This window comes from Chlamydotis macqueenii, chromosome 6, assembly GCF_036417535.1.
Source record: "Chlamydotis macqueenii isolate bChlMac1 chromosome 6, bChlMac1.mat, whole genome shotgun sequence".
Taxonomy (NCBI): Eukaryota; Metazoa; Chordata; class Aves; order Otidiformes; family Otididae; genus Chlamydotis; species Chlamydotis macqueenii.
Window position 1 is genome coordinate 24,767,463 of NC_141561.1, and position 288,358 is coordinate 25,055,820.

Genomic DNA, 288,358 nt, shown 5'->3' on the forward strand with positions numbered 1-288,358 from the left:
GATGGGAGCCTGGAGCCTCTCTTCTAGCAACGCAGGCGTGGGAGGAACAGCCGGCTCACACCGGCACCTGGCTCAGCCCTCTGCTCACCAAGGCCCTGTGTCCCTGTCAGCAGTAACGACAAAATCTGTAACTCCTGTAGGATTATCTGTCACTTCACCAACCTCTGTCTTAAGTAACCCACCTATGTTATTGTCATTAATTAGCATTTCATCACTAATTTAGGCAATCCTCATCCTCAAAACACACACCTCTGTGTTCTCTGAAACCTGTTTAGCGATCTACAGGGGCGATAATTACAGCTCAAGAGGTGAGAAATCTCCAGCAAAGCCTTTTTCTCTCTCTCGTTTTGTCACGTAAGCCCCGAACTGCGGAGGCAGGCGGCTATTCTGGCGGGCTGCAATGCAGCCTGCTGATGGAAATAGGTCTCGGCTTCCAAGCTCTAGCAATACGCGCGGGAAGGGAAGGAAGGGAAAGACAGGAAAGCCGAGCGGGGCCGAGCCACCGCACACGGCGGGCGGGCGGCCCTGCCCCGGCAGCCCCGAACACAACACTCCCACCCCCCCGCCCCTCCCCGGCGGGAGGCGGGAACCGGGAAGCGCGCGGGCAGCGGTGCATGCCGGGACGGCCCATATGAGGGGAGCGCCGGGAGGTGCTTTCCGCCCGCCCGACCTCTCACCCGGCGGCGGTCGGCGGCACAATACGGAAGTGCCATGGCGGCCGCGGCGGAGGAGGCAGCGGGAAGCGGCGGCGGCGGCTCCCCGTCCTCCGCCCGCCGGCGGCTGCGCATCATCTCCGGGCACCTGCGGGGCTCGCCGCGGGCTCCGGAGCGGGAAGCGCTCTCCCTGAGTCCCTGCAAGGCGCAGGGAGGCCCCGCCGGGTCGGCCTCCGGCTCCATCCCGAAGAAGCGGTGGGTGCGGGCGGGGGGCGGGGGGGATCCCCGCGGGGCAGCGGGCCTCGGGCGGCACCGAGGGGTCCATGCCGGGCTGGGCGGGCTCCCGGAGCACACCGGCTGTCGGTGCGGGGCGGCTCTAGGACAGCCTTCGCCGCGGAGAGCGGTCTCGGTCCCGCCCGGGGCCGGGCGTGGGCTGAGGGGGTCCGGGGGAGGCCCCGCGTAGGCTGTGCGGGGGGTTGCAGGGTTGGCGGGGCTGGGAGGGGTCGGGGAGGAGGACGGGGCTAAGCCCGAACGCAGGTAAAGTGGTGAAGTGATTCACCGCTGCAGGGACCGGATGATAAGGCGGTCTTCAGCCTCGCACTTGTTCGTGTAGTAAGTGGGGTTGTATTAAAACGGAAAGTCGTTGTTAGTCTCCTTAGTAACTGGAGAAGAGGCTCGATGTTTGTAAAATACTTTGAGGCTGCTATAGTGAAGAATGCAGCACGTGTGAAAAAACAGGGATTGTGTGTGTGCCTTCAGTCCTCTGTTTGCAGACGTGTGAGACCTTCATGTGGTGTGGGTGCTGCCCAAAATGTGCTCACACATGAGGCTCTAACTCAAGTTTCTTAGAAATGAATAGTTTTAAGCATATTAACTGCTTTTTCTGTTTCTTACCATATTTAGTAGTAAGGAATCTCAGGTCAAATGCAACCAAGGGAAGTCAAACATACTTGTGAGACCTAGAAGGTTGATTGAAAAATCTGGTAAAAATAGCTGACCTGTAGTTGGGTACGGTGATACTGTGTGGCTTTTATCAGCAATATTAGGACAGTCCAAACCCAGGCGCTTTTTAGTTGCAATCTTCTGTATGATGATTTGGCTTTTCTGACTCGTTTAAACTATTAATTTATTTTTTCCTAGCAAAGCTTCAGCCAAAAGTACTGTAAGCAAAATTTTCATTAATTATGCCTGTTCTATCTTTCCTGTAGTGTTTGAAATGGTGTCAAAGCTGCAGACACTATTATGCCAAATTTAGATGCACTCTTCTCATGTTAAATTTCTTCTGCAAAGTAGAAGACTTCCTATGACCAAAAGGCCCTTTGTAGTACTTTAGGTGCGTGTCTCTGATCACAGGAATTCTTTTTTCTGACTGCTTATCCAATAGTCACTAGACAGTGACCTACAGAAACATGATTTTTTCTTGTTGATAGTTCAAAGACCAAACTGTTAAGGATCTTATCCACACATTTTTTGTCAGCAGTGAGGGAAGGAAGGAGAGTGCAAAGAATTGACTGAGTCTGTGGGTGCTCATATAACTGTTCCTGTTTTCAAATAAAAATGACTCTGAAGGCTTTTTTTTTTTTTTTTTGCAATGTGTTTGCAGCTTGATTTGTTTAAATATAGTAATACAATTCCTACTTCTTAAAATGACAGTTATTGAGATGGGAAATTTACTTCAAAAAGACAAACAACTCTATTCTTAAGTAAGTGTCCTCCTGAGGAAAATCTTAGGTACTGTGAGTGGAGAGGTGCTATTTCTTGGTGGCATTCCTGGCTTGAACTTTGTGTTTTAATTCAGTGTTGCACTGGAAGATGGGAATCGTCATTATACAATGTGTGTTGAAACCTTAACAGGATGATAGGCATGCTGAAAAACTTATTAAAAAAATTGAGTTGGAAAACAGCTCTTCCTTGAAATTACTTTTTCTGAACTTTTATGTTATTCTGTTGACTTTTGTTGACTGGTTATTAGTAAACTCACTTTGCTGGTGAGACTTGAGTCAAAACCTCACATACAGTTATTTTGAAGATTAAGTACACAAAGCGTTCAACTTGTACTGCTTTGAAAACAGTAAGGTGCTACAACTCCCTAGAACACAGTTGTACCAGAGTAGCTGTTAATATGTGCTAAAAAGTAAGAGTGCCTCAGAGGTGGAGCATGCACTGATGTTAATCTTGCCATAATAGTTTGTATTGTAACTTATTCAAATCAAACTTCAAATAACTTGTCCCTCATTAGAAGGGACTATTGATTGAATGTAACTAAATGTTGACTCAGTAGCTCGCAGACTTAAAATTTTTCTGTCCTGGAGCAAGAGAAATCAGGGCAGGATTTCCTGACTTTCCTGTCTTTGTAGAGAAGCTTCTTTCCTATGGGATGAGGAGAGGCTTGTGGATCTCTCAGTTATTACGGGCATACTGTTATCCAGGGTAAACTAAGGGATGAGCATATAGCCCACTGCCTGCTCTGTATCAAGTTCACACCCAGATTGCTCAGGGTAATGTGTGAATATCGCCGTGCCTTTATATAGATTCTTGTAATTCTTGCTGTATTTGTTGTTAGTGATTATGACTATATTAAGCAGCAACATGAATTAACTACTAAAGAGTTGATACTACTTGAATTTAACAAGTAACATCAAAGAGGCTTCATAGCTTAGCACCAGTACTCAGAGCAATCTTTATTATAAACACTTAACTCTTTAGACAACATTGTTTAAACAACACTTGACACTGAACTGCATCCTGATATAGCAGACTTCTGAACTTAAGGTGGTGGAAACTTAAAGAAAAGAAGGGAAGGGCTGGTGCCACTAGAAAGTCTTAATAAATCAGAAGAGTAAGCCTGTTGCATTGAGGAAGGTTTGGCAGTTCAGAGAAGGCTCTGTGATTGCATCAGAGCGGTTAATTGCTAGTCAAGGTTAATGCTTGAAGTAGAGGAACAGATAAAGAAGATTCTCATACAGAAACATTAGCCTGATAAAATAAAATGTCATAATCTGAAGGGAAATGTGACTCCATATGCACCAACATAGGGATTATTATATAAAAGCAAGTAGCAGTTTACAGCAAAACCAGAGTTTTGTAGATTGACTTCTTGATATCTACTGAGATCTGAACTGTTATGTACAAGAAAATGAATGTGTGTATATAGCTGTTTATATAACTTGATTTGTTTATTTAAACTGAAGTGATGCAATAGACTAAAGTACTTACTTGGACTTCCTAGAAGCTACTAGGCCCTGTTTAACAGCTTTTTGTGAGTAGCAAGGACAGTGGGATAGAGTACAGCGTCAGCAAGTTCGATGATGACACCAAGCTGTGTGGTGCAGTCAACACACTGGAGGGGAGGGATGCCATCCAGAGGGACCTTGCTAGGCTGGAGAGGTGGGCCCATGCGAACCTCAAAGTTCAACAAGGCCAAGTGCAAGGTCCTGCACCTGGATCGAGGTAATCCCAAGCACAGACTTGGGCAGAGAATGGGTTGAGAGGAGCCCTAAGGAGAAGGACTTGGGGCTGTTGATGGACGAGAAGCTCACATGAGCTGGCAATGTGCGCTTGTAGCCCAAGCCCAGAAGGCCAACTATATCCTGAGCTGCATCAAAACAAGTGTGGCCAACAGATCGAGGAAGGTGATTCTGCTCCTCTACTCTGCCCTGGTGAGACCCCACCTGGAGTACTGCATCCAGTTCTGGAGCCCCCAACATAAGAAGGATGTGGACCAGTTGGAGAGGGTCCAGAGGAGGGCCATGAAGATGATCAGAGGGCTGGAGCACCTTTCCTATGAGGACAGGCTGAGAGAGTTGGGGCTGTTCAGCCTGAAGAAGAGGAGGCTTCAGGGAGACCTTAGAGTGGCCTTCCAGTACCTAAACAGGGCCTACAGGAGAACTGGAGAGGGACTTCTGACAAGTGCAGGTAGCGATAGGACAAAGGGTCATGGTTTTAAACTGAAAGTTATAGATTGGATACAAGGAAGAAATTCTTTACTGTGAGAGTAGTGGGGCACTGGAACAGGTTACCCAGAGAAGTTGTGGGTGCTCCATCCCTGGAAGTGTTCAAGGCCAAGTGGGATGGTGCTTTGAGCGAACTGGTCTAATGGAAGGTGTCCCTGCCCATGGTAAGAAAGTTGGGACTAGATGATCTTTAAGGTCCCTTCCGACCCAAACCATGCTATGATTCTACTTTGAGCTGGAGTAAAGTAAGGAGATCTATAGTGTAACAGGTTGCAGACAAGTAAACTTTCCTGAAATGTTGTTATACCTCTTAGTGGAGAACAAATGTGAAGTATTAAAAATCAGTTGTAGGCTGAATGTGATAGACAAGCATAATGCCTCTGTAGTGTTACGTCCAAAATTGGGCTGTTATGTGCAAGTCTCCAGGGTTGATGGTATACGCCAGAAAGCATTCTTCAGCAGTTGTCTGATGTATTGCCTACCGAGCATATTAAAAATTCTCTATGCAATAGGTAAACCAGTGTTGTCCAGGAACCGAGTTGTTTTTTGCTTGAGCAAATAAATGGCAGACAATGTATTCCTTCATTAACTTGTTTTTTTAAAGGTAGCGAAGCAGATCTCATGGTTTTGCAAGCTTTCAAAAAATACTTCTCAAAGGACTGATCTCTAGTGTTTGAAAAATATTTAAGTGCTTGTTAGTTTACTGCCTGGAAGTACCTATCTGCATGCATTTTTGTAGTAGAACAGTCTCTTCAAAGATAAAAATGAAACTGGTGTCAGCTGAAGCAGTAGGTGGAATAGAGATAGCTTCTAGTAAAGTATTCTGTTGCCAAAGAATTGTCACTTGGCAAAGTGTATACTGAGAAACACAAATACGATGTCTTGGCTTTCCTGAGTCTTTAATTCACCTTAATTTACTTAAGGTTTCTATGAAAGAACACTAGAGAAGCAGCAATTTCCTTGGGGCTTTGTTTATTGCAATATGGTGAAATAAAGAGTACTGAAGTAGTCAAGGCTAGGAACATGTGTGAGGGGAGTTAACATTTGTTTTATCAGAACAGTTTGTTTAAAAAAAAAAACCCAAACAAACAAAAACCAAACCCACACTGTACTTTGGAGTACCTAAACCCTTGACATCTTATCTTATACTTAACATCTTTTGTTTGCATTAGCAACTTACTGTAGATGTAAACTGTGAATATGAACACAGGTTTGTGTTGCCATATCGGATGTTCAGTAAACAGAATAGCAACTGAATCAGATGTATGTGCAGCTGCAGGGGTTTAGCTGAAAATGTCAGCTACAGAATCTGAATGTGTCTAACATTATAAGACAGATGTAATCGCTCTCAGGTCTGAAGTCAAATAACATTTTGGTTTGCTGCAGGGAAGATCCTCCAAGAGGGAAGCAATGTAAGAATGACAAACACAGCAGATACTCCCTGCCTGCAGTATGGCTGCCTTCTCCAGATAAATGATGTTTTTGCAAAGTAGTTCTTAAAAGGATTCCTAGGGCTACATTCGCTTTCCTAATTTCCTGGCACCTGATACTAATTTATTACCGGCTTCAAAAACACTCTGGAGTGGCTTGCTTACTTGGTTGAGAAGTGTGACTACATAACCCAAACAGAGACTGCTCCAGAGCGGGGAGAGAGACCTTCTGGTATCACCTGGATCTCCAGCTGGTGGAAGAGGAGGCTCCGGGGAGACCTGATAGTGGTCTTCCAGTACCTCAAGGGGGCCTACAAGAAAGACGGGGATAGGCTGTTTAGTAGGGCCTGTTGCAATAGAACGAGAGGTAATGGTTTTAAAATAGAGGGGGGTAGATTTAGATTGGAAATTAGAAAAAAAATCTTTACGATGTGAGTTATAGAACACTGGAACAGGTTGCCCAGAAAGGTGGTGGAGGCCCCATCCCTGGAAACGTTCAAGGCCAGGCTGGATGAGGCTCTGAGCAACCTGATCTAGCCAGGGATGTCCCTGCTCCTTGCAGGGGGGTTGGACTAGATGACCTTTGAAGGTCCCTTCCAACCCTAACCATTCTATGATTCTATAAATAGTGCTAAGGCACTGTAATACTGCCTCAGTCTTACTGCACCTATGTACTGAGTGTTGCAAGAACTCTACAAGACTTTTTTGCGTTGTTACATAGGCAAATACTGGTGCTTTAGCCCATGTGGTAGCCCTTAAAACTGCCACTTTAAAGAAATTTCCAAGAATGTGTTGGTTTTTGGATCATGGAACAGGAGTGTCTGTGAGTATTTTATGCATATATTGTTTCAATGCTGAGCAACAGCTGGTGATTTAATTGAAAATGCTGGTGATTATTGTGAGGGAATTGATGTGAGCATCTTGGCTTTGCTCCACCTGAGTCACATTGATTCAGCTAGGTTGAACTGCACTTTCATCTTGCTTCTCTCAAAAAAAAAAACAAGTACATGAGACTGTCACTTGCCCTTTAAGTAAATTAGCCTGTTTGTCTAAGTTTTGTGTGTAAGATAATGTACCAGATCTTCAGATTATTCTGGAGAAGGGGGAAGTTTTGTTGAAATTTATGTGCTTGGAATGTCTGTGTAATAAGGCAATTCCATTCTTTATTAAATCACATGCTAATATTCGGAGTTCATTCATTACTTTATCTTGGTTCTGGTATTTCGTTTAACATAATCTCATCACTTCATAGTAAGTGAAAAAACTTTGTTTACTTCTGGTGTTATGGTATCATAATGTACGTGGAAAATGCTCTGTAGCTGTTGGTGATACTTTTTGATAGAACTCTTCTCAACTGGCAGTTGTATGTATTGTGTATGCAGATGTCTGATATGCACTTGTGATATGAATTTGAAAGTACTGGCAAATGATCTCCATGGTATAATTTCCACAGGCACAGAACTTTCGATACTGTATTTGAATATCTGTGGGAGACCCTGTGCTTGTTCTTCAGTTTCCTAGGAGGAGAGAAGAACTTTTTCAGCCAGTTACTATGCCTCTCACTAAAACATGAGATTTGGAGAGTGCTGGCCGGTACAGTTTTGTTGAAACAGTGCAGGTCCAGAGGCCTGTGCCTGCTCAGCTGAGTGACCAGATGCCTCAGGAGCACTAGTTCAGCCGGTGGACTGGAGGCCACCCCCCCCCCCGGGCTTGGCATGCTGACACCTCATGAGCTTCTGCCCACTTTGTAGGCGCCCTAATTGTCATTTGAGGGCTTAATATAGTGCCTTGTGTTGTGACCTGAACAATGTCCTGCGCAGCATCTCCTTGATTATTCCATAGCCAGTTTTCCAGAACAATGCAGAAAACACTTGACTTGTTCAACAAGTATTTTGCTGTAAAAATCCTTATTGCATGGGGTCAAACTAGTACTTCAGTGTTGGGCATTGTAATGAAAGTGAAATATTTAAATTTGCTTAACCTCATCACACTATTTTCAGCCCATGAGCTTTTCATTGTTTTCTCTCCCCTATCTGCCTGAGAAAGGGAGAGTGATAGAGTGGCTTTGGTTGGGTACCTGGTGTCCCGCCAGGATAAACTGGCCACGCTGTGTCGATTGCAAATCAGAGCTGGCTAATCAGTCTTTTAAAGTGTCTGGTCTTTTTAGGCTTCTTTTTTAGGGAGTCACGTGCTGTATTTCCTCTACCTTGTTCTTAGCATGTAGGCATGAAGTGCTAGGAACTACAGTAAGTGAATCAAACAGCAGTTCTTAAACTGTCAGTACTCTGGCATGGCAGAACAAAGGAATAAATGTAAGATGACTTTTTACAAAAACAAGCCCTTCCTGTCTCTGAACAGAAGCCTCAGACTTGTTCTATGCAGTTTTGAATATGAAAACTAAATGTTTAACTTCTTGTTGTAGAGTTTATCTGTCACAAGATTTATTACTGCCCATTACGTGGGGAGGTGGGATGTGCATGTGAATTTCTTGACTTTGTGTTATAAGGTTGCAGAGCTGTTTTAGAACCAGCTGTTCTTCTACAAACGTGCAAACTGTTATATTATAGAATCATAGAATCATAGAATGGTTAGGGTTGGAAGGGACCTTCAAAGGTCATCTAGTCCAAACCCCCCTGCAAGGAGCAGGGACATCCCTGACTAGGTCAGATTGCTAAGAGTCTCATCCAGCCTGGCCTTGAACGTTTCCAGAGATGGGGCCTCCACCACCTTTCTGGGCAACCTGTTCCAGTGTTCTATAACTCGCATTGTAAAAAATTTTTTCCTAATTTCCAATCTAAATCTACCCCCCTCTATTTTAAAACCATTACCTCTCGTTCTATCGCAACAGGCCCTACTAAACAGCCTATCCCCATCTTTCTTGTAGGCCCCCTTGAGGTACTGGAAGACCACTATCAGGTCTCCCCGGAGCCTCCTCTTCTCCAGGCTGAACAGCCCCAACTCTTTCAGCCTGTCCTCATAAGAGAGGTGCTCCAGCCCTTTTATCATCTTTGTGGCCCTCCTCTGGACCTTCTCCAACTGGTCCATGTCCTTCTTGTGCTGGGGGCTCCAGAACTGGACACAGTACTCCAGGTGGGGTCTCACCAGGGCAGAGTAGAGGGGGAGAATCACCTCCCTCGACCTGCTGGCCACGCTTCTCTTGATGCAGCCCAGGATGCGGTTGGCCTTCTGGGCTGCAAGGGCGCATTGCCTGCTCATGTTAAGCTTCTCATCCACCAGCACTCCCAAGTCCTTCTCCTCAGGGCTGCTCTCAATCCATTCTCCGCCCAGCCTGTATTTGTGCCTGGGATTGCCATGACCCAGGTGCAGGACCTTGCACTTGGCCTGGTTGAACTTCATGAGGTTGGCACGGGCCCACCTCTCCAGCCTGTCAAGGTCCCTCTGGATGGCATCCCTCCCTTCCAGCGTATCGACGGCACCACACAACTTGGTGTCGTCGGCGAACTTGCTGAGGGTGCACTCTATCCCACTGTCCATGTCGCCAACAAAGATGTTGAACAGGGCCGGGCCCAGCACGGACCCCTGAGGGACGCCGCTCGTGACCGGTCTCCACTTGGACGTTGAGCCGTTGACCACCACTCTCTGAGTGCGGCCATCCAGCCAACTCCTTATCCAGCGAGTGGTCCGTCCATCAAACCCATGTCTCTCTAGTTTAGAGAGAAGGATGTCGTGCGGGACAGTGTCAAAAGCTCTGCACAAGTCCAGGTAGATGATGTCAGTTGCTCGTCCCTTGTCCACCGATGCCGTCACCCCGTCATAGAAGGCCACCAAATTGGTCAAGCACGATCTGCCCTTGGTGAAGCCATGTTGGCTGTCACCAACCACCTCCTTGCTCTCCATGTGCCTTAGCATGGTTTCCAGGAGAATCTGCTCCATGACCTTGCCAGGCACAGAGGTGAGGCTGACCGGCCTGTAGTTACCTGGGTCTTCCTTATTCCCGTTTTTAAAAATGGGGGTTATGTTCCCTCTCTTCCAGTCATCGGGGACCTCACCAGACCGCCACAACTTCTCAAATACGATAGCCAGTGGCTTGGCAACTTCATCCGCCAGTTCCCTCAGGACCCGCGGAGAATGTACTTCAGTTATTCTCATCACACTAATAACGAGCTATCTTGTCTGGCAAAGCAAACCTTTATGTATTTATTTTATTCAGGAATAGTTCAATCTGAAAATAAACTCTTAAGAGTTTAAAATACAGAACAGAGATTAAGGATTTTAAGCCTGATGGAAGTGTCAGGTAGTTTAACACCAGCGTGGGGGAGCAGGCCTTTAAGAAAAGGTGAGCAACTGGGAATGCAGCTTAGCAGAAAGACCTTGTATCCAGGTCTTTTAGTGCTGTAGTTAATAATACCTCCCCTGGAGTTTGTGGGAAGTATCTGTTTGTATTGACTTCAGGACTAATGATAGTTTCAAAGCTGTGCTTTCAGTTTCTTGTGTCATTAGTTCCTTTAGAGCCTGGGTGGTTTGTTTGTTTGTTTGTTTGTTTGTTTTTGTGTCTTGATCTGTCTGTCTCCAGCTTTGCAGCTAGTTTCTCTAGCCTGTTTTCATGCATCATGCAAGGCAGTGGCTAAATAAGTATGCCAAGTAAGAGGACTTACCTCTCTAAATTAGAGGGGAAGCTGCTTGAGCCTTTCTCAAATTTCAGTTATTAATATAAAGTTTGTTCTGGCTTTACAGGATTCAGCAAACTATTGAGATCAGGTATATAGAAATACTACATCTAGTCAGCAGAGGGAGAAATATTGCCTTATGGAGGACTGCAATGATGAGGTTTTGAGGGGAGCGTTTAGGTTTTAAAAAAAAAAAAAAAAGCCCCTTGAGTTGGCCAGTTCTGTGTCAGCCTGTTTTCAGCTGGGAACAGCTCAACTGTGTATGACTTCTTGTCTTTGTGGAATTTCTTATAAATATATACAGCATTAAAAATATACATATATAGAATATAGGAATAAATGTAAAAATAGACAAGACTGCATAACTGCACTAAGAACACTTCTTTTTTTTTTTTTTTTGTAATCCGTCATATCATATTGCAGTAGCCCAAGACATTCCTGTGTTATTGAACATGAGTGAATCCTTGCCCTTTTCTGAGTGAACACTACATGTGTCAAGATTGACTCTATTGAGATAGGAGGCAGCCAGACAGGGGCTGGACAGCTCTCTGTTCAAACAATTTAATTTTGGCTGAAATTTTAGAATCAGTTCCTCAGTGTGGAAGAACAACATAGACTGACTATTTCACAAAACTGTATCAGTTACTGAGTACTGAAGCTGCTCTATAAAGTTTGCTCTATAAAGTGCTAAATTTGTTAAATGCTTGTTGAAAGGTCTGATTCAAAGAATTGTAATGAAATAATATCCATGATTTTTTTTTTATTTGATTAATTAAAACATTGTGTACAGGCAGTTTGGAGAAAATTAATTTTGGTTAAGCCAAGTCTATTTAATTGCAACACTAACACTATGTCAGCAGCCTGTGTTAATATTATTTTTATAATGAAGGCCTTTGTTCATCAGTCTTCACCCAGTTATCTTGTATGTAATACTGGAGTTATAACTGACTCGAGGCAGTACTTTCTCTGAATTGTGAGGTCTTTTTGAAATGGTCACCCCGTTCATCATCTTACTCTGGCTGTATAATGTAAGAGTAAGAGCTACATTCACTGTATATAGTGGAGTGAGGTAAATAATCTGTTTTCAGACTTTAACATGCCTTTTTATTAACTAAAATTCAGTTTTTAGGTTAGGACTTAATTTCTAATGTAAATATAATGGCAAACTTCTAAAGTAAAGTTAGAGTAATGTGTAATTACTCTTTGTGTATCTCTGAGTAGAAGTATGTTTACACTGCTGTACTTCTGATGACTTTATCATAATTGAGATCGTCTGTTTTGGTATGGTTGTGCTTAAGGTATTTCAATTTTGTGGTTGTGTTTTGGCAGGTGTGGTTTTCTTAATATTTCCTTGCTTATAGTGGCAGGCTTTGACGTTACGTTCAGGTTCTATTTGCTGCGTTATTCCTGCAGTTCCTGCAGGGTGAGTGTTGGCTTTCCAAAATGTATTTTTCAATCCAAATGTGTCTCTGAGAGTTCCTCATCAAGTGAATGTTATTAAGAATGCAGTGGGATTACAGTAGTGATGTCAAACAAATAAAAATTAAAATTCTTCTCTTAACAGAGAAGAGACAGAGTCTGGTAAGACTTTCTTCCAAAGCCAAGTAACTGCAAATCATTTGGGGCTTACAATATGCTAACATTCCTCGCTTATATATTTTTCTACCTTTAAGGCAAGAACTTCTGAAGTGGAATGGCTGGGGATATAATGATTCCAAATTCATCTTCAATAAGAAGGGTCAAGCAGAATTCACAGGAAAAAGGTAAGATGAAAATTTGTGTAACTGAAGTATTGTATTTAGTGATTTTTTTTTTTCTTTTTAACAGAGTTTAAAAGCTATTCTGTTCAATTAATTCCAAGAAGGCAACCTATATTATGAGATAAAGCAAGTTTTTTTTATTAGTTGTACTGCATTTAACAGGTTTACTGAATGCTATACACAGTAGTCTAACATGTAGTAAAATAGACTGTGTGGCTTGTTTGAAGGCTTATTAAAAGGACAAATTAATGTGAGTCTTCTCTGTAACTCTCTACTGTGTGCATTAAACTTCCCTTGGAGAGTGGAAGCAGACTGAGAATTTGCACCATATTCTAAAGCTTTAGATAACATGCAGCAGATCAGGGCAGTTTTGCCGGTTTTGAGAATCCCTTGAGCATCAATGAATTGCCTTATTGAACTTCCAATTTGTGTTTTAGGTTTCTTAAAGTAGCTCCATGCATAATGTTTATCCTCTGAGCTTAAAAATAAAAACTGCTCTTCAGTTGTATCTTCTGTAGTGGCAACACTTATGATTTATCTACTAGCTCTTTGTACAGCAAGCTTGTTTTTCTGAGAAATATTTTTTTTTAAGGAAGTGACATTAAAACCTAACTGGGACGTTGAGCACTTTAATCCTTAATTTCTTAATTTTCAGGCCAAGATTAAAATGCAAAGCCTCGTCTTAAGCAGTTGAGTTCACTGTATAGTATTTAGGGAGATCTTGGTGGTCTCACTCCTCTTGACAGGATTGTGACTCTTGTCTCTTTGTCACTCATTCTTTCATCTGATCTCTTTAGTTTTTCTAGGCTAGCTTATGCTGCATAGAAAACTTACATAGTGTGTTTTGAAGGGAAAAAGGATAAAAAGTTGGGCTTGGATTTTATTTATTTATTTATTTTCTCTCAGGAGGAAGCATCAAGGCTGCTGTTTGACTGATGAGTACCAGTCACTGTTCTAGAATGGGGAGAGAATGGTGGTTTTTCCCCATCTGCATTCTCTCTCTAACTGATGGATATTAAAATGCCCTGTTGGGCTGTACCAGTGTAGTTTCTGTGGAAGTTTCTCACAGTGGCAAAAGGATTGTTTGAAGTGAAAACAGGAGAATAGGCATCTGCAAAGATGCTGTAGATGCCTCATCCTTTTAGTATCCACTTACATATCCATAAACTTGACTAATGGCTTTCAGGTCTGCTGATGCTGTCTGCCTCTACAGCATTCCATGGCAGCAAGTTCCGGGTTGCTGTTGTGTAAAGTATTCATGTTTTAAACCAAGTATACCTTCCTGTCTTGTGGGATTAGGTGAATTATAGTTCTTCAGCCTATCTACTGCCTTGCTGATAACGTAAGACTCAATTGTATCCTCTCTTCCACTTTCTATCCATGCTGAGGAATCCTGGGCCCTTCAGTCTCTGCTTGTAGGGCCCCTTGGTCTTTACTATTGCTGTTCTCTGAACCTGTGCTAGCTCTACTACATCTTTTTGGAGATACAGAGACAAAAACTACGTGCAGCACTCAAGATGTAAATACTCTAGGGTTCTATGGAGTAGCTAAAACAAAACCCCTGTCTTTTCTTATACCTGCCCAGTTGATGCATAACACTGTTGGCTGCTGTTGTATGTTGTCAGTGAAGATGCCATGATTTTTCCTATACTGGCTACTAATCTGATTCTGCAAAATGTGCAAGTAATGAGGGTTTTTTTTTCTCTTGAGATTATCTGCGTCTTCCATCTTCATTTGTTTGTTCGGGTTTTTTAAGGTCCTGAGTTCCTTCCTATCAGCGTAGTATCTGTCTACTCAAAAGAGTTTTTAATGTTATTCACCTGGTTAGAGTTCACTACTGAAACCAGATCACTGATGAAGAGATTATGTAAAACTGGTCCCAGTACCAGTGTGTGGCAAGCTGCTCTCCTGAGTATGTCTCAGACAGTGATGAATAAACCCTGCCCTTTACTTCTTATCTTAACTTTATTTTATCCTTCAGTCTGTAGAAGAACCTTTCCTTCAGTACTGTAGCAGTGTGTTTTCTTAAATACCTTTTGGGATGAACACCTGTGGAAGTATAAAGGAGTGTGGAGTTTTATGTTAGTTGTATCCCCTTTACTCACTTTTCACACCCTGAAACAACTCCAAGGGTTAGTGAAACAGGAGTTGCCTTTATGAAAGCCATGTTGACTTTCCCAATAGACCATGCTTTTCCATGTGTCAAAAGATCTTTTCATTATAGATTCTACAGTCTTGCCAGAGGTAGATTATACTTATTAGTCTTTTTTTTTGGTGTGTGGGTGTGTGTGTGTGTGAGAGGAGGTGGTCTTCTGAGGGCTTCTTGCACCATCAATGTAGATACAAAGCTTTCTTCCTGAGCAATCATGAATTGCATTCTGTGCAGTAAGCTCAGTGACTTCTGTCTGTCTTGAGTTAGAAGTTGTTGATTTTCTGATAGCTTTAGTTTGTCTTTTGAATAAGTGATTAAGGTTACCCTTGCAAGCTAGCTGTAGTAATAGGTTGGCGATATCCAAAATTATGTCTGGAGAAGAAAACACATGAAGCTGACTTGAGTCTCTCCATACCTCTGTTGCAAACTCCTGAGGCAAATGTATTAAACTTTCCCTGCTTATTGCACTTTGCTTTTTATATAATTCATATGGGTGTGATGATGCAATAACAACTGTCACAGGCAAAATGACTGAATGCTATCTTCCAAGCTGAAGAGTCTGGCTTGAGTTAAGATATGGTTGTAGCCTTTTATCTCTAGGAATAGAGTAGGTTTTTTTTTTGGGGGGGGGTGTTTTTTTTTCGGGGGGGGGGGGCTTGGGGGGGTTTTTTGGTTTTTTTTTCCAGTAGGAAAACTGGGAGGTAGTTGACATTAGGAAACAAAAGGAATTGATCTTTCTGTGTAATAAGTGACTTAGCTGTAGGGTGGCAGCAAGAGCTGTGAAGGACTGGATCGTAATTGAATTAACAGTGATTGAATAATCTTAGAAACAAAACACATGAGGCATAATGCAGTGACCCAGGTGCAAACTATAGTAAGGATCTTCAGCTGCTGAAAGCTGTTAATACCAAAGAAAGGTCCTTTTTCTCCTATTGGAGAATGCTTATTCATATGCAAACATGCACAAGGTGTGTACATCTATACAATTAGTTGCCATAGTTTCTGCCTGTTTCAGTGTGTCCCCAGCCTTGTTTGTTTTCACATGTGGTACACATGTTCACAAACAGCTCCTCAGTCCCTTGTCTGTAAATCTTCATCTGTCACATGGCTAATCTCTTTCCAAAGAGTTTGTGATAGAAATAAATTCGTATTGCTTGATGGATTTTGATGCATTCTGATGCTAAGGGAAGAATTTTGAACACTGTTTTTCTTCAAAACATGTAAGGTGTACTGAGCTGGGTTTGTGTGTCTGAGACTGCTGTTGTTTACATTGCGGTGTGTCCATACACGCACAGTCTCTACTTGTAACTGGCATGTAAACTGTGACACTGCTTTCTGCACTACTGAGAGGGAGAGACTTTTCTTAAAAGTAAAGACGGGGGGGGGTGGGATATCTGAAAACCCTGATGCCACAGTACCAAATACCTAAGATGCTGACAATTGATTTGATTTTATGTGAAGTACAGAACAGTTAAATACAATGAAGTGTGCAGTTGCATTAAAACTAAATATGTGGAAGCTTTGCAGGCTTGTAGGTAAAGAATTTGATTTAAAACTTAACTATTTGTGCATACATATAATAAAGAAGTGTATCTGACATACAGTCTTTTAATTTGAAATGACTCTATGTAATATTGACTTTTCAGGTACAGATTAGGTGGTATGGTATTACCAACTTTTAAAGAATGGATAGAAAAAACCTTTGGAGCAAGTCTGGACCACAAAACTACCTCTAGAGTAAGTAAATAGCTGAACAAGTTCCTTTGAACACTAGTCTTGGTGATAATCAAGACCACATTGTTAAACATGATTCAGCTGTTGTTCTGAAGGTTACCTTGCACGTGATTTAAATATAGTGTATTAATACGTCCATTTTTTTCTTTTTTAAAGTGTTCTACATGAAATATTCAGTGACTTGGCATGACTTGTGGTTCCAGGTTAACTGGTGGTAGTTTCTATTGGAATGAGTCTCCAACACAGGCAGGTCTTTTGTCCTTGTTTGTAGGTTGCTTTTCAAGATTGTAGAAACTGGTAGCCTAGAAGGAATAGTTTATGCAACTTCAATGTTGTTCATGATAACAAAACCAGAAGATAGCATGAAGTTAAATTGTATTGTGTTTTCAGTGTATTTAATAATATCCAAGCTCTTACTTAACAGTAAGTGGGTTTTGGTTTTTGTGGTTTTTTTTTTTACATGTCTGCTGAAAACTGGCTACTCAAGATTGTACTGAATGCTTTCAGAAAAACAACACATTTAAAATGTTTTGGGTTTTGTGAAGCATCCGTATCTTGCTTTTCAAGAAGAGTAACTCATGTCAGAGTAAGTCAAGTCAGGATGCTTGACTCCCTTCTAAGAATTTCTTTGAGGCTGCAGGTTCCTAACTAGATAGCTGCTTAAGCAGCATTAGAAAGAGACTGTGCTTGTACAGTGAATGTAGCAACCCTGCTTTGGATAAGTTTTACCCATTTCTTGAGTGAGTTCAAGACTGCATTTTCTCTGAAGTAGGTAATCTCATAGAGCCTGAAAACTCAAAACATTTTAGTCCTCTGTTAATCAAGTCATTTTTTCATCTACTATGACTTGCAGGATCCCCATCTGCCAATATATCTTGAAAAAATTCATCTTGATGTGTTTTCCTTGACCAGGATAAGTCTTAACTGGCAGCTGCTTTAATTTGCTGTCACCAGAGGTCCTGAGAGATGTTGTACATGTAGAAAGGGAACAAGAAATGTAGAACCAAGTAGAGCTGGAGGACAAGGGCAGATTCTCGAATAGCATCTTGATTCCATAGCACATATTACAAAACAGCCCTTCAGGATATCTCCCAGCAATGTTGAATGCTTTCCTGTTATGTTATGCCCTTCTGGTTCTCATGTTCTTGTTGCAGTCTGAGACAGACTGACTACCTTGACACAGAATATAACTTTTTGGAATCTCCAGTATGTATCTGGATGACTTATAGCTATTCTCAACTAGTACAGGTCCCCTATTTTCATGTCTGTCATAATTTCTAGTTTATATTTCAGGTTGTCATGCTATACTGGTTTTTCACCTTCTGTTATTATCAGAGAATGAAGGAACTTGAGTATAGGAACAACAGTAGGAGAGGGAACTCTTGGTCCAGTTGTCTTTCTATCTCATCTCCTCCTGCTGCTGTCCTATAAGACTAAAGGGTTACCTGTTGCATGCAATTTTTTTTTTTTGTTATAATTAACAACAGTAAATGTCCTTGCTTCTGTGATGCTCAAGGCCTGATGACATCATTTTCCTTTTTCAGACTAGGCTTACCACAGACAGCGATTTAAGACCTAGTTCATATAGGCTTCCTTTCTAGCCTGTCAGTGCACAAACCTTAAAATATTTCAGTCCCGTAAGAATAAATAAAGGTATATTTTTGTTTGGCGTTGTGTGTGTAAGATTTATATGGGTGACCATTATCTTTTCAATCTTGAAGATGAAAACTAAAGGATGAAAATACTTGTAGAAGAGAGTTAAAAATCTCAATACTTAAAACTGTCTGCGAGGAATTCTTATAGCTTTAAGTAGTTTTTGTCCCTCTTATGGAGAACAAAGATCTTCAAGCACTCGATTATCAACTTGTAATGATACCAAATAGTTCTGTCTATGGAAATCCATGAAGAAACTAAAGTTTAAAATGTAAGCAGAGCTAGCAGGAATTTTTTTAAAAAGTGGTTTAAAGACCTTTATTTAGTACGTACTTGTTTGTTTCTCGTGTTTTCCAAGTTTCTGTCAGCTCTGCTCTTTCAGTTAACAAACAACACTGTGAATGTGCATTAATAGCAGAATAGTAAGAGCTAAGAGCAGCAATCCAAGACCCGATTTCCTCTGTGCTTATTGTGACTGGCCCCTAAAATCATGATCTCTCAGTAGCGGTGCACTTCTTGCCTAAGCAACACTTAATTTCAACTTTTGTTTTTGGAGGTGAGAAAGTGAATATGTTGGAGGGAAAAGCATTTTTCTTAGATGTCTGACACCTTATGTCAAGAAGTATAATATTATCCTTAAAGCAAGTCAGAACAGCATCTATCCTCTTCCAGAAGTCAAATCATTGTTACAACTGTGTTTTCATTAGGTCATGTGTTCTTATATGAAAACTCTAAAGCGCACACTTGGCTATTCTTTTGAACTTCTGAATGTTGTTAGCTGTCAGTCATGAACGTATCTCATGCAGATACTACTTTCTGAATTAACCCTGTAAGTACTCTTAATTTCTACATAACCTCACATAGTTTCTTGCAGAGTGGACACTGGTAGGCAAGTTGCATCACAGTGGATCTTTTAACTACTTGAAAAGTTTCCTGTTGAAGCTATTAAATCTTCCCTTTTTCAACTCTCACTACTTCAAGACTCAGTGCATTCAGAATAGACTGCTACCATGGTGGCAGATGGGAGACTGTTAATCTGTTTTCCTTGCTATTAGCTTGGTAACTGGTACTATCCTCTCAACTTTTATCTTAAGACACCTGTTGACACAAGTGTGAACTGTTCTGGACGTTATGTAGAGCAAAGATAGGGAAAACTCTGTTTCAGAAAACGGAACTTGGATGGGTTGGTATACTTCTGTAGAAGGCTGAAACTTCAGAACATGAAGGAAAGGTGAATTCAATTTTGCTGTTTCCTCTGTACTTGTCAAAAAGCATAGGCTAGGCTTGTCAAAGAAATGTCTAAGTTTCTTTGACTATGGAACATTTTGTACAAAATACTTTTTGATGGTAGGGCTGTAAGCAGGCTCTTTCTGGCATCATTAGGCAGCCCATAGTCTTTCCTGGTTGATTTATAACAAAATTGCAGGAATGCTGTTCTATTTGAGTTGAAAGTGATGCCAGTTAATTTGCCAGCAAGACTTTCATGGAAGTACTGCACTATGTTTTAACTAATTTTTGTGCAAGTCCTGATTTTTTTTAATTTAAAACAAAAGATGATGTAGTGAAAAACTTTCAATTCTTGAACTTCAGGGACTCTGATAACTAAAAATAAGATTCCTGACCAGCATTTTATTTCAAAATAGGAGTTGAAGTCCAGAAATTAGTTTTTAGTCAAGACAAACTTTATATCTAATTAAAGGACTCCTTAATTAGAGGCCACTTGTAATAGAAGACTTTCCTTTAGGAAAGTTACCCGTAGAAAAGTGTGAATTAATTTATTGTCTCCATTGTTAAGGAGGAAAAAAAGTGTGTGTTTTTTTTTTTTTTGAACCTTCAAAGCACTTAAAAGCATTACACTTAATGCCTACAAAGATCTTATTTTTTTGAAACTGGATCCTCTAAAGAATCCTCATTCTCTAAGCTGCTTTAAAAAGTCAACACATGAACTCTGCTTTTGTCTGCCTGACGTCTAAAGTAGACTTTAGAAAAGAGAATTAAGTGGCTAGATCTGCACTTTGAGAAGCCGTAAGAGTACTATGAGACATCTGTCATAAGGACCCGGAATTGTTAGAAAACCTTAAGCAGGGATTCTCTCTCTAGAATTACAGAACCTTGATTCAAGGCCTGTTGGTAAGCCAAAATGTCCAGTGTATCTTTCAAAAAAGAAAAGCTTTTTTTCCAAGGTGTTGATCAGGACCTCTAGCTAGAGGCTTTCTGGAAACATCTGGACGTTACTGACTGAACATGGGTTTTATGAAGTCTTTCTGATGTGTGAGATCTAATTCAAGTATGCTGGTATAACCAGCATAGTTGATGAAACTTAGTTTTGCCTTGCTTTGGACTTCTGATTAGGCTTTGGTCTGAGATGGATTTAGCTTCCGGTACATAAGAGGAAGAGAGGAAGTGGGTTGGTAGAAGCAAAACTGTAAGGGTAGTTGCTTTAGTATATGTATTTTTCTGTATTAGAGGGGGAATGTGTATTAAAAAAGGAACTTTGACTTTCAATCTCTACCACTTTATCAACAGGTGAGTCTAGTTCTGTTGAGGCAGCTGTTTTTCTTGGATCTTGAAGTCTTAAAGTTATGTTGTTCAGTATGCACTCAAAAGCTGGTGTATTTCTCCAAATTTCTCAGGAGGAAAAAGGGTAAGAATGTGCTACTGAAATAATACTTCCTGTGTGCATCTAGTCAGCTGAGTACCAGGTAGGTCAAGTGGGATCAGTGACTGAAGATGAGGAAGTGAACTTCTGTATTTCAGATCTTAAATAGTTTTGTTTGGCTATCAGTTAGTGTTAACTTGTTTTTATTTCTGTTGTACAGAAATGCTGAAAGAGTGAACCTACCTTTACTGAACTTTATTTTCTGGTATTGTAGGCATCCTTAAATGTTAATGATGTACCTCCATCCATTGTAAATGAAGAATTTCTTCAAGATCTTAGAGCCACTAAAATCTCATTCTCGCAGGATGCAGAAGATAGGATATTCAGAGCTCATGGTAAGAGAACTTCATTTATGTAGCTGTACTGTTTTTTGTGCTTCCTTATTTGAACTTGTTAACTTACTGTTTGTGTTTCAGGTCACTGCCTACATGAGATATTTGTACTCAGGGAAGGAATGTTTAAGCGAATTCCTGATATAGTTGTATGGCCTGGTAAGTTTTAATTGTCTTATTCTTCCTTCTGCTCCTGGAGGCCATTGTTTACTAAACTCCTGTGCTTTCTTGTCATGAGGAAGCTGTCTCTTGGTTCACTGCATTCACTTGTCTTTACAGAAACTGAAGGAATTTTCTTATGAGTGGTAATCATGATTGTTTAACATCTGGATTGCAAGTTGTGTCTGTGAAATACCATTGCTTCATTGGGAAGTCAAAGTTGTTATTAAATATAGCTGAAGTTTCTGTTGACAGCTGAATTCATGACTTAAGTAACCACAGTGTAATTTGAACTTGTACATTCACCAAGAGTAGTTATCTAAATGACAGTCTAAATCTTGTTTTTTTTTAAAGGAGTACATGATGGTAGAAGGGTAAGTGAAATGCTTGTATTAAAGAACTTTGTTTTATGACATGCTGTACATTAACAAAAAAAAACCTGTAACATCTGTAACTCCTATCAGAACACTTTACAAAGGATCATTGACTTGAAGAAAGAACAATGCAATCTAAGTACAGGCTAGGCCCACATGAAATAGAGTATTAACTAATGTTGTTGTAGATAATGTGTAGCAGAAAATATGCTTACTTCTGTCTAGTAGAAAGATACAAATAGTTAAACTGATACAACTTTATTTGCACACTTGTGTGAATTTTCTACTTGAGTCATGTTTCTCTGGTCACTAGGAGCTACTTTCCATGTGCCATTCTTCAGAAGCTAACCAAAAAGCCATTTGATCTCAGTACCTGTCAATTTCTGTTCAGTTGTATCAGTCCAACTCTTTCCTTGCCTGTTATAACTTTTTTGATACTTTGATAGCTGCACTGCAATAGAAACCCTAAAATTTCTGGTAAGAACTTAGTCTTAGCTCAGTGTTGCTTCCTTTATTTGGTGGGGAGGGGGATATCACATACGTGAAGCATAAAAAGAGACATTATAAGATGCATCTCACTACTTGAGGGTACGTACTGGCACGACAGCACTGGTGACTGTGAACAGCATTTGTCACAGCTTTATTTTGTGCAGCTCCAAAAGCAACTGAACTCAAATTATTGACTACCTTCATTTAAAGCTGCTCTGTATGAAAAAAGTAAAGTAGCCAGAGTTCATAAGCCTATTTATTCAATCCTGCTCATTCTCTGCTATCTGCAAAAACTCATGTATGCATTGTGTTTGATCTCTTTTTGGATCCTTTTTCTTGCCTGTGCGCAAGCATTTCTGCTTCCCTCTTTGACCAGATACAGAATGCATTCTGGAAAAAGTAACTACTTATTTAGGCTGCAATATTTAGTGCTAAGCACAAATAACAGTACTAAGCATTAATCCTACTTTTTGGTCTTTTTCAGTTTGCCATGAAGACGTAGTTAAAATTGTGGAATTAGCCTGCAAACACAATATCTGCATAATACCTTTTGGTGGTAAGTACTATGAAATCCTAAATCTGTTTAACATTATTAGTGAAAATGTATTCCACTTGCATTCCATTTAAATATGTGATCTTAGTAATATACTGTACCAATAGTTCAATAGTTAGATTTTTACTAGTATTTTAAGTGTAGTCTTAATTTTTTTGATCTTGCAGTATTAAAAGCTGCTATATTCAATTTAGTGGAAGTCATTAAATGTATGTCAACACCTTGAATATTGAATGTGCAAAAGGAGTGATTGTACAAAGCCGAAATCTACCTCTGTGCCTTGGAAGTCTTCTAGGAAATAAGTAAAGTGATTCAAATATTTTAGAGGTATTATGGTTTTGGATGCATTACTTGTGCTCTGTTCCCACAAACATGTATGAATTAGGTTTTTTTGTTGTATTGTTGAAGCTCATAGGTCCTGGGAGGATTGTGGTCAGACACCATACTGCAAAATCGTTAACCATAATTCTAATTTCCTTTTAGACATTGTTCAGTTTGAAATTTAGAGTAGAGACTGTGACAAAGGGTTTTCAGGAGATGTTCCAGGTACAGAGTACAGGTAAAGGCCTATATAATGTGTCCTTCTCAGCCTAAAAAATTTCTAAAGGACTTCAGATTTTTAATCGTAAATGCTTTTTCCTCTAAGCCTGCTGAAGTAGAGTGGTGAGCTACCTTGTTTTGACTTAAAGCTCATGGAACACAGGATATTTGGTTTCATGAGCTTATTCTATGAGAAGCTTTTTGTCGAAAACTCTTAATTCTGTGGGATAAATCTGTGTTTTATTTGGCACTTGCTTACGCTATAGAAACATAGCCCCCATAGGACATCTGCTCTTTCAAAAGATGAGCATGTAACTTGAAGACAATACCAAACTTAATGGAGCTCGTTTTTCCCTGAAAAGCTCTCACTCTTGCTGGATACTTTTGGAGAGCTGTAAGACTGCTAGAAGTCACCTTTGGTACTGGTAGATTTATAAAGCTGAAAGCAGCAATATTGACTATATCCTGTTTGCTGACCAGGATACTGAAAGATCTTCAGATTCTCTTCCAAGTCTGTTTATTCTGAACTATGGTCAACTTTTGGAATTATTACTGTAGGCGTTAGTATTTGAGGAAAATGCCACCTTTCCTATTGTTGGAAGCAAAGGTGATGGGCTTTACTGCTCTTGAAGGTTGTTTTATTAGTTGCACTGTTTCTGTCTTTGCTACTGGTTGTTTTTTCTGGTACCTTGCTGTGGATCTCTTTAGCATCTTAGTCTCTCTTTTCCTATGGCTTTTGTAGTCTTTGAGAAGCCATAGGCTGCTTGGAGGCTGTTCTGTGACATCCTATAAAGATAGAAACCTCTGGAGAAGTTTGACATTTGCTTTTAACTTTTTTTATAGTTCTACACTTTCAGTTTTTCTTACTTTCAGATAACTGTTGCCTTCCTGTATTAGTTAGACTTAAGCCAGCTTTCTAGATGGAAGTGTGGAAGGCTTCCATAGTGATCTCAAAAGAATATGTAGAAACCATAGCTATCGTTTCCTTGGATGACTTTATTTCTTATTCTTCTTTGTTCTAAAACTCTGTTCTGGACTTAACAGAAGTAGCTGAGATGGTCACAAAATTTCATGGTTTGTTACAGAGTTATGCTGCCTTGATTTTTGTGAAACCCAGTTTGGGAGAATGGATAGCCTTAAAAAGCTAATTGCTAGCCTCCAGTTAACTCCAGTGATCTTACTGATACAGCTATCAGAAAGGAGGCAGAGAGGGATGGTATGTGAAGAAAAGCTGCCTGAGAGTTTTATGATCACAATTTCACTCCCATGTTTGCAGGAGGGACGAGTGTCTCTAGTGCCCTCGAATGTCCTGAAGAAGAAAAAAGAACAATTGTCTCCCTAGATACATCACAAATGGTATGTCTCTTTATTTTTTTAACTTAGCTACTACAGAATAACATTTCTTTCTTTGCAAGGATAAAGTAGGGATGGAAGTATTAATCTGTATCATGCATGATTAAATTGGTACCCTTTCACTTTAAGTGATATTTTGTTGATGTTAGCTCTGTACTATTTCATATGACCTGTATGTATTTAATAAGGAAAAAAAATAACTGTTAAGCCTTCTTATAGCAGCTTTAAGTGAAAATCAAAGGAAGCTACTCTTCTTCTGTATTGGAACTTTTATCTGAGGTTAAGTGAAAGGCTAGAAGGAAGTTTTATTGCAAATTTCACTAATTTTTGCCGACTTGAAAATACTTAAAACAAAGGTTGGTAAGGTGACCTAGTATCTATAAATTGACTTGAAGGATCAACTTTAAAGAAAAAAAAACCCACTAGATTTTTGTGTAGATAGCGTCTTGAGAATGTGAAGTTTATAGCTTTTATGGCAGTCTAGAAATGACATTCTGTAAAATTTAGTGCTAGTTTTCATCTTTCCGTTATGAAGGAGCTTTTAAAATGATAGTTTTATGTGTCATGGTAATGAGATGCTTCAGAAACAGCTCTGTATCTTTGATGTAAGGTTCTACTGCCTCTTAGCACCTGCTGAGCTTATTAACTCCTTTAGCCTTGAAGGTAAGACCTGGGTTTTGGTTGAATTTTTCTCCACTCAGTGGTGCTGCAGTTGAATTTGTTTCGCAGTATGTCTGGTTACAGTGTGATCCTTTCGGCAAAGGTGATAGTTGCGTATTGAAGGAAGCTCTTCGGATGTCTATATGGAGTGAAATCCAGAGAGTTCAATACTGACTCAGGCCTTAATTTGAGCTCATTGGTTCATAGCCTGCAGCTTTGACTTCTGTCTGGTTTGGGGGTAGGAAAGGAGTATAGTTAATTCTTATTGTCATGCTTTTGTGTCATCTAGATTTGTAAGTATACACCAAGTCAGAAAACAGACCAGTTTGATGTGTCTTGACTCTGTCAGGTAATTCTTGTAATCATTAATAAGGAGAGAAAATAAGGAAATTAAGGTGAAAAGAAGCATTGTCAGAGTTAAAACCTGGGTGTCTCAGAGCAGTTAAGATGGTTGGCTAAGCTTCACTATTTTAATAGACACTTAATGGATGTGTTCATCTTATATGTAGGGTATATATTGCATAAAAACTGCTTTACATAAGCACCTTAAATCAGTTAGGCAGTTTATGTTGAAACTGAAGGTGTCTGAAAGGAGTTGAAATAGCTGACTTTGAATAATTAGTTAGCCCAGATGTTATGCGGGGAGACAATTGCTTTAAAGCATAGTTTAAGTTTGACTACAAGATGTTTCTGTCATTTGAAAAATCAAGGCAAAGGGAAGTTAGAGCTGTTCTCTTTCTATACAATATTAATACACAAAACTATAGAAGTACACAAGAAGTGTACATAATAAGAAAGAAGATTGAAAGCTGAAGCTTCTGTGGTGTCTTTAGTATAAACAAAGCTAAACCCATATTTAAGTTTCTCCTTCATGTGGATTGTCCTCATTGACAATTGTGTTTAGTGCACCATGTAACTTGTGGTATTTACTGCTTTTCCTGCTCCGTAGAATATACTGATGGGACAGTGTCTTATCAGATACGTGCAAGGATTATATCACTTTATCTTAAAATTCTGAAGTATGTACATGCTCTGACATCCTGTAGTAAATATTGCTTACTGTGTCAGAATCAGAGCTGAACTGGCATAACTGAATGCAGTCTAAGAATACTTTTCTTGGTGTATAATGTCCAGGTAGTCAGATTCAGGCACCTTCTATTGTTGCTTGTGAAAATCACTGTATTGCTTAACTTCTGTAAGAGTTTTGACTTAATTCTTTACGGCTTTTCTGCATTGTTTCTGTAAACATTCCTAGTATAAATTGACTAATAAGTATGTTACTCTGTTCTAGTGGTGGCTTTGTAAATTGTAACTGGTTGTGTAGCTGTTTGAGAGAGTGAGGGGGCTCAGCTTCCACTACTGTAATAACTGGAGTTGTATTAATAGTAAACTGTATGACCAGACATGTTGATCGAATAGCATTAGGGAAGGAAATAAACAAAAATCTTTAACACTTATTCTTAGTTTTGATTGGCTTTTCAACAGAACCGGATTCTCTGGATAGATGAGAAAAACTTAACAGCTTGTGTGGAAGCTGGCATTGTTGGACAGGATCTGGAAAAACAGGTATTTTAAACTAGTCAAGCACCTAGTATTTCTCAATATTTTTTAGCTGTTCCTCTTGTCGTGTCTAAATCATTGATTCTAGCTTAATTCTTCAGTGTTTTCACGCAGACTGGTGTAGTAAGCGTTATATATGCATGGCTACGAACCATATTACATTGAATGCTGTTTGATGAACATCTTAATTTTTTTTTTCTTTTAGCTCTAGCCACAAAATGTGATTACAGTAATTAGTTGACAATTCATAGGATGTAATGCTATGCTTTTTGTTTCAGGCCTTAGACACACCCTTGTAGTTGCAAGGCATGACACTAGGTACCAATTACCAGGAAAAGTTCAAACTGTCATTTTATAGCGCGTGTTTTGGCCAGAGGTAGTTTCCTCAGAAAGGTTAGTGCATGTAACAGAATTGCTGTTGTTGCTGCTTCTTAAGGCCAGCTACAAGAGTAGCAGAAAGGATGGAGAGTTGCCCAAAATAAGAGTTCAGTGGAAGGTTAATCGCCTTCATTTCTAAGAGATCTTTAGTGGCTTTTAATTGCAGCTTGTCAGCTGAGCCACAGCAACCTCCTCGAGGTCTTTCTCAATACTTCTCTATAGTCAAGCAAGTTGTGAATGTTTGTTACCATTCTTCAGGATGTACAGTTCTGCTTATTTTAAAATAAGATATATATTCTACGACTTGTTTGATAGCTGAATGTTGTCTAAACTCTTCTTAGTGCTTAAATGCACTTTACAAATATGCAGAGATTTCAAGGGTGTTTGAACTTTTTTCCAGACCGCTTCTTAGAAGAAAGCTTGTCATGCTTGACTAACAGAGCTGTTTATGATGAGAAAGATAGTCTTTCCTGCCTCTTATTTTATTTTCCCTTTATCAATAGATATATTTTAACTTTTCCAAATCTGTTTATTTCAAGTTTGGAATTAAAATGCAAAGAGAATATTATATGCATTTAAATGACATTTTTCTAGAATAATATTTTGATATTTCACTACTATTCTGTCCTTTAAATGCCACTACTTTTCCTTTCACTTAGAGTAAGGGCCAACATTCCCTTGCTGCCTACTGTTGCAGATATTATTTTGAATCTTTTTGATCAACAAAAATTTTTTCAATCAGCCTTTTGGCTATGAAAAGAGTACTGACTGTCAATTTGTTTAATATTGAATATAAACTAGTATTCATACAAAGGTTTTAAAATACAGAGTGACTCTGAGCACATGAGGACTTCTGTGCAATTTCTTAAATGTGCAAAAAAAAATACAAAATCAGATCACCTACTTAAAGTGTGTATATATTTAAAACTCTTATTACGTATATTGGAATTCCAGTATTGCTAGCAAGTGGGATGTGATTAAAGCTAGGATTTAAAGTTGTGCTTATTTTGTGTAGTACAATCTGAGCATAACTATGATTTAATATTATAGTTCATGCCCATGCAGACTTCCACTGCAGTACAGGTAGAATGCAGAGATACATTTAGACTGTGCAAAGAGGAAACTGTTTCTTTGTTTGGTTTGCAGCTTGATAGTATTTAATAATCTTTGGACTGGAGGCTCATCCAACTTCTGTTGCCACAAGAGGCTTTACCAGCATTATCTAAGAGTTATGTTGCAGTGAGGAGGTTGGGTGCCTCTTACTGTGTTCCGTTTTTTTGTTGGTGGTGGTGGTTTTTTTTGTTGTTGGTTTTTTGTTTTCTTCTTGGATGCTGAAGTTACTTAGTAGGCTGTCTGATTTACAGATATCATGAACCTTATAACAGTAACTAAAATCAAGATCTGAATTCTCAACAAATACAGATTTGGAAAACCTGATATTTGACAAAAGTTAGGCTGTAACTGATATAATGGAGCATTCAAAATCAACATAAACTTCACAGTTTGTCTATCTTAGCTAGTGACTCTAGAGTGATTAAGACACTGTTTTCTTTGAGATGAGAACTCCAGATGTAGTGGACTCTATAGAGAAGCCTCAACTTATTTTTGTCAGAACAGAATATGGAATAATAGCTGGTAGATGAGAACTAAAGGTGACAAAAGGATAATGAAGATAGAAAAATATTTTATATTGTCTTTTGTAATAAGCATTGTCAATCAGAGTGTGATTCTATAGGAAAAGCTCTGGATGAGACAGTCTCTTGCATCTCTCGCCTGTTCTGCAAGTGCTCTTAGCCCATGCTGTTCATACAGCAGAATTCAGCGAGTTTAAATCAAGTGCTTTGTACATGCGCAGTCAGTTACAAGTTTTCAAAAGCATGATCTTCTGCTGTGGTTGTGTTTATACAACTTGTAAAACTGCTAAGTTGTGAGTGAAGCAAATTTCTTGTCATCTTAGGGAATGAGGAGACTGCAGGCTCCAGCCCTTGCCTAATATATAACCAGTAAGCATTTAAAGGCACAAGCTCTGGTATGAGAGGGCTGTGAGCTAGGTGGATTACCATAGACATTACACAGAACTGACTTTCAATCATTTAAGTTAGAACCACTTTGTACAACATGTCAATGATCAACTCAATGTGGTGCACTTAAGTACCTATGTCCAATGGGTTTGTTATCAGTTGGTCAATGCAAGTTGATCATCTTAAATGCACTAACACAGTTATGACTTTATGTGAGACTGCTGGGTCTTTTAATTCTTCCTGTCCCACAGCTTTGTTGTGGTTCTAAGGGCATCAAATCAACCTCAGGTGCTGTGCAGATGGCAAAGCCAAGCTAATACAGAAAAATGAGAAACAAGTGACTACTTAATGTACAGGAATGCATGATCTGCATCACAAATAGTTGAAAGCATTGCATACAGGAAGCCCAACCAGATGGCTGTATATTAAAACACATCACTCCTTGAGAGAATTAAGTACAGGCAATTTGCTCACATTTTCTGCAGACCTGCTGCATATCGCATTAGGATAGAAAGAACAAGAGATTAAGTGCCTTATTTATTGGCAGCATTTGTGCGAAGTTGGCAGTTACTTAGTTATAATTTTTTTCCCTATGTACTTGAATTCACCCCTTTTTATGAACAATAGAGGCCTTAGTTTTAAAATACAAGGGAGGACTATTATAGGTTGATATGTAGCACAGCGTATTCACAGTAAAAGCAGAATCAATTTGCATTTCATTTACATATCAAAGACAGAATGTAGGCCTGAATAAATGAGTGTGTGGTCAGGATACTTTTTTGAAAACAAACAAAAAACCAAACCAAAACAAAACAAGGAAAAAAAAAAACAAAAAACCAACCAAACGAAAAAAAAAAACCCCAAACCACAAAACCCTTGAATATTGATATTTGGAGTACTAAGCAAAAGAAGGCTCTGTAGAACGTATTTTTTTCCTTTCTTTAGCTTGCTGAAAGTGGCTTCTGTACAGGCCATGAACCAGACTCCATGGAGTTCAGTTCGCTAGGAGGATGGGTAGCAACACGAGCATCAGGCATGAAAAAAAACATCTATGGAAACATTGAAGATCTGGTAAATACTTCTAATACTTTTTCTAATTAATTATTCTGTTTGGAAGCTTAACTTCTGTAATGGCTCTCAATGAGAGGGAAAAGGGATAGTGAATTGCGGTTCTCTTAACAAGCGATACAGTTTTGGCATCAAATCTTGACTGAAGTGCTTGGTTGATTGCTTTTCGTGTTAGTACTAATAATCCTTATCACTGATCTAAAAGTCAGTTTCATTTTGGTACTCAGTGGCTAGCTTAAGGAATTTTGTCACCCTGTCCTGACTCTGGTGCCTTATTCCACCGTTTTGTGCTCTCTATTAATCCAGTGTCGTAATCTTGTCAAATTTCTAGAGTGATTCCAAAAGGCTAATGTTTTCTCCTACATGTTGCGTGTTCCTGAAGCTGTCTAGTTGGATCAGCTACTGTGACAGCAAGCTAGCTCTTTCCACCTTCCTACCTCCCCCTAGACTAGTAGTTTTTTCAAATCAGTAGGCTGATCTAATTGACCATGTGGTTGCACAATGATGAAATCTTGTGCTACCACATGGTATGTAGGAAACCTGAGGAAGGAAACAATGGGCTGTGAATAGCAGTATTCTACTCTTGACTCTGTTAAACATTAAAATGGAACATCTTTATGTTAACCCAGGTAATTGTTTAAAGCATACTTTGACTTAAAAATCTATCTTTTCTGTCATAACAAATATATCAAATATATTGAAGTTAAATCATCACTGTTCAGACTTTGCCTGCCTTTTTGCTTCAAGCTTCCAACTTTCTCTCATAGTTTGTACAATAGCCCTTCCACACATGTAGGTTTCCTGTAGCACACTCTAGGTAATATATCCCCATCACCTCAGGCTTTTTCATCACCTCATAGTTCAAACATGTTTGTTCTGTACACAGATGTGACATTTTACTATCAGTGACTCAGCTTGGCAGGAACTCCAGTTTTTATTCAGTAGGCCTGACTGAACTAAAACTATTAGCACTTACAAAGTGTATTTTGTCCCCTACTGCCTGAAATGTTACTGAATGGTATAGTTTGCTTGTACTGGGAAATAGGAAAGCCTTCTGCTTCACATCATGGAAGCATAACTTCAGGCTAAAACAGCTTCTGAAATTGTCATTAGGAGGAAATAGGATTGAAAATTGATTCAGAACAGTTCATGAGTTTCAAAATGCTTCAGTGAGAAAGCTTCAAGGAAGTGTTTACCTTCTGAGGAAACTTTATATCTAGAAAAGGTGTGTTACATAAGCTGCCTAAAATCCACTTACTGTAGAATCAACAGTTCATAAAATGCATATAATGAAATTTGTGAATAACTTGGAGCGGGATTAAAATTACTTAGCTACCTGTGCTTGAAAATTTTAAAGCCATTAGTTGAAATTCTGTAATTTTGCTTAATTTAAAGACTTCACTAAAAAACCCCCAAACCTCATCTTTCCTAGATATAAAATTGAATAAAGGATTAAAAAAATATCTGGGCTCTGTATTGTATGTGCGTGAATAAAGCTGGAAGCATTAACATTGAAAAATACTGAAGAAAAACAACCTCCTGGCCTTACATGTGTATCAGTCCTATGGCAGATTTAATATTGATAAACTATTTCACAAAGCTTGCTTCTGTCTTTCTTCCTAATAGAAATATTTCTATAGCAACTGATAACTGAATTATATTAGCTCTATCAAGCAACAGTTACAAAGCAAAACTTAAGCAAATTTTAAACCCTCACTTTTTTCCCCTCTGAAGTACTATGTATATTCTGGATTAAAATCCTAGTACTCATGAAGTACTGTCTATGCTGAGAAACAAAACAGTTTGAACTGGTACTGTCTGCAACAGCTGATCTGATTTGGCGTAGAACTGGATACAATCTCTTGTGTGGGCAAACTGTACTGTGTTAGAAATAATTGTTGCTAACAGTCCTCAGGTTATCCCAAAAGTTCTTGGGGCTGCCTACAGAATGTCTAAAGTCTACAAAGCTGAACTGTATCAAGCTTAATATAAATTTTGTAGAAAAGAAAAACAAAAAACTTTGTGCTTAATGTTAGTATTTATAGTCATTGCATATTGTTTAAACAGGTGATCCATATAAAAATGGTAACTCCTAGAGGCATAGTAGAAAAAAACTGTCAAGTACCCCGCATGTCAACAGGACCTGATATCCATCACTTCATTATGGGATCTGAAGGTACAAACACAGTAATTTCAAATAACTGCATCTTAATTCAGCTTCTGTAATGGCTTGATGATTTTAGCATCTTTAATATTCTGCCTTCCAGTGTGTCTACGGGCGGCATAATGCTGGTGTGAATTTCTTGTGTTAGGATAATACATTGAAACCTTAATTAGGACTGTGAAGTTACGCAACTGAACAGTGCTTAAAACAAATTTTTGAGTTAGCCTATGGGTCTAGTAACAAACATCATGATTTAGAGGATATCTTCTAAGAATTCACCATGTAAATAGTCAGGAATAAATCACTACTGCAATACTGAATTTCAGGGATTTCTGTTTTGTATTGACTTAGAGCATCCTGATAAACAGCTGTTACGTTGAGTAACTTGCAAGAAGTACATCTTGCAACACTTTACTTGGTTTTTCTTTTTTCCTGAAGGAACTCTTGGAGTGGTTACTGAAGTTACAATAAAGATTCGCCCAGTCCCTGAATACCAGAAGTATGGCTCTGTGGTCTTCCCAAACTTTGAACGAGGGGTGGCCTGCTTAAGGGAAGTGGCAAAGCAGGTAAAGAAAAGCTGGATGTTGATTTCACTCAAGAACACAGATTCTAGCACTAGGAGTGTGCTTATGCTCTAGTATTTCTGGCAATTGATAACCAAGGATTTGAGATAGTATGAATCTCATAAGTGTATATTATCCATGAGGCTTCTGGAAATTATGCAGTTTAGGATTGAGTGTGTTCTGAATTTGCTTGATATTCTGAGACAAACGGATGTGCTTTTCATCTCGGCACAGAAAATTTGGCTTTGCATCTCCTTCAACAGAGAGCTTTATCCTTAGATTAATTCAGGACTGTGTAAAGGGACCAATATTTAAAGGATTTAAGTTGCAGCATACAAGTAAAAAGCAGTTGAATTTGACTCTGAAGTGACAAAGGAACAAAAGTCAAGCAATGCAAGGATATGGCCTGTGTTTAGAAAACACTTCCTGAAGCACAGTAACATGTTCAGGTGAGCTGGATATTTTGAAGTGGCATTGTGCTTACACTCTATTTAAATAGAGCCTTCTGAGTAGTGTGATCAGATGGTTTCAGGTAGCAAAACTCAGACATGAATATCCAAATTGTATAGTGCTTTTCCTCATGGCTGTGCTTCCAGGCAAATCTTACACTGGCTAGCTGTCTTCTTTACTATCTTAGACTAACTTTTCTTTGCTCTGCACAAAATATATCAAATTATTTCTGTGGATGGTGGAATATACCCTGAATTGGGGAAGTACTTCAGAAATGTTTTCATTAATGCCAAACTAAACACAGCTTTACATTTTTTTCCAGTGGTTGGTCTAAATTAATGACTTAATGTTCCAAGCCAGGTGTTCAAACTGGTATGTGAATGACATATATATGCTAGTCAGCAGCACTTGCCAGTTCTTCTGTCGTGCTTCTACTGCTAGTGCTTGTTCTTCCTGTTAAAGATACCTAAGCAGACTAGGAATGCTTGATCATATGGCTGACCAACATTTTAAGTCAATTAAGGAATTAGTGTCTTTCCCTAGCTATGGGCTTAGTTAGAAGAGGAAAAAGGCACTACTAGCCACTTAGTGTTGCTCTATTTCTAAGCTTCCATTGCTGCTGCTGTTTCACTGCTTACATGAGCCTGAACTACTTAGTCTTCTCTTCTGTTGCTCCTCGCATCAATCTTGGTAGTAATTACAAAGATCGCTCTCTGAAAAGCTGTTTCTTGTGTGTATTATTCTACTTTGATATAAGAATAACCAACCTGCAGGTTGTGGGCGGGTTGGTCTCATTTAAAACTACTCATCCACTACTCTACTGCCTTCTGTCAGCCTGCCTGGTGAGCTATCTTAGTTCTTCTTTATGTTCTTTCTTCCTATTGTGTGACCAAATATACATTAATGATACTATGGAGGGTGAACATGTCAAATCAAGTGGTAGAGGGGTACTTCCATATTCATGTGATTAGATGAAGAGTAGACTAAAATTTAGACTTCGTCACGTTCCTCTGGACATACATTTCAGTATGACTGGACATGGCGATTACAGATTATACAATGTAGGCATAGGTATGACCAGAAGCTTGCCTAATTGAAGGCAGCTATTTTTACTGATTTTCAGTTTTCTGTACAGTGCAGAAGACTGGACCCAGATATGGATTTTAGTTGCAGTCTGATGGCAGAGTATTGGTGTATGGGGTCTGGCTAGGATGGAGTTTATTTTCTTCATAGCAGCTGTATGGTGCTATGTTTTCTACTTGTGACCAAAACAACATTAAAACACCAGTATTTTGGCTATTCCTGAACAGTGCATACAGTGTCAAGGCTTTCTCTTTCTTACTCTCCTCCCACCAGGAAGTAGGTTGGGAGTGGATAAGAGGCTGGGAAGGAACACAGTTAGGACAGCAGACCCAAATTGACCAAAGGGTTATTCTGTACTATACAACATCATGGTCAGAAATAAAACAGGAGGAGGGGGAATTTTCCAGGAGTTGCCATTGCTTGGGGACTGGCTGGATATTGGTCAGCTGGTGGTAATTATAGGTGGTAATTGATTGCTTTTGCATCACTTAGTGGTGGTTACTGCCCACTGCCCCATTTGCTTATTAAACTGTCTTTGTCTCAGCCCATGAATTTTCCCACTTTTGTCCTTCTGATTTTCTCGCTGTCCCACTAGGAGGGGAGTGAGTGAGCAAGCAGCTGCATAGTGCTTAGTTGCTTGCCAGAGTTAACCCACAGCAATTAGACTTTTCAGAGGACTTGTAATGTATCTGTATCTTTGATTACATAGCAACATAAGCTCAATGTTCTGATCAAATGTAGTATCTTTAATGCATATGGCAATTTAGAAAAATGCTTAATACTTGAAGGCCAAAGATCTTTGGATTATTCCTGTGTTGACCTGAGGTTAAACTGAGAATTCTCAGTATGTTATATCTAAACATACCTAATAGATGTTGCTATTCAAGCAAAAACAAGCTTATAGTCACTGCTTTTCAATGATGATGTTGGTAATAGGTCTCTGGAATCAAAGTGTGCTTTCTTGTATGCTGTTTTTAAATGAAAATTTGATTGTTATGAATTTCAGCAAAACTGCGTACATAGTCTTTTTATTCTTCCTTCCTCTTATTCCCCTAACTTTGCCCTCAAGAGATGTGCTCCTGCATCAATTCGCCTTGTTGACAATGCACAGTTTCAGTTTGGTAAGTATGTAGATCTTGGACAAACATCTGTTTCCAAGGGGTTGTTTTTTTTGGTTTTTTTTTTTTTTCAGTAGCTTAAGTCTGTTTTAAGTGGTATTTCTTTTGGTCAAAACTCGACAAAGGAGGCAATGAACCCAAAGTTCAGACTCTGGATAGTGCCATAATGTGTATTTTGAGAAACAGAAGGTTGTCTTTGAGAAAACAGCATCAACTACAACAGTCAGTAGAGAGCCATGCTTTGTCTATAAATAAAAAAGATTTTTTTTTTTCTGCCTTTCCAATCTTGACATATAGTGTACTGGAGAGTTTGAAATTCTGGAGACACTTCGTCTATTTTGCTGTAAATTAGCTGAGATGATAGTTTTTTAATATTGTACTTGAAACGTTTCTGTACTAAGAGTAGTAATGAGAAGCTGGGTATGAAAAAAAAATCAGAATGAAGGTAAGTTGACTGATTCCTTTAAGTTTCATACAAGCATGACAAGTGGTATACAGATTCCTTAGAAGTAGCAAGTTTTTTTTAAAGTGTTCTGATGTGGCAATGATTGTTTGGGTGGGAGAGAGGCAGTGACATACTTGTCCAAAGTGAGCTGTCTATTTTTAAAAGAAGCTCAGATGTAATAAATGTCACAACCGTTTGCAAATAGAACTAAGCTGTGGACTTTAAGTATAGAAAGTCAGTGAAGCTACTAGAAGATTACTGAACACTAAGATTTTGTGAAACTTCAACCAGTTCAAATACCTAAATAGGACAATGTCAAACATGCAGAGGAATCATTTTTGAACACTTCTTGGGGAAAGCTGTCATTTTAAACTGTAAAAAATTTGGCGAAAGTTGTGTTCTGATTAGAGACACTCTTGAGGAGAACCTGAAGTTCCACTAGCCAAAATAGAATAGTTTACAGAACTTGAAGATCTTGCTGAGGCCATGCTATTTTGATGGTACCCAGAAGATGAAAATGTGAAGTGTGACTGACTTTGAAAACTTTTTTTTTAATACCACTTGAACAAGTCAGAATTTGTGAAACTACTTATGGACAGAAGCCTCAGTGATGAACCTTGACCTCAAAAGGCATTACTGTGAGAAAGTTGAACTTTGTTTTTCAAACCTAGGAAATCAGGATCTGTAAGACCTGAGCGCCCAGCAAGACTTATTGCTTGCTTTGGTCACTGTGTTATAATATTTCTCTCAAACATGTACAGAGGCATTTTTCTTTCTTTTTAATTGGCAAGAAGTTTGACCAGGCTTTAAACCCAACACTCAATAAATCATTCTTTTACTTTTTAGCTTTGATCTGAGGTTGCAGCTTACATGGTCACCTGCAAAACATAGTTTCAGGTGTGTCAATATAGATTTTTCTTGTAGTCATTATTAAGTAGGCTTAAATACAGTAGTTTTTACGGATGGTGGTTTAATAAAATCATGTCCTTTTGTTAGCTGGTGCGCTTTTGTATGCTTACTTAAGTCTGCTTGGAGGTACATTCCTTGGGGTTTGTTCGCATCTACAGGGAGAGTCCTTCTCTGCTGAAGAAGGAAGGAGACTAATCAGTTTCTGAAGCTTATGCTTTATTCAGGAGGAAATACTTTGTGAACTATTTTAGAAGGAAGTATCATGTAAATGGTGCATAAGTTTTATGAATTGGGCTTACAGCATGTAGGCCAGATGCAGCACTGTTAAAGTGAAGCAGTAATGGGAGTTCAGAAGTTGCTTGTGACTGGAAACAATGGAACAAACAGTAAAAGACTTTCATCTCAATTAAACCCAGTCCTGAGGCAGAGATGTTAATTTAACAGACTCTGAGACACCATTTATATATCCTGGTAATTTTAGTTCCCCTTATGTGATTAAGGAAGCAATTACTAGCTTTATGTAGAAAATTTTGCAGAAGTGACATAACCATTAAGGAAAAAGTTGCTTAACTCCTAACTTGCACCGTTTTTGGCTATTGGTTTCAGTGGTTTTGGCATAACTTAAAAAAAAAAAAGTAACTGATTCTGCTTAGTTTTGTCATGGAAAAACTAATGAAGTGCTCCTTTAATATTTTCCATGTGCCATAAACTTGTGAAGATATAAACGAGGGTAGCCTTAGTTAGTGTGAAATGAAATATTTGTGCACTGTTGTATGTATGTCTTTTTTTAAAAAAAAGAGAGAACCTTTTCCTAAATCATATTCTAAGTTATTAAAGAGAAATCTCTTTAGTTATGATAATCAAAGTGCTCCGAGTGATTCTTGCAACTTTGACTACCAAGCTATTTTTATTTGCCTATTGAAGGAATTTTAAGAGCACTGTTTGCCTTAACACACCATTTTCCACTTTTTGCTAAAGGTCATGCTCTTAAGCCACAAGTTGCTTCCATTTTTACATCATTTTTGGATGGACTGAAAAAATTCTACATCACAAAGGTAACTTCTGGCATTTAATACTGTTTGGAAACTGCCTTCTGTTCATTGAATTCAGGACTTTTTGTTATACTGTCTCTAATGCAGGTAAGTTTGAGTGTAACAGATTCTACATTGTAGTATCACTTAACATTTGGTTTAATCCAAAAAGAGATTCTGTTTAAGGAGTTATTCCATGAGACCTGTTGTCACTGGTCAGATCTGTAGATAAGTAATGTGCCTTGTCTAACAGTGAGTTAGTGACAGAGCAAGACTGGAACCAATTTGTCTAGCTTGCAGACCACTGATCATCAGTTAATACTGATGGAGTGAGGCTAACACTTTACTATCTATTCCTTTTCCCAGATTTTGTCAAGATATGATATACCTTGTTATTACAGTGAATTAGAATTTTGGGAGAACCTCTAGATATTTGTCTTGAATTGCCCATATAAATTGTTTTTTTTGTTTTTTGTTTTTTTTCTTTATGGAATTCATCCCAGTGAATACCCTTTTTAATCCAGAATTTACTGATGCTAAAATAAAAAAGCACCTAGGCTTTTGTATTAAATAATTTTATCTTGTTACTGATTTTTTTTCCTCCAAATTAGCAAACAGGAGAGTACCTGCAAATATGGGTATTTAAATGCAGGAAATGGCATCATCCTGGATAGAGATAACTGTTAGATAGGAGGAGGTAAATGTTCCATTCTGATATCATAATACTGACTGTCTTCAAGGAGTGAGTTCACCTGAGAGACTGTGGCTAGTGTTGATTCTTTTGCTCTTGTGATGCTGAAGTAGAAAATGCCATGTGTCTTGAGACTGCTTTTGCTAGGGAATACCTATTAGGTTTAGAGAGAGCCCAAAAATTATTTTGCCTTCCCTCCTGGATCTGCTGTAGTGCAGGAATATCTATAGTAATGGTTTTAGCAATAAGATTGCTGTCAGTTTGAAACAATCCTAGTCAGCAGTATCTATTGCTTCTGTAGTTGGCAACAAGTATCACTGCTTCTTGGGATGTTGTATCACCACAGGGTGTTGTTTGCCAGTTCTTCTAGCTCTGCAGGAAACAAGAATATTTGGAGAAATTATGGTGTTATTTCAGTGGGCTTGTGAATGTTTATTCTGTCAAGGAAAAAAAATTGTTCCGAGAGTAAGTTTTTGAAAGATGTTTTCCCTGATTTTTCCTCTTAGTTGTAACAGCAGTTATTAACCAGAGCACATACTGTGCATTTGAAAGGTAAAAGCTTGTTGCTTGTATCCTATGACATAGACTATGACATAATGCAGAGTTTTCTCTCTTTGCAGTTTAAAGGATTTGATCCCAACGTACTGTGTGTAGCTACGTTGCTCTTTGAGGGTGACAGAGAGAAGGTTCTTCAGCATGAAAAGCAAGTCTATGATATTGCCACGAAGTTTGGGTATACTTTTCAAATAACTTTTTTCATATGAAGCTGAGAGTTAACTGTCCAGGAAAAATTAGGATTACTGTATTTTTAAAGTGATTACTGTAAATTGAGAACATATCCATACTAGTTTGAAGTGGCAATAATCAATCAGCTACTGAATGTTCCCTTTGATAAATATGCTTTGTACTAACTCTTGATAGGTAACTTTACTGACAAATTTCAACTGTCTGTATTGCAGAAAAATAAGTATTTGACTAAATATAGAATTGTTGTTATTAAAACGGAACCTACCCCTTGTAATTGCTTATGGAAGCTGCTTGTTTTGCCATACGAGCTTTTTTATTTTAACTACAGAAAGGGAAGGCAAAATCATAAGAGTAATATTAAATCTTTGCAGAATTGATGTGAGCATATGAATACAAGAAGCTTGTTTAGAAGAGGAGTTTGTGTTTAGTTAAAGCAATACAGTGAATTTGTCCCACAGATTTTGTGTTCTTACAAACAGAAAACATTCATTGGAGTCGCAGGCTTAGTAATGATCAGGTAGTTTCTGTCCTTCTGCTTTGATTAAGTGTGATTGAAAACACACATCATAAAGCTATCATAGCATGGTTTGTGTTGGAAGGGACCTTAAAGATCATCTAGTTCCAACTTCCCTACCATGGGCAGGGATACCTTCCACTAGACCAGTTCGCTCAAAGCACCATCCCACTTGGCCTTGAACACTTCCAGGGATGGAGCACCCACAACTTCTCTGGGTAACCTGTTCCAGTGCCCCACCACCCTCACAGTAAAGAATCTCTTCCTTACATCTAATCTAAGTCTACCATCTTTCTGTTTAAAACCATGACCCCTTGTCCTGTTGCTACAGGCCTTGCTAAAAAGTGTCTCTTACTCTCTCTTATAAGCCCCCTTTAGGTACTGGAAGGCTGCTATAATGTCTCCCCAGAGCCTCCTCTTCTCCAGGTTGAACAACCCCACCTCTCTCAGCCTGTCCTTATGAGAGAGGTGCTCCAGCCCTCTGATCATCTTCATGGCCCTCCTCTGGACCCTCTCCAACTGGTCCACATCCTTCTTATGTTGGGGGCTCCAGAGCTGGGTGTGGTAATTCAGGTGGAGACTCACCTCCCTCGACCTGCTGGCCACACTTGTTTTGATGTAGCCCAGGATGCAGTTGGCTTTCTGCGCTGCAAGTACACGTTGCTGGCTCATGTTGAGCTTTTTGTCCACCAACACCCCCAAGTCGTTCTCCTCAGGGTTCCTCTCAACCCATTCTCTCCCCAGCCTGTATTTGTGCTTGGGATTGCCCCAACCCATGTACAGCACCTTGCACTTGGCCTGGTTGAACTTTGTGAGATTTGCACAGGCGTGCCTGTCAAAGTCCCTTTGGTTGGCATCCCTTCCCTCCAGCATGTTGACTGTACTACGCAGCTTGGTGTCACCATCAAACTTGCTGAGGCTGCACTGTATCCCATTGTCCATGTCACCATGATTAAAAGTGTGACTTGTCAAAAATACACCTTTTTCTTTCTAAGAAAGTTATTGCTAGCATTAGTCTCAACTATTTAAATATACATAAGTATTGTTTTATTAATTTCAAGGCTATCCTTTCTGAAATTTGTGTTTTTGTTGTGCTTTCATTCTGCCACTTAAAGTGGCTTATAAAAGTGGGATTTCATGTTAGCAGCTAGCTAATGTTCAAGAGTGTAACATTGCTCTTGATCTTAAAGAGCATTTTAGTTATTTAATGTTATATGCAAGAAGAGGCTTCAACTGTGAATCCTTTTGTATTTTGGTATTTCAAGATGGTGTGAATTCTCTTCAAATTATGGAATGAAAAGTGCAAGAAGTGCAAAGAGTTAAAGGTCTGGTCTGAAGTAACTTCTCATTTCTAGTGAAAAGAGAGCCTACTATTTGCAACTATTGTAGCACAGCTTCGAAAGCTATACTTGCAGGTGTTTAATAACCAAAGTGTTATTTTTTTAATTATTTTTGTAAACCAGTAACTACTTTGCTGGGAAGTTTAATTAAATTCTTGTTAATTGCAGTGGCTTGGCAGCAGGAGAAGATAATGGACAGAGAGGATATATGCTGACATTTGTCATTGCTTACCTTCGGGTGGGTCACCTTTTATCTGCCTGCTGAAATTTCTGTTAATTATTGTAACAAAATATAGAAGTGTGTCTTTGAAGGTGCTTTCTCTAAGATTAAATTGAGGTGTTGAATATCTCAAACTTCTCCCAGAGGCTGTGTATCTTCAATTTTTGACTAGTGTTTACTCATGGAACTTAATCTGCAAAATACCATTAAAACATTAATTTATGCACTTGTTAGGAAAATAGTTTCTAACAAAGGGTAGAGAAAATTAGATTGGAGAATCCACTTGCAGTTACTAAATAAACCATATCAGACTTATAAATCTACAGGTTGAATGTAATCGGAGGCTGGGAGAGTACTTGAACTACTCGTGCTCACTTGGCTCTCACTCTTCTTAGGATGTCTGCTTATGGCTGTAGTTCGAATCAGAATTCCAGGAAAATGGCCCTCTAATCTGAACTGCTGCAGCTGTTATTAGAATTTTAGTCTTATTGTTTGGGAGATTTTTTTAGAATAGTATGAACATCCTGAGTGATAGGGTTGTTGTGGTTTTTTTTTTTGGTGTGGTGTTTGTTTGTTTTGTTTTGGCTTTTATAGTCAGGGACAAACCACTGAATTTCCCTTTATTTCAGCAAGCTATGTGTAAAATAGGCAAAATATTTGTCTTTATTTTATCTAGATAGGAATTATATTCCAAATAAATATTTCTACTAGGTATTATATTGGTTAGCACAGTGCAGATCTTGGCTTGATGCTGTAGTGATACAAATATTTGATTATTTAGGCATACTGACAGTTTGACAAGTTATCTTACTATAGCCATGACATCAGAGTGTTTATCATCTGTATCTTTGAAGAGCTACTCTATTTCCATAATTACAAACTAATGTTACTGGGACAGATGGGTGTTTTTGATAAATACTTTCTGTTTTTCTCATACAAACTAACTAAAGTTGCTTAAGTGTTAGCTTTGTAGTGTACACTGGAGTCCCAGATGTTGATGCTGAATGTTACTGATAATTTCCTTTCTCTACTTATTAGGACCTGGGCCTGGATTACTATGTAATAGGAGAATCATTTGAGACATCTGTTCCTTGGGATAGGTAAACTGTGATTATTCTTTGGAATTGCTTAAAACTTGATTTAATTCAAATTATTCCTAACTTATGCTTGCTGATGGGGAAACTTAATTTCTTAATTCAGTTTAGGCCTTATGTGTATTGGAGGCTCCCTGATGTGCCTCAAGTCTTGCACCTGTATGTTGTAGCTAAAGTAGCTAGTAAATTACGTATCAGGATTTTGTACATGTAATGTATGCAAGCATTAGTAGTGTTTCTATTTAAGTTAGCTTACTGTAATAAATTCAGGACTTGAAATTGTCCAGTTTAAAAGCTGGACAGTGATGACAATTAACTATATTATGTGATGACCAGCCATACGTGTGGGATCAGCAGTGCATTTCAAGTAGAAAAGATTGTAGTGAAGATCAAAAAAAATTACTTAAATATAGTTAAAGTAGTATTTTATTTCCCCAGTAACAGGATAACGAAAACTGAAAAGAAAACTTTTGCCTAAGATTAAGATCTTTTTCCTAAGCTTATCTTATCTGTTAGCTGTTGTTGAGAAACACTTCACCACAACAGAGTTTAATATATGAAATCATTTCAGATGTTTCTGCCCATTTGGTAAGCCAGAAACCTCTGAAGTAGGACCCGTGATGTGAATCAAAGCTTTACAGTATTTAATGCAAAGTGTAAAGTGTGCAAAGTGATGACTTAAACTGGCAAGCCTGTATCCTTGCTGTTGAATTTAGTGGAAGTGGTAAGTTCCAGCCTCTGCTTTGAAAATTGGCGTAGTATCTTAAATAGGTGGCAGAAATTTGAGGACAACTTTAAAGCAAAATTGCTCTTTATTTTACTTCAGCTTTATAGATTTTAAAGTATACTAACTGCTTAGTCACCAGTTTGTTTTGCCTCTCCCTCATTTCATGAAAGAGTACACTTTTTTCTAAGAATTTAAGAAAAATATTTAAAATTGTCCTCACCAAAGTCAATGCTTTCAAAACCTTTTTCTGCTTTCACTCACAAGAACTATGTAATCTTCCATAAATCAATCTGTTACCCTGTTCCTGACAGGTAATGATAACTTGAATAAAATATTTAGCTGTACTTATTCACTAAATGGATACATTTAGTTTGTATATTATTTCTGTCAATCTGCAAAGTAGTTGTAAATCTATGTAAAGTGTCTTAATCTAAATTGTGCAACTGTACGGTATAGCACTGCAGACCTTTGGGAGAACATCTAACTGAAGAAATGGTTGTTTGAATAACAGTGACTTTTTAAAATTGTTCTAGCACTTTGGATGCACCTGGGTTTCCCCTAGAAGGGGAAAAAAAAAAACCATACCAAAAGACCAAAACAAGTATGGCTTATGAAAAAGTTTAGTAGCTCATTGCCATATTAGAACTGTAACATTTCAAGCTGTCAAACTAGTGCACAGCTGGTGTATCTCCAGTTTTGGCCTTGCAACATACTGAAGGTATAGTATTAGCAGAGTATATAAGGCCTTAGAATTCTCATGCTTTCTACTGTGAGCTATATTTGTTAACTACTTTGCCAAAAATTTGAGGCTGTTTTTTTGAGAAAGTAAGTAAAACCATACAGAAGTAGTAATCTCCATTTTCTGTTGAACACTTTTGACTCCTATTCCTTATGGAAAAGAGCTTTCATGATGTATGCTGCTTCAGAGTAAGCCTGCTGTTCAGAAGTACAGAAAAAGCAATACTAGTGAAGTCTTAAAACAAAATCCAAGCTAGTTAAAACTGGTTCTAGAAAGCAATCTTCTGTTTTGCTAGGTTATGCTTTTTAAAAAGATTACCAAAGCTGAAGTTGTGGGTTTTTTTTAGGATTTTATAAAATCATATACTAAGTCTTTATATTTTAAAATGTTTTCTGTTACAGGGTTTTGGACCTTTGTAGGAACGTAAAGGAAAGGATAGTAAGAGAATGCAAAGAAAAGGGTGTTCAATTTGCTCCCTTTTCCACCTGCAGGTAAGCCATGCAACAACCTAAAGAATAATTTTTCTTGAATCTTTGATTAGTAAGAGAACTAAGGAAGAGATCATTAAACTTGCTAGCCGGTAGGCAGTGCATTTATTGATGGTACTACGAATGCTGGTAATCTTGACCTTCCTCTTTAGCTTGCAAAAGGATTACATGTAAGAGTGGGTAGTTTAAGGGATTACTAGGACTCGATTAGTCTTGACACTTACTCTTCCTTATATGTGTGCGAGTCAAGTATAATGACTTATGACTTTGAGAGTTGAAGCTCTTAGCATTGAGTCACTCAAAATATAAGCAAAAAGGATATAAAACTATTTTAAGAAGATACTACCCTTTAAAGTAAGATAATAAACTTCTGAATTGTGTAATGTTGCATAGTGGCTGGCTTAATACCATAAAGCTTTGTTTGTAATGCAGTTCTCTTCAACAGGGTGACACAGACTTATGATGCAGGTGCATGTGTCTACTTCTACTTTGCCTTTAACTACAGAGGAATTAGTGATCCTATTCATGTCTATGAACAAATTGAGGTAATGCATGTAAGAAATAGTTAAGAGGGAGGGGGAGAAGCTGGTGTCCCGTAATATATGCTGAACCCATTGGCCAAGCTAACTGAATTTTGCACGAAAGATCTCAAAAGTCTGTCTGTAAAGCATTGATCACTAGCAGCTAAGGAAAAAGGTGCACAGTAATAGTGCACCAACTAGAGGAAAGACTAGCAGGTGGCTATTTTAGGCTATTTTATTTATTCATTTAGTAAATGAATACTTAGGATGAAAGTATAGGAAAGCTTGAACTGGATTTTTTCTTGGATGGCAGAAACTATCAGCCATAAAACCAAATCAATGGGAAACGACTTCCTTAGTTCCATTGTTTACAAAGCTACTTCTTTCAATTAATCTTTGAAATATATGGTAAAACTGTCAAGATCATAGCACTTTATGTGCTGCACATAGAGTATAGTTAACGTGAGGGTGTCTCTTGTGCTGTTTCAGAGAATTAACTGCTGTGGTTATGTCTGTTTAGGCCTCGATAAGTGCTGGTCTAAGTCTGCTGTGTTAGACCAGTTGTAAGCTGTTTCGACACTTACAAAAAAGCTCTGGAATAACTCTGCTTTAACACTTTGGCTGGTGAAACACTATACTTGCCTAGTTAAGGGAAACTAATATCCTTGTAACCTTGAAGATGTACTACTTAGACATAGAAGGACTATGGCCAAACTGCTTTTCATCCTACCTTTTGGTTCATATGCTCAAACTTAGGCTCCAGAAAATTGCTAATAGGACTGTGGAGATAGTCTATATTTATAATGAGAATCTCATTCTTCTCATGCTTATTCTTTAGAAATTTCTCTTGAACTTGGCAAGTAGATGGAAAGTTTTGTCTACAACTTCTGAGGTTGCCGTGCTGTTGAATCTAGGGCATTGGAGACTGTAATACTTGAGTGCTTATTTAATGAATCTTTATTAATACTTAGACATTACCACTTATTTGAATTGGTTACATGTGTGATCACCTGCATGCATGCCTTCCATTGTAGGTGACTAAATTTAACCTAACAAAGTGAGTTTGCCAACCAAGTATATGCAATCTGTGGCAGACTGAAAAAAAATCTCTAACTACATAGGTATGGTTATATACATTATTCCTAAAAAACTACTTTTTTGAGGGGGGAAAAAAAGCGCTTGTGCTTAGGAAACCTTTCTTTATTACATCTTCTAAGCTGTCTAGCTATTTATAACCAGAGCTCAAATGGGAAAGAAGATTCTAGAGCTTGAAAGCATTCATATATTTCTTAACATAAAAATCTAAATTTTGTTTTCTGCCACCAACTTCAGCCATGAAAGGGCTGTCAGTTGTAAAGTACCTCACTTCCTTGACCAGAATCTTGGAGATCTGGATCTAAACTCTGGTCTGGATAAAGATCTTGAATCACTCTGGGGAGCCTGTTTTCAAACTTCTTTTATTGCAATTTTGTTTTCAGTAGGCACTTACCCATCTTCCAGATAAGCATCCCAGCCACTAGACTATTTTAGTTTCGGCAAGGGGGAGGTTATCTAGAATATTCCGTTCTGGAATAATAGATTTATTGTAACAGATACCATTTGAAATGTCTTTGCTTTGATAATGTTTATTTGGAAAATTCCCACTTACATTTGTCTGCAGACTTGAACTAAAAGTTTGCCTGTATTGTGTACCCTAATTATGAAACTTCTCATACACCTGTGTAAATAAGTACAATAGCAAACATTTCACTGAAACAAAATCTTGTGCATTTGGTGTTGAATAAACACCTTCTCTTTCCAATCTAGAGAGCTGCTAGAGAAGAAATACTTGCCAATGGAGGAAGTCTGTCACATCACCATGGAGGTAATAGTCTAATATTAGTCTCTTTGATACTGATAAACACTAATGAATATACAAAATAGTTTGTAATAGAACTTTGAAAAATATTTCACAGGCATTAGCTGAACTTACTAGGTGAAAGGGATCTCCTCAGATGCTTTCTAGAAAATTCTCGGCCCTTTGCCAGACTTCCAGGGGAAGTGTCCCTGGACCTGGCTTGCTTGATGTGAAGTCACACAATGTGATGTATTTACAAGCACCAGCTTCAAACCTTTGATAAGAAGTCTACAGACTGAGAACCGCAAAATGTGGTTGATTGGTTTGTCTTTAGCAACTTCTACAGAACCTTGTGCAGATGTGTATTCAATTACAAATACCTCAAATGGAAGTCTTGCAGTTTCAAGACAGTTCAGTGTCCTTTGTGGCCAGTTGAATGCTGTTAGCCCTAATTCCAGAGCATTTAGTGAAAGTATCTGCGTAGAGCTAGTGACTTTAAACTGGGCTTGTGTTGCAATCTGCCATTTGTTGCATAACTGATGTTATGTAAGTATTGATATTACTGGCTTGCTGTCTGCTAACTTCTGGTTAATCAGTTTCTTCTTTTGAGTTTGGGAATGAGTTGTCCTGAGTTAGCTTTCAAAGAGGCTAGTATCTTGTGCTTTAATATTAAGAACACTGTCGTCTATACGTGAAACTTCATATACCCGATGGTTTACATATGCTTTTCCCACATACCCAGCCTAATTTGATTGCGTGTGTCCTGTATAATGCTGTGAGCTCGGATGTCAGAAAGAGTTGTTGTGAAGGCAGTTTGATTTGTGTAGCTAGCTGCTTTAACCTGATTAACTTAATGCATTTCTTTTCTCTGCTCTCTTGGGGCATTATGTGGCCACAGAAATAAAAGCAAAGAGGAAGAAGTCTAATGGCTTAAGGCTGGATAAAAATTGTGTAATTCTAAGAAAGCTCTGTATGTGGGAAAACTAAAGGGCTATGCTTTAAAACATGTTGGTGACTTCCTGAACTTGAAACTTCTAGCTAGGGCTGTTTTCAAACATCTAGCTTTGTGATAGAAACTGAAATGGACTCTGCTTTAGCAATATCAGGATATTGAAAGATGTGTGGTGATGATAAAATGAGTGAGAACAGTTTCAGTATTTTTTGTTTAATATGCTTTTATTGTCCTCTGATTAAATCTTTAATATGGTGGTATAGTGGACCGGTCAATTCTCACACATGAGATGTGGAATTACCCCCTTGATATGCTCTCCCCTGCTGTGGCAGCTGTATTTTACTGTGACTAGCATTTCATCCATTAACTTGCATGCAGCTGGAGCTTGTCACATGTTTGGATGTATTTGCCCTCACCATATGAAACCTTGCTTACAGCATATGTCAAACAAGAAAATTATGTAGCATTTTCAAATCCTTGCACACTTGAACTTTCTGACTCCACAGATACAGAAAACTTGATTTCTGTTAGACTTCTTATGCTCCTGTTGTATGCGTGACTGCCTGTTATACTGATAAATATTTTCTACTTTGAGTGTTTGTATCTGACAGATCATTGTGTATGATATTAAAGATCCATCTTTTTCCAATGTTAAGTAAGTGTGCTGCTGAGAATTAGTCTAAAAGTATCAGTTCTACTTGCTGACCTTCAGGCCTTGTCACTCTTAGCACTGTCTATTGTGTGGGGTAAAAGAAAATACTGGTGTAATTTCTCTTAGTATTTGTCTTGTAATTGTGATTAATAACAGTTGTTTTCACTATCTGGAAACAGGCTGGTTTGTCTGCCTACAATCACAGTGTGATAAATGGAGCTATTTTAACTCTGGTTTTGTGTATCAAAGAAAACAGATGTAGTCTGGGACTTGAGGCTATAGGAAATACAAAGCCTGCTTAAGTCAATCTTTGTACATTCCTTGAGTGAGGAAGTGGTCATATATGACAGTTTGAGATGTGTAAAGCTCTAAATTACTTTACACCTGGGGAAGTACTAACTGCAGGTAGACACATAGCTACAATCTACAGTGAGAACTGAAATCATGATACTTTGAGTTTTTTGAAGAGTAACTTCAGAAAGACTTTGGATTCTATTTTAATCTCAATATCTCTTCTCTCCTCCCCTCCCTTCAGGCTAATGAAAAATATTGTAACTTCTAGGCAAGACTCACTAAAGGTAGCAATACTGTGAGATTCCCCCACCCCCCCCGCCCATGACTTTTGAGACTTAAAACTTGTAAGAAGCATAACTTTTATTTGTTAATGGATTACATTAAGATCGTATCTTGCAATATGTAAGTGACAATATTGCAACAAAGACATTTCAGAAGTGTATCAATAGCAGCCATGTACAGCAAGTATCTCATGGACACAAGAAGCTGTAGCAGAGCCAGACATATGCATCTATGTAATGAATTTATCCTTTCAGTGTGACAATTACTTGTATTTTGGGGTAGAATATCTGGAATTTTTTTGTCTTTATAAATCTGGATATCATTTATGTGATATCCAGATTTATCTGGATATCTGACTGCAACTTAAATCACTTTGTCCTTTTAATCAAATTGTCTTCTTTTTGAAGTCTTTCTCACTCTTGACTTTAAAATATTTAAATCTACTTGGTAAGTGTCAGGAATTATTTTTCTACTTTAATGTTAGTATTTAACACTTGATAATGTTTCTGGATTATGTAATGAACAGCTTTACACTTAAGAAACTGAGGTATATGTGTTGCTGTAAAAATAAATACATCCAAAATACATCAGCTATTCTCCAGTTCATCAGAAATTAATCCTTACAGAGGAGGTTATCAGATTTTTCTTATCCGGGTAATCTTACCTAAATGAGGTAGATCTGTTTCTAACTCAACTTGTTCTAAACAAACTGCTGAAAAGCTTCTTAATGGGTTTTAAAGTAGCTTTTAGTGTGTAACTTTGAAGTGGTTTCTTATGCCTTCTTTATCCCTTTTAACTAATGCTATGACATAATTTGTGAAGTATTAAAAGTTTTTGTAAGGTATTCAGGAACTGGATATCCTAGTTGTAGCATTCCTTGTCTTCATTTCATGAGATTTTTACAGTCTTGATGGTAGTTTTTACCTTGCCTTGACTATGTCCTACACTTAGAAAAGGTTAGTGCACATCTTAAAACACAGCTTTGATCCTTCCACTTTCCTGGCCAGTGAGTATCTTTAGATTTGAGAGTTATTGCTTAAGCTACACACTGCAGTAATTAACCCCCACAAAGTACAAAACCTGGAATTATAAAGTTCCCTTAAGGAGAGAATTGAACACTTCTTATCCTCTAAGAAGATACAGGAAAAACATCTTCTTAGCTTTAAGTTAAGCACTGGAGACCGATCATACTTTCATCTTAAAACTAGAGCTTGCTTTACTGATTAGAATGAGTTTGAACTGTGACATTAGTCAGACATTGAGTAACCTTATGTGAAGTAATAAAATAACACAGATACGTATTACTCTGTATTTTCCTCCTTGGTCTGTTCAAAGTCTTAATAGGAGAGTGCATTTTCCACCAAATAAATGCAAAGGACTTTGATTCATCCATACAGAGCTCGGAAATACTTAAGATGTTTAGACATCACGTGAAAATGTGCAAGATGTTATGGTAATGTCAAGTGTTAATTACATAGTAGACTTCAGGTACACTGGTCCAGTATACTCCAGCACTACCACAGTATTATTAATGCACTGACCTTTCTCAGTATTGCAGAGTTCTCTCTGAGAAGAGTAATAACCCATTAAGCATTTTCCAAGAGCAGAAAGGTGCTTTCTTTAGAGACAACCAGCTTCAGGAAGAGCGTGCAACAGCTGGAAGAGCCTCATCCTTCTTATGACCCATTACTGCCCTTTAGCAGAGCTACTGTTCTGCAATAACTGCCTCTCTAAGTTGAAAGGGCTGGAGCAGAGGAAGTCTAGAGCCATGTGCAGTGCCACTAGAGCCTGTTTCCACTGGGACTAAACACTGCTATAGATCTGTTCTGCTTGGGTGCAGAGTGAGTTCTGGGATCCATCAGCTACACACAAACTTTCCTGACAAGACTGTTCAATTGCTGCCTGCTGTTTGGTGGTTCCATCCTTAGCAGCCAGATTTCTTGCAGCCATACAGATGCGTTTTCAAAGGTGAGCAAGTGTAGCCTTTATGAGCCAGAAGAGCTGTACTCCCATTTTGTCTTTGTGGCCAGCAGGTATGTGTTGTCCATCTAATCTCCTGCTCTTTGAAAAACCACACACGGGGAAACTGTTGTCATTTTTGGCAGTGACTGTAATATTGCTGCATGTTTGCTTAGTTGTTTTGTATTCAAATGGTGAGTTCTACAGGAGCAGCATAGAACATGGTTGCACTTCACCGAAGTAAATTTTACTCCCTAGCAGATTAAAAGGGCACCAGAAGCATGAACAACTTATCTTGTGAAACCAGCTAAGGGCTGGACCAGCATGTATCAGAACTAGAAGAAAGTTACTTATCCAGCTCACATGTTTTTCTTTCATACATGGACTATAATGATGATAAAACTTGAAAATACTGCAAAACTAAAATTGGTGTTGGACTGTCTTTGAAAGTTCCTACTGTACAAGCTTCTTGGCTTTCTGGTCTGGAGTACTTGTGTGAAGTAGGCCCTCCGTCATGCTTGGGTGTTTGTACTCTATGTAATAGACTGGGCTTCAGCTTGAAGACTTCTGGCTTCCTAGCAGTGAGTGTTTTAAGGCATTAGACTGCTCAGCACACATCAGGAACAGGGCAATTGCCACTTGTAAAACTTAAAAACTAATTCTGTTGTGCTTCATCTTGCATAATTAAGGTGCAAGATTAGGTGTCTTCAGAGGAAGAAGATGCAAGAAGGAAGGGCTGTTATTTGTTTCCAGTTGAGACAACAAGGATTGTATGTGTAATAGTGTGTACAGCTCAGTTGACAAGTAGAGACTTGTGACAAATTGATTGTACAATGTTATGCTGTTTTGAGAACCTTTATTAATAATGTTACGATATAGCATATAGAGTCAGGTGAATTTGATCTGGTTTTAATTGAGAAGTACACTGGGCTGAGAGCCCATAAGTGGTAGATGCTTGGGTAAAATCTAGTTCTGTGCACTGTCTCATGTCAGTTCTATATAAATGGCATCATCTAGGCCTAAAACTATAAAGGTCTATTTTTCTCTAGGCTAGAAATGGAGAGGTGCTTTTCTCTAGTCCATAGTAGGATTAGCCCTTATTGAGACCTCTTATTGTTGGGGAAGTCAAGGCTTCCTTGAGCCCAAAGTTGTTCTTTGGCTAGGCTTAGAGTGAAGTTAAGCAACTTTGTTAGTTGGAATTATTTTTATGTTCATGGTAACGTATTTTACTATTATGGCATTTTCTTCCTCCTTTTCCCTTCTCATCCTTGAAGCTAATTGTATCGTCCAGTGGCGGATGAACACTTACAGGGTAGCACTAACCTGAAGTGAAAGAAATATAAATGTTGCTTTTCTAAATGTTGCTCTCATCTGCACAGAGCCTTTCCTTCACCTGGTCTATTTTCCACTTAATTGGATGAACCAGCTTAGAATTCTAAGAGCAAGATTGCTTCAATGCTTGTTAACTCTGCTATGAAAACTTGAGTAGCTGAAAAATCCATGTGTTCCTTACTGACACGAACAGTTGGAGCAGGGGCTTAACCTACTGTTATCAAGGGGTTAAAAATCTTTTCACTAAACATGTTTGTGAAGGACTGCTGGTAACTGTAGTACAGCTTTTTTTCTTTCCAGTTCACTAATCAAATGTATGTTAGATTTATTATTGCAAAAGTATAAACCATAGAAAATTTGACAAGATAGATGTGTAAATTATCACTTTGACAGAACTAATGATGCACTCCAAGCACCTTCTGTTTTCCAGCACTTGGTGAGCGACTTCATTAAATATGCAACGCCTGTTTGGTGCTGCTCAAACAGTAGTTCAGTTCCTCGTGGAATTGCATTATTACTGGAGGTGTAAAAGAGGCAGACATGCTAGCTGTTGGGCATCCTGCTGTGATTCTAATGTGCTCCATCTTGTTGGAGCAGTTGTTTGCAGTCTTTTCAGGACAATTACATCCATAACCACAGGACACATTCACTGAAACTATATTACAGATAACCGTTGAGAATGGTAATGACTGTTCTTCAGCTGCTTGTGTAAAAGCCAGCATGACTTGAGGTGATGGTCAAGCTACATCCATGATTGTTTTCTGGGTTTTTTTTGTTTGTTTGTTTGGGGTTTTTTTAGTAGTATTAAAGTATCCCCAGATAAAACTCAGCTACATCAACTTGCTCAGACAGACAGTCAAATTGTAGTGATGGTATATTTATGGATTTTTTTTTTTTCCTTGAGCTGGGCTGCAAAATACAACCAGTTCCTCCCACATGACATTCTTTTGTCCTTCAGTTATGATCTTTCCTCTTGACATGCATGCTGCTAATAACTATTTTCTAGCAAACTGCAAATTTCATTCTTTCTCATATTATTTGCTTTTTCAGTTGGCGTTGTGACTAGCTGGTATTCCTTAAGGTATAAACAAATATACTCTGTTCTCCAGAGGTGTCCCTGTAATTTATTATTCTGATGACAGCTTGATGGTTACCCTGAGAATGGGGCACAAAAGATGGCTTGAATTTAGCTTCAGATACTCTTAAAGCATCTGTCTCTTAAACCTTTACTATATTGCATCATACTGACAAATGGATTGTGTTTCAGGCTGACAAGTTAAATGCTATAGTGTGCTTAATGAAAAAATATCCTTTGTTTTGAATGATCTGTTAAACCAGAGTTGATGATTTGGTTAATTACTATGTGAACGTTTGACCATTTAACAGGACTATTGCGAGACTAATGAAATCTCAAATGGCTGGGATTTCAGCTTTGCTTTATATTTGGTATATATTGTGAATATCCATTTTTACATGGGAAACTAAGCTCTTGTGTAATGGTATGAGCAATTACCAGCCTGTGTAGAAGTTTTTGAATGAAATAAGCTATTTTGTTGATTTAAAACTAGGCTTTAAGCCTTCTCCTTAGAAAATATTTTTTTTTTTGCTATTTAAACCAATATTGTTTTAAGTTTGTTAGATTTATTGAGTTATGTTTTAACTTAAGCATCAGGAGGTGTGAGGTCCTGCATTTTAGTAATCTCTTCTTCACTTTCCTACTTAAAATGAGTTTGGCTTTTTAAAACTTACTACCAATTCCCTGTTTTAATAGAAGATGTGATTTCAGCCTATGCTTCATCTAAATTTCATAGTTTCTAAAGAAAGTAGGCAGTGTGGAACACAGTCTTCCTCTGGGAGTATGCTGAGCTTAATGAGCTTGATAGTCTAGTGGGCTCAATAAATCAAATAAAGCAAAACATTTCTCATTTTTGAATAAAAGCATTTATCACACAGTGTTTATTCATTCATGGTCACAAGATTGATTGGCTCCTAGAATCCTGCTGTATATTTGAAACACTTTGTTTTTGTTTTTCCAGTAGGCAAATTGCGGAAGCGCTGGATGAAGGAGAGCATCTCTGATGTTGGCCTGGGAATGCTGAGATCTGTTAAAGAATATGTGGACCCCAATAACATCTTTGGAAACAAAAACCTTTTATAAAGCCCTGCGCAACATGATGTACTAAAACTTCTTCAAAATTACTGTTTAAATTCCTCCACTTTCATTGTATTGATATCCCAGTAATCAAATATAACAGACTAAACTTTAAAAACTAGTAACTTTGATTTTTGCCACTCCTTTATCCCTTTCCCCAATAAAGTGTAAACATCACTTTTAATGTTTATGGATTTTTACTTGCAATGCTCTTAAACAGCCCACTGGGTACAAAATGTATTACCAACCCGGAAATGCAAATTTGATTTTCCAAGTTTAGTTAGGCAACACAGCTGACAGTATTTGTAATGCTGGATACTGCCAGATGTTTCTTACTAAAGCATCCCCTGCAAGGAGAACAAAGGCTGACAAGAGTGTTTTCTACAGAAGCAGCTGCTCAACCCAGCTTTTTGCTAAAGGAAAGCTGCTAGGAGACAGATGAGAGAACACCAAGGAGTACTTCATTGTGCTGAAGGATTAAGTATGTAACAGACTTGTAACCAGTGAATACTTAAAGTACAAATGTAGGCTTTTATCCAAAGAGACAATGTAAGACAAACCACTTCTAAAAACTCAGTGGTCTCCCACTGTAGTAGTATTGGAAAAATCTTACACAATTGAGCTGTTCTGAGTTGTATTTGCATTGCTGGGATAATCTTCAGTCAAGATAATTAATCGTCAGTCAGTCACTAAGTTTTGTACAACAGACGTTTTTCACTGTATGTTCAAAACAGGTTTGTAGCAAAACTTTTGCCTTCGTCTGTACTTCAATCCTAGTGTGTATGGTTTTTGCTCCTGTTTTGTTTGTTTTGCAGAGATGCAAAATATCTTTTTCAGTTTAAAAAAAAAAGTTTTGGCTATTTCAATTAAACTGCCCAGCACTGTGTTTTGAAACAGTCTCACAATTTAATAAACACTTAAATGGACAACATACTGTCATCCTGAAGGGGAGATTTTCCATTTTAGTTTTGTACAGTTTCATACAGCTTTTATGAATAATTTATTTACTTCACTAGTAGCCACAATTTTAATTGTCCATTTGACTCAAAGAAAATGAAGTATTTTCTTGTTCAGTATCATATGAGAGTAAGCATTTTTACATTGAAAGTTGAATCTTAATCAGTAAAACAAACTAAAAGTATGTCAGTACTCATGATCCATTTTTAAGGTGGGTTCTTTTCTTAAGGCAAATTATCCAACTTTTTGATAATTAATGTATATGATTGCATAGGATAGGAAAAAAAATACAGACTGTCCTTTGAGGATACTGTCTCTCTAGCCAACTGCTTCACAGCTCTATAGTGTCAGTTTGGACACATTTTGTATTGGTAGTACCCTTAATGAGGATAAAAAGGTAAAATTGCATTTTTGTTTTTAAACAATTTTAGAATACTGTCTAATTAGCTCTCAGTTTTGGTAATATACCAAAAAGAATATAAAGTGCTTGGAAAATACTGCATATCAGACAACTTTGAACTTGTTTAAAGATTAATTTCAATTCTATAATTAATCAAAAAACCATGAACACTCAAACCATCACTTTAAAATGCATGCTGTCAACGTACTTAAGGAAAACTTTATGATCTGCAGGCCACAAAACAGAATGTTAATGTGATATTTGCAGTGCAGCTAGATTTATTTTGAATGGTTTTTGTTTCACAACACTTCAACATAGAAATCTGTCCCCTTATATTTTTGGTTTTGGCCCCCAGAGTTCGTATTTCAGCAGCAACCAAAACAGTAGGCCTAGTCTGTTTCAGGGAAGTTACTCATCACTATGTGGTTAAGTGTTCCTTAAGTACACGGTGGTATCTCAGCAAAGTGAACCTGTGCATGTTTATGCAGGGGACTTCCTTGTCTTGCATGCTCCACGATGGGGACTACATGGCCACAGCTGGCATCTTGCTCAAGACTCTGAAATGTATCACTCTGAAATAGAGACTTTTCCAGGAGTTGGTAAATATGAAGAGTGTTTTTGTGCCTCAATGAAAATGTGTCTAACTATGAAGAATCAATTTTGTAGGAAAGTATGTGAAGTCTTTCTTGCAGAATGACAGCACAAACTAAAAGAAGTAGTCATAGCTCAGTAATACCAGTCTCTTTAAGGTTTTGACTGAAAGTACTACACAACTTCATAACATCCTTTGCAATTCTTAATTTTCAGACTGTAGTTTCCTCATCCCTCTTTCATATTGAAATTACACAGGCAAAATCTATTTCTAACCTTTAAATAGCCACTGGCTTCTGAAGTGATTTAGAATGATGTAAATATTTTTACTGCATGTCAGTTGTCCTATGGGAAGGTGAAATAACAGGCTATAAGGGTTCCAAAGCAATGTCACTGGTTAACTCTGAGGAAAAGATCAACTACGAATGTAATGGATTTTTTTCTTCCCCCTCCCGCAAAAGCCACCGGATTGCCATCTTCCTAAATGTTTTTCTGTCTTATGGACTGGTCAGAGCTTAGTGAAATTGCAGTTGAAACACATGTATTACTGACTCTCTTTAAGTTCATACTTAAATTCCTAATGAAAATAGAGAAAATCAATGCAAGTTCAGGAGAACTAGATCCACCCAGATAATTACCCATTTAAGAGAAATCTTCCTTTCTGTAATACTGAAGTCTTCCACCACTCTTCCTTCTGTATTCTCTACTTTCTAAAGATGTCACTTCCCATAGCTGCAGCCTGTTTGGAGATGGAGTTTGATCCATGCAGATCAGAAGTGTATCTTGGCATAACACATTACTTTTTCATTTGCTTGACTATTTTGGCCATATGTAAGTTACAAGCAGTTTTAATTAAGTTTGTTGTGACTTCCAGTTACACAGCTTCTGCTCTCTTTGAAGGAGGAAAGGTGCAGAGTGAGTATGGCTTGACTGCAAAATGTATTTACATTAGATAAACTTTTATTAAAAATGTGTTAAAATTGATCCAGAGTTTAAATCTTACAGTCAAAGAAAAACATGTCTCTTCTTGACTTGACCTACAGTGTGTTGGTTGAGTTAGAGATGTCATCTTTGCCTTACAGCTGTGAACAGAGGCCAGGCCAACTAGTTCTTCCGTAGTAATGTTAATTAACTGAAACGAATTTCAAAGGCAGGGATACACTAGCACTGAAATCCAGAAAACACAAATTGCTTCTCAATCTTGGAAATGTATGTTTATCAAGGTTGTAATTTAACTTTCTGCAAATAAAGCCAAACAGTGTTTGTCATTTTAGTGTGAGATTAACTGTAAGACTTCAGTTGTACTGTTAAGAGATTATAGAACCTTGTATTATTAATAAAAAGAAAATGGGCCTAAACAATTACATGGTTTTGTGCTGAAAGTACACAAACATATTCTAACTTGTCATCTCTGGTTCATTTTAATTTGGCAGTGAACTCTTACTAAGGAAAACTATTAGGAAGGCTTTGGCACATGCAGAGAGAAATGAGACTGAATTTGTAAATATATGCTAATAGAAGCTCTGCTTTTGTATCCTGTGTGGAGCAAAATAGGAAAATGAGAGAATATCAGCCAGGGAAGGGTGAAACAACACCTGAACACCAGCCTACTTGGTTCAGAAATTTCACCTCAGTATTCCCTGTTTGGGCAGCAAGGGGACTATGTTCAACTGCTCTTGGAAAGTTCTCTCAATGTAATACAGGAGCATACCTTGTCTTATTTAACTTCCTGATATTTCAAAGACCTGGTGTGTTAAGCTGTTGCAACAGGTATTTAGTTTCCTGCTGTTGCATGCATGTCTCATTTAAAAGCTTGTTACAGGTCCTGGGATCTGCGTGAAAGTTCTGTGTGCAAGCACGCACTACATGTGAGCAGAAGAGGTGTATTTCTCAGTTATCTGTGTTATTGCTATAAAGTGTTTATGCCCTTTAAGCTAAAATGGCTGAAATGACATCTTTCTTGAAAGAGCTGTTGAATCATCTTATGTTGATACAGTTTCTTCAATGAATATTACTCAAAAACTGTGGAAGTCGTAGTAAGCATGGGACAGGAGAAGTAATGATACGGTTTAATTTGTAGAACTATAACCATTTTTCAATATTATTTAAGTTTTTGTGATTGTTCACAGGAAGGAGAAAACTACCTGGCAGTCAAGCATTTTACTTCTGTTTCCCTTCTATTAACAGCATCAAAATGCAGTATTTTTACTTGGATCTAGATAGCCTCAATTTGGAAGAGATCTTACTTGTCTCAGGATGACAACCCGATCCCATGAGTGTTCCCTTTGTTTAAAATAAGTAAGTTTTATGAAAAGTTGGACCTGAACTTGCAGCTGTGTAAATACTATAGGCTCACTGTTTATGGTTTTGTAGTCCCAGCACTGACGCTGAATTCCACATTACCTTTAGCTTAGGTGAAAGCTCCCTAGGCACTTTATGGAGAGCTGAATTGGCAGGTGGTTGCTTTGTTCATGTTCAGCTTTAAGGTCTGCAGTGGTGCTTAAGAGCAGAGGTGGTCAAGGACATTTTTCAAAAATGTTTGCCTGTCTTTTAAAAATATTAGTGCTGTCATTTTGAGATTATAAATTCAGTTTCAAAAATATGTGGGGTATAATACTTTATATCTTGTTGTTACCTACAGTGTTTACCAATATAAGTTGCAATAACAGGTACCTCTACTGAAATGCTGTGAAATGTTTTGTTTATGACTTTGTTTTTGCACTTTGGAAAAAGAAAGCATTGGACTTTTTATAGGAAACTTTATGAATGTTTCATTTTGATTCAGAATAAAGCTAAATTTGTTTCAGTTGACTGTTCAGAAACTGCACTGTAATGTTCCTATTTGAGAAGCATTCGGCCTCTTTCTGCCTTCATGGTAGTATGCAGTAGTCGCCAAGTATGGGGCTGTAACAGCTTTCAAATGAATCTATTTATTTTAGTGCTATAAAGTATCATAGCAGTCTTCTAAAGGGTAAAATGGAAGCGCTGGTCACAGCAGTGAAGTGGTAGGTATAGAAAAAGATGATGGACAAAACCCTGTGATGTGACTGTAACCATGTAACGTTTAAGTTGATGCTTCTAGGACTTCAGATCAAATTAGGAAATAAGTGAAAAATGTGTTTGTTCAAAACCCACATTTTAAAATTAAACTGTATTTTTCCAATGATGAATGTCAAATGATTGTCACAACTTTGCTGTTCAGTATCACGTGGCTTGTCCTAGTGTGGCAGACCTCCCAAGATGCTTCTGCAAAGCAGAATAGAAAGTGGATGGTCTCAAGACAGGGCCTTAATAAAGCTGCTCCCGGTTCAGGCTGCTGGAAGGGCTTGGCTCTGTTCCCACGGGTAACACAGACGCTCTGAGCATATGGGTATCTGGCGTTGCTGTTGCATCCGTCAGTCCTAGCTCAGCAACAAAATATTCAAGGCAGTTTGAAGACAATGAATGGCATTGATGTTAGGGACTCAAATGAAGTTCAGCAAATAACTGAAAACATCAAAGGGCAATTTGTTAAGTTCAATTCTTCATAAATTTGTTATCGATCGTGGCATTGATAAATGCAACCTTGATGAGACACAAGCCTGAGGATGTGGGAGTAATGCGAAGGTCCAAACACAGCCGTTGACCTTTCTCCCTCCCAGCCCGTGGCAGCAGCCAGCAGTGTTTCCTGTCTCGCTCTGTTCCTGCTGCTGCAGAGCAGGAAATCCTGGCTGCCCAGAGGTGAGGGTTAAAAGCCCTTCTGAAACATGAAGTGACACACATGCTCACCTAGCAAATACATAGCAGCTGGGTAAATACATGCAGAGATGAGGCCATAAAGCTGGCCATTGAGGAAAGTAAATCTGGCTAATGTTAGAAAGCAAACGTGAGGAAGACGTGGGTGAGCTGAATGCTGAATGAAAGTCTCAGGTTTAGAATGACACTTGTTGACAAGACTTAGGTGTGACCACACTATGGGCTTAGAGCATAGTCTCAGGTATACTTAAAGTTTGTTTCTTGACTTGCTTAGAACAGAATTCTGGGTTTAGCCTAATTTGCTAGGAAAATGAGCAAATGCAATCTCTCTGCTGCTTAGTTTGCTCCTCATTCTTCTCGCTTTGTCCCCACCAAAGCTTTTGAGCTTTATGGAGAGCTTCAGCCAAACTCAAATAAGATAGAAGTCTCAAATAAGATGGAAGTCTCCATGTATTAAATTCTTGCAGGTTTTTCAGGAAAACACCAACCCTAATTTGGGCTGGCAAGAAAAAAAGCTGAAATTTTAGCTTAACCCTTTTTAATACCAAAGAGTCCGTGTGGTAAAAACCTTAATGTTAGTTGGTGTACATCCACTTCAAGTGGTCAGTGTGCTCTGACTTGCAGTTCTTCTTGGACCCTTAAAACACTTTGGTGAGTGGTCAGCGACAAGGCAAACCAGCCTTTTTAGTACTGCTGCTTCTGGAAGTATAGGGCAATGCTGTTCTTCCAGTCAGGCTTTTTTTTTTTTTTTTTTAAGTTAAGATGTCGTTAATAAATGAAGGCTTTGTCTTTCTCTGTTCATGCTTGTAACTATGTTACACCCAAGTTCTTAATTGTGCTCAGCTTTACAGGTTAGCATATTCTAGCACAGGAACATGAAGAACAGAAGCTGCTGGCTTCCTTGAGATGGTGTTGGAGTTCAGTTTATGTGCACAGAAGTGCCTCAAATGGATTGTAGTTACAATCATAGAATCATAGAATGGTTAGGGTTGGGAGGGACCTTCAAAGCCTTCTCCTTAAGAGGCGAGATCCCTTTAAAGCATAGCATTAAAAAGTCAGCAGGGAACAAGAACAAGCTGTGGAAAGAGGTTGGGGAGAGAGAAGAGGAAAAAGAAAAGATGTTGGAAGAAGTCAGCAGTAAGCTGGGTCTGTATGCTTGTTAACAAAGTCCTCACCATTCTCCTGGTGAAGAGTTTCTTGAGCTTTACAAGCATGGAGTCCTTCCACGTTGTTACCCAGTGCGTGGCTGAGGAAGCAGGGTTTAGTCTTAGATGGAGGCGATAAGTGACTGCTGCCCAAGGGGCAGTGGAGAAAGGGTTTCAAGAAGGCTTTTACTCCTGTGCAGTGCGAAGGTCAGCATCGCAGCCTGGAACACAGAGGCTGTCCATCTGCAAAGCTTCAGCAGGCAGCACAGCCCCATCAGCACACTTAATAAAAACTTCTTTGTACAACTTCACCTGTCTGTTGCATGACTTATTGCTAATGAAATAGCGACCGGAATGCAAAGAGAATTGCTAACAGGGAAAACAGAGCAAGGAAGTGCAAGCCAGTGTCTTACATGTATGGCTAAATTACACTGAAATGAACATCTGGCAGCAACTGCCAGGCAGAAGGGACCTGGTTGCTATAGAGAAATGATAAATTTAGGATGGTAACAAATCTGCTGCTTTGGTTACAATTTAGTACTTAAGGCTGATGAGAGGAAATCACTCTCTCTTCATTTGTAGAGCTGTGTGCTGCTCTGCGGACATGAATAAAACATGACATTATTTCCTGTTCTTTTCAGTAGCTCATGTAAGACTCCTCTGCATATCTGGGCTTGGGTAGTCAGCATTTAGGTGTTTAGAGCCAAGCATTTGTGGGCTGGCCTGCTCAGCCATGCTACAGTGCTTTGGGTCCTTTCACCTGGCCTCTATTGCAGTGTGATTTACCTTACTAAAACCAAAATTATCCTTGTCACTGTTGCAGAGAGGATAGACTGATTATTATCTGCTCATTTGAAAAAAATGGTAGAAGAGCAAAAGTGTTTCTTTAGTTTTCTTTTCTTTTGTTTGTTTTAAAACAACATGCTGATACACTACAGCTGCAGACCAGCCAGCGCACAGTGAAGCTAAACCAGCTGTGAGTGGTGGGGCGGGGAGCCCTGTGATGAATGATGCATTTGGAATGGGTTACAAAATGGCAGAGACACTATAGCAATCAGCAAGACCTTCAGCAGCCGGAGCAGAAGTACTTACCGCTGAAGTTAAACGGAAATTCCCTTAACAGCAAGCTGAGAGGTTTAAAAATGCAGGGACGGGTCTCCAGGAGTAATTGTGCTGGCATCCATTAGCCTGTGCGTGCAGAGCCATGCGTTTGTGCCAGCACTTAGCATCTTGAATCGTAACTGTGAGGTTACATTTCTGCTGTGAGTCTGAGTGACAGGATTTGCTCACTGCTTGCAAATAAGCTCTTCAGGAACGAAAGGGTTGCGCACGCTGCCTTCCTGGGAAGCTGTTCAGCGCAGCAGAGGTTTGCTGATCTCTCGCCAGGCTGGACCGCGTGGGTGTCCAACACGGGGAGAGCTGCGTCGCCTCACAAGGGCCGTTTTAATTCTCTGCGTTTGCAAATGCCTGCCATTGTATTCCAGATAAACTTTTTTTGCTCTGGCTATGCTCCTGAGAGAGGCGGCTTTGGCCTTCACATGGTTTCCAGCCCTGCCTGAGCAAATCTCACCTGCCTCCACCACACCACCCACGGGCACACGCACCCCCCGTCCTCGCAGCCACAGGGGGAAAGCTCTTCCCTCTGGGGAGGGAATGTTTAAGCAAAGGAGAAAGAAGACAGAAACCACTATCTGAGGGCCTATTTGAAAGATGATGGTTGGCCCTTTCCCTGCTGCACATTACTCAAACTATTTCTCCCCCCTTCCCAATGACAGTAACAGGGCTCAGCTGTGTTTTTGTGCCAGGTGAGGGGGAGATTGGGGCACCTGGAGGGAGACAGGGCCTGGGCCTCACCTGGCCCCCTCTTCCACAGCCACAGCCTTTGTCTGCTTGTGAGGGGCTGCTGGCTGCCCCTGCCCCGGTTTGTGAGGTGGGTGGGGCTGCAGCCCTCCGAGCGGGTGCTCTCCACAGAGCAGCGTGGACGACCAGAGCAAGGAGAGGCTGGCAGGACGTTCCCTGTTGAGGTAAGAGGATACCAGCCCTCTGAGGACGCTGGTGATTTTATTGCCTGCTGATTGCAACAGGAGGGCTCGGAGCAGATGGCCTCTATGGGCCAGGGACGGAGAAATCTGTAGTGGGGCTGCCCTTGCCCTGAGGAGGCCCTGTGGTCAAAGAGGCTTGGTGGTGACAGCAGAGCAGCAAAGGCTTTCCTCCTTGGGCCAAAATGAAGCTGCCTGAGATGCCTGCTCAGAGACAGGGCCTTGGAGAGGGGCTGGGGTGAGCCCTTGCCCCAGAGTGGGAAAGACAGGTCTGCCCCAGGGAAATTGAGAGCTCAGGAGAAAACCTGAGCGTAGCTGTGTGGGGTCCAGCTTCCCCTGAGGTGCGTCTGTGCGTCCATGGGTGCATCTTGGTGTTTGCTTGTGTTTCAGACGTGCTGAGGCAGTGTTTGAATGTGAGACCTGTGAGTCCTGAGTGACCTAAAGAGGCTGTTTAACTTCTATGCAGTTACATCCATTGCTTATGATAACCATTCTGCAAATAATGTTCTGCCCTTGTTTATGAGCACCCAGCCCGCATGTGTCCAACCTGACTTTGCTAATGGATCCATTTTTTTGTATGTTGGATGAGCTGGAGGTTAGCAACTGCTCAGCTGTGGAGCAAGGACAGTAATTGTTATTTACCTTTGTGCTCTGAAATAATTTATCTATTTTTAGAAGAAAGAGGTAAAAAGAAATGTAATTCAAATTTTGCTTGGTATGCAGAGGCTTCTGAAAGGTGCCACTGCAGGTCACTCGTGTATTATGTAGTCTGGGTTTGGCCTTTGAAACCTCCCTCTTTTGTACACCATTTCTGTCAACTTTGAAATGTGACTGTGAAATATTGACGCACGTGTTTACATTTTTTGGATGTGAAGAATGGCTCCATTACAATCTTTGCTGTTTTTTTCAAAACAATACATATTAAAAAAGAAAAAAGAAGAAGAAAAGAATAAAACATTCCTATATAGTGGAAGATACAATTGAATTTGCTCTTAACCCCTGTAGTACAGTGATTTGGGTATAACCTGCCTGTAAAACTCCCCAGCTGCTCTAGCTCTTTTCCTGTCGGAAGGCTGGCCATAGAATAAATTAAGAGAGCAGAACTGAAACCAAGATGTGAAATTAAACTTTTATTAAAGTAAATCAAGTCCTGGATTTATTTTAAAAGAGTGAGGCAATAAAAGTGAACGTATAAAAAATTGCAATTTAAAATAATGTACGTTCTTTTTATGTCATTTCTCTGTTTTCAATTTCATTGGTACAACTGAGTTATATTTACTTAAGTTGCATACCTGTGTTTTTCCAACTGCGATGGTGGCTTGTGGCTTGTGTGTTTGATGCCCTTCTCTTTCGGGATGCCATGGAGAAAGCAGGGGAAATATAGTGGAAAAAGGAAACCACAGATAGCTCATTACAGCTCCCCAGTTTGCCGCCATCTGGCACTGTGGCCATGTTGGGCTGCCCTGAGGTCTCCTTATTTCACTGCAGAGGAGGAAGGCTTGGACCTCTGCCCCCCCACAAGGTGTCCTGCAGCTCCCAGGGCTCCCCAGCCCTCGTGGGTAGGCAGCTGCCTGAGCTGCAGAGCCCCTGCTGCTGTCCCGCATGTCGGTGGGGACCTGGGCCCCTCCAGGTGCTCTGCACGTGGCACTGGGGCATGAGGGAGAAGGGATGACCACACGGGCAAGGATGCTGTCTGTAGGCATCAGGGCTGTTTAACTATTAATTAGCTATTATTATTTAACTACTTAACTAATGATGTTCAGTGTCCAGAGTGTTATTTCTCTGAACTTCAGCAGAAATGGTAGCAGGAGTGGATTATATTGAATTGCATTACCTGTTGAGATCATTGATGTGTATTGCTTGACTTCGTCTTTACTTGAAGGTAAAATAGAGGGTCTTCCCTCTTGCTTCAGGATCTGCTGGAGTAAGGAGGGAGAACCCTTGTTTCCTTTCTGGATTCTTCTGAATGAATTATCTTTGAATTATCTTTTTGAAAAAAAAATGTAGTTCCTGTAAAAGAGCATTTTCCAGTGTGCTCTGTGAGGAAGGCTGGAGCAGGACAGGAAGGAGCAGGTGTGTAAGTGGGTGAGGTGCATCTTGTACCCAAAAGGGATGTTGTGTTTGTCATGGATGCGAAAGGAAGAGTCACCTGAGTGGAACAGAAAAATGACTTGAGAAAAAGTATTTAGCTCTGCTTGTGTAGTTTGCTCATTCTCTCTCTCCATCCTGTTTGTTTGCAGAACTATGGTCTCAGTCCTGCAACGGCCAAGCCCTTTCAATTACCATTGTCTTTGAAGACACACTAATTGTAATAGATCAAGCCTACATGCTATGACCAGTCCAAACCCCTGCACTGTATCTATAGCGATGCCATCCACAGGTGGTTGGCAAGGTTTGTCACTACTTTCACAGGTACTATAGTTGCTTTCAAGCACAAAAATCAATTTTTAACCTGTTTGTAACAGAAAATTGCCCTATTTCTATGAAGTGCTGGCTAGAAAAGACTGCAGGTGCAATACATTTTAAGGCATCGGGACAAGTTTGCTCAGTGTGAATAAAATACTGCATTCTTCTTCTCAAGTTTCTTGTGCAAGTTACATCAGCAGAAACAATTCCTGTGCTTCTGCAGATGGCTTTCTTTTTTGCGTGATAGGGACATTAACTGGATCTACACTGGGAAATGTTTTCATATAGGTCTTCATGCACATCTTCTTCTGTCATTGGTTCTCCTGGCATTTGATAATTTCAATGAAAACAATTTATCTGTTTTGCCCAGTTTATAATGCTGAAGGGAAATGGTTTAGGTTATTTCAGCTGGACAAAAGATAAGATTTATAATCAAGCATCCTGAGTCAGAGCTGCCCACTCTGAAATACTTAAGATTCATCAGCTGGAAAATGAACCTATGGCAGGTCTGTGCTCGTGCTTCCTGATGCTCCCAGTGTAGGCTCCTCTCTCCTCAAGTCTGGGGTAAGCTGCATGCTTCCTTCAGATCAAGGTAGTCTACATGGAGAATTAATACAGATTATCTACAGTAATGCAACTGTTGTGTTGCTAATGCATTCTCTAGTTTACTAGACAAAGTTAGTGTCTCTATGTGGATAAAATGCTAAATTATCCATCCTGGAGCTATTGTTTCTCAAAAATTGCAGTCGAGCCCTAGCCTGTGAAGCCGATGTTCCCCTCTGGCATTTGGGAAGGGGCAAGGCTGTTATTTTGACAACAGGATCCCATTCTTGCCTGCCTTATTACCGCATCCCTCTGGCCCTTTGGGATGGGAGAGATGCAAAGGGTGCATCTGCTGCGATGCTGGGGCGGAACAGAGCGGGCTAAATCTCTTGTGGTTCCTCTGCTGTTGCCAGCGTATTGCCATCTGGAAATCACTGAGGGAGCCTGCTAATTCAATTTTATTACTGTATATTTTACAGACTGTCAGAGAAGCCCAGGGCTTTGGGACAGGTCTTCATTTTAGTTTAGTCTAAATCAAAATAAATAATAAAATCCTCATGAAGATGTACAGGTGCTGGGAGATACTTATCCAACCTGACATGATGAAAAAATAAACTAATGATGTTTTATGGGCTCATGAAAAAAATATTTACTTACCTCATATGACTGTGCCAATAAAGTTTTAAACAGATTAAAAGCGAAGACAGATGCCAATGTTCCTACCAATAACTTTGCATATGAAAAAAAAACAATAAGGAGACACAATTATACCAAATTTAAGCTCACCAAATCCAATTTAAATGCATTAATGTCTGGTGTAACATGTACTTGTTTCTCTTCTAACATCAAGCAAGTTTTGCTATAGATTTGGCAAGCCCCTTGAGATGGCTGAAGAAAAATGGTACAAATGTATATTGGGTAAGATTTTTGGATCAGAATATGCAGTTTAGGAATGCAACTAAGCTTTAAATTAGGCTATTTCTGTCTGTGCAGTTATATTCCTAAAGAAACATCTGACGTACCAGTGGCTGTTAGAGTAATATTTTGTTCACCAAAAAGACAGGGCACTTGCACAGTAAGCATGTAAACCCAGCTGAATGGAGCCAAATACTATAGCTAGTACAGGTAAATTTAAGCTTTCAAGTGTTTTAGGTGTTTGCCCAGGAAGTATAAATGCCTAGGAAAACTGGGGGACGTGAGCAAATCCTCTACCTAGCATAGCATTCACAAAGTCCATGCTGCATGCCAGAAACAACAGGTTTGGGTTGTATACCTATTTCTTAGATGGGAATTACTTTTGGCATAGAGCTGCACTTCTGCTGTGATTTGCATCCCCTGCTAAAAAAAAAAGCCAGATTGGTAGCTTTAACTTTAGTAAACTTCGGAATCAAAATTTACCACATGGATAGCTCCATACTGAAAACACGCAGGTTTTGTCCATACAGCAGCTGCTAACCCAGCCCCAGTGAAGGCACTGATGAGGCTGGTGAGGGCTCAGGGTGGCAAAGCAGCGCAGAGTTCAGGCATGTGAGCTGAAAATGGAGCATTTGGGGGATGGTACCAAGGAGGGGAAGTTTTGTTTGGAGGATGGAAAAGTTCACAAGAAAGACGGAGATATCTAAAAATGATAAATTCAACACATTTGTGTCACTGACTATCATGCATCTATCTTGCCTCACAGGGTTTCAGTGTTATTAGCCTTTCTCCCATAGGCTACACCAAATAACTAATGAATTTCCATACGGCAATAACTCTCAATGGCTCTGAGAAAGGACCCCTGGCACTTCGCCACATCCTTGCTGAGGACTTGCAAAGACCTGTAGTCATGTAGTACTGGCTTTCCTCTTTTTTTTTTTTTCTTTTTTTTTTTTTTTTTGTCCTGGATGACAAACTTATGGTGCATCCATTTCACCACAGAGGAAGAAGGCTCGGACCTCTGCCCCCCCCACCATGAGGTGTCACACAAAGGCCTGCCTGGTGGGCTCTAGCTCAGGCCTATAAATCAACGTGATGGGCGTTCAGGGTGGCGTATGAGCCACTTGGTTACTCCCCTCCTTCACATCCGTGTATCATTATTTTCTAACCAGCCACCCTGGATAAAAGTGGGTGTTTCTGGCCCCTTTTCCAGGCATGGCCATTACTGTAGGTGTTAGGTGACTGTGCAGTTTGATCTGTTTCCTTCCTTTCAGAAAGACTTCAACCTTTTTATCATTTGGAGCTACAGCAAGAGCTGTCCACATGCTCGCCGGCAGAGCGAGCAACCCCATTTCCTAGCACTTGAGCTAAGCACTCACTGACCGATAAAATTGCTACTGTCCCCTATCAGCCGTGCTGGAATGGCATACTGGACAATGGAGTTTCTGTCGTCTGTCTTCTCCAGCGCTGGCCAAAAGCAGTCTTAAAATACAGTAAATCTTCATTTAAATCTAGATCAAGGAAAGTTAACTCTCACTTTAAAGCCAGGTGGTGAAGATTTGAAAACTAAGAAGAAAGATGTTGAAAAACAAATGGATGATGGAGAATTTACCTAGAGTTGCTGGACCTCTCCTCTGCTCTTAAAAAGCATTTGCTATTGCTACCACGCAGCAGCCAAAGATCAATCTGATGCTGTTATTTCAGTTTTCTGAAATGAGTTTAAGGTGTTTAAGATGAACACAAAAGTTTTAACTACAATTAGCAAGCTGCTACTTTTTTTTTTTTAATTTGAGTAAATGCCTTTCAAAGTAATTTTCTTCATTTTCCCATTGCTTGCATACTATAGAGCAATCATAACATCTCATAGGAAAAGCTGGGCAACCTGTTCACTACTTATGTCAGGGTACCCTAGAAAAGTACCAGCTGGGGTCAGCAAGCTTCTTCCATCAGTTCTTTTACCATGCCTGTCATGATCTGGAGGAGCCTTGGTCAGAGAAGGAGGAGGAAGATTCCCAGTTTGTTTAAACTTTGGGCTATCTGGAGGCATAACAACAGGAGTATTTATTACTGCTGTTCGTTTTTTTTAATGGTCTAACTAAAGGCCAGCAACTCCTCAAACGTTTGGTGGGGCCCTTGCCCAGCCATGAGTAATAAACTGTGTGTGACAAACTCTGATGTGAATTCAGCCCGCACAGGCCAGTTTACTATAAACACGAATTCACTGGCTTCCCTTTTGACAGTTATCTTTATTTCTCTCATGGACTGAGCCAAAGGATCTGCTCCAAAGGTCCCAAACTCTAAGACATTAACAATCTCCCTACACACTCCGCAGTTCAGGGCCGTCTCTTAACCACCACTGGCCTAGGCAAGAGTTAGAGGTACAACCATGAGATGCAAAGCGGCAGCATCAAAAAGGACTGTTTGCTTAGAAAACACCTGGGAAAAAAGCTTCAGTTGAAAAGAAGAACTAGCCTGTTGGGTTGTCCTCTCTCCCTGTCCCAAGTGACAGAGGATGTCACCTTTGTTGATGAGTCCTTCAGTTTCACTGTTGTTGCTTCTAGGTTTGTTCTCCTGGTCTCTCCCCACACTGCTGTCCCACTGCCAACATGGCACTCCTCTCCTGAGAGGAGATTTCCTCTCCTGGGAAACAGCCCTTCCTGTACAAAAGCACAGGTCCAAGTCAAGCTGTTATGCTAATAATTGGCTCTGAAACAAGGACTATCCATCAGTTTTTCCACACTGACTCTTTCAAAGTTTCAGGATGCCTTCCGTTCTTCATGTCACATCCTCCTGTTTTTTGTTGGTTTTTTTTTTAAAAAAAAAAAAAAAATAATTGAGTCTGACTTCTATTAGCTACTGTGATTTACCTTTTGGTGGTTTGTTGAGCTTAGCTTGTTTTTCTGTGTTGTTTTATATGAAAATGTAATTCTTTCTGTGGGTGCTGGGTTACAGCTATGAGGTTTTAATGGGCCCTGGCAGAGAAATCATGTGTCCTGGAGCATGTTAGGGTTTGCTTTGGGCCTTTATTTCATTTTCTTTATGCTACAGCTTAAATATGTGTTCATTTGCTGTTTGGCTTTACCTCTGTCCTGTTGCTTCCACTGGCTTTTGTTTCTGTTCTGCCAGGCTGCAGGCTGAGAAGTTTAGCAGGATTTCTGCCATGCAGAAATACGACCGTGTGGAGTCCTGAGGCAGTGTTGCTGGTAGTTTGCTGACAAATGTTGTGTTTCACCAGGGAATGGGTAGAATCACTCTGGTCCCAACTTTGCTGTGTATTTGAATTTGTTAATGTCAATAGATCTTACTGTTTCTTTGTTCATTCTTGGGCTTCTTCTGTTTCTGTTCATTATAAGGATTTGCTCAAAAATTAACATGCTTGGGCTGTCCATACATTCCCACTTTGTGCTGATCTGTACTGTAACTCTCTGTGATCTATGGCCTCAGGCACAAGGAACTGGCAAGGAAGTGCCCGAAATTGTGGTTTGGCTACGGATACCTGGTTTAGAGTCCTGTCCCTCTATTAATCTGTATTCCAGACAATAGGCCAGATGGGTGCAAATCCACTGGGCTTTGATTCAGTGACCCTAAATTTATGCCAGCTGAGAATCTGGCCCAATGTCTTATAAATAAGTGAGATAAAATTTGCAGAGAGGTAATATCGTTTATTAGATGCCTTTGATTTGGGGGGGGAATATAAGTTTTTGGGCATGCAAGTCCCTTTTCAGGGAGAAGTATCTTTGTGAGGATGCCACAGAAATTGTTATTACAGACTATCTGCAGCAAAAAAAAAAGACTTTCAGAAAAGATGTGCCTGAAAAAAGTGAACAACGATGATGCACTGAGCTTTCTCTCCTGCATCCTGCGCTCTTGCCTGCCCTGAGCCCTCCTCTTTTGTCTCAGCTGTCTCACCTGGGGAAAAGAAGACTTGTGGTCTTCTCTCCCCAGATCTGACAGTCTCCCTTGCAACTGGCCCAGTTTCTTCCTAGAGCTGATCTTTTCGTTAGGGTTGGTGTGGGACCTGGCTGTGTCTACTTGGAAGTGCTGCTTCTCTCTTCCCTTGAATGAAGAGAGTGCACAGAACCCTCTCGCTAGGTTTATGTAAGTGGGCTGGGACCTGGGACTTCACCCTCTGCACCAGGTCTCTGTTTGTTGTGCTGTCACACATCCAGCACTGCTGTTCACACCTCACAAGTAATGGGATGCATTTAGAAAAGGTGAATTTGGATGTACTCTCAGAACTATTAACCTATGACCTCTTCAAACAGGACTTGAGACAAAGATGACCAAGATGGAGTGAGTGAGTGGGCAGTGCTGGGTCTCTCCATGGACCTGGGTTCAGTGGTGGTGGCACCACAGAGGGCTTTCCCTGAGGGCACGGTGAGGTGAGAGCTGCTGTCTGTTTTCTCCAGACAGACAGAACTGCCAGGTTGGTGTGTGTGAACACCAGGTGTAAGCGTGTGATTTTGACTGTGAGTAGAACTGGCATGACAGACCCCCATGAAGCTGAGATGGCAATGCTGCCTTTCAATGCTTGCATGCACTGGGTGCTTGGAGTCCCATGTACAAAGCAGGACTTTCATAAACCTCCTTGAGCAAGGAAAACATTTCCTCAATTCCCTTAAGAGCAAAAGAAAGCAATGCCTTGTCTGAGATCCTCATGGGCCACTGCCGGCAGGTGTCCCGTCCATGCCTGGGCCAGGGCCTGGCTCTAGGGAAGATTTACCACTCGGTTTGTCAGCATGACCGCATCCCACCTTCTTCTTCATGCATTCTGACACCCGGGCGAGGTTTGCTGCAGAGACCACATTTAGATGTCTTCACTGAATTGGCTGAGAGTGTAATAAGTAAAATGATGGAGGGAGCTCAGGCTTAAACGTGGGGGGTACAAGGTATAACACAAGGAATAAATCTTTGTCCCCTTTTCCTGGCCAGATGCACCATAAGCCTGACAGACTTATGATTTTATACGGAGAGCAACATATGCTACAGTTTTTATTTCTCTAACCATTAATCAAAAGATATTTTGTATAAACAAGGTAATTGCCAGCTCTGGCCAGCGTGGGTGGGCTGACAGAAAGACTTTGCAGTTCCCTGCAGCGCAGATAAGCTTCGCCAGACACCAGCCTTGGTCAGCAGCAGCAGCTGTAAGGACCATATGCCAGCATGGGTGGGTGTGCAGGGTGCAGACCAGGCTCCGGCCTCCGTGTGGGCAGGGATGAGCAAAGCTGCATTTTCTGCTAGGCCAGCCTAATGCTGCTAGGACTGAGAATATTGGTGTTTCAGCAGCAGAGACAAATCCTCTTGCATCTGTCCAAGTTTTTTGTCTTCATGCATTATAGCCCGGGTTATGTCTGCTCGTTTCGTTGTGATACAAAATCTATGATTTTTATTTTCTTAGTTGCAGCCAAATAACGTAAAACTGCAGGCATGACAACTTAGTGCATATCAGCAGGTGACTTCTTGCCCACAATCTGAAACACAGCTGGAAACTAGAAATACTAAGAGGACTTTCCCTTGGCGCAGGGGTCTGGGGAGTGATGGAAGCCGAGGGCTGGGGTGGAGGTGGGTGCGATGTTTGGGCAGCAGGGCATCTGCTGGCAGTGAGCTGGGAGGGAAGTGCTGGACTGGAAGCCCTTTCATGGGTCTTCTGAAAACCAAGCCTCAGGTCCTTTCCACCTTGCCTGAGTCTGTGGGAGAGGAATGGCCGTGCAGTGCTGTGCTGCTGCACAGATGCTCGAGTGTCTTTCTCTGGAGAGCAGGAAGCTTTCAGGCTCTGCGAGGGTGCCTGCTGCGAACAGATGGGGCTTGGACAGCTTCTGGGGAGCTAGCAGGAGAAGACAGCAAAGCTTCATGGCATCAGAGATTTCTTGAAAGGAAAACATTTTATTGTCTAGTTTTATGCTGCTATTTGGCACAGTGGTCATTTATCTCGAAAGGACTGTTTCCAGGCTACTGATGCCAGGTGAAGTGAAGCCACAGCCAGGGCAGGACTCTGGTGCCAAGGTGATTTTGAATAGCAGCCAGTGTGAGCAAGGAGTGCCAGGCTGATAATAAAATGCTGCTTCTGAAAGCACTTCCAGGAATTAGCAATTTATTTTAATTTTAAGAACTCTGACAGTTTTGTGAGGTCTGGGATAGATCTACCAAAGAGCAAATGCTCTGAGTATCTTCTCTCAGAAATTATTTCTTTGACAAATTTAAAATACCAGATTTACTGTAGGATTAATGCACAGATGGCACCAGAAACTAACATCCGTATTACAGTGACAAAAATCATGCACGTTTGTTATCACTATCTTCATCTATTGGGAAGGATCCCATCAGCTACAGATTATCTCTTGACTCCTGTAGTTACCAAAAGCCCACCAGTGGCAAACAAAGCTAATGTGGGGTGTTAAACGCGCCGTTGGGTCAGCAAACCTCCCCCTGCCTGGTTCCAGCTGTTATATGGTGTTAGTCTGTTTTGGGAGGGGTGGTTCTGCTACATTTAATTTCCCTAGAAATCACCATAAAAGCAGGGGATAAAGAGAAATGAATTCAGCTGTAGAAATTTCTCCAATACAGTTGCCCTTACAGGTGTTCTGCTTAATCTGGGCGGCTTTAAAGGGTTACAGAAAACTTGGAGTATATTGAGAGAGATTGGCCCCAAGTGGCAAATTTCAGAGCCAAATCTTGATGCTCAAAAACTTGGAGATTTTAGATTGGAGTTCTGATGTAGCCAGTTCTAGAAGTAAATTCCTTTCTTCAAAACTTGCGCTGGAGCCAGGCTTGCATTCCTCACAATCTCAAAATTTAGTGCTGGTTACTTTGTGGGGAAAGCAGATTTATATTTTGCTAGTCTTGAAGTGACTGATTTGCTGAACATCAGATGATAGAATTTGCTATAACAAATTGTTGGATCGATGATCTAACGCACAAGTATGCTGTTACTGACAACATGTGATGATTCAAAGGCAACAAACATATTTTGCTGTCCCATCTCTTAGGGGAATAATTTCTTCCTGACACTTCTAGTGATCATCTTACACCATGAAGCATGAGATTTGATTACTGATACCTTAGCATGCATAACTACAAAGGTTGTTATTTTTAATGGAGTGGACAGCGTGTCTCACGAGAGTTATAAACACATCGCGTACATTTGAAATGCGATTGCTGTGATTTGGCTGATTCTATACAGAAGGCTTTGCACAATTAGATTAGCTGATGAAAATACAGCATTGCTCAACAAATCAGCAGGATTCACAGTTAACACTTTTCATGAAGTAAGGCAGCTATTTTTCTCCTCAGTAATATGTCTATCAGTAACAGCAATCTCTGCTGAGAATGCCAGGGTTGGGAACCGCAGTGTGGAGTTGGATGTACCAGAAATGTCAGTTTTGTAAGTCTTGAAGCGAGGTTGCAGTGACAGGGCACTATGATTTGTAGTGACCCATCAATTAAGTTAAATGAATTTTCCATCACCCTTTTGTCCCTCTCTTCTGTGGTGGTAACTCTGGCCAACTACCTTACAAATCAGAAGGACTGATCTTCCCCCAACATTATCTCCTGGTATTTACAAACACTCTTTCAAAAGCCAAGATGAGCTGACTTCAATTTTTGTTGTATAGGTGTTTCAGAAGTAGCAACATGCTACAATCTCACACACTGCCCTCAGAAATTTTCTAGTTTGTGTGTATGTATTGTACAAATGCTCTGTCTTAGATTAAAAAAAAAACCAAACCAACAGATTTACTCTGAGCTCAAAGGCTGCATAACAAGTAACCTTCCTCTGGTTGTTTTAAATTTGATTCTGAAGTATCGTATGAGATAAAAGAGCTAAAATAACTTCAGAAGGGGCTATTAGCGCAAGCTAAACCTATTTTTCTCATACTGTTTATGCAACCGGATTATGAAGTATTTCGGAGCACAGATTCGGTGGGATTCGCTGCCCAGCTCTGTACTCTCTACACAGGATGACAGTAAAGGTGAGGACTTGTGTCACCTTTGGCCCCAGACCTGGTTCTGTAGTTTGACTTCCCAGAGCAATCAATTTGAGGCTGTTTACAGCTTGAGTGCTGGATTTACACCTTATTCAGTGCCCTGCACATAAAGCACGCACATTGCACCAGAACATGCTCTTGTGATTAGACTTTGTATTTTTGCAGTGCATTGTTTCTCTGAAGCCTCTGTTCCTGTTACAAGACCAGGTGCTTTTTCCTCTTGCACGATATCAGCAGCGCAAACTTGGTATAAGGCTATACAGTGTATATATATAGGGCTATATAGGGTATACAGGACTATGCTTTGAAAGATAACGTGATTAGATTCTGCCCTCTCCTTACTTCAAGACACAGTGAATTTTTAAATGAGAGCAAATATTTGACTTATTCTGTGAAAGCTGATGAATGTGTATCACAGAAAACAGAGGAAAACTAAGTTCTTGTTAACACTGATACTTCAAAAAATGGGCAAGGTCCTTCTTGGCAATGCTTTCTCTTTAAAATGAACTGTTGAGTTTCTAAGTGGCACTTTAAGCTAACAGACAAGTCCAAAGAATATGGGGAGACCTCAACCACTTAAAAAAATAAATCCTTCTGCTAAAAGACAATGTTCTCATCAGTGTTCAACATAAGGTAAAATCCTTTAGCATTTGGGTTTGTTCTAAGCCCAGAGGGATGTATTTCTCTTTCAGCTCTTCTCAGACAAATGATCCAAATAGGAAAATCCTATGTAGTCCTCTCCTGTTCACCCCAATTTCAGCCACAGCCTTAAAGCCTTCCATGGTTACTGTGAGTCACAGCACCCTTCTCATGCCTCCTCTTCTGCTTGGTCCCTCTCCAAAAGATTGAAACATCTGAATAGGTGAATAGAGTTATTTAAAAAAAAAAAAGAGAGAGAGAGAGAGACACACACTAAAAATCACCCTTGTGCTTGGTCTTATCACTGGACCACGTAGCTAGGAAGGAAGCTGTTGGTCCACAGCTCAACCCTCTTCAGCTCCTTTTCAGACCTGAATGCACGTGGGTCTGACTGTGCTCTCCGTCAACAGAGACTTTAGATCTTCAGTTTCTGTGAAACTAAATAGAAGTTACAAGCTGCCTTAAATATTTATGTAGTTTTAATGGGCAGTTTTTCTCTCTCTCCCCCTCCCTTCCCCCCCTTCTTTTTTGATGGCTTTCTTGTTTAGTGCTTTTTGGATCCAGTCCCTGCATTTGTAGATCCCAGGGGAATATTTTACCCACATGTCTGCCTACCCACCCCACCTTTTGATTTTTATGGAGACCTGTAGCCGTGACTGCATTTACAGTGTGGCAAAATGGAATTTAAAAACAAATTGAATCACACCTCATGGCCACCACAACTCAATCCAAATGCTGCAAGTACGAGGACCTTAAGTTATTATGCAGAAACCCTTATTTTCTTCAAATACGCAGACCAAATGTTCTGTGTCTGTTTCACCTTTTCTTCATTTCACCTTATTTGAAATTAGAGTGACAATGGATATAGAGCATGCCTGTGTGCCTACGTCTGGCAGGATTTTGTTCGTCTATGAATTCATATTGCTTTTTTAATATTGTTGATAAGCAATAGCTTTATTTCTAAACCACCTAGGGGATACAGAAGACGTATTAAGCCTTCCACAGTATAATCAACGCAGCACCCAAGCTCACAGTCATATGAATTTGCCAATAAACTAATATTGCCAGATCTATGCAGAGAATTAGGAAAAGCCAAAATTTAAGATGCGTTGTAACCAGACTGGATGTTGAGATCAGGTATTTATTTGTCATCTACAGTAGTTGAGAAGTAAGGTGAGCGGTGTTAAGATGCATTACTTACAATGCCATTCTGGACACTTTTAAAGCAGATTTTTAGTAGGCAGTGGGTTGCCCATTGAAGGACCCCGTGCTTTGCTCTTGAAAGGAGACTTGAGTGCTTCTGTACCACCAAAGCAATACTGGATGGCAATTACTCTCTCCTGGATAGAAGTGCTATTGAGAGAGTGCTAATATGAATCATCTCGCCCCATGTTATCACTCAAACCTTTCCAGTTCACACCAATAAACATACTCATATTTACTATGGCAGCACTAACAACCCCAGGGGAAAACCAGCCTTTTGTGCTGGAGGATAGCTTTATAAGCAATGTGCCTCTCCGCCTGCACCCACGTGGTTTAGTGTTTCAGACTGTTTCATTACCCACTCTTCTGACAGCTTCTCAGCTTAATAATGGGTAAGGCTACAGCTGCAGTAGGTGTCTCTTAAATTTTCTCTGATGCGAAAAAATCATGCAGCTCCTCTGCTGTCTCCTTATTACGAAAGGCTGCTTCTAATCCCCGGTAAACCAACTGACTTGCTACAAGAATTTCTAGTTATTTATTTTTATGTCTTTCATTATTGGCTACTTATAATCACTCTCAGCCTTCTGAACTTTCATGCTCTGACATTTTATTTGTTCTGCTTCATACTTCCTTTCTATTGGCTTCAGTTGGGCTGGGTTTTCATTTTTTGAAAGGCACCTGTTTGGCTTGAACAATATATTGCCATTTAACCATTTTATTGCTTTCCTCGTACTTTCCTGCCTCCTTCCCCCCATGCACACCTCTTTTCTGTGCTGTCCATGATTACGTTCAAGTTTCTTAAATAACTTCCATGCTGAGCCTAAAGATTTTAATTTCCTTACTTTTGAATTTAAAGTATTTTAATAGCTACTGCACTTAAACAAAAAGTTTCCTTTCCATGGTGCCCTTTGACATGATGAGCTCCTCCCTGGGATGCTGAGTTACAACACGGCCTCAGCTACAAGGGTCGGGTTCTCCCTGGCCACCTCCTGATCACCTCTGTCACTTCTCCCCTCCACTCCAGCCTGGCCCAGTGCTCAGATTAATGGATTGTGGAAAACTGCCCTGGGAAGATAACAAAGGGGAGTTTTCTGCCAGTCTTCGTGGAAGGCACAAACAGCTTCTGAACTCCAGCGCCTCGTGTGGGACTTGAAGTAGCTCATTGTTTCTTGCCTGAATCCTCAGCCAGGGCTGGACTCAGTTTCAGTGAGTCCAGTGTGCCGTGCTCACACGGCACTAGAAGATGGATGAAAAGGTGTAGGATCATCTGATGTAGGGAGTAGGATGAAATCTGTTTACCCCAAATCTTTATTCCTCAGTAGGAGTGGTGGTTTGCCTGTAGGTTTGAGGAGAACTGAAAGGTCTTGGGTTTTGGGACAGGGAGAAACTCTGAGCTGGCAGAAGCAACTTCAAGCCTGTCTGCAGGGATCCCACTGCTAATTACCTGCGCCGTACCCACACCATAATGCGCTTTTATGGGGGCACAGTGAGCCAGTTGTGAGGATGCTTATGACTAATAAAATCATAAGAGCTCTCTATAGATTTGCAGGCAGACTAATTGGGATCAGAAGATCTGGAAACAATAGGAATCGGTGACATGAGTTTGCTTTTTGTTTTTATTTTCCTTTTCCATCAGTGTTCTCTTATTTTTCTTACTAGTAGGTGACTACCCTCCAGGGAAAAGCCAAGTGTGTATTTCAAATCTTCCTGTGTATTACTCTTACTGGATTGGGATTATGCTCCCATTAGGCTGAAACAAACTACCTCTCAATCAAAATAACTGGGTACCTGGTAGTTTGCACCAATAGCCTCCTGAAACCTGATTTTACAGATGTGTGTTTATACCACACAAATGGGTTATACTAGCACTGTACTCTGTCCTGACCCTGTCCAGGCTGCCCAGGGTATGTAGGCTGCTGGGAGCAAGAGAGATTATTTTTTTTCAGCAGGTGCCTCATGCACTGTCCCTTCTCCCTTCATGCGCATCCCTTGGGTGAGATCAACACAGCAGTGACTGTTTCCAATCACACAACTAGCAGCACAAAGACTCACTTGTTGATATTTGGGGCAAACAGGAAAATCTATCTTATTGCTTCAAAGTTGGCATTTCTGTTTTGTCACCAGATTTGGTGACTCCACCTGGCTTCAACTCAGGAATGAAATGAGAGTGGTGACACCTACGGAGTGGATAGCTAGTATCAGGAGGAACTATTTTGGAGGGAAAAGCTGTGGGTGGATTATGTAGTTGTCCAAAACTAGCTCAGTCATGCAGGTGGGTAAGTAAGAAATCAGGTGGGGTTGCCTATGTCTGTTGTGGTGCTGGTGTGCTGCAGGTTTTGGCTGATCTTCACTGGTGTCAAAGAGGTCAACAGGGACTAACAGACTGTGAAAAGCCACTTTGGAGCATGTGCATCCATATGGAAGAGTATTAAGTTGCTCCTTTCAAGCTAGGATGCCTTCATTTTGCCCATTGCTGGTGTTTAGTGAATAGGAGGAAACGATACTTGGAGCTAGAACATGTGAATGTAATGTGCTAGAAGGAGAACACCAACTTCTTCTATCCAAAACATCCAGAGACTTACAGTGGAAAAGGAGAGGCCATTCTTTAAGTTTAGTGGTGTAACTCCAGGAAATTCAGGAAACTTGTAAACTTGGGAGGGTGGTGGTAAAATCTAAACTAAGATTTCAAGGTACAAATTCCTGAGGTTTTAAGGCAGTTCTTTTCTAGAGTTCAAATCTTTCCTATTGAGGACTGAATGAAGAAAACAGAAATCTGAACTTTGAAGAATGGAATCCAAATTGCGCTGTTCCAGCTTGGCTCTGTTTTTCTTCTCTCTGCATTGTTACCTTGAAACCATCAAGCTCCATTTTTAGTTATCAACTTATTTTTTTTGCTATTCTGTGGTGCCAGAGTGCAAATTTTCATCCTCAAACAAATTTTTAATAATCAGGTTCCACAACTTTTAAACAAGATATTCTATTGAATGTACTGTTGGACTGTGCTGTGGTAGCCGGGGCTGCAATAATACATAACAGCACTGCAAGTTCTGTGGCTGCTCTCTATTACTATGCTAAGAAAATCCAGAACGCAGGAGAAGAGAACTTTAGCAAGTGAAGATTTCCCTGTGGCCAATGGGACTGTGCCTGCTGGAAGGGTCCCTTGACCATTCTTACAAGACAAGATATGGAAAATAAATTATAGTTATTTGTAATGACTCTTTATCATTGCAGCGAAGCTGTGGCCAGTCAGGACTGGTAATGAGTTTAGGTGACTCCCTAGTTTTGTTACATTCCTGTGCCTGGAGAGTTTATTTAATTGAACCGCTGCATTTTTATTACCAACCTTTCCGGGCTTCAACATAATATAAGGCAGTGCATGGGCAGAGGTGTGCTAGGAGAGCACAAAACAGCTTTAATTGTTTCAGATTCCCATACGCTATCCCTCCTCCTCCACCACCGCTGTGTCTCCAGAGGTGGCTCTGGGTTGAAGTTGAATTGAAAAGTCATTTAATGTAAATGCTTTAACATGCCTTTGTCCCACAGGCAGTGGGCAAGGTACTAAACTTCCAGGCATTTTAAGAACAGCCTGAGGACGGTGTGCCATAGCAACATCGCTGCTGGCTGCAATCACGGCTTGCATGCTTTTCTTCACCAACACTGTAATTCCTGCTATACTTTAAACAAGAACAGACACTGTCCTCTAGGTTTTGCTCCATAAATGTATACAAACTGGGCCAAACTCTTTCCTCAATCGTGCTGAAGTAAATCAGAAGTAATTCCACTGACAACAGTGAACGTCACAGTGAAGTTACACTGGCTGAGGGCAGAAGTTGGATGGCTATGCCTGCCTGCGTATGTAAAAGCTGTTGCTGTCAGCCAACCTGAAATGCTCATTTATTGCAGCACATGGATAGCATTATTGTTACTTCAGACTTTGTTTGGGTGGAAGTCAGTGGTTAAACACCTGAAATCTCAGTAGACAAAAGAGAAGACTATAAAATTTTATGACTGTAGAGTAGGAGATTGCAACATGTAGGTTCCATTAAAAAAAATCAGAAACTATGTTATATTACATACTTTAGAGGTTTTGTCACTGGGTTGATTAGTATGACTTAGTTATTAGCTGTTACTAGAAGCTTTCCACTGAGAAATGGAATTAGAAATAACAGTTGCTGTATTTTTATTCACAGTCTTGTTGAATTCATCTCAGCCCCACAGATGCACAGAGAATGAGTCCTAAGGCTGTTTTATATGTTTAAGTATTTGCTTATTTCTTTGTGGGGGAAAAAAATGCAATCTGTGGAGAGAAAACCAATGTTCTGTAACAGCTGGGCTTCAGATGCACATGGTGGAGCAGAGAGGGGTGAGGGCTCTCAGCCACATTTGTACTGAGGCAGCTGTAATTCTGGTGACTGGGATACTTATTTTCCTAGGGCAGCACTAGTACCCTAGTTTCTAACTCCCTCCAGCACCCCCTGACCTTCTCCTGTCCCTTCGGTTCCCCTTTTTTCTCTGCCATCTGTACAATTTTCCTTCACTCTGTACTGCCTGTCCAAGCACTGTGGTAGCTACCCTGACCACTAGAGAAAGCAAGTGATTTGGTAAGAAAACATGTTTAAAAGACTCTGCCTTTCTCACGTGCACAAGAGCACACAAATAGACATAATGTTATTCCTCACTCTTGAAACACATGAATGTATTCAAAATAGTTTTGGTTTGGTTTTTACCATGCAGCTAGATCATGTACATCTTAAAAAAAAAAAAAAAAAAAATCAAATACATTACTTGGCTGAGAATGGTGAAGAACAGTTGTTTTTTTTGCCCAGTCTCTGACTGAACAAATACAATATATTCAGTGCCGGCACATACATGAGAGGATTTTAAATTGGTGGGGAGGGGTGTTGATATGATGTATACCTGTGGACTTGACTCTGAAATGCAATTTCTAGCTGTCTTTTAGACAACTAAATTCACTACTCATAACATCCGAACGTGTTACGTGCCCAACATTCCGAACATGAAAGGGCCTTCAGCCTGACGGTAGCGCATTCATTAGAAATACACAATAATGTTTTCAGATAATTGTTTGTAGTATCTGTCCAGCCCCATTCCTGTACAAAACTCCCAGATGCTTCCTCTTCTTGTTACAATTCCAGTTTTCACATCTTATCCCGTGTGTATCTAGCCACTACAACAAATGAGATCCAGCCTCTACCTGAATCAGGTGCCATTGCATAAATTCACTGGACAATGGCATTTAAGGGCAGGAAAAGCTTGCATATAAACACAGCAATTTGAGAAGGCAAGTTAAGAATTAAGATGAGCTTTTGAAAGTGCAGCAGACCCCAAATCGGCCCACCCCAGTGAGTCTGACTTGTGTTGGTTGCAACGAGCAAGTCTTTATGTTCCTCCAGCCTCTCTTAAAGCCAGCAGCTAAAGCTAATGGGCCAGCTGCAGCGCATCCTCCTCAGCTCACGTAGCAGGACACTCCCAACTCTTGCCTTTTGACCTGATCACCAGAGACCTTAATTAGAGCATAAAACATTGATACTGTGAAACTTTCAATTGCTTTCACATTTGTAGTTGAGCTTGGTGTGCCCATGGGAGACCTGTGGGTGTTCAGGAGTTAGCCGGTAATCTTATTTTACCCATTTTTATTACTGATTGAGAAGTGCAGCGTTGAGAGGATATTTTCTTGTCATGTCTTTGCTGGTGGAGAAATGCAAAGAAAATAAATCCCTTTTGGCATGGGAAATTATGTTATTTAATAAAGAGTAAATTTTATTGTGCACCAAGCCAATTTATAAATGTGATCTCTATAACTTGCACTTTTAATTACAAGGGGAAAAACGGAATTAGTTCATTAATGCTGTGAAAAGGAACAGTGACCTACCTGCCAAATGGCAAGGTGGAAATAATTAATCTGGTCAATTAAAAAGAAACTGATAAATTAAAATGCAAAGCCTTCCCTGTGCTGCATTAAATTAGGGACTCACAATTTCCAGAACACATGTTTATTGTCAGACTTGATCCTTCCTTTTCTTGCTTGACTTGGTTCTGTGTTAGCGAGTTGTTTGGTGTTCAGGGCTAACATACAAATGAATACGCCCAGGCGTATCTTGCAAAAGAGACCTTGCAAGATTGAGCTCTTTATGAAATCCAACTGGTGAAATGCATATGCTTTGTTCTTATTATCATATTGCAACCCCCCTCATTCCCTTTGCTTTGCTTTCTTTCCTACCCTTAAATGTCACTTGCCTTTCCTTGGGTTTGAAAAGACCCAGGCGCGGTGCTGAATTGCCGGGGTCATCTCAATCAATTTATGACCTTAAAAAACTGATCCGCACGGAAACTACTGAGCTGCTGGAGCTGAACCCTAAAGTATACAGCATATTTGCTCCACAGAACTGGAAATAGTAAAACAGTTTCTTTTCTATAAATACCAGTAACTCCTCTTGACATTTACAAGTGCATAGTATTTTTTTCACACACTGCATGATCTCAGAAGTGCTTAACAGATCAGTGAGCTGTGTATCTGCTCAGCATAGGTAACTACAAAGCCATTATGTGCCCCGCACCATCCCTCACAAAAGCTCAGGACATTTACATTAGCTCCTGTCCGTCTCAAGGCCATAAATTGCGGTAAGAAATATGGGCCTCTTACTGAATGGTTGACCAGTGCTCTGGTGAGGCCTGCAGGAAAATATGAATGTTATTGTTTACTTTAACTAGGGCATATATCATACAGAGCCAAGGTCTTCTCATTTGTCGGAATGAGAGTCGCTCTCGTCAGAAATGCTTCAGGGCACATCCTGTTGCTAGGGAAAATCAAATGGAAAAGCAAAAGCTAGGCAGAGGATGGTCTGAAAGTTTTATATCTGAGGTGTTAGAATTGGCAAGCATTAAAGATACAGCGGGAGAGCCAAGTCAGATGTTTCTGCGATGTGGTAAAAATAAGCAGTGTGTGTTGTAGCCTCTTCAGGAGGCGCGGTTTGTCTTGCGAGGGGAACAGTGCGAGATGGAATAAACAGCTGTGGCCAGAAATCAAATTCCTGGCAGTTCAGCAGCTCCAGTCCTCCTCCTCCAAAACTACAAATCACCAGGGGGATTCCCCTCACCCCAGCTCCCGCAAGCAGCTCTGCAAAATCACCAGCCAGCCCCCACAACATGGTTTTAACTCCTGAATGCTCATGTCGATAGATTTCCTTGCTAAATCCTTAGGACATCATGATTCAGAGCTGAATTATACACTCTGCAGCCGTTTTTCCCATCTAAGCCAGCAAATCATTGCCTGTGTCCAGCTGTGAATCTCCTCCTGGAGAGGGGAGACACAAGCGGCTCCTATCAGTGACAGAGTACAGGGATGCATCTTCAAAGGGAACGACACAGGAAAGGGGCAAGTAGGGGAAAACAAATTTATTTACTGTAAATGAGCCCAGAATATGTAAAACCTGCCCTGGGGTAAGAAACTTGCAAAACTCTGTTAAAATCATCAGGTTTCCCAACACCTTTGTCGACTTCTGCTGTAACACCCCTATAAAAACTGAGGCGGGCGTCATTGCTGCGTGATGAAAGTTATCCCAGTTAAAGAGATCAGCCCTCCAAAAGCAGCTAAAATGTTGCTGAGGCCAGATATGTATGGGAGGCTGCCCTGACATGGCAAAACATTGCCAAAGTCGAGGGAAATCCCAGGGCTCCGGTGTCCACTGGGAGCGGCTGAACTGTGCTCTGGACTTTGTCCCGCCGGCTTGCTCTCCGCTCATCCCTCTGTCTGTTCTGCTGGCCTGCACCTGGAGGGTGTTGGCTCTCGCGTACAGTCCCATCTCAGATCCAGATGTCCACCCAAGCTGTGTGACAAGACCTTCTTATGCTTCCTGAACACGTAATAAAGTGCTCTCCCTGTGTGCCGTAAGCTTAGACAGTGCAATGGAAACCTCATCTCCTCTTCTCGTGGCCCCTGCGTTTTGCCTCAGTGCTTTGCTGCCACGTCTGATGGTCGCGGATCTGGTGAGCTCGACCCCAGCACTGTGTACAACGGCAGAACTGGTGTAGGAATAAACAACCCTTGATTCATGTTTCATGACAGCACCTGGTTTTAAACCCACAATCAAAGCATGGAAGAAAAGAGAGGGTTTCAGACGGACAATAAACCAAGCCACTTTAAAAGTGTTGCCAACAGCCCACCGAGCTCAGCATCCAATTTCTGAGGCCCAAAGCAGGAGATGAAGGTGTGCCTGCTCGGTGGGGGTCAGGATGCTGCTGTTTGGCCCCAGGAGCTGTAGCCTGGCCAGCAACCTTGCAATAGCAGCGATGTACCCCTGGTGCAGGTGTGTGCTTTCAGGTGGTGTCTCAGCACGCCATATCCTAAGGCATGGATTCACAAAGGTGTTTGGGAACATCTTGTTCAAATGGCATGGCTCAGGTGCCTACATGCCATGCAGATCTTGGCCTGAGGGGCTCTGTTGCTTCATCTGCAGTTACTTCACCTATGTCATTGTGTCAGAGAGGAATGTCAGAGGGGGTGCAAAGATCATTGTAAGCCATTTATACACTCAGGGCCCAGCCTTAACTCCTGCATGGTTCAGGTCCTGCTTCCCCATCCCCAGGGGACAGGAGAAGAGCTGCTGCCTGCTGTGCTGGGGGCCATTCCCCCCACCCCAGGGCAGCCCCCACGGGCATCCCAGGCCATGAAGGGGCCACATTCGGGGCTGAAAGAGCAGAGGGGAGCACAGCGCACAGCAGTGGCCAAGCATCTGTACAGCCAGCATGTGATCAAAACCCGAGTCACATTTGGCCTTCCCTGCTCATTAAAATTTGTATTTTCCCAACCGGCTGTGCCTCCTTATGCTATAGTTTAATCTTCCTCCCTTGCTCTTTCTGTCCCAGTCGCACCCACGCTGTACTTGTCTTCATTTTGAAATGTAAACATGTGCCTCTGAGCAAGCTACCAGGCTATGGCATGTTTTATGCATCTTTATTAGCTCCGCTCCAATGCTGGAGTGAGATTACATGATGTCTGGGTTTCCTTGCAGTCAAACTTAATATCCTGAAAAATGGGAAATTTTACTGAAATCCTGCAGTGCTGGCCAGGGTGTGGGAGGGTCTGCACCACCATTTTCCTGCCCGTGTTGTTGCCAGGGATGTGTAGAATTATCTGACCTGAATATATTCTTTTTTTTTTTTTTGACATTTTGGGGGAGTTGGTTGGGATTTTTTGTTTATCAGAGTGAGGCAAATGCACTTTAGGTAATTTTGCCACTGCCCAGTTTAAATTAGTGTGAAGTTGTGATGGGAATTCCAGATGTGTAATTATGAACAAACCTACAGGGGAAAAAATTACAGTGAAAACTGACCATGTTGCATGAAAAAGGCACTCGGCCTACTGAGTGTTATGGGAAAACAAAACCAAATAGCTGTGAGAAATAATTGGAAGGATATGAAATGCATGTTGGTTCTTAGCTAGTATAAATATTCATTGCTTCAGGGAAGCCAGGCAAGCCAACATCAGCTGAGGATATTAGCTACGTGTCATGGACTGAAATATTTCCTTTTCTGTGAAGAAGAAAGGAGGTGGCTGCCAGCAACTGCATTTGCAGGCAGAGCTGTGGCCGGGTCCTTCAGAGGCACAGGAGCATGTCCTGGCTCCCCTGCAGCCTTCCCCGAGCCCCACCCTGACCCCCCCCAACAGCAGCTCCCACCCCAGGGAGCCCAGGCTTCCTCTAGTGCCTCTACTGGATGTCCTGTCCTGTGCCAATTCGCCCACCGAGGGTCTTTATCCCACACCATACCCTCACTGCTGCCAGTGCTCCTGCTTGGCTCCTCCAGCCTGAGTTTCGTTTCAGACAGGAGAAACGGTGCAGCGTTCCTCCCTGGGAAGCTCTGTGCTGCGCTCTGCTGCGTAAGCAGGATGCTCGGAGAGGGAAGGTGCCAGAGGATCTGTGTCAGAAGCACTAAGCTGGTCCTGAGGGCTGCACAACCACACGGCAGGGTTACTGACACACGGTGACAGGCTTGAAATGACCCACCTGTGACATCCCCACCTCTGCTCTCTAATGAGGACAGGCAGGCTCTCAGGGAGAAAATGCAGGAGCAAAGAGCTCTCCGGAGGCAGCATCGCCAGGCTTACTCCCCAGGTTGAAGGTAAAAGTCCTGCTGAATGAAATCTGGCACAAATCCTCATTAAATCGAGATGTGGTTATTGTTAGTGCTGCAGTGGCATCCAGGAAGGCTCCTCCAGGACTGCATCAGATTGCAAGGATTCAAACACAGGAGGTGAAGAAAATGGCAGTCAGGAAAATGTGCAAGTGAATCTGTCTTTGTTCAGTGTCAGGAAATTAATGCCAGCTTCTTAAGGCATGGGGAATGACATTGGCTGCCAAATACAAAGTGCTCTGGATTTCATGGGAATAATTATGACAGTGAAATATTTTCTTAACTTGACCTTGGGCTACATACTAAATGGAAAGAAGTAAATTTGGCACTACAAATGCAAACTGAGCCACGGTAACTTATACCCGTGGAGGATCTGACCTTACAGAGCCTGCTCCGCAGGGCCAAATCCTACTGTCGCTTATGCTGGTGTAAATCAGACAGTGTTTTGCTGAATTGGATGGAAGTACTGGGGTTCGCACTGGGTAAGTGCAAGCATAATTTAGCGCTAGTTGTGCTCATTCTGCCTCCTGCCTCTGACACCACCTTAAATTCAAATGAAGAAACAATTATTAGCATTGTTACATATTTCTTTGTACTACTTCTCACCCCAGGTTAACACCTGATGGTTTTGGATTCAAACAATAAACAAAGCGAGAGTGCCAGGAAATGCGAATCTGTTTTGCATTCTCATAACTGGGCGCATTTCCCCTAGTTTAATTCAATAATATCTTTAGAAAAACAAACAAACAAAAAGTTATACTACTCTGTTGATACCACAGGATAAGCAAAACCTGGACTCAGACGAGCTTGTTTTTTCGTCAGATAACAACAGAACATAGCAGACAGGGAAAAATGTTTTAGGAAGGAAAATAAAATGTCACAGCCCACTTTTGGTTTAGAGTAAGTTACATGGCAGGAATATTAAGCAAGTGTTGTCACGTAGGTTACCTTCCCCATCACCCTGAAGGCAAAGCTGGTTACTTAGGTTAAAACTCAAAATGAAAGCACTAGTTGCTTAGGTTTCTGGTGTAAATATACATCTATTTAGCACACAGAAATTAGAGAAATAAATTCCACAAAATATGGTACAGTCTTAAATTATAAGAGGTTAATACACATCCTCAGTGTTTTCAAATGCAAAAGACAGGCGGCATCTATTTGACGCGTCTGCCTGGGGAGGAATTATCTGACTTCTAACATGAGAAAACGCCAAAGCCAAAGGCCTGCTGTTACTTCATCACTGAAGAACATGTTCTTTTGAAATTCCATCAGCTAGAAAAAAATCAATGAGTAGGGTTTCAGATTTCAAAGAGGAATTTTACTGGGATTTTTTTTTTTTTTTAGGTCCAAATGATAAAAATGCTATAAATTCTATCTTAGGCTCTGCAAGTGAAAGGTTTAAGAGATTATGTGAGTAAATCATTTATCCCTTCTGAATATTGTGCTGATAAAAGGGATCCCCTGATGTGATATGTACTGTCAGGTTTGAATTTGAAGCAGAGAATTTCTTCCAAGTTCCCTTTAGGGAATCTGTAGTTTTTGCACTGAATATTAGGATCACCTCTCCAAGCAAGCAGCGGAAGCCAGAATGAGACCCTAAAGCCATAGAGAAATTACCAGAAAGAGATAAACTGATTTCCTTTTTTATTAAATTCTCCTATAACCAGCTTTATAATGTAGCAAGTCACAAGAATTTCACAGTACATTACCCACGTGCACTGGCAGGCATTTCACAAGATCGGGGAGGCATCTCTGCGCTTTCTGCCCTGGACCCAGCACAAAGGCTGAGGGCAGGGCTCCCGCATCTCCCTTCTCGAATCACCCGTCCCGCTCTAACAGCTTTCTATTTTGTTGACTGTTGCATTGCTATTAACTCTTGTTACTACCGTTTCATGTCTCCCGAAGCCCTGACGTGATTTTGGGGCTGGAGCAGGCCAAGAGGCTTTTAAGTGCAGCAGAAAAGGTGCCAGTCGTTATGCTGGGAAACGCTGTGGCTGCTCCCTATCTCTGCAGGAACATTCCTCTCCCACACACGATTGTGAGTGTTCCTTAGGGACTGCTGGGGAGGTGCTGCCATGCGTGGAAACAAACGCTCCCTACGGTGAAACCAGCACAAGTCTAGAGACGCTCCGGTGGAGCCAGAGTTGTGCCTGGGGTTAGGTCAGACCTATGCCTCTTTGCGCGCATGTACAAGGTGCAATCCATGTAAGGGTGACACAGAGGGGTGCAGGAGATCACAGGGGTGCACAGCATCACCTGCACCTCTGGGGGTGATAGCACTGGTACCCAAAACTGCTGCATTCCCCCGCCGCAGCTGGCCGCGATGCTGGGAGCCCGTGCGCGGCCTCGCTCCCCCTGAGCGCAGAGACAGCGGCAGCCCCTGCAGAGCCAGGAGCCAACGCCTGCACCTCGGCGAGCCGCGGTCGCTTTCGGGCAGGGGCTGCCCTCTAGCCTGCTGCCTCCCACCGCCCCTGCTCGGCTCCCTCCTGCCGGCCTGCTCAAACCTGGGGTAGCAGCACCCTCTGTAGCACGGCTGGGGCACTGCAGCAGCCGCCCGGCCCCGCTCCCTGAAGGTGACACAAAGGCGAGGGCCGCCGCGGAGAAGAGCGATGCCGCTCTGATGCATCGGTTCCTGATGGAGCCGTCTCCACGCCCGCCTCGCACCCCCGGCCAGCTGAGTGGGGGGTGCTGGCGTGGGGATCCCCGCGCCCTCGAGGCGGCTGAGGTAGCAATGGGGTGACAGCCGTCGGAAGATGTGGCTCCTTTTTTTTTTTTTTTTTTTTTTTTTTTAAAAATGATGTGGGTTGACCTGCTCTGCAGGGAAGAGTGAAGGATTTGTGTGTGCTCTGAGACCCCCGTTCCTCGGCTCTGATGGAGGAGCAGGCCCTCCCGCTCCGCACGGGAGCCGCAGCGATAAATACTATTGACAGAGCAAGAACATCAGATACGCCATGTCAGAGCTCTCGCGTCTCTGTTTGCTGGCTGTTTGAGCGGCCGTGAATCAGTGGAGGAGGACACAAAGAGCTCACTGAGGCACCGGAGAAATGCAGTTCAGAAAAATCTGAGCTGTGTTAATTTTAATCTGGAAGACGGCAGTTAGAAAACAGTTCAGCCCAACAGGATCTGAGTGTTAGCCAACTCCTCCTGCCCTCTCCCACGGGAAAGAGGGCTATAAAATAAAACCGACTCATAAAAAGCTGTTAGTCAACCTGTTCCCTGCTCGTGACACAGGATGGCAAGGGTCCTAGAGGCAGAGTTGGGGGGAAGGAGAAGGTAAGCAGCAAGGAACACAGAGAAGAGGATGACCGTGTGCAGCAGAGGACAAAAGCACTGCAGAGAAGCTCGGACTGTTCAGAGCCAGTGTGTAAATTCACCCCGGGAAGTATAAAAGTGATGATTCCCATGTTCCAGAAGAAAATGTGAGACTCGTGTTTTTTATTTCCCTCTCCCAGCAGTTTGGAGAAGGGTGTCCGTCGGGATGAGGGTGTCTCCCAGGGCTGGGGCTGTAGGGTTAATCCTATGCTGCATGGACAGGAGTCCTCAGCCCTGTGCTCAGGGCCACGGCGGGCTGCGTGGGCTGCCCGTGGCTGGGTCCAGGTTGGAGGATCAGGGTCCCCTGCCGATGTCTACTGCTCATTGTGCAACCATGATGTTTTCTTAACGTGCAGCAGTTGCACCATGGGAAACATGGGGTTAGTTGTTTTCTAAGCAGTATTTTAAGTGGGAGAAAATGAGGGGTTTTGTCACTGAATTTGACTTGTGTTGTGGCATTTCAGTACTTTCAAGAAGCTGCTCTTAGATGGCTTGAAATAGCAGTCTGTGAAAATGGATATTTTCTAAGGTGCCAATTTAAAGCTCATTGAAATCAATGGGAACTTTTTTATTGGTTTCCCTGGGCTTCAGAATCGGCTATAAACCATACTGAATTTAGGGGAAGAGCCCCCAAAATAGAAACATTCTGGGCTGAAGCTGTTGGATTTGGCAAGCTCTGCAGTATGAGCGGGCTTTATTAGTTTAAATTCAGGCAAGGTCTAGGAAAATGATGCTAATCAAAAGGTTCTTTGGAAAATGCGGCCAAATGTCTCAATTTCTCTACTTAATGGAAAAGTGTCAGCCAAAAAGAGTTGTTTTGCTGAAAGTAAAGCCTAAAAGTTTGTCAGGACTGAAAGCCTCTTTTACTTTATTTAGAAAATGTTTATTTGAGAGTCATAGGTAGCTCGCACTGTCCAAACGAGATGCAGAGGACTGCAAAACAGCTATTTGTGGTATCAGTTATGTCTCAGTATTTCTTGGCAGTGTTTCCCAGACTGTATGCACACTTGGATGTCCTTATATTACTGATTAGCAGCACACTGACTGAAGGTGGGAGGATTTTAACACGAACTCACTTTTCACCATTTCCACACTTGTGTACACCCTCCCCACTACCCCCTAGGACACCAGCCGGGTTCATTTCTGCTGCTACCGGCTTTCATTGTCTCCATACCACTGCAGAGTGACAAAGCTGTGTGTGCCTTTTCAAAAAGGCCAGCCTGTGGTTCATGAAAGCTGATGTGGCACCTCGTGCAGGCACTGCCAAAGGTACGCACCGCATGGCCATCAGCATGGCGTGCCCTGCCGCGGTGCATTAGGGTTTCAGCAGGCACGAGCTGCACCTCGCTGAAGCTTCCTCTAGTGAAGGCTGCCATTTAAATGTGGTGGGTGTGCAAGGAAAGTCTAGAGGTGCCCCTTGCTGTGCTTCTGAAAGAAGGCGGTGTTTTACCATCCTCCTTTAGCTCTTTGCACTAAAAGATGCTTTTGCAGGAAATTTGGTTTGTGGATTAGTTCTTGGTAAACCTGATGGTATCCACATCTGTGACATGATGTGAAGAAGAGGCGTGTTCATTCCTTAAGAAGACAGCAGGACTTAGCAGAGGCCAAAATTCAGAGAATGTTTTGTTTGCTGAAAGGCTAAAAGGAGATAAAGGAAGAGAAGCCTGGGGCAGAGGAGAAGATGGATCTTTCAGTGCTTATCTTTCAACCCACACAGCAACACTGGTGCCCTGAATCTGCAAACCATCAGTCAGGGCCAGACTCTGCTGCCTTTGCTGGAGGTTAAAGCCAATGTGTGAAAGTTTTGAACTCAGGCATGTAAAATAGGATGTTTTAAGTAAGATATTGTGGAATGGGCTGCCAAAATCAGCTTTTATTCCTGTATGTAACGTCACCATTTTTAGAGAAATAATGTCCCTCTCCTTGTCCATCTTCTAATGGGGCTTGCTTACCCAGTAGAAACACCCCGACTTCCCTAAGGAAGACTCTAATCATGCTCCTGCCAGAATTGTACAAGACGACTCTTTTGCCTCATCTACCATACCTGTCTTACTGTAAAGTCAACCACTCCTTGATTTCTGATTTTTTTTTGGTCAGCTTTGACTGTGGAGCTGATCATGAGTGTCTCTGGCATCCACTACCTCTGCTCTGCTGATGGTGTCAGCAGACATTTGATTAATTACAGAGATTTGAGCACCAAGGGGATTCAAGCTGGGGCATGAAGTAAATCACATCTGAGGGCCTTCGTGCCTCCCCTGCTCCACCCGCCACTGCAGGCGAGCTGCTGGCAGAATGGCAGTTCGAGGCCTTTGCTTGTGCAATGTGTGCTGTAATTACTGCAAGGGTAATTGGGAAAAAAGATCTGCCCGCTGCAGTACAATACAGCTTGTCACCTGCACCAGGGGTGGTAAGGCCTTGTAGGGTTTGAGGACAAGAACATCCCACAGGACGCACTGCAAGGACAAGGTACAAAAGAGGCTATTAGTTCAAACAAAATTCTAGAGATTGGCCTTGGTACAAGCGGTCGTGTGTGTGAGGCATCTCGTGCTGCTCATCTTTCAGATACTGTTGCAGTGACAGAGGGCTGAGGGTTTATTTCTCCTTGCTCCCGTCAAAAAAAGCCGAGGCTCTTGCTTAGGAATCCGTGCTTATCTGAAGCTGTTTGCCCTCTGCAGCTCCCTGGGAATGCGGTCAGCTGTTTCTCAGTAGTGTTTTCTGTTTGCACTCTTCTGAATGAAAACAGTGATTTTTGGTTGTGCACAAAAGAACAACTGTGCTGGCTTAGGACGTTAATTTAGGTGGATTTTACTATATTTCTAAGGACCATAAACCATTACTTGGTGTCCTCCCTTTTCTCCAAATAAAAATGTATGTGCTTTCCTTTAAAAATGTATTTTGTGTGTAAGTCACATCGTGATAACATTAAACACAATATAAAGATGGTAATAAAACTGGTTGTAACATTTATATATTTTTCATGACCAAAGTGCTTTGCTGTTGGGAGATGCTATAAATGCATGCTTGCTACTGGAGGAAGCGACGCACTTACACTGCAAAAGGTGACAGCAGCATGACCCTGGGACCCACGGCCGGGGGAAGGTTGGGTGGCTGTTGCTGTGGTGGACAGGGTGGAAAATACTGCTGGGATGGGGAGGAGACTCCGGCAAAAGCATCCATTGATGCAGCAGAGGAGGAAGTGCCTGTCTCAGGTCTCCTCCTGTTAAGTCTCAGCTCTGCTGCCTCCCCCTCTCCTTTCAGCAGCAAAGGCCGCTCCACATTGGGGTCATGGTGTTCAGCATCATCTAACCTGCTCAGAAACCTTGGGTTGTCTGGGTGCGCAGTGTACTCTGGGAGGAAAGAGAAGCAGACAAAAACAGAGAAGGAAAAGGGAAGAACAGGGAAAATGCTGCTATTGATATTTTCCCCAGGCTTCTCCACTGTTTTTTTTGTATGTCTGAGATGTTGCAACAGGGTGAAGCAAATTCTAGGCGTATCTTCTTAAAAAGCCACATCTTGCATGCCTCCATGTCCTTTTATGGGAATTTTTTTTGCCTGTGAGGCACGTGGCTGTTCTCCCTTCCCACCCTGTGGCCAAGGGCCCTGTACCTTCCCTGGAGGCTGGCTGGATTGGTGAGCACGTGCCAGAGCTGGCTGACCCTGTCACCTCTGCTTATTCGCAATGGACCCCTGTATAGCTGTGGAAAGAGCAGAAGAGATGAAGCGCTTAGTGCGGCTAATCCTGGCTGCAGCGCCCTAATGAAAGTCATGCACCAGTTGTGCGGAAACTGCTAGAGCATGTGAGCATCACCGAACAGTCAGCCATGGAAAGGTCTCTAAATTGCTCCCCGTTAGAGGGCATTCAACATTTGCACAGGCACAAATCTGCAAAGTGAATTTTTAAAAAATGTCCACTGACTTTCACGGAATACACGTGACGACTACTAAATAAAGGGCTGATGTTCCCCAAGTCATTGCCGGTTACTGCACTTCAGATGCCATTATGTGGTGTGACTTTTAAAAACTTTTTTTTTAAAGGTCATGCTGTTTATGCTGCATAATATGTAATACAATTCCACTATAAATTAGAAACATACTTTACAGCCTGCTGCTGTGCTTCATGGAGGTGAACAAGATTTGAAATCACGGGTCTCCTCGTGGGGAAGCACTTGTGGAAAATGTTTAATATCACCATAATCGGGGGCTTTATGGACTCGTAATGAGCTATGGAGGCCTCTCTAGGACACTTTGCTGCATCTCCTGCCTGCTCTCTAGAACACTTTCCCATTCTTGACACTGTTAAATTTGATTTTATTTTACTGTTATAGGATGTTTTGGGTAAACTGTAATGTTACCTAATGCGCAGCTGTTTCCTTTAGCTACAGAGGATATGCTCAGCCCTGACAGGTTTCTCTCCCAGCAGATGAGCAATCCCTATATACATTACCTCTCTGGAAGGATTAAGCATTCTATTCCTTTATAGTAAAGCAACTTTCAAAAATGCTATCCTCTTTCTTTCCAGGTAAACCACAGCATAGAAACTGGATGTTGAGGGACATGCAGCCTGATTCCAAAATTCCCCCATGACAGCTCTTCAGGGAGCCAGTATCAAAGGTAAGCAAATGAGTTAAAGCCACGGATCTTTGATCCTCATTTGAAAACCTTTGGGTCACGCATTGCTTCAGAAGGCAGAGTAACACAAAAAGGAGAGCAGACCAGACTGCATAAAAACACTGAAAGGTAGTTTGGTCTCACTTTGCTGTGGAACACGTAATGTGATTGAAGAAGTATAGGAAGACTGTTGAGAAAATACCCTGTCTGATGCCAGTGTGATGGAGATGCTAACTAAAGGAATTAAGCAAATAAAAAGGGTTTCACAAAGGCGTTAACAGGAACGGCAGGAGCAGTAACACAAGGAGGAAACCGAGAAGCAGACTCGGGGTCTGTCTAGGGGTAGAAGTTGTAGGGCTCACATGACGTGCTTTTTGAGAAATATGGAAAATAATATAATTTCACATTCACAAGGTCTCTTCAGAGACTGTTATATTCTAAGAATGGTATCTGGATTAAAGGGACAGGCCAGGCTGCAAACAGAGGACTGTGTTACTAAGTGAGGACTTGCTACCAAACAGGTTTGCAGAGCAACAGCTCAGATAGTGCAGGCACGGGGACTCTGGGGGTCGCGGAAGCTGACAGGCAGTGCCTCTGAAACCAATTACGTCCAGTCATAACGAACTTTACTGCAAGGGTAGACCTAAACTGAGGTACCATCCTAATAGGTCCTTCTTGGAATACACTCCTAGTCCCTGTGTTAGGCATACAATTTGCCACAACACTTGTGTGTTACTACTGAGTTAGCAAAAAGCAAAGTTAATGTTTGTAGGACTGTTTTTTTTACTATAAAGCCATTTTTGGTGCTTGAATATCCTATCAATATGGTCTGTAATATATTAAAAACACCTTGGAAAAAGCAGAAGAAAGAAACATTTCACACACAGGTACAGATTAGAGAATTAAAACTGTTTCTTCAGTTTCTGCGCTAGAAGAGATTAACAAATTATTTTCAACTGTCAACCAATGAAAAGAAACTTGGTCAAAATTTCAGAAGGATAAAATGTATAGGCAAAACCTCTATGATATTTCTGCAATGAACTTCTTGGTCAACAGATCTTAAAGTGTATTTAACATGACAGATTACTGAGAAGGCCCCTAGGTACTTGGTGGATGTTAATTTGATGCAAATATTCTATTTTCCACTGAATGTTGTTAAAATGCAGGGCAAAATCTTTAAAGTCCATACCACTCTGGACTACCAGAGTGAGCCTCACAAGCATAAGAACAGAACAGACACAAAGTTCTCATTTCTACTGTACAGGAACACCATTTATGCCATCCACCCAATGATCTCATACATCAGTGCCCTCAAAAGCCTGGCTTCGTAGGTAACTGTATTCTTCCCACTGTGCATCCTCTTCTCTTCAAGGGGTTGCTCAATGACAGCTGGGATGTTTCTTCCATGCAGCTCACACTGCTTCAGAAACTGAATGCACTCTTGAATAACGCTGTCACGGAGCATGATCATGTGCTTGGACATGTTCTCCAGCAAGGACAGGAAACACCGTTTGGCGTAATACCATGTATCAGTGCTCAGTTTTTTGTTATATGGCTCCAGGCTTTTAATGACCCTTGAAATACCGAAGTCATAGTTCCCCTTCACGCAGTAGAGGGTTCCAATGACTAGATTGACAATGCAAAGATGGTAGGTATTTTTATCAGGATTATCATAGGACAGCTGCTCTTCTCCCTTCTCGATCTTCCTCATCAGTTCCTCTGCATCTTCATTCTGACTTGTCAGGATGTAGGACACACAGAGGTTAGCTAACACGATGGCACTGACGTGGAGAATGTTGTCATAGTGCTTTTTAACTATTGGCTCGTAGAAGCCAATAGCCTCTTTGTACTTGTTCTCCTGCATGAAGAGCACGTGAGCCACATTGAGCTTCCATACCTCGTGTTCATTACAGAACTCCACTGATTTGCGGAAAATCTTTTCTACCATTGTGTAGTTCTTCATGTCCCAGTAGATCTTTGCCTGGGCCATCAAGACAGGCACGTATTTATCCAGAGTCTCATCATACTCATTAACTGCCTTTTTTACAGCTTCTTCATCCCAATTTTGCCTAGCTTCCTTTACCTGCTTTGTGAGTTTTCTCAGCTGCTCAGTCAGCGTCCCTGCTGAATCATCTAGCTTGTGGAAGGCCTCCTCAGGAGCAGTCTGACAAGTAATAATGGCATCCAAGAAGTTGTACAAGTAAGGTGTGAGCAGTTTGTAGGTCAGGTGGGCATTCTCTGCCAGCACATCAGCTGCCAGGTCGTAGTACTGATGCTTGCAATAGAGGAGTAGCAAGTTCCCAAAAGTTTCTGGCGGACAGGGGTTCTGCAGCAGAAGAAACTGCAGTTTCTCAAACCCTTCAGTGGGCTGGCTGTCCATGTTCATTAGTGCTTGGTTGTGCAGCGTGACCGGATCCAGCTCCTCTTCAGCCCTCGGCGGCATATCTGTGAGCGCCTCCTGGGCTGCTTTCAGGTTGTGCAGTTGGTACTCAATGGCCGCCTTGAGGTTGAAGGCCTCCACCAGGGCTGTGCGGTGCAGCAGCAGAGTGTTGCCTACACTGCGGACATCGATGCCCTCCGTGGTCATGCCCACGCTGAGCTCTGGGTACTGGTGGATGCCACGCTCTATGATATCGGAGATGTGTTTGAGGGCAGGGACGTACTGCTTGGCCACGTAGCAGCACAGCGCCATGTTGTAGGACAGCTCGGGGCAGTAACCCAACACTTGCATGGCGCCGGCAAACTTGCTGCTGGCCTCTTCGTGCCGCCCCTGCCGGTACAGCAGGCAACCCAGGTTGATCTCGGCATCGGCCCGCTCCGAGGGGTCCTCGCCTGCTCCGGGGCCGCCCTCCGCGGCAGCGGCCAGCGCCTCCTCCACCAGGCTCTTGGCCGCCGGGAGGTCGCCCTGGGCATAGTGGATGGCTGCCTGGAGGCGCAGGGCCCGGCCTTGGTAGGCGGGGAGGTCCAGCAGCGGGCCGGCGGCCCGCAGAGCCTCGGCGTAGAGCCCGGCCTTGTAGAGGGCCTGCGCCTGGTAGAGCCGGTAGGCGTCCAGCTCGGGGTGCAGCGCCACCAGCTGCTCGTAGCACTCGGCGGCCGCCGCGAAGTCCTGCAGCTGGTAGTGGCAGTAGCCCAGCAGCGAGAGGCCGCCCCGGGAGCGGCTGCTCCTCTGCAGCTCGCGGCTCAGCAGCGACACCGCCTCCCCGTACCGCCCGCCGCCGATCAGCCGGTAGACGACGGCCGTGTACTGCCCGTCGGGCACCGGCGCGGCCTCCATCGCCGCTGTCACGGCAACGGCCCCGCCACGGAGGAACCGGAAGCCGGGCCCCTCGCTGCCATGGCAACGCCTGCCGCCGGAGCGGAAGTGCAGCCCAGGACCTTCCGGAAGCCCAGGGCCTCCCCCGGAAGCGGAAGCCGGTTGTCGTCGCCTGCCCTCCGCCCCTCGGGTCCCGCTGGCCCGGCGGGCTGTTGCGGCGCCCGGTGCTGGGCCCAGAGCCGAGCGCGGGTGGCGGAGGGAGGGGATGGCGGCGCGGCCGGCTTGATCCAGCCGCCGTGGTGCAGATAGGGGCTGGACCCCTGTCCGCTGTGTTTGCCTGCCATTTTCTGTTCCCTTTCGTGCTTTTTTCTCCCGAGTAGTGAAACGGGGTGCCTCGTGACGGTTCCAGACAGGGGCAAGCAGGCTGCTTCTCCTGAAAACATGGCCTAGACCTGGCTGTTTCCCCCTCTTCAGTAACTCAGGCAGCTGGAAAGAACAGTAATATCAAAATGACTTCACTCATTTTTTTTTTCAACTCCTGCAATTTATTTCTAAAACTTGCATAATGGACTTGAAATTCTGTTAACCAGCAAGCGGTAGCGTGAAAGCCAGCCCTAAGCTGAACACGCAGTCCTGGAACGCAGGCCAGTGTTCTGTAGGTGTCGGGCTTTTTGATCATGAAACATCCCCTTTACAGCCTCTGAAGAGCCAAAGTTTGTCACAGCCAGTGGAAGGATGTTTGTACCTTAGCGCAATCTGCCAGCTTTCCTGCTGATTTAAAAACGTAGAAGAAAAGATAGCCCACTTCTCTCTAACTACTTCAACAACGTAATTGGTATTTGGAGGGATACATTATTTCCTACCCACAGTACGTCTACTGAACAATGACACATCCAGTATGACAGGCTGTACCATCTGGGTGATTTCTGTACGTGTAGATAGCTCTGTTAGGGTCGCCGGCCAGGTTTCTGGTCATTCCAGACTAATGCCAAGTGCACCCAGTGAAGTCAGGTTTGCTCCCAGCAACGAGTGCTGCAGGGTCGTGTTTCAAAAATTGTACCTGGGCTGCTCAGTCGCATGTGTTTTCATGCTCCTCTATTTGTGTGATTCAGTAACCACTAGATGCACCTCTGAGTCATCCCAACAAAGTGTTCTCAAAGAAAAATGATATTTAAAAAAAAAATCACAGCAAACCTTTAAAATTATTTATTATTTTTTTAGAGAGACCAATAAAACCAAATTGTTAATTTCAAAAACATGCTTTAAAAAGCTGAATCTGCATTGTTTGATCTACTAAAGCAAAACAATCAGGGCAATGGTCTTAAAACACAAAAGTCTAAAGTTAACACATTTTGAAAGTCTGTAGGATTCACTTGCATTAGAACATACACACAGTAATTGCGTACCTGTGTCAGTTGTTTCCCATAGGCAAAGGTTCAAAGCTTATAGTGGTATTCCCCACACAACTGTGAGATGCAGTGGCCAACATGCTTATAAATTGGTAATTAAATACAAAGTGATCCAAGAAAGAAAAGGTAACAAGCAATATATAGTATGTATTCCAATATTGGCACATTCAAGTGACGGAATTCTCTGGAGTCTCTCATTTCAGTTGATTTATAACTCCTACTTCATTGTTATGTTAGAAACCATTCAAATGATTTTACTCAAATCTTCCATTTCCTTGAAAACGCCAATAAAAAGCTGCTTGCTCTGCATTTTCTTGCCCAGAACACTCTAAGCATTGGAAGCGTCTGTTAATATGTTTTGCATAACCTTGAAATAAACCTGTTCTAAAATTTCACTCAATGCATAAACGATCTATCAGTAACTAAAATTGTTTTAATTTTATGAAGGGAAAATAAATAGTTGACTTGTAGACTGAAACACTCCTGTTTTTCTGCTAGGATTAATTAGTCTAAATATTACAAATTATGTTAGGCACTGCTGGTTGCAGTTTTCAAAAATAGTTTGTGACTACTAGTATTGGCTTTGTTGATAACTACAGGCACATTATGAGATTGCAGTGCACTCTAAGAAGGAGCAATTAGCAAGGTCACCAGTCTAGAAAAATGCGGCTGCTCTACTGAGGACACCATCTGAAGGAATACCTGAGCTAAAATGAAACATACTCGTCTACTCTATGGCTATTTTCTGCAGGGGGCAAAACACACTAACGACCTTCTCAGCAAGATCCCTGGCCCTGCAGATTGTGGGCTGTGACAGAGCCACACGGGGAGTTCAGTGTCTAGTTGTCACATGAGGCATCCCATTTAAAGTTCTCTGAGCTACTGGTGTCTAGCCTTGTGTGATTCCACTTTGGGGCAGGAGCGAAACTGTGTCCTGACAGAAGCAGATGTCTACATCTCAGCTGTTCTGTTTTGCCTGTAGGTCCCAGGCTGGGAGAAAGGCAAAATGGTGGGGCACTTTTAGAGGAAATTGTCAGATTTTACTACTCAAACTGTGGCCAAAGACACCTCTTGGACGTCTTATTCTCAGGAGGTGGGGAACCATTCTTCTGTCTAAGCCACAGGAGAGCCCCTACCCCAGGTGCTCCTTGCCTTGAACAGTGTTCGGTTCTCTGGTGGGGTCACAGTGTCACATTGCACGGGAGGGCTTTAATCCAGGAAGATGTACATACGAGCCCCTCCTGCGCGCTTCCACCAAAGCCTGTCTGCCCTGTGCATCTCCAGGAGTGAAGCAGAAATTGGGGCTGCAGCTAGCGAGCGTCCCATCTCCTTGCTGAGCACATGTAAAGGGCTTCGTCAGGAGGGCAGGAGACAAGCCTGCTCTTGTGACTCCCCACAGGCTGGTGGAGAAGGTGCACCCACAGTTCAAAAGCCTGCTCCAAATCAAGTAGGATTTGAACGCCAGGCTCCTTCCTGATTAACCTACACACATTTATGTTTGTTTTGTTTTGTTTTGTTTTGGTGACGAAAGGTTGATTTTGGTAAGCACTCTCACAGGCACGAGTCTTGCATGGAATTACTGCATGGTCTGAATTATCTTTGAGGATGGGGATGAAGACCCAGGTCTTCTCCTGGCTCCTGTGAGACCTCATGCTCTATAATTCATGAGACAAGAAACCTAACTGAATTCAGGCTACAGTTAGCACTTGTCAGTAGGATATCTAGAGAAAAAGGCATTGCAGTTAAACCAGCTTGAAGCAACTTCAGGGGAGAATGAAGCCCCTGTGACCCTACTGGTGGTCCATGTGCTCCCCACATTTTAGCACTGGAATTATAAACACTAGAGTCCTCCTTGAAGGCCAAATTTCCCCTAAGAGCTAGGGCAAATAAGGGATGACTTGTCTGTTGCTGAGGCAGACCAGATGTATTGGGCATCTCCAGAGAAAGGCCAAGCAGCACTTTACTAGCACAGTCCTGGGTAATGGTGGGTTTGCCATCCTCTCACATGCCCTCTAATTCATCCTTGCCTCTTGTGGACCTGTGTTTTATATACACTCGCAGAACTAAGCTGATTTCATTGGGTTTTAATCTCTCCTTTTGCAATGGGCAGGGAAACAAGGAAAAGAGAGAGAATGCCGATTTAATAACCTACACAGTCATCTTTCCCTTGTATATCTTGGGAGAGTTTGGCAAAGTGGACTGAAATACTGGGAAAATGCTTCCCTGTCACAAATAATGGAAAGCAGATACAATTTCTATCTATCAAGCTTGTAACCACAAGCTAAAAAGTGTTTTCCACCATCTTAAAATACAAGAAACTTGGAATATGTTTCTTTACTGTACTGTGTGCTTCCACAAAGAATCTTCTCCTTCTCTCAAAAATGCAAGCCTTTTGCTGATTCCTAAGCTAAGTGTTAAAAAAAAAATAGTGTAAGATTTTTTGGTTGGTTGGTTGCTTTTTTTTAAGATTGCGCTGTATCGCTTTCAGAGACCAAATGGTGGTCCGAGATGCACTACGGTGCCCCCCTTGTTTCAGTAGGGTGCTTTGTTTTGCCTGAGAACAATTTGATAAAGATCTAGCCACGCTCCCTCATTTTCTTCCTTGTGATGGAGGAACAGAACCATAACATTAGTCAGCAGTTTCTGAATTTTGACCCACAATAGCAAAGATACCGAAAGACAGGAGAAATAGATGGAGGCAATTACAAACAGTCACTTGATTGATGGTTGACATTGTTAGAGCTTCAGCTGTGTATCAGGTTGCGATGGTGCTGAATCCCCATCCCTGCCGGTGGGTGTTGCCATGGGCAACAGCGCACTGAAGCCAATAAAAAGGAGAGGAAATGAGGGGAGACTCAACCTTGGGGGAAGCTGTAGGGTATGTGCTATAAATTATGTTATACTTAGCAATATGCAATATCAAAATTCAGGAAACTGAATTCCAGCAGTACTGTGTCAGTTCCTAGTATCTCTTTCTCCCATAAGGTACACGTTGTAAGTTTTGTATGGCTTGCTGCTTACTATCCTGCATCTGTCTTTATTCAGGGAGGAAAGAAGTGGTAAAATAATAGCAGAAACATTTCCGTTTGGTGCACCTATTCGCTGCTGTGCAGTCTGCATTTCTGCTCCTTCCCTGATTCTTTCTGCTACAGAAAGCGATGTGGTTCCGTTAGGTACTAACGGATTGGCTTACAATGGTACTGAAATTTCCAGCTATTCTCCTGCGCACATGATTAGTAGCACAGAGGATTTTTGTTTTGTTGTGTTTTTTTTTTAAAGAAGTGATCAGCAGATTTGTTGTTTCTGTTTGATTGTCAGACAGATGTAGTCAGCTTTTTAAAGGCACCAATGACTCACTTTCCTTAGAAAGGAGGAAAGCTCTTTTTAGCATCTGGTCAGCTGGGCCAGGTTCTGATTTCCATTAAGTTGGTGCCTGTTCAAGGTAATTCCACTGAACTAAATGGAGTTTGGCACAGGTGTAAAACTAAGCTGAATTCAGCTTTAATTTCTGCTGCCAGACAACCCTGTATTTAGAATCCCATTTTTCATGGAGTACAAAGGCTTTTTTTCCCCTATGAATGAGAAATCGTAAGCACTGCAACATGACTCCTCTTGTGTCCGGTCATGCAGCCGAGAAAGCACCCTCAAATCACAAATCATGGTTTTGCTACATAGTGGTCTTTACACTAATAGAAAGAGACCAATTTCCAGGCAAAACTGGCACCATCACACAGAACTAGACACGTTTGCTTTTGCAACTTATCATGTTTGATTAGATTTTTATGAACACCTCTGCGACAGATGTCTACATGTGAGCCTTGATTAGTACTGTGCTAGCTGTAACAACAGCATCTCAAATTGTACTGAAAGAACTGCAAGAGAAGTAAGAGGTAGTCAGTCCAGTATGATGATAATCTTCCTCTCCACCATTTAAAAGTATTAATTTCAACTAGAAATTATACTAGAACAGCTTATCCATGGTCCACTTATCAATGTAATATAAACCTGAAGCACAAGGCAACAGATTTCCTTTTCTATTGTATTCTATTTTCATTAAAGCCCATTAATATTTTCCTTAGGGGACACTGTAATTAAAAAAAATGAATGTGTTAGAGCATTTCTTTTAAAGTAAAAAAAAAAAAACCCACCTCTAAAATTACCATGCAATATTTTGCTTTTATGCAAACTTCCTCTTGCTGAGAAATGTACTGCATTCTTAATATGAATTTCTCAGGGAAGCAGGGACAGGTTGGCGTTTTAAAGATAATAAAGTTTGTTTTTAAATGTAGCAAAGGTAGGCAATTCTAAAGGCCCTGATCAATCACTAAGAAGCTTTGTTGTAAAAAAATACTTCTTTAGAATACAAAGCAGGCTTTTGAGAACATTCAGGCATACAAGAGGAGGGAAGAGTGAGAGAGGAACATCACAAAAGCAGGCATAATTGATTCATAACATGTACTGAAGAGATGCAAAACAACAATGTAATTACATACTATTCTGTTTTCCTGCAGCTCCTTGCATATGAATTGACCAGCTTGCATCCCAGTTCTGCTCTGTATTATTAATTTTATTAAGCTGTAAGTTCTTATATTTCAGTCTGTTGTCAGCTTTAGAGATTTTTACAGCAGCAGTTGAAATGTAGTGGAGCTGAATGAATGCTTCTTGTGCTAAGTCTTCCATGCTGCTCCAGTGCAATCTCACCGCAGGCCTTCCTTTCAGTCCCGCTAAGCCTCCTAGTAAAAGCAAACTATGCTGCCGTCAAGATAATATCCAATCAATTAAGCATGTCTGTGAAAGCATTCAATAAAAAAATGGTGGGCCTAAGCTTATGAAAACCTTTCAGACAGCTCTTATCGTAAAGTGACACTGACATTTGCAGGCTTAATTTATGTCTTTGAGAGACATGGTAAAGCTAGAGGAAAAGGAGGACGAGGATGCCGCCTGAGAAGGAAGTCTTTTTTGGTGCAGCTCCTCCCATTTACCTCTATTTACTGCCACGGAGTCCAGCATAGGCTTCAGTTTCACATTCAGCTTCACTAGACACTGGAAGAAGATTTAAAAAAAAAAAAAAAAGAGGATGAGAGGAAAAATATTGACAATATTTCCACTCCTTTGACAGACAGTCCAGGGAGTAACAAGGTAAAAAGAGTTTAATCTGCACCATGTCCCCACCTTCCTTGCCCCCAGCTGTAAACTCCTGTGTAGGTAAAGCTTGTCCTTCCCATTGAGATCTCTGTCTGACTCGCTTTACCTGAGGCTTTAAATAAGCCACCAAAAATGTCAAAAAAGCACATAAGGTGGCAGAGTTGCTGCTCAACTACTTTAGCATCTTGTAATCCTTAAAGACAGTCCTTTTGATGCATCCCCCGAGAGCCTGAGGCTATCTGGTTGCTGACACCCGTGAGCAGGAGGTCCACTGGTTGGATGACAAGTTGGACAAAGCTGAAATAACCTTCAGGTTCTCCCTAGTGGTAGATTCTTATTTCCTATAGATGAGTAAACCACAACTGTACTGTGCTTTCCAAAGCTGGCAAAAAATAAATTTCTGTGTCCTCAAAATAAAGAAAAAAAATAGTTTTATTTTTAGATTGCACTGAAATCACCTCTTTTCTACATGCCCAGTGCAAAGCTCACAGAAGCCAGTAAGAATCTTTTATCTTGTTTCAGCTGGCTTTGAATCAGCCCCCAAATTATATAATCCCTGCACATCTTTGCTGGAAATTTATGTTACCATCCCCTTTAGTATCAAATGCTTATGTGGAAAGACCACAAGTGCTTCACGTGTTTGGTCCCTGCATTAAAGACAGAAGCTGATTAACAGCAGCAGTCAGATGTGAAGAAAGGGTTAACCAGTTCCCTTCCAAGCGGTCAAGTAATGTGCTCTTTTAGGACAGAGGAGTATTACTCTTTTACAGCTTTTTTTTTTTTTTGATTAGCAAGAAGCAAAAACCTTTGATTAGAAGGTTTTGCTAAGAGCTGGGTATCATGCTTTCTCTGATACCATGGAAAGTATACATTTGTCATTTGAAATAAAGGGTTGGTGTAAGATAAAAGAAATAATGACAGAGAAGACAGCAAAAGTAGTTTTTCTAATAGTGCAGAAAATTATAAGGAAAAGAAGGGAAAGGGGAAGAAGGTACCTTTGCAGTTGATAACTTTCATTATTTGCTTTGCATAGCAGGGTTAACAGCAACCACTTTAAATGGTCCCCAGAGCCCAGACACCACTAAAGAACTGGATTTTTTTATAGCTAGTCTGCAAGCCATGGGAGCTTGGTTAGCTACTGAAGTAAGTCTTGGTAGATTTTTTAATTGAGCTATTATATGATAATTAAGGGTTAATGGCCTGATTTTAAGATGTGATGAAAACTTGAAATTTCAGTTGACTTCAGTAGGAAATATGAATGCTCAGCACTTCTGAAAAATCATGCCATGAGTAAGTAGCTGATTTGTGTAGAACTCGCAAGCAAATCCGCTTTAAATTATCTCCTTAGAATATGGCATAAACTGGGCAGATAATCCTGCAATCTTAGGCCTGGCGTAAGAGGCAGAGTTTACTGCAGTCTCTGCCACGTACAGTATTGCTCGCTGGTGACGGTCACTCATTTGATAGAATGGATTTATTATATTCCCATCACTGTGCCTCAGAGCTCTCCATTTTTAGCTCTTTATTTCAGACCATTTTGTATTCTCCAAACCTGATTTGACAGAGTCCAAAACAGAGGGGCAATAATACATCCTAAACACCTGAAAACACCTGAAAAGCTCACTGTCGCTGTCATTAGCACCTGCATTACCACTGCCAACTCGGTGTCTAGAGGTAACACATTAGATATCCAACTCTGGACAACAACTTATCAAATCCTTTCTGCGCAAAGCCAGTATCCATCCACTGGCAGTTAAGCTTGCTGGTATTTCTTAAATCTTGAAAAAGTTTTCATGAAGTATTTTTCCAATATACACTTTAGATTAAAAAAAACCCAACAAAACCAAGTCAGTGTTTGAAAAATCAGTGTATTTCAAACACCTCTAGGCATAAAGATGGCATTCTGCATTCACACCCCATCAGCCCCAGGATCTGTAAGAGCAAAATGCAGTACAGGCTGTTCCTGTCATAAATGCTATACCAGCAACCTATATCTGCTACAGGCAACGCAGCGGAGAAGGAGCTCACTGGGACAGTGGACTGTCTCTCAGTATGTGCAGCTCTAGGCTATGTCTGCATCCTTTCCGTACTGTTTTGTTGCCCAGACTGACCACGAGACCATGATGTTTTCAATCCTAGTGCCAGGGAGCAAACACAGAGGTCTGGGCATGGCCTACCGCGGTGCTGTCCCCCCAGGCCAGGCATATGCCATGCTCTTCTGGTAGGAGACAGCCCTCTCACCTACAGTGCCTGGAGGACTGCGAGTGCTTGAGCTGCTCAGATCAATTAGCTTCGCATCAACTACAGCAGAGACCAGAAACCCAAGTAGATTCAAGAAGCACCCACAGAGTTCTACTGTAATTGATGTATTTTATAAGCTGTAAACGCATTTTGAATCCAAAAGGAAATATATATATTTCTTAGAAATATATACCTCAGTGCATATTACAGAATGTAATAACCTGGGTGCAACAGAGGTTACCAGGTATAAATAACAGGAGTGGCTAACTAAGAACATTAACTTTGATGGAATAAATTAAAAGGAGTATTTAAGAAAGAATAAACCATGTCTTTAATATTCAGTTTTACCATAGCAAAAGCAATTAATTCTATGAAATTCTTATAAAATATATAGAGTAATTTTAAGAAACTTTAATTTGTTACCCATTAATTTAGATTAGGGATACTTGACAGTGCAAATTTTGCACTTGGTCCATAAAATGTCTTTATTCAGACATTGATTTGATGTTTAAACCACTGCTTCTGTATTTAGCATCCTTTCACTTTGGGACTCTCTCATTCTGATCTAGTCTTTTAATTAAACCAACTACTATAATTCCTATAGAAATTAGCTTTTATTTTATTTTTTTCCAGCCACCCAAGCATTTCACTAGGACTTCTCTGGTACAAGTACACAAGTTGGATTTTATTTCTGCTGGAGATGTAATTAAAAACTCATTTGATTACTATATATCTGGCCCTGTTTTAATTATTAAACTCCAGTAATCAATTTTCTTTTATGAAGCTTCTGGGAAATTATCTCAAAAGCAACACATTTTTCTCCCTTCTGGCAGGCGCTCGACCATTTACTGAATTACATTCATAGCACCTGTTCCTGATCCGGATTAAACCACCAATTTATTCCCAAAGCTATTTAAGTTTATTTGGCTGTAGCCTAGTCAGGGTTTTCTACCTCCTGGCTGCACTTTTTACTTTCCATTTTATTGCATGAGAACAACTTGATGTACTGTGCCTCCATGCCACTGCTCATTTTTGATGCACGTCTTGTATGAGCGGCTTTGCTAGTGACCTGTCTCATTTGGTATCTATCTTCTTAACCCCTATTTTATTATTTGCTTTAGCAGGAAGAGGCTTGGTCTTCAACAGCTGTCTGACATGAGGTACCACCACATAAAGTCATTGCTCCAGAAATGCTTGTTTCCTCAGGGGGCGAGGGAAGCCCTCACCTGGGGGAGTTCCTCTCTCTCTCACCTGGGACCTCAGTGCCCATTTGCAGTCCTAACACTGTAATTCAGCTGCCTTGCTACACAGCAGTAGGTACTGGATTGGCGACCTTTCCCACTTCAGCCCCTTTGCTGTAAAAACTGTTTTTAATCGTAGAGTGACATGGGGTGCTGGAAGAGCAGTCATGCTGGCCTCTGGTATCAGGAAAAGCCAGGTAAGTCTGCAGTTCCCTTCTGCATCCATGTATTGCTTTGAATGCATAACTGAGCTGTTTTTCAGAAAGTGACTGTGTAGCACTGGCTTTTTCTTACCACCTGCAATAATTTAGGCGTCTATGTACTGCTCTGCCCACAGCATCCTTTCACAAGGTGTAGCTCCTCTTACAGAGAAGCTCTTCCAGTAGAAGAAAAGGTTAAAGGCACTTCAGCAGTACATTGCACACACCTGGGAGAGGGGCAGGGCTGCCTGAAGGAAGAGCTCAAAATGGGGAGAGCGTAAGCTACTACTCAGAGAAAGTGACTTATGGGAGAAGGTAAGGAGGGGAGAATTTTTTTTTCTTTCTCCATTGGGTAGAGAGAGCTATTTTTTAGGTTTATTTTTGCTAGATAGAGCACAGAGAATGCAGAAATAGTAGATGTAACAACAAGCCCCTTCAGGGGGAGGGTGATGAGTAGCAGTGGGGGCATTTGTTGGTAGATCTGCCCTCCTAGGTTGAAGGGTAGTGGTGGTGCAGGGGGAGAGGAGTTCATCTCTGGGAAGGATTGTTACCTGAAACAGCTAAGATGTAGCATGGATGTGGCCAGAGTCTAAAGTACTGCTAAAGCAAATACAACATTTTGTTGACTAATATGAAATTATTTTAAAGAGGACCATGGTAAGCCCTAACTTACAAACGCTGCAGCATCTCCAGAGTGTGTATGTGTATGTATATTCCTCCCCTCCTCCAGAGATTCTTATCCAAATATTGACCAGTTCTGACCTTGCTTAACTTAGGAGGTTTGACAAAATTACCGCTCATGGAAGTGTGGTTGCAGGTCTAATATTTGTAAAGTGAGTTTACAGAATAAGACCATATAAATTCATTTTTATGACTGAGCACATATCAAAAAGTTATAGGTCTCAGTGTTCACTCTACTTTGGAACCCAGTGGTTTGTAATTAATCACTTTTATTATGTAGGCAGTTTCTGAGTTGAAAGGGAGGACTAGTGACCGAGAAGCCATAGGGATAAATTCAGACCTGGTGTAAGCATATGAAGCATTGCTGAAGTCAAGAGAGTTGTGACCAGTTACAGCAAAGCTGAATTGGACTCCTGAGTTTTGCTGAAGTGGCTTTCGTGTGAGAATACATAGGCCAAAGGTGAGCCATCTATCTGAAAGTCCATGAACTTCAGATTAGTTCAGATAAAAGGGAACCTGTACTGCAGTCATCCACAGATTTGATCTTCATAATACAAATACTTGATGGAAGTTGTTTTGAAAATCCAAAAGTATTTCTGTATATATGCCCATGCACTAAAACAAACAAACAAAGCTAAAATTCTACCTTCTATAGGTAGAATGCAGATGATAAAGCGATACAGAGAAGATCCAGGGATTAACTTCTCTGAACCTTTGACTCTGTGTGTATATGAATTAATTATTTGCCCTACTGATTCAGGGCCATATTTAATCATTATGTTCCAGAAAAAAAATATTGTATTTGGGAGGAGGCTGAGTTAATGGAAAAAAAAAAAAACAACAACCCAATAATTATTGCAGTCTCCTCATAGTTGAAGGAGACTTTGTTTATTCCTTCAAGGGCTTACTGAGGAGGGGTCCAGGTTGTCAAGTACATAATGCCTCTGTGCATTACTTTCACGTTTCTACCATGGTATTTTTTTTCTAATCCTTAAAGATGTAAATAGATGGAATGAATATACTACTAACTTCCTTGATATAAAACAACAGTTTCTTTTATCTTGTCTACAGAAATTGTTAGCAGTGCAGAAGGAAGGAAATTGTGACTGGAAAGGGATCTAATACATGCACAAATGTTCAGCTCTTCCACCATGTATTAGTGTTATGCTTCTTTCAGGTGATGGTACACTAGCAAGAATAATGCTGCACTCCTTTGTAAATAAGCATGCATACTATAGAGGGATGATTATAAATTAATATTCTCCACTGGTAGAATGTGGCAGGTACTTCAGGGAGGAAAATAGGCACAGTACTCCTGATAACCAAAAGTGCTTTGACCAATATCAAGCATGCTATATTGTCAAAGGGAAAGAATAATACTGAAGGACTGAGTACTACTGAAGTAGCTCAACTGATGTGTTGCTATAGTTGCAAATTATTAGTCTGTTCATAATAATTTTATGAAACCAACGGTTTGCTCAGAAGAGGAAAAGTTATTATTTCATAAACAACACCCTCAGCACAGGAAAGACATAGACTAGTTGGAGCAGGTCCAGAGGAGGGCCACAAAGATGGTCAGAGGGCTGGAGCACCTCTCCTATGAAGAAAGACTGAGAGTTGGGGCTGTTCAGCCTGGAGAAGAGAAGGCTCCAGGGAGACTTTATAGCTCCCTTCCAGTACCTAAAAGGGGCTTATAAGAAAGATGGAGAGACACTCTTTAGCAGGGCCTGTTGTGATAGGATGAGGGGTAATGGTTTTAAAATAGAAGAAGGTAGATTCAGGCTTGATATAAGGAAAAAAAAAAATTACACTGAGGGTGGTGGAACACTGGAACAGGTTGCCCAGAGAGGTGGTGGATGCCCCATCCCTGGAAACATTCAAGGCCAGGTTGGACGGGGTTCTGAGAAGCTTGATGTAGTTGAAGGTGTCCTTGCTCACTGCAGGTGGATTGGACTAAATGACCTTTAAATGCTTCTTCCAACCCAAACCATCCTATGGTGGGGTTTTTTTTGTGGTTTTTTTTTTTTTATCTTACTTGGCTCTGCTGTTTATAGTTTTGATTCTATGTCTAAAGCATGCAAGAGATAGGTGTCTAACTCTTTTTTCTTTCAACATTTTAACCAAGCAGCTGATCAATGTCTTCTGCCTTGCTATTAAATGGATTTTGAAAAACTCTTCAAACTGTATCAGTTTCATATCCTTATTTAGTTCTTTGAATTTGCCCTCAGCTGGGAATTCTGCAGGCAACTGTGATTCTGTTGTGTTAAACACTTACTTGAAGCATTTCATCCATCATCATTTCTAGTCCTTTTCTGAGGCAATGTAGTTTGTGCTTTGTCTTTCTTGAAAACTGAATGGCTGTTAAATTATCCATTTATCTTCTTTCAGATTTGCTGTACAACTTGAGTTCCCTCTGTTGGCTATCTCTTCTACCTTATCTGCCAAGTTTTCAATCTACTTCCTCAGATCTTTGTACACCTTACCATACATGACTGCATGTCCTTCACAACATGTTGGGCAGATAATTCTAAATAAAACAGCAACAGAAACTGCAGTATTATGAATTATTCACTCTTTTTTTTTTTTTTTTTTTTCCCTCACACGTCAGGCTGAAAGCCTTTTAGTGAACCTTTAGCTTCATTAAAGTCAATGGCAAATGTTGTCTTTTCTATCTTCTCTCAAATATCTTTGATTCATCCTTTCAGTTGAGACCTTTTTGGCATAAGATGACTATCTGAGAAGTAAGCTGAATTACTCTGTTTGAAGGGAAAAAGTACTTGTTTCTGCTATATCTTCTAAGCAATTTGGTAAAATTCGTAAATTCCTAAAATTGTTGATAGTAATACAATGTTTCATCAGTAATCTTACTAAATTACAAAATCCTGGCAAAAATAATATTCCTTTAATTTCCTAAAGCAAAATGAATCCCTCTCTGGTCTCAGGAAACAAACAAACAAAAAGAGGATCAGGATCTTTGTGCTCATTGTAAAAAGGTGCTTGTGATACTCATAGACACAAAAATTCTTGCTCTGAAACTACCAAAACTGTGCCTTTCTATGTTACACTATGAAATAGTGACTGAGAAGGGAATTGCAAGTAAAAGCTTGCTTTCTTCCTTTCCTGTTTTTTCTTTCTTATATAGCTATTCTTCATCTTTTCTCTCTGTTAGTACAAAAGTAGCAGGTTCTTAGGTTAAGGACATGAGGTAAGAACAGTTTACTGATGCTTATTCCACTACTGGCAGTTGCAATACAGTCACAGTATCTGAGTTTTCTGAAGGTTCAAGAGAATTCATTCTGGGTGGCCTCTTCTAGGTTCATTAGTAGACAAGCAACAAGGCAGCAAAAGTGCTGAACCTAGTTGAGTTCCTGTTTCAAGGCTACAGAAGGATCTTTCTGCAGTGCCAAAATATCTGTTTTCTGGTACTAACCCTTATTCCTAATCTAATCCTTAGCTACCAGCTCCCCCCAGCACTGGCATTTGGCCTGATTAAGTTTCCTGTGAAGCAAATTTCTTACAAACACAGCAGAGTATGTTGCACCTGCTCTTCCTTGGATAATATTACCCTCTGGATTTCAACACAAAGTGAGACTAATTTGATCTGCCAATGTCTGTGCAGCCTCAGTCCGTGTATCACATACTGCATCCTGAGCCTTTCTGCCTTACCAATCCTTGTCATCCAAGCAGTCCCAGGAAGCGTAGATGCATTCTCTCTCACTCTCCATGTCCAAAACAAATGTCAGAAATAAGCCCTGTCAATAGTGTGCATCTTCATGGTATTTCTTAGGGTCTATTGAAAGTTATCCTCCTCTTCCCTCAACATGCTACATAGGAAAAGCTGATTTCAATGAGAATCACATAGAGCTAAACAAATTGCTTGCTGTGAACGCTTTTTTTTCCTTTTTTTTTTCCAAATAGCTTAGTCCTGCTTCCCCCTTCCTCCCCGCTGCCCCTTTGTTTTGTTTTGGTTTTTTTGGGGGGGGTTTGTTTTTTTTTTTTTTAACACTTCTCAACAAATTGTGAACATATTTCAGGGAATGTCTATATATTGCTCACAGTGAACAGCTCACTACCTTGTGCTATCTCTGGCCCCTGAGTAGTTGCAAACTTAAAATAGAACAGCAGTGATCTGACTTTTGCACCAGCAACTCTAAATGTAGATGAATGGTGGGTACAGCAAGCCATTTCCAAAATGTTCATACAGATAAACTCTTCCTCATTAAATAATTTTTAAACTTTTTCAGTTCTGGTTGTGTAGAGAGGACAGAAACATCTGAAGGAAAAGTCATTGTTTTGGCTGCATCCAGCGACTCCTGCCTGAGTGAGGACTAAGCCATCCCATACAGTCCATTCTGGACAAGCAGGACTTCTAGAGTAGTTGTCCAAACCCTAAATTTCTTACCAATATTTCCTTATGCAAAGTTGCAATTGAAGGAATGAGGGAAAGGGATAGAAGTGGTAACTGAGGAAGGGCTGCAGCAGGACATAGCAGTATAAGCTTGATTCTTAAAGCATACCTTTTCCTCCTTCTCTGCAAAGGAATATTAAAAGGTTAATCTCCTGCCTTGTAATTTTAACTACAGTATAGACTTCTTTTGGAGGAAAAAAAAAAAAAAATCACTCTGTGATTCCAGATCCAATTCAGGTGTCAAAGTTGACTCTTGAACTGAAGAAGTTAAAGCACAGAGGCAGCCATGATTGTTGGAGATTTCTGTGTATCTTTTTTTTGTGCTTTGTAGAGGCTCTACCATTTACAATGCCCTGTGCATTTAATGTATGCTGACAAGCAGAATAGATGCTTTTGCAACCACATCATCGTACTCTAAAGACAGATTTAATTATAAGGCCAGGCATAATCTTCTATAGGAAGACAGGCATGTCAGAGCTCTTGGAGTTGTAGACAGAGTGATTAGATTTCTTTTTAAGTACATCAAACAATATGATAAAGGAGAACTCTGTCCCTCCACAGTCTGTTTAAAACATTTAAAGTACTTACTAGGCTAAACATAAATGTTCTACTCTTCCCAGATTCCCCCTAGAATCTTGGATGGAGTAATGCAAATTCAGTTCTGCAGATACTATTATATGTTTAAAGCTCTCTCTCAATACCCAAGAAAATCTTGAATAGCACTAAAAATAGCACTAAAATGGAGCAGTTCAATGGAGCACCAAGGTAGAGGTGAGCAGGGCAATCTCAGGCACGCATAAGTTGTAAACGCTGTGAGCTGCTTTATCTTCCACAAAGACATCTCCCTTAAATTTAAATAGCTGCTGTCATTGTCACTGACTACCTGACTATGTATTTATCTGCCCAGAAGCAGAGTGCATGGCCTTTGGCCCTGCTATTCATAGTGTTACTGTCTCTGCCTAACAATGCTGTGAACAGAGCTGGGCTTCTGTTAGCATCTTTTGTTTGGTGTGAATCGCTGAAGCTTTGATGTTGTTTGTGAGAAAAATAATGATTAAAAAGAATAAGATCTTCACTCTTCTACTCTGCTCCCCACAGAGAAATCTAATCTGAGTTGGGAAAAATCTGTGACTGATCCTATCTTAGGTACACACAAACCACAGAGTCCAGGAGAGAAAACTGTTGGTGTTGAAACTCTTAGCGTCTCTTTACTGGAGGGTCAGAGAGATAATTTATCTTAATGATCAAAATGCTGTTTCCTATTACATGACCATGTATGACCAGATAGGTACAGAATATTTTTCTGTGTGCTGAACACAGCTGTCAGTGTAACCATAGTGCTTTGTTTTCAGTGGGATGTCTCAGATTTTCTGCTTTAGTTGTATATGCTTCTCCTTTATAGAATATTCTACCAAAAAAAAAAAAAAGAGGATGATTACTTCATACTGAAGCTACATTAGTAGATTTGAAATGCTCTGTGGTTCCAAAAATGCATTTTTCCTTAGAAATTATTATTCTAATAAGCTTGTTACTCATCTCTACCGATGAACTCTTTTGTTGCTGGCATTTTTGAATGAAGAGCAAATGTGGTGCAGTAAAGCATAACTAAAGCCCCTAAAATCAAGACCTTTGGAGTAAATGGATGGCTGTTCTGCTACTCAAGGCAAAAACTCTACTGTCACATAAAAATACTCTGATCAGCGATCACTACAGTAACAAAAAAGTAAATTCAATTAAATTATAATGTCCCAGGTGTAATTAAAAAGCAACGAACAAAAAACTGGGAAGCTTTGAGCTTTACAAACCTCTTATCTACAGTGTGGAGGAAACAGATTTGATTACTAAGATATTTTGAAATCAAAGGTGGCTTGATTCCCACATTGAGCAGTAGATGTGGGTGAGAGCAAGGGAGCAGCAGAGCCATGGCTTTGTGCCAGCAGCAGTCAGGCTTACAGAGCAAACACAAAAAAGTTTTTGGACTTAGACACTTGGATACAGGAAAGCTAGCTGTGTATAATTCCTGATTTCTTTTTTTTTAATATCCCCAGCTATCATTATATATCTATATTTAGCTACAAGCTTCACATTAGCTTATGATCAAGCACATTTTGTATATCTGACTTTCTTCTGGGTTGGAAAGGCATTCTACAGGCAGTCAAACAGGATTATTAATGGAAGGTGCACAGATCCTGAGGATTTGCTAGTCACTTGTAAACTTTCTCACAAGAAGGGGCCAAACTCAGTGCAGTTCTAGCCAGGTAAAGAGAGGGATGTGATATACATCCCCCAATAAAGGAGACTGCATCATTCTTTCTTTACTTGGGAGAAGACCCGCACCTCAAAGTGGTTTATCTTGAGCTACCTTAAGGAGATGCAGAGAGCAGAGCAGATGCATAAGGAGGAGGTAGAGCCAAATCTCCCTAGAAGACTGTTCAAGTTCCAAAGAATGTTTCAGATCGGAGAAAAAAAGATAGGGTTAGAAAGGCTGTAACCTTCTAAAAAGCTCTGCAAAGTTTATATACTATTTTAAGTATGAAACATTCATTTTGGGCACTCTGGTACGTAGCCTAGCTCATAAGCATTGACTGTGGAGAAGATATAGTTTGTTATAGTCCTGTCAGTGGCACTGGTGGCGTCAGACCAGTCCAGGCAGCGAAGTTCCTTCTGTATTGCATACTTCAGATGTCTGCAGCTGCCAAGAATAACCTGTTCTTGGGAACTACTTTGAGCAAAGAAAATTTCAGGGGGCTCTGCTGATCTCCTGTCTGACTTTAATGGGAGTTTTCAGCATTCACTGGCTGTGTAGGTGTCAAATAAAACAGAGCACAGCATTAGGTCCTGCTGTAGCAACCACGTTGGTATGGACACATGTATTTGCCAGAGAGTTCCCTTCAGGGCTCTAGATGCTAGGGTCTGCCCACATGGATTCAGGACTTCTAATCACTTGTGTGGAAAAAAACTACATGCAAAAGCCTTGATTTGTTCTCTGTGGTTTAATGTTGTAATTTTGATATCAAAATGAGCGTCAAATGTTTATTTCAAACATACGGTTTTTATAAGCAGTATGCTAGTGAGCTATGTAAGTACCTCTAAGATTTTACTAATTTGTCAGCTGCCACTCTGCCTCTTTATGTTGCATTTGTAATGATGTAACCCATTCTATCCCCACATGCAGACCCTACGACTTATTATAATCAGCTAGAATTTTAAAGAATGTATTTGGAAAGAGGAAAAAAAAAAAAAAAGAAATCTAGGCCTTGGCCACAGTTGTAGTGTTCAGTCAGCTCTAAATGGAGGACTTACAATGCCTGAATACACTGCTGATGTGATATGTGTATTGAGATTTGATTAAGCTGGATATGAAAATTAAAACTTGGCTTCACATTGAAGAGAGAATGTCCCGCAGTGTGATACTATGACATCAAGTTTTCTGTTTACCCCTAAGGCTGGTGCTGCAATGACTTCCAGGTTTGATGGTGTTTCTCTTTTAAGTTGTTGAGCAGCAGGCTAATAGCTGCACAGCATGATGCAAAGACGGCAGAAAGCAGGGAAATCAGATGTGAATATATTCCCCAGCGATCTCCTGCTAAGATGGAGCTAACTAACCAGAGCTTTAGTGCTCAGATGTAGTCTTCTCATGCAGAGGATGGGCTGATTATCAGCTCTTCCTGCCTTATTGTAGATTTTTGGATTACAGATGCTATTACAAATAACGAATTCTGGTATAATACACATTCTAGTGTAATATGAACTATTATATTAAAAGGAACATAATTTTTGAAGAGTTTTCATCCAAAGTCAGTTACCCCCCACCCCCTTATTATCCAAAATGATCTTGGTATTTTAAAAAATACAGGTTTATGTTCTTCTTCTGTGCGTGCTTTGCCTTACTTCTTTGAAAGCTGTATCTTTAGTTTATTTCATCATGACAAAAGCTGACCTAAGAAAGGGACAGGATCTACTGGCAAAGCAATAGCCCACCTTGGTGCTTACACAAGCACTTGTTGTCCATGTCACACAACTGTTGTCTTTGCTGCTGGGCAGGCACTTCATGACTGCCACAGTGGCAGCCTCAGATGCCACAAAGCGTAGAGGGCAAGGAAGCACACCATCCTTCTTACCTCGATGCTACTGGTGACATACTTGGTCTATAAAATGAAAAGGAACTGCCAATCCATCTTTATTGGTATGCAGGGAAGCTATATTCAGGCACAAGTTCATCAGTTTAATGTTAACATGGGAACTGATACCTGCTTCCCAGCTCTTGGCTTTGTATCATCACTGACCCATTCATTGCTTGGAGATGTGAGGGAGTTTAGGGTGCAATGGTAACAGGCAGAACTTGTTGCAGTTCCCTCAAAATGCCTAAAGTGAGAACATCCCCATGTTTTCTCGGATATCAGTGGTCAAACTGGCAGTCTTTAGTGGCATAAGGTGGTCTGTGTGGTCTCAGTGAGGAGGAGGAAGACTGGCTGACACCATTATTGGTGGTTAAGTTTCTATGGTGCTATTTTTCCATTTATCATCCTGCTTGCATAGCTCTGCTTTCTATACAGATAACGGAGAGAAGTTTAAAAGGTGAAGCTTATGTTACACAAGTCAAATTTTCAAGCTGGTTTAATCCAAAAAGAGAGCAGCACAATTCTGGTCATCTATAGCCTTAATAAAGTAGCACTTGAGAGCTTATACACCTTACACCATGCAGCCGAGCAGTCTGTGCAGAAGCATGACTAAAAGAGTAAACTGCAAGTTAAACAGCACACAGGTTAAACCACAAATCATTTGCCACTGACCTTAAGGGCTTGGCCTAGAGTGTCCCTTAAAAGTCTGGAAAGGAGCCAGGAGGGAGTGCAAAGGCTCAGCCTTGACCTTCTCTTTGGGTCACACATATTTGGACAGGTTTGACTGTGGCACCTAACAAGGCCATCGCTCTGGCACCATTCTGCAGAGCGCTCCACACCTTGCCATGATGAGAATCAGTTTGTCTCAAACATAATAAACTAGACGGTTGCCCTATCAGCTTTTAGAACTTAGAGGAAGTTATGTTTACAGATACTATTACCTTCAGGGAATCTGAAGATTTCTGCATAGAATTCAGACTTTTGGTAAAGTCAAAGAAAGATAAGGGATCAAATAGCCTTCAGGGTTGCACTGTAAGCTAACTCTTGTGCCTAGAGAGGCAAGAACAATCTTCTCTGGACCCTGCAAGAGCAGCAAGTAAAAATTACCTCATACAATGGCATGCAGATGCTATCAATCCACTCGAGCTGCAGTCTGGGTAGTTCATCTTTCCTGTTCCGATCAAAAATGGCCTGAATTGAGAAGGGAACAAAACTGTCATGCTTTATTACACTGGAGTATTTTACAGACACATCACCCAGCACTTTGGAGCTATGATCAAATTCCCACAACCAAAACACTTTGTAATCCATAATCAATCTTTGCAGCAGTCTTCCTACTGCTTTGTCTGGAATGAAAAATAAAATGTTTCTTTTCAATTTTGTTTTGAAATTTGTAGGCTGAATGTATTTGATTTGTTAATTCTGTGATGCAAAATAAATGCTCCACAGTTGGAGCTGAGCAGGTAAGAAGCCTCCTGTAGAAATGTAAAGTAGATTCCTTTGAGTAGAAATTTCCCTTTCTTACATAGAGTTTTCTAGCTCAGCAAAATGAACAATGATGGATTTGGGCTGGCTCCCTCACTCCCTCCCAGTTACAGACTCCTTCTGCAGAACCAGCCATGTCTGTGAATCCAAAGGGTGGGGAATCAACAGATCCATTTTGGGAGCACTTATTAATTTGTTCCTCTGCAAACAGCCTAACTCACTGCTCATTGCACTTCCCCAGAGAGGAAATTATAGATGTCGAAGCTGACATTTAAAGAGGCTCAATTATTGGCTGGAAGGGGATGAGTTCTGCAGAGTCTGAACGTGAGTTGAGTTTCCTCCATACTCTTCCTGAGACTACTTGGGTCCATCAGCTTTCCACCTACAGGACTTTATTCCTCCTTCTAGTGGCCCATCCACTTACCAAATGCCTTTTGTTTCGTGCTTGCTTTTTTTTTTTTTTAACCTTCTGAATATACCATGTTTTAAATCTTTCTGTCTTTTTTCTGTGGAAAGTCTGTTCTTATTCTGGGCCCATCTCCTCAAGGTTGACATTTCCTGAGAAAACTTACTTTCCTTCTCTACCTTCTAGAAACACCAGACTATACATATTACGTTACATTAAAGGTCTGGTTTAATTCTTCTAGTTGTAGCCTGCTCTTTCTGACATAGACAGGTATCACAAAGTGTATCTAGATAAGACCATGAGGTAAGATTCAAGAACTCTATGATCTTAAATGAGAATCTTGGGTTTGATTTTGGAAAATTTTGTTATTTCCTATTCAAATAATTTTGAAAAATCCTGTCATTTTTAGATTGTTAAAAGCACAAAGCAAGAAAAAAAAAATCTGAGTTGTAAGATAAGAGAATATCACGTTATCTTGCTGACTAACAACTCCCTTATCTAACTAGCAGCAATACCTGTCTAGGTGGCTTGTCATAGTGATATGTCATGAAATACATCAGCATTTGATCTTGTTTAAAAATTTCTCATTAATGTTGTAAAACTCTACATGATTTTGTCCCTTAGCCATCAGCTGTTAGATCTGATAAACTTTGTGATTATTTACTGGCCTTATCTCCCAACATAAAACAGTTAAGACATCAGTTTTCTGGATTTTTTTTTGAAATTGTGAAGGGCCAGAGAGGAAAACCTTCCTTCAAGCTGTATAGCTTCAAAGCATTCTACATATGGCCCATAAACTACTGTATTGCTTGGTGCAGACTGTAGAGCCCAAAGGATAAGTGAGAGGGCTCCTATAATGGAGGAAATACTGAAGATATTTATAGCAATACACTCTTCTTTTCCACCTGTCTAGGCTGTTGGATGCAGACTTTCAGAAGACCAGAGTCCAGAAGAAGGCTCTGGCTTTCTTGTACCACGTTTACATATGTCCAAAATGTAGATGTGATAATGCACCTTAAAATAATTCTTAAGGTTGCTGGACCTGGGCCATTTGCACTGGAATTCATTGCTACTTGAAGACAGTAGCATTAATGTATATGTTGAAATAAAATTACTTCCTATTATGCTTCATTAGCATGAGAAGCACATGTTGAAAATGTTATATACAAGGCAGGAAAGGCATTTATATCCATATTGTATGAAACAGTACTTGCAGTTATTCAGGCCTAGAGCTGGTCTCAGAATTGTGAATACCACGGCTGCCTGATTACTCTTCTGGACTATAGCTACCATTTTTTTCTGAGGAGATGTACACACAGAACTACTATATGGAATAAAGCCATTAATGTCCCAACCTCTGACAGTATACAAAGTGAAAAGCCATTTATTGTATCTGAGCATTATTTACGACAAGTTTTTTAACTTTATTGACTTCATTACATCACCACAGGCTCACGTGTGAGTATTATCAAAATGAGAACAAGTCTGAGCCACTGGAATGGGCTTTTTAGTTTTGGAAGTATAAACATATTTGTGAACAGCTTGTAAGTTAAATTCTTTAGAATACCTTCTCCTATTGCCTCCAGATAATGGCTTGTCAACATTTTGAGGTATTTAACCTGGATAAGGCTTTCTCTTCAAATTGTTCACTGAAAATCTTTATGAAACTTCTTTCTTTCTTCTAGTTTGACACTTCATATGCATGTGCCTATATTCCACTCAATACTAATTTATCCTTTCCATCACAGAGTTCTACTTAGTTGTATACCTACAGAAATGCTTTTCAGCATTTGATACATCAAATAGACATAGATAGCTGCAGCATAAAGTAAATCTGACAATTTTGGTTTCCATAAGTATCTGTTGCTTAGAAATTTAACTGACAGAATAACCTTGGGAATAGGTACAGAAAATGGAGAAAAGGGCTCAATACAAAAGTGACTGAGTTGACTGGAGAGCTTTTATATATGGCTCTAAATGCATATCCTTATTGGACAGAACTTTTATTTATGCCAAGATTTTTCTTTACATACAAAACACAGTTAGTTTTTCTGAATGAACCCAATGATATTTTCTTACTCTATTCAAGTTAGTAACTATTTCAGAAATGGTAAAAACTTACTGAAGGGGTGAGTTTGAGTTCAGATCTTTCTCTGTCTCCTTGTTCAAAGAACTCACTGGTTACCAGCTCAGCTGCCTAAAACATAAATCATGATAAAGATTAGAGTTCTTGCTACTTAATTTTAGGGTAATGAGTTCTTGCTCAGACCATTACTTCAGCCTGTGCTTAACTGTAAAGAAGTGAATAGCCCCACTTACTTACATGACTGATATCAGGCACATGTTTGTATCGTTTTCAGGTCTGGGCATACAGGGAGTATAAGCAGTCATAACCGCTGATAGACACGCACAGCCCTTTTCGATCAGGAATTGACTGGGGGAATTACATTGCAACGTCAAGGTAGCACTCAATTCAGTTATACTGTGCTCAGGTATTGAGAACAGACTAGAAAATTACAGCTTCTTGTTGGCATCCACAATTATGCCACAAAAATGTTTTGTAAAATGTGCAAGAGCTCTCTGGGTATTTACAGGCTGTTGCCTTAACTAAACAACTTCACTTATCAAAGAAACTTAATTAACTAATAATCTCTGTTGTCTTAATTTAATGTGAAATCATAAAGGGTTTTATCCTCACTAGGCTTTACTTTTTTTCCCCATTACTGTCATCACTATAGGATCTGAATATATAAATATGACATCAGATTGTGATTACCATATTGAATCAAAATCAAGAACTGGCGGGTTGGAAGTTAGAATGCATCTTTCTGGCTTTTGTGAAGCAGAGGTTTGTGCTTCTCAGAGGAACACAAGATTTAAAAACAAAATTAGTTATGGAAACAACAGGAATTTTAGGAAGTCAAACAGTGAGAAATCCTGCCACAGTAGCCTTTACATGCTGTCCTTTTCTCATGTGTGGGGCTTTGAAGATAGGCATGTGTGACATTTGAGATGCAAAAAAAAAAAAAAAAAAAAAGAAACTAACTTACTGAAGATGGCATTCAATTCCTAAAGCTCCTGTCATGCCTGCTTATTTTTTTCCAAGTATTTTCATAACACCAAGGCACAAGAGGGTGAACAAAGGCAAGAACCTGCACTTCATAAAATCTCAAAATTTCTTGCTCTAGCAACTGCATGGTTGCTTACATTCACAAATCCTAAGCTTGTTACAGTTGAAATAAGGAGTACCAAAATAAATTGGAAGTAGGTGAAGTGATGTTATAAAGTACTCTTAAATCTTGAAACAGGCTATCACACCGTTTGGTACTTTCTAATGTATGTAATCCCAGCACACTAATAAAATTCTAGATCAATACTCCAGATAGAGGAATAATTTAACAACTTAGCAGCAATTAAGGGTTTGCCAAGTATACTGTATTTAAAAAAAAAAAAAAAAAATCAAGACACAGTCTCACCCCTGTCTCTCACTGCTATTCTGATCCTGTTCTCCTTGTGTCCCTTTCCCTCTTGTTTTGTCTGTTTCTATCTTCTCTTCCTGAATTTTTCTTACATATAGCCTTTATTGATTCATACAATTTAATCTCTTTCTCCCTCACTTTTAATGTATTTTTTTTTTTCTTTTTCCTTTTGGCACAGCTGAGGTCCAGCTATTTCCTGTTCTCCCTCTGTGGACTTATTAGCCTCTCTGCTCAACCAGGTAATGTTTCAATCAAGCCCAGACTGGATTTTTCAATATAAAGTAAGCCGGTATGCTAGGCTGCAGGGGAGTTTTCACCTGCAGACCTCAAAAGTGATAAGGACAAAAAAAAACAGGTTGCCAGAGACTTCAGTACTAATTCAGCACCATAGCACAAAGATTGACAACGCGGGAAACAGACCCTACCTGACATTCTGGCTGTCAAAGAAAATGGAGAAGCTAACTGGGTTAAAGAGGAAAAATGAGGAGGCACTGCACACACTGCAGCTGTGGCTAGGTGGCACTGAAAAATTTTGTGACTTATTTTCCCACTGCAGGATACGAGCAACTTCTCAGATTTCCATGTGAGGTGACCATACTCTGGCCAAGTAGAGCAACAGCCTTAGAAGGACTATTGTCACAGTCTGCTTATAAAAGCAAAAAAGACTCATCTGACAAAACTGCAAGCTGAGCTGCAGCCCTCACCACATAGATGCTTTTTTATTGAGTTAATGTGCATGCAACTTTCGTACGTCCCTTTCAGCTTCTGTTACTTCCTTGTCCTTCTCCAAGAAATCTGGCTGCTCCTGCCTCACCAGTTCTCTGGCCTAGCTTCTCTTTTTCACCCCATCTTTTTAACTATCACTTTGCTGCTAAGCCAATCCAACTCCATCCAGGTGCTTGGCCACACTCAGCTGCACTGGTGTTTCCTGTGCGCTCCTGGATGCTGTGTATTCCTCCAAAACCCCACACAGCCTGTCTTCTGCTGGCTTGTTCTGGACCTCAGTAAAGGACAGAGAATTATTATGGATACAGGAAATATTAAGGATGGATGCTGAGTAAGGAAAGATGCTTAGAAGAGGGAAAGTCACATGGTAAAGAACAAGACTTTTGAGAGAGGTTCCTTTCCCACATTGTAATTATTTGCCAATGCCAGACCCAACTCAGCAGCAGAAGCCTGAATTTTTATTTGTTTGTTTCTAAGTACAGGATGCTAAAAAAGGCTCTATACTACACATGCAATTTTTTCCATCAGTGTTGAGAAAATGAACACATTTCTCTTATAATATACAGTGAAAATTTTATGTTAATCAAAGTTTGCAGATCATCTGCTGGTATTTTTGTTTTAGGGAAGATTCTGCCACTGCCAAGGAAAACTTTGGGACAAAACAAGTAAGCACAGCTACATGTGGCTCATGCTGGTTTTTGTTTAATCCATCCATTTTTTGATATGGATTTAAAAAGTTATTAAGAGGAGAGGTTGTAAAGCCAGATCTCTTCAGGTACCTACATGCTGCTTGCCAGCATGTGTACATGGAAAGATTATGCAATAAACCATTTCTTGTAGAAACCCCCTGCTATTTTTTTATAGCATTAATACCGCTGTAAATTGATTCCAGTTTTGGTCCCTTGTAAGCCAGGACCCTGGGAATATTGTCCCGCCAGTCCCGCCTCCTCCCAGCCCTGCTATTAATCATGACTTGCCTGTCTTGAAATCTCCCACGGTTTGGTCACAGCTCCAAGGTCACAGGCTGTCATTAGCATTGATCTGAAAAACAGAAATGAACAATACAAGCTGAATCAACCTTTGTTGGATTTCTAAACAACTCTGCTCTGGCTGCATAAATAAATAATACATATATAAAATGTCAGCCCTGGCACCTTCTTTTCCTCCAGAAAAGAATGACATGTTTGAAATCTCAGCCATCAGCATGGCTTTTACATCACAATTGTGCTTAGGAAGCCTAATGTGTTGCAGGTCATCAGATGATGAATTTTGGTAATGTGCGTTGCACGCTAGAAAAGAAATAATATTGCAAGGGAGTAACTGCTAATTTGGCAATACCTCTAACACTACTTACATTAATACCTGTGATATACTAGAAAGCATGTGCTGCACATGATATAAGTAAGGGTATTATTACATAATAGCACCTGCAAACTGGATTAATTTATATGCCTATTTGTAAGTGACTGCTGTAGCAAGAGAACCTATAATCACAGGAGGCATCACAGACACTGCTTAAGCAGTTTCTACTGCTCATCTACAATAAAAATTTAAGATTTACTATGAGCTATACTGTTCCACTGTAGTTTAATATCTAGCTACAACCATGTTTTATATGCATTAGGAGAAAGAAACCATTCAGCTGTAGAAAGCGTTTATGTACAGTACATGATGCAGATAAAAGTCTAAGAAAGTTTAAATGAAGAACAAGGGCACTGAAAATGAAGCATCAAATATATTGCCTGGATCTAAAATGAGGAATGGGTGAAATGATATGGAAAATAGAAAATGGCCAATAGTTTTGTCCAAAGAGCAAAAGGAAACAGAATTTTAATGAAATTTCAGATAAAATGAGACATAATCAGGCATGCATATGCAAATGCACATATTTTATTGTCTCAAAAGCATAGTGTACTCAAACCACCCACAATGTCTGAGGTTTTCAATAGGATGCATGCTCAGATCATTCTTGAGGGCTAGAAGAGTACCGTATATCTGCACATTCCTGGGTACAGACTGGAAAAGCAGAGAGAAGCATGGCCAGTGAAAGAAAACAGCTGAGAGGAGGAGGGAAGAGGGAAATGGACAAGAAAGATCTTTTTGTCCCGAGGCAGAATACTGATGCTTTCTGGAGAAAGAGCGGAAGGGCTGAGCGGTAACTGGTGAGTCTGGGAGAAAGAGAAGAAAATACGACAGAGTGTGAAGGCAGAAATAGGAATGGAGGAGGTGAGGTCACACTGATTACAGCCCTGCTGTTTGGTAGTGTTTAGAAATCATACCATATATTTGTTATCATGGATAATATTTTTAAAACAAGCTACCTTCTATTGTTCCTCTAAGTCTTCACTCCGTGATATATGAAATTCCTTAAACAAATAGGCTACACTTCGAAATAACCAGAAAACAAGAAATAGTAGTGCTCACCGAAATATTTCTCGCTGGTTTTTTATATTCCAATCATAAGCACCTTTACTGACAAGTTCAAAAAACTCGGTCCTTCTCCTGCAACAAAACAGACTGTCAGAGAAGGAAACAAGACACTTCCAGGGCAGCACTGCTATAGAAACACAGATCTCTGGATGGTGTGAAATCACTGCACCTCATGTATCATTGTTAAAGTCGTTACACTGACAGTCCATTTAAGCGAAACATACTAATTTCCGAACATGTTCTATAAATGTCTGTTATCAATGTCAGAGTTGCCTAGTAAAAGCAATATTGTATTTATGGTCTCCGCAGATAAGGAAATAAATGGTACCAAAATGTTCAGTCTTCCATGGAAGCACAAAATGTTCAGCTACAGCAGTGGACAGACAGACAATAGAAATGCCCCTGAAATATATACACACTTCTCTTTACTTGTCCTTGCAAAATGTTTTTTTTTTACTTCTGTATCCTGAAGGGTTTTTCAGAGATGTGCAATTCCTGTTATTTTCAGCACACAGAACAGAACAGTGAGACACAGGAGCTGCAGATGTCTTGAGTTAGTAGTTCTTATTGACTAGAAACTAGGTCTCCCTGCTTGGTCCCATGGTTTGTCTTCAGGAATATGTCCTCAAAGATGGACAAAACATAAGCCAGAACATGCTCATGCTTGTTTGGTGCCTTTAAGTACCAAAATTCTGACTCATCATAGTCTCTAATTTTTTATGGCACTGAGACTTCAAGTGGCTCTTACTGCACACAGTGTGACTACAATATGAAACAGATCCTGCCCCAGACATAGCAGAATTTGAGGTACAAAAATATGAAGCAGCTTACCCAGAGTGACACAACACATTAACATCAAAGCTGGAAAGCAAGTACCTATGTTCTGAGTAACAGTCCAGTGCCCTGTCTCATAGAAGACAGTGAGATTCGCCAATAAGAGAGAGTTTACAAAGTCTTGTATTTTCTACATTTACTTCAGCTAGACTGAACTTTTGAACAGTCATTACTGAAAGCACAGTCTGACGGCAGCCAGTACAGGTTGTATACACAAGGAGATGCACACTTCCAGGAACATCGCCCTTAATCAATGGACAGAATTTTATGTGGGGCATTTTGCAGTAGCCTGGTCCCTGACTGTCCTGTATTATATGACCAGTCACTCCTACTATAGGGCCTTTCTATAATGAATTTAATGACAGCAACTAGAAAAGAAAGATATAAGGACTACATAATGATATTTAATCCCCTATGTTTAACGAAATAGGATGTAAGAATGTTTCACTTTCCAAAATTTGCTGGTACAATGCAAAGTTACACATGTAGAAAACAAAATTCACTTCTCTCACACAAAGTCATAGCATCATGGCCTCAGTGGAAATAAATATTACAACAATGAAAATTTTAATGGCCAAGAGTAGTTGGCCATTAAACCTTAAATCAGCCTAATCCTGAGCAGATCATCAACAACTGCGTACTCTACTAAGAGAGTGAGCAGTGGATTTTTGCATCCTGTATTTCAGTGCCCAGTCTTAACAACATAAAATTTGGTAATTCTTTCATTTTGAAGTACTGGATATTCTGGGAAATTCACATGTTGCTGGACAAAAGACAAGCAAGAATGTTTCAAGTTGAAAGCTCAAGATGATGACATTCTGTAAACCTCAAGCATTCAAATTTGAAATATAGAGATCCATAAACAGTAACTGAAAATGTTGTGAGTCTCAAGGCCTTATGTTAAGCTGAAAACTTTAAAGTAAGAATTTTCTTTGAAAACCATTTAAATGTATGCAAAGTAGTAGTTCAACTCCACAGAGAATTTCTAGTGTAGGAAGGAGTCAACCTGAGGAAAGCAGCCATGTATAAGGAAACAGTTCAGTGTTTCTTACTGGTTGCTTATGCATGGTATCCAAAATGAAGAGGTTTGCTATTATCAACCAAACATAATATGCCAGGATTTCAGAAATAAACAGAATTATAATAATTTTGCAATGTCTCTGTGTGACATTGAGTCTGGTTGTATTTTGCCTGGAAGGGAAAATGGTCTTGTCATATACAGCAAATCCAATTGCTCTACAGCCCAGTGACTAAAGAAATCATTTGAGTGAATTTCCAGAAACTTTGTTTGGATTCCATGCTTTTTCTTGTTGTGTTGTCTACAAACATCATTATCTAGAATTATGTACTAAAATCAAGTCTATTTTCCGTCTGATCTTTTACAGTCATCTTTTTGTTGGTTTGTGGAGAAGTAGTGCCTTGAGGAGGTCATAAAGCCATGCTCTGGCTAGAGTTTTGTTGCTGTTTTGCTAGCTGAACTTGAGAATGCCTAAACCTAATGATTACAAGAATACAAATATGAGAATTTCCTTCTCTACAAAAATACTGAAGATGTAGCAAACTGAAAAAACAAGTTACATACTTGTGCGGAAACATCTGTTCACATAGGGTTTTTCAGGCACTTTTGGAAGTAAAGTAGCATAACAATTACCTGATTAATGAATCATAGTAACACAAGAGGAAAATATAACTTATTATCAATACTTCGGAGTAAAGAGGCCTCATTTGCTAAAAGTTTTCTGATTCATGTAGCACATAAAAATCAATTATGCAAGCAAGGAATAATCTTGAAATTCAGCTTATGTCCCTTTCTGGACATTATTTTTCTGTATTAAAACTAGAAAGACAACATGATTGTGTAGTTTTTCAACCTAAGGCAGGTAGGGAAGAATGCTCTGCCACGTCTGGGCCTGGCCTGGGTTCCCTCCCAAGGCCCTGCCAGGGGCTGCAGGATCCCGGCCAAGGGGGAGCACACAGGGATGTGCCAGGGCAGCTGCCCTCCCCTCTCAGCCCCTGCCACTCATCTCTTCCTTGACAGCACTAAACATTTCTGCAGCACTTGTTATTTGTGGTGAGACAGGAGAACCCGTACTGACACACTCCCATGGTCCCTGTGTCTCACTTACAGCTGTCAGCAAATTCCTCTGCCATACCAGCCCCCCAGATAACAAGTAATCCTAACAGACAGCTTCAAAAAGAGCATGCTTAAAAGGGTTTATTTGTCCTGCTCAGGATTTTCTCATCAACAAGCAGAAATTTCTTCATGGACTAATGTTTAGAAGTTATTTATGATAAAACTATCAATTAAAACCCTTTTTTAATACAACCTCTCTGAGAATAGACTTGCCGGAAACAAAGAATATCAGTACTGCCAGTACTGTTTAGAAACAGCCCTCAGCACAGTAACCAAATACTAAGAAAAAAGACAAAGCAAACATTGCAGCATCCCAGTTAGTATTTTTACAATTGACAGTTAAAGATAACTGTATGATATAGATAGTTGAATAATTTCAGGGTAAAGACTTAGCCTGAAGCTTTCTGGAAACTTGGTTTGGTATCAACAATCAGCACAAAGGAGAGGGAGAATCCAGGCATATCCCCCTAAAAGTTGAGAAAAACATTACTAAATGCTACCCAGCACTTGGGATGGGAGCCTAATGGAGATTAAAAAAAAAATAATTCCTGAGGATGAATTATTGTCAAGACTGGGAAGGCAGCACTTCTCCCTGTAAGTGAGCTACAGGCATGTGCCAGAGAGGGGGGTGCCAAAAGTGCAATGTGATGGTGACACCACGACTCTTCCAACTACACACACGCTCCCAGCACATTCTCACTGGGAAAAGCTTAGTAATAATTAACAGTATTTGAAAAACATAAAATAGCACCAACTTGAAGTCTGCTTAGAGATTTGATTTGCACACAAGGAAAAGGAAGAAAACTGGATGAGAGAGATCCTATTATACTTCTCTTGAGTTAAGCTTTATAAGACCTATTCTCATGCGATGCAAATTGGTGTAATTTCTCTTCAAAGCAGCAATGTGTATGCTTTCATTACCTCTGCAGCTTGGTCTGTAACTAAATATAATATTTCTTAGCATACATGTTTAGAAATTCTGAAATGGTGGAAAAGAATTCTAAGATGTCATTGATTTTCTACATGCTTGAAGGCACGTAGAAAGAATCATCACAAAATGGACAGAAGAATTATGGGACTGAGCTGTAACTGATTCCTGGTGTTGCATTAACTTGTTTTTTGTTGATATAGGCATGTTACACATTAAAACAACAACTTACTTGGACACTTGAGGTATTTCTATTAGCCTAAGATATACTAAGTATTAAACTAAATCTCTTCAACCGCAGCCAAACACTAATTTCTCATATTATATATCCTTATTGGTATTTAATAGGTCATTAGAGTAAGTTCTTCGAATTTTCATTTGTCAAATAGAAAAAATGCCAATACTTACTCAAAATACAGAGTGAGGTCTGTTGCCAATATCGATTGCTTTAGAAGCTGCATAAGGTCACTGTAGTCCTTAGAGGACAAGTTAGCAAAGATGTTGTGACCCTATAATGAAAGAGATAAAAGAGGTAAAAGGCTAGAAATCAATATAGGTTTTTAAAAGGTTTTCTAACTCTAGTCTACTGTTTCCTTGTAACAGAGGCCTTTCTGATTCATGGCAAAACTATGACAAAATAATAATGTTAATGCTGCTGAGATTACATTGGAGTGGAAGAGCTGACGATTGTAATCAAGCACCTGGTATGTTTTTCTAAACTCTGCTGAAATTATAGCCTCTTGAGGAAAGATTTACTCTTTGCTCTGACCCTGCACAGACTCAGTTTATGGGGAGAAACTATGGATACATCTCAATCTTTCCTCTTATTAGATGTTTTGGGGAGCTGTGCACTGCAGCTTTTGAGTTGTGTTCCTAATAGATTTATCTGTGCTGCTGCTTGCAGGCACACAAACTGCTGTTGGAGCACAGGCACTAAATCAGCGTCTCAACCAAAACAGCCCATTTCCTCACGCTGCCCCTTACTGCATTGGCTTAAAGTGCGTACAAGCATTCCCTGCTCAGGCTAAAGAACCACAACTTTACACAGTTTAAACATTTTTTGTAGGCCAAATAGGCTACTTTTTAAGGGATTACGGATTAAGAATTTGAAAGGTGCTCCATGGCCAGAACGAAAGGCAACAAATTATTTAATATTGCTATTTGAGAGCAGGAAGGTCCTTTTGTAATTGAATTTCTGAAAACTAAGAGGGACAGACATCCTATAATTTCTCTATGAAATCCTAGAGAAAATAAGCTGAAAAACACAAAATTAATGGTAAATTCTAAATGTAAGCTTAAGAAGTGGTCTTTGTGACATCAGTCACATATATCTAAATTAACATAAATAATAGTACTACACATTTTTTTTTCCTAATCACCTATAGAAACAATGAGGTTCTTTGTAAACAAGAGCCTTATTTTGGTGGCATTCAGCACTGTAATGCCCACATTCAGTATGCACTGCCATCTACTGCTTAGGAAGATTAAAATTCCCTTAAACCCAAGAATTTTCCTCCAGCAACAGGACTGCTATAACCATGATAGTCTGAGGACATGCAGAAAAGATGGTCTTCTCTGTGACTATGATAGGATTATTTTTTTCAGACAAATATTGAGAAGGATTTGAGAATCTAAAGTTTCTTTATGAAAAACAATTTTAAAACCAAAGAAAGAAGAAAGAAGAATTACAACAAGGGTAATTTACCAAGTTGTCTCTTATTGTATAGCATCTGTCACCTTTCTGACTTGGTTTCATGGTGTATATAATCATGTCACTACAAAGCTCAAGATCACTTATACTGAGGGGTTAGCATGTCAGGAGTAAAGAATAAACAGCTGCTTTGTCCAATGTAATAAAAATCTAAAGAAAAAATACAATATGCTATGTTTCATTCTAGATAGCAAAGACAGACTAGAGTATCAACATCAGTGAATGGGATCTATTATTTGGGAGAGGAGACCAGCTGCTCAGCTGGTGAAAGCTGGTGTGTCTTTAAGTAGATCGGAGGATCTAGATCTGCATTTATTCCAAACTAGGGGGTGTTGTGTTCCATTAGCAAATAGCATCCGTTGGATAAAAGTCCCATAGGATTAGTTTTCTGGTCTAAAAATGAGGACCTGGAAAAGAAGCTGCCTGAATGATCTGAGAGGAGGACTTGCATTTCAGGTAGCATTTTACATCTCCGAAAGAAGCTGGAGTAGATAACAAGGAAAAAAGTTTTGTGGTTTTTTTTTTTTCATAAATTTCTTGTTTTTTAAGCTGGAAAAGGTAAAGAAAAGCATCTATACTGACATGAGCTATAAACTCTCACAGAGTTGTCCACGTCTTGAGCCTGTCTTCAGAGAGACATTTAGTCATGATGAATAGAGAACATGAACTAGAGAAATCACCTCCCAGGAAATATTGTTCCAGGGGCTGAACAGTCTCATTGGTTTGGGGAGGGGGGGGGGGGCGGGGTGGAGAACCAAAACAACAAAAAAGACAACAAGGAAACAAACAAAAAACCCTTCCATTTTTCCTGTTCTGAACCAGTCTGTTTAACTTTCAAATGCTGCTTTTTCTTATGCCTTTCCCTGGTAGTATAAGGAGCCATTTAATTCCTTTTAGTATTGCGTTTTAGATAAGATAGGCTAAGGTAAGCAGATTGAGCTGTTTAAATCTCATACTGGTGCTGTCCTTTCCCATGTCCACTTTTTTTAATATAATGTCAAGAAACCAAACACTAAAGCCACAGCCCTATGACTAATCTCTGTGGCACTGTACACAGAGGTAAAGCCATCACCCTGTTCCCATTTGTCTGTGATCAGGGACATTCCCAGATGCTCTTCAAAAGTTACTGCAGATCAGCATACAGTATCCAATTGTGTTTTTATATATACTGAATGCATTTTCTAACAACCTATCTGTGTAAATTAAGAAAAAAAAAATCCATTGTTTTGTAAGGATTGCGTGCCCATCCTTCTACTTTTCTCACTTACTACATCTCTGGGGAGTGCATGCTGCATACTGCTGGTATGTTAGGTATTCTAGGCAAGAACTATGTCTCTATCTGCAAAGTGTACTTTGGACAGCACAATATTAGAATCATAGAATGGTTAGGATTGGAAGGGACCTTTAAAGGTCATCTAGTCCAACCCCCCTGCAGGGAGCAGGGACATCTCCAACCAGATCAGGTTACTCAGAGCCTCATCCAACCTGGCCTTGAACATTTCCAGGGATGGGGCATCCACCACCTCTCTGGGCAACCTGTTCCAGTGCTCTACAACCCTCATTGTAATAAATTTTTTCCTAATATCTAATCTTGTCTTTTTTTTAAAAAATCATTTAGTAAAATTATGCAAAACCATCATGAAAATACTGATTACAGAAAGACTGTCAAAGAAATTAAATTGCTCCAGTGAAGGATGACTGTGACACTCTGAATACACCACCTGTGGGGAAAGGCAAGAGCTTGTTTCGCCTACCTATAAACCACTGAGCAGGATATATGTAAGACGACTGAGAAAAGCTGACAATATGATTAGGATATGTTCTCCTTGCCCCTAACTGATTGAGACAAATATAATCTCTGGGATCTATGATCAGCATTTGTAGTTGTTTAATTTTGCGCTAGTTGTGACCTTTGTGGTAACCAATAAATAATTCCTCAAGGAGAGGGCATTAAAAAGGTACCGTGTGTGGTATTTCCTTTCTCTGCCTGAAACTGCCCAGCAGCTCACAGTGAGATTAATAGTAATGCTTTCATACCTCACTTTGGAGAATCATGACAGCGTGATTGAAATGGTGGTGCTCCAAGGTAGCAGAGGTGCCGTAGAGCTGAGCTAAGGCTGATCCGCTCCTGAAACAGAACATGGGGAGTCAACAAATACTGCTCGTCTGCTTATGAAGCAGGTTTCAGAGACAATTTAGTAACGAAAGTGTGTGGCCACATTCTCCCTCTCCATGTCAGCAAACACACTTGAGACAGCTGATAAGATCAAAATACTAACTTAAAGCCAGATACACAGCATTTATGTTCCAGACCTTGCTAAATATCGCCAGCTGAGGAAAGATTTTCCTGGAACTACATTAAATTTTGTAGTGCAACTTTCAAAGTGCCTCAGTGATGCAACAGCATGGGCGCACCGCTGTGCAGTAAAGACCAATAGTAAGGACTGGCTGGTTTGCTACTACTTTTTATTTTTAATTCTTAATAGATATAATCACAATGGCTTACAATGGTTGATTACAAACTCTTTAAAAGAAAAACAAAACACAACAAAAAAACCCTGCAAATGCAGTGAGGTTCTGTCTGTATGTAAAACTATGCACTTAAAAAATACTAAGGTAAAAAAACACAAGTGAGAGCAGTGAATATAAAAGTAAAGTTTAGCATCTTTTTAGAATATATTTTCTCATCATGTTTATTGTCTAAGAAAAAAATTAGCTTCAAAGTCCACAAAGAAGGTGGTGGGTTTTCTAAGTTTAAAGAACAAAAATCTACAGAATACAATTATAAAATTGTGAATCTTTGGGAGGTGCAGAGAATGGGACTGGATTCTCAGAATAGTTACTGTTCACCATTACTTCACTTCTGGGACCTAGCCTAAAGCGACAAGATGTGTTTTCTTTCCAAAGAAATGAGAATAAGAGATTATGCCAGAGACAAACACAAAGAGTCTCCGAGGAGCATATACTATAAAACTGCACCATACTGTTATTTAATTATCAGAAGCAGCTATATTAGAGAGAAGGATGTCCAGGATACATCATCCCCAGAGAACTTGGTGTTGAGATATATACCAGAGCAATTTCAGACAACTGTGATATTGCCGCCATCATATACCTCTTGAACTTTCATCACGCAGAACAGCAGTATTGAACACTGAAGATAAAATAGGAAAATGAGATGCTTAAATTTATAAGTCAGGTTAGAGGAATAAATCATAGGTGCTGTTATGAAAACTACAGCTTCTGTTTTCAGGGATGTTTTATACATGTGTGGTAATGTTTGTCTTTTGTTAAATGTCTTCAGCAATTTCTTTATGGAGCCGTAAAATGGTAGGCTCCTCTTTGTACTCCACTGTCAAACAACAACTATAAGTGATAGCAGCCTAATGCTGAAGCCTCTGCCTTTAACCCAGCCATCCCTCTGCACAAGAGATACTGTTGTGGAATGTTACAGTGGAGAAGTGGTTAACTTAATCAGAGCCTAAAATGGTCAGGACGTAAATCTTAGGTCTCATTTTTGTAAATTAGGAACATAAACATCAATCAGCTGAGCTTCCTTCCCATTTGTCTCGTCTTTTTTGGTTCTCTTCAAGACTCAGATGCAAAAAGGCATCTAGCAGTGCTTGGTAACCTTTGCACCAGGAGCTCTGTCTTTTGAGCCCTGCAATTGATTTTCCTTGCTATAATGATTGAATATCCAGACAGTGTCATTGTTTCATTGAGACTGCACAGCAACACCAATAGCTCAAGAAGTGGCAGCTTAGCAAATATCAGAAACATCAGTTTGAGTGATGTTCACTGAGGCAACTCGCCCCCAGAAATGCAGCAGCCCGTGCATACGCACATTGCAAGAGTATTTTTGCAAAAGGTAGGACAAAATCAGCTAACACAACATCACCCTGTCTTTCAAATATCTTTGGACCACTTCCCTGTCATGCTGTAGGATTAGCAGTAATGCAGAACAGACAAAGCTGCAAACACACACCAGGATCTGCAGGACAAGAGAGCCTCAAGATCTCATATTCTGACTGTAGAGAACCTGAGGAGTCAAAACAACATGGGATTTGGAGGATTCTCTGTGTCTGAGAGCTTTATTTCACAGCTTGGCTAGGATGTTGTCCGGGGACATTTCCTGTTTGCCCCCCATTGTCAGGGAACACGGACTTTGGAAACAATTTGACCTTGGTTGAAGGAGTTCCCTTACCACCACAGTAAGCAGAAGTACCCTCAAACTCTCCACAAACCTGCTTCTACCTCACTAATATGTCTGAAAGCAGCAGCCTAGGCTATGGGGCAGGCCACAGAGGAAGCATTTGTACAGACCAGGGACCCTGCGCGCTCCACAGCTGATGGGTATGCGGTGAGGCAACTACTCCAGCCACCTGCTGTGGATGACACGCATCCGAGCTCCAGCATGACCGCAATGATTTCATACCCCATAAGCTAGGAATTACTTTATGTATGCTTGCCTATACTGGTGTGAAAGTTTTTGTGAAAGCATGAATTCAGTTTTACCTATTTTCTTGTCTTCTTAATAGCTGAACAATGTTTTGCTTAACAGCGTGCATTCCAGCCAGCAAGAACAACCCAGACAGACAGTTTCAGTGTTTCCTGGGCTGAGTATCAGAATCAGTAATACCTCAGCCTGAAAAGAACATCAAGATTTGGCACCACATTTCAATATGCGGTGTCAGTTCACAAGGGGTAACGCAATCTACAGCCTGATACAAAGGACAAGCCAGCAATTATCCAAAAGAACGGAGAATGATAAAGATGGATAGTCCCACAGTACATACAAGATATAAGAATACTTGGCCTTGGCCTAGGAGGCCTGAAATTAATTCTTCATTCTTTGTCCTGGTCACCTTTTGCTCTTCTGTGGAAGAAAAACAAATTAAAGTAATAAGAATTAGAAAACTTACTTGGCTTGGAAGGCATTGTTGGTTCCCCTGTGGTCAAGGTCGTGACATAAGCAGCCCACAATCAAAGCTAAAATTTCAATTTCAGTCAGAATCTCCTGAAATCCTGCAGTCTGAGAGCAGAAAAAAAATAGCAGCTGTAACTATCAGTAGCAAAAGAGATAAGTAATGTTAGTCCATCGAGCAACAGTCAACTTTGTTTTGATACCATGAATGTTTCAGTAAGAAGAAGATAAATGCTTTATTGTCATATTATATTCCCTGCTGTATGTTAGATGGTTAGCAGAACAGATAACGTCCTTGGAGTGATCTGTTATTATCTCTCTGTTGCATTTCCAGCCTGCCATTTCTCCACTACCCAGAAGGCACTAAAGGCAGAAAGCTGAAAACAAACACCAATAACTACACACTAAGACAGGAATTGGAATTTCATATCAGAGAAATACAAAACAAAATTGATTCTACTTTGAAATTATTGTTCTGCGAAGTACTTAGATTTCTTAAATCCTGAGGTGACCATTATAATCCATCCCTATTGTCAGAGATAACTGAGATGTTAAATCAACAGACCTACAAAAGAAGCCAGCTAAAATATACTCTATGGAACTGTTACGAACTATTAAGAGATCTGTTATCTGGGACACATGAAATGAAGCGGCACGATCTAAAGAGGAAATGTCTCAAATAGCATATTTCTGCTGCAGATATCCACTTGAATTTGGGAAAGAATTTTGAAAAACAATGTACTGAAATTCCCCACAAGCAGCTCAGACCAGATAACACCTGTGTGAATGAGGGAGCTGATCCTAGAAACATATATTGCCAGTATAATTCTCCTCATGGATACTTGCCATAGCTGTTTTCCTGCCTGAACTGCCTCATGTCAGGAAAGAAATACTACTGTTATTGCTAACCTCAAGCTTCCTGAACAGATCCTGTCTGGAATAGGTACTGGAGTCTGCATGGGACACCACCTCTCTGGTGCCGTGCATCTTACCCATAGCAGAAACAACCTGGTTCTTCAACTTTTCAGAAGCATAAGCGCATATTTATCGTAACACGTTTTTCCACAGTGCCAGGCTCCAACCATACTCCTCAATTAGCCACACAATCTAGTTAGCATGAAAGGAAAATATATAAAATGAATATAAACCACATCTATACTGGAGGACTAAACCAAGGCTGAACACCAATGGCGCGTAAGAAACCCTGAATTCCACTGATTTTCAATGGGATTTTCCACTGAATTTCACCCAGTGGCAAGAAGAGGGTTAAGTGATACAAGGACAGTGAGAATCAGTGGGACTTCATGTCCTTACCCAGTAGGAACTTACAGCCCACTCAGAAATGCCAGTCAATCGCTGCAAAACCATGTGAAAACTCTGCTGTTCACTCCGAAGACCACAAATTGTACTTAAATGCACATTCAAATCCAAACAGCCTCTATTTTCATAGTCCAAAATGTTAATATTTAGGCAGCACAGGGAGCCAGGGTCCCCCAGGTGCTCAGGAATGCGTTTCAGTGGGAACTGAAGTAGTGCAGGACTTGCTACAAAAGCTTTATAATTGTGCTCAAAGTTTACGTATCAGAAGATCAAATATGAGGAAAGAAGATTCCTTTCACGTAGAATCCACTGGTGTACAGAGTAACTTGAATATTATGAAAGGGATTCTCCTGATTTCTAGTGGCATTGCTTTTTTTAGTTTCAGTACCAGCTACCCAGGCAGAGGAAATTCTCTAAAAAAAAGTGTTTTATCTTTTTATTTTGTAAACATTGCTCTTATGTAACAAATAACAATCAAGGTCTATTTTTAAAAAATGGATTAAAAAAATAGGGTTTTTTTCAGTGTAACTGACAACATGCCATGTGTCAAGTTTTAAACTAGAGAAAACATTCATGGCTAAATTAAAACAACTTAAAATAGAAGTTTTATAATATAAAATTGATGCTGTAATAAATATTCTTTAGCATAACACAAGCTTTGATTAAAGTAAAGGATTTAACCCGTATTGCAAATGCAGGAAATTTGATTAAGGAATTCATTAACAGTATTAATATTTCATAAATAAATGCAACATTTTATTTAATCAAAAGTCTTGTCATTGAATATATGAGAGATTAATATTATCACTTAATGAAAACCATTTAATTTAAAACAATGTTATGGTAAAGGGATATCTGCTTTGAACATAATGCAAGAAAACAGTGGATTACATTTCCCCATTTTTTGAATTTACACAGAGAGAAAAAATACATGTCTGTAGACGACAGTGCAGTAAAATTCATTTTGACCAGAAAAGGAATGACCCATAACTCATGAGTGGCAGCATCTCCAATGAGTTATGGAGGTCATTCTTTCATGTGAGGAAATGAATTGCATTCATTATACCTTGCCCCACATTTATATGTTTTGTTATTAGCACACCAGATGGGATTTTAATTTTGTATTGCTTACTTGTACATTTTTACTTTTTGAAGTAAGTATCGGTGTGAACTGTGTTAGGCAAAGGCACTGATAATGAAGCCTGGGCTTGATCCTGTGTTATACTCTCCTGTGATATCCTTAACTCGTAGGATGCAAGACAAGCCTTGGTTCAGTGCTTGTCTTCAGAATATTTGGGCGAGCCTGAAATATGGAGATATGGCTTGCAGGACTGGGCTTATAATTGTTCAGTGTCTAACCAGAGAGAGACAGTACAGGACTAGATACACAGGAACATACCTTAGCTATGCAGAAGGGCTGACCCAGGAGCGAAAAAACTGCTTTAAGCTTTGTTGGATTTCTGTGTTTGGCTTGTTCAACCCAGCTGAATTTTCCTTCTGCTTTCAGTGGGAGCATGCTCGGGCCATTAGAGCCTACAGCATTACAGATTGGACATTACTATGCTACAGTAAGTCCTACCTGAAAATACCTTAAAATAGGCCTACTGATTTATATTTGTGGTGCAGTCAATATTGCTGCCTGTCATGTAGAAAGGAACCAGGAATAGAGTGCAATAACTGCACAAAGCAGTGCCTTCTTAACCATCAGAGCCCCTCTCTGATGGTCAAAGAATTTTCCCCCTTTTGCAGGAGAAAAAACAAGGCACATACTCACGCGGATGGTTCCCCCAAGACAAATGCAGTAAGAGCAAGCCTTGTGCTATTACTAGTTGACTAGACTCTCTCTTGCATCTTTTTTCAGATCAGTCTTCCTGTCTTGGAAGGGAGAGCAGCCCAGGCGGATTCTACACCTTACCTTACTCTCTTCTCAGCCAGAGCCACAGCAAAGCATGTCACAGGCACATGCTTCCAGCCCTGCACGTGGAATTGCTTGTTCAGTTTATTACCAGGAGTGCGGGAAATGAAATGAGCTTGGCTTGAAAATCCCAGATCACCTCCCACAGACAGTTGCGTCCCCATGCTGGTGGGAGAGAGCGTTTCCCACCGACAGACCAGCCAGCCGAAAACCTGGCCTCAGAGCTCCGCCTAGGGGTCTGCACGACCCCCAGACTGCATTTGGCAGAAATCCCTGCAATTCCCAGCTGAACAGTGCTGCCTGACTTTGTGCTTACTTCCCAGAGTTTTTAAAAAGCTCTTCATTTTTCTATAACTTAAAAAAAAGATGTTAAGTTTATAAAACTTTAATAATGAGCAATGCCCACACATTACCATGAGATTTCCTTAGAGCACATCAGAAAGCGCCTGCTGAAACAGTGTTAATTCTGCTTTGCTGAACAGCCTCATGTCCAGAAGAGGTGACCTTTCTCTCTTGTTGAACGTCCTCATTTCCTTTGTCTCATGGTGTACAGTTCAGCTTTCCTACACCCCCATAAATGCTCACAGAAACAAACCCACGTAGCTGGGACGGACCTAGCACTAAATCAACATCTGCCTGCTGGGCGCCATTTTTTTCTCACCCAACACACAAAGTTGTGCCACAGAGACAATGCCAAACAGAGGAGGAGAGCTGGGAACCCACGCACAAGACGCTGTGCTCTGTGAGCAGTTAACAGGCCACAGAGTGTCTCAAGTCCATGTTAACACAGCACTGACCTATGCTGTGAATGACACAGGCTGCGGAGTCTCCACCTCTACGCACAGGGTCCAGGTGCTAACCACACCACGGAGACTGGCCAGCAACGAGAACATAAACTCTCAGTGATGAAAAATTAGAGAACAAGCACGTGATATCCCACATGAATAAATACTTGTACAAATGCTAATTAATATGACCACCTCAAAGTTCACAAGAGATGGTTCCAGCCATTAAAACTGAACACAAAGAAAAATGTAAAAACTTGAATTCTTATTTTTATCAGGAGATAAGGCATACCCAAAATGTAAAGCACAGTGGAAAGTGTTGTATGCACACAGACATGTTGTTTCTCTTTTGCCATATTAACCAAAACATTAAACATCCAGCACCACCAAGCTTTGTATTAATACATTTACAAGAATTAACTAGCCAAACGTGGATTATTTAATGCAGTGAGGATGCTGGGGGGTAGGGAGACAGAGCAAGTAAGAGTAGTGGTATATGCAACAGAATTTAGTTGTATGCTGAAAGAGTTACAGGTACTGATGGAGATACATGTTAAAAAACCCAGAAGTGTTACAGTGTCCAGTGGAGACACAAGATTCACTCAGATCATTATGTTGGAAGGTAATCTTAAAATAAGGCAATACCTGCTACAACTATTTAGATGAAGCTGGATAAGAAGGTAATATATATCAACATAATAAATGTTATATATAAATCTTCTGGGATTCTAATATTGCTTGGTTTTGTACCTCCAAACCTAAGAGTCTGAAATAAAGATCAAATCAAAGAGTTCCAGAAGAAAAAACATTTTCATAAGATCAAGATCTATAATAACAAGCTCACTCCAAGACTGCCATCTGTTTTCAGTCACTTTAAAGTGCCTGTGATACCACTATCACTAAAACACTATAAGGTTTTGCCAAATATGTGCCACCTTAAGTTGAATAACCTGATTCTGTGTGCATTTCTATTGGAAAGGAATGAGTATCATAATAACTAGAAAAGAAATAAAATTTTGGAAGATGTTTAGACAGGTAAGGCAATGTGGCAATAAAAGCTTTTACGAGATTGCGTCTGTAGCTGGATACTTACGGTTAACATGGCAAACATTAGCTGGCAGACGTTGAAAGCGTGCCTCCAGTTGTGATACAAAACCATTCGATAATTCTTCCTAACTGTCAGAAGCCACCTACACAGTGTCTGAAATGAAAAGTACAAATTGTATCAGGGCTACTAAATGTGTACAAATGGACAGAGTGGTGCCAAGACAAAAGCAGCAGATATCTCTGCAGCGCAGATGGTTACCTCGTAGTCAATTTTAAATTTCTGAACCATTCCAAGTTCCATGAACATCCGCAGGGCTGCAGTAATCATGGCATCCACATCAAGCGAGAAGTCATCAAAATGGATGTCATCAATGCCAAGCTCCGACACCGGAGGGATGTTTGCTGCCTGAAAGTGCCAAAGGGAAAGGGAAACTTCTGATTCAAAACTTGGGTCTTTTTTTTTTCTGTGTCACTCTTACAAGAAACCATCCATACATCAGTTCTGACTTGCCAATACATCCCCTGCTTGATTTGAATGCCAAGCAATAAAAGTCTTCATCTGAGAAATACAAGCACGTCAGGCTAACAGAGCGGGGAAACAGTGGGAAGGAGAACCTGATACGAGCAGGAAATATGCTCACCATCCCAACTGGAGCCCGTATTGAGACTATGAGAGCTGACCACTTTACAGCTACTGCAGTAACACAATATATTCCAATGCAAATTACAACACTGTAATGCAAGAAACATCTGGACAGCGAGCAGCTGTGAATTTTAATTGCTGCCATTCAGAAATGCAAAGTAAATATACTGCTCTGCAACATTTCTTCATCCAAATGTCTTTACATTCACAAGCATACAAGCATTCTTTGCTTTACACTGTTCACTACACGTTCATAGAATCAAAAAAAAAGACTAATACAAGAAATGGCTAGCAGAAGTACTTTTCAAAGTAAAATAAGAATAATTTCCAACACAGTGATTATGTAGTAAGTCAGTAAACAGCAGCAAAAGCCTTACATTTTGCTTTGTCCATGTAACAGCAGACTTGTGTTCTAAGAGAGGAACGAGCTTTTCACGCACACAAAAGCACACAAAGGAGTGTGCAGGACTGGCTAACGCATACAGTTGTGCACACAGATATGTTGTGGCTGCTCCAGCGGCCGCACCTGCGGGAGCCCGGCAGAGGTGCTGACAACCCTCACGGGCTTGTTTGCCCTTCCTTATGCCTCTTTGGACTTGCCACTCATCTCCCTAGAGAGGGCAGGTGAAGGTGGCTGCATTTGCTGAAGGAGCATCTGTTCCCTGTCTCCTGCAGTGAGAAGGTGATGGGTCAGGTAGAAACATCACAAAGGGGCTGGATCTGGCCCACAGGCTGGACTGTGCTGAATTAGATAAAATCACACGGACTCAGCTGGTGTGGCACATCCAGCTACTCACTTGCATAAAATACCCATTTGTTCATGCAATTATAAGTTCACCTTCACAATTGCAGCTTCTATGTGATCACCTTATGGTTTCCTTTTTGAAAATTTGTGTTTTGAAATACTGCATCCTAACTACAAGTTACTGACATGTAAAAAGCTTTTTCTAGCCAAAGGGAAAGTGCCACTTCAATAATTACTTTATGCAGAGACTAAGCTGGTTTAGCTATACCATGTAAGACAAGATAGCGTAAACGTGCCATAAAATAGTATTAACATTGCAGTGTTAATTTATTTGCTAGCTAGAAGTTTTTTTCAGTTCAGCACCCAGCAAAGCATGCCAATACCACAAAAAGTCATGGTGTTATGCCAGTGAAGTTAACTTATGTAGGAAATACAACAAACCCATCAAGTCAAGTGTCATCCCGGGACACAGCTGAAGAACCTCTGGCGCATGCAAGGCAGAGACGTAAGCTCTGTTAACTGCATACTTACTTTGCCTGCTAGCATACCTATCCAGGTTGAATCAATTCAGCAACTTTTTTTTTTAATAATTATTGAAACACTTGAAATACTTATAGGTGATCCCAACAGGAGTTACACCTTAACACCCTTTAAGATCTGGCTGAAAAAACTATGCATTTACTTCTGAAGTAAAGAAAAAATTCGGTTAGGTGTGAAACAGGAACGCTGGCTCAGACACTGTTCTGTCCAGACCTTCATCAGTCTTACAAAATTGTGACTTTTTCATCAGTTATTCTTCAGATCTTTAGGGGATACTCAAGATGCACAGTAATATTTATTCTGTGAAGACACTCATTGCATAGCAAATGCACACTCTATAAATTGTCCCTGAGAGAAGAAACACATTTGTCCACCTTACTCGTTTGTTTCTTAGAGAGAAGTTTAAATAACAAAGATGCTAAACCAGAGGCACTTGATTGTAAGCAGACCTACTGGAAATTGTTGTATCGAAACCAACTTTACAAGCCTATTGCTGCATTTTCACTAACTTTGAAGTGGGCTCAAATTAAAATCTTCACGATTTTGTCCTCTTAAAGGAAATCCTTGCTATTTTTTACTGGAAACAAACACTTTTACCAGCCTGTTACAATTCTAGGGAGAACACTTGAAGCAGTTACTCAACTACAATTGTTTTTCTCTTTGTCAAACAGTGGAGAAATAACAATATATTCCAAATCTATTACAAACTGAACAACAGGATATTAACAAAGCAAGTCAAAAACAATTTCTTCCCACGTCAGTCTGAAACTTTTAAATATTTATGAGGTTTTACATTCCTAAATTTAACAGGAGTGCCATAATCCAAAATAACTGCTGAATTAATAGCCAGGAGATAACATTTGTATAAAAGAACCATTTGCTTTACAACAGCAATAAAGGAAACAACAGAATTATGAGTGTTGAGACTCATTTGAATAATGTTAAGAAAATGATATGTTGTGGGGCTGCAGCAATATTCTGTCTGCACCTGGCATTGTCTGTCCTCAGCTTCTTATGCTGGAAATGCAGCAGTCCAGGGTTTATAGAGAGCAGTCATTAAAACTTCATTTTTTTAATTACAAAGATATAAAAAATATTCATAATACAGAATATTAAAACATATCCATCCTTGAAATTTTGCTGCACTGCAGGACAAATTCCAGTAGATTTCTTAAAATAAACAGCAATAACAACACTCTCTTCCAGGAAAACAGAGGATGAAAGTACCATGACAATAAGAGGAAGGGGCAGGCATTAAAATTCAAGTTACAGTGAAATTATTTTTTAAAGCACCCCAGTGATTTAGAATCACTTAAAAGGCTTGCTTCCTTTTGAATGTTTTGAAGTTCAATTTCCCCTTTCTAAAAACAATTAAGAACATTATACTCTAAAGTCTTTTTACCCTGCGGACCAAGCAATTTCAACACTCTTCATCCTTGAAAAAAATTCACATGACTCTTTCTGTGAGCTTATGGTAAATTAAAGCCGGACATACCTCCTCTGGTCACATCTCCATACCCCTTGGTACTACAGCAAAAATTTGCCTTGAAAGGAACCAGTAAAACAAGTTGGGCTTAACACATGGAAGGCAACTGGTCTTGCCTAATCAAGTACAAACTCAGCAGTTACCCGACTGGGAAGCTATCACCACTTCTAGACAACTTGAAAAAAGGACGGCACGTCTCTGAACGAGAGCATGAAGACAACATCTGTAGCTACTCCACTGAGATGTGCACGGGGTGGGGTGGGATGGATAAAGGAAGGAAGAAAAACGCCTTTGTACTCAATTCAGGATCGGAGACAGATTCTCCTTTCCTTGTTCCTCTCTGCTAGCAAGTAAATTGCTTCACAGCCTGCTTGGTATATGTGAGCAGCTAGGAGGGGGGCCCTATCTTACATCAGCCATCGCCAACAGCCGTATGTTGTTAATGACCTTCATGCTTCCAAACACATGAAACACCAAAGTGGCTTCTACCAACGATAAAGTCTCAATTCTGGCCACTATAAAAGACAGCCCACGGGAATAGAAAAATAATGTTTCTGGTTCAGTATTAAGAAGCCTATCGGGTGCTGTGGATGAACAAAACCCAAGAAGGAAAACTTTAGGAAACTAAAGACTCAAAGTTTCAGGGAAACTTAGAAAGGCTAAATACTTAGAATAAAAGCTACTATTCGATGCTTACACCTCAGTGCTGCTGAAGACAACTATTTCACAGTTTTAGATGTATAAAACATATGCCACATAAAATGGTTTCTTTGTATTGTTAGCATGCAACTAGAGAAGAATAAAGATAAGCATTCATACTCTTTTTTTTTCTTCTGGGCAGTACACATTCATGTGTAAATGCATGTGAGAAAAATGCAGTATAACATGCACACATGTGAACATAGAGCATTTTACAACATTCTCACTGTAAGGGCTGAATGAAGCTATTCCAATCAATCAACACAAGCAAAAGGGGAGAATGCTGCTGCTCTTACTGAATGTATTTCCTGAACAAGAGAGAGATTTTACATTCATCTTTAACGTTACTGCAAATTGCTTGCCTTTTAATCCTACTTTCAGTTTCTGTCATATACCACATTGGTATATGTGGCCAATGCTGCTATTGAGAAAACATATGCAAAGCATACCATTAAATGCCCTCTTACAAATTAACTTTAAATCAGTTTATAGTTTTAAATAGTACAAGAGCAATCCCTTGGAGATGAGTGAAAGAAAAGGGGGCAAGCTCCCTATCCTGAATAACTTGTAGGTGTGATAGCTGCTATAAACTCATGATAGGTGTTGTGCTATTTTAGGATCTGGAAACACATTACCAGTCCTTCCAAACAGGGAAGAAACTTTATGGATTTCCCTAACAATCCACACAGTTTTACAAACCAAGCTTCCTGTGTGAGCTGGAAGTCAGATGTACTGCCAGTGGAGAGCAGCCGACAGGTCACACACTGCCAGCATAAAAAATGGTCTGGACTCCTTACGTAGGGAAAAACCATGTCATGTCAGGAACAAATATGAAATAGCAATTTAGATATTTAATAATCTTCTATAGCAGAGTTTGGTTATGAGACAGTCCAGGTCAGCAGTGGAGAGAAGGAAATTTCAAGGTGGTGATTACATTTTGTCTTATCTTGCCATAATCCTCTCATTCCATCCTTATTTCCTACAAGCTGGCACACACTGATAGGCAGCTTGAGGAGTTCCTTAAACAGAAGATACCTACAGCTCAAGGGTCTGATTGTAATAACTTCATTCAGCATTATGTCTTATATGAAAACACAGTTTTTGATCATTTGATACTAAGAACACAGGACAAAAATATCATTCCACAGACTGACAGGGAAGGCTTACTAAATGGTTTTGCACTAACTCTTCCAATAACATATTCTTTACAATATTCTCTATCCATCTTTGATAATGGGATAAAATCAGATGTAAGGAAATCAGCAAGTTCTTCAGAAAGCATTCTTTCTTCTTGTAAAGGGTTCAGTCCAGCTGAACACAGGAAACACTGGACTGAAATCCTACTTTGCTGTGTCGGCTTAAGCTCTCTGTACTGAGTTTTACTGTCTGTGTGGATAAGACATTAGCACTTATTATGGAAGGAATGCATTTTAAACCTACTGATAAGTATATTAATATGGCTTTATTTTTAAAAAAATCAGCACATTCTGCCATTTGGTAGGCTCAGTTTCTTTCCCATGTGATATCAGAACTATTCTGTAACAATAACTTCCACTACTGAACACAGTCCACTTTTTATAGAGCCCTGTGGACAATGACACATGAATGGTTAGCAAGGTTTCCTAATCAGAAAATACTGCCAGACTGATGGAAAAAAAGAAACAAGAAACTTGAATATACATAACATATAACGATACACCGTGAAATATACATCCCAGTGTAGCAAAAAAATGGCAAAACAATACGGTATACCTCTTAACTCACGGGGGCACTGTTTGTCAGGAGTCCATGTACTGTGATTTCAATAGCAGGTCAGGATCTGACCTCATTCATACTCTAGTGAAACTGGAGCTTCAGACAATGTGACTACCCTTTCATTATCTGCTCGCCTAGAATCTCTCTCTCAGAAGACTAGAAACTGAAAAACCTTAAAGGCTGATCATCAAAACCTGCACAGAAAGCATCTAAGTGGACAATATTTAAGTGCAATGTCTTGTTTATCTCTCACTTAATCTTCTATCAAGCCATACTGGAGACAGTATTTTCTGATAGCAACGATTTAATTTGTAAAGGGTTCTTTTCATGTACGAAGGCTTCTAAAATACTTGCCTATATTTACAGCTGCAGGCATCTTTTAAAATGTATCTTTATAGTCAGTTATTAGCAGTAGTGGACAAATTTTGCACTTCATAGCCAGGGAGGATCCAAACCTGTTACGTTCCAGTATGACACATTTCTTACTCTCTTCAAAGGGGAAAGAATCAAATGTTTCAGCTCAGGGATATTTTAATGCCCAGAGCAACCCAGCTTTTAAAGGCCTCCATCTGTTACTGCAGACGGCATCTCTCTGCCCTTCACAATGCTGAGTTAGCACCTCTTCCAATGACCAACTGTGGCAGACGCAGGATAGCAGCATTTAAACTGAATTTTATAATATTTTCAGTAAAGGCGAGTGGGTGCGGAAGAGATTGAAAGTGTGGACCTGTATTGTATTCTCCTCTGGATTTCGTGTCTAATGATTTTAAAAATGTTATTATCACAGTAGCATTGCTGCTACCTTTGGGAGTAAAATGACCCAGAATCACAGAATCATTTAGGTTGGAAAGGAGCTCTTGAGATCAGCCCTGCTCAAGCAGGGTCAAAAACCCCTCAACTTCATTTGCCCTTCAGCAACTTTCATCAAATTCCAGTTCTCTAAATGAGGTCACTGTACGAAGGGATACTCAAATAATCACAACTGGGAACTGAAGTGAGACAGGAGTGGAGCTTTGCACTCCCCTGAAGGCAGTTGGATGAGAGCATGAGATAAGGAGACCTCACAAAGCCATACAAACACACTTTGCCACCATCCGGTCTACCAGACTCCCTGTTTCTGTGTGCCAGACTCTGATTGTTTTATTCAGTAACTGTTCAGATGTAAAAGACGTCAACAGTCCCTGGAACAGGATTTATGTATTTTAAACCTCTTCAGAGTAACCCAACAGATAAGCAGAGGTCTGCAATTCTGAAATCAAATGCCCAAACTCTGTCTAAAGTCCCACAGAAGGTGTCTGAGCCCTTTGCTGGAAAAGGTCATCCATTGCTTTAGTCAAAGTTTCACATCTGTAAATGAAGAATAATGCTGCTCTTGCATCCAGCTTCAAAATCTGCAGCTGAAGCACATATGTGGTGCATACTGCTTCATCCTCAGTTGGCAAATTAACAGCATAACATGTAATTTGGACATGAAATGTGAAACAAAGAAAGTTGCATTTAGTCTTGTTTCAAAAAGTTATATTTGCTTTGACCATTTACCAAACCTAATTACTGCTTAGTATGAATATTGGTATTTACTTTAATTAAAAGAGAAACTTCATGGCGTTAAGCAAGCTATTTATTCTGCTCCTTGTGTTAGAACAAGAAAAGTAACCATTAATCAATACCTTGCTATCAAATATAGCATTTAGGAATTTTTTTTATTACCATGCACTGTGGGCTAAGGAAAGAAAAAAAAAAAAGGTATTTACATTCTACTTTTGGTATAAAGCCACATGTGCCTGAGAAAAGGATTTAAAAATAAAATTATAGGATGACAAAAGGGCAAGGGAAGATATATCATTACACCATTACATATGCTATTTCCAAAGTTAAGCCCAGAATTCTAGCTAAAAAGTTGAACCTGTGTGAACGTGCCACTTTCTGAAATTAGGATCCATCAAAAGGAATAATAAATTTCAGAGATAAAAATTAATTAATTTAAATTTTTGTTACAAACTATAACAGAAAGGACACAAAATACATTATTTATGTTGCTAAAAATCAATCCTTGATGTTAAATTTTTTCCTAGTACACAGAAACAAAATATATGGCAGCCTATAAAAGGAACAAGAAATTTCTATTTTAAAAGAACAGAGACATAAAATAAAAGCAATTAATGGTCTGAGCATCTATTATTCTTAAGGCCAAAGTCTATAACCACAGCAGCCTAGGACTGGAGTTTTACAGGGCATGCACATTCGACACAATGATCTCCCAAGGCGCACAGGGGAGCGTTCACGTCCTTTTGGCTTATGGTGATTAGGAAATAACCAGTGTGTCACATACTACAGGCTAGCAACTGTCGACTTTTTATGACCGTTGGTGCAGATGAGAAGCTCGTACAAAAGGGTCTATTCAGTCTCCGTCCTAGAATTTTAAACAAACACAACCAGCAAACCTAGGGAAAGTATTTCTCTGTGATACAAAAGCGTCAGGCATGCAGGCTGCCATTTCCCACCACAGCCCTGCTTGGTTTTGGGAGGCAAAGCGTCAGCTTTGTGGCTCCCATGAAGAGCAGAATGGGTAATGCAGACTGACCCCCTCGTGCCTATAAATTTAGGAGGGTGAGAGAAGAGTGATACAAGGTAGCCTTCTCCTCCACAAGACTACCTAGAAAAGGGAGAGAAGGCTCTAGCTGCTTCCTGGAAGACTCAGAATAGGAAAAACCTGATTGAGGGTGGAAGGAACAGGGTCAGGGATCTTCTCACAGAGGATGCAATGTGAAGGCACAGGGAGGAACTGGCTCTTTTGGTGGCAAACAGCCCAAATTGCGCCCTGTAATTCTCAGTTGGACACATGGTGTGAGAGCACATGAAAGAGAAAGAAATGGAAGTACTGCCAAGAGTAGCCACTAAAAAAAACCCCAAAATAAAATAAGAAACAATAAAACCTCAAAACCCCACCAGTGCCACAAAGGCATATGCTGGCATTACACTTGTTTCTATCCCAGCGCAGTCCAGCAGCACTCACTGCACCCAGCGCAATCTGCGGGACCGCTGGTCACGTGCCACGTGAGGTGCTGCAGGAGTGCACAGCCATAGCACCGGACAGTGTTCCTGAGGGCCACCGACGTTTTCTTTCTGAGCACCTGTGACAAATCAGGCTGGCTGTACAGTCTATGCAAATATACGAGTGGGCTACTGCGCCACTGAGGAATGAGTCCTATTTCAGATCTGCTAGAGTGACAGTTATAGCAGAATATTGTCAAGTAGGCAATAAATAATACTGAAAACACCTTCAAACCTACAACATACATTTACAGAAAAGCTATAGAGAACCTTGCAGTGATTATCCTTAAAATATATTTTACCTTTGTCTCTTTCTCCTCAGTTTTCATCAAGTTCCGATTGCAGGTTTAAAAGAAATCCACCCATCCTGTTCTGAATCCATAAATCACTCCCTGGGAGCACTCAGGACAGCCCAAAAGAGTATCCTCTAAAAAAAACCAGACCTTCATTTTGCCACAGTTTAACAAGCCATAAGGGTTATCCTGTGCGAGGCTTCTGCAGAGAGGGCTGTAAACACAGAGCCCAGCTCCTCTCTCTGTAGCAGAATGTACATCCTGCACAGCACCCTTCACCCCACAGAGCACGCCTGCACAGCATCACAGAGCCACAGGTCACACACAACTTGCAGCCTGATCGTGTTTTCTGAGAACAAATAAAATATAAAAATTCTGCTCTTTCGAAGAAAACAAATAATTGGCATTTAAGTCTTGTATTCCTTCAGCTCTGTACTTACTAACATTATAAATTTTCTTTACACAGAAGTTACTTTCATCTATCACTACTTTGAGGTGAAAGGCTGCAACACAGCAATGCATCCTTGTTGCTTGTCATTCATGATGTTCTTAAGGAAGGTCTTATAATACCTGTTAACTGGCCTCTATAAAAATACCCCTATGATATCTGACCGATACAACCATTCCTTTTCTCCTAGACATCTTGCATCTGCCCAATTAATGTTCTGAATAGAATGTCTTATCCTGCACTCAGACAGCGCTGCATCAGCTGAGGAGGTATGAATCTCAGTGAAGAGGTCTGCGTCACTCCGTTTTAGGGACACTGAGGATTGTCCATGCCTGGCACAGAGCTGGAGGGTGCACAAATACCTCAGACACCACTGACTTAAACAGAGAGGCAGTTAGCGTGCAGGCAAGTGAGAAAGGAGCCAGGCAAAGAGCTGGATATGGGACCCTACCGGGGCTGCATTGCTGTGCCACACAGCGCTCAGCTCACCGAGGTCTCGCCCAGGTCGCTGCCACACGACCCTGGGGCTGGCGCTACCCACAGACCAGGTCTTCCCACAACTTGCCGTGGGGTTGCCGTGATTATGCCACTTACAACCTTTGCTAACCACCTCCCACAGCACCAGGTCTCCTTCAGGGAAGGTACAGATAACACAAATAGATACCTGGAATCAATTTAACAGTAGAGTTTATGAAGGCCATAAATAGAATCTTTTGTTGTTTTGTGGTGGGGTTTTTTGTGTGCTCACAAGCTTCTTGTATGCCTGGGACAAAACACCCGCTGACACATGGCAGCACAGAAAGCAGGGTCGGGTGAATTACATTTAAATGCACCAAACAGGATGCTGTATGCACAGGAGGATCACAAAGACGCTGGAAAACACTGATCTCTGATGTTCTCAGCTCTTTTGTGTGTTCAGAGCTGGGTGTAGCTCGCTGCAAAGCACAAGATGACGGAACACTTCACAGAAATGGCCTCATAAAATATTCAGTTTCCTGTTTTTGCCTGGGGTACAATCTGCACATTTTCCATACAGTTGCAGCACGAAAGAGAAGTATTAGAGTCTATTTCTCATACATTTAAAGTGTTTACACTTTAAATTTGAAAGACTAAAACCACAAAACAACTGACATAATTTCTCTGTTAGAAAGCACATTTACTCTGCCTGGGATTTTGCCCAGACTAGAACAAAAGACTTTTGAGACTAAAACAATAGAGGAATCCCTCCCAGATAGACAATGAAACAGTGTGATAAATAACCCTAGAAGGTTGTAATCACAAATATTTTTACATAATAAATACTAGATACAGTTTTGCTTGGATGACACAAGTCCATACACCCCAAATGTGAATTCATCTAGAAAACAAGTGTGCAGCCATGTAATTTTTTTCCTTCAAACAATCCCAGAACCCAAGTTAATGCTGCCCAGGGGCACGGTCACGTACACACCTGTTTGTGGGATGAGGTGTTCCAGCACATTCTCACTCTTAGCAGCTGATAGAGGAACACACACAAAAATAATTGCTGGATATGAGACTGTGGATGTAACACGGCTGAACTTGTGAGGATATTTCTCCCACGTCTCTCAGTGACTCACACAAGGAGGACACGCTGCCTATACAGCTGCTAACGTATTCTGTGACATGCACATACACAAACATCACAATGGTGTGAAATTGCACTGGTATTACCTTTTTCAGGATTTTCCAGCTTAACAAAAATGCTGCTAGGCGATCAGCCTTACAGTGGAGCAAGGATGGCACCCAGTGGCCAAACAGATTCATCTCAGAAAAACGTTTCTCATCTATCACCCATTCCTCATTTTCTGGAGTTTTAATTACAAAAAGGTTGTAGCTCTAATATGAACATGTCAGAAATGGTAAAAGCCTTTAAAGGACACTGCCTTCTTCCTTTGGGGGACACTTATGATTCCTTTTGTAAAATATTTAGTAAAAAAATCCACCTGTAGAAATATTGTCATTAATATTTAAAATCAGTAATTTTAATTTTACTGATTAATTAAATTAATCAGTAAACATTTATGACAAACAATTGTTTGCAGCCAGAACACTGTACAGAAGCAGAAACAAAGCATTCTTTTCCCTTTGTAGGGTATATGCTAGGGAAAAAAGATTTTTTTCCTGGTTTGCAAATCATTACAACTACTAAGGAACTTGTTTAACTTTCAAATTAACATTGATAATATTAATGCCACTTAAATTTCTATCCAAATAAAGTGTGGTGAAAACCAACTTGATTTTTTAAATAGCAAATTCGGTTATTAACTGCCAGTCTGCAGGGCTACAAAAGGAATCCAAACACAGATAAATAAAGAATAATTTGAAATGTGAAATACTACGCCATTTTTCTGGATTTCTTAGAAGAATTTTCTTCCGTAAGTTAAAAAAAGCAGCACAATGGTCTTTACTGGGCCAGTCTGGGAAGGCAGGTCTCAGAACCGTGAGCTGTCACATACAGTGCTAGTTCCCAGGAATGTCTGTCAACTGCGAGGGGAGTAATTTGCTCCTTACTGATGGGGAAAGAATCAGGACAAACGCACAGTGAAGAACTCCAAAGTACCATCATTCGCTGAAGCACCTCAATTTTTAAAATTTTTCTGGTCCAAATTAAGTGCATAAGTCTTTGCTACATAGATTTTTCTTCCTGTTTGAAAACCTTTCCAAATGTAAATTCCCAAGCCCGACACTGACTGAAGCATACTACTTTATCATTTCACAAGTGTGGTGTTTGTTTTTTTTTTAATCACTCATCAGATACTCCTGTGGCTCGCATGATATTTTAAATGTATACTATGCTATGCCTTACCAGTTTTTGCATTGTTATTGGCTAAATGGTGCAGTAATGTTGAACTGTATTTATTCCTCGATGCTTTCCAGCTGACAAGAGATTCTTGCGGAGTATGATGACCGATCAGATTGAAGGACAGGCAGCAGGTCTGTTGGATAATAAATCATTTCACCTTCACTTATGAACAATACTATGTCCCCAACAATTGCTATTCCTATTTTGTTTTTCTAAGCATTCTCAAGTCCTGGACCAATTGTGGTTTTGGATATGAAAACAGATTTGAGAAATACAAAACTTCCCATGTAAATAACAAAATGCAGTACTTGGGAGCAGTAAAGTAGCAGCACACTTTTTTTAGTGTGGGTAAATTAATAACCATAAGTGTTTTACTACTCCTCTGCTGAAAATTTCTGTTGTTGAAGTAGCACTGTATTAGTGTGCATAATTACTAAGAAACTGAAAAACAGCCACTATTAAAGGCAATAAGTCAGTAATATTTTAAAATACTTAGAATAGTTATTTTAGTACTGTAAAAGAATATTAGAGTATAGCAGAAATTCTTAGAATTATTATTTAAATCAACTGAAATCTATTTCAGCTTTACAGAAGAAAGCTTTTTTTTTTTTTAAGAAGTAGTACAAAGATTGGTTTTCACCATGCACGTAATTTTAATTTTCTGTTATTTTCAGTGATTTAAGTTTATGACTTGTTAAGGTATTTACCAAGGAGATGTAAGCCTTGGTCTAGCTATCAAGTAGCTAATCTTAGTAGCAGTCATTTATTATTTAATATTTCTAGTTACTGTGTGACTTCACTCTGCAGACAGAATATCAGTGTTAATTTTTCACTTTTTTTAATCTTAGCCCTTAAACTCCATTCTTTTTAACCTACAGTGTAAATGTATTCAGAGATTATTCTGTATAGCATAAAAACTTAAGAATAAATACATTTTGCCTTTGCATATTAAAAAAATTCCACAGGAAGTTCCTTACTGACACCTGCATTACACCCTTGTCCTGACTTAATCCACAGACCAGAACCTATTCCTTGCTGAGAGAAGCCTATCCCTTTAAAAAAATTGTGTAATGACTTGTGCTAAATTCATAAATGAAGAGGGAAAAAAAAAAAGTGTCTGGGCATAGATATGTGATTAAATTGTGGGCTCTATCTAGCTTCCAGGCCACAGGTTTTTCTTTTGCCTTAACTCTTTCAAATCATATATAGTTTTTCCTCAACAAAAGTATTTTTAAAAAATAAGACTTACTTATCTCTGACACTACAAAATAAACTAGTTTTGTACAGGCTTATAATACAAATGCAGCACAATCTTTTGCAGTCAGAAGGCAGAAATATTGAAATCTTTCACAGAGATGTTTTAATATTTCTGTCCCCTCTTTGCAGATGAGAAACCAAAACATGAAAAGTGCTGTGCCTTGCCCTGCTCAGATGACATGACAAAAGGAAGGCAAGCAACGTGCCCATTCAGACAAGAAATATTCAGAGGTGGGCAGACAGGGTGGAGGCACTCCTCAGGACCACTATAACCTCCCTTTACCCCTCTCATAGCCAACAAAGAGGGCTGGTCCCCTCAGATGCCTGAGCCTCACCATGTTTACTTCTTGTAAACTTTCCTTCCCCAACATCCTGGAAAATTCATGTGTCATCTGCCCTGGAGGGAAGGGAACATTTTACTCTGGGAGCTCCATGTTTTCACCTGGGAATAATAAATGCAGTCATCTTAGAAATACAAGAGGAATCCCTTTCAGTGCCCTTTTGCAACAATTCAATCTCATCTTGACCAACTACAAAGCCAGTAAATTCAAATGCTGAAATTTCAATAAAACTGAAAGCTTAATTTTTTGAGAGGAAACTCAGAATTCTCATTAGCTTTTTATATTACCTACCCCTAGAATTAGGGTAGACACTGTCTAGTAGGACACTAGTCTAGTAGGCCAGCTCCAGAAGCAATTTGCAAACAAGTGCCTCTTGTGCCTCTGACACACTGAAGTCATCCCACTTTATTTCTGATAAAATGCCTCATGGAAGAAATTAAAGCAAAAAAACCCACTTTTTTTCCCCCCACAAACTATCATATTGCTGTTTTATGGGCCTTATTCTCAATAAAGCCTATCACGCTGGAACAGGTTTCATGATGGTAACAAGATCTGTACGAGAAGGGCTGTTGTATTAGAAGCGCACCTGAGAATCACAGGTCTCGGCACTGAGACAAGGAGCTGAGGAATAGCTTAGCAGGACAACGCAGAAATGCTTCCAGGGGCAGGTGGTTGAGAAAGGAAGAGAAATAATTCAACAAATTCAAGAGTTTTCAAACCCTGGTTATCTGCAATTTATGACAATAATCATCAAGTCAAAGCATGTTTCTCTGCATTTTAAACACAAAAGCATGATCTCTTTTCTGGGTGATAAAAAGTGACGCAAAGGATGTAGTTTCCTACTTTTTTCCAAGCAGCGCTGATGGAAGGCACTGATTAAAAACATAATAATTGTACTGTGTCAGACCAGAGGTCCTTCTAAGCCCTGTACCTCAGCTTTGAGAATAACCAAAAGCAGGGAAGACTCTTGGAACTGAGAAAATATACTTTGGTGCACTCCTCTCAGCTTCAGCAAGCTGCCCTTTGGACATTTCCTGAGCCAGAGATGACTGTCTTCATACAACAGCCCTCATTTGCCTTTTCCTTCTGTTAATTAATAATTTTTAACTCATTAACATCTGCAGTGGTAGGTCACATAGTTTAACTACATGTTTGCCGAAGAGATCTTTAGTCAGATTAAAATCTGTACCCTGATAATTACAATTGATGCCCCTAAACACTGTATGAGAAAAGACCATGAACAATCTTCCTCTACTCTTCCATGCCATTCCCTCTCTTCACTGAAATTTAAAAAAAAAAATTTAGTTTTGTGTATTTTTTAACTACAAGCACTAGCCTGATGCCTACAGATGTCAGCCTCATATTTCAGAAACTAGTATAAAAGCATCAGTATTTTATTTTTAACCATTATTTATTATTTTTAATAATTTTCAGTGTATGCAATGTGTTCCTGACTTCTTGTTTCCATGACAACTGAAGACATAGGCACATGTAAAAGTGTATGAAATAATGTAATACAATAAAGATCTCAGTTTCATGAATTATGAAACTCAGCACTGTGCTTCAGGTCTTACGTGGGCAGTGCATGTGGAAAAGCAGAGAAAATAAACCATGTTTTACATCTTGTGAACATGCGCATTTCAAAAAAGGGAACACAGCTCAATATTAACACCTAAGCCCTGTTTACCTTTAAGGTTTCTCATTTTCTTTTTCCCCATTGTTGCTACTCTCAGTGGAACTTGATCAGCTGGAAGAGCATTCCAGGGGAAAAGCTCGATGCCAGCACAGAGTCTCCTGTGGCAGCCAAAGAAGAGAGTCCAAGAGTCTGTGTGACTAGTCTTGGGGTACAACCTGAAAAATACTTAAGCATGTGAATAACTCCATGCACTTACGTAGAACTGTAGGTCTCTAAAGAACTGTATCATATGCATGGCTGGGACCATGGCTTGCAATACTGACTCTGCAGTGTGATTACACGCCTTCAGTCCTCGGTAAACTTGTGTTAGCAGACAATGAAACAGTCACGTCATCAATGCATAAAATCTCATCTTCTAGCTATACATATTTATATGGTAGTATTTCATAAGTAGTCCAAACCACAAAGGTCAGCTTGCATTTCTGAAGTTTAATTACTGAGGAAGACTATAATCTAATTATTATAAACCACCACAAATGATCTAATTACTAGAACATAAAAGTAGCTAAAATAGTTCTAAATTGATGATGGCGTCACAGCAGAGGATAACATAGCCTAGGAATGCTTTCCCAATCCTTACAAAGACTGGAGATAAAATTAATACGTAACAATCAATTTTTTCATTGTGCTGTCCACTTTTACGCATTTAAGGGTGGCTATAAAATTGTAACAAGGTAAGACATGAATAACAAATTCATTTTATATGATACATATAATGCACTCCAAGTATCAAATTAACTTAAATCCATCATCTTTCACGATTCAACTGTTTACATTGTCATATAAAGTAGCAGTCCTAAAAGTTGTTTGCTTTTCTGGTTCAACTCTTTCCATCACTACTTAGTTAAATGTCTGTGTTTCTAAGAGACACACAAAAGCCTCCCTACATGGAGGTTGGTCTTAACTAGCCATACCTCAAGGCTACAGAATTGAGAAATACAGGAATTGTTATTCACACTAGATTTTGAATTGAAGATTCTGTAAAGCAGGTGATACATTATTTTCCATTGCGTAGCTCTCCTGTGTGCTGTTTGACCTAAAAAAGGGAATCTCTCACTGGGCTATAAATAATGCATCATAGTCATTAAATATTGATCTGGCTTATACCATTCACAGCTGCACAATTAGGTTAGCTTTTTAAAAATAGCTTCTTGTATATTACCCATAATGGGACAGTGTTTACATATTCTCTTTGGAAACTATATTGGTTAAATTTGAAAGTGATGTGTGTTTGTGGGACTGCTTGCTAAGTCACAGGACTCGTTCATTACTGTCTCAGAAGTCAGTAACTCTTGCTATAAATACCCTCTCCTGGACAAAATTCTGCATTCTTAACTCACGTATCTTGACTTTCTATAGTTGTCTAAAAGACAACTACTTTTAGGCTTGGAGAGGCTGCATTCCAATGAGAAGAAACCTGGCACTACAAGACAATGCTACAAGATAGCATCAATCTTTGATTAATCAGACTTCACTAGTCTTACATTTTTCTATTCCAATAATACATAGAGTTAGTGCATAATGGAAATAATGGAATTGTCTTTTCAGTCTAAGATACAAGAGGAAACTGAGTTGCTACAGTTTTAAAAGTCATATCTATTTCTAAGTTCTTAAAAAATAAAATTAATATTGATATGGGTATGATTCATTGGTGCATTACTTTAGCTTATCCTGCCAAGATTCAGCTTGAATTTAGTGTAGTTACATCAATGCAAGTAAGGAGAAGCATTGTGATAAATCAGACTTCAGACAGATATTCTCAGATATGCAAGAAATGTTTGCACTCAGGATGGATTTTTGTTTTACTTACAAATGCCCATGAAAAGTAAAGTTTAATTTTTCTCCCTATATCTAGAGCAATGGTATCACAAATCTACTTATCACAGTAATGAAGCACGTATCAAAGTCTAAAATCTATTATGCAGTTTATATGAACTTAGCAGTATATCTGACTTAAATTATTTTTTCTTTTGGAAGCCATCATAATTTAAATCTAAAAAAAAAAATCAAAGTTGAAAAATATTAAGTAGCAAATAAATGTAAAATAATTTGTCAATGGAGAGTCTATGTACAATACTTACTATAAACTGTGTGTTTTCATTGCTCTTGTTTTAATCCTATAAATCATTTGCAAAAATCACATCCTCCTTCTTAGAACCTGGAACTACAGCACATATCCCAAATACAGGAATAATGGTAGATATCCCATGATTAATTCTGATTAAATGTGAATTCTGATTCAACTGCCTGTTATTCAAACTCTAGCAATTCAGCTTCTGTGTGGTTTTCCCCATTTAAAAACCTTCCTGTTTTCAGGAAAAAGGACCCACTTTACGCTGCATGCCAACTCCAGTTTTCACTTAACGTGCATTTTAAACTCATACAAAAAGAGGATTGGATGTTAAATTTTAACTTTTTTTCAGAGATCTTGTTCTATCAGAAAACGTAATACAAACAACTGACCGCCATGAATAAACAGATGGAAGATGATAGAGGGAACATTACTATGCAACAAATGCCAAAGCCAAAGACAACAACATCCTGCAGAAATCCATGACAAGCCTCCCATTACCTTCCCTGGGGCCAGATTATCTCCTACAGAGAGACCAAGGGATATGCTCTGGCTCTGAATCCATTTCTCTGCAGTTCCACTTGTGTCTACCTGGGGGGCTAAGCCCCCTCTCTTATCACTAAACAATTCACTGGGTTAAGGGCATAAATCCTCCATTCCCACTTTCCCCAGGCATGGGCAGCAGAGCAAGCAGGTGGCTCCATTCAGGTCAGCAGAGCTGCATCTGCCTATGCTGCATCTGAACCTCACACCGGTTCTGCTGGCACTGGCCTCTCGAGAAATGTCTGCCTGCTAGTGTAAGTGATAATGAATCCCAAAAGCTGTAATGCAAATAATGAAAAGGACTGGTGACATGCATTTTTACAGTTATCATTCACATAATTGGATTCTCTTTCTAAGAAAAAAAAAATCCATTCATTAATAGAACAATTTCTAATCATATAAGCATTTTTAAACCTGGCTTTTAGATTTTTATTAGTGAAAGTGATATTCTAGTAACAGCAGAAGTAGAATATCTTCCAAAATGTGCAAGAAACACTACATGTGAATTTATGTGGCTGCTTTGTTTTTAGACAATTGTACAAATCAGATATGGACTAGTCCGATTGCTTGACATGGTCCATTATACTCATGGTTCATTGTTCCATACTGTGAATTTCCCTCTGTATTTTCCAGCTCCACAACCAATTGTTCTCTGCACTTTTCCCCATCCAAGTATCTGGAGAAAGGTTTCAATTCTTAAGGATTTCTTATTAAGTCAGGCTTTGTTGTTGTTTCATTAATTCTTAGACAGAATTAGTAGCAACAGAAATAAATGCCATTTATTTTATAGAACCTGCTCACAGTGATTGTGTTTAATTCTTAAAAATATACCAGGTACATTTGTGAACTTGTATATTTGTCAATTTGTCCAATAACAGTGGGAAATTACTGATGAGATTTCAAGTAAAAAATCAACCAACTTCAACTAGTTTTGCTAGGCTTTCTGTAATACAATAAAATTAATTCACTAGTAAAAGCCAGAGGAAAAATAAACCTCAAGTACACTTGCAATTTTTTACTTTGTATCAGAATATTCTTGATATCTTAGGCAAATAAAAATTAATGTAAAAGCATTTTGTTAAGACTATAAAGAAGTAAGGTTACAAAGATGGAAAGAAACAACTTGAGCTAGGAGGAAGAAGATGTAATTGTTTCCAAGCTGCTGGAGTTCAGTTACAGTATGTTTGATGCAGTAAGTTGAAAAGTTGTCAATTCAAATGTATTGTCACTCCAAAGTCACTAATTACTGTTAGGTCCCATGTCAGTCAAGAGCTGGTAGTGAACTACTGGCATTACTCTCATTTAGATGTTTCTGTCATGTGTGTTTGGTCCTGCTCTGACTGCATCAGGACATCGGGCAAATTGTAACAGACGTTTCCTCTGACATCTGCCAATAAATCACCACAGGGAGAGGGGACAGTTCTAGCCCCAAACACCCGCAGAGGAACGAATTGTTTATTAGCCAGTCAAGTTTAGAAGATGACCCTAATATAACAAAGGGCTTATACAAAACACAATGATACAATGAACAGAGAAAAGAGCAGTGATTTCAGCATAGGATGTCCCAGGAGACCTCAGCAGGGAGACTGGCTGCCAGAGGTCTGCACGGGGGAGGACAGGAGCGATTTCATCCCGCAGATGGATGGCCTTCTCTGAGCATGAGCTCTCTGTCAAAGGCCCACAAGACAGGCTTGTCCTCTCTGGGTTTTTGTTGTTTTGTTTTCTTTATAACCAGCGGTTTAAAGCATTAACAAAGACTACCTGGCACTCATTTTGTCAGGAACTGAAAGCGAGGTAATGGGATATAGGAAAGAGAAAATTTTTCTGAAAAAGTATTTCAGCTTAGTTTAAGCATAGCTTGGTTATATTGCTCATTTTCTCATCCACATTCTTTATCAAAAATGTATGTATCAGGGTTATTAACGAAATGCTTTTCATTTCCCTTTACGTTATCATTAATCATTAAATGGAGAGTGACATTCCTTCAAGGTAAATGGATAATGACAAGATATTCCTTACTTGGAGACTGGCAAATCTACTAATGAAGACACCTGGGAAAACAAGTACAATAGCTCCTCATCACACCGGTATCTAAGCCCAAAGAGTCTTTCAGTGGCTGATAGCAACCAAGAAGTATGGCTCTCAGGTACGCAGAAAAATATTGGTTGAATCCTGACAGCCACAGAAGCTATACTACAGGTGCTTATTCTAAGGTAAATTAATTTTTTAAAAAAGAAATATTTATGGTCCTTTATCCCCTTCTTTCCTATCTCTCTCACACAGTGTTCAGTATTCTTTTTCCAAACATCAGGTACAACTTATTAAGCACAAAAGTATTTTCTGCTGGCTGCACTTCTGGAATGATCTTCAAGGACATTAGATTCCAGCACTAATTCAGTAATCTAATATTCATCTTAGAGTAGGTAACTGCACCAATAACTACAAGTGAGGGAGAATATTATGCCCTTATCACCAGGTATCAATACAGAGTTCTAAGGCAATTCTTTGGGAAAAAAAATTCCTTGGGCAATAATCTACAAACTAATTAACTAACTAGCAATAGTTGTCCTTCCTCACCCAGGTAACTCAATGGTATCAAGCTCTGCTAAGTCAACCACAGCTTGCCCTTCCACCACCACCATCCCCACGGTGCAGAGATCAGATTGCAGCCAGCCAGCCAAGTGTCAAAACAACCATCAGCTATTTTTCAGGCACAGATGCCAGGCAGCCACAGCCGGGAATGCCAGCAGTGCAGGGTCACAACAGTCCAAATCTCCTTCCCAGACCTTACCAGTCTCCAATGCACTTTGTACAGGAGACCAATGCTGATACCCACCATGAGACCCTCCCAAATGGCCCTGAGGAGCCCTGTACAACATTGACACCTCACAGCCAAGGAAAGGGCCACTGAGTTTCCCCAGTGTTTCCTGAAGCAGAAAAGGACAAAACAAAGCCTATCACAAAAGCAGCTCTGGAGTGTTGGTAGTGACGAAAGAGCAAGGTCACCATTTCCCCTACTCTCTGCCCCTTGGCAAGGCAGGATTCAGTGAGAACACATAATTATTGGTGCCTAGCAATGCTATGTTCAGCACACAGCACTACAGTTCTGCCCAGGGCACTTACAGAAGATAGAAGAAGATTTCTCACCTTCTGAGCCTGGAGACAATCCTGATAGTGAATGCTCTGCTTTTACAGCAAACACAGGACAGCTTCCACAATATAAGCATGAAAAGTCTCAAGTTCCTCTAATTTTCTCCAGTCTCTTCCTCACCTCCCACTGTGGTATGACTTCACTGTGGTGGTTCTTGCTGAGGAGGCCACCAAACCCATGCTCACATGCAGTTCTAGCAGCTGCTGCTGCGTTTTTTTTTTTGCTGTTGTGCACCTATCACTGCAGCTCTTTATCCTTTGAAAGATTTTTTTCCATCTTCCCTGCCTAACAGCTTAACATGCAATATGTCTTTTGTAAATCATTGTTAATTATTATTTCCTCCTTTTGATGTAAAATTTCTTGCAGATAATCTAAGTCCATTTTAATTTACTATTTTCAGAAATAACTAAAAACTTAAATCCTTACCTTAAATTTATCAACTTCTGCCTTCGAACATGTTGCATGGTAAGATAATACCTGCCCCAGAAAAAAAGATTAAAAAAACATTTTTGTAGACTTGACAGCTAGAAATAATAGGGCTATGTACTGCAGTCTTCTAATCAATTATATTTAAAGCAAATTTAATTTTTATGCATGGTAATTCAGTTCTGAATATCAGCATATAATAATTAATTGCAGGTTATCAGGTACATATTTGGCATTTATGTTGCAGGAAATTTTACAGGGAATCATGGACAGTAAGTAATTTAATATTACAAGCATTCCTACACCTACAATTAAGAGAGAAATAATATAAAATAACAGTAGATTTATAGACTTTAAATAATGCCTTTGCTAGTGGCACATCATTTCATGCAAATTAGCACCTCTATGCTATGCTTGACATTCTCTTCAATACCATTCTGGAGATGAAAGCATCAAATATAAAACACAAAGTACTGCACACTTTATCTTATTACCTGTAAGACTGCATACATTTACACGGAATACAGTATCTCCTTATGTGACAATACGAACATTGAGTAAGCACTCTGGAAGGTGCAAGAGCCACCCTGTGTACTGGACCCACCAAGGTCTGACTGTGCGTGGGACGAGGCACTGGAGCCAGAGCACTCCTAGCAAGGACAGGCCCACCTCACTGCACAGCAACACCCGATCCGCTTATGTGCTACAGCTTTTATATGTATTTCTCATTTTGAAATTGTTTTTGTCTATGAATGTCTCTTACTCATACAAATATCTAACTCTGTCTCAAATATCCTTGGCTTGCAATACCTTGTCCCAAGATGGTATTTACTCATATCAATTTTAGAGGTGTCATCTTTTACAGTAACAGGAAATTATTCCTGCACTATAAAATAATAAATAACAAACATCAATTTACTTGGTCTGTCCTGTGTTTTACCTTCTGAAATTATACATCATGTCCTTCCTCAAACAGTATCTATTTTTCTGTCCAACCATATCATAGCTCCTCTCAGAAATCTGTAAGATTAGTAAAATTACGCCTTCTGCTGGGACAGATTACACTTAATACCAAAATTCTCATTGAATTTCTCCTTTACTTGCATTCATTATATCCCTCTAGATTTTTAGTTTTCCTTAATATTAACTATTATAATCTTTTAATCATTTGCAAATTTTGCATCCTTAATATAAAAAGGATTATTTATCCTGGTTCTGAACCACATGGCATCCTACTGTCAGCCTTTCCCCATCATTTATTTACATTTTGGTCTTCTGTTTCTTAGTTCATCTTATGAGAATTCTACATGAAAAAAAGTATCTGTATATCTGGATAAGAATCTTATTATGGTATACATAAAATTGATTTATTTTACATCTAATCAATGTCATTTTCAAACGCCACTCATTGCCATACTAGCTAAATACATAAATGCTAATAAAGTATTCTATTACCAAAAAATGGATTCACAGTCCTTCAGTATACACCATTCTTTTGTTCAGCACTTTTCTCCTGTATCTTCAATTACTTTACACAAATGTTATCATGAGTTGTAGCTCATGAAAGAATTACTTTTCACTGAAGCGTAGTGGCCATTTATCAAACCTATAATCTACATCCAAGCTATATAACTATTAGCATTTTTTTTGTTTAAAATACAAGTTTCTTTATTTGATCTAAGAAATTAAAATTTCCTTGATTTCAGCAGTAAATAACAAACTTCTATGTTAACTTTCATCCCTGTGTATCTGAGCATGATTCTGGCATTGTGTGTTTTTCTTGCCAGGAGGAGTATTCATTCCAAGGGGTAATATTGCACAAGTATCTGAGGCATATGAGGGCTTAGAGTAACTCATGTCTATGATATGTAAAGAATAAGGAATCTTGCAGGAGGCCTGAAAAGTTTTTAACTTCTCCTCCTAAGTGAATACACATACAGGAACAATAAAAAAGCCACTCATGCTTCAAATATTTCCTAACACAAATAGTACTTACAATTAAAAAAGCCTTAACAGACCTTGGCGCTTTACAGGATAGATCCTTAATACATAGATAATTATCTGCAGCCCTAAATCAAAGAAAAAATATCATGCCATCTTCACAGCAATCCAGTTTGGTTTGACTTCTGTTTTAATAGAGAGAAATTAATATCTCAATCAGGCCAATGCTATTTTTGTGGTTCTTATTGTAATGGTGGGTACTGTATAAACTCCAAGAAGTTACACAGTTCACCACATGTGAAATTTAAAGTAATACTGAAATCTTAGTGACATTATCCTTTAATCAGAAGAATGTTTTAGGATTAATCAGTCTGGTATAATGCTTTTAAAAAGATCTTAAGTTTCATTCAAACCATTCTTCATTGTTGTTTCAGAAGGAATAACAAATTTATAAAGGCATCCTCAAAAACTCCAAGATTTGTTCTCACTAAGATTATTTTTAATATGATTATTTTTTAAATCTCCAGAATATAATACACAATAGTTCTTTATTGTTGAATCAGCTTATAGAAGTTTAAATAATCATAATTTTAAAAAATGTTCTGCATTTTATAGTTTGTTTTACAGAAGCTGTTAGATTTTGTTCTTCATGACCTAGATTAATTCCTACACTTATACCTGTAAGAAACTAAAGTCTCCATCATTACTGTCCCCTCTTCTAATGTAGGCAACAGATGATATCCATGTTCAAAAATACTTAAGCTGTTCCTGGGCTCCAAAGCTAAAGGTATGCTGAGAAAGTTTCCCTTCAGCGTTACCTTAATAAGACAACACTCCAAGGTGCAGAGAGGTAGATATAGAAAATGATGCTAACTACTACAAATTCAGAAACAGCAGGTTCCTTTACATGTGACACTTATGAAAAAGAAAAGGTTCCATTAAGATGTACACATACATCAAGAGCCACAGACTGTTTTGCCCAGGATTTCTTCACTTGGTCATACATAATTGTGTTGTTGATTCCGAGGCCACAAAAAATAACAAAAGCCTAAAATTGAAGAGAGAAAACAGAAAATGAAGTCAATTACAATTAGATTATAATACAAATACACAGATGCATGCTAGCTTAATCATAAAAGGAATTGCATGGAAATATTAATAATAATCATGCTTACATAGGTTATTTTGAGAATGCTGGTAAGTCACTGGCCTCAAGATGAGAAAGGGTAGAAGCAAGAAACTTGTTTTAATTAGGATGCAACCTTATAAAGTAAGGAGTTCTGAGAACTACTGTCAAACCACAAATACAGACAACGTTCTTCCCCTCTCCCTACAGCAGGCTGAAGCAGCATTACCCAGAAATATGAAACTCTGCTGAAAAAAGCATGTTATTGCTACAAAATTGAATGTCTCTTACTTCAAACAGTCGCTGGTCGGCATCGTCAAAGGGTTTCCCATCAAGCCTGTTCAACACTTGAGCTACCCCTTTAGAAAGAGTTCATATGAATTATAATCTTCATTCATTATTTCACAATGCAGAATATCTTATTAATTGGTAATATTTAAAATAGGTTTTTCAAATTGAAAAGCAAAACTACAGAATATTTATTCTGAAAATCATTAAACAGACATAAACATGTGAAAGTGATTGTTTTGACACTAGGACTCAGTTTATTACTTTCAACGGTTATTCTTTACTCTGCAAGTATAATATTGCAAATCTAAAAGTTACTCACAACACTTTTCACGAAAGGGTAAAGAACTTGAGCATTTTGCTAACAGCAATCATGCAAGCTGTCCTAGCAATTTTGAGTTATTAATATAATTTTATCAATCAGTACCTTCATTCCTAAAAACTTATTTGGTTTAGCACCACCTGGATATAGAAATCTTTCTTTCCTCATGACTGATCCATAAATTTATTGAATCAATGAAAATATGTCATTTCTTTAAACCATGTGAAGAAGTGTTCAAAACTCTTGACTCTAGTTCAACTAATACTGTATTCTACTACAACAAACCATTTCTATTTCATTTAGCTACAATATGCCCCTAGAAAAATAGTAAGAGCTATCAGCAGTCAAGGGTTCAGTTTCTTTCTACTTCTTTAAGGTAATACACACTTCACAACAAACAATGAAATCATATTCTAGAAGACTCAATTCTCACATCACCTCTACTGAATAAGCTCAAAGATCCTGATCCTGCATGGCACCGAGTGCCTTCAGCAATGCACTACTGATCTCAGTTCTCACTGACAGCCACCACACACAGGGATGCCAGTCTTGCCCTGCCAGTTTAAATTGCTATTTCTTTGACTTGAATTCTTCTGTGGAAAATTACAGCGGAATCTGGCCCTGTTATTTACAAAGTGCTTTCCTTTTTTGTGCCAAAAGCAGGCAATAATGCAGGGCTAACTGCAGATGTATCATAGTCGTGAAGCATCCTATCAAACAATCAATAAAACACTGTCACATCCTCATCCAGCACACACCACTGCCACAGGCAACTCTGACAGCTTCCACAGCCTCTCCAATAAGTCTTCCCTGACTGCAGTTTATCTTTAAAGAGGGAAATGACCACTTTGTTGGACTGCAGAAACAGTTGCCCGAGTTGCGTACAAAAGAAGTGAGACACAAGAGAAGTATCAAAGTATATAAAACATTTTTCACTAATATTGTTAGAATTTGTTTTCATCTCATTAGTCTTCAAGTTTCAATACAATATATAACTTAACAATGACACAATGGGAAAGCTGAAAAAGTCCATACAGTATCCAAGTCAAAATACCCCTTCTTGGATACTTAGCATGCATCCTAGGTACCGTAACTTCTTAACAATATTCAGCTGGGGAAAAGAAGAAAAAGGAACATCGAATTAAAAAGATAGAATTAAATCTACATTAGCACTAAAATGTTGCAGCTACGAGGAGAGTCTTACCGATTATTTGGTGATTGCTATTCCATATAGGAACACACAAAACAGACCTTATGTGAAAGCCAGAAATCTGGTCAGCCTAAAATGTAGAAATGAGAGCTTCCATTAGCAGTTGGTACTATTTGCAGCCTTTTACATTCTAGCAATAGAAATGTCAAGGAGTAAGTTTACATTTACAGATGTCATTCCACATGGATTACTCTCATTCGGAAAAAATTTCTGCTGAAACCTTATTAACAGTAAGATTAACCAAAAGTCACAAGGATTATCCTAAAAATTGCCAAAGAAAATACAAATATTGCCCTCTTTGCCACAGAAAGCTTACACTACCTGACTTTTATTTGGAATTAAAGACAAACTACAACTGAGGCAATGTCCAGACAATTCCTGGATTACTTACAGTGGTGGATAAGTAGAGAGAACTTCCATTGAGTAAGTGTGCCTTAGAAATACTCTTCCCAATCATCAAACTGAAATTGGATTTGGCAAAGCAGCTATAAGAGGCAGCTTACAGGAAATATGCATTTTCAGAAGAAAGGCAAGAGTAATTACGGAATTGTACAGAACTGCAAGCTAGAAAGAAATGGAAGAATGAGGTCAAAACCTAAGATTTTATATTTTCTCTGTAGGTATAATTGGTCCCATAGTTATGAAGAGAACTTTTTACCTCATTTATTGTTTTCTATCTAATATAGTACAAAACTTTGCAATTTATTTAAAGTGTCACTGATTCTCTCTTTGCAGCGGTTAATAAGCTTTACTTGTTAGGGTCATTACTGCAAAATCTGAAGAAGAGAAAACATTTTTTCAAAATAGATTAGAGTAAGAGAGTAGGATGAGCCCACTCAGAGGAGATCAGGAGATGTTCTCTTACTAAAACTGACAGTGCTACAGGCAATCTGTAATAGAAAAGCAAAAAACCAGCAATAATTCATATACTGGAGGCAGGACAGAATCACTGTGATCTCCTAGCTAGCAAAAGATCTAACTCAGGTTTTAGTAGAGTACTGCTTATTTGTGCATACTCAGAACCCCTCACTGAAATCAGCATGTAGTGCCACTTAAGATCCACAGGAACAGGGGAACAATTGCCTCAGTTGTATATCTTAAAATGAACTTGGTGAAAATACTTTGGCATTAAATTCTTGGTGAATGAGTCGAAAATTGAGCATCAACATTTGAAAATGAAACCTAGTGTTCTGGGAGAAAAAAAAAGTTTTTAATAGAAGCAGAGAAGAGAACATCTGTTCATAACTACAAGTGTATGTTTGATTTTATTTAAGTCAAAAGGGATAATATGTTCCTCTTACTACACTTAACTGTCTGTAGAAATAATCGATTTTAACAATTGAGTTTAAGAATTAAATTTTCATAGGAATCAACCAACAGAAAATAATTACTGTTGTTTCTATTTAGTGTTTTCTTTTTCTCTGTATAAATTGGGCAGTGCCTCTAGCTTGGAAAGGAATAACAATGAAACAAGTAAGAGATAGCTGAATTATTCAGGACATGATATATTAAAAGTAGAACTGCAAACATATCAAGGATTGGCATGCTTTATTTTAGCATTTCTCTTTGGTAGGAAATAGACCCCAGGCATTAATTGTACTTCTTGAAATTCTGAAAAAAATACCATCAACAGCTTTCTTGTACACTACAGCAGGCCCCTTTTATTTTTCTTGTTTTGACAAATTCTGCTGATTTGAGAGATAATCCCTTTAATGACACATGGAATAAAACTGGAACCAAGCAAACTCTCAACATGAAGCACTTCCAAGCTGACTTATTGTAGTAATATAGTTTGGCAAGCTTGCTGACCAAGGCTGTCCACTGATTAATGTACTGCCCAACTGCTGGCCAAGTTCCATGTAATATTGTTTCACCGGATAGAATTCAGTGAAGATTTTGTTCTTCCATGTGCCTCTAACATTTATTTAGGCGTCAAGTGTAAGTATACATTTTTATCTTTATCTACATCTTTAAGTGAGGCTGGAATGAATACCTTAGGACACACAAACAACTTTTATTAGGAGTGATATGTATCTTGAAAAAATAACTAATCCAGTGTGCATATTTTATTTGTGAAAATGAAAAGGTTAGTTGGCTAAGTTAGATCACAAACAACATTCGTCTCTCTAGATATTGGTTCTGTTTATGCTCTGCATGTGCCAGTCACCCCAACAGCTAACAATGATGGTGCTGTTAACACTGAACACCACCAGCAGAATTTTCAGCAATAAAAATCATTTTGCATAAATATCAAAGCACTTGATAGAGGAAGGTATCACTTATAAACAGAAAAAAAAAAAAAGTGAGTCACGGACAGATTAAGTAACTGCCTAAAGTCATACATTATTTCAGTGACCTCTGTTTACGATATAAAGCCATGTCGACATCAGCAGATCAGGAGGAGGACATACTGGATAGAAAAAATAATTCAAAATAAATATTCACATTTTACATTCACTTGGTATAGAGAAAAAAAATTGTGTTATATTAGTTGCAATGCCAAAAATGTGATGTGTATTTAAATTTCTAAAAATCTCTTACTTCAGCATCAAAGCGAGGATCCTGATAGGCATCACTGATGTTCACTGGGAGACCTGTGGAAGCTACAAGTTCAGCAATGCTATTATTTATTAGCCAGTCAGAATAAGATGATGATTTCTCCATGCTGTCTTTGAAGCTATCGAAAGGCATAACAAGGGAAGAGAAGAATACAGTCAGCATTACTTGAAAGTCCAGCATGTCTTACAGACGTATTCATAGGAACAGCAGAAGCACTCACAGTTATTAATGGTTATTAAGCATTATCTATGGAACAATAATTTGGTATTTATTGAAATGGCACATCAAAAATTCTCTCCTTTACACAATGCTTACTATTGAGAACAGCATTGGTCTCCGAAGTAAAGTAAATACAGCATTTAATAATGAAATGCATTTACATATGAATCAAGAGTGGGATTATGTTCTAAGCTTCTGTGGAATACAGGCCTGCTCATCAAAAGCAACCAATTCTCAATAATATTTTCTGGAGAGTTACCTGACAGTATATAATTTTAAGACGTTAATTTTTCAAATTAGTATAATAACTTGATGTATTTTTAATTTATACATCCAATAATTTTCCTGTCAAGGGAAATGCCATTATTTAAATTTTGGTCTGAAAGGCCAGACTTGAGTGGCTGAGGTGTCATGAAATAAGTCTTGAAATAAGTCTTAAAATCAATAATGTAAGTGTGTTGCAGCAGGTGGATCCAAGTACACAAAGAATACATGAATGTCTCCTTTTTTTTTTCCCCTGGTTGAGGTTCTGCTACAACTACTGAGGGGCTAGAGAGCTGTCAGTAAATGACCAGAAGACACTAAGTATGGGCTCAACTCACCACACTCCACCACAGCTGCTCCAGAAAACTCAGAATCTACACAGACCTTAAAGTCCTCACCTTTTACCTCATCTAATCAGTAGGAAAGTTCTCATTGACTTACTACAGACAGGTTTTTGACACTGGCAAGGGGTAGCTATTAATGTATGAATAAACAAATGCATATTGATTTAATTTTGAGAAGAAAACTGATCCATTTTCAACACCTGAGAAACATTACTCTGAGCAGCCATGGAGAAGACTGCAATATCTTGACATTTCAAAGTAATGTGCATGAATCAAAGAAGGAAGCACAGTACAATGCTTAGAAGACTCAAAGTGAAAGCATTGATTTTTGTTGGCTGCATCGATTTTCGGGAGACTAATTCAACTAAGTCACTCCTTTGAAATAAAACTCAATATTCTTAAAAGACTATAAAGATAATAATAATGATTTACACAAATCTAAGTATATCAGCTTTCATTTGGGATAAGAATTTTGAGTGACTCTAAATGTTACATGTATACTTCAACAGCAACCTTTATAGAAATATAATTTCTGTTTGAGCTAAGTAAAAAATTCACATTTATAATTTAAAATTTGTTTCATGTTGTCAATACTTCAGAAGCAAAAAAATCTTTTAAGGATAAGAATCTAATTTCAAATGCATAGCTCTCAGTTCATACCTTAAAAATCTGGATGATATTATCATTATAAGACACTTGAAATCAGGACTAGATTATGAGCGTCAAGCATTTCAAGCAGCAAATGAATTCAAGTAAAAGAAACAAGATATAATTCAGGAAGAAGTTTTAAAAGTATGTTCTACTATGTTGTCTCCATTCCTATCAAGAGCTTTACAACTACATTCTTGAAGAGAGGCACTCAAGTTTCACTAGGAGGCAATATCAATGCTTAATTCCAATGCAAATCACAGCCAGCTGTCACTCTCTCCATCCTCAGCAGCTCAGAATACTCAGCAGCTACTCTAAAAATCACAAGCAACCATTTTCTCCAAACTGTGGAAAGCTGTCAATGAGTCACGCTGGACTGATGCAGGCAGCTGCATCCCACCATCTCCCCATCTTGCCCATGCACTATCAGGAGCACCACATGCCAGGCAGGAGAGTAAACCCGGCTCAAGAGCACCAAGTAGTGCTGCGGGCTCCCCTTAGGCAGCTGCTTGCCTTGTTGTCTTCCCCAAAGCCTCCCTGACAGACATGGCAGAAAGTACAGTAGGGAAGTGGTACAGCCAAAATCACGAGTACCTTCAATCCTCTCTAAACAGTGACATGAACCCTTCCAGCTCTTAGGACTAAAGGAGCAGAAAGATGCCTTAAGAAACAAAAATAGTGCAGGGAATGGGGTGATACTTGAGCGCGTGTCATCCCAGGAACAGTGCTGATAAAACAGCGGTAGCAGGGATTTCAGCACTTTCTCTGTGCCAGCCCAACTGGGAGGGAGGACAGATATTTTCTCCCACACAACCTACACTCTGGCTCAGGCAGCTGACCTTTCCACAACCACTGGTACTCAGGTTAGAGAGCTGTAATCTCAGCTACATCATCTGCCAAGATGACTTCTGTGCAGGGAAGACATAGCCCACAACACTTTCCCTTGGGCTCATCTTCAGAACACATCAGAACTGAACCCCCTTCAAGGCTTCTAAGATTCATGTAATCTTTTTTCAAAGGGAGAAAAAATTTAGCAGACAGCAAACCTGTATTTCAAGAACAAAATGACTGGCAAAAAGGAGAGCATCATCATGCCATTATGGCTAATAAACAAACTTGATTATGGTGTGTGCTGGAAAACTGCAAACTGAACAGATAAATGCAAGTGTGATCTTGCAAGGTATTTCTCTACAACCAACAGCAAAGAAAAAAAATATAAGTATTGATTATACTATTTAGGGACTAAACAGGTAAACTGCTATTAGCCAGATATAAGAATGGCAGAAGAAAAGTAAATTTATTCCAAATTGTGTGAGAAAATACGTTAGGACATTAGAAGTTACATTTGGAGCTTCTCTTTCTTTCAGATAAAACTTATAACTAGAATTGTTCTCAGTCTATAATCTCTTTGGATTTCCACCAAAATTTCAAAGAAATAACGTTTATCTTCACTGGTGTGATGATGAAGAAACTCATCTTGCCATTTTTTTTCCACATGAAACGCCTCATGACTTCACATCAGTTAGGGCTGCAGAATGTAGAATGAAAAGGGCAAACCTCACTAGAAAAACGTTCAAATGTCAAAGGCTCATGGTATTGTTCTGTAACCTAAATAACCTTTATGTTTCCCTCTATAATGTCAATAACTCAAGCTGTGCCTGTGCTAGATCCAAATGCGAGATCATATCTACTGGTCAAAGCTTGGTCTGTGTAAAACCAACCTCACTCTCCACTGGATGAAAAATGAAAGAAAAAGCAGTAAGTCTTAAGATGCAGAGAAATATACCTTTATAAATCTTATCCAGACTACTTACCACGTTGCATGTGTTTATTCATGTCTCAGACTACATTTAAAGTAATCTTGACTTGACTACACACAGAGTAGGCTACTACAAATTGCATTTTGGTAACATGCTAATATAACTATGGTAACAAGAAATGAGCTAGCTTGGTTATCTTGACACCGCTCTACATTGTTTTGACTAATCTGGCTCCAGATCAAGTTTGAGAAAAACAAGAATAAAAACCATATCACTTGATTCAAATTCCTGTCCCTGAACAAAAGGAATGTATTTTCACCAATTTAATTGACCTAGGAAAGGCCAACTGCTACTCTGAAGCTCTTCACCAAAAGCAGTAACTTGTCATTCCCAGGTGAATCAGCAGATTATTTATTCATATTTAAATCTTCCTATTTTTTAGTCATTTGTTTTCCATTTGTCTTACCACTTCCATCACTCAACTAGTGGATAGGACATGGAAGAGATCTAGCTTCTACTCATCTTTCTGTGCAGCCTTGGACTCTGCTTTCAGCTTGCACATCTTAAAGATAACACTACCCATTTTTGTAATGCTGTGAGAGCAACCCACGAAAAGCATTAAGAATGACAACCTGCCGTAACCTGGAGTACAATGTGCACATTCACCTTAATGAAGTGGTAGCTTCTTACCACACTGGAGGTGAAGAAATAAAGCATGAAAGAAGGCAAATCACTCAAAAACATTTTTTAAAAGCTACTTAAAGGGCTTAAATATGGCAAAGCACAAAGTAATCTTCAAGTTTGCCAAGATATGGACAGCAAGTTGGACAGAAGGCTCGGTTTATCATTATGGTAGCCATTTGACATGGAAAATTCTAATTCACTCTAAATTGATTTGCATAAAATTTATACGATAATCATTGAGTTTGGGCCCTGAAATACAGTGGAAACCTTCTCACAATAGCCTTGAATCTTCATCCCCTTGTTTGATATGTAGGACATTTTATGTGAACTGTTATCAGTTGTATTATCTTGTAAATTAATTAATTTAAAAAATTAATACAGTAACCCCACATGGACAAAAAGCTCTTTCTATCACTACTTAGAATTAGCCCTTAATAAATGTTTAAATACAGATCCTGCTAAGGAAAACATATACTTCTATTTTGACTGCAACTGCGCTCCCAAACAAGATTTAGTCACAGGAACACAATTTCTAGAAAATACACATTCTCTGAGCTTTATAAGGGTTTCCAGCTTGACGACAAGAGCAGAAATAAAATTTTACTGGAAACCTTTCAACACAACTCTAAGGAGTCATTTGGTAAGACATCAACAATAAAATATTTTTTTAAAATTTTTACTTCAGTATTAACTATGCAAAACAACATTTGTGTGCTCTCCACAAGCTCAACAATAAAAAGTAATCAGTTATTTCCTCATTTCTTCTCTGAGACACTGATACAATGTTAGCACATACATATATACACAAACATATAAAAATCTCGGCGTGTATATTTATTTAAGCAAGTCTCCATTTGAAGCAAGCAGGAGTCTCATCTGAGTAAAAACTGTAGGCTCACACTCTTCAATCATATCTACCCAAAGTTTCATGAAAAAAAACCTATGGATCAAACAAACTGAAAACTATGTGAAATAGAAGGTACTCTAGAAGGAGCACTAACCTGTTGTCAGTGTCAGCACTGCATTTTGGAGATAACAGCTCAAAGGATTTTGTAAATTTCACCACCTGTCACAAAAAAGGTAACTTAAAATTGTTAAGATGAATAAATATGTAAGAAAACAGTAATGTAAGGTTCCTATATTTAAACCATATTTTTATCCAATGATCTTAGAATAAAAATTCAATCTGTATTCCCCCAATGGAGAATTCATGTTCAAAAGACACACTGTGCACAGGTCACTAACAAACAGTATCAAATGAAATGATATCTTTAAATTCTTTCAGGAAACTATTTTCTGCAACAGTATATGCTTCCCCTCAAAGGACTTTGGTGCATGAATTATGGAGCTTTACCCAAATGTCACTTTTTCTAACAGAGGAAAATAAACAGAAAGACCCATTTGTGCTATTAATTGCAACCAATTTTCCTTGAGCATATGTGCCAACAGCACATAAGTGAAACATTTGAAGAGTGGCTAATGTGATACAGAACACAAGTATGTTTTTGGATGCTGGTATGAGTCCCTGTCTTCCGTTTCAGTTCTGTATTGTAAAAGCTTTTTACACGATGTACAAATGTTGATATTTTAGACATGGCTTAACATCTAGCTACTCCATGGAGTACAGGGAAGTCAGGAAAATAACTGTATTGCCACTTGTGAAAATGAACAAGTGGGTGGCAAGATGCTAATCTCCTACTCCAAATTAATCTAAGACTTATGACTGTTTAGAAGAAGTTGAGGTTTAATGGAATACCTCAGTTGTCCACATTTCAGAATTTGGTAGAGAGGAGTGAGAACTCATTGCTTGTGGTTTCGAAAAAAGCCTCTGTGCTCAAAGGTAGAAATAGTACCAAGAGCAGAAAAATGAAGTGAACAATGCCACCCACAGCCGGCTACTAACACAATGTGTGGTTCTGTGAAAAATAAAAATCATATTATACTTGCAAACATCATGGCATTTATTAAGAATGTAGTAGAACTGTATCTTGTAATTATAAAATCTGCGTGGGGGGTCTAGAAAGAGAAAATAAACTAGAACCATTAAAATTCTATAACAGAGAATATATAAACAAAACACAAGCCTTGATCTTGCTTTTATGAAAGCTAGTGTAATTTAGGACATATTCCACTGAAAGTACTTATTTCTATTAGTTTAAATGAAATCAGAATAATATCTTTCCTCCAGGAAAGAAAGTAATGTGTTTTTTTTTTCTGCCATACACACAAACTTATGATTCTGTCTCTGATAATCAGTTAGACTTGTCACAGCCCAGCAACAAATAATCAATTATAGAGTCAGTGAACCCAGAGATACTTGGATAGAAAAAAGAATGATGCTACAAAGCAGCATTTTTATCTTTCAACTACTTTGTTTTGAATAGCCTGAAAACACTGAAGGGATCTACCAGTATAAGCGCAGTCATTATTTTACTACTAATAACAATAGTCATGGAAGCTATTTAAAGAGGCTCTAATACCCTATGAATGGCAGTACTGCAAAGTCCCAGTGAAGCCCCCTGTCAAAACTGTGCATGAAATCCAACTCTTGACAAATACTTTCATATGGCTTACGTCCATCTGTTCAACTTAGAGCTCTGCAATGCAATAATTATTCCTTGGTCAAGTGGACAGAGCAATTGCAAAAAACAAACGTACTTCAGTGACGCTGAAAGTCATAGTTTCACTTCACCTGCTCAGTGCAAAAGCTTCTTCCTATCACAAGTATGTGACTATCCAGACATTGTATGCAAATGTGTCTTTTCCAATGGATTTTCTGTTACCTCAGGGGAAAAATACTAGGTCAAAATAACAAGAGGGCTTATCTTTTCACAGCATTTTCATCATTTAGGAACTGAGACTGGTTCTCATTATTTATTTTGCAAATATTAAAGAAACTTGTTAAAAACGTGCAAACATAGCTGCTCCGAACTATACTCTTACCACCAGCTAGAGTGAGTGGAAAACTTTCAGGATGAAACAAATCCTATAGAGCAGGGCCACCAAAAGTAGCTGAGAACACTATGTTGCAGGGTCAGCCCTTACTGTCTTGGTGTACTTCCACATTAAAATACCAGATTTCACAAAAAAAACCCAAAACCATTCTAGAGAAGTTCAGAAGCTGATGACTGTGAGGACATTGATTAGATTGCTGTAAAGCTCACTGAACTGCTGAATACACAAGACGGTCAGTTAAAGTCTTGATGAGTTTATTTTTATCTATTATTTCTGAGGGACCAGTAGTCTGATTAAAGATAGAACATGCTACATACTAAACAGAAACTACATAAGTATTTCAGTTTGCTACAGTTGATCAACAATAACAGATGCAAAAGTATGAACACTGTAGAAATATCAACAAAGATGTCCAATAATTATTTATTGGAATGTATGCAGAAAAGGTTAGTTCTAAAAAAGAGCATTAAAGACTTGGTTAATTATGTAACTGTTTCTGGTTCTAAAACTGCTTGCAAGCACCACCCATTTGATAAGTCATTAGCCTGAAAATGTTAGCAAGGTCATAAATTCCAGGTACATGTAAATGAAGCTACAGAGAGGATTTTCCTTTCCTTGTAGTGGCTATACCATGAAAGAAAGGGACTGAGCAAATAAATATTTGATAACAAATCAGGTAATTTTTTTTTTTTAAGCAGACCACAGGAGCACCTTGTCAGTTAAGCTGTTCTAGCTACTTTGTAGTAAGCACTAACTCCATCACACAAACAACTGAGAATCACAGCATATCAGCTGGATCACGCCACTGATAGATCCATCAGCAACTTACAGACATCCCATTAAATGCCTTCAAATGACTAAAAGGAATCATAGATGTACCTCCTTTTGGTTTCCATTTGAAAAAGTGGCTATACTAGTTTTGGCTGGGGTAGAGTTAATTTTCTTTTAGTAGCTTGAATGGTGACATGTTTTAGATTTGTGATGAAAAGAGCATTGATAACACAGAGATGTTTTCATTAATGCTGAACAGTACTTACACAGTGTCCAGGTCTTTTCTGTTTCTCACTCCACTGTCCCAGTAAATAGATTAGGGGGTGCACAACAGATTGGGAAGGGACACAGCCAGGAAAGCTGACCAAAGGGATATCCCATGCCATATGACATCATGCTCAGCAATAAAAGCCGTGGGAAGAAGTAAGGGGGAGCGGGGCTGGGGTGGGTGTCCTTTCAGAGTTATGGCATTTGTTTTCCCAAGTAACTGTTGCATGTGATCAAGCCCTGCTTTCCTGGAAATGACAGAACACCTGCCTGCCAGTTGGTAGTATATGAATTCTTTATTTGGCTTTGCTTGTGTGCACAGCTTCTGCTTAACCCTCCTGAACTGTCTTTATCTCAATCCACAAGTTTTCACACTTTTATCCTTCCACTTCCCTTGCCCATCCCACCGGGATGTGGAAATGAGTGAGCAGCTGTGTGGGGCTTAGCTTGTGGAGTTGATAAAGATTCAGTCTGTACCTAACTTGCATTTAAGAATAACATGCTGGAAGAATATTTGCTGTCCAGTACTTACACATGATATGAACCAGCTTCACCACAATAAAAGCAGCGGCTCCACCACTCCAGTACTAGCTTTTCTACAGAATGTGCAGCCATACTTACTGGTGATTCGATATCTTCCAGAAGTAATACTGAGCACCGTTCACACTTCAGCAGAGTCTGGGCCCGATGCATAATTTTCTTGACAATCTTCTCTAAGTCAGTCTGTTCCTCAAAGAGGTCATTCACTACTTCCAGTAAAGCCTGCATACAAGGACAGAGAACTCTTGAATTTTGGTTGTAGAATTAATAAATACATAAAGCACTGCAAAGGAGGCATAAGCTCCGGGATTGGTTTTAGTATGAGCTATCCATTGAACTCTTCACTCAAAGTTCTTTATGATTATTCCAACAGAATTGGGGTGGAGGTATCTGAAGAAAGAAGTTAAGTATTTCTCACAAGCGGGCACAATTCAACTCTAGCAAACAATGGGAATCTTTCAAAGTATTTCACTGTGGTCCAAAAATGAAACAATATCTGTAATGCAACTCTCCAAGTATGCAGTATGGACTGAGTTACTTGATTGCTATATTGAATGTGCTGGTGCATTTAAACTCTGTTTTGCATGTTCAAACCCGGAAAGAAAAAAACACACATAAATAGTTCCATATTCCAACAGCACTCTGATTCAGGCTTTACCACTAACAACATGTCTGTAAAATACAGTGTTTTAAAATAAAGAGCTTCCCCTCTCATTTAATCGACTTCAAAAATAATAGGCCATGTTCATAACATGAATCCAAAGTAGTGTGCTTTTTCCTTTACTCTGGTTTAGGGCACTGACACCAAAAAACATCCGTATAGGAAAGCATATATATGTTAGTGATCTTAGCTCTCCTAACGCAGTGGTCATGAGCAAAATATCAGTCACAGTCACTGGAAATTGCCACCATTGGTGTCCAGTTTGATAGGGAAGACAAAATATGGGCTCATTCATCATGTGTTACTTGCCAACTAATTTCAGTCACAGACTAGGCAAAGCTAAAGACCACCAACAGGTCAGAAATGCAATTAAGTAGCAGGCACGATGTAGGTGTCAAATGGCAGTGACATTTGTTATGTCTTGCATGGCTGAAGCAGTAACAAGAAACAATGAATCTGCATCTCTAATCCAATTTCACAATGTGTCCAACTGCCAGAATTTACCATTTTCCAATGAAGAATGAGAATGTCCCTAATACTTTTCTGCTGAACGCCTCCCTCAGAAGATTAAACACTGACTCCTCAAAAAGTCTGTCATTGTTCCCTGCAGGCTGGGAATCTGCAGCAAATTTGAATTCTTTACGTAGTCAAACAATTATTTTGTTTGAACATCAAATAAGAAAAAATATTTGACAGAAAAATCTGTTTTCCCCTGTCTCCTCCACATCTCCACCCCAAAATATAGCGGTCTGTAGTCAGACCTGGACAAAAGACAAGCTCAGATGCTTCATGACCCTTAAATATATACAACATCAGACAGGGCTATTGTTAGTTTTTGAAGCGGTGGAAAGCTTTAGTTTCCGTACATGAAAAGCACCAAAATCCTGAACATACAAATGTCAGTGCTCAATACACAGACCCACCCCACTGTAGTTTCCCCTGCTTTGTGAAGCAAGAGTAGTTTCAACACTACCAGTGGTATTTCTACTGAAGCTTGGGAGCTGTGATCCACAATAACAAAAGCATTACTTCCTGTCATTGCAGGAAAGATGATTTTTTAAAAAGACAACAATTATGAAAACCCTCAAATTATTTTTTTAAGAAATAAAGTGGTAAAGTTCTCGCTGAGAAGTAAACGGTATGTGAGCTTAGCATTAATTTAACTTCTTTGGAATCTCCTGTCCTAACTCAGGCATGGCATCAGCAATCATGAGTAATGTATCTATGCAGACACATGCTGTCAAAACCCTTCACCTACAGGTTTTTTCTTGCTTACTTTTATAAAGATATATACACATTATTTGCAAATGAATTGAATACTGGAAATTCAAGACGGCAATGGTTTGATATCTTATGAGAGTTTGATTCTCTGCCGAAGTAACACTCTCTCCTGCACTGTCTGTGTCACAAATGCAATTGTTTCAGCACTACAAAACATGGAACTGACATCAGGAAACAACAGCAACCACCGCAAGTGTATTTGCCTCCCACGCTCCCTGCTTGCTGTCTCAGTCAAGAGAATGATCTGTTGAAAACGCATTTTTTTAAAATAAAACATAGTTAAAACTGTCTGCTTAGCAAACACGTATGCACAGCTGGGATCTGAAGGAACAAAAGACAGAAGTTTGATATTGGTCCAATATACATTTTTCACTTACCCTGCTTCTGTCATATTCTTTCCTTGAAGCTGCAAATAGCTGGGCATTGGATATGGCAATCCCACAGAATGGGAGATACATCTGCATCACCTAGTACCAAAAGAAACTCCCAGTTATTAAAGCCAACTGCAATTAGACGCTCATGCTCCTAGCAAATAGGCCTAAACTTAGGTGACATGTTCCAGGAGGGTCTCAGCTCACTCACTCTTCAGCAGAACACTAAACACAAACCAAATCATCATGGGCAAGGCACATAAAATAGGTGGAACAGAAATTGAATAGGTAGGAAAGAACAAATGCATTTGAGTTCACAGGTCCCAGCAGTGAGAGTCCTCTATAACTTGTGTGGAAAACTGCAGATTCTCAAGTCTTTAATTGTCTGCTGAAGAATTTAAGTTACTGTAAGCACTACAGCTTCCCTAGAAAAAGTATTCTTTATTTTTCTAGACTGCTTTTTTGTTCTAAGCTCAAGAAGCAGGCTTGAGTCACATTCCTCCTGATTTCTAGAGGATGTAGATTTTGGAGAATACTGGAGAATACTGGCACAGTGGAACACAGCACATTGATCCAAAACTATTAGTCAGAAAGTCGATTGTCTTCCAATGAAGCGGAAAAAAAAAAAAAGTTAAAGAACATGCTTGAGAAACTGAGCCTTAATGCATCACCATACATTAAGAAAGATTGGACAAGAGGGACTGGGAAAAATTTTGAGGTGCACAAGATGGCTGGCTATGACTTTAGGCACAGTTTAGGCTGACTGTGTGAAATTAATAAATTAGTCTAGTGAAACGCCTGAATACCTGTGGGACTGGCACTTTCACAAGAATGGCAATGCATCAAAGCCCAATTAACATTAGCATTTTTAAGCCACATACTGATAACAAGTCTGTAACATATTGCCACTGCTGAGTGGTTCTCAAGATTAGATCTGAGACATTAAGTGCATTTCATAAGTGCTGAATAGCCTTAATGTTTGCAAGGCCAGGGAGAGTTGGGGCACTCTGCCATTCACAGAGCCAAAAGAATGCTGCAGCAGCTAACTTTTCTTCTCCTTGGTCTGTCGACTAGAAGATCCACTGTAAGCAATCTTTTCTGTGACAAGTTTTGGCATCAAGAAAGTAGCATTTGCCTTTGAAATTCCATTTAATTTGAAAATTACTGCTAACCCAGGGAAGTAGGCTACTGAGGTTATTTGAGGAAAAAAAAAAACAACAACTTTAAGCATCCAGAAGAACTGAAACAGCAGCAACTGCTCTTCTACTTTAATCTTCCTTAAACATTCCATTGGCTACGTGTCTACTCAGTCTATGTTTGAGTAATTATGAGTTTTCAAAAAGGATCCTCAGATCCTCTGAATTTTGCCCCTTTACAGCTATCATTCTGTCAGAATAACTGCAGATTTTAAGAGTGGACACAAATACACCTACATTGATAACTTGCAAACACTTTACTGTTGTCCTCTTCCCATCATGGTTCCCTCTAGAGGAATGTTTTCTTGTATAGTACTAAATACCACAGCCAAGTGAGAGTTGCAGAGCAAAAAAACTTTAACCTGAGAAAAAATCTGACCTTCAGTGCAATTATGAATATCATAGTGAGATTGGATACATTTTTACTTAATAAAAATAAGTAAATACTAGTATTTATTGACCTCACATTGGAACCTCTGTTCCGAAAAGTAATGTGACCCTGTGGCAATGGAAAACATACAAGAAGCTTAGGAACCTTCTGCCATCACAAAAACAGCTAGCAAAGACGCCTTCTTTAGCAAGAAGAAAATACTATTTTGCAATATCGAAAAACACTGCCCTCTGGAACCCAAATTCCAAGGCACTGATTCTATATAGAAATTAACATCTATAAACCACTGTTTTATGAAATGTCGAGTCTGGAAAGCTGCTGGCTTACATCATTGTTTTCACCACTCAAACTAATTGTGTAAGGTGCAGCACAACTAGGAAAGTGACACCAAGATGTTTAAGATAATCAGTAGAAGAAATTAATAAATGTCCACAGCTATGAACAAATTAAAAAAACAGCCATCAGGGAGACAGGAACCACCCTGTGATAACAGAAAAATAAATTATCCTTATTTACCTAAGAACAACTGACAAAACAAAAGCCTACCATCGTTCCTTTTTTGTACTTTTCTGAACGGTAAAGGTGACTGCTGTCTAAACCACTTTTGACAAATTGTAATGTGGTACCAAACAAACAAAGAATAAAGGCATTTCTAATGGTAACTGAATTTTTAATAAAGTTTATTTTAATAACCAAAATTGTAGAATGGAGTAGAAAGCAATTATCACATTCTGATTTTGAATTACATATTTAAATCTGCAGCACTTAAGACTGCTTTAGAGGCACCTCCAACACGTTGATGCTATGGCTGTTGATACTCCATACAAACATGGAGTAACATAATATTCAACTCTTATCTGTCTGAACCACATAGTGCAAGAGGCTGGTATTGCTATGCCAGATTCACTTCAGGAATTTTCCCTCCAAAGACAACAGAGTTGAGGAAACGGCACATACCACTATAAGCTAGACATATCTTTTTTTCCTCAGTTTAAATAACAGGTATACGATTACTAATCCTCTGGTGCTCCAAGGTAAAAACATATTGCACCACTGAACTATAGTGCACTGTAATTCTAGTTCCATTCCTGATGATTACTACTATTTCTCCTTAAACAGAAGGATGTAACTTATAATGAGCATAGAGCACAGTCCTTATTTTACTATCTTAACACTCCAGCATTCTTCAGTATTATAATACTGACTTTCAGGAACAGTAAATAAGTTGGGCAGGAGACTAAATTGTATTGAAAGGACAATATTGAAAAGTTGGTCATTGACACACTGTTAAGCGGTATGTGACAGGAAACAACATAGATAAATGACATGGTTATTTTAATTAGTCTTGGTGAGACAGGATCTTGTTAAGACAGTGCTGTTTTCTTTTCCTCTCTGCTGTTCTTCCTGCAGCACTGAACAGGCCAGGACAGCTTGCCTCTACCAGCCAACATCTGTACAGGGTTTACCAAGCAGTTTTATTACACAGTAAAGCCAACCTGATGCTGAAACTTGTAAAGGAACCACTGACACCTGGTCCAAAGGCTGAGTATGCAACATGCTTCCATCACACCAATGCACAAAATATCATTGTAAAACTCATGGCAAAAACACCTAACATACCCTTCTGAAGGACATAAAATAATTTCCCTTTGCTATACTGAAGGTCATTTAAAAAAATAAAAATGAAGCAAAATGGAGTATATCTGAAAGAAAATTTCCTTCCACATCTATTTTGACCTAATGACAGGAAAAGAGCCTGCAGATTTATTAAACAAAGCAGTTTCCTAAGAAAGCAAATAGACAGAATAAAAACATAAAAAATATAGCTTTAACAGATATACCTCATTAATTTATTTCAGCAAATAAGATTAGTTGTAGTGATTCATCACAGTACTTTGCAGCTGATTAACAAACAAATCAGTAAATATGTAGCAGTATTTTATTAAAATTATGTTCAGTCTGGACAATAAGCTAATCTAATGAACCTGCTGAGATGTCGGAAGAGAATACTATCTTTTTTCGTGCCAACTATAAGGCATCGAGATACAGTAACTGCAGGTTAACAAGATTGTATTGTGAATTACTTGAGCATTCAAGGTCCAGGTAACCTGACCCAGTTTCTCATACCTAACTCTGCAACATCCTGGGTAGCAACTACTCTCACCCCACAAATTCACAGCAGCACACAAAACCTAAAAAGTTGTGCTCACTTATAAACTGCTCAATATTTTATCAGGACAGGAAACCCTCTACAAAAAGAAGATGAAGTAATGGGCACCAGTTCAGTATCTCATCCTCTTCATTTCTAAACTCTATTATTTCATTATGTTATTTTATGTTAGGAATATTAAAACACAACTACCATGGGAATGAACAGGATAAGTACTACAAGCTTTAATATTCAATTATGCAATCACGTACGTTTTCAGCTAGGTCCTGAAGATGATTTTGCCTTTTCTGCAGAACTACACCAGTAAGATCAAATGGCTGCCCTGACTATAGTTACTTTTTCTTTCCCACAGAATGATATATTCACATTGCTTTAGTATCTCCACACATCTCCAAACTCATATGCCCAAAGTTAGACATTTAAATCCACAATAAGAACTGAAGCAGTAGCTTGATATTAGGAAGTACAAAGCATTCTCAAAAGTTCTGCAATATTAACTGCTAGGACAAGAAAGCTGCAACTTTTGCTCTTTTTTTTTTTATGGCATCAGTTCTGAAATCCAGATGAAGTACACGAGTTCTCTCTCAGAATTTGAGAGGACAATCTTCTATATGTTTCCTCTTCATAATCACAATTTTATAGGCCAAAAGTTCTATACCTGGTTTCATAGTTGTCTGGGCACATCAGCATTTGGACACCTATGTCTTGAGATGCAACACTCATTTTCCTTTCATCTGGCTTTTCACAGATGCTGAGACATAGTCAGAATAAGTCAGTTAATAAGGTGCTTATCAGTGTTCCTCTGAACTGATAAAAATAAGTTAAGGGTTTCACTCACAATCTGGGCTTGGGTTTCACAATAACTACATACACGATATATTTTTTTTTTTTTTTACCATCAGAAACAGGCAGGAGACCACCTCTGGCCAAGCTCTTTCTGACAACACTTGTTCTCAAAAGATACCACCTTTCCCTTCAACACACAGCCTGGGCACAATGGTCCTTACAGAACTCACAAACCCTTCCCTTGCTACCCAAGAAAAGCCCTTGCTGGCTCCTACTTTACAAGTTCGAAATAAGGCTATTTTCTAGAATTGAGTATCTCATGGGAAATAAGTTTTGAAATTCTCTCTTCATGAGAAGAAGGTATAAAAGCCTTTAGTTTCCTAGCCTCACTCTTGTTTTACCCTCACAAATAACACAAACTCCACATCAACCCCAAACCAGCATGAAATATTACTTTTCTTACCCTATTTAGAAATACAGGTGTTCATATCTGCACATCTCAACATGTCTTTTGCTTTCCTTTTTTTTTTAAATGACGAGTAATGATAAAGACAACAAAGCTGCATGCATGCTGGCCTGCAATGCAGAAAGTTATTAGCGAATTGTGAGGAACAGCCAGTGCTGCAATGGCAGCACACTGCAGAGGTAAAACGCTAGCTTCATGCTTGCTGGCTGGAAAGCAGCCCTGAGTTCACCTTCAGCTAAATGCAATGACACTTACTCTGCCTCCCCCGCATGCGGTTTCACCTGCAATAAACATTCTTGGAGACCACCCACTGCCTAATAGACATACTCTAACATTCATGGCTTCTGACATCCTCCAAGCATCCCCCTGCCCGTGGTCACAAAAGAAAACAATTTGATGTCTGAATGAAAGAAGCCTCTCAAAGGCTTGCGTACCCAGTCTGGCATGAACTCCAGGCTAAGCTCTCAGCAAATGCCTGTCTGGTTCAATTGCTTTCTTTAGCAGCCACAGGAGCCACTTCTCTTTACAGCTTGCTTGGTAAGCCCACAGGGGAAGGAAGCTACTACAGGCTTCCTAGAAAGTTACAGTTTAGAATGCTAGTTTATATAACATTATATATTCTAGTTTAAAGATATAAATGTTTTGTGGACATACTTAAAATCAAGTCAGAGAAGCCAGATGCCCTCTGAAACACTTCCTAAAGCATTAAAAATAGGTTCAGAGAACAAAGTGTTCTACTAAATTCTGAAATGATAAACCAAAATCAATTGCAAAATGGTTAAGCACAAGCATTCATCCTAACTCCATTACCTTCTGTGCAGTGTCTGGCTATCCATGCCTCTGACAAAATCCAATCGTCACCTAGGTTTGCAATTCTCAGAAATATTTTCAAAAATATTTTTTCTGCCGCAAGCATGGGCAGAACAATTGCTTGGTAGAGACACCCTGTGAATTATGGACATACTAATAGGGCACACAGCTCCCAGCTGTATCAGTGAACCTGTGGAGGCTCCTCAGCCAATTTTCTATTGCCTGTAACTTTTTTTTTTAGTTTCTATTTGCATGTGGTTATTATTTATGCAGCACCATAAAAATACCCTAATGCTCGCAAACATACAGGAGCACCTCTTCTATAAAGCCGACTCTCTCACTGTGAAAGCTTTCGTGGCTGTAAACAGCCTGAAAAGGACCACGGGAGCGTTTCTTCAGTGCTGACTCTGTGCTTGGCTGCCTCCTGTAATTACTGGCACACGTTCAAACGTGGTAATTGCGTCACCAGACAGATTACAGCACATGTCTCCCGTAGGAGCAGACTTATTACAGTTTTAAAACCTGGATCCTATGTAGGTCACTGTCCTCACACGCCACTGCACTGGGAGAGTACTGCATACAGGTCCAAGGGGCAGGAAAGGGCAGGAGTGCAGCTTAAACAGGTTCAGCCTCCAAATATGACCTTTTTCCAGGCCTCCATCACTGCCCTCCAGTTGCTACAACACAAAATCCATCTTCTCCCTTTCCTACTATGTACCTAGGATCTTTAAACTGGGAAAACAAATGAACACACTGAATGTGATTTACAGTAATACACTTGTAAAACTGTTTATACAGTCAGAACTATACACATCTACTAATCCTATTTCATTTTTCTGGCAAATATTTGGAGGTTTCTTGCTCCAGTCACTTTACAGCTAACCATTATTCATATCTGTCATCACTAGCAGGAGGTGAAGCTCAAAAAAAATTTAAACAAGCCACACTGAATTATTCTGTCATACACACAAACACATTGGCAGCGGCTATTAAACCTATTTTTAGCAATATTCTATAAGACATACTTGGAATCATAGAATGGTTAGAGTTGGAAGAGACCCTCAAAGGTCATCTAGTCCAACCCCTCTGCAAGGAGCAGGGACATCCCTGACTATATCAGGTTGCTCAGAGCCTCATCCAGCCTGGCCTTGAACATTTCCAGGGATGGGGCATCCACCACCTCTCTGGGCAACCTGTTCCAGTGCTCTACAACCCTCACTGTAAAAAAATTTTTCCTATTATCCAATCTAAATCTACTTCCCTCTATTTTGAAACCATTACCCCTAGCCCTGTCACAACAGGCCCTGCTAAAGAGTCTCTCCCCATCTTTCCTGTAGGCCCCCTTGAGGTACTGGAAGGCTGCTATCAGGTCTCCCTGGAGCCTCCTCTTCTCCAGGCTGAACAGCCCCAACTCTCTCAGCCTGTCCTCACAGGTGAGGTGCTCCAGCCCTCTTATCTTCATGGTCCTCCGCTGGACCCTCTCCAACTGGTCCATGTCTTTCTTATGTTGGGGGCTCCAGAACTGGACGCAGTACTCCAGGTGGGGTCTCACCAGAGCAGAGTAGCGGGGCAGAATAACATTGCATTGAATTTAGCACTCAGTATAAAATAGGAAGGACAATAAATTGCACTGTTAATTTCTGCAGAGCACCTAATTTTAAATGCTGTTGCTCCAAATAAATCTGAAACGTGAAAACATTTCTGCTACAGACTAGAAAGCCAAAAATAATTTAAATATATGTAAAATCATTCCTATTCTAGGATCCAATCTTCTGATCTCATACATGCAAAAATCCAGCTATTTTCACTGGAAATTTCTCCTTATTTTACACATACCTGAATCAGTGATGCCCAGTAATAGGGCCTGTCCCAGCAAACACTTCAAACTGCCACTCAGTTATTCTACACATGATGCTAACTCAAGATTTCCAGCAGGAAAAGCAGAGACAAGATGAGAAAAGTTGCACAGTGAACAATAGCGGTTCTATTAAAATGAGAAGTGTATGAATTGAGGAAGAGTAGGGGTAGCAGTCAAGTCACAGAAGAAGCATCCCGATGCCAGCATAAGCACCTGTAAGCCCAGTGCCTACCATTCAGCACTTAGTCCTGGGGGTTCAGGAAACGCACATCAAGCTTGAAAGCAAGCAAAAGTCACCTTGCAGGCAGCCTGAGTGAGGGCTGCAAAGTTAAAGTAATATGATTAAACCAGTAAACCAACATGCTTCTATATTATAAGCAAGTTGAAAGCCATGGAGACTCCTCACTGCAAGGGCTCCTGAGGACTCAAATCTGGATGGTGGAGTTATGCACCATGTCTGTGTGGTCACCTGCAGTTAGAAGGCCATTAAATCAATCCAGCAATTATAGACAACATTTCTTTATCAAGTCTAGTACTTCCATCCATTGGCTTTGAAAGTTGGCAGGACATCCTCCTTTGTAGCAAAGTCTTGCAGAGAAGTGCTACGCAGCTTTTATTAGTTTGCCTGAAACAACATGAATGAGCAGCATCACAAAAGGTCACAAATATTCTCAAAACCACAACTCCTACCCACCAATTAGCTTGCTCTTCTTTAAAGGCTGAACACTGGTCACCTTTGACACATCCAAATTATATCATCCCCTTATTAAAACTCAAGCTGAGAGGGTTCAGAGAGGACATTTTACCTGTGTAATGTTTTCCAGGGAGACCAAGAGGGGCTGTTATTGCCTGGCTGCTCTCTCCTATTTGAAGATGAGCCACTAGAGGCCAGTTCCCAAGCATGGGAGCCCGCAGCTGTTATGTAAAGTAGGCAGTTCTGCAGTGCCTTAAATCTCAGTATATCAAAGCACTTCAGCAGGTCATGAGCAAAGTTTTCCACAGTATTATCATGTTTTGTTTTTTTTTCTAGAAGCAACAAAACTGAGCCAAAGAAAGATTAACTGATTTATCTGAGGGGAGGAGGAAGATCATGAAAAAAAGATTTTTTTTTTTTTTTTTTTGTCAAAAGTTTGGAAAAGCTGCTGGTTCCTACTATGCCTGAATCAGCAGACCCAGTCTGGCCAAAGACACTGTTATAAAAGCTTTATATACATCACTACATTAAGATGGGAAGATCTTGGTATTGACACTGCAGAGTGAGAGCAGTGAAGATTGATACTACCAATGACAAAAAAAAAACCAAACAAACAAAAAAAAACCCAACCCAAAAACAGTTGCAGATCAGAACTTTAAATTGACATAGGAGAATCAATAAGTATCACTCCAAAGTTGATTTTTCTTACAACACAATTGCAGACTTCAGTTTTACCATTTCAAATTGCACCACATGTTTAGTCTCTGGCAGATACTACCTACAATAACTGATCATGCTAATTGAACTAAAATATTGAAATAAAGAATAAATTCCATATGCATCCATACATTGAGGATGTAATCTGCAAGTCACAATTCTACTTACAACTCAGTTACCAACTCCCAGTTCTTGTCAATGATGAGAAGTAGACTTATGCATATAGTTCTTGCTGCAGTCTAAGTATTAGAGTACACAAACTATTTCTACTAATTCTTGGCTTAGCCATAACTAAATGAAGATGTTGTCCTTCACTTTCTATACAAATTAAATTTCATCTTTAAAGCCAGAGTGCAGGCACAGAATCACAAACTGGTTGAGGTTGGTGGGGACCTCTGGAGGTCACCTGGTACAACTCTCCTGCTCAAGCAGGGGTATCTACAGCCAGCTGCCCAGGGCTGTGTCTAGACAGCTTCTGAACGTCTCCAAGGATGAAGACTTCACAATCCCTCTGGGCAACCTGTGCCAGTGCTGGGTCACTCTCACAGTAAAAAAGTGTCTCCTGACATTCAGACAGAGTTTCCTCTATTTAAGTTTAGACCCATTGCCTCTTATCCTGTCACTGTGCACCACTGAAAAGAGCCTAGCTATGTCCTCTTTGCAACCTCCCACCGCCTATTTAGACACACTGATGAGATCCCCCCACAAGCCTTCTCTTCTCTGCTAAACAGTCCCAGCTCTCTCAGCCTTTCCTTATAGGAGAGATGCTCCAGTCCCTTAGTCATCTTTGCGGACCTTCGTTGGACTCTGTCGAGTACATTCATGTTTCTCTTGCACTGGGCAGCCCAGAACTGGACACGTTACTGTAAGTCATGAGTTAAATTTAATCCTGCTGTTGCATAAATACTGCACGCAGTTTAACCAAAAAAAGAATTTAGCTCATCTATATATAAACAATCTGCACTGAGATCACAGTGATATTACTAAGTTTCTATTCAGGTTCTTCTCTCGTATACTTCAAAAGGTGTTTTGTGATTTCTGAAGAAAAAAAATGACTTGAACAGTAACCTTTTTTTATATTGGACTTCGCTTAACAGAGAGAAAATGTTTCTGGAAGAGCTTACTGCAGAGACCTGATCCCTTGCCATGCTGAGCTCCTCTTTCAATGAGGTGAATGTTCTTGCCTGACAGAAGCCAATGTCGGTGAACATCCTTCCCTCTAACTGAAACACCAACTGGAATACGAAAGCCCAAATTTAACACATAAACCAACTAGAGTTACTGGGTTAAACTGTGCCTAGTGTGAACAAGTTTAGCTCCCCTGACTGTCCACTGTTTGCAGCATTAATCCGAGGAGATGGAAAGGGTTGCTTCTGCTCAACTAGAAAAAACACGGGAAGCAAGTTTTCTTATGCAAGTGAGATACAGAATTTGGGTGACAGCTTAGAAGAAAGCCAGGACTCAAGACACCAACTGTATTCCCTTACAATACTATTTGTCAATCAAAGCATTTCTAATGTTTCTTAGGCTACAGAAACTTTAGCCCCAAATGGAAAAAAAATCTTCAATGGAGTGGAAATATGCTGCAAAGGACAAGACACAGCATAACTGACTGTTTCTTTCACATTATTTTATGTCTCTCTTCCACCTGGGATGCACTTGTACCTTGATCCTTTCTTTCATAATACATAGAAGCATCACAACACAACATAACCACACCATATTTGTGGCATACATCCTTATCTTATTAGGTTGAGTTTCTCCCCAACATGGGGAATATGCCAGTGGTGTTCTACATTTGCCTATTTTGAGTTTATGTATATTTAGTGACTAATGTCATTATTACTGAATGTCATGGCACTTTATGCTGCAGACACTTGTCTATTTTTCATACATTTCTCATAAGAAAGCTGTTCTTACTCTCCCTTTCCAGTTTTTAAGATGAAACATAATTGTAAGGAATACAGTGTATTCTCAGTGTATCGTTGATATCCATATATTTTTTCTTAGAAAAACAATGTTTCTGCAAAAGTGCAGAATCTTATTCTAGCAGAACTGATTATACAACTGGAGACACTTGACAATGCTGTTATTTCAACCTGATTGTACCAATCAGATAATTTGAATTAGTTTCTGTTATAGCATTTTCAGACCTGATTAAAAGCACTTCTAACGTACATCATGTATTACAATTGTGACCTATCACATTGTGAGTGTTAATGTTTCACGTGGGGAAGTAGGGGAACAAACTCCATATGATAAAAGCAATGTATAGTAATATCATCATCTTTAGAACTATTTCCATGCAAAGTGACAGAGAATTTGCTGGAGGGAAACTTATCTATAAATCTAGACAGTGTCAATCTTAGTGATTCAAGGTTAGTAACTACTAAATTAGGGACAGATGAAAACTAACATAATACTAAGGCAGTAAAATAATTTGTTAAACCACAAGAAAGAACAAAAATGCTAATTCTTATTAGTTTCAAATGAAAGGAGCTTTTGAAAGACTATTAGAATACACAGAAAAATTCCTGAAGTGTTTTCTTAATAAAACTATTTACAGAAGAGTGTGTTGAGCATTTATATAATCTCTCATCTTCATTACGAGCACAGTTTAAAGAAACAGCAGCAGCGAAGTAGGCAAGCCAAATATTGCTCTCATCTACATCACTGTGAGCCTGCAGTAATACCTCTAACATCTTAATTTGGATTGGTGTGGTTGTAATTTACAAAATGTTATCATCTTTAAAAATGTGGAAAGGTGGTTGATGCCTCAAGGACATTTTCATCCTGGCTGCATCAATTTCACACGAGGCAGATCGACATTCAAATTTATTTTACCCTTTCCAGGCAGATACCAGTCAGAAGCTGAGCATAAATATTTACAGAATTTCTGTAGAAACACATAACTTGTAATACAGCCTGACTGGTTTAACATTCCCTGCTTTCTCTATATCTCTGTTCTATGTCTACCAGGATGCCCAAATCTCACATTTTACTGTTTAATCCATGCACAAGAACGTGCCAATAAAAACAGGAGAGGAAGCGACCATCCTTGTACAGAACTCTGAATCTTACCCATAATTTCAATGACAGCAAGTAAGAAAAATATATAGTATCTTTTGGTAAGATCTAAAGCTACAATGTTAGAGAAAGTGATCTTAACTTGTGCTTCAATTTTCTATCTTTAGTTCACTGCAAAAATAGGAAGAGAGCACATATGGGGAAAAAGATTGTCCAGCAAATTATAAAATGCACAACTCACGAAGATAAACAATGATCCAATCTGCAAGATTGAAAATATACCAGTTCTAGATGCAAATGTGTTTTTATATGAAAAAAAATCCACTTAATTCTGTCTTTAATCTTTGCTTAAAAAAAATAACTTGAAGCCACTCAGAATTCAACAGTTTTGCCCAGAATCTTCACCAGACATCAGTAAGAATCAGAGCATGGATGAGAGCCACGAGCTTCAGGAGTTAGGTATCCCCTTTCAGCTTACGTTAAGCCTTGGAAGTATAAACTTTGCCAGACCTGTTAGAAGTCAGTCAGGCATACTCCTGAACTAAAAGCTCCTTTTTTTTCCTCCCTGGAATTCTCTCCAAAACCAGCACCTTATGATAAGTGCTATTTTGGTACTTGTTGATTTCTTCCTTACAGTTGCCATTAACTCTGCAGTCAGGAGGGTCAGTATCATTAACTGTTTCCAGTTTCAGCTCATTACATTTTAAAAATAAAATCAAGTAATAATTTTAATATTTCCCTGATTCCTTAGAACTTACAAGTAGGCATTCTAAAGCAATGATTTACAGAATGCAGCTTTAATGTACATTTTGCATGTGTATGCGGGCAATGTTAATCTATCTAGTTGAAATTGTGATAATTAGATTAATTAGTGTCTTCCAAAACTGCCTTGTGAGCACGACTGATCAACAAAGCACCAGAAGAAGCACTGCATTGCTTATTACTGCACCTTTGAGTTTTAAGACTGGATAGGCTACAGCAGCCTGACTTGAAAAATTTTATTTTTTCTGTGCTGCAGACTTGAAGGGGCTGATGAAAGTGCGTGGGTAGGTTTGGATGTGAGCCATGCTTTTTCCACACATCATTGTGTCTCCTGCACTAATGACTCACACCTGCACATACTGCTATCAGATTTCTAGGCAAAGTTATTTATAAACTGGAACTGCAGGGCCAAATCCTGGTGGCATAACTATACAGATCATAATTTACCTAAAGCACTCGTCTGTGAACCATGGACAATCTGGGGACACTGAATTCACTCTCCTTTCAGGTGCTATGAAAACTGGATGCAGTTTCTCCCCTGATAAAACCCACATTGCAATTTTATTTTGCAGATTGCTACAGATCTCATCTGGTAAAACACTACTTTGCACCTGGCCACAAGATAAACACAATCACAGACCTCCAAAGTCCCCTGGACACAGAAAAACATCCCATCTTCTCTCACAGCAGGTACAGGAATTATTTGCCATACAGGCTGTTTATACCTGGCAACTTGTGCATTGCAGGCCACTGCAGACAAAAAAAATATATTTTATTCAAGCAAAAATACCATTGACCCACGCTTATGATTATGGTCTTGCCTGAAGTGTCTCACTCACTGGTCCAGAGAAGTGTTCAAACCTCCACATTACCATGTCTGCTTTCAGAGCCTCTTCCCTAGTGCTCAGAGCGTTTTGCTAGTTAAGATCGCAGAAGCCTCAGCGTTTGGTAGCAATTACGTGTCCTTCTCTCCTTCTTCTGCAACTGGCCATGAAGTTTTCCTACTATAGCTTCAGATGACACCGTTTATCTTCCTTTATTTGGGGTAATTTGATGAAGGGCACAGAAAACCAGTTCAGAACATCTGCTTAAGTGACCTCTCTATGAGAACAGCATTATGAACCATACAATGAGTTACATCCTCAGAGATATAAAACAGTGATCTGCTGCAGTGTGACCTTTCAAAGATGTTAATCTTACACCTAGTAAGCACACAGCATCCTGCTCCTTAATGCTGAAAATCATAGTGTTTTGAATCTGATTAAATTGACTCTGTATCTAAACAAAGCTCTGTTTAAATGGGAAAAAGCCAAACCTTTATATAGAAAATCAGGTATACAGGCAAGCCTGTAACAGTTATTTATACAGACATGCATTTTGCACAAGGTTCTTCCATATATATAATTACGTGTGAGGCATTGTGTGCCTCAGAAAAACAGTAAGGTATTAATATGGCTGTTGAACTGCATACTGAAGGGCATTTGATTTCAGGTAGCTGAGTTATGTTCAGAAATCAATATGCTACTATCATCTTTGGTGCAAATTTACTAATGTTAAGGGTTTACTTCTGCCTCCATTATTAACAGTTCAATCTAGGGCCAAATTATTTTAAACACTTACAGAGCACCCAGACGTACAAGGCTTCACTTCCATTTCCTACCTTTAAGTAGCATCATAGTTAAATTTAGCCTTAGCTTGATTCTGTAGTACCAAGGAGTAAAATACTTTACAAACTGAGTAAGGATATCTGGTCTTTAAACTACAGAAATAATAGAGCAACAGTCTCTCCTGTCATCATACAGGCTATTCTCCCCTCATAGATACTTTATTTTAAAAAGCAGGAAAAGAACAGTGTTCTTTCATTTTATTACAATTTGAGTAGGCTTGCTCTTTTTCTGTCTCCACAATCTTTGACTGTAAAAGTTGTCATTAAACAAGCCACGAATACTAACCAAGGCACGGCTGAACGATCAGGGAAGTGCCCTGAGTCATACACCCCTGCTTCTCACAGCTGAGTAGAACTACATCAGAGATGCAAAGAGAAATTCAAATTCAGCTCACCGCACATCTGTCTACATTTGCTCTCCTTCTGCTTTTCTTTCTTTTCCACATAAGTTTAAACATTTTCTCAATGCCCAGTATTTGTATCTTAACTTTTTGCTGCTTAAGATATCAGTCTTGTTTTAGATTATCTTTTGATAGGCATCAATCTTGTTGCAGTCCTTACACACTCATTTTTCCATCTTTTCTGCCTTCTTTTTCTATTATTGGTTTATTTTCTTCTCAGAGTTCTTATTTCCAACTCCATCTCTGCTTACAGAACAACCAATTTTAAGTTACCTATTGCTTGTCCAAAAAAAACCCCCGATTTTACTTTGTTTTAATTCATTTGATGACGTGATTTTTTTTAATAGTAAGAAATTTCCTACCTCAATAAAGTCTTATCTTTATTCACAGAACTGGAACAGCCGAAGAAAGAATTGATTAAATGGATTAATTCTGCATGCTAGCCTGTCAATTGTCCTGCAATATTATATAGGCATGTAAACAGGATTTATTCTTGGTACTTTTTTCATGACAAAATTTTTTACCAGTACCTATGTGACAATAGGATGCTTCTGAGAAACTAAACTCAAAGTATAAATTTATTTCACTGAAAAAGACCAATAGATGGTGCCACTACTATCAAATCCAAAGTACTCAGAGTTCTATATCCTTATACAAATTGCCAGAAGCATTTAAATAAAGAGCTTGCTGCTCTTTTTTTCTGTGCAAAGAGATTCTTGATTCTGAAAACAGTTCATTTTTAATTATCAACTCTACATCTAATTTCAGATGTGGGAAAAAACCTCACTAAAAAACCCCATGCACTTTTTCAATCTCTTATTTCTCACAGCTGCTGGCCAAACACGGAAACAATTTGCAATTTTTTTTTTGCATTGGCATTGTCACTCCTTCCTTCCTATCTATCCATCTTTACTCCTGTGCAGATTCCTGGAAAGTCAAAGACTACATCCATACTGATAGGAGGAAGGAGGATCTAGAGCATGGGGTATTTTTGACTTTATCTGCCTTCACCCACATGGCTAGCAGGCAATCTGGGCAGTCTCATACGGTCTCACTGGTGGCGGACCAGTGACAGTTTTCCAGGCAGCACACACAGCCCCACGTCCACCACACGGCACATTCCTGCTGACCTGCAACATGCACTGCAAACAAACCCACCTCGAGAGCATGCACAGGGATGTCTTTACACCCCCTCAGCGTGACCCAGCTGGTCACAGTCCCTCACTGCTCTTAGGGACTGTTCTCAGTTGCCTGTGTGGAGAATCTTTACTTACCTCCAAATACCCAGCTGTCTACTCAACACAGGCACAAAACCAGAGCAAGCTGTCCTTTTCTACTCCTTCCTTACCTTTGCTTAGAGCAAGAAATACTGAAAAAACAGACCTTACTGTAAAAATCAGACTGACCTCTGCTCAGACCATGTAAGTACAAAAACATTTCACTCCAAGATAAGCAAAACAATTACAATATAGTCCATAGTATTGTTTTCTCTTTGTTGTTTACTTAAAACTCTCTCTTTTAAGATTTGTTCATTTTATTCCTGCAGGCAACTCCTCAAACTTTAATAGTAGGACTCGCAGGGATGAAGCACGCAAAATTTTGTCCTTTCACCGAAGTCTGCACTCATGCTTTCATTTTTACTGATTCAGTTTTATACATTCCCTCTACCTTCTTTAAAGCAAAAGTACTCATTTTGTAAGAACTCAATCTTTTAAAACCTCCTATTCTCACCTTACTTGCAAAGAGCTATAAATGAGCACCTTAGCTGAGGGCTTTCACAGATACATGGATGCTACAGGAATTTTTTTAAGTAATTCAAAACAGGATCTTATCTCAATCCGTATATTAACCTGATACTAACAAACGTAGCTGCCTCCTTGGTAAGGCAGACAACAACATGCACTTTAAGAATATAAGTAACAATACCAAAAGAAAACTATATTTCACAGTTTCATATTAATACAAAACATTATGAACTGTATTATAGTTATGTCTTATAATAATGTTATCTAATATGATAGCTATGTACTATATAATAATCTCCTCAGTGCACACATGTAGTAAACATCAAATAATTGCAACTATGATAGTTCTTCAATAAACAAGTTCAATTACAGAGCTTTACATTAAAAACCTTTCAAAATGTAGCTCCAGTTGAAGTTTTACACAAAGTTTAAATCAAAGTGGGGGGGCGGGGTTCCTCACCAATAGCAGAAACAAGGTCTCACTGCAATAAGAGACTGAAAAAGCTCTCTAAGAAAAACGAGTTCTGAATCAAAGGTGTATGCCATCTCATTTGTGTTCTGGATCTATGAAACAAAGTTATATCACACAATGCCTCCACTTTACTTTGTGAAATTCTAAAAGATTTCTAAAGCAAAACAAGATAAAACACATTAGGTGCTAACTTTTTTTCCAAATATTATTATTCAGCTTCCTAAGATCAAAGAATTCATGAATCAAGCCCACTGCTCTCAAAGTTCCTACTTCTGGTTTAATACATATTTTATCTCAGAGTCTGATTGTTTATATATACATAATCACAGAAGATTAAATGCTGACCTGGACCCATAGTTGTGCTAATATAATTTTTTTCTAAAGAAAAACCTGGTAGAGCTATATCTATTCCCTTCACTAATTTAAAAAAAATGCAAAAGTCTTTAAAAAAACAACACAGTAATAGAAAACAAAAAACAGTGGAAGGTAATAGTGAAAGGTTCTTGGAATAACATATACAGATTTAACCTTGTGTTTGTAACTGCCATGCTTGTGCAGCACCAAGTAATATTTTGTTACTGCATTTTAATAATACTGCTAACAGAGCATAATTAATCAATAATGTATTTTTCCTTTTACAAAATAATACAGTTGTATTTGTCCACAGTCCAGGAAAATTTCCTGTCCAAGAGAATTCACCTGCCTCCAGAAAAGGAAAGAAAAAACTTTTAGTGTGAATTTATGTCTGTGCGCTGGGATACATAGAGCCTATGATGAATAGCTATACAGTATGTCAAAAAGAGCACAGGAAAGGTGTACTGAAGTATGCTAATCCAAAAAAAAAAATTAACTGAGAATAAATCAGAATTTATGGAACCTGCTCCAGAAAAAAAAAACCAAACTGCTCCAAAGAGCTGGCTTTAAGAGTACTTCCTGAAAACATTAACTATGTTAATACAGCAAAATCACCACAGTTGGGGTTTTTTTTTGTTTATTTGGTCGGGGGTTTTTTAAGTATTAAATCATAATGCATAAGAAAAACACATAGCATGCTTTTGATAGAAAGGAATCTTGAAAACTATATCAGGACCCTTCTACTGTAATGTAACCACAAACATACCGTTGCATTAATGCACATGTGGCAAAAAGAGGTACCTAGTCATCATTTTGTCCCCAGATTCATAATCTCCACAACACTTGTATTGAAAATTTTCTCATTAGAATTAATGCTCCTGTTATTCTCTTGACAGAATGCATAATATTTACTTAAGTAATTCAATGTATTACATACAATTTCCTAAAGAGAAATCACAACATATAATAGAATTTAGTTTAGGACTGTTCAAGAGCAGCACAAACTAATGACGATACAAAACACATCTTTATTTACAGGTTTGGCTTGGAACTTGCACACAGTGAGCACCCAAGAAGGAGCTGCACTGCCCAAAAATGAAGCCTTGCCCCACCATGCTAGACCCCAATCTGGGTGCTGCCATAGTTAAACTAACACCAAGGCTCAAATCCTGGATTCCACATTGTTAGTTGACTGGTAAATTTTATCATAGAATAGAATTTTATCTAGAGTATGTTTTACCTGGAGCACTTTCTGACATTCAAGGGCCGGCTAAGAATTCCACATAAACATAGCGATTACATCTAAGTAGTTACCGTCAGGATCTCCTTGCAGCAATGCTCTTCAGGAGGAGAGATGGTGGCTACTAACAACAGTTCAGAGAGCTAAAAAGCAACATAGGATAAACCAGGGACTCTATCCAAGAAATAAATGGCATTATTTTCATTTCTACCTGAAAAGCAAATACAGTATCAGTAGTATTTGCTAAACAGTTTAAATTGTTTAAACAAAAAAAGACTTAAAAGTCTTAAGAACACATTAGCTTCCATATCAGAACTATTACCTTTTATTTTCCTTTTTTAAGCAGATATAATATGCCAGAGCACTTGGACAACCTAGTTAAACAGATTAATCTCTCTGTTTTATGGATTGCCTCTTTTTGACTATTTAATCTCCCTCCCTCTCATATACATTCCCCCCACCTTCCAAATTTAACTTAGGGCAGGAGGTGTTCTCATCTTTACAACATTAAAAAAAAAAAATCTGGGGCTCTGGAAAAGGCATTAATGTTCCAGTAAACAATGCTGCTACCGACACACAAAAAGCAAGAACGAAGAGGTGACTTCGTGCAGAGTTTCATAAGCTTGCATGAAAGCCTGTTACCGTTCGTCTGAATGCTAACTGCTGCGGATAATCATGGCTGAGTGATGAGAGGTCAGAAACCAGAATAAGTTAGAAGTAAGTTTGTTAACACTTGAGTTCAAAGAACCAACTACCCTGAAATACTTTTGCACTTAGTGTCCTGACAAATGTTTTCTGAAAGTATTAGTACTGATCAAAATAAGACAAGAAGAAAAATTAAGATACATTTGTATCCTAACCTAAATTCCAAGAAGACTGAACTGAATTAAAGTTATCATCAATTTTACCTCTTAAAAGGAGGTTGTGAAAGCAAACATTATCTTACTAAAATTTCTGAGGCTTTACCTATTGTTTCAATAAGTTTTTTCAATTTAAGCTACTCTATATACAAAGTTCAATTGACATCAGGATTGGGTTATTGGTTCTTTGGTTGTTTTTTTTTTTTCCCCTCCCCTTTCTCCTCTTTTCTCCACTTTGCATTCCTTCTCCTTGCATATTTAAAGATATACAACCAGCCCCTCAGCTATGCAACTAAGTAAACAGTTCATACAACTAAGTAAACTTAGTTGTTCCTATCTACAAATAATTTAGCGGGGACATAAGATATTCTACATCCTTGTATTCTTTTCTACAAATATCTTAAAGTGGAGTCAAATGATGCTGTATGATAAACAGTGACAGCCTGTGATAATCTCCAGTGCATTTTTCATTAGTCTGAAATCCAGTAGTCCTTTGAACATGCCGAAAGATTTTGTGGAATGATCTTTTCTACCAGCACCATGTTCAGTGTCTGAGCGAGAAGTTATACATGCTGAGTTCTACCAAACAGCTCATCTGTTGAGACTCTTACCCCTTTCACAGATGCACCCAGCTGCACAAAGCATAGGGAGAAAACAGACATTAGCAAAAGGACAGAAACAGGATAAGAAAGTGAACAAACGGAGAGAAGACAGGCTTCATGTACAGCAGTGGTGTACACTGACTACTGCAAAAAGGATGATAACAACTGTTGATGTTAGGGAAGAAAAATAGAGTTCTAGAAGTAGTCATAAACTAGAAAGCAGAATTTAAAAGCTCTGAGGATGCAATTTATTTTTTTTTAAACCACATGGACAGCCTTGAGCTTCTCACAGTACCCATGAGATGTATCCAGCCATGTGTATCCCAGTTCACAGCCAAAAGCCAAGGCTCCCCTTCCAGAACTTTGGTGTGCAAGAGCTTGATGAAAAAAATATTTTCAAAAATAGTTTAAGAAAAATATAATTGGACTAGATTAAAAGAAAAAAGGCAAAATTCAAAGGAGTTTCTGCCTGAGGGAAAAAAAATCAGCATGGAAACATTCAACTTAAACATCTAAAATGTGCTAAAGCTATAAATAACCTAAAAAAATTATCTTGTTGGAAACTGTTCAGGTAATTTCAGCATCTACCAAAAGAAAAGGTTGTTCAATTTTTAATAATTTATGATGCTGCCAGACTGAAGCAGCAATGTATGCAGACACACTGGATAACTTTGTGGATGAAGAGGGAGGTAGCTGTTGAGTGCCAGGCATTTCCTGGATCAGGTAACCATAATACTATTTTTGAGTGAAGATGTCTGAAGTACACCTAGAAGTCTTGCTTTAGGTGTCTGAGTCCATTTTTTGATTGATCATCTTGTCCTGTCACCTTCAGAACAACATTGAAAAATGGGATGCAAATAAGGTCTAAGGCTATACGAAGTCACAGGAGAAGAAATAGCAAAATATTGCTCATAAAGCAAACATGACCCATGGAAAACTCTGAATGCTGTTGTGAACATGACTTCAATTCTGGCAGTTACTAAATGTTTGAGCACTTCAGTCTGCATTAAGTGAAGTCTCAGTTACTCACACATATTAAGGATACAGATATAAAAATCAATCTTGTACGGTAGGTCAGTTGCAGACAAACTATGGAGAAAAAAAAAATCTTATCTTCCCATCTAAGCACATGGTTTTAGAGAACTAACTCTGCTTTTTGAGTATTGAAGGCAGAAAGGAGAGGTGTCTGCAGATGTTGCCAGAATCAGACGTGCAAGAAAGTGAAGTTAGGGGTATTAAGATTTTGATGTAATACAAAGGCGATGAGGAACTTCAGACACGAGGCTGGTGCTGTAATGCCTCGCATCCACTTGATGGCAGTGCGAGCAGGCTGCTGCATCCTGGGGCTGGGGGCACCGACCGCTCCCGGTCCTCACCTAGAGGTGTAAAGCGCTGGTTTGACAGGGAGAGCTGCACACACTTGTCGCGTTCTGAGCCTGAAGTTCGGCTGCATTTATGAGGAGTAAAAGTCTACCAGAAAACGTGGAAGAAGCATGAAGACAGTAAGTAGATTCATATTTAATTAACACTTACAAAATATGCTGCCATCGTTCAGTGCTAAAAAAAGTACTAAAATCCCAGGAACAGTAAGCTAAAGGAGAGTCACGACTTCTCTCTGGGAGGCACTGCTGGGACTACGCGGCCCATTTGCCTTCGTGGCGCTGCCACGGGCCAGCAGGAACGGACCCGCTAGCGGGGGCGAGACCCCCCCGTCCCGCCGGCACACGAGCGAGCGCTGCACGAACGCAGCAGCGCAGGGGGCTTCGCTTGCTCCGTCCCTGGCTGCTGCGCCCTCAGCCCGGCCCTTCCCTGCTTCCACTTCTCCCCTCCCTGCTGCAAAACCCTGCCTGAAAGAGGCAAGAGTTTCTGCATTCCCACACGTGCTCCTGAATGCTATTTTACAAGTCAGCCCACTCTCACGGGGTTTTTTTTTCGTGTGACAGTAACTGCAAATGGAAGTGATCAGGTATCAGTATACTGAGCTCTGCTTAATGCAACAGTACCAATCACAAGACCACAAATTTGAGTATTAATTCAGTAGTCCCAATGCGAGACAGTGGTCTGATAACCGTACCATTAGGCACGTCAACAGATAGTCCCAGCAGCTGTTGCCAGTCAGGCAGAGACCTCTGCCCTCCAGGAGAAGCAAAATGCAGGATTAACTACAATAATTACAGTATTGAGACAAAATTAAATGCAAAGTAATTCCATTAAAAAAGAAAACCAACACAGTTCTGCTGCTATGACTCTGCCATTGTAGAGGGTGCATCCAGATACAAAATGTTCTGGTTATTGTTCCTGATACTCACTGTCATAGCTTTCATGATCATATTTACATAAAATCACACTGCCTGATTAGCTTCATGTCAGAATTACAGCAACTATCCCAGAAAAGCCAGTTCTGTTCAAAACAGTATCTCATGCATATTTTTAACAGTTGGATATTTCCAGCTTCAACATCACATTCTACTACAAGCATCTAACATCTAAATTAATCTTTTTATAGAAGCAAAAATAGATCTTAGTATCTGACTTGACATATCTATTCTCATAAAATCCACAAAACTGACAGCAGAAGCAAAGCAGGCGGCCATGCTTATTAGAATAAATTAAATTAGAATCAATCCAGATTATTAATCTCTATTTCTGTTTTCATTAAAAGTCTAAGTACCTGATGAAACAATGATTGAAGTATTTTATTTTAATGTTCCAGATATACTAGTTTAGCATTGCATCAGTGAGGAAGATGATCACTGAGTAGTTAAGTCAGCGGAAGAACTCATTGTATTGATTAACATACATTAAATCCTCCTTACACAAAGAGCATAGAGACTTATAAAATAAGTTTCTCATCATTCTTTTCCACTACTTCTGTTCTTAAAATGAAACCTAATTTTTAGAGAATATGTGAAAAGTTGTAATATGTTGAGGAAAAAAGGGGGGGGGGAACCCACCTATCTTTATTCTTTCAAATGTAAGCATCAATGCAGCAACTTCAAATCTCATAAGACTGATAACTGAGTACATGAAATGCTCAAGCTCATTCCTACAGGCTCTTACAGTGGCTTACACCTTTTCACATCTCACTGGAATGGCCTCTGCTTCCTGTGTACAGTGATTTCCCAAAACCCACTTCAGAAAAGTAAAATCCTTTCATTTGTAAATAGTTCCTGCCGGCCAAAGCAGCTCATAAAGTTTATCACTTGGTGGTCAGATTTTGTCAGATGCTCATGAGATCACACAAAACCAGATATCATCTCTCCACTTATAAATAAAATTACAGCCTCTACATTGCATGTTTTTCCAAAACTTCAATTAGATGCAGTATTTTGTTGCTCTGATTTGTTTGTGAAAAGCTTCTTGCCAACCTGCTGCTTTAACACTTATGCAGGCAGACTTCAGCTTTTGTAAGTCATCTACATACCTACTGTTCTATCAAATTTTGCCAGCTTCTTGAAGTTCAGAATTATTTGATATTCCTAAGGAGATTATAGATTCGAGCTTGTCCTTGTGACAGCGGTATTATCAAGATCACATTTCAGCTGCTGTGCATGTCCAGCAGGGTTAGTGACAATCTTTGCCATCCCTGAGAACTGAAGCTTCTGGAAATATAAGATTAAGAGCTCATGACTTTACACCTTGAGTTGAAGGAGAAGCCCTGAAACCCTAGGCTAGAGCAGATTACAAACCTTCGTGATTCAAGCAAAAAAAAAAAAAAGTGAGGATGCAGCCCCCACTAACCACACTAAACATGTTTTCCACTGTATGCAACAGAAATGGAAAATTCAGATTGTGTTTATGGTAACACGTCTTGGCAAGCTTCCTTCTTCAAAGCATCCTCTCCTTAGTAGGAAGTAGTACCATATTAATCACTATTCTGCTCTGTAGGACAAGCCTGCAAGGACAAGCCTGCAAGGCTGCTCCAGCTCAGACCAGAACACATGGCCCCACTGTCCTGCAAGACATCCCACCGATACCTCAACTACACGGCAGCTAGGATATCCTTAGCTCCCAGATCTCCTCAAGTCTGTCACCACTCAGCACTTGCCTCCCCATACTTGAGACCACACAAAACAGCCCTACACACTGGGCCGTTCTGCTACAGCTCCAGGGCATTCCCGCTCACCTCCCAGTTTAAAAGCATGCCACAACACTGGAGAGCTATATTATCATGGCAGAGAACTATTATCATTGAGTTTGCCTTGTAACCAGGACACCAGCATCGCAAAATTATATTCTGTTTTTATATAGCAAAAGCCTTGTAAAAAAAAAAAGAAAAAACACACACACAGAAAAGAAAAAAAAAAAATTGTTTTTACCCATTCTACCACATAGAATGGTAGCAAATTGCCAGCAAATTAATACTGAGGTTAAATGCATGTCAAGTTCAGTCCAAAGACTGCAGCCTTGATACCTGCCAGTATAAATATTTTTTTTTTCACTAAAAAATGTACGTAGATAAATATTCTAAGTAAAAGGACTCCCCACTGACAATTAAAGTGCTTACTCACAGCTTGCACAAAGCACCATTAAATGAAGTGTTCTTCCCGGTGCCCCTGCCTGTATCACTATGCTATTCACAGAAAATATTTTTTCTAAATGCAGTTTGCTTACCCTGGTAAGAGTTACCTGAAGCGTACTGCACAATTTCCTTGCTGAAATCTGACCACCATTCACGATTACAAGCAATGTAGCTCAATTACCTCTGACAGCTCTGACCAAAAAAAATCATCACTATATTGATTGCTTTAACTCAAGTTTAGTGTTTGTCAGCTAGGTGAGAGATGCAAAAATTATCATCATTAGTTGGTTAAACTACTTCAGCTTTCATAATCGTAGTCAGCTCTACTCTGAACATATAATCTTGCTGCACAGTAATTGTTAATCTTGTTGACAAACTTTCACTGAACCTGATGTGTTTTTAATGCTTTAAGTTTTTTTTAATTAAAAACACAACACTTCTAAACATCCACAGTGATTCAGGGAGCTCTGGAATCTTTAATAAGAACAGTAATAGTTTTCACTAAAGTTAACAATTGGCAAAGTAGACTAGCTAGGTTAGATTATGAACAAATATTGGGGGTTTTTTGTTTCTTTTTTGTTTGTTTTGGGTTCGTTTTGTTTTTTTGTTTTGTTTGGTTGGTTTTTTTTAATGTTCAGGTAACACAGCAGCATAAAGATACCAACAAACAATGAAGATCTGCCCTGGCTTTCAAAAACAGTTCTGGGCACACCTGACAGTTTTACAACATCAAAATTGCAGTTCCTGAGGTTTTTTTCAGACTAGAGTGTACAGAATAAAAACTGTTCAAGTTACTTCTACTTCTCCAGACAGGGAAAGTACCAACTGTCACAGGAGAACCAGAGGCACTGCCCAGGGTTCTGGGGAGCAGGCACCCCTTCTGCCAAAGCAAACAGCTGACTGCAGGAAGACCGTTGCTCCAGGTGGGAGCTTGACTCCTTTTAAAGGCTGAAGATTAGGGCAAAACAATTGGCATTAAAATGAATAGGGAATAGTTCTTCACTGCGTTTACTAAAAACAAAACATGGAGGAATAACATAAAATTACTGGAAGTCAGGTGGCATTTCTTCACACAATGTGCAGGATGTTGTGAAAGCTAGAAGTTCATCTTGCTTCAAGAAATGCCTGAATAAATTCCTAAGTGGAAGATCCCTGGGGTGGTATTAGATAAAAAGATATCATGTCTTGTCTTGAGCTGCAAATCTCAGTAAACTGGTGGAGTAGATGAGAGAAATACTGTCCCATGCTTGCCTCATCCCAAGCATTTGCTTTCAGCGGCTGACAGAGAAAGGTCACTGAGTTAGACAGACATTTCATCTGAGGTGGCCAATCTTTTCTTATGTTCCTATGAAAAAAAGAGGACAAGAGGTTTATTCCTTTGTGGCCACAGAATTAAACAACCATTTTCCCAGTTTACAGGGCAAAAGCATTTCTATACACTCCTAGCAGGCATTACAGCCACCTTGGTGCTTACATATTCCAACTGCTGGGATGCAGACATGAATTTCTCAGGCTGACAATTGCAAATATAGCATGGAGGAGGACTAAGTTCCTTCCAGCATACAATCAGGAGTTCACCAGTTATAGACCAGTTACACTTTTGCAAGCCAATAAAGGACAGCAGGGTGGCACAATTTCCACAGAGATGAGAAATATTATATGTAAAGCTGGGACTATTAAACAGCTGAAACTGATTTTTGTGAAATTGCTTGGGTGTTTTCTAACCAGATCTGTCCAAAGTACAGCTGCTGGAGGCAAGGAAAGTATTCCACAAGGCTTCAAGATCTCAGGCTGAGCTCAACAAGAGGGAAAATAATTTCCTTATTATAAAATAAGTATACTTAAAATGGGAAGTCTGACAGTACATATGGAACCACCTAATACCATTTTAAAAATTATGTTTCAGAACAGACCACTGTAAAGTGATTTGCCCATGGGCATACTGTGAGTCAGTGCCAGAATGACAGAATTCTGTTTTAATTAGTGTCTTATGAAACCTGTAATAACATGTTGAAGGTCAGAGGTTGGCTTAATTTTTAGCAAAATTATTTGCTAAGTAGTTTCCAGTATCTCATCATGTAACCTATAGCTATAGAAAGACTCTGCATCACTATTCCAGTGGGAAATACTTTTGATGGCAGGAACTGCTGTATGAACATTTCATCCTGCTTCAGGAAAGATAAGCAATTCACAGGAGATGCAAAATGCTATTTTCTAAAAGTATATCAAGCTTTGACATTACTATGAAGAACAGCAATGAAGAACTGAAGAGACTGACAGAAGTTCAGAGAACACTTCACTAGGGACAAAGTCCTCCCATCCAGCCCGCAGGGCACATTTTCCAGTAACTGTCAGAAATGAAGGCTTCACCAGCTGTAGACCAGAAAGGTTGCCTTTAACATGCTTCTGTAACAAGGCCCCAGTGCAGGTTTCACTTGAAGCAAACAAGATTTTTCTAATGAGCCATTTGATCAAAATGCTTTAGTTGGCTTAAGGGAGGTTTTGCCAAGAAAAGGAAGACAGCTGAAGGTAAAAACTTTATTCCTTACGTAATATAACAACATGGTTTTCTCCAGAAAAAAAAAATTTTCTAGTAAATTCCTTATATAAATCAGTACATAAGAGTTATACTGCAACACAAATATACATCATAGCCTTCAGACCACTTTGTGGCAGGCTTTCTTTCCACTGACAGATGAACCAAACAAAATTCTAATCCTCCTGAGCCCTTTATTATTGTTGTTTTGATATTCAAAGCATTTAAGTGAAAATACTATTAATAAAAAAGATAAAAGTAATATTAACATCACAATTTCTACTTCAAGTGTCTGAGCATTACCATCGGAACTGCAGGATTCTCAACTTCTGGGCTTTCTGTTGAAAACTTCACGCTGTTCTGCTTCTCCCTGAAGAACGTAGTATGACTGCACAAATGTGAGGCAAAGGAGTCGCATGATTGCTGCATTTTGTTGCATGACCAGTCTTCCTGGGAAGTCTGTTCATGTGTTTGACCAGTAGAGATCTGGACTCCTTTCTCCAGGTCTGCTGCAACCCCTTGTGAATACCAATGAAAGGGGAAAACAAAGCACAAGCTCCAGGGCTATCTTTATGCTGCAGAATTTTCAGGAAAACCCAAAGGTCTACTGAATGCTTCATAATTATTAATGTCTCTAATGGATCACTTGTCCTCAACTCCTCTGGAGTTTTGTCAAACAGGAAAATTAATAAAAATCATGGCACATATTTTTTAATAACATGACTGAACTAAGTATGAGGGAAGGCAGCAATACATGTTCTCAAATGCTGCGATTTCCTAGCAAATCATTTGGGCTGCTTCCACAAGTTGCCAAATAGAACAGTGAAAAAGCCTTACTAACTCAGCCTGTAAAGCACTGCCTATTACCATCAGTCTGTTGAAGGCTCAGGGCTCTGTGTCTGTATTTTAGGCAATGAAAACATCTTAAGTCCTTACATGGTTGTGGAGGCCACCTTATAATAACCACTATAAAGCTACCTTAGTGATTCTCTAATCCACTTGAAATAGTGGATCCAAGAGACAGAAATGTCATACCTTATGTATCTACTGCATGGATTTTCCATAATCTGTACATAGCTTTGGGTACACCAGCAGCTCCCACACTGCGATTAGATTCAACACAGTTCTTGTAGAGCTGAACAGAGACGAGGCCCAATACAGGAAGAAATGCATAGAGGGTTCTTCTATGTGCTAACCAGATTGTTTTGACTGCAAGCATCCAACAAGTATTATGAAAGATTTATTCTGTCTCATGGCTCTTCATAGTGCTCAGTTTCCAGGACTGACTACCATTTCTAAATCCTATCATCTTTTTCAAGCTCAGAGGGAACTTCAGACTCAAGGCAGCTGACAAAAAGTCTCCTAGAAAAAAAACAAACTTAACTTGAGGGAGATTCTGACCTTTGCTGAGGGGAGGCAGGGAATAACAACCTCTCCAGTCTTCTGACTTTTCAGTGACTGTTCACAAAATGAATTAAGCAGTCATCTTTATGTCTAGTGAATCAAGATATCTCAGAGAGGTGTTTGATCAACAGCACAGTCTATGACAAGCTGTGTTCAGCCTACTGGAGCCCATTTTCATCCAGCAGAGGGATACAGAAGCCAAAACTGATTTCTTTACAGTGGTCTGACCCAGATGAATTTAAGCTTCATAAAACAGACTGAGGATCTGCATTTAATTAAATGCTCCTATGCACTTCTAAATGGACAGAAGCTTGATGTTTAAAAGCCCATGAAGTCAGCAGAGATTCTTCCATTTAGTTTATTGAGCTTTGAGTCAAATACTACAAACATTAGCCAAATGACCGCCTAGGTTTACAGACAAGAGCTCTTACTTGTTCAAGTCTCTTTGCATTAATTATTTAAGAAGATACAAGTGCACAGGATATATGGGAAGAGCCAACAGGTTCAGATTCCTCCTGGCAATTGCAGGAAGAATATAGATACCTTCCCCACTCTCATCAGCATACAGGACAAAACCAAAACCTCAGTTCCCACAGAAAATTCCACTAAAATCTTCTCAACTATTCTACAAATAAACCCTTCCCAACACCAAATCTGACCATATGTTTATTTGGTTTATGACAGCACCTAGAGGCCTCAAAAAGGTATCAAAGATTTGGTGTAATACATACCAACAAAATACCCTTGAGCCTAGAAAAATACACATTTATATTTGAAAAAATAAATAATTTACTAAAATATCACTGTAACATCTTAGACATGTTTCCATACCTCAGCCATAAAGAGGTCAGACTGAAATATTACCTGCAGTATTGAAATAGAGGTATTGATACAGGTATGTTTTTTGTTAAGTTTCAAGCATGTTTAGAGTTCTGTAATTAAAAAGAAATCTACACTTCCAGCTTAACTTGAAAGTATGACTGAATGTACACAATACTTAAAGAAGTCCATTCAAATACTTGTCACTGCAGTCATTTGGTGCTGTTGGTTGCAAACCAGTGGTATAAAGCTGGCTTGATAAAGCAAATATTCTAGTGACAAATTGTTTTAAACTTCCCCAGCAAGAGAGTTCAGTTATCGTATCTATTTTAATTTAGATTTGTGTAGCAAGTACTTTTTGACAACTGTGCCTGAACAGACCATTAAGAGTTTTCCCAGACAGTTGCGGCGCTTCAGAACCTTCATCCTTCAAATATCTTTGTTATTTTCTGCTGTTTTTCTTCAAATTTGTCTCTTGCATCGGGATATAAGTAACATAAGGGCCACACAATACCTTTGAAGATTACGTCAGTTTTCAATAATAGCTTTCGGAGTCTCACTGCCATGCAGATTTTCAGAGAACCAAGGTAGATGTTAGAAAGTCACTACATACCCAATATATGAAACACACAAAGAAATTCTTTACCCAATTTGTTTCTTATGTCCCTTTCTAGTGGGCCCATCAAAATAATTTTCAGGTGATTTTTGGTAAATTCCACACATTCACAGAGCTGGAGTCATCATTCTCAGAGATGCTCACCTCTTCTGGACCACACCCTTTCCTAGTAGTTTTATTTACAGTTGGTTTCTTACCTAAGGTAAAGGAATCATCCTGACTTTGACATTGTTACCTGCCAGCAGGACTAAGCCCATTGTTGGATACCTGGAGTACCAGGGGCACTTAGTGAACAATGCAGACCGAATGGAATTGTTATGTTTGTGAGCAGCAGGCCTCAAGGACATCACTGAAGCCGCTTGTGAGAAAGTACTGAAGCTGCCTGTAAGAAAGTACTGAAGCCACCTGTGAGAAAATAATGAGGCCGCCTGTGAGAAAATAATGAAGCTTCCTGTGAGAAAGTAAACGAAGCAACCTTGAGAAGAAGGAAAACAGCTGGCATACGTGACTGGGGGCTGAACGTGACACAGGGTGCAGGTGGAGAGAGCTGTGCGCGTGAACATAGAGACTTAACAAATCATATTTTAGCTAGGAGCGCGTGCATGATATAGTTAGCCAATTAGTAGAGAGCTTGCGCATGATACGGAATTAGAAGGGCTATATTAACCGGGATGTATCAACAATAAATTGGCATTTGCTTGATCATATTGGTCGTCAGCAGTGTCCGTTACTTCCGCGTCAACAGCCCATCACACAAACACTCCCAGAAAACAAGTTAGCAGGTATAGCAAAAATCCCTGCAAATCATTCATCCCTATGGTAGACCCATGTAAGCCTTAACTAATATGGATCAAGAACAGCACATTAAATTGGGCAATTCAGAATCAAAGGGCTGCTATTAGGAATCTAAGAAATACAAATATTGGAGCAGGAGAGAACTGTATTTTCAAATCCCCCAAACCAAACACAAACCCGTTGAATCCTGGATATATACATTTCTTAATAAAACTATTGACAGAGCATGGAAAACAAAGTCCAATTCTTCCTTCCCCCTCCCAGGGGGGATCTCACTGCATTCAAACTACTGCTTTTCAGTATGTCAAGCAGCATTTAATTCATGCTGGCTGTCCTAGGTAGTTTCCCTGCAGTCAATTCACTTCTTTTGGGCTAGGAGAACATGAGAGCCAGAGAGAATCAGGACACCAGTTTAACTGACAGTAGAGCCGCTGCTGCTGTTTGTTGAGCCTCTCTGACAGAGGATTAGATTTGTTTTGGCACTGTATCTCAGACAACTCTAAAGGGCATACAATAATCTAAACTACAGAATGTCAAGCTCTTGTTAGGCTGAGTTTCTCATCAGTCCTGGAACAAGTATGACTCACTAGCAAACAGCACAAATACTTGGATGAATCTTCAGGACAGTACTGGAAATGCATGCAGGGTATGAACTGGTGTCTTCATCTGCAAAATACATGTAGCAGTATACCACTAGCCTATTTTTCCAAGAAGTTACATATCCCACAACATAATGTAATAGTGATGTCTGCTATACAGAAGTAACAAGGTATTCTACTACTGTTTGTATCAAACTGGAAATCTCTGAAATCAGTCTGTTCAACTGAGCCACTAATGTTGGGGAGACAAAACACATTTTGAGATAGAACATTCTCTCATGCCAGTGGCTGTCAAGTCTAGTTCTGCACTTAAGCAATGAATTGGCTGAAACATCCCTTACACCAAAAGGAAAGTTGGCAGTGGAAAACAATAATTGCAAGCAGAAAATTCACTTAGACTCATTATTAGTGCTGTGTTATTGTCACCATGTTCAGAGATGTAAAAGAAAAAAAGCTGAAAGTTTGCCATGAAAAACAAAACCACAAAAACTTTGAAATTTAATACTCAGTTTCACATATTGCAAAATATAAACTTGGTTACAGCTTTGGAGCATTAAAAACCCCTCGAATCTTAAATATTTTATTTGCTCTTAACTTCCTGAAAATAACTAAGAGCACATAAAAATGATGCTGGCATCTACTTAATTCTAATTGAAAACATAATTCTTTGTTTCCTATTGACTCAAGACAGTAGTGCACCCAAGCGAGATTTCATTATACAATATAGTCTTGTAGCTTTGTAAAAAAACAGATTATTTTAATTGGTTTGCATGATACTAAGAGAGGATACACACTTGCAAACAAGAGGTATACTTAAATAATGCTGAAATTTCTTTGAGAAGGCTTGGTGGGAGGAAGAGGAATAATTAACATTTTCATTCTCGAACCATTCTGAAGCTGCTAATTGTGGGAAATTGTAACATCAACATAAAGCTGAATTTAGGTCTTTTGCTAGCCAGTCAGGCTTTTCTGAACAAACCACCTTTCCTCACAACCACTTTTGCTGATAAAAACCTACTTGCTAATCTTGCAAGATGTTCTCCTGGAAGTGCATGCTCTCTTACTTCCCAGAGGTATATTGTGCTTTCTAGGTTATCAATGAGTGAAGAAGCTTAAAAGCACACCAGGCCTCATAAAATCTAAAATCTAAAATCTATTACAGGGCACAATAATGGTTATGTTCTCATTTATTTTTCCATAAACTCTACATGGAATAGCCCGTTTAATATATTCTTGAAGAGTTCTAACATACAAGCTTTAATTAAAACAGTGATATAAATGGCTAGGAAAAATAATATAAAGGTGGCAATTAAATTATGGGCAACTTGCTGATTTTAGATAATACTTAGGAGTCACTGCATGGAAGCAAATGCCACAGCATCACTACTGGAATCAAATATTTACATTAATATGTTTATGTAATACACAAGTCTCACACACACAGTTTTGCTAGTCAACTGTATGATAATCAAATGTAGTACCCATGATAATGGCTATGTTTGAAGCAAAATTCCCTTTCCACAGAGAGCACTAATAAAAAGTGCAGAAAAAAGCCTATTCAGAGAAGGTTTGTTTGATTTGCCTTTGGCTACCCATTGTAGCATACACTACCAGATTTTTATTGTATGCTAATAAATCAGTATTTAATCTCCAAGATTTTCAAGAATCAAAAGTAATTCAGAAGCAAACTAACAGTTACACAAGTTTAGATAACTTAAAGAAACAATTTAAGTAGTACTGAGTCACTTCAGATGTCTGAAAAATTGGCATCTGAAAATGGAGTGTTATTTTAAAAGTTAAGTCAAACTATATCAATATGCAGAATCAGCTACACAGACACCTTGCAGAAATAGAAATTAAAAGCTAATTATTTTTATTGAAAAAAGTTTTAATAACCTTTTCATAGAAGAGAAAAGTTGTCTAATGTGGTGCTAGAATAGCTGATACTGTCAGAGATAGGACTTTCTTCCTTGTTACTCAACACACATTTAGAAGAAAACATCTAATCAAGAGACAATGGCAGATATACATACACACTGCAATGAGTATTGTTTTGTAATTAATTTTTTGGTTTTGTAAAAGTACTAATAGTGTTGGTATGAAGAGTAACCACAGTTAGTTAGCATTTATAAATTTTTTTTTAAAAAGCTGACTCTATAGTACTATGTAGAACTGGGCAGCTGAGCCATCTGTCTTGTTAGTCTGTCAAACCATAAGCTTTCTTACTGGTAGTCTAAATTTATCCTCCACTCCTTTTATTCGCTGAATGTACTTTGAAGAAGGTTATAATCCAAACATGTCTTGTCTTTCAACTCGGATCCAAATGACTAGGTCTTACAGAGAATCTGAAGCTTGAAGCTTAACAAGAAGTTAACAAGCACCTTAAGAGCATGTTAGATCAGAAGACAATGTTGAAATACATTTAGAAAAACCACCAAAAGGAAACAGTGGGATATGGCAAGCGAACTTCACATGTAAGTAAGTGCTGTTAAGAATAACTGCTGGAAGACCTCCACACTTGATAGCAAAGTTGTGTTATGCTAAGTATTTTAATAAAAACAGAGATGTTTGCTCATAACTGTTTCTATTGGAAGACATCTCATAACTAACACAAGGTATAAAAATAATCCTTTTTACTCTCAACTTTAATGCACCCACTTAATATTTCACTTAGCAAAGATTTTCCCCACTCATACTGCAAAGGGTTCCTTCACATACTGAAGTTTCAAGGCAATCAATTTTGAATTACTCCCACTGCACAGCAAACCAGAGTATGATGCTATTAACAGACATTATTAATATAAATATTCGTAGTCTTATTCTCAAACAATTGTTTCAAACTATGAAATAGTTATGCATGATGCTCTAAATATATTGCTCTAAGTAAAAATAATTACATAATAGCAACTGCAAGATCTCAAAACTACAATTAGTATGGTTTCTATGGAAGATTAGTTTGATTTATTCAGTATTTCACAGCCTTTATAAGCCACTGTTAGCTTAATTATGAACAAAATGCATTATAAAGCTGAACTATCTTGATTCTAACACACATCTCCATCTATTTAGATGAACCAATGAGACAGGATTTTCCCCTTCCAAGAGACATTACTAACTTTTGTCATAGCACAGACATGCCAACATGTACGTAATACACCAATGTCTCTGCATCAAATATTAACTGCTTTTAAATCAACATAAAGAGTGTTCAGGGGCAAAGTCTGCCTCTAACTACACTTACACAAAAATTAGACTCAATACTATTTTAATACACACAAGTGCATTTCCCTATTACATGCTTGAAGGAGACTCCATTTCTCTCTCCTGGGCAGAAAAGTCGCTGTCCTGTTCCTCCTCAGCTTGCTGCCCTCCACCATTCTTTCCCCCAGCCATCTTTTGGCTTTACACGCCCATTTTCCCTCCACACTCAGCTGGACCCATCTGCCTTAAGCAGGACCATTTCCCGTTTTCCTCACTGAGTTCCTTCCTTGTGACTCCCTCTATGCCCCTGCCTTTTGAGCTCACTTTACTGTCCAAATTTTGCTTCATATACACACCCTTTCCTGCCCTCTTTGTCCTGTCCTTGTCATTTGCAAGTCCGCTATACTTTAGAATAGCATAATCTCTTCTAAAATAAAGTTTCTTTTGCACATATTACAGGCATTTATCCCACAGAGAGCACTAAGAGAAGGTGGTGATTTTTAAAGTCAGTAAGCTTAGGAGTGTCTCCATGATAGTTTTCCCCCATTAACTTATTCTTACAGTTAAGTTTTGAAAAAGTCATCTTCCTGTTAAGATCTACTACATGAAAAAAAGTCTACATAAGATTTAGAGACTGTTAAGCTTCAGCCACAAGATCTCCCACATTTACAGAACAGATACATCTTTTATGTGGAGAACAACAAAAAAATACCTTCTATGTTAAGCACTTCTGAAAAACCACATCATTAACACAAGAGCTGTACCATTTACTTATTTGGATTAAGCATCTTTCTAAGACTGTACTGAGTTATAAAAGATTAAAAAAAACCCACAAAAATAAAGGTAATCTTACTTTTTCATCATCATCAGAAAAAGGAGTGCCTCCAGGAGTCTTATTTATTGCTTGGGCAACACCAATGATCTCTCCATCACTGTTTCTTATGGGCATGCACAAGAGCGACTTCGTCTTGTATCCAGTCAGCTTGTCAATCTCATCATTAAAGCGGTGATCCTTCAAAAGACAACAAGGAAGCGTTAACGTGCATGACATACATCTAAGCTTTCTTCAGGAAAAGTACTTTATTTTCTTAATGTCCTATACAGTATTTTCAGTAGCACTATGTTGCTGCTTCTCTGTTATGACCCTATTCTTTATTAGCTATTTTTCCTCAGGTAAGATATTAAGAAAAATAGTTCTCAGAGGATCAGTACAAGATTCAACATTGTAACTGAACTCTCACATTTATACGTCAATTAGAATGACCTACCTAAAGGATCGCTACCAAAGCGGCTACCAGGAGAACATGGAAAAGGACGACAAATTAAACATGTGGAACAAATATGAGAAGAGTTAAAAGTGTGGTAGACTCATAACACACTTTGTGTCTTAACAAAGCACAATCTCCTTACAGCCGTGGCTCAGCCCCATGCCTGTCCTGCCTCTGGGGCCATCTGTAAGCACAGGATCCTCCACCACCCCACGACAGCAGCCCACAGATGGTCAGAGCCACTTTGTCCATAGCTTTCACGGTTTCAACAGAAAAAGACACTATCAGTGGCTAAAGCTGTGGTCTGGTTCCTCCTTACCACACATTCACAGGCAGTTTTCAGTTTCTTACACCTTAACCAACACTGTTTGCTTCACTGTCCCTCTATATCACTGCCGATACACATTCCTGCCAGTGAAGCTGTGGGCAACCACACGGCCCTTCCAGGCACTGGAGATGGCCCTGAGCTCCTCTGCACACTTAGCATGGTTCCTTTGAGGGACACACACTAACGAAAGAGCCGTTTGCCGTTCACCAGACATGCGTCTTCATTGTGTGTGTGAAGCATGCAGAGGTTGGGGGTTCATGATAGGATAACAAGCTGCAAGGAGTGCTGTGCCACCTTGAGAGCACAGAGAAGAATGAGGCACATAGATCTGGTATGTACTAATTTCTAGACTGCCCCTGGCTGGAAAATCACCATGTTTACCCCAGAGTGGAGCAAGTGTGTCCCTTAGCTGTGTACAGCATGGACAGTTGCAGAATTAGGACTTTAATGTAAAACAGGGAGCATACCAGCATGGCATCATATATTCATCCTAAGTCTTTATCTGTTTTTCAAGTTTATGACAGTTCAGTCTGATCAGTAATCAACGTGTGCTTACATACGTGTTGTTCTGATCTGTACTTACTCTTTGACTGCCTGATATCTGCACCAAATGAGAACTCTCAAATTTTCTTGTGCATCATAAGTTACAAGTTACACCACCTTATAGCTAGTGCATGAAAAATACCAGGGAGAATCAGACAGAAACGCTACATGAAGTTGCAATGCTTTAAATTTATGTTTTATGTCAAGCTTGCTATACTCATACTACATAAAGTATGAAATGATGAAGGGCTTCAAGGAGACTGTCTCACAATACTAACATCCAAATAAATCATTATGCAGGAGGCTGAAAATGTATGGGCAAATATCTGAGCAGTCTGAAAGTTCCTCAAATGCAGTTTACATCAACCAGAGTGTTTTTTTCATTAATCTGTAGTACTATAAGGGGCAAATTTAACACCACAACTCTCATTAGTGTTAAAAGAAAGAGCAACTGAATCTCCACAATAAATGTTTACCCTTAAGCTTTACACAGCAAGTGGCAATCCGTTATTAAAGAATTTTCCAAATACAATTTCTTGTTGTTTGATTTTCAAATTTTGCTGGCCAAGAAGTCTCTTAATATCATAATCAAAAAGTTTAATTGTGTTACATAGACATTTTGTGGGTGTTATGATTTCATATGCTTTTGTATCCACTTGCAGTAAGCTTTTTGAACAATGTTAATACATAATTAACTATGAAGATTTTTATCTAATTAACGCATATATAAAATCTCTAAGTTATGATTAACTATGCAGTGTAATCCTATTTATCATGAAGCATGCACTTGCTCAAAAAAATACAGAACACATACTGTGAGCATGACTCCTCTTACAATAGAATGACAGAAATCAATCTCATATAACCAAATATTAAAAGTGTTTGTAACAGATCACATTGAAGAGAAAAGATAACTAATAACAAGATGATCTTCCAAGTTACAGCATAAAGTATTATTTTAAATTTTTCTAAGGCAATAAATGGACCTAAGGTTACACTTTTTTTTTGAGGTGTGTACATAAGATAAATGCTTGTATCACATTCAAAGAGGACTTCGCTTTTTCAACACCAAGTACTGAAAGTAGAATTGCTTCATACCTGTTGTTGTCATTCCTATTCTATGTGGGGTCACAGTGCTGCACAGATTATATTTCTATCCCCAAAGATACTCAGGTATTAAAGTCTTAGTAGTTGTACCACTGACACCAATGCATCAAAAGAATTACTTAAATTGCACTTAGACAGTTTTCTTCAGATCTGAAACTTAGTTTTAGGGCAACTGACATGACACATTTTTACACTAAAGCACTAGAAGTACCGCCTCATGTCTCAGTGAAAACCCAGGGGCTTTAACACTTGCAGGAATTTCAGAAGATAATACATTGTAAAAGATTGTAAGCTAGCATCTTTAAAAACATAATTAGTAGGGCAAATACACATAGGGTGACAATATTACATCTTGAGACCAAATTAAATTTGATCACCATTTAAAAAAACAATGCCATCACCTTATAGGGCACTTCTGAATGACAGCCAGACAACTGCTATCTAGTGTTAGTAACATCATCATGCATACACACTGATGCTGGGCCATGCTGCCACTTCACACCTGTATTCTGTAGGTGCCCACGATTTTATGTCAAGTAGATGGAGACTCTTTTTGGCCTCACTTCTGTCTGTTGCACTTTAAATGTAGTACATCAAATGAGACTTGTTATGTGGGGTAATATTGTAATGGGGTACAAAGGCTTTTTTAAAAAAATACAATAAAACCTCAGCTCTTTCTGGAAAACTAAGAATAGGAGTGTCCCTATAGATCAAAAAAGCTCCCTCACATGCCAATATAATTCTCAGCATATAGCTTAGCTAAAGACACAGTTTGAAGCTGCAGTTTGTTTAACCTTCCTCTGCAGAATACACTCAGCTACGTACCTCTGGAGAAAGATTACTGTATATACAAACAGAAATGTTTAGAAGATATAATAAATATATTTTCATATGACTTTCTATGCTTTCCAGAATAGTAAAAGGAGCGTATATAGTACTTATAATCATTTTAAATGGTTTGAATCTTTTCTTAAATACATTAACATTTGCAGTAAGCAAACAGCTGAGAGCAAAATTCAGAAGTTAATTTTCTGAAAAGATTTAAGTAGATTGTCAAAAACTAAAGGGAATGGAACATAGCTTGTTTGTTTACATGGCAATGTGCAGAAATCCATTCTCTGGAACAGTACCACTGGAACTGCAGATCACAAAGTAACTCAAAGGACACTGCAAAGTTCAGAAGAGGTAGTGCTAACAGCATCTTTGTTCATCTTGGTAGAGAATACTCTTCAACAGCTCTTCTATCAGCCAGGGAGGGAATTACTGCTATTTACTGGCAGCAGCTCTGTTCCTCCAGGGTGAAGTTAGCATTTCTGCTGCAGACAGTAGTTACAGCCAGTTCTGACTCCCCTAACATGAGGGAACTGAGCTGTTCTACAAAAATAAGTGTAAGTTTTGTTTTCAAAAGTTTAGACAATATGGGCTGTGAAATATTGTCCATGTTCATCTCAGGTGATGAAAACCATCTATACAGTCCTTAATCTACGATAAGATTTGATTGTGATGAGGAAGAGATAATTCATTAAATCTTTACTGATACTAAGAACTGACCGGGGTGTTTTTTTCCCCTGGCAATTTTATTTCTGTTTTTATTTCCCTGTTGTGAATTGCAGATTCTATAGATATAGACTGTTTTAGTCACCTAAAAAGAGACGCAATTTGGAAGTGCTCTGCACTCCCTCATCATAAAGATTAACATATACATTTGGCTATTTTATTACTTGTTCCAAGTTTACATACCTTTCAACCATAAGGAATTAGTATCAACTGTGGAATTCATATATAGTTTATAGCACTCTTCTGCCACCAAGTATCAACCTCTTGTTTTTGGTTTTTTTTTTTTGTTATACCATTTTCTTTTATTCTGTCTTAATTCAATAACTTCATTAGGAATTGTTGTTCTTCCTTAGACCTGTTTGTGCCTCTGGAGTGTATTAAACACTTTTGCTTCCATAAAGACCAGATTACTAATACGCAGTCTTTGGGCAAGGCTTTGATGATATTCCCTTGAATTACTTGTGCCTAACAGCTTCCTTAAGAGAACAAGAACCCCTGTGATGAATGGTTTTTAATAATGGCATCAAGAGCCCAGGCCTGCCTGATCTTGTGAGCTTCCCAAATGCTTCTAAACACTTCTGTATCAGCTTCAATAGAAGCTGAACTGTTCTGTACCATAGACTGCTGCCTAGAAAGGGATGGTTCTACAACAAAAGAAAGTGAAATGCACTGCAATTCTCACACAGTAGACTTGACCAATTAATACATTAAACAATATTTCTTCAACTACCTCTTGGCAATGTCTGTACTACTATTTAGAATTAGCTATTGTTGCTGAAATAGTGATAATATGCTTTGTTACTGAAGAGACAGTCCCTGCTCTACTAATTTTGTTCAAAGCAAAGTGGGGAAACACTGAAGTGACAACATGCCTTGACTAGTAATATGGTTGTAGATTCACATGTTATTATAAAAGTAGTAAACCTTCAAGGGGGAGTTTAACTGAAAAAGGACAGGTGTTGGACAGACCAGAAGCAAGTTGTGATTAGTTTATGTGAATACACTCAATTAAAAGCGATACATTGTTGTAAGACAAAACAGAGGTCTGGGATAGAAAAATCAGGAAGATGTACTCATGTTTATCTGAGTTTATTTTGTTTAAGTAACAAGGCTCACTGTAGTGGGTATTTTAATCTGACTGTAATTTACAATCCAGTGGCGTATGTAGTCATTTCCTTTTCAACAGGCCTGAAGATTAATACACAAAGTGCTGTTTCCCCTGCAGTGGATGGTGGCACACAAGACAGGGGCTTGTGAGTCTGTCTGAACTGGATATATACAGGACAGCTGCCACTGTTAGGAAGAGATTTCATGACGAGCTATCAGTCCTGTGATCCTTAATGGATGCTAGGGAGAACCATAGACACAGGAAGAATTAGCAATCAGGAACAATTTTTTTTTTTTTTTTTAAGTACAACTCATTCCTGCTATATTGCTTCTCCTTTCAAGTGGATTTTGGAAGTCTCCTGTTTGTATCTCTTGCTGGGACCTCTACACTAGGAGAAAAGAAGCACAGGGATCCTGGAGCAATCAGACAGCCTTAGTCCCAGAAGCATGCTGTTCAGAGAGAGAGGCAACAACATGTTTTGATCTTCCATCATATGGTCAGCCATCTGATACCAGATTATCCACTTAGGATAGAGAAGAATGGTATTACATCTCTGGAGCAGATACTAAAGGTACAGTAAGCACAGTACTGGGAAGGTTAATGCATTTAATTGGAAAAAGACATTTTTGAGAAAAACTTCAACATGAAGTGAAATTCTATCCCTAACCTTTTGTGGAAAAGCAGGCAAGGATTTTGTTTTAGTGACATTTGAGAAAGTTATAATGAAAGATACATAAATGAATAAAATAGTATTTCTGGCAACATTAGTATTGTTGACTAATGCAATATATGCATAAGAAAACTGAATGACTGGATGACCTGTGTTATGTCCCAAACCTCTTATCCCCATATCCCCCTTCTTCCATCACTTTTCATAATATGATATATATGGCAGGATCCAGCTGAGAGGTTTTACTGGGTTTGATAGCATCAATAAAAAACTCAATGCCCAAGTGTGAACTGTGATGGCTGAGAACCTTGTACAAAATTTATGTCTGCCTCTACTCACAGGGTAGTAACCTTGAGCAAGGAGATGTGTTCAGTAGTCAATAAGAAAGCTGCTAAGTCAGAGAGAAGCCCTCTGTCAGACTGCAAACACTGTGATACAAACTGTATATTTCACATGTTAAAACAGCCTGCAGCACAACAGGGTCCTCATCTGCACTGGCTCCCAGCTAGTAGTGAGTATCCCTGTTGATGATACCAATGCAGCACTTGCTTTTAAGCTTCTTTTACAATTAAGACTTAAATTTATAAATTAGGGACAGATCAAATACAAGATACATTTTTGAGAAAGAAATTTCACTATAACTGTAATTGTACTGGCAGTATTTGCATGCGAGAACACTCAATTACAAGTAAAGCCTTCCTGTTTAAAACATTACTAAAAACAAACATAGCTGGTTTTACTGCTTTGGTTCTATATAATGAAACTTCTAGATGCCAGAGACATTCAAAATGTGAAGACTGAAGCACTTTTAACTACCATTTCAGAATTGCCAATGAGGAATAGTTATTCTGTAGGATAAACCTTATCCTTGCCTCCAGTTATTTATTGATTGTAAATTCTTCTTTGTGGAAATATGACTCTATAAAATGTGACATTCAATCAAGTAAAGACACAGAGGAGAGCAGGCTTGATTAATCAATCCAAGTGCTGGTATTTCAGCTGCTTGCACAGTGACACTGCAGTCCCAGTTCTTTTTAGACATATTTAAGAATTATCAATCTTCACGCTTTTATTCTACACAAGACCAGATTAAGGTACAGAAAAGTTTTTTTCTAGAGTTCTAGAATCATACAAATTTCCCAGAACCTCCGCTTCCATTGAAAAAAAATACTACCTTTCTAGTTCCTGTAACTGTGAGGATAACATTGAAAAGGGTGATCTTTATGTTCTTGATTACTTTCAGATCAGAAATGCTAGAGCGTAGAACAGCAGTTGAGCAGCATGAAATGTTATCAGTGAGCTGGTATATTCAAATTCACTTTTCTAGATCACCTACCTTCATCGTATCAGATGAAAACTCAAAATTTTGACCGTGCTTACAAGCTGTGATCCCATAAGATAACAACTGGCTTGATGAGCCTGAGGTTTCAGGCAATTTGAACCATTATTTGGTTAGGCACTGATTATCTCCTGCATGTCAAGTGCTCCAGGTTGACCTCTGTATTCAGAAAACTAGTCTGTAAGTCTATGACAGCTATACAGATACTGGGCAAGGTCTGAAAAAAAGTCAGTCAGCTGTATTATTGATAGAAGTGGCAAACAAGAGAGAAATCCATTAAGGCCGAATCCTCTTTCCTTTGATATCAATAGCAAATTGACCATGGATCTGAGGTCACCAAGTAACAACCATTGGTCATGATTAAACCTGAACAGTTACACTTAGAGGAGGCCTACAAAAAATAATCCATGCTTACCAGGAAGAATATGTAAAACCTCATCAAAAAGTCACTATTTCTATCATTTACTAAAAAAATAATAATAAAAAAATAATAAAAAAAATCTATGCATTTCCAATTAAAATGGATAAGTTCTAAAAAAAATTCTAAGGACATGCAGTATTCCACAGACAGCCATAGAGGGTGTCTGAAACACCCATGAAACAGTTAAAACAAGTATTTTCTTCTTGATTTATCTTACTTCAATCTACATTTCTTTTCTCAAGACATTTGAAGTAATATAATACATTATGTTAGAAATTAAGACAGCTTTAACTCTTCAGCAAAGTTTCACTAACTGAACTTAAGAGTTGATTTTCAGTTTAAGTAGGTGGTTCACACATTGTTAGTAAAGCTATAGGTTTTCTTGTCTTGTTTTTCTGTTGGTTTTTTTTTAAACCATAGCTTAGCTCTTTGAACTTGGAAAGAAAATATATCCTTTATATCTTTATCAAAGCTAGTATGATTTATGCCAGCATTATTAGCATAATTTACAACCGAGAAAAAATAGAATCCTAAACCAAGTTAGGAAAGAGTCAAATAATGTAATGGAGATTGAAACCTGCCGGAGTACATTTCTAGGAAGTAAGCGTCCATGACAAAGACACTATTTTCCTTCTCCAAAGTCTAAGGAGAAAGTGCTTAATCTAGTGAAATGGAATAAGTGACTCTGCCAAAGCTGACAGCTACAAGGAAAAGCTGTCTTCTGCTTTTGCAGCTACTTCTGATTTTTATGATTTGAAAAATACTGCTTTTTAATCACACAGAACAGAAGAACAAGAGGTGCTCAATTAACAGGCCTGGCCTACTATATTTTACAGTTTACAACATAGGTGTCTTTACTTTTTCCTTAGGAATAGCTCAAGAAAAAAAAAAAAACACAACACCCCAACAAACAAGAAACAGCATATTGAAAGAAATCTTGCTGCATTTAAATTACTTATTGAGTTAGCTAATTTGTATCAAAAACAGGTAATAACGTGTTTGACAGTACAATACTACCCAGGTTAACAATGCTACCAAACTAGACAGGCTAGACAAATTGGATTTCACATACTTTTGATTGACTTTAAGAAACCATCCTACAGGAGCCCCTACATTTACAGAAGCAAAGGAAGTGAAGTTGAAGAGACCTATTCATTTTCTTAATCATGCTTCTATGAGTATATAATACATGCATTTTTATAGAAAACAAAAAGTGCAATCCAAGAGACGACAGCAAGTTATCTAGATTCAAAATATAACATTAAAAAAAGCTAAATACAAACAAAAAATGAAGGCATCCAGTCTGTTCTAGATCGTCTTCTCTAAAAATCACATATGGTATAAATTACATTGTGCATAAACAAGAAGCTGAAACCAAGTAATAAAACACTACAGTAGATATGGGCAAAACCTTGTAGAGAAGAAACATGCACACAAAAAACAAGTAATAAAGCAATCTCTGAAGAGACTTCCATGTAAGGAGTGCTGCAGCTATTCTTGTCAACTCCCCCAAAATCCCTAAAGCCCCAGAGACAAGGCAGCAAAAAGAACAAGCTAGTACCCTTCACCAGCATCTCAAACCTAATTCTCCCAAGTAAATAAACACACAGTCCAGTTATACTGTGACAATAATATTTCTTATAAAATAAACAAAACAGTTAAAAGTGCACAAAACAGCTCAGCCAACTTTATTCTTTCACTCCCTAAACAATTCTCAGAAAAAGTAGGGAACATTGTCCCTCAAAAATTCTTAATTTCCAGATTTAAAACTAAGTCTACAAATAGTTTGAACCAAAAAAAATAGCTTGCTTTGGGAAAAAAAAGCATAAAGGTGTTCATTTGCAATGATGCAATATTGAAGTTTTGGGGGTTTGTTTTGTGGTTTTTTTTTTTTTAATGTGTCAGTAGTTTGGGGCTTTTTTGGGGGTGTGTTATATCATTCATGTACTTTTCTGACAACTTTCATTTATTAGTTAGACAGTAGACATAAGTAACAATGCATGTTGTCTACTTATGACTGGCACAAAGTTAATTGAAAAAAATAGTACAGGTAAACTTTCTTAGACAGCAGTAAATCACTTTATAAGCACTAGCAAGTTTGCAGACATGACTGCCAAGCTAATAAGCATAATTACATTTCATGCTTATAGTCTGAACTGATCAACAGCAGGGATTAGAAAAGATTCCTCTGTAGGACAACATTACCCAGATCTATCGTGTAAGGTTTTTGTTTTCTTCTTTTAAACCTTAAAAAAAACTCCTGGTAGATCACCACTAGGCACAACACTCAGCCAGGTCCTAGTGCTGATCTCAAATATTAGTGATTTTTAATATGAAATATGTACACTTTAAAAGCCTGATAATCAGGTGACACTAAAAACCTGATACATCTCAGAGCTAAGAAACCAACAAGACTCCTGGGTGTTTTAACAGAAGTCTGTGTATGGGTTTAAGCCTAGCACCTGCAGGTGGTTACTCAAGCGAACAACATATGGCTTCAAGTTTTACAGAAGCAGTATAGTAAGATTCTTGAATAATAAATTGAAAATATCTTATTGTGACAAAGCAGTAGTGTTAATAACTAAGCCACACTCTTTTTTACACATGCACTGTAGAGACATTAGGTTTCAGACTGCTCATAGTTGCTGTTACCCTGTTAGCACACAGCTCATTGTTTATATTTCATAGCTTGTCAACAGGGTTGTTTTAGAAAAGTAAAATCTGCATAGTGATGTATATATGCTTGTTTGTTAACTTTGCTATTCTATAGACAAACTACACAACAGCATACAACTGTAAATAACCAAAAGGAAACATCCATTTGCTTTGAAAAATTGAAAACCAATCAAACAGAACAGCAAAACTGTTTACCAAGGAAAACTACAGCTTCACTCAGTCTTGTGCTTGTAAGAAGATTTCAGCTAAAACTTGAAGGGCCCGATCCTGCAATTCTTTCTCACAGTCACTGACCTGCTCTAATCAAATAGATGAATTGCCTTCTCACCAGGAAGCAACAGATCACAGAGGCACCAGTCTCACACCTGTTCCACAAGGAAGTTCTACAAATGTTTGAGGGAAGAAACTTAAAACATCTGTCTTCTTCAGACAGATGGACTGGCTGAGCAATAAACCAGTTAAAGTCTGTCAGCTTAACAAAAGATGGTCTTTTGGAGGGGGCAGAAAAACCACCCCAGCTCTCCAAAACCCTTTTACAACCCACACACTGTGTGATGAACAGCCCAGGGGCCTTCTGGAGGAGGAGAGCTGAGGAACCAGGCCATACAGCTGCTCCTCTGCAGAAGCAAAAGGCACCAGGGCACAGAGTACTTGCTCTGTGAGGCAACTGAGCAAGTGAGACAGCTATATTTCTTAATTATGATTAAATAAACCCCCCAAATTACTAACCTGTTAGTGCTCTGAAATCCTCCTTGCTGGTGTTTGCCTAAGAGCCTGTACACACCCTGAGCATCACCCCACACCAGCACCAAAAGAAAGCAGCACAACACCCTTCACCACTGATTTAAATGTGCAAGCCCCACAAAATGGCTAATTACCCATCAGCCCCCGTGGGAAGCAGACAAAACTCATTACACATGAGTATGGGCAGACTCCTTCCCCCCAGCCCTTTGCCACCCCCGTGCTCTGGGTGCAGGGCCTTGCAACAAACAAGCTCCACCTGGGCACCACACGCCCAGCCCCACCATCCCAGCTGCTGTGCGTCTCACAGCAATGGGGCAGGCACTGCAGGCACACCTGGGGCAGTGAGCAGGTGTTGTGTATCCATGGAGTAACGGCTGGGCAACCCTGGAGGACAGGCACTGCCCACCTGGTCGGTGAGGTAACATCGCTTGCCCAGCACAAGCATGGAGAAGATGTGCTCCCTTATGACACCAGTGGGCTGTCACCACTGGCATATGCTGTATTGTGCAGCCCTGTCTGTGCCAGTGACCCACCTGAGCAGCAGCATGGAGACATGAAGCTGTATCTGAGCCCTCAGGTGGCTTTGGGTGCCTGCCCTTCCACATAGGAAGCTCCACCAGGAGCTCCAACCCTGGCAGACATCTCCAAGGTGACCGAAACCATTCCCTGAGAAGATTTATGGAGCTAGGGAGGTGACAGGAGGTGGAGGCCTCCTCAGCTGCTCCCCTGAGGGCTCTCCACTGCACAGAGGCAGGAGGGTGCTCCCTTCTGGGGGGGATCCCTCTCTCCCAGGCCAGCATTGCTGTGACATGAAGGATGCATTTGCTTCTGCTGGGCTGCAGATTCAGGGATAATTACAACATCCCTTCACCAATCTACTGACTTGTACTTTCAAGTTTTCCTAAATTTTGTGTGATGGGCTGGAGCGTCCTTTTGTGGAAAGCACAAAGCAGTTTAGTTCTTTACTGTTGCAATTATCTCCTGCGTTCTCTGCGGTACTAGTCATGTTTAATGCACAACAAAAATTGTTTTAATTCATTTTTTTCTGTATTACATGGAATTTTTAAAAATTATTGGTTATTCTGCTTGCCAGGTTTCACGCTCTCTGCCCTCTAAAGAGCAACTTCTGTCCTTGTTAAGAGTCAGCACCGAAATGAACACGGCCGTTGGTGCCTGCTGCTCAAGTGCTGCTGAATAAAACAGCAGTTTTATTCAGTGCTTCCCGTTTGCAGAACTGAACCTCCCAGGACTCTGCGTTTTAATGCTTTAACTGCTCTTTAAAATGGAAAGAGATGCACTGTTAATATTGATGGTAACAAACAGCTACCCTGTGTAATGAAATGTGGCTGCTGCCTGTTCCTGACCTTCTATGCCAACAGCCGGCAGTCCCACACGGCGCTCCCAGGCTGAAAGGTTTGCACCCATGAGCAGTAACTTCGCAATGCTGTCCTGGCACAGCAGAAGAGAGTGAATGCTCAGAGCTCACCCAGAGGGCCCGAAAAAGGCATCGATGCCTGTATCTAGGTTTTCAAGGATGTTTAAAATTTACTGTAAAGGGTTGCGTGTGCATCAGCTGCGTTACACTTGACCTAGCCTTGAAAGAGGTAACAGGAGAGTCCAGAACGGAGCAAGCCTGATTTCTTTCTTGTTTTGATTCATTTTATGTCATCACAGTATTGATTCCAGTAATGTGATTAAATTTTCTTCTAAAAGACTTGAGCTGCATTGAAAAATAATTTCTGATCATGTTTTATGGCACTTTCTCCAAGTTACAACGATCTATGTCTTAGTATGACTCTGTTTAATATTTCTCGTCTCTTTGCTCCCTACTTTATTAAAACATCCATCTGGTAAGCCATTTTTTCTTCTTTTAAAGCTACTTTTAAAATTCCAAATTTATTACAAGATTTACAGAAACTTTTTTCAGCTGACACTAGCAAATGGCAGAACATTTTTCACCACTTTTTGATGTGTGCTTACTAAAGAGTAAGGGTTTTTTTTCACTAGTTAGGACTTAGGATGCTATTAAATTATCTCCCAACTTTTGCACAGCTAAAGGTATAACAATAACCAAACATGACTTTTAATATGATCTTTTTATTATTTAAATACTGCTCTAAAGGAGTGAACAAAATTGAAATGATCAGTAATTTCAGCTAAACATCATAGAAGGCCTGTGAGAAGATGGAATGACATGAAAAAATCCGTAATTTTAAATAGGAAAAAACTTAAAATTTTTAAACAACTCATAAGAACTGCAGAAAAAGGTTGAATGGCTTCTCTGCTTGAGTACTTCAAATATGCTTAATAATCTTCATATATGACTGCAAAAGCTACACCTGTGCTCTGTTAAAAGGAGCCTCAAAGGACATTTAGGTCCCAAATTTCCTTGCCAGTACGATCGGATTCTTCCAATATGTGTGCTCAAGACACAGTGCATTATTCACATAAGAAAAAGGAATCAGAAATGCTTCCCAAAAGTAACATAGGGGAAGACACAAGGCCTTACTTTAAAACTTAAACTGACTAGGCGTTCGACTTACAAATCGACTGGATTACTTCCAGGAGAAAGTTTTTGACTGGCTCTGAAATGCAAAGGAAGTCTATATTTCCTCTCCTGTTCTCAAATCTTCTGGAGTGTGGACTATTACAGCTCAGATCATATATTTTACAAACTGTTATAATTATAAACTCACTTTTATCATGTGACTTGGCAATGTAATAAATAAAACATTAAATGTCATTAATGAAATCCTGCAACTTTTGAATCAATCATACAACATTCACTTAAACCTTTCCATAAACTAAGTATTTGTCAAATTCTCTGATGCTGTGAACGTCCAAAAAGTTTGTTCAATCACTACTGAACTTCATAAATGAAATTACCGAGATGTTACATTGTTATTGTTTAGTATTAAAGGAAATTATTATTATGCAGTCCTCAATATGTAATATTAATTCCAAACCTTGTCTCTAAGTATGCTTATTGAATTAAGGAAGATTGTTTACATGAGTTGGTTTTGAAAGTCAGACTCAACAACAGTAATAATCCCCCAGATCATGGAAAAGGCCCAGCCTATTCATTTCATTTTTTAGTATTTTTTTCTCATTAGAAAAAGAAATGCGTAATTGAAATCTTACATTATCTCTGAAAATGACACTGCAAGTCATTTACAAGTATTTCCTAAATGAATCAGTCTGTATATGGGCACAGGGGACTGCTTGCATGAAGCATGTCACAGGACATGACAAGATTTAAATGTAGTGTTCCTCGCACTGAAATTCTGTTAATGTCAGTAGCAGCTGATGATACAAGCAAGCAACCCAGTTTGTACTCGATGGTAGAATTCCAACTGGTATTTGATCAGGCTCTGAGAAAATACAAATGGTTGGATGATAATAAAACAAATTTCCCAATACTGTAAACTAGCTAACTGAGGATAAGGAAGTATCTTTACCTCTTTTTAAGCAAGTTTGTTAATTTAAAAAACAAGAAAAAAAAACACCCCTTCAAACTACTTGAAGAGGTGTTCCTCTGACCTAATATAAGGCCTTTTCTTACCAAATGGGTAGCATCAATGCAGACACGCTCTCCAATGGACAAAACGGTGCTGTGCTGTCACCCCTTTTTCTCCAACTCCATCTGTCAGCCTGTTTCCTGGTGGTGCTTTTTTTTACCTGACAGTAGATTAAACACTTCCATCATCAGTGGCAACGCTGACAAAAATCATACCATCATATTTATTAATTTTTCAAGTGCTGTACTGTGAGCATGACAATGATCTGAAATGGAACAGCTGTCACTTATTTACGCACATGTACCTGGGTTTCCATAGGGCTCTTTATAGTATTAAATTAGAAAGGTCTCCTTCTAATGATGCACAATGGATATATAAGTGCAAGGTAAAAGAAGACAAACTGTACTAACTCAGATACATAACAGAAAGCAGATCCTCCATTTTATTATCAAGCAAAACTTCCATAGTTGCAAGGTCTAAAGTTCTTTTGCACTAGAGTTAATCAGAAGTAACTCCACTGAAAGCAGGAAAGTTACAATTGATGTAACTACAGGATCAGCCTTAGAACTTTCTCTTCTTCTGCAATGAATGTACTCACGGCTTAAGTATACAATGAATTGTATTATTTATAACATTTTAATTGATTTTGGATAGGAGCCACGCAAAAGTAGAATATAAATAGTACCAGGAATGGCATCTGGATGGGTTGTTTTTCACTCTCATCTGCGAATGAAACAGACAATAAGCTGGGCTTTTCACAGGGGAAGTGGACATAAAGTGAACAAACACTGAAGAAAAAATAACGCAGCCCCTTATGACTAGAAGACACAATGCCTTTCCAGTGGTGTTCTCACCTCCAAAAAAAAAAGGTGGCTGGAGCTATCCAGAGTAAAACGGAGAGATGGAGCTCTTTCTCAGAAACTCTGATATCCTTTACCTGTTTAGCCACTTGAGATTACTGAGAACATCTTCTGCCTGACCCCCAACTGCAGATATTTTAGGAAGAGTACGGTTTTAGAAGTGAAAGTAATTTTTAAAAATTAGATGGTAAGAGGAACTGTGTAATGGAGAAAAGTAAAAATAAAGGAAGAAAGCAAGCTCAGATTTTTTCAAAGGTGATCCAACACTCAATCACTGTAGTCTGAATATTACAGCATTTTTACCAGGCTCTGTTCTTTCCCTTTGAACTCTGTGGTGTGGGAACCTCTGTCAGTCTGTGAGGTGCTTAGTATTTTTCACTGCTTGACAAATAAACAAATATTCAGCCCAAAATACATTTGCCCTGGCTCTTCTGTATTTCAAACAAAAATAATGGTCTTATTTTTCAAGTTTCTTCCTTGTATGGTTTTCTATAAAGCATCATTAGTTTTTAAATTTTCATTATTTTTGTTATTGCTGTAGAGCAAAATTAGACATTGGGCAGTGGTTATTACTAAAATTCTTAAAGACATAGATCTGCCACCTTTCAAAGCTTTCCAAGGTCCTTATTTAGAAAATCTGTCGCTCTGTGGTTCTTAATTTTCTGAAGAACATCCAATTACTGATAGCGTCTCACACTCATAAAGGCTAGAAATAGCCCCTAGGACTGAGAGAGAGGGGTAAATTTCAAGCCAGTAACCTGAATGCACTGTTTAACACACACAGGCGGAGGCACGTCTGTCCCTGCTGAAGTCAAAGGGAAATTTTGCCTGGAAGCCAGGACTACATTTTCACCATTCACACTGAAGCGCCTATAAAAGTAAAAGGTAGGGAAAGTCCCTGTAGGAGAGTAACAAGAGTGGCTATAATCACTCCTAGGAATAGGTTTGAAAACACATGCCATATGGGCTGAGCGGGCATCATGCAAAGGTGAAAACATACGCTCTTTCGAAAGCAATGAGATTATTTCAGCAGCAGGAACATTAAACAAGACAGAGATTTAAGAATATGATCATTGGGACTGTCACGAGCGTTTTTAAAACTTTTCTTCAGCCGATTCCAAAATACGTTTTGAAAACTCATGAAGCTGCCTACCGCCCCTGCGAAATCCAGCAGCGCTGCTGCACCGATTTTAGGGCGGCCCCTTCACAGGAGCCCCCTCCCGCCCCCTCAGCAGCTGCCCCGAGCGTACTCGCGGCCGGTACCAGCCACTCTCGGCGCCCCGACGGTGGCAGGGCGGCTAGGAAGGACACCCCGGGGGGAGGCAGGGCCGGGCAGGGGGGGAGCCGGGGGCGGCGGAGCGCCGAGAGCCTACCTGGTAGGCATCGGGGATATTGACCGTCTCTCCGTGCTCCGCCACGTAGCCGATGATGCCCTTGCCCCAGGGCACCTGCACCTCATTGCTGTTCTCGGTGGAGCCGCAGGGCAGCAGCGGGGTGCCGGCGTGCACGTCGAAGAACTTGGAGACCAGGCTCTTCTTGCCGGCGGCGGCCCCCTCCACGAGGAAAAGGGAACCCCGGTCGGCGTCCACCATGAGGCAGACGAAGATGAGGATCTTGTAGCTGAGGCTGGTGAGGTCCAGGTCGTTGGAGATGTCCTTGACCAGCTCCAGGAAGAACTGGCGCTCGTTGTGTTCCTTGAGGTAGCGCTTGTAGTCCAGGGCGGTGGGGGGGTACTGGGGCAGGCTGACGCGGGACTCCAGCAGGGCGCTGAGGATGTGGGCGGTGGTGGGGGGCAAGGAGCTGGCCTTCCGCAGCAGGGCCCGCCGCCGCACGCTGCTCAGCGGCTCCTGCGCCCGGGCGTGCACATGCTCGTCGTAGGTGAGGTTGACGTGGATGGCCTTGGAGCGGGCGAAGCTCTTCCGCAGCTCCTTCTGGGAGGCTCTCCGCTGCAGCCCCCCTCCGCCGCCGCCGCCGGGACCAGGGCCGCCGGGGCCGCTGGCGCTGCCCCAGCCGCCGCCGCCGCTCCGCCACTCCTCCGACGGACCGGCGGCGGGGGCGGCAGGCGCTTTAGGAAGCGAGTTCTTCCTCTTCAGCCACTTCTCCACCAGCTCTGGGTGCCTCTCGAGGAAACTTTCCACCGCCGCTACGTCGAGGCCGGCGTCGGCGGCCGCCGCCATGGTAGGGGTGGCTCAGGCCGCGGGAGCCCCCGCGGTGGCCATGCCCCAGCCGCCGCCGCCCCCACGTGCTGCTGCCGCCGCCCGGACGGCCGTCCCGGGGCGCGGGGAGCTGCCGGTAGCCCCGGCAAGGGGCCGCTCTTGCCCCGTGCTCTGGCCCCTCCTCGGGGGTGCGCCTTCTCCTCGCCCCCCGCTTCCCCCCGCCAGCTCCTTTTCCTGCCCACCACTCTTTATTATTATTATTCGTATTATTCTAGGTATTTTTTCTGCCCCCCGACTCTCAGCCCTTCTCCGGTCTCGGCCCCGGCTCCCCTGGTGAGTCGGGCAGGCGCTGCCGCCGCGCCTCTAGAGATGCTCCGGGAGCGCTCGGGCAAACCCCTCCTGCCAAGCGCTGTCAGTGCTGGCGGCGGCTGCTGCGTAACCCAGCCGGCGGACCACTGAGGAGGGAGGGGAGGGAGGGGAGGGGAGGGGAGGACGGGGGGAGGGCCGCGAGCACCGCTGCGGGAGGAGGCACCGCCGCCCGCCCGGCAACAGCCCCCCCGGGCGGGGGGGCGGGGGAGAGTGCTGGGCAAGGCGGGCAGGAGGACCCCGAGCCGCGGAGAGAGGGAGCGCTGCGCTGGGGAGCTCCGCGCTGGCGGGCGCCTCATTCAGGAGCGTCGCGGGGGGAGGGTGGGGGGAGAGGGAGGGACCTTTTGTCTGTGATGCGTGTGCGGGGAAGGGGCAAACCCGGTCTGCGGGAGAGGCGGGGGAGGTAGCGCGAGCGCTCGCGTTAAAGAGGTTTAATTTACAGCATTTTTTGCGCTGCTTCAGTACTTCAGAAAACAGGCGGAAAAACGGAGCCCGTGTCAGAAGGACCACGCGAATTCCGTGTCTCGAATCCTGGAGTCGAGACGCCCGCAGCCTCTCCCGTGCCGGGGACCCGGCGCGCACCGTCTGTGCGGCGTTTCACACCCGGGGCTGTGGAAGAGGGGCAGAGAGCGGCCCGCTGCCGGCCGCCCGCACAGCCGCCCGGGGCTTTCTGCCCCGCAGCCGCTGGCCCGCGGGGGCCCCCGGGCAGCTCGGCGGGAACGGGCCCGCTCCTGCGGCACCGGCCAGCGGACGGGAACCGGGCTTATTTTTAGGCGCACGTGGAGCACGTTTCATGGCTAAATCGATGCCTACGCACCAGCGATTGAAAAGCCGGAGTCATGGATCTCAGCACGTGAAAGATGTCTTTCATGCGCTCACCAAAGCCTGAATGAAGGCGGCTTCAGAAATTCATGAATGGGAGCTTGGGTGGCTGGGAAACACGCGGGCGAACCGTCAGCCAAACGCAATTCCGACCCGCCGGGGACCCCGGCCCTCCTCGTGGGGGGAGTGCAGGCAGGAAGCCTGTCCCGATTTGGGGACACGTGTCGCTAGTGTAGGGCGCTGTCAACCAGGGAGAGAGGGCTACCTCTGTGTCTGTGCGTGCCCGAAGGACTGTCGCGGCTCCCGCAGCAGTGACGGGTAACGCGGGGCTCCGTGCGGGTGCAGTGGCTCCCGCAGCCCGGAGACGGCTTAGGGAGCGACAGACAAAGGGTTTCGCTTCCCGTTCTCTGTGCCTGCGTTGCTGCAGGCGGGGCAGCAGCTCCCTCGCTGCCGCCGTGGCGGCAGGGCTGGGCGCCGGCCCCCCGCTCACCCCCCTGGCGGGGTTCTGTTCTGCGGCCACGGCTCTCCAGGGCGCGGGCGGGGTGCGGGGGATGCCGCAAGGGGACAGCGCTCCACCGGGAAACCGCACCGGCGGCGGCAACGCGGTGAGCGGCGCAGGCGTGCGGGCAGCCGAGGGCGGGGGGGCGCCGCACCCGCCGGTCAGGGGAGCGGAGGACGAAGGCGGCCTGGCCCCGGGCTAACTTGGGGGGGGCGGCGGCGGGGAAGGGGCTGCTCCCGGCAGCTGCACCGTGCGGCTGCCGCCATGGACTTGGCGAGGGGCGCCCGCCTGCGGCACCAGCGGCAAGTGGGCTGCGGGGGCGAAGGGGCGGAGAGCGGGGCCGTCGGGTGACACCCTCCCCCTGCTGCTCTCTCCCGTGAAAAAGCAGCGATCTCTGTCTGCACAGGTAGCTCGGACATTAAATTGCAGGCGTGTCTCGCTAAGCGCAACGGCGGCTGAAATCCCAGTCTGTTGAGCGTTTCTCTCCACGCTATTGACGCGCTGCCAGAGCCGTGAAGTAAAGGGATTTCACGTGCGGCAGCAGGCACGACCCCTCAGCCCAGCCCGGCGACTGTCACGTCGTCGGTGGAGGCCCGCCTCTCGGGAGGACACAGCCAAGGTGCCACCTTCGCTCCCCATGGCATCCACCCTCTCAGCACGCATCTGTGCACCGCTGCCGTCCTCGGATGCTGCGGCTCCAGCGCTTCCGTCGCCATCGCCCTCGAAGGGCGCCCACTTGCCCAGCTAACTGCTACTTTGGTCTTTCCAGTGGCATTTGCTTTTTTTTTTTTTTTTTTTTTTGCAACTCCGGCACAAAGACCACTCACACAGAGAAATCGCACAGGCTGCTGAAGGTCTGTTGGGCAAGTACCCCGAGCTCTCAAGCAAAACCCTTGGGCGTCTGCATGCAAGTGAAATCACTGTATGTAAATAATTCTTACCGTCTCACTATAGCAAGCTTTGGTTGGAGCACTCACACCAGTGTTTACTACAAAATGGTTACTGTGTAGCAGTTCTGTGTGTAAACACTGAAACCAATTTAGTGTTTCCATAAGCCTTGGTACAAACAAGGTCTGCCCTTACCATCAAGCAGTCTCGTGGCATCTTTAGTTTATTTGCTGGGATTTTATGCATGGGCTTTGATTACAACAAAAATCTGCATATTGTCAGTCTCTCAAATGGGTGATCAAGACTGAAGGAAGTGAAAGTGCAGTTGTCTCCATTGCATAAAATACATAGTGAACAATTTACTGTAACACCTTAATTGTGAAGAATTCTGCCTCAAATTAGTGTATAACTATAATCTTCTGCTTTACAGATAAAGTGTGACAAAGATGGTCACAGTGGTTCCTCTGTTCTTGTAACTTGCGCAGGCTTTCAACGTGCTGTCACAGTAAAACAGCTTTGGAAGCCTGGCCTGGTGTGCATTGGTGGATGTTAAGAGGAAACTTGGGTCTCCCTGTGATCTGGCATACGTCAAACTATACCTGTGTTTGCAGAGTGAGTAAACCAAGCACGCCGTGCGCTGGGCTGCAGCTTCATATGTGGGCCTGAGATAGATTAATTGTAGCCTTATGTGGGAGGGCCAAAAAGGCAAAGAGATTTTGTCATTGCCGTAGGATTGTGCTGTCTTTGTAATTCTGCAGGTACGCTGCAGTGAGGTACAGGCAGCTCATAGCTGCTGCATCTTACGTGTGATGCACCTTTCATCAGTGTGGATGCACAGTGCCAACTCAGACAGCAAGACAGGCTTTAGCCAGTCTCACCTGGTCTCCTCGGGTACAAAGCGCACAGAGATGCCCTAAAAAAGTCACAAGTAGAAATGTCAATGCATTTCTCAGGCAGAGTGTGTTTCTTTATTCAGAAGGGCAGTAGCATTAGCTTTAATCACTTTCATCAATCTTCTAATGTTGTTGAAAATATCTACTACAAATATCAATTGTTTGAGCTAGTTCATTCTCATTCATTCTACGTATTAAAATATAAGGATACCTTAATACATTAGCCTCAAATAGAGAAAAAAATCTACAACTCTGAAAGATGACCAGTAGATTATTATGCTGTTTTAATACACAAAGGAACCCTAACAATACAGTGAGTGGGATTATATTTTTAAACCAAAAAGGTCATAGGTATTCAGGTATCTCCTTGAGATTCTTTTAAGTCAACATCACTATTGAAAGGTTACTTGTCCCCTGAAAATATCTGATATTCTTGATATTCTGCTTCCATCATCCTTATATAGTGTTCTTTTAACATAAGGTTATGTTCTGTTATCTACTGCATACAGTATGTTCCTTCCCAGATGATAATGCTGAGGATTTTTTTTTCCAAAAGGAAGACTTCATTTGTTGTCAGTCCTAATACTAACAGGTACTTTCCTATTTACATAGCCGCAATTGAGTAATAATAGTTTCAGTGAGTGTTTGAATAACTAGTTGCAGAATTGGGCTCTCAGATCTCCTTATAGGAAGGAACACTAATTCTATAGTACACTTGACAAATTCTGTGAAATATATAACACAATATAAATAATGCTCACCTCCCAATGCTCTTTATTAGGACATAGCACCTTAAAACATATCCTTATTTGATTTTGCTAAGGCCAGTCCCTAATGATTAATTAACATCAAAACACTACAACTTGACATAGGAGCTAGTTGAGATTCAAAACATTTTCCACTGACATTACACTGCAGCAATGTTTCATTAAGAAGTTGCTTTTTTTTTCCAAGTATGCAATAAGATCAGCTTTTTCATTCTGCTTTTTAATTACAGCAAAAATAATTTTTGTACTGGGAATGTATTTCTTAGAGTTTTCCAAATTCTCCATCAGTGTGCTGTTACTCCAGACAACTGAAATAACCAGAAAACATAGTAAAATACAAAGCTGTCCCAAGATCATAAATTTATGAAATATCAATGGTCTCAAATCAAAGGCGTGATGCTCCTAAACATAATGTGCCTAGAATCCATGAGGAATGTGAGCGTAAATTATACATAATATAAAATGCACAAGGTATACATTGTCTTTGTGTCACTTTAATAAGTCAAATATAGATACCTTTTGTATCATGGAGAGTTGCAGTTCTTTGCACTATTTCACATACAACTACTTACTACTTTTAAACTATGTGAGTATCTTTGTAACTCCAGTATCCAGAAGATGCAACTTTAATTTCATACAACTGTTGAAAATTAGAATCTACAGATTGACATGAAATTCACCAAGGCACTGAAGGGCATTAGAAAAAGCGTTGTCAGTGGCCACTTCCTGGAATCTCTTGACAGAAGTTGAAAAAGCACTGGCGTTTCTTTCTGACCCTGCTAAAAACCTGTCTCTGTCAACTGAAGCCTACTGTTGTACTGAAGACTACTGAAATACCTAGAACAAGTTTCTCTTCTGTCTTCCAGAGCTGACTCTTTCCATTGTCTAAAGTGAATTTAGGTATCATTTTGTTGGCTTTCTTTAAAAAACCTTGTACTAACATCTGTATGATTTATTCCCTGAATTTTTTATCAGAAAAAAATAATTAATATATGCTGACGATGTTTTGTATGAAGGAAGTCCCAGCATAACATGAATGTCACAAAACGTTTCCTAGAAATCACAGAAAAATGAAAAAGTCAGCCAATTCTAAAGCACCTTAGTAACCAGGAAAAAAAAAAAAGGACTGTATTTGTAATTAATAGCTTGATATAAAATTTATATTCAAATAATATAATTTCTGTTCAAATAATATAAATAAAAACAATGAAACCCAGAAATAGGTACTTTCCGTTTTAAGATGTTCCATTGCTTTTCAAGACTGACTGTATGAAAACAGAAGACGTCACAGTGGTTACTAGTGGGTGACAGTATTTAATCAAGCGTTGCTGAGCAAAACGACTGCAGCACACCACGATGCCAGTAGAGGGTAGTGACCAGCAAACAAAATCTAAAAGCACTCAAGAAACAGACATGAAAATCTACGCATTGATGCTACAAAGTTCTGGGAAAGCTATATATCTTCTGACCTAGTGTGCTAAACATTGGTAAAATTTCTTTTAATTTAGGGACCGAGGATTTTTGCTTCTGAAACTGTTGTGATTTAGCCCTGGTCACCACACAGTTTCTCGCTCAGCCTCCCTCTCCCCAGCGGGATAGGGGAGAGATTTGGGAAGAAAGGAAAACTCGTGGGTTGAGTGTAATGGGGGATTTCTGCATATTTAATTTGCTTGAAAATAATAGAAAAATAATAGAAAATAGTAGAAGGAATGTCTGCACGGATTTCTTCATTTAATCCCATTTTGCACCAGGAGGTGTTGGCCCGTTGTGATCCCAGTAAAATGGCACTTAGATGCTGTGAAGTATCATCTACAATGCTATTTATTTACAATGCTAACAGAAGAGAATAGCGTAGACGATCTCACGTCCCTTTAGATGGCGGGAGGCCCAGGTGGCGTGGCATTGAGCAGGCCTCCAGCCCACATGCAGCATGCCATGCAAACCTCCTCCATAGCAGATGTTCTTCTCTTTTGGTCTTTCAAACTTTTATATGATTTTTCTTACAAAGAAAAAACAACTCTGTCATTTCCACAGTCAAAACAGAAACAATGCTTTCACGAGACCTTCGTGCTGCTCTGTTAGATAACGGCAAGGCCGGGCAGGAGGTGTGATCGCTGGTACGGAGTGGGAGCTGCCCGCAGGCTGCTCTGTAGTGACGAGCTGGCTGAGTTTATCCTGTGGCTGGGGAATGTGCACAGCCCGAAGGCCAGGCTGTGCCTGCAGCACAGCCCAGCACAGCCCCAGCCTGCGCCTGGCCAGGGCAGCCGTAATGTGGACTACTGATCCCACGGCGAGCACTGGTCAGGGCCACGGCAACCCTAGGGCACTGTCAGCTCCGGTATTCAGCTGAGGAATTCTTTATTTTTGAATCCAACTATTACAGACGTGATTAACTTTATAATAAAATTGCATTCTTCACATTTTATTAGCTGTGTGCTTATTTTCCTACAGATAATTATTTTTCCTGGGTATTTTTTTGTGTTTGTTTCCCATGAAATACATATAGTTCTCTGGGCCTCTGTATCCTGAGAGTTCACAAGATGCATGTTAAGCCTTGCTGTTGCCTATAGAAGCAAAGGCCGTGAAAATGGTTTCTTCGTGGAGGAGTTCTCTCTTTATGATACTAGTGCTGTTTCAAAGGAGGTGGATCACCATGCAATCTCTGGTTGAAGGAGGCCCTTTAAAAACAAGTCAATTTTCACAGCAGAAGTGAGTATGTTAGGGAAATATTGTCATGGGATATAAAACCGGAAGGAGTAGCCGCTACACCAAAGGGTCATGCTGCTGTCCAGAAGGACCCCTCAGGCTGGAGAATGGTCTGACGGGAGGATCAAGAAGTTCAAGACGGGAAAGTGCAGAGTCCTGCACTTGGGGAGGAACAACCCTGTGCAGCAGCACATGCTGGGGGGTGACCAGCTGAAAGCAGCTTTGCAAGAAAGGACTTGGGCATCGTGGTGGGCACTAAGGTGAATATGAACCAGTGATGTGCCTCTGTGGCAAAAAAGGCTACCAGCATCCTGGGCTGTATTAGGAGGAGTGTCACCAGCAGGACAAGGAAGATGACCCTTCCCCTCTACTTAGAGCTGGTGAGGCCACACCTGGAGTAATGTGTCCACCTCTGGGCTCCCCAGTATGAGAGAGACATGGACATATTGGAGAGAGTCCAGTGATGGGCCACCGAGGTGATTAATGGACTGGAGCATCGCTCCTATGAGGAAAGGCTGAGAGAGTTGGGACTGTTTAGCCCAGAGAAGAAAAGGCTCAGGGGGGCGTCTCATCAGTGTGTAGTTAAGAAAATGCATCCAGACTCTTGTCAGTGGTGCCCAGTGACAGGACCAGAAACAACGGGCACAAACTAAAACGCAGGATGTTCCCTCTGAACACCAGGAAACACTTTTCCTCTGAACACCAGGAAACACTGTGAGGGTGACTGAGCACTGGCACAGGTTGCCCAGAGAGGCTGTGGAGTTTCCTCCTTACAGACACTGACAGCGGCCCGGACACAGCCGGCCCGAGCAGCCGCCGGCCGGGCGCTGTCAGGGCAGACGGGCAGCCCGGGCGCTCTCCTCAGCACCGGCCCCCGGTCCGGGTCTGCTTCGCCCTTCCCACCCCCTCGCCGCCGCTCCCGGGAGCGGGTGCCTCTCTCCCGCAGGGTCGGGGCACCGGTGCCGCGGGCGGGCCAGGAGGCGCTGCGGCCGCACAGCCCCTCCCTCTCCCCGGGGAGCGGGGGACGCCGCACGCGCCGGCGAAACGCCACACCGCTCCGCTCATCCGCAGGCCGGGCGCTGAAGCCCGGCGTGGGACGGCCGGGGAGCCCCGCCTGCCGTAGGCGAGGCCGCGGCCCTGAGTGGAAGCGAGAGGGGCGCGGCCGGCGCGGAAGAGGAGGCGGAGGGGGTGGCCATGTTGTCTCCCCGACGGAAGGAGCCGTGCGGCCGGTCCCCGCCGGCCCCCGAGAAAAGCCAGCGGTCCCCAGCGGCCCGGGAGCCCGGCGGTCCCGCTATGGAGGAGAGCAGCGGCTTCCGCCTCTCGGCCGAGTGCCTGGACGAGCCGCCCAACAGCCGCGTCTTCGTGGTGCTGGGCAAGGACACCGGGGAGGCGCTGATCCGGGAGCGCTTCTCCCCTTTCGGGGACATCCAGAACATCTGGCTCCTGCGGCACAGGCGCACCAATGAGTCCCGCGGCATCGCCTTCATCAAGTTCGCCCGCAGCTCGCAGGCCTGCCGGGCCATGGAGGAGATGCACGGCCGCAGCCTGGTCCCCGACACCAAGCCCATCAAGGTACCGCCGCCCGGGCCGCGCCGCCCTCTTCCCTCCGTGGGTGTTCCCCGCTCCCTTCCCATGGCGGCCGCGGCGGATGGCAGGCCGCGGCCGCCGCGCCCCGGGCTTGCCGCTTGGAGGTGGCGTTGGCCTACGCGGGGGCGACGGGCAGCCCCTCGGGGGGCGGGGGGTGCGGCTGGTGGCGGAGGCCTGCGGGAGCAGCCCCGGCAAACCCGCAGCGAGCCGGCGGCCGCGGGGAGGGTCCCGCCCGCAGCTTGGGGCCTGCTCTCCGCGCGGTGCGGTGCTGATGTTGTCACCCGTTTGGGACAAACGCGGGGCGGTTTCGGCTGCGGGGCTCGGGGGCCTGGCGGGGCTCCTCAGGAGGGGCTGCGGTGGGTCCCGCCCCGGCCTGAAGTTCCCACGCGTGGCATAAGCTGCAGCAGGCCTGGGGAAAACGCACTACCTGGAAACTAGCTTTTCATCTTTTTTTTTTTTTCTTAACCTTGAAGAAATTGCTGTGAAATATTCTAAGGCAGTATATTTTAAGTGTTGTAAGCAAGATCAATATTGATAAATAGAACTGTCTTTGCAAGTATATTTTATATTGGTTTTGTATCTTGTCCACAGTTCTTTCAAAACAATTATGGGATTTTTTTTTTTTAAATCTGTGGAACTTGCTGGCAGCTTTCAACCCTTTGAATTGTTTTCATATTTCCCAAGTACTGTGAAGATACGAATGACTGAACAGTGAAAGAAGATTCCGTGTGTTTAGTTTGAAAAAGCAATTGACCTGGTAAAATATTTTCTGAAGAAATTGTCATTAGAAGCCAGAAGATCAGAACTGTGTTCCTTACTCCCCTCCATGACTATTAGAGAAATAATTTAAGAGCTCTGTGAAATCAATTGCTGCTTTTGCGTAAGAGGCTTACTTTGAAGGGTGCTTGTATATTTCTTACTTGTTTGTTTTGGGCTTGTTTGTTTGGGTTTCGTGAGGTTTTTTCCTGGTTGTCTTCTGGGGTGCACTTCTGAGATGAAATTTATTTCAATAATTTAAAAGGATGTGAGAAGTTATGATCCTTTGTAAAGCACTAGACCTGTAGATTTCAGCACAACTGAGCAGTGAACTGCACTAGCAAGGTTTCAATAAGCTGCTAGGCTCTTTTTGTTTATTTATCTGCTTACTTATTTTTTGTTACTACTGCTATAGTATAGTATATTTTTTATTACAACTGCCTGTTGCAGTAATGCATTTTTGCTACCTTCCGTGCCGCCTGTGACATTGGCAGTGCTGCTGCATCGAGCTTTGGTGTTCCTGACCATGCTGGCCTCAGTCCTGTTTGGGAAACCATTTGAGATGTATTGTATTGGTAGATCTTCTGTCACAGATGTATCCATGATCAGAGCTGTTCTTTTTTTCCATATTAGGAAAGCTAGCTTATGTGAAAGATAAATGCAAAGACTTTTTAAAACTTACTTGTTGATATGTGGTTAAGACCCTTTCTTCAGTAATTAATGTCTATGTAATTATTTCATTAGGTATTTATTGCGCAGTCAAGAGCTTCTGGAAGCCACCGAGATGTTGAAGATGAGGAGCTTACACGAATCTTTGTTATGATACCAAAATCCTATACAGAGGAAGATCTGCGAGAGAAATTTAAGGTGCTGATTCACTATTTGTTAATTGTTATTTTAGATTGTGTTTGTTTTAATTTATCAGAAGGACGTAAGACATGGAACTTTAATACATTTTCAAATATTGTAAATTAATATGCTTTTTAATTGTTCTAGATGTATGGAGATATCGAATATTGCAGCATTATTAAAAACAAGACTACTGGAGAAAGTAAAGGTTTGGGCTATGTGAGGTATTTAAAACCATCGCAAGCTGCCCGAGCAATTGAAGAGTGTGATCGAAGTAAGAATCTGACTGAACTCTTTCAAATTTTTCATGATAAGTGTGTATCATCATTAATGTCACTTTAATTTTTAGTTTTGTTTGCAGGTAAATTATTTATGATGTAAACACATCTTGAGACAAAGTTCTATTGCAAATAAAAAATAGTATTATGAACATTCATTGAGAATAGTCACCTGGTTACATTATTGAAGCACCAAACTGCAAGTAGCATCACTGAAGAGAGTTTGGAAATGGATATAGAGCTTTCTTTCATGCATTATTGTTGGCCTGTAATGTAGGCTTCATACACAGGAAAACGTCATTTTAGTGTATCCCTGGGAATACGAATTTTTAAATCAAATATATGTGATATAAAATGAATTTATATATAAAAGTATATTAGATAATCCATAGGGATTCTGCTATGATTACATTTATTTATTATTTATAATAAATAAATAAATAAATAAATTTATTATTATATATAAACATATAACATATATTTATTATATTTATAATAAATAAATTGTTGGTTTTATTTGTTTTCATTTAATGTCGTGATTAATCTGTTACAGAATCAAAGACTCTGTACGCTTTATGACTGAACGTTTGTCACTTATGCTGTAGTACGAAAAAGGTGTTAATGAATTTGAGTGAGTCTGATGGAAGGCCACCAAAGTGGTCAGGGGCTGAAGCACATGACTTATGAGGAAAAATGGAAGGAACTAGGCTTGCTTATCCAGGAGGAGAGAGGCTTTTGGGGAAACCTAACGGCAGCCTTCCAGTCCAACCTCCTGTTCCAGGTTCACTTGATCATGAATATGAAACAACTTGGTGTGTCGGTGTGGTTGGTTTTTTTTTTGTTGATCTTGTGGTTTTTTTTTCTTTTTTCCTCTCTAATAATATATGTGGTGGTTCTACATTATATCTGTCAGAAGTGGTTGTACAAAAATTCTATTTGTGACAATTTTTGCATAGGAATATGAGTCTGAGATCACTTAGCAGTTATATTTTATTTCCTTTTTGCTGTAAGGCTAAATCATATCAGTTGGATAGCCTGAGAGTAATACCAATTTCTTTCATAACAGCAAAATCTAGATCAGTGCAAAACATACATAAGCTGCTGTTACAGCATAGAAGTTCAGATTATTGTCTCTGGAGTGTCTCTGAATCCTGCCAAGTATGACAGAATGGTTGGAGTTGGAAGCAACCTCTGGAGGTCATCTTGCCCAACCCTTCTGCTCAAGCAGGGTCATCTGGGCGCCGTGGTTGCCCAGGACCACTCCAGATGGCTTTTGAATATCTCCAAGGACAGAGACTGTAACCTTTCTGGGCAAGCTGTGCCAGCGCTTAGTCCCTCGCAGCAGGTAGGCTCTGTTGTGCTTAACTTGTGACTAGGAGTAGTTCTATGTGGAAGTTGTTAACTTTCACACAGTTATCCTGGCAGACTTCAAAAATTATAGCTCGCTTATTTTCCTAAAGCCAGCACTTACTGGGTTTTGTGAACAGTCTGTTTCTAAATACAGTACTTGGAGAATGCAGATCCTATCAGGTAATTCAGATGTGCTGAGGTGTGCTACGTGTGTGGTTGTTTCTTTCAGGCTACAGGGCCATTTTGGCAGAACCGAAAAATAAGTCATCTGAATCTTTTGAACATGATTACTATAGCAATAACACGAGGCAAGAACCCAGAGGAAGTACACTTCCGTTTTGTAAGTCACAGCTTTTTATACTAAAAGTGATTTGTAGTCTTGAGTATGGTCACAAAGTAAGAATGCAGTTTGGAAGAAGGGAAGCTGGTGGAGGCTTAGGTCAACATTTAAATAGTAGATTGGACGTTGGAGTTAGAAACAAGCCAAGCATTTTGTTTCTATATTTTTATGGCTTGCTTTGCTCTAGTTGGTCGATGATTTTGTGACCTGCATTGGTTGAATAAACATGTTACCTTTTGTATATCATTGACGTAGAATACTTTTAAAAGCTGAATTAAAAATATGTATGAAATGAAGGCATGCTGGTGTGATGATTCAAATTATTTATTTTTGTCTTGATTCTGGAGGTGGGCAGCCAGAGTTTTGTAGTTTTGAAAAAAATGAGAGCAAATGCCAAGAGTCAGTCTCCAAACGTCTGTCAGTGGTATCACGGCTTCCCTTGGTTCAGGAGCAGCTGTTTGCCCTCTTTGATCTAGTCCCAGGACTGGAATATTGTGATGTTCAGCGAGATCCTCATACTAATAGTGGTAAGTGAAAGTACAAAAAGATTTTTTTTCTTTCTTTGAAGGGAATGCCTTTTAATTGTACTTCAATGCATTTGTATTGCAAAGTACAGTACACTAGTTGGAAAGAATGAATGTTTTAGGTATCAGTGATTGCTGCTGTCACTGGTGCATAAACTCAGAAATTCAGTTTTGTTTGAACCCCTGTTTACAGGTAGCCTTAAATACCTTTATTTTCAGATAATAGAATCTCAAGAAGGACAGAATCAACATAATGAGACTTGGTTTTTGGTCAAATTAAGTTAATAGTTTTGAGCAGAATAAATTGAGAAAAAGTTTCAAAAATTATTAGACATTAATTTAAATGTTCTCTAAACAGTTCTTTTGAGTTTTCATCTTGAAGTGGTAGTGGTATGTCTGTGTGTAGAAGCTGACATGAGTAAACTGGATTAAATAATTCCAAAACAAATAGTATTTTGTATTGGAAGGATTGTTTTGGTTTCGGTCCTCTTGCTGTTTTGCTGTTGTTGAGAAAAATGCGGAAGATGTCTCTTCTTCAAGAAGCTAGAACTGGAAATGATTCAGAGAGTTAAAGTGTAACTTTACAGTACTTAAGATTCACTGTTGATGGGATAATTGCATTTTAAAATGAAACTGTATGTGTTTCTGTTTCTAGTTCAGGGTTAGGGAAGGAGACGTGTTTTCACTTGCATTGCTTTATTACCAGCTTTTCAAGTTAGCATAAATATAGGTCATTGGCAACGAGTTAATTCCACTGAAGCTTTCTTCACAAATACTACTGATGTTGCTATTAAGTAATGTAATGTGTGGTGAAAAGACTTCAGGAATTTTGTATCATCCATAACTAATGTGCAGGTTAATCCTATTGCTTTATGTGAGTGTAGTTTGTTCTAAGGATTATCATACTGAAACTGTGTGCGCTGTATTTGTAGGGTACGCTGTGGTTCAGTACAGTACTGCTGCGTCAGCTATATATGCCAAGTATAAATTACACGGTTTTGAGTATCCTCCTGGAAATCGATTAACTGTCATTTTCCTAGAAGATGGGAGCGATAGCTCCGAGTAAGTACCCATACATAGAGACAGAAAATTGTTAGTTTTGTTCTGGAGGGAAGAATTCAAAATGAAAAATAAACTTTTAACATAAGAAGTAACAGCAATGTCACTGTGATCTTGTTTCATTCTTGTAGATAGTGTTTTCTGAAATTTAGGTGTTCGAGTTGGTTTTGGTTTGTTTTTTTTAATAGTTTAGAATAAACCTTTTGAAGCTTACTAGCCTTTGATAAAGAAAAGATTACAATACATATTCTTAAGATACATTGGAAAGCCTTGGATTTGTCAAGAACCTTTTTGAATGTTTCTGTAAAATCAACAAGGCTGGAATGTATTTTTGATGAGGTTTTTGTATTAAAACCAGATTTATCTACTTGATTTCGTGGTTGTTTTTGCAGTACTGCGAATAGTGTCCTTGTGAAGCACACATGTAGAGTAAATCTGTTGGGTGCTGAGGATCTGATATCCTCACTGTATGGGGATTGTCAGATTTTACTTGGTCCACCTCTAATCTATTCCTGAGATTTGAATGCTGATTACAAGTTGGAGCAGCTTAGATACACTCCAGCAGTGAATATTTTGGCTTAGTTTCATCCTAAAGGAATCTAGTTCATGTCAAACCTGTTCTGGGATATGCATGAGGACAGTAAGGAGGGACAGTGAGGAGAATCACTTCAGAAGTCCATGCTTGATCTAAACTAAAAAACTGATTCATTGCAACCATCCTTCTTGCAAACAATTTCCTTCATTCTTCACTAATTCCTGCTATTTTGTAGTCCTAAAACATGGGCTGTGAATCTATGCAAAAAGTGCAATTGCTTTTTCTTATTCCATAACAGAACAAATTAAAATTATGAGAAAATGAGAGCTGGAAGTAAACTTTCTGCTTCTGAATTGAATCTCTGCTCTTTATTGAAACAGGTGAAATTTTTCTGTCCCTTCTGCCTTTTAGGCACCTTTCATAAAATGTAGTGGGCTCTGTACAGTTAACTTTTTATTTTTTTTTCCCCCTAAAGTATTAAAAAAGCAATGAGTTTTGTATCTCTATATGTCAACATGTATGAGTGTTCTCGGTGAGTTGCAGCCAGCATGCATGAGATCATTTCTAGAGTGTCATGAAAGCCCGACTTGATTTTTCGTTATCTACATGTTTACAGATTTCCAGAGATACTTTCAGATGTGCGTTAAAACCTGTTTTCTCTTCCTGAATTTAATATTGCTATAACTTAACTCTTTCTTTAAAGTAATTTATTATCATTTCTACTTGCAGCCTCATCAGAAAAATGGCAACACAGCTGGTAACAGCACATGTGTCATCAGTGTTGCGGAATAACAATGCAGTTATTCAGCAGTACAGGACACCTCCTGTAAGTTAATCTAATGGGTACTGTTAATATTCTGAATTGCTGTAAGAATCTTCAGATATGTCAATAAAGAACACTGCACGCTTTCTTCTGAAACTATTTTAGATACTACATTTTTAAGACATACCTTTGTTGGTTGGTACCTTTTTATTCCCTGTAAGAGTGTCTGACATTACTTGGATTTTTTTTTTTTTGTCCAACTTAATGAAAAAACCAAAGTAAACAAATTAAGATGAGAACTGGTAGAGCCTGTTTATATCCTATGATAGGAACAAAAATTGCAAATAAGGTGAAATTACTTTTTCCCTTCCATTGGTTAATTTATATTGACATTTTTTTCCCCTGTTTCAGCAGGCATTTGGAGGAACTTCTGGCTCACAGTTACTTCAGCCTCAAACAGATGCCATACTTCCACCACACAAAAAAAAAGTTCCACCTGACACTTCTGTGAAGGAAAGGCTTTTCATACTTTTTCATCCCCATCCATTACCTGTAGATGTGTTGGAGGATGTGTTCTGGTAAGACTCCATTTACAAATAAGTGTTCTCTAACAAAAAAAAAAGAACCGTTAAATATTTAAAATAAATATTGAAAAAAAAAGATTGTAATAATGAAAACTCTTTCCAGAAGAGACAGCACACAGTCATCAATAAGTGATCAATAGGTAACACTTCCTGTTTGAAACAAGTGTGTAATGGAATTCGTCTTGAAGCACAGAGGCAATATTGTCAGTACAGCAGCTTTAATATTGATTAACATGATCTGAACTAAAATCTCCAGTCTCTTAACATTTTTAAATAAAAAAATATGGTACTTCCGGTTCTTATAGGCTAATTTATTTGGCATTTTCTTGTACATATTTCTATAAGGAATTTAAGTATTTTGATAAATTTCCACAGTAACTTAGGGGAGTAACTATAGGGAGGGTTTTTATATCCTGAGACATTTTTATTGTTTGCATCTTACTGACACTGTTTCAGCTGTCCTTTCACACTACCTGCCTATGAGGAGCAAAGACTTCGGAGATAATTTTTGCCATCTTGATAACAAATCTATAGTTCAGCTGTTCTCCAGTATTTTATATTATTTATTTTTAGTACACTCTTGAAGAAAAATACATTTGCCTTTTCTAATAGCTGGCATTTGCAATAAATCTTTGGAAAGCCAAAACATTTTCAAAGCACCAGGAGAGGAAAAGAAACAATATGCACTTGTGTGGAATTTAAAATTGTGCCTATTTGATATACTGGATTTTCTTAATCAGATGCTGGGAGGGGAAAAACAAAGGCTATTCACCCTAGTCTTGACCTTGACGCTTGTTTAATTTCAGTATGAAGCAAGCGGACTTTATTTTTTTAAAAACATCTTTTTAGGAACTGTCTAGGAACCTCCTGAGGACTTGGAAATCTGAGTTTTTCCAAGCTTTAGTGCTTGCTTTCTGAGTCATTTCAGTGAGACCTTTTTAAAGATGAATCACAGCTGAGCAAGTTTGTTTAAGTGAGATGCACGTTTAACCTCTGAATTATCAGCTGGTTTTTTTTGTGTGTATGCGTGTGTTCTTTTTGATATGTTTGGGTTTTTTGTTTTGTTTTTGTGGGTTTTTTGGGAGTGCTGTTTAGTGTTTGGGGACTATGGTACTGATTAGCTTTACGTGTTCTTTTAAATAAGAGATAAATCACTGGTGCTTGTGGTTTTGTTGTAATGTTCTATAGAAAACATTGCCTATGAACTTTGGATTTCTATTCCTGCCTGGAATTCTAGAGAAAGGAATATTAAAGTTGGGAGTTTTGGAACAGGGCAGCACAAAATATAACATACATATCGGAATATAGTTTTTGCAGCTACCAAATTATATGTATTTCGGATTGGATAATGGGTATCTATGTTGCAGCAAAACCTGTAAATTATCTTTTTTCTTTTTTTTTTTTTTCCCCAGTCGTTTTGGACACTTGATAAAAGTTTACCTTGTGGCTGGAAAAAATGTGGGCTATGCAAAATTTGCAGACAGAGCAAGTGCCAGTGATGCTATAACTGCGTTACATGGCAAGATTGTGAATGGTGTCAGGCTTAAAGTAAGGTTGGCAGACTTGCCTACAGAAGAATCTAACAAACGTCAGAGGACTTACTGAGCAAGTGAGTATCCAGTCTGAACTGTTATTTAAACTGGAGTTCAACTACTTGAAATAGTGATAGATAAAGTATTTTGAAGTTAGGTATGAACATGTAATGATAAACTTTAAATCTATTTTTAACTAACAACTTGAAATTTAATTTGTCATATTTGTGTATATGTATATATGGGTGTATGTATGCTTACAGATGCACATCTACACTTTATTTTAGTAAAAATCTATTTTTATAATTTTTGAACAAATACAAACCAGTTGATTCACATCAATCTGGATGTTCATAGAAGTATTCACTTTATGTACATTTGGGTGTCAGTTAGCATTGAAAAGAGTATGCAAAAATAAACTATGGAACTGAGATCAGCTTGTGTGTGTCTTTCTTTCATTTAAAGCATTTAGACATTAGGAAAAAAATTTTTACACTGAGCGTGGTAGAACACTGGCACAGGTTGCCCAGAGAGGTGGTGGATGCCCCATCCCTGGAAACATTCAGGGCCAGGTTGGACGGGGCTCTGAGCAACCTGATCTGGTTGCCCCTTGCAGAGAGGTTGGACCAGATGGCCTTTAAAGGTCCCTTGCAACCCAAACCATTCTATGATTCTATGAAAAACACATGCCCTTACAATGGTGTTGGATAAAGATGCAGCGTTTAGTCCTTGAAGAGCGAAGGAGGGAAGGGGTAAATAGAAAAGGACGTGAGAGGGACAGGGAAGGTTTCCAGGTGAAACCAAAGGTTTGGGATTTTTGAGTCTTCCGGATTCTCGGAAATCAGGTGTAGCTAGAGTGTGTGATAGGGGAGAAAATATTGCAGAGCCTACTGTGGTGGGATTGAGGTGTGTATTTAATATAATAAGTTTGAGAATATATTAATTGATGATTATGGTCTATGAAAACTGAGCTCCTAGAGAGGTTTTGTAGACATCGGGCCAAAATTCATTTGTTCTTTTAAAACACTGGTTTCATTCAAATTTAAAAAAAAAAAAAAAAAAAAATTAACTTTAGGACTATTACCAAAAGAGAAATATAGTTGGAGGAGGGAAGGCTAAACGCTATTTTCTACAAAATAACTCCCAGATATTACTGTAGCTTCCAAATAATTTCTGTACCCATATTATCTTTACAGGGGACATGCGGTTTTGCTTTAACTCTGTCAGAAAACATCACATGAAATCTGACTCTCTTTGCATTGATATTTTACTTCTGAGCTTCACTTTTGTATCTTTCTTTGTGTAGACACTCTTTGTGACAGGGGAGTTGCAAAAACCAAAAAAGATTTTGCCCACAGTGTTCTTTACCTCCTTTTTTTCCTAAAGACTTTAATATTGTTCTTTTGATAAGCAGCAGTTACTAAAGGTGCTCTTAGTCTTTATACACAACTTGCTTTTTTTTTTAAAAAAAAAAAAGGCTTACTAGCATTCTTTTCCTGCATTGAATTGTGGTTAAAACTAATTTGGAACTTTTTTTTTAAAATCAGCAGCTCTGGTAAATACAGTTTTAAGTAACTTATGCCCATGCTTTTATCTTTGTACAAAGGTTCTGTTTGTTTTTAATGGGAGTTTTACTTCCAATAATAAAAGGCCAGCCTCTTGGTCAGTACAGGAGAAACTATGATGTAAAGTGTAATGTAATACCAGGTCTGCCTTGACTACTTTTTATTAGAAAACTCTAGATATGATATGCATCAAAAATCAGAGTGATGATTTATTCTTACTTTTTCTTTCTTTGTTTTTAAGAAAGGTAAGAGTGAGAAGACTGAGATTCTCTTCTGATTGTCAGTCTAAACCTGATTTTTTTTATTCACACACACACGTGTGCACACGTACACAAGCACACACTTTTCCAGTGTGATTTTTGAGAAGTTTATTTAAGGTATCCACCTGGCAAAAGGTGCCATTGGTTACCAAATGGGATTTTCAAAGGCTAAAACTTATTTTATATTTGAAATTATGTTTTTAGATTATAATATATATCTATTATTAACTATTTAGAAACCTGAACTCCTTTATGAGGTGAAGGTAAGACATACACATTTGCTGTTGAATCACTTTACCTAATTGGAAAACTGGAGGAATAAGGTCTTATTTGAAGAATAGTATTTTTACACGTGCAAAATTACAGCAGAGCTTTGTTTCCTAGGTTTTGCATTTCTGTAAATTTTTAAATAATAAAGAGTACTAATTTTAGTCTGTTCAAAGGTGGATACCCTAAATCTGTCTTGGGATAGGTTACCTGTAATTCTGGTGCAAATGATGGTTGAATATTTTCGCTCTGGTTAGCCTTTCCTCTGCTATGTCCCTGCAGTAACGCAGGTAGAAGAGCTTTCTAAATTCAGTGTTACATCTCGTTACATTAAGTACATCAGTTAATAATCTTAGCTAAAACTTCTGTGAGTTTTCACTTAAGGAAGTCATTGCGTCTTAAAAAAAAAAAATCCATTCTAAAGTCCTGTTGTATTGCTTGCCTTTTATCTCTAACAAGGTGACTGGATTTCTGCAATAGTCCTTTCTATACAAGGTTCTCTGATTAAAATCCATGATAAGATCTGTGAATTCAATAGAATCTACAGGAAAATAAATTTAATTCAATTGACTAATTCAATTTAAATAAAATACTTATTATTTCAACAGTTTTTATCTGACTTTTTGAAGTTTTCCCCCAATAATATTTTTCTTATGTAAATAACAATTTTATAAATTATATTTAAAGATGTTTCTTAAAAAATGTTTTATGTTAGTGGTATGCTACTGATAATGCTCTTGCAATGTAAACTTCTGATCATAAGAACAGTCTATTATGTTGCATTGACCTTTGTTTATCAGGAGAATTTGAATATATGTGTATTAATATTCTAAACTAGTCCATCTAATTAATTTCACAGGCTCTGGCTCTCCTACAAGTCAATGAAAATTCAGTTGTTTATATGAGTAGTTAAAAGTAGCAGAGAAATGATGGAAATGCAGACCAATAAGGTTCTCTTAACGACTTTAAGTTCTAATGTAAGGGTGTTTTGGGGTGAAATTCTCCCCCTCTTATGCTAAGTAAGTATTGATAGTTGAAATAATCACTTTAAACCAGCTTGCTTTGAGTCAGAGCAGAGTCGAGAAGACAACTACAAGTGTTGACCTGTAGGCAGCTGGTAAAACCAGAAGCTATCTGAATGTTCTTGGTATTGACTAGTTTGTGCTCTCTACTTGGATTTTTGCATTGCTTTGAGTGGTTCATGAGAAGCTCGCTGCAATTGTCTGATGCCTGTTGCGCACATTGGATCACTCAAAAATAGAAGAGGAAGGGAAGAATTTAGTATCTTTAGGAAGAATGTATTGTGCGATTTCAATTAATCTCTCCATTGCAGCCTAGTAGTTCTATTTAAATACAGCTGCCCCCCGCCCCCCGCCAAACCACCAGCACCAAAAAAACCCCAAACCCACCCCAAACATTTAACAAAGCTTTCAAGCAGTCCTTAGAAAGTGGAGCTTCTAACTAGCACTGTATTAGAACTGCAAAACACAGGTATCTACAGCTGGATTCTGTGGCTCTTAATAATCACTGCTGATTGTTAAGAGCCACAGAATAACCCACAGCAAATGGATTAATTGCTTTTTTTTTTTTCCCCTTCTGAAAAAGTTTGGTGTTGTTTTTAAATAATTAGTTAGTTACTAAGTTGAAAAACATTTATTCTGTCATGAAACACTTGGTTATTGTTGTCTTTTATTATCGTTCTCCTGAAATGGTCCTGCATCACTGATTTGATTAGCATTCATTTTTTAGTTAAAATTTTATTAAATTCCTGATGTTTAACATCTATATTCATAATGATTTATTTCTGTGCAAAAATATTTTTTAAAAGTAATTGTATCATAATGAAATATACTCCAGAATAAATAAAAAGTTAACTGTATTTTGTATCAACAGTATATTGCAGAAAAAATGTGGGCTTTCACACACTGCTCAGAAAAAGAGGTACTTCTTTTAATCTGGAGAAGCATATATAATATTTTAGTATTATTGTTCTAAATATATTAAAAACCTTATTTATGTGCTGTTGTAACAATTATGTTTTATAATACATATATTTTAAAATAGGTATGTTGCTTTTGATAATATTCTTGTACTTGTGTTTTTTCTACAGAAACTAAATAATGACATGACCCTCAGCTAGCTGACTGACTGACTGACTGAAAACGTGACTAGACATGGTTCCTGTGGACAGTGACAGCTTTTTTTTTTTTTTTTTTGGTTACTTAGTTGATCTTCTCTCTCTCTCTCTCTCTTTCTGTATATATGGTACTTTCTGGTTTTGAAAATGCAGGCATGCAGTTTTGAAAATTATTTAGGCATTAAAGATTGTAAATTGGTCGTTGTTCTTGTAGTAGTCTATAGTCTTGTATTACACAAATATCTCTTGTGTTTAACTGAATTCTTCTTCTAAGATGGAAATTACAATGATGGGGAAAATAAGGGAGTCAGCATTTTGTGGTTTGACAGGTTAATAGATAACAATTCAGATTATAACTCTTAAAATAGAAGACATTTCTCATCATGCAAATCGCATTGAAAACTGAAGTACAGCAGTAAATTCAAAGAAAATGAAATAACTGTTCAAAAAACTGCTAGCAAACCTGACAGTATTAAACTACACCTAAGAAAATAGTTGTAATCAAGAAAATGATTCAAGTACATTCTTAAATATTTTGTTGATTTGGGCCAAAAGTATTGTCACAATAAGACATGGTATTGTGTCGATAGGGGTCAGGGAGGGGGGTTACCTTGAACCCTTTTCAATTTGACCAGCCTGCCAGTTTCCCAAGAAAGACAAGACCCTTGTGCCTGACCAGCCTGCCACACTCCGTCTAAGGAGAAGCGGGGGGGGGGTTCCTTGAACCCTTTTCAATTTGGCCAGCTAGTCAGGCTTATGCTGGCAGTGTCACTGGGAGAAATCCCTCTTGGTGGCCTGCAAGGTCTGAGGGTGTTTGTCTAACCTGTTCAGGGCTCTTCACGGGCAGCGACACTAACAAATCCCTTATATCTCCTATATCAATTATTAAAGTTTCCAGAAACTTACAGATAGACAAATTTTATTATATATGTTTGTGACAGGATAAAGGTTTGAAGATAGCTGATGATAAGATACTGACTGCAAAAACAAACTTAAAACAATATATATAATAAGTTTTAATAGCTAGCAAGATGTTAATATCTAAGCACACGTAACACAGAACTCTTACCCAGTAGGTGTCCCTATAGGGGGGAAAGAGGGTCAGCCCATTGACTGGTCCCTGATGTTCCGATGGAGGTCTTCCCCAATATCCCCCTTTTCTTAAGCCATTTTTATACTGTTTTTACTTTTAGGTGGAGCTTGAGTGACTCTAGTCATACATACCTTTGTTAGGATTGGTGTAAATTTCCCTCGCTTTGCTTTTAAAGGTAGAGACTAAAAGAAACGCAGACCGCATGCTCAGTGAGGGCTGGTCGCGCCTTGGAGGTGGGTAGCTTTTGGGATGGAGGTGTGTTTTGCTGTTATAATGACATTATAATGCGCGAAGTTCATCTAAAGAACATGATTTCGCCACAGTTCTTGGCTCAGCAACTGGTATTCCTGTTTGACAATTGCAATGCAGTTCATCAGCTACTCTATGGCCTTATAGCCGCCAGGTGCCATGAATTCCCGTCCTGCAGGGAGTGTAACAAGAGTTTTGCCGTGGTGTCTCCACACTGCTCCACCCTCCGTTCTGCTTGTTCCACTTGCCTTAGCATGTGCTAAGGGAGGCAGGGTGTATTGCTTAGGGAACTGCTGTAGCAAGCATGCCAACTGCGTTTTTTTTTTTCCTGGAAATAGCAACTGCATTTTACACTAGAAGTTCTTCTGTTAGGATAAACCTTAGAGAAACTAATTTTCCCCCACCCTAGTCATTGTTCTGTAAGTATTCATTGTGCTTTGCATGCTGTTTAGCGAAAAGGACATTTGACTGTGGGTCAGACTACCAGAGCTGTTTACATTTATCCTATCTTATCCTGAGGTCTTTTGGTTATAACTGGAGGGCAAGTATGGAGTCTAGGGGTGGTTTTTTTTTTGTTTTGAGGACTTTGGGGGTTTTTTTTGTCTTTTATTCTTTGAGTTTTTTTTTTTTAAAAGAAACTTTCAGTGCATATGTTGTTTAAGTAAGAATTGGAAAATTCAGCATTTCAGCAGGATGAAGAGGATTTCAGCATTGATGAAGAGTAAATGAAGATAGTTTGAATAAGTATTTGCACAGCTAATTTTCAAATGCAAAATACTTTTCTGTGTATTCCTGAATACTATCTGTTGAATTGAAAATATCTTGGTTATTAAAATAATTTATACAGATAAAACTGATAAATTCTAGTTGTATGTGTACTGGAGAACAAGCATGCTCTCGGATGCATCCTATTTCCCAGCATCTCCAGTCCTGGTCCCTTGATCATCGGGAGGGGGAGAGACGGGGTAGCATCCTGTAACTGGCTCTGAGCACCCTCAGGAAGATTTCTTTCCAAGAAACCCCTAGCCCACAGGAAAACAGGAGTGAGAATGCAAGTCTTACTCCCTTAGTTACCAGGCAGGGAATAGTGGATTGGGTTTGAGTAGATACAGCTGGTGTATACAATTTTTATGTCATGGGAGAGATACTTACATTGATAAGGGGGGCTGCGTCACAGGAGAGAAAAAGGGAATGACAGCCCATCATGGATCTGGATAGTGGGGTTTAGTTAGAACAAACAAAATCTGAGCTTTTATCCTACCTTATAATTTCATGCACTTACCTGCTTTTCTCCCCTCCCTGCCAGCAGCGTGGAGTTTGTGTAGCCTTGGATTCCCTTCCCAGCAGGGAGATGGCTGCTGTCGGGAGGGCTGGGCGGAAAGTTGCGTTTGTTCTGTGCAGCTGCTCATGGTCACCAGCCTCTGGTCCCACAGGCCAGTGTCCCTGGGCAGCCTCTGGCATTTGGTTTTGTGCAGCTCGCTGAGCTCCAGGATCATCCCCCCTTCCACAATCTTCACCTTCTGCTTCACCAGCCCCTTATTCTTTCCAAGAACATTACTTCTTATCAGGAAACCTTCCTTGCAGCCTCCTTCCTAGTGTTCCAACCCCCAGTCTCGATCATGAGTGTGCAGAAGCAGAGCACCTTATAATTAGTTGTTTGTCTTGTGTCTTTTTATTAATTTAAACTATGTTTTTACCTGCAACAGATGGCCTCCTTTTCTTGTTCTGTTTATTTTTGAAGGAGAGGGAGGATATTAGAAGGTATTGGGAAATACCTCCAGTTGTAAGCAGCTGAAAGCTGCAAGTGAAACTCTTCAATGTTCTCTATTTTTTTTTCAAAAGCAAAAGACAGGCACCCATTAAAGCAATGCCCCTGGTTGGGGTTTGGCAGGAGAGTGGGGCAGAAAGAGGAGGGAGCGAAGAGTTCGATGCAATCTTTTAAACTGGAAGGTATGCTTACTTGAGACTAACAGCTTTACCATTCAGTGTGTTACAGTTGGCTGCCTCAGAATGCTGCTGGGATGCAAACCTAGATCAGCCACCCAGTAATGTCCCCTGACTTTATCTACTGTCAGACTAATGTGATTAGAGTAATACATGCAGCATACATAATGTTTATTATGCAGAAAATATTTTAAAGCATTTAATAAATTGGTCTCTAATACAACAACATACAGCCACATTCAACCAGTTTTTCTTTATTTCTTGCTCTTTATAAAAAAAACTATCCATAAAAATATTTTTGCATTACAGAGGGTATATGAGAATGAGTTCTGTCATTGCAATTGGTTCAGAAATTTAAATTTTAAGTGACAAACTATGTATTTAAAAAACCACAAAGCAGTATTATTTCTTATGTTAAAAGAATATTAGAATTCAAATGCTCAAATGTTAGGAAGTTGCAGAATAAAGGTTGCCTAAGAAACCTCCTTTTTGCTTCTCCCTGTTCCCCCAGTACGTGTTACAATGCAGTCCTTGATGACTCACCAGCAGCTTTTTTCCCCCAAGAGCAGTTGTTTCATTCAGTACAAAGAATGAAATTGAATCAGGGCTGCCGGTTAAAGCGGGCTGCAAAATTCCTGCTTGATTTGTTGTCCATGTTAGAAATTGTATAGTGAATAAACCAGGTTTATGGTTGAGCCTGGAGAGTGGGATCCTATCTCTGACTCTGGCCCAGAGATTGTTTGTGAGGGGAGTTGCCATTTTTTCTGGGGTTCCTCTGGAAAAGTCCTGTTTAGGTTTTTGTTGTTGTTGTTTGTTTCCCTCATCCTCACCATAAATTTTGAGTAGAAATTTGAGCTTTTCTGTATTTGCTCAGGGGAAATATTTCTGTCTAGGTTGCCATAGATCCAAAATTCCACAACCATCAAGCAGCACCTTTGCAGCCTTAACTATACAGCGTACATCTGAGTGACTCCAGTATTTTTAGAAAGCATCAGTCCTACTGTGCAAACATAACAGACACACCGTGCTCGTACAGTGGGTCTGACACATGCTGCTGTATGAGCGTGATGTGGTGTACTTGTGTGTTAGGAGTTAGCTAAACCACAGCCTACAAGGAAGGGTGAGGTGCTGTGCCAGTGCAAGCATCTTGTCCGTATACGTGCAGATCTTTACTGTCTAGATTTGTCTTTACTCAAGAGAGTGCTTTAAAGTTTGCCCCATCCCTGGAAACATTCAAGGCCAGGTTGGATGGGGCTCTGAGCAACCTGATCTGGTTGGAGATGTCCCTGCTTCTTGCAGGGGGGTTGGACTAGATGGCCTTTAAAGGTGCCTTCCAACCCAAACCATTCTATGATTCTACAGGATAATGGTGAGCATGTTATTTAGGTGCCAGGTGAAATGCTGAGAAACTCTGTGTAGTCAGCTGAAAAAAGCAAAACTTCTAATTTACATGTTTGAATTGTCCTTTTTGGTGAGTCTTTCCTATGTCCAGATCCCCAGTCTAATGTGGCACTGAAGGTGGACGCCTGTGTGTTTAGGTGATATAAACATCCCTAAACGCTCAAAATGCTCAAAAATGAAATGACTGAGCTTGGCGATCCAAGATGGGAAAGAAGAATCATCCATTAGAATGATCCTAACAGCTACACGAGGGAGCATTCAACACACACACAGAGGGTTAAAAGATACCCTTCACATCTTGAAGTGATGTTACACAGTAGGCAGAACAGTGCCGTTTTCTAATTGTTCTCAATATTGTTTCTGTTACTGGGTGTTCGTTGGGAGTAGTGGGTCCCAGCACTCCCCTGGGCATGGAAGATCAGTGCTCGATCTGTAGTCCTGCTTCAGGCTACAGAGCTCTTTTGCCTGCTTTTTTGGTCTTGAATGGAAGAGAATTGGGCTGGTACTCAGAGGAAAGAAATTGCCCCATTTTCAGTACGGAGACTTCAAGATAGCTTAAGAAGCAACTCTACAGCAGACAGTATCTTTCCTTTTTAGTCACTGTTGAATCAGTCTACTAGGAGACTCACATGGAGTCACTTGCAGTGCTCTGGTAATGGTTTTTAGAAGATCCTTCAAAGCAAAATCATTACTTGCCCTCCTTAGAGTTCAGTGTATTTCCCAAAAGCATTGATGTACTAGTCTTTTCCAGCTAAATACCTGTTTGTATAAATACATTTTGCTATTTTAGAGTCCCGCAGCAGTGTTGATTGGATATGGTATTCATTATTCCCTGTTTAAATTGTCATATGGCACTACTGCTCAGTAGCTGGCGTGCTGCTTTTCTAGGTCATTTCATCGGTAAGAAAAAGCTGTCTCCTGTGAGGATGAGCATTAGGTTCCTGTACTGAAAAAAAACTGCGTCACATGTATTCCTTTTGCTGGTGGTTAGTAAGTTGGCTAAAACCGTATAGGTTTTTTTTTTTTTGTGTTGTTTTGCAGTAATAGTGCTTTAATGTTGGTTAGTAGAATTTAGTGTACTTATCTGTGAGTGATTTGGATTTCAACTGTGTTCATCAGCTACAGTGCCCGTTGGCATTGAACAGGGCTTTTGTACCTTTTCAAAATTAGATAATACAGATTTCATACATTATGCTAAATGAGGTCCAATGGAAAATATTTTATCCATTTATTGTGTCATAACCACTTGGTCAGCAGAGGAACCTTTTGTTTGTGTAACTGGATAAAGATACTCATTTGCTTGTGTTGCCTGAATGTCTACGTTAGGGTATTTCTCATCATTAAGTGAAATAAGCCATTCTCAAGAGGGCTGTGTGTTCCAAATGTGATCTGTGAGTTGGTGATTGCAATTAGCTCCCTTCACTGTTCTTGGGGCTCCTACTTGGAACCTTTTTCTCCGGTGGTACAAAGAGCCACCTCATGTGGAGGCAGAGCCCAGGTTTGCACTGCCCAGTGCAGTTGGATTTTCTTTGCATCCTTCCTTTTTCTTCCTCTTAGTGGTCCATTTTCTGACCCAGGGTACTCAGTCATGTTACTTCTACTCTGTCTGCAGAGATCTCATCTTATGCAAGGAATCTTATCTTAAGATCTAATCTTAGGATCGCATCTTATGTAGGAATAATCCTATGTCAGAGGAAGCTGTTGAAGGTGAAAACAACATGCAGTTATGCGCACAGCTCCAGTTCAGGAAAGCTACTCATATCATATTCTCACCGTGCCGTTTTTCTAAACTTTCTACCTCTATTTGTTAACCATTCACTTAAAACTTTGTCAAAGATTCCGCTCACGTTTTTCACAGAATGTCAGACTTGAACTGCAGCTGTAGTGGCAAATTTTCTCCAGAATAAACTGGAGAACGAATTGCACACGAAAGGAGGAGGGTGAACGATGCCGACCACCACCCCAGCAAAGGGGCGGGGGGCGAGGGCGGAGGCTGCGGCGCTGCTGTTCCAGCAGGGGGCGCCGCTCTCCCGGCGCGGGGACGGCGGCGGCCCCGCAGCGCTGCCGCTGCGGACCCGCACCGCCCGCAGGGTCAGCGGCCTGGGCCCTGAGTTTCTTAACCAAAGAAAGGGCTGTGGGTTCTGTTTGACAGTTAGACTTATCTCAAGGTCTATCAATGTCAAACACGTAATTTAAAAGACTTTAAAATATTTTAATAATTATTATTTACTAGTAATTAATATAAAGTGGTTAAAGTAATGAATTTTAAAGTAACTGACAGAATCCTAGTTCAACTTGCATCTTTTCTCTGAATTATTTTTAAACTATTAATTTCTTCATGGCCTCTTAGTTTTGAAATAGAAGTGATTTCTTTTTGCTTGCACAAGTCTCACGTCTCTTTCTGATTTTTTTTTTCTTACTGTTCCAGAGGCTTTTCATAGTGTTGCAAATGTAGAATTAGCAAAATAGTTTTAAAACTATTGTGCCCAGTGTGAAATTTTTCTGAGGGACACCTGAAAACGACCCACACAGAACACCTCTTCATACCATTTCTTGGCATTTTTGCAATTTCTCTGTAAAAGATTAAGCGTGAGATAATGCGCAGGAACTAGGAAAAGAACCAGAGGAAAGAGGGAGAAAACAAAGGAAAAATAAGGAAGATGATAAAAAAGGAGTTCTGATTTTGAGACAACAGAACAGGAAACAGTCTAATAACAGGTAAGGCATGGGAAGAGTTTCTAAGGGAAAGTCAGTTTGGATATAGGGAAAAGCAGGATCACCCAAATGATTCGTATCTTAAGACAGAAAAGATGGAAGGCACTGTGGTGCTCCGGAAGCCAAATGCTTTAAGATTAGGTTGGGTGCAGGAATTTGCTGTCTTTTGGATGGATGCCCATTACCAATAAACCACAGAAGCCCTTAGGTCAATCTGTAGTAACGTCACTCTTTTGTGTCTTATTTCTCCTTTGTTTTGAAATACACTGATTGTCATGCACCATGCACACTTCGTGGGTGCATGATGTATATTATGGCACCAGGATTACTTTTAAAACAGTAGCTGTTACTCAAAAGTGTGTGACTTCTGTTCGGCTCCTTTATGCTGTTGGGTGACATCTCCTTCATCCTCTGCTGTGTGCTGCGTCCGTTCCCCCTCCCTGCACTGGCAGCCCACCCCCAGCTGCAGCTGGCTTGAGCTCAGTGAACAACTTAAAGCACAAATTCGCATCGGGTTGCTCATCCGCAGCCTCTGCTTTTTGGCAGAGGCTGGCACGGCAGCAGAAGCTTGTGTTACAGGCAGGATCAGGCCTCCTGCAGCCAGCCTGGTGCTGTAAGGCACCTGAAAAGCTCCCGGTGGTTCCAGAGGCTTCAGGCAGCTCTGGTAGCTGAGGCTGGAGACAAAGGGCGGCAGCTCTGTGTCAGGCGACGCTGCTGGGTACGAGAGCGAAGAGAAGTGTGCAGCTGAACTTAACAAAAAACAGGGTTCAGCTGCTGGCTCTGCTGGGTTATAAATGCTTTAAGGGAAGCTTTAAGGAGGAGCTGCTTAAGGGGATGATGGCCGTTATGCCTTGGTGTTTTGTAAACATCATAAATCGCAGCTTGAAAAGAACAGTACTGTACAACCCACCTGTCTCATAGGGGGTGGGGCTGTTGTTCTGAACTGTGCATGGCACTGTCAGATCAATTAAACATTGATACGAGACTTTTATTTCATCTACTTTAGCAATATGCATCTGCCCACTCCCAAAACTTAATTCTTGTATTATGATTTTTTCTTGAAAGTCTGTGAGCTTTGTGGGGCTTGGGAAGGTGGGGCTTCACCCCAGGTGAAATGTGAATTGTTCCAATATAATGTTAATACACAGTATCTGCAGGACCTTACTAAGACTGAAGAGTTAACTGCTGACCAGACCCTACTCTATATTTAGAGGAAGTGTTTACAAATCTTGAGCGTGGCAGTACAGAAGATACCCTGGGAATTCTTCCAACTCTTCTGACTGAGTTCTGTCTTCGGGAAGTGCTAATGGGTAACTTTTTCTAATGTCATTTTAAGAAATCCAGGACAATATTAACAGAGTGTATTCAGTTTTGTGGACATCAAAACTCTATTGGAAATGCAAATATATGTTATAAATATTTTCTGAAATTGAAATTATAAGTAACTTCACAAATAAAATTGCAAAATTGCTGGAAGTTATTATAAGTATCAGAATTTTGATTGTTCTCATCCTGGGCACACTAAATCCCCCTCCTAATGTGTCTGTTACATAAGGATAAGGATAGCAGGACTGAAGTTATATTTGATCAGCAAAACAAAATCAAAGGCAATGGCATGTGAAAACAGGCACTATATGTCTTGACCCACCAACATTTTTAACTTTTAATCAAGTCCACAGAACTCACTTCTATTCAGAGTTCACTTCTACTATGATAATACTGGGAGACACTAAAACTTGCTGCCTTTCTTCTCTGTGACAACATACCAGCTCAGTACTTAAAAGTATTGCCAGAATTTTGGACATAGGTAATCCATACACAGGTATCACAGTAGCTCTTTGCTTTGCTTGGTTAAAGGACAAGGGAGATGGCCTCAAAGGACACAGAGATGGCCTCAATGCCTGTGTATAACAACGTTCTTGGAGTTTTATCCTGGAGGCAATCTGAAACTCTTTGAAACTGGGTAATCTCTGTTGTGGCTTTGGGAAAGTACATTAAGTAGTTCTTAGAGAGTGCAGAGGAAACTGTACCACTGTGACCCCTTTTAGAGCTATTCTAGGGGAGGTATTGAGAGAAAAGTTTTTAAAATATTGACTTTTTAAGGAACTTGGTCTAGAACAGAAACTAGAGTGCTGGTAATAACGAGCAGGGTTATAAGGGTTGTTACTACAACCAGAGATTTCTTTCTTGTTGTTTTTTTTTTTAAATGCACAGCATTAAGTGTTTATATTGCTTTGTCTTTTCAGTCTACACAGTAAAGAAATCAAATGCATTCTGCTGAAGATGAGGCCGTGGGACTACTATCCATTGCTGAAATCAAGTATGAAACAAACTCTTTCCCTTATGTTTGAGTGGAGATAACTAGCTATACAGAATATCAACCATACAGACTTTGTTTATATGAGATTTAACCACTCCAGCTGATTTATCATATGTTTGTCTTCAGGGATTTTTGGAGTTCTGCCAAACTGCATCTCAGATTTGCTTTTCAGATTTCTAGTTTCTTGTATTTAATAGGGATATTCTTAGTAGAACTCTTATAAATTGTGAGTATCTATGCAAGATGTTTACCTGTCATTTGAGTTTTAAAGCATCTCTGGGTGGTTTTACTCCCCTTTCCAGCTTCTTCAGTGAGAAGAAATCACTATCCCTTTCTCTTCTAGGATGTCCAAGAATGGTTTATATTTTATTCATATGATAATATATGAGTACGGAAGGTATTTCCATACATTCTATGCATATCCTGTGTTATTATGCTTCAGGATTTCTCTTGCTGTGTACTGCCCCAGTCTTGTATAAAGCAGAGAAAAAATGGTGCTGAGCTGAACAGACCAATGCATATGAATTATCACTTCTGAAACTGAAGACCAAAATGTTGAGAAGCGAAAAATAGTTTTTCCAAATTCTCTTCAGGGGAATGAAAACCACCCAAATGGGAAGATAAAGAACTGAGTCTGATTTTACTCCCACAGAAGATGAGGAAAAGCAGAAGTATGCTTTCATACCTAGAGATGCTCCTTGTCCTTGGTTTCTCACACCTAACTGAGCAGAAAGAAAAGAAGAAACCATCCGAATGGCTGTACAGGACCAGCGTAAAGGTCCATTTAATCTGGTGTCCTGCTCTCCACAGTGGCTGGAACTGACGCCTGGGGAGAGTGTTGAAACAGGGCGGATAAAGAGTGTCCTTTCTTGGGCAACTTCCAGCAGGCAACAGGCAGGCACCTTTTAAACAAGAACTGCAAAGGGAATTATTGTGCTTAATAGCTACAGATAGCCTTTATTCATTTGTATAATCCCCGCTTAAAAACATCAGTCTCTTCAGCTCCATAGTGTTGTATAGCAGCAAGCCATCTGATTTAGTAACACTTTGTATGGAGAAGTTCTTCCCAGTAGTTTTAAATCTGCTGCCTGACAATTTACTGAGTCTCCCTGAAGTCTTGTGTGATGGAAAATAGGGTGTGATTGCTTCCTGTCGGCCTCCTACTCATCATTTCGGGATTTCATAGATCGGAAGACAATCCTTCCTCAGTCTGTTCTCCAGCTACAAATTGTCTCCTTGCGCAGATGTATTCTCATATCTCTGCATATATGCTTTTAGCTGCATACATGCATTTTCTAGTTCCACATTTTCATATGAAGCAACCGGAACTGTACACAGTACTCAAGTGCACAGGAGATTTACATAGGGACCTAATGAGCTCTTCTGCTTTGTTCTCGGCTGCTTTTGGAATAATTTCTAACATTATTTGCCTTTTAGACTGCTGCTGAGTAACAAGCTAATGTTTGCAGAAAACTACTCACAATGACTCCAAATGATAGAGGCTAATTTAGAGCCCATTATGATGTATGTTTAGTTAGAGCTATTTTCATTATTGTTTACATTAGTTTGCAGTTATTGACACAGACTTGCAGCCGTCATCTCATTGCCCTGTCACTCACTATTGTCAGATCCCTCTACAACTGCTCAGAGCCAGCTTTCGTTTTGCTAACCATGACTCATTTTGCATCATCAGGAAACTGTGAGGATCCTTGGTCCTCACACAAGTACTTTTAGGCTATTTAGGTGCAACAGTGCTCGGTCAGAATTATTCTAAGCAATTCAACCCTAAGGAGGATTCGAAGAAGAAAGTAAATAATGTTGTGTTGGGTGGTCAGTATCTGTGAAAGAAAGAGGACGTTGATCTTGTTTCCTACTCTGAATGGAGTTGTCTGATGTCTGTCCTGATGGTAGCTGTGCTTTCTGACTGTTGGAGATGGCTCTTCAGTCTCTAGCACTCCCCTGCGCTTGGGCACATCCAGTTTCCATCTGGCTGGTGCTTGCCTTTTGCTGCCCTTACAGCACGCGCTTGCTATGAGCCTCCCACTGCCTCCTGAATACTGCCCCTGCCTAATTCGTTTTATTATCAGATACTTCTTAATGCTCTTTGGTGCTCTACTTCATGCTCATTCTTCAAAGCATTTCCAGTTCACTGGTTACCACTGCTGTACTCTCACAGTTTTGCATAATTCAAATTAATTTTTAATAAAAAAAGACAAGGTGTCATTTGCAAAAATCTTAAATAAAAACATGTGTCTGCTACTATGCCTGGCCTAAGGGTACCATTTTGCCAAACACACACAAACCCTAACAGTAAATGACAGCAAAGAAACAACAATATTGCTACTACAGGAGAAAATAAAAATATTTTCTTAAGATTCTGTAAGTAAATATTTTCAATGCCCATAGATTTGCTTATCCTCAGCAGACGGGTGCTAAGCAAACATTTCATGTTATATTTAGTAAACTTCCCTGCTGCCTGAGTTAAAGAATGGGATATTTTAAAGGCCTTTCTGTCTTGCTTAGAAAGAATTATATGGTTTAATCTGTGGAGGTTTTACCTTCGCATGGAGAATTGAACTATGTTTTAAATCTTTCTTTCAGAGAATGTGCCTCCTGATATGAGACTAAACTTGAGAAGAACAGGTCAAGTTCTTGGATGAACAAAATATAGAATATAGCTCCTCCATTCTTACCTCAGCATTTCATCAAGATATTCAAACTTTTGCTCCTGGTGGTGCAAATTATGCATAAAAATCAGTGAAAAAAATTCTAATGTCATTGGATAAAAACTACAGTAATTTTTAAAAAGTTTATATAAGACTACATAGGATCAGCTTATATCAACAGTTTTTGCCAGTGTTTCTGAGGTGGTACAGTTATAATCTTCTACAATTATCCAAGAAATGTCCCTCCCAATGATGGCTTATATCAAGGCTGAAGTTTTATGTAGATAAGCCCTTAGAAGAAGAGAAGGGTATCTGTTTGCATATACTTTACTAGCATTTTGTCATCCACCATCTATGTAGTGTAAGTGTATCATTTAAACAAAATATTTAAACTGCCTTTCTACATGTTTGTTTCTCTTTGGTTTAAGTATAGGCAAATTAGTGAAAAAAAAATAATCTCCATAGAATAGCCACTTAAGAATTTGGTATCAAGATCATTAGAGAATATTAAGGAAGTAGTTGTTCAGAAACAAGCCAGCTAATTAACAACGCAGTTTTCTGTAATTTCTTTATATCCATGGTTTGCTTTTTCAGGTCGCAGATGTTGAGTGGCCACTTGAGTGAAATGAATAACGGTGGTGGTGAATCACAGAATCATAGGTTCATGAATGGTGTCCTTAAGACACGATTAAGAGTTGTGTCATTTATCTCCTTGCCCTGTTACTTATTTCTTTTAGGAGAAAAATAGGTGACTACATTCCTTATGTTACTAAGCTTTCCATGTATGTGGCTTGTTACTTAATCTTTCTATGGATTTTATATGAAAACTTACTCTGACAACTCCCTAAATCTCACTTAATGTTTATCCTGCTTCAACTCCTGGAAACTGAACATACAAAAAAAAATTGTGTTGCTTAATGAATTCCCTAACATTATTCAGCCACTTTCAGAATGAGACCCGCAGGTTCATCTGAGAGGATAAAGCTTTTTTTTTTTTTTTTTTTTTTTTTTCTGAGAAGCTTATCCTAGAAGTTACACTAAAAATACTGTGTCACGGGAACCTTCTCTGGAGGTCTCTGCTTCAACAGGAAAATAGCCATGGCTTTTTGTATGCCAGGGTACCCAAAGATTTGCTGCACAACAGTGCTGCCAAATCTGGAACTGCCAGTTTGAGAAACGGGGAAAATATAAACCAGCATCACACAGCCTGTTTGTCTTAGCTTAATTAATAGTGTTGACTCAATAATTAGATTTCTACAATCCTGTAAATCTATTTAATTTTTCTAAGGAATTTGCCATTTTTGCCCCTTCTCTTCTGGAAATTTACTGGCAGTGGCATCTAGTTCTCCAGGGATTTTAATTGATTTTCTTGGATGACAAAATATATTTCCCATCTTGTTGCCACAAACCAGACAGCAGGGCTAAGCTGGAGGATTTACGGAGGACAGCCAGGAGGAGGCCAGTTTGCTCAGAGAGGCCTCCAAACCATCCCCCGAGGCCAGGACATCCCCAGAGGCCAGGACAGTGCCGCAGGCCTGGGGACGGGCAGTGACCCACTCCAGCAGAAGGACCAGGGTGCTGGTGGCGAGTCCTTCACCGGACAGGTGAGTCTGCAGCCCGTCTCCTCCACAGCAGGGTGGCCTGTGCCACTCAGCCACCTTGCTATACCAGACGGTCCAGCTTCTCGTTTCCAGAGGCGTGTCGAAGCCATCGAGGATGTAATGAAAGCTGTAAGAGAGGATCCACAGGAAAAAAAGAAAACAGAAAGCTAATATTGATTAACCTATGGGAGTAACTTCTTCGGCAGTTTTCAAGAGTATGCAACGTGGTTTTTTCAACAACCTCCCGTTATTGGATGACAAAGACCAACTCAGCCAGCACGGTGAAGGCTGGGGCAGGATGACAGCGCAGCGCTGGGTACCGCGTGGGTGCTGCCCGGGCGATGCGGGGAAGGGCCCGCACGGCGGCTGCGGGCAGCCCTGCTCCCCTCTCTACCGAGGTCTCTCGGCGCCGTCCCTTTGTCTGCCACCGTCCTCCTCCCGGGCGCGGAGGTCCCCCTGGCTCCAGCGCATCCCCGTCCCTGCCCATGTGCTTCTCGGTTTAATTTTAGACCCGATCTCATGACCGAAGCCCGCTTCTCGGTCCCCGCCGCTGCCCCCTTTTCTTCGACAAGCCGGCATCAACTTGACTCCGCGCTTTGCTTTGCGCACCGGGGCCGGCTGCGGGAGTGGCCGGCGAGGTGCGGTGCGGTGCGGTGTCGCGCCCAGCGCCGCCTGCCCGCCCCGCGGTACCTGTCACCGGGCTCGGCCCATGGGGGCAGGCGCGGGAACGTCCCCGCCGACAGCGTGCGCCCGCCTCAGGTGGGTGCCGGCCGGCGCGGAGGGCACCTTGGCCGGCGGGCGGGGCGGGGCGGGGCGGGGGGCGGGGGGCGGCGCAGCGGGGCTGCGGGGCTGCGGCGGCGGCGCGGCTGCCCGCCCCCTCCCTCCCTCCGTCAGACGGGCGGGGAGCTGCGGCGGGCGGGAGCTGCGGCGGGCGGGAGCGGCGGGGCGCAGCTGCCGCGGCTGCAGCGGGGATGCGCCGCGGATCTCGGCGAGGAGGTGGGCGCGGGGCCCGGGCCCGGAGCGGCGGGACAGGCTGTGCCGGGGAGCCAGCGGGTCGGGCCACCCGGCAGAGCTGGGCCCCGCGGAGGGCTGCACGGTGCGGCCGGGTGCCGGGGCGGGCGGCGGGGCGCGGCGATGCCGCCGTGGCAAGCGGGAGCGGTGCGGGGGGCTGTGGCCTGGTCCGGCCGCGGCTGCTGCGGGCGGCCCCGGGGCGAAGCTGGAGCATCGGGACCGGGGAGGGGAGGAGGGGGACGGGGACGGGATTACGTAACGGCGGCCGCGATGGGTGCTGCGCCGGTGCCAGCTCAGCCCGGGCTCGGCCCCGCTCCCTGGCCCCGCCGCTTCCCCCCCGCCGCGCCGGGCAGGGCGACCTGAAATGCCCCGATAAATTGCCTGCTCTGTGAGAACGGAGGGCAGATCCCAAGGCTGATACGCTCTCAGGATGCCTTTTTGTTTTCGTTCTCTGTCTCTCCCCAAAAAGGCAGGAACGGCCTGTGTGCCCAATTTGCCAGCAATGCTGCAAAACCCTTGCAAGTACTCTGAGTATGTATGGATTCATTAAAACAGTTGTTTGGAAATGATCTACTTCCCAGAAGTGCTGATGCTTAAAATGACCGTCTGACGTGGGGTTTACCGTTGGCCCGTTGTTTCATTTTATTTTATTTTATTTTATTTTATAACTGCTTTAGAGTGCTGCAAGGCTACATTGTTGATGTTCTTCCCCAAAGCTTCAGCAATGCAGATGCTGTGGACTATTAGTAGCTGAAACAAAAGACCTTGCTGTACTCCTCAGAGCGAATTAGGGACCCAAGGTCGAACAGCAAACTGCGGTGCAACTTGTACAGGGTAAGGTAACAGAACAAAAGCATTCACAAACCTTACTAGTTTAAGTGAAAAGTGTTCCTTAAATAGACTCTTACTCAGTAGATAAAAAAAAAATGCTTAGTGAAGGTGTGAGGAAATAGCTATTTTAGGACTACAATTAACTATATCAGCTCGATTTTAATGGAACTGGTACATTTAATTGCCTTCCTAACAGATTTTCTGTTCTCCAGATGATTAAATTGCAGAATGATACCGGCTCAAAGATTAAAATCTCATCACATATCTAATGGTTTCAGTATAATATAATTGTGTTTGGTTTATAATAGTTCTTTTCTAATAACCAGCCTTTGTCTATATAGCTGTAGATACTTTAATTAGACTTTTAAAATCTTGGTATAAATGACCTTGACCTTTACAGGTTAAGCAGATGTGGTTGTTATGGATCGCAATATCTTAGACGTTTAGTAAAACATTTATTTTTATGTATAGATAATAAATAGGGTTTTCTTTTATTTTTGTTCGAAAACTACACAAGAGGTGGACTACTTTCTCTTTTCTGTCCATTTTAGATAAACTAATAGAGCTGTGTACAGCACTCATTACTTAAAATACCCTAAAGAGGCTTATATTTAAACTACCTTTTTGGTACAAGTAAATGTCAGGATGTATATCTGCAAAAACAAAGTATCGCAAGATTTGTGACTGAAGACCCTCCAAACTTTTCCCTTGCTACTGAGGTCTGGAAGAAGTACCTTTTGTTGCCCTGTAGTTCCCCAAGCTCACTTCTTCCACTTCCTATTAGGTTGCTGTTACACTCCCAGAGCCTCTGTAGTCCTTGTGAGCCGTACTGTTAGGGGTCTTGTTAGCAGACTTGCTTATTACTGGCCCTTTGTTGTTCTTAGCCTGTTCTGGGAGCTTATTCATAAATCTCTGTGATGCTCCAAGTTTCTATTGTGGCTTTTCTAGTCCTTAGTTTGCTTCAGTTTGACACAGGAATAACAAAACATTGGTTTGCATACTTGTAGGTACAAGTGTGTGTGTGTTCTTTTTTTCTTCAAGTGCTGGTGTTGAAGGGCTGTACTTTCTATATATATTTGTATGCTTGGACGTGGTTTTTATACAACCATCAAAAATAAACTTTGCTCACAGGTGTTAGAGTTACTGTGCAACTGAGCAGCCGTTCAGACCTTACTACAAAGCCACCACAGCTAAGGACAGATGAAGCCTTGTGACTGCTCTAGCAGGGGATTCCCCCACCTCTTGCTCTATTGCAAGTGCTGCTGAAGACGAGGGCTGCTCTCCTTTGCCCCTTCTTCCTTCCAGCCACGCTGGAGATGAAGACATAGGATGTTCATAGTACTGCTTAGTTTTCCTTCAGTCCTTTGGTTGGGGGGATACATACGTGTGTCTCCCCCTTGGTGCCTCACATTTTTTCTGAGGTGCTGTCTGCCACTGGATTTCTCAGTGTGACAGAAGTGAATGTGTTTGCTCTTGTTTTGCCAGATATGTGAGATATCAGCATGGGTTTTCTCTGAGGATTTTTTTTTTTTTTTTTTTTTTGCATATAATCCTTTAGATTCCTGAGAACTTATGCTTCTATACCACGTGGCTTTGCCTCAGGGGGATTGTCTTTCTTAAGGGACATGAGTCCTCCATGTCAGCCCTTCTGTGCCACGCTGGAGAACCTGCTGTCACTGATACTGGTATTGTAGTGGGAGATGGGAAGGGAACTGCCAGTGCTTCACTGCTGAAGGGGTGTTTGTATGGGACTATATTTTTAATGTGTGTGTGTATACAGTGAGCCTGTCCTAATGGTTTAATTAACCCTTATGCCTCATATACAGGGTAGAAAATAATTGCCTATTACGTCTGTTTTTTCTAATTTTTTTTTTTTTTAAACATTGAACAATTCAAACAGCTCCCAGAGATTTCTGATGTATGTGATGATTAAAGACTGGGAAGCTTTAATTTTCTTTTTTTGTTTTCTTGGTAACTAAATGCTTGCTGGTTTTGAAGCTTTTGACTATGCTGGCATGGGAAAAGGCAGCAGTTTCTGTAGATAACTTTCATGGGAAATATTACTCTGGGCAATTGTACTTCTTAAAGGAATTTCTCCAAGAATTTCCTTCAGGCTTGAGTTTCTTTCTTAAACTCAGTTTAATGATATTTAGAAAAAAAAAATTCTTCCTAGTGGAATACTAAAGTAAATGCTTACTTTTGTGGAGAGGTGTGTGTTGAATTTGCCATGTCAATGTTCTAGGCGTCAAAGGAAGCAGCAACAGGTATTATATACAAATGAAAGTAAACATGCTTTAACTATTCTGTGATTCTATGCTCAGGTCATGTGAGGGATGTTGGATTTTTGGCAGATTCAAAACATGGCTTTGGTGATAGATAGGGTAATTCTTCAGCTGTAAGAATTTTAACAATGAGAAAGTTGCATAATGAGGTGTCAGGTAACGTGAACTGAATTTGGTTGTAATATTATGAAATATTAAGGAATATGAAATGATAGAATCATATAATGGTTTGGATTGGAAAAGACCTTTAAAGGTCACTTGGTCCAACCCCCCTGCCATGAGCAGGGACATCTTCGACTAGATCAGGTTGCTCAGAGCCTCATCCAACCTGGCCTTGAATGTTTCCAGGGATGGGGCATCCACCACCTCTCTGGGCAACCCGTGCCAGTGTTTCACCACCCTCGTCATAAAAAATTTCTTCCTTATATCAAGTCTGAACCTATCCTCTTTTAGTTTAAAACCATTACCCTTTGTCCTGTCGTAACAGGCCCTACTAGTAGAGTTCATGCTGTGAATGGTGCTATTTGTGTATATTTGTAATTAAGTTCACTACATCCATACCTAGGTTTTCCAAGCTGTAAATACAAACCTACAGCTTTCAGCTTTTTTCAGTAAGTCAGAATACAAACGTGAAGGCAGTTAAAAGTTTTCTTTACAAGCCACCGCTGTATACATCCTGGTGAATGGTGTTTCTAGCGTATCCCTTATACCTTTTTCAGGATTGTTCCTTTCAGAAGAGCTGAGAAACGATGGTGGCAGCTGATAAACCAGTGAAAGGGAGGACAGCTGAACATGAAACGTGGAAGATAGCAGAAGACCATGGTAGCTATTTTGTACAGACAGTCAAACTCATGTCTTTTAGGGAAACTTCTGGGCTGAATAGACTCGTTAAGATATTAAGGGAGGAAAAAAGTGAACAATACCAAAACACTAGATATAGCTGTTGCAAGAGGAAAAAACAGGGTTGAAGTAGGTTTTTTTTGGTGTGTTTTTCTTTTTTTTAAGGGAGATTGGACCAAGTAACATCTAGACGTTTCTTCCAACTTAAATTGTTCTATAATTCTAACTACTTTGGCATTAAAAGCAAAACGCAGATGCTACTATTTTCCCTTTAAAATGAAAAATAAATGGTGCTTAGAAACTCAGAATTACTTTTTTTTTTTTCCTGGAGTATATGTATTAATCCTACAGGATTTCCAGCTAGTTTAGCAGCTGGTTCCAAGTAAAATGTGTCAGTATGTGCTGAGGGCTATACGCAGTTACGAGTGGTAGCAGCAGGGAGGGAGCTGCTGAATTTCTGAGCTTGTCTTTCTGAGAAAACTACAGACTGGTTGCTTAAATGGTTTAAATGTGAGCCCCTCAATCACCAACTGGGAAACAAAAAAAAAGACTGTGTCTATCTCATTACTTGTTACCTATAACTTTAAAAAGAGGAGCTTTGAAGGAGTAGGAGTTGGAGACCGCAGAAGACTAAGAGGATGGGTCTGAATGTATGGGAGTTGTAATGTCCTGCAGATTAGGAGAGCCTTAGAATGATCCTTAGAAATGCTTCACCGTAGCAGAGAGAACAGCTGCATTTTGAAACTAAGTTAAATAATTTCCTTATTTTTTTTTTTTAGTTCCTTAAAGGTGAATATATTTTAATACTAGTTGAGAGGAAATAAGAGTCACAGAATCCTAGAATAGTTTGGGTTGGAAGAGACCTTTCTAGTCCAAGCAGAGATGTGAAGGAACTTATGGATTCTTTATTCAAAAGGCTGGATCAATTTATCTGTATAAGGTATTGAATGTAGTCCCACCCTCTAATACAAATTACATTCTGTGGGTACAAAGCTTTACTATAACATATATTGTTTCCAATTAAGTTAGTAAATTATGTTTGTGAAGGATTCAAAGGTATTAAAATAATGTATTAGATCCTTTAGAGCAGTACTGTAGGGCATGTATCTGGGATTGCTTTGTTATAAAAACAGTTAAACCCAAAGTAAGTAACATTGATGTAAGAAAGATCCATAGATTAATTTCAAGATGCCTTATCTTAAATTATGATATCCTTTTTCAGATGATGAACTGAAAATTTTTCTGTTGAGAAATGGAATAAGCTTGGCTGTCCAAAGACAAGTCCACATGAAACCTGTGCCGTGGGTTGAAGGCTACCTGTGTAGGCAGAGACCTTGGCTACATCTTCCTAGCTCTAGCTGACCTGTTTAGTCCTGGAAAATGAATAAAACAATAGAAGAATTTTTTTTTTCTGTAACTGTTGCTAGCTTTACACTTTCTGTAACACATTTGGAGTGGAAAGCCAAAGAGTTACAGAAGCCTTGATGGTGACTGCTAATTGACCTTAGATATGGACTGTGGAATTGGTGAGACCTTTGATGGCTCATGCTGACAGTTTAAATGAGAAAGCAATAATTAAAGCAGTAGCCCCAGGTGCAGGGGATGAGGGAGCATGACATGCAACATGCACATACCCCTGACACTTGGAAGGCTGAGCTGGAGTGGAACAGCCTGGCCACCAGCCAGGACTTGGACACACTGAGCGGCTGGAGTGAACTTCTGTTCCTTTGGGTCTCTGATGGCAGGCTTAGCTGGACCTTGATTTGTATGTATGTCAAAGACAAGCTGGAACAGAAATGCCATACCCATCCTGCTTAATAAAACATGACTAGATTAGGTGACACAGAGTGGTGTCTTTCTGTTCCTGCAACCAGCCCACCCTGCTCCACTGTGACAAACCCAATGTGGATAAGGTGATGTTAGAGAGGATTTGGGTCAAGAGAAGTTACTGTGAACATCTTAGAGGAATGGTTCCAAGCAGGTGATTTCTCTTCCCATTTCACCTCTGCCCTCACCATCTCTCTCCCACGTGTAGTCAACCTGCTTCTGCAATGGGACTGCAGCTGGGCTCTTGCCCTCAATTCTACTGTATGAGCAGTTTTATATCTGACGAACTCAGGGTTGCCTGACACCCTTGTGGTCTTCTTCAGGAAAACAACTTTTAACTGTTTCTTCCCATCTCATCTTTGAAAATAAAATTTAATCTTGTTTGGAAAGTAACAGTACTGTGATTTGAGAAGTAGGAGAGAAATGAATCTAGATGGACAATGGCTTGTCTTCTCAAATTATGATTTTTTAGGTTTTGGCCACAAGATAAGTTTTTCTTTCAATTTATTTATTTTCTAGAGTAGGAAAACTTCTAGGAAAGTGCTGAGGGGCAGCTTTTTAAAAAAATTCCTTTATACTTTGGGTGCTGGTTAGTCGTTTGCCATATGTATCTGTTGTGTTTAAAGCCTTTGTTTCTTGGTTTTAATCTACTCCTGGAAAACAAGATTTCTTCAGTAGATGGCTGCAGAAAATGGAAGGATGGGAATTACATGATAATGGAACTATAGGATACTCAGAGAATGAGTCTGTCAGTGTGCCCCTGGCACTGGAAGGTCAGCTCTGCAGCCGTGCAGATTCTGTGTCTTTCATTGCAATAGTTGTTGATGTGTAAAATCCATCTTCTTTTTCCTCTGTTCTTGTCAGCTAGATGCAGGTTGGCTTTCCGAGTTTGCTTATGCCTGATGACTGTGGATTTTTTTGTGTATGTAACTCCTGGTGACGATGGTCAGGTCTGAGTTGCCACCTGGTTTAATGTTCTTGGGTGACAAAGTCATGGGCAAAAAATCAATTCTCTGGCTGAGGAAAAAAAAAAAGAAAAAAAAAAAAGAGACATCTGTAAGTCTCCTTAACTGTGACCTGTATTTGTGTAGGTTGTAAATATGCTATGAAAAGCTAAATGTAAAATATATGGCTTCTTTCTGAGCAGGCTTCTTTCAGTCCCTCTTTGACCAATAGTGTAGCCTACATATAAGACTCACAATCAGTTTGCCGTATACAATTCAGAAAGAAATGCAATGTAAAATAATCTTAAAAAAAAATTTAAAAGTATTTTTTTAGTAGGTGCACACTCTGTCCCCTGCCCAGTCACTTGAAATACTGTTGTGTGACAGAGCTTACAAAGAAAATTAAATGAGTGGCTTCTGTCTCTAATTACTACAATAATTGTCGTGTTTTCTTGTGGCATGTGAGTTGAGGATTAATGGGGCAGGCCTCAAACTGGGTCAGAGCATGAAGATTAGAATTAGCCAAACTGACTAACCCTCAGACCCTTACAGGGCTCTTCAATAACTCCACACGCTTATGCAATTTCTGTGAATTTGAGGAATAGAAGTAGTGTCAAAAGTAATCTTTGATATACTTTTAAATGTCTTTTTCTGGTGATGCAAAGATTGCTGTTGGATCTGTGAAATAGTTGGTTGCTCTTAACTGTAACAATGAACGTGGCAGCTTGCGTTCATAGCTCTTACCCTTTCTGTAGCGGCTGCTGTGTGTCCATCTGCCTGAAGAAGAGAAAATGTTTTACAAATTTAAATAAAATTTTGTGAGCTACACTAGGAAGAGGAGAGTGAGTGTCAGAATATTTGCCTTTAAAACTTACGAATTCCTATTAATAATTTTTCTTTTTTTCATAGTATTTTTTGAGTTGCTCAAATCAGTTAGACATGAACCTATGAACAGTAAGTTCAGGTGGAGGAGGTGGTAAAACAGCCATGTTGTAATCACTTGGCCTTTCCTAAAGCTGTGATATTTTTCTTAATACCCTTAGGTTTTAGGTTTACCACCTGAAATGTCTAGAGCAGTTCCCCAGAGCGTGCCTAACAGATTGCTGTTCAGAGTTATGACACTTTGCGCCTTCTTGATGGCCTCATTTTTTCTCCTAAGTGTACCGCCTTTAGGGATCCAAATACATACTTCTCCTCTACGATGCGTGCACTCTCCAATAGTTGAAATGTTATTCAAACTGTTAATGCAGTGTAACAAAGCTGTGTGCAGGGGAAAAAAGGATCGTTGCCTTCAGCTCTGATACCTGCAGACTGTCCAGTCCAGAGCTCCCCTGGCTGCCAGCTTGTGCTGCAAATACACTGTGGTGTTATTAACCCCGGCCACCTTATGCTATTTCTGGTATAGTTACTTTCTGATATATTCATTATTAGTTTTCTCCCTCATTGTTCTTTAGAATTTTTTTGAGAGATTTATTCAATATTTGCAAATTTTTCTATTTTAATCTTAGTGAGCATATTGACTCATAATTTTGCATAAAGCTATCAAATAATGTTATTTGTAAACTTGTGCTATAATCTCTTTTCTATATGCTATACTATTTGAATTCTTTTTAAGGTACCTAGCATTCTTTTGTAAAGTTGAGATATATTGACTTCAGCATTTTCTGTATTTTCTTCATTCTTTTTCACTTGAAATTACTTTTACTGACTTACTACAAATAATACTATGTAAAAATCAGTAGAGACTAACAATAAGGACTTGATAAACATGGTGATGTTCCCTTAAGGGCAACAGAAGTATGCTGACTTACATCAGGTGAAGAGGTTTTAAGCACAGTAAACCAGAACCATTTAAGCTGTTGTTGATGTAAATTAGGCTCGTAGGGCTGTCTAGAAAAGAGGCAGTATCTCATAACAAACAAGTTCTATTTCTTGATGCCACTACATGCGTTCAATATTAAGCTCTCTTATCTTTTCTTTTTTCTTCTGTTGTCCTGCTTTGTCTGGTTGTGGACACCGTGCTCAGTTCTGAGAAAGGCAGAACATGCTTGTGGAGGGCAGGGCAGCTTTATTCACTTCGTGTTTTAACATCTCTGGCAACATTCCCGCATTGAAAGCTGATGGAAACAAATTGCTCTTTAGGCCACAGATGTCTTGAGGAACGTGTAGTTCTGCTTTCTTGGCTGGTTCTTGGGTAGTTTGCCATGAAAAATGTGTCATAGCTGTGTGATATAACACTGAAAAAACCAGCAATGTTAGATAAAGCTTTTTACAGATGAAATTTAGTTTCTTGTAAAGAAATGCAAACTGATTTGGAAACTAAAAAAAAAAAAAGACAAGTGCATCAGGAGTGTGTTCTTTCCTTCTCTGGGTTTCCAGCACTGAGATGGGCTTTCTCAGCTCTTGCCCTCCTTATCATTCCACCTCTCCTCCACAGGTCACTCCCTACCTGTTAACACACTCCTCTCCGAATTTCAGTCCTATGTGCAGGCTTGCTGAGTCCCCTTGGGGACGCAGGCGTATCCCCTATCCAGACTTTGGTGCTCCATGCCTCTCTCCTCCAGCTGCTCCTCCTGCATCCTGGCTGATGCCATCTTCCATGATTCTCCTGAGGGTCCTTTGCCATTTCGGGAGGTCCTTGGTGGGGGCTAACAGGGGCTGGGAGTATGACAGTTAAACCCCTGGTGAATAAGCCACTTGGAAATTCACAGTTATTTTCCTAACAGACCTTGATGCCTATTAGCAGTGTAAGATGTTAATGGCAGCAAGTGAAATACTTTGCACTTGGTGTTAGTGATTCTGTCAAGGTGGGTTATACATTTCAACCAAGCTGTAGCAGATTTAAATGTAATGGTACAACTTCCAAATGTGAGTTTCTCACTTAGAAGGCCAAGTCAGAACAGAAATAAATGTATGTGTGTATTGTGAGATTCATAAAGTAATTCAAGTAGAACTCTCTGAAGTTTTTCTTTTTAAACAATCTCAGTATGTTGCAAAAATGACTTTCAGTTCTTTAGGGTCCCACAGATTGCACCACAGAAAATCAATACTTTTTCAGCTAACGTCATTTTTTTCCATTAAAGAATAAATGAGGAAGCTTGAGGCTTCCAGGCTTCTCTGACTTCTGTGCTCTTCCCAGACAGCTAATCTTTATGTATAATGCATACTTAGTACTTGTCATTTTATTCTCATTGCCAACCATTGCTTGTGTTTAGGAGTAAAATACTGAAATAATGATGAAATTGTGGTGCGTTTTTAAAGCCTTTGTTCATGGACTTCAAGTTAAGGGGGTGAATGTTTTGTTTCAGGAAATTGAACTTCATAAGAAACTGAAAATTATCCTAGTTATGGGTTAGTTTTCTGCTGAGTCAGTAATCTGGTGGCTTGTATTACCTTTGTAGTCACTGAGATTTTTTAATGTTTAAGTATTGGTACTGTGGAGGCTTCATTCTTTGGTTTAATTTGTATAGACTGAAATGTTGTAATTATATATCCCTGAACAAAGGTTTCCTATTAATATATTGGCAACAAGCCAGAGTATTTAATTTTTTTTAATTTTGTTTATTGCTTTAATGATCTTCTAGAGATCTCTATACACATCTTTTGAAAATACCAGAGGTCTGAATTACAGAAAATATTTTTTTATTATCTGAAGCAAATATGTGCTTTAGATTTCTGTTTTCTAGGTTTATCACGAGTAGCAAAAGAGTGGTATGATCAAAGGCAACACAGTGGGTCAAAAGTGAAACAAATGTCAAAGTTTAGGTTTTGCTCATTATTTTTGCTTTGCTAATAAGGGCAGGTGCACATACGAGCAGGGTGCAGGAGGCAGCAGCATTTGCTTTGCCAGATGAGAAGCAGAGAAATAAAGTACTTCAGGTCAATGGTGCTCTGTTCTGGGAGGAGATGGATCTTGCAAATAATGATATTAGAATTTTGCTAAAGTTTCTCCCATGACGTTTGCTTTTACTGTTGCTGCAAAGTTTGCCTGAATGTAAGAGCAACCTCACTTGTTAGCAGTGGCTGACAGGACTCTGTGGCATGAAATTTCATGCCATGATCTACAAAAGACCTACATAAATAAAAATGGGGAATATATATCCCGGGAAAAGGGTATGAGGAGAACATGATTTAGCAAATGGGCTCTGTTGTTCGGAACGCAAAGTCAGAAACTGTAAGCAGTCAGAATACTTTCCCTGTTGGGTCACGCCCGATTGCAGATTGCAAGGCGCAGTTCTGAAGGAGCTCATAAACCTGCACACCTCGCTCACCGCAGCGCCAGTGCGTGCTGGCCAGGCAGGCGTCAGCCTGAGCACGCAACGGCTGGAACCATCATGCCTAGCAGTGTGCTTGTACCTACAAACTGCTGTAGCTACATCCTTTGGTTAGCCATGTTGCAGGAGCTGAGCAACACGTTTTTCATTGTGATGAACGTTTTACACCTTCCGTATGCTTCGTACCATGTTCCAGTTCTTTCTGCACACAAACACGTATTTTCCTCTTTGTTATTGAACTGTCTAGCTGAAGAGGCAAAGCCAGTGTTATAGAGAAATGCCTAAAGGAGAAGGTAAATGACAGAAGGTCAAAATTAAGCAAACTGTTCCCACTGCTATTAGTAGATTTAAGAGAGAATATGACATTTCACAAATAGTTTAAAAGACTAGAGTAAATTTCCTCACTTTCCCAAATGCATGGGCAAAAGCCCTGCTTGGCAGAAAAGAAGCAATATTCCTGCTTCAGGATGCTTATTAAAAATCAGAGAAAATAAGGATGAATGTGAGATCTTCTTTCTAGAATACTGCAATTTCCAGCTGAATTTCTCTTCCCCCTCCCTCCCCACCTCTCCTTGTTAATCTGCCTTTTAGAATTTTTGTAGTGGGGAAACTGTCCCAAACCGCTTATTTGTTAGGTGTCACTATGTAGCATTAATATGATTAACCTTACAAGTCCTTTTTAAATTCCTTAGTGTATTTGCTTGGTACTCTTTCAAGAATTATTTTACTGCTATTTTCTGATGTTGATTAATTTTGGAACAGGTATTACATAAAGCAGGGGAATTTCTCTTCTGTGTAAATGGCTTTGGGCATCTTGGCTGAGATTGCTGACACATATTTGGCTGCACACTGACTTACCAGCTATTGTCAAGGACTAAAGAATGCTGCAAAAATAAAATTAGTTACTTAAGAAAATTACTTTTGCCCTTACAGTTGGAGTGATCTCTCCTCCAAAGGAGGAAAAAAAATTGTTCAGAATTTGAAAGTTGATATTGCGATAAAATAAGTGTCAGGCTTAACAAAATATATTATGATGCTGGGGTATGAAATTGTCCTAAAGTGCCCTTAAAAAAAAAAAAAAGTGGCTAAGTTGAGTATCTTTGTTCACTCAGTGGCAATATACACAATATTGAAAAGTTTCAGTTGAAAACCACTTGACTAGGTCTCACTTTTGAGTAGAACTTGGATGCTTCTCTGTAATTCAGTCCTCTGGTGTAACTTTCTGGAGGCATATTTGTTGGTAAAAATGACAGTATTATGACTTGTAATACACAATATTTTTTGAGATAATGTTTATGTGTAAATAAATACATCACAATATATTTTCACTAGATGATAGATAACTGAGTCAATGCAGTCCAACAGTTTTATTCTAGTGAATTTACAAATACTGAGTTGCCCTGTATATCACCTGAGTTTATAATCTGTGAACGGTAACAAGGAGCAGAGGGAGAAATCTTATCTGTATTTCTATTTTTTCGGTATTTTTTTTATGGTTTTAAATATAATAGCATTTTATAATTTACAGTTTTGGCATGACTCTGGCATGCAATATACTTTTCAGAACTATTCTTATGCCTAGAGGTTGCTGTCAGAGGAGCTTTCTCAGTGGCTATGAAATCAGTAGACAAAATTAAGAGAAGCTTAAAAAGGAGATGCTGAACTTCAAACCGTGGATTGTATGGCACTGGAAGTTCAGAAAAACCTGATTATTTGAGTTACAATTTCTGGCCCAAACTATTTAGATCTTCATGGCTGGCAAAACATGAAGTAAGCCTTCTATCCCTTTCTCTCTCATTTTCTGCTTCAGCAGTGGTACATAACTGTTCTGTTTCATAAACATGTGTGATTCCCCTGAAGAGGAAAGAGGATGCCTGTATTTTGGTCACTAATTTTATTCATACAAATTTATCATTAGAATCCTGTCCATATTTTGTTGACTCTTGCTCTGGAAAAATCCAAATTTATCAGCATCTCCTGTGAGTATAAGAAGCTCTCAGAGCGGGAGACAGTGCTCCCTGATCTGTCAAAGTCAGTGAGCAAAGAGAGGAGGAATACTTAACGAACCCTGTTTGATCGGAGTCTGTGATGGCCAGCACATCATCTTGGCTCTGGCCAAGACTGCGGATAAAATCTTACGGGGGTTGTGAACAGCAGGGGTGGATCCTGGCAACTGGGGGTTTGATGATACAAGAATGAAGCCTGATGTCATCATGAAAGGAAATGCTTAGCGTTGTGTCTTGAGCATGAGTGTATACCTAATGTAATAAATGCCTCCTCTTCAGGCTGAGAATCTGTCCTAATACAATTGCAGGTGAATTTTGTGCTTCTTCCTCCTGAGAAATCGTGACAACAGTAATTGAAACAACCAGATTTATGTTCAGCTGCTTATTGCAGGAGATGGTCTTGTTATCTTTAACCCGGGGTTAATTTAGGTCAGCCTTTAATCTAAGTAAAAGAGACCCTGAATGCTTTCTCTCTCGGCTGTATGTCCATACAGAATGTCCAGAGAATGCTGTTCGTTTTAATGCTAGTGTACTGTATGACATTTCAGCTTACAATCTTTGATATGAAAACTCTGACTTTTAGAATTATTTGGTAGTTTATGCTGTGTATTTATTTATGTATTTATTTAGGGTATCCTCTTATCTTCCTACATCTCAGCATAGTACCAAGTCCTTAAAAATAATTTGTTTTATTGAAGATAAGTGCAAGTGCAGCAAGAATCTGTGAGTCTCTAATATCTCTGCCCTGGGATTTGAAGCACTCGAGCAGCATCCTTCTGGAGGATGAAATAGATGACGGGCTATGTGTGCTGTAAACTCCAAGGCCTGCGCATAAGTATCTGTACAAGCAAAAGTGTTTTCCAGAAATTAGCTCAAAATTGTAAAGAGAATGCAAATACAAAAATCCACATGAAGTTGTTTTTGTTTTTTTTTTTTCTTCATAACACCAAATAGTGCAAGGAATGTTTTAACTCATCACTCACATAACTTCAGAAAATTAACACATACACTACGATAGTAGTAGTTGTAAGGACCAGTCTTACTTCAATTTTCCTGGTTTTTGTCTCCTGAATACAGTCCCCCACTGTTGCTTGTTTTATGAACATTTCAGAACCCATAATAATTTATAATAGAGAAATATGACTCCTATTTTCTCTTTCTCTAGTCTTAAATAAGAATAATGTCTTTTCATATCTATTTACATTATGTATGTTAAAGTGTCATTAAAATTGAAAACGCCTCTGAGTATGTTTTGTGAATGTCAAAAGTCCCTGAGTGATAACAGCAGGGTATCACTGACCTTGTTGGTGCATTAAGTGTGTTTCAAGATGCAGAACATCTTGATATTCAGTTATTTGTGACCTGGACCTCTTAGATGATCATGTTGTTCAAGTGTTCTCAGTGGTAAAATCTGCTTTCTTATGTTAGAGAACTGGAGTGCTTTTCTTGGACAGGGAAAAACGTCTGAAAATGTAAAACACTTGTAAGAAAGAACCACCCATTCTGGAAGCAATAGAGGCCAAGAAAGTTTTCTGGCCAAAAATAGTTGCAAGTACTTGCAAATCTAGCTAAACAAACACTGTAACGGAGCTTTCTGACCAGTTGTGGCTAAGGAAGTCTACCAGCAGTTGCTGAAGTTCTCTTACTCTGTTTAGTGGAGCTATTCTCAGGCTTTTGGGAAAAAGAAGGGTTATAGTTAAGACAGCATCCTTAGAAAAGTACTGCTAATGGATTTGAAAATATTTTTTGTTCCCGTTTTTCCTTTTCTCCACGTGAAAGATGAGTGCAGGATGACTGTGGCACATGAGGTCTGCTGAGCCCTGTCTCCTGCCTCTGGCAGTAACTCGCGGCAGGGAGCACAACACGCTGCTCGTACTGGTGCTTCCCTGGACACTGTTGGACTGAGAGTCGTCTCGGATAGCTCAGGAGACATCTTTCCCTCCCTAGTTGGTCCAGTCCCTTCCTAGACCTTAAATTTGGTATGTATATGTGCTTATAATAGTGTGCTTCAGTGTGTGTAGGTTTGAAGAAACTCAGGGAAGGCAGACATTGCATCCAGTCCCGTGGGCTAGTTAGCACAGGCTGGAGAAACCTTTATGTCTTACAGGGCGGAGACTAAAGTGAAGACAGAATAAATACAATTAAAAGAAAAAATTGGGTTATTTTCTATTTTTCTGGTAGGGTCTTAAAGGATCCACTCTAAGTTTCTCTGTGGCATTTGTCACACAGCTCTCCAAGGGCGATGAAAACTGGAGAGCTTTGAGTGGATCTGTGTCTCCTGTGGGCCAGGCAGAAAATAGAGAGGCAGTACTTGGATCCACAGAAGAGGATTTTTGATTCTGTTAGATGGGAAAGTGCAGTTTATTGGTTCATTATACTCTGAAAAAGGTTCCAGTTTTTTACCTTTGCTAGTGAATTTGGGTTAAATTTAGCAAATATTTTCCATAAAAGGAAAAATGGAGAAAAATTTGAAAAGCTGCAATTTCATTTGAACATGTTTAAATGTAATGATCATTTTGGTGTGTCTTGATGCTGAAATGGACTTTTTCCCTGAGTTGCTTGAAATTTCTTTCTTCCTCCTTTTGGTCTCTGACCTAAAAAAAAAATTCCACTATTGATAGAGCCAAAATAGGTTCTTTTTTTCAGTTAAGGATTTGAGGTTTATGAAACATGTCAATAAACATGCCGAAGGAGAAACTTGGCTGTTCCAAAAATATAAGGCAGACTTTTTTAGTGAAGAAAAGCCATCCCAGCATATGGTGTGTTTCTTTTAAGATGCAAAATATTCATATACTGAGATGCACCTTCTGGAGGAACTTTGAGGCAATAACTGCTGCTCTGAAAGCTTCTGCCTTTATTTGTTTCAGCAGAGATTGACTTTCTGAAAATTTTTCTTCCTAGTCTCCAAAAGATATTAACAATGCCCTGCCAAGATGTTGTTGTCAATCTGTTTCTTGTAGGTTGCTGTTATATATAAAGAGTTTATATATATATTTAAATTTTCAAGCCAAGAGAAACATTCAGATTTGCTTTCAACATGAGTCTAGAATAACATTAATATCTCTGGCATAGTAGTTGTAGTCTTGTATGACAATGGTGTACACATTATCTTACATGATCGTAGTTGCAGAATAGATTGTGTTTCATACGTGATTGACATGTTATTGCACATAGAGCTGCCTCATCTATTTTTTTTTTTCCAGTGGCTCACTTGCTATAGCAGTAACCTGTGTTTGCTGCCACTGTGCTAGTGTGACCTTCACACAGACCAGCAAAAAATCCATCTTGTTTGCTTAGCATCCTGAAAGACAATTAGGAATGGTTGCCCGAGCAACATAACATCCTTGTCAAATACCATAGGGATTGCTGTGAAACCAGTTGAACCGTTCCATCAGAAATGGCATGCTTCCATGCACAAAACAGTGGAGTAGCAAAGGAATGTTGTTGCTTCCCATTCGTTTTTTATCTTTTAGTGAACTCTTTTCTGCTCAAGTGGTAGAAAATAAGCAAAGGTATGGAGTAAACAAAGGAGTATAAAAAAAAAAATTAAAAAGCAACACGAACAAGGAAATGAATCCTGTGGGAAAGAGATGGAGATGGCTCTGCATTTTGGATGCAGGAAAAAAGCAATGGAAAAAATCAAATGGAAAAGAGTGTCAATGTGGAAGAAGCATTTAAACAAAATTAAGCCATTGAGAAAAGGGAAGAGGGAGAAAACATGGGAAATGCTGAAGGAGCAGTGTAAAGGGGTAAAAATGGAAAACATTTTTGAAAAGTATCTAGTAACTCTTAGGTTAAAACTATATTTCTTCATGAGAGGTACAATTTTTGTCCTTGCTGAAAAATCTGTAATTCAGGTTTTTTGTTTTCTTTTTTTTTTCCTTTTTTTTTAAAAAAAAAAAAAAAAGAAAAAAGAAAAAGAAATCAACAGACTTACTGATGCTTTGATACTTGGGTTTGTTTCCCTAATACAAAACCTG

General features: G+C 40.0%; 5 protein-coding genes and 1 long non-coding RNA gene across 9 annotated transcripts in view; 3 read left to right on the top strand and 3 right to left on the bottom strand.

Annotated features, from left to right (window-relative positions):
- Window positions 1–663: 663 nt before the first annotated feature.
- Window positions 664–57,629, top strand: AGPS (alkylglycerone phosphate synthase). Of its 2 annotated transcripts, XM_086750594.1 has the most exons (20): window positions 665–908; window positions 12,338–12,427; window positions 16,223–16,313; window positions 20,837–20,957; window positions 21,039–21,113; window positions 22,461–22,532; window positions 24,346–24,425; window positions 26,568–26,648; window positions 29,987–30,112; window positions 32,177–32,285; window positions 32,712–32,839; window positions 35,439–35,490; window positions 37,820–37,896; window positions 39,184–39,296; window positions 41,333–41,402; window positions 42,423–42,484; window positions 44,346–44,435; window positions 44,878–44,977; window positions 46,760–46,817; window positions 54,298–57,629. In XM_086750594.1, the coding sequence occupies exons 1-20, from the start codon at window positions 712–714 to the stop codon at window positions 54,417–54,419; spliced, it is 1,914 nt and encodes a 637-aa protein (XP_086606720.1). In that variant the 5' UTR covers window positions 665–711; the 3' UTR covers window positions 54,420–57,629. The 2 variants fall into 2 exon arrangements, 1 of the variants encoding a protein (XP_086606720.1); XR_015258890.1 differs by lacking the exon at window positions 54,298–57,629 and having other exon boundaries at window positions 664–908; window positions 44,865–44,977.
- A 38,299-nt stretch (window positions 57,630–95,928) lies between these two features.
- Window positions 95,929–98,335, bottom strand: LOC104475311 (intraflagellar transport protein 70B). Its single transcript, XM_010120464.2, has one exon. It carries the CDS (start codon window positions 98,312–98,314, stop codon window positions 96,314–96,316), a length of 2,001 nt encoding a protein of 666 aa, XP_010118766.2. The 5' UTR covers window positions 98,315–98,335; the 3' UTR covers window positions 95,929–96,313.
- A 1,149-nt stretch (window positions 98,336–99,484) lies between these two features.
- On the bottom strand, window positions 99,485–235,068 carry PDE11A (phosphodiesterase 11A). The gene is made up of 20 exons (XM_086750719.1): window positions 234,265–235,068; window positions 217,606–217,764; window positions 182,050–182,139; window positions 179,812–179,952; window positions 176,199–176,263; window positions 171,261–171,396; window positions 168,714–168,789; window positions 167,191–167,258; window positions 166,729–166,821; window positions 163,833–163,883; window positions 142,123–142,269; window positions 141,910–142,017; window positions 136,795–136,904; window positions 133,910–134,000; window positions 130,570–130,670; window positions 126,260–126,337; window positions 124,809–124,876; window positions 121,753–121,823; window positions 118,847–118,930; window positions 99,485–104,745 (listed from the first exon to the last, which is right to left on the bottom strand). The coding sequence occupies exons 1-20, from the start codon at window positions 235,066–235,068 to the stop codon at window positions 104,584–104,586; spliced, it is 2,703 nt and encodes a 900-aa protein (XP_086606845.1). The 3' UTR covers window positions 99,485–104,583.
- Window positions 235,069–243,071: 8,003 nt separating this feature from the next.
- On the top strand, window positions 243,072–256,578 carry RBM45 (RNA binding motif protein 45). 3 transcript variants are annotated; one of them, XR_015258943.1, is made up of 11 exons: window positions 243,072–243,560; window positions 245,076–245,198; window positions 245,328–245,454; window positions 247,038–247,148; window positions 247,496–247,675; window positions 248,605–248,734; window positions 249,996–250,092; window positions 250,441–250,607; window positions 252,026–252,222; window positions 255,097–255,256; window positions 256,348–256,578. XR_015258943.1 is itself a non-coding variant. In XM_086751072.1 (10 exons), the coding sequence occupies exons 1-9, from the start codon at window positions 243,183–243,185 to the stop codon at window positions 252,216–252,218; spliced, it is 1,506 nt and encodes a 501-aa protein (XP_086607198.1). In that variant the 5' UTR covers window positions 243,072–243,182; the 3' UTR covers window positions 252,219–252,222; window positions 256,348–256,578. The 3 variants fall into 3 exon arrangements, 2 of the variants coding, with proteins under 2 accessions (XP_086607198.1, XP_086607200.1); XM_086751072.1 differs by lacking the exon at window positions 255,097–255,256; XM_086751074.1 differs by lacking the exon at window positions 255,097–255,256 and having other exon boundaries at window positions 250,444–250,607.
- A 13,444-nt stretch (window positions 256,579–270,022) lies between these two features.
- Window positions 270,023–271,159, bottom strand: LOC147600216 (uncharacterized). The gene is made up of 2 exons (XR_015258858.1): window positions 271,054–271,159; window positions 270,023–270,490 (listed from the first exon to the last, which is right to left on the bottom strand). It is a non-coding gene; the product is annotated as an uncharacterized LOC147600216 (long non-coding RNA).
- Window positions 271,160–271,296: 137 nt separating this feature from the next.
- Window positions 271,297–288,358, top strand: part of OSBPL6 (oxysterol binding protein like 6) — a 125,211-nt gene continuing 108,149 nt past the window's right edge. The window contains exons 1-2 of the mRNA XM_086750556.1: window positions 271,297–271,359; window positions 272,052–272,208. The gene's annotated coding sequence lies outside the window, so the exon portion shown is untranslated. The remainder of the gene's footprint in view (window positions 271,360–272,051; window positions 272,209–288,358) is intronic.

Coding starts and splice junctions, on each gene's coding strand:
- AGPS (XM_086750594.1), top strand. CDS start 712: ATGGCGGCCGCGGCGGAGGAGGCAGCGGGAAGCGGCGGCGGCGGCTCC. Junction 44,978..46,759: donor ATGTCTATGAACAAATTGAG/GTAATGCATGTA, acceptor TTTCCAATCTAG/AGAGCTGCTAGAGAAGAAAT. Junction 46,818..54,297: donor TCTGTCACATCACCATGGAG/GTAATAGTCTAA, acceptor TTGTTTTTCCAG/TAGGCAAATTGCGGAAGCGC.
- LOC104475311 (XM_010120464.2), bottom strand. CDS start 98,314: ATGGAGGCCGCGCCGGTGCCCGACGGGCAGTACACGGCCGTCGTCTAC.
- PDE11A (XM_086750719.1), bottom strand. CDS start 235,068: ATGGCGGCGGCCGCCGACGCCGGCCTCGACGTAGCGGCGGTGGAAAGT. Junction 126,338..130,569: donor GACCTCACTCTGTATTTTGA/GTAAGTATTGGC, acceptor GTTTTGTTGCAG/GAGAAGGACCGAGTTTTTTG. Junction 118,931..121,752: donor AACTCAAACTCACCCCTTCA/GTAAGTTTTTAC, acceptor TTCTCAATTCAG/GCCATTTTTGATCGGAACAG.
- RBM45 (XM_086751072.1), top strand. CDS start 243,183: ATGTTGTCTCCCCGACGGAAGGAGCCGTGCGGCCGGTCCCCGCCGGCC. Junction 245,455..247,037: donor AATTGAAGAGTGTGATCGAA/GTAAGAATCTGA, acceptor TGTTTCTTTCAG/GCTACAGGGCCATTTTGGCA. Junction 250,608..252,025: donor GTGTTGGAGGATGTGTTCTG/GTAAGACTCCAT, acceptor TTTTTTCCCCAG/TCGTTTTGGACACTTGATAA.